A 288,358-nucleotide genomic window follows, 5' to 3' on the forward strand; every position below is an offset into this window, starting at 1 on the left:
ATTCTGTTTCCTCTTGTAATTCATTTTTTTTTTTTTTTAGAGTGTCAAGGAAGTAATTCACATAATGTAGTTTATGAAGTAGCAAGGAAATTCTTTACAGTCAGCCCGGGGTTTCATTTGGTAGGTCTAAGTTCTAACCTTACAGCTTTGAAATTCCAGGTCTGTGTTTGAATACATGACTAAAAGAATAAGAATGAAATTATCAACAGTATGTACCATTTCAGCCTTTATTAGTAAAACAGAAAACTAAATTCAAGGCAACTGCTTTGTTCTTGCATCTGATCTGACCATATTACTGGAGACGGGATTCTTTAGGAGGACTTAAGTTTCAATATACAGACAGGTTTCATCAAAAGTGGGATATTGCAGTATCTCATAAGGTTAGGTAAATGAAATAAAAAAGAACAAGTTAAATATTAAAAATCACAGAAATCTCCCTCAAATATCAGGGGTTTACTATGACAGTCTTCAATGTGCTCATCAAGATCAATCATATTGCACAACCCCCAAAGGAAAAAACTGAGGAAACTCATGGGTAATTTTCACAGCTTCATTGTAAAGGCCAAGATCTGAAAAAAACATTTTAGCAAACATTTAGCAAAGATGTAACATTTATTTTCTAAAAGATTTCTACCTATTTTTCTTTTTTTTGCCTTTTAGAGATCAACTTATTATCACAATCTATCTTCTAAAACAGACAAGGATCAAATGTTTATCTGTGGCTCTAAAAAATAAAAGACATGGGCAACTATTCATTTTGATATGCATTCTCCAGGCAGCTCTTGCCTGGTTTTAGGTGTTTTGCATTATTTGATGCTTTTGATACATATTTTGATGCTTTTGATACATATGTTAAAACAAACAAAAAACCATTAAATTTTTGTTTGCAGTATGTTTTGAGTCTCCCTTCCCACAAAGTAATCTTTACTGAGTTTCCTACATATACAAGCATTACTTAAAAGTGGGCGAAAATGTTCTCCCATTTTCCTCTGGGTTCAGAAGATTCCATAGAAATTGAAAGATGGGGACAGCCCGGGTGGCTCAGCGGTTTAGCGCTGCCTTCAGCCCAGGGTGTGGTCCTGGAGACCTGGGATCAAGTCCCACATCGGGCTCCCTGCATGGACCCTGCTTCTCCCTGTGCCTGTGTCTTTACCTCTCTCTCTCTCTCTCTCTCTCTCTCTCTCTGTGTGTGTGTCTCATGAATAAATAAATTAAAACAAAACAAAAAAAAGAACTTGAAAGATGGTAGGACCGAGACTCAAGACCAAGACATCTCAAGCTAAAAATAAAATTGTTTTCCTCCTAATTACATGAAACTACTAAATACTACAATGCTTTATTTACCGAAAGGATGGTTATCTTCTTTAAACTGGACATATGATGCACACATAATGGTTGCCTTGGCCGTTACTCTTCCAACTACTTCCACGATTCCAGAGATTTCTTCATCAAGCTAACACACAAAGAACAAATTGTCAACTTGGTGTTGTCACATTTTTGGTTGATAACTGGGAAAATTGTTACAATTTACTAATTTTTCATTTCATGTAACAAAAACATCTTAAAATATATCAGTGCAAAAACCGAACCGTAAGTTGCTAAAAATGTTTGAGTACTTAATGTCAGCATGTCCAGTCCTATTACCTTTAGCAGTAGCTTCAGGTCCAAAGATCCAGTTAAGTGTTTAGTTGAAGACAAAATCACTTAAAGATAGTGAGAATGTCCACCATTTCTACAAGGAATAGTTTGTTTAAAAGAACCCATTGAAAAAAAATAAAAAAAAAAAAAAAAAAAAAAAAGGGATCCCTGGGTGGCGCAGCGGTTTAGCACCTGCCTTTGGCCCAGGGCGTGATCCTGGGGACCCAGGATCGAATCCCACGTCGGGCTCCCGGTGCATGGAGCCTGCTTCTCACTCTGCCTGTGTCTCTGCCTCTCTCTCTCTCTCTGTGACTATCATAAATAAATAAAAATTAAAAAAAAAAAAAAATAAAAGAACCCATTGAAAGGAAACTTCTATTTTCTATCTCTGTATTCTGTATATGTTAAGCAAGTAGCACATAGATTTGTCTTCATAAAAAAAAAAATTATTTTTTGAGTACAATAAATGTAAAATCTTAGAACAAGTGATAACTGAAGGTACATGTAAACAAAAACAGAAAATACAATTTTAAAAATGTAAAATTCTTGAGGAAGGATAAAATGATTTAAACAAAAGATTTTTTTTTTTAAAGATTTTATTTATTTATTCATGAGAGACACACACACAGAGAGAGAGGCAGAGACACAGGCAGAGGGAGGAGCAGGCTCCATGCAGGGAGCCCAATGTGGGACTCGATCCCGGGTCTCCAGGATCACGCCCTGGGTCAAAGACAGGCGCCAAACCACTGAGCCACCCAGGGATCCCACAAAAGATTCTTTTAATGTGATTTTGTGGTCTTTCATAGGAATAGGAATTATCACCCAGTTAAGGGATGTATTAAAAAATCATGGAGCCCAAAGAATTATTGGTTAGAAATGTAAAGGGATAGGGATCCCTGGGTGGCGCAGCGGTTTAGCGCCTGCCTTTGGCCCAGGGCGCGATCCTGGAGACCCCGGATCGAATCCCATGTCGGGCTCCTGGTGCATGGAGCCTGCTTCCCCTCTGCCTGTGTCTCTGCCTCTCTCTCTCTCACTGTGTGCCTATCATAAATAAAATAAAATTAAATTAAAAAAAAAGAAATGTAAAGGGATATATAATGTAAGAAGAGGAGCTAAGTTTAATTTTAGAGCAGAGAAGTTTTATAAGCTGGTCCTTTATCCATCTACTCCAAGAATCAGAAACATCAGCAAGATACAGAATAAACTACAAGATACACAGAATTAATACTTAAACATACGGGCTCCATCAACTCAATGGTTCCATTTTTTCCTTCTCCATCTGAAAGAATAAACATTTTTCCAGTGGGATGAATCTAAAAGAGAAACACAGTATTAAAAAAAACAACCACATAAACAAAACAAACTTTAAAAATCTCATTAAAATAAAAATATTAAAAGTTTGACAGAAGCAAATTGACCCAAACATATTTAGTCAATGCACACAAATCAACGTTTTGTTTTTTTTGTTTTTTTGTTTTTTTTAAATCAACTGTTTTTGAACAAAACCTGGGGCCCCTGGATGGCTCAGTGGTTGAGCCTCTGCCTTTGGCTCAGGTCCTGATCCTAGGGTCCTGGGATGGAGTCCCCCAGCCGGCTTCTCACAGGGAGCTGCTTCTCCTTCTGCCTGTGTCTCTGGCTCTTTCTGTGTGTCTCTCATGAATGAATGAATGAATGAATGAATAAATAAATAAATAAATCTGGCAACCCTGTGCTAACAACAAATTAAAGAGGATCCATCCTGACGGTGGGATCTTCCAGTACTCATGAGTTAAACAGTATGTATTATACCACAGGGTGTGTTTTAAAAATTACACCTGCGGGGGGTGGGGTGGGGGTGGTTCCTGCTTGGTTAGGTCCTAGAGCCTGGCACTCTTAACCTCAGGGTGGTGAGTTTGAGCTCTACCTTGAGGGTAGAGATTACTTAAAAAAAAAAAAAATTAAGCATGATGAGGTAAAGAGAACTGGTTGTCAGAAGACTTGGGTTCTACTACAGACAGTTGTAAAGAGTGCGGTCAGATCTGGTTTGAAGCTGTGGCCTTAAGAAGTTAACCATACACTACTCCTACCCGGTTTCCCCTACCTGCGGGGTCGAGCAACACCTATTTCAGGATCAAGGCTGGAATGAGCTGCTAAGAGTTTACCCTAGACCCCGCCCCCCGCCCCCCACCCCCTCCCAAGCTTTCTCGGTTCACGGATTCCCAAGCTTCGGGCCTGCCCGTCATCAGCAGGGTGAAGGTGCTGCATCGAACACCGGCATAAGAAAACGGGCCGCTGTGGGGGCTGGAAGGGACGATCGAAGAAAGTTCATGGCGAAGTGACTTGAACGAGAAAACGAAGTCTGAGAAAAGACAGAACTGCGTGACGAACAGAGCAGTTGAAACGTCTGGCTGAACTAAGACACGTAGAGTCGGGTCTCTAGTTTTCTTCTCGTTATCTACAAACGAGGGGCCGGAGTGGGGGGCGCTAGTATTTAGAACGCAGCGCTCCCGAAAACGTCACGACGCCGCGCCCTAAAGCTGGCGCCAAAATGGGGCTGCAGTGCCCAAAAAGAGCGCAAGAAGTCCCCTGGCGTAAAACGAAGCACCCAGGAGCGCAGCGATGCTCCACAGCCCGTCCGCCTTCACCCTCCCTTCCCACCCTCAGGCTGCCGCCCCGCGGCCTCGGGGCCCCCCTCGTCCCCCCGGTGCAAAGCAGGGAGCCCAGGGCAGCGGCGGCGCGCACCTTTTCCAGCCTCCCCACGAAGCAGACCGGCTTGTCGATGAACTGAGCGAGCATGCTGGCATTGATGCGCGACTTGGGCAACTCCATGATGTCCACCATGGCTGCGGCGCGAGCCCCGCGGCCGGCAGGAAACGCGGCGACCAGGGGCGCAGGACGCCGGCGCCAATCGGCGGAGGCCGGCACTCTCCCTCCACCAATCAAAGGCGCGGAAATTGCGATCGCGATCGCGCAGTCCCCGGAGCGGCCCCCGCAGGGCGGGCCGCTTCCGGAAGTGGGGATCGGCTGCCTAGTGACGCGCGGCGTCCCGGAAGGTGCCCGGGTCCTCCGCGGACTGGGCCGCGGAGGCGGGGCTTGGACCGGGCGGGTCGGCGGCTGCCGCCCGGCGAGATCCCGGAAGCAGGGTGTTGGGCTCCTGTGCGGTGGCGGCGGGGGACTGCGGCGCGAGCCTCAGGTAGCTCTTCTCGCGGGAGGCGCCGCAACCGCGCTGTTTCCCTTTCTCCCTCTCGGTCGACGGATGCGGAAGAGAGAGGCGGGACTCGGGTCCTGTCCTGCCGCGGCTTTCTCGGTGCTGCGCACCGGCTCTTCGCGGTTCCCCGCCTCCTTCCCGGCTTCCCGGATCTGCGTGGGGAGCGCGGGGTTCGTGCTGCAGTCGAGGGATCGGGCGTGTTTTGACGGCGGCCCCTCCTGGGGACGGCGGGCGGGGTCGCCGGTGACCCTTCACTGCCTCTGTCGGGCTCCTGCCGCTCACCCGCAGAGTCTGTGACTTAACGGCTCAAGCTGCGTCACTTGCCCTTCTGTCCCTCACCTGTTAGCAGAAGGGTTGGCCTCGTTATTTCTAGGACCCTTTGTAGCCCTGACAGCCTGGCCGCCCTAAGGACGTGAGACCTCCTCCGTGTTAGCAACAAACTAGCTTTTGGGAATGGGTTGTGGTTGGGGGGAGAGGATCACCGAGCTGGGAGAGGAGACGACTTTAAAGAATTGTTAGGTCCTGGACCGGTGAGCTCCTCCTTGAGATATGATTTCCCTATCAAAAAACGAAGGGGTTAGGTAGCATGATCGTTTTGCAAAATCCCTGCGAAGTTTTTGCCCATGTGGTTCACGGACCCGTCCTGACTTCCCGGTGATGTTCCCCCCCGTTGCACCTCGCGCCCCAGGACTTGGAGGCCGGGAAGATCACCTGTTCCAGGGACATTCGGGAGGAGGGGGATTCTTGAATCTGTCGCTGGTTCATGTTTTTGTTTTTGTTTTTGTTTTGTAGGTTTGGGGACTTTTTTGCTGGGATTGGTACCGCCTTGCCAGGAACTTTCTAGAATGAACGCTCATTAAAAAATGGGGGGAAACCAACAACTTTTCATTTGTAAAATGAGTGTGGATTTTCCTAAAACCTCCAGGTTGTCACTATTCGAATTTAGGTACTAGACGGAGTCTCCCAGGATTCTCCCAATTTTGTCTCATAGTTGCCTTAAGCAAAGACGACTCTTTTTGAGACTTCATGCTGCAATTTAAGAGAGAGATCTAAGCACCTTAATTAAATGATAGGCTCCCTCAGTGTTTATTTAGCTGAATATGTTTGTCTTTTCATTCCATGGTCACTAAAACAGATTTAAAGGATTCCGTTAGTACGGTGCATGTTGTTTGTTGTATTGCAAGAATGGTTGTATTTTGTACAAATCAATCGAGTCTGCATTTTTTTTGAGGAAAGCCTTGACGTCTTTTGCACTTCGGAGTTGCTTTGGAAAACAAATTGATGTTCATTATATACCATAGATCGAGGGTACCCATGAATATCCTTAATAGCAGCCCTTAACCTGTCAGATGGTAATGTCATTATTTTATTATACTTAAAAGATCACTTTTACATACCAGTGGCCTTTTCTTAAAATTAAAAAAAAAAAGGAAAAACAAAGATGAAGACTTAGAAGATAATTTTAAACGTCGTTTTTTGGATAGTTTTTGAGTATTTTTTATATTATTTTTTTAAAATTTATTTATTTATTCATGGAGACAGAGGGGGGCGGGTGGAGAGGGGCAGAGACACAGGCAGAGAGGGGAGCAGGCTCCATGCAGGGGGCCCGACATGGGACTCGAATCCGAGACTCCAGGATCGCGCCCTGGACCGAAGGCAGCGCTTAACCGCTGAGCCACCGGGGCTGCCCATGAGTAATTTAAAATGTATTATGCAATACATAATGCACATAGACGAGTATATATAGGTATTATGTATCCTTTCCAGAGAAATTAGATGAACTCACATGGATCCCTCATTCATCTTAAGAAATGTAACTTACGGGCAGCCCTAGTGGCGCAGCGGTTTGGCGCCTGCCTTTGGCCCAGGGCGCGATCCTGGAGACCCAGGATCGAGTCCCACGTCGGGCTCCCTGCATGGAGCCTGCTTCTCCCTCTGCCTGTGTCTCTGCCTCTCTCTCTCTATGTCTCTCATGCATAAACAAATAAAATCTTAAAAAAAAGAGAGAGAGAAATGTAACTTAGCCAGTTAGTAGTTTGCAGTTCTTCAGTTAAATCATCCTCTAGAGGAACCACAAATAAACACTATCTTGACTTTTTTGCTAAGCACCCTAGGCTTTTCTATATAGTTTTATCACACATCTCCGTATTCTTAAATGGTACGTTTCATTTTGCTGGGTTTGACCTTTATATAAATGGAATCATACCATATATATCCTCTGACTTGTTTCTTTTGTTTGTTTTGAGATTAATCCATGTTGGCATATGTGGGTAGAGTTCATTGTTTTCATTCAGCTATTTTGCTCTGTTATTGGCTGACATTTTGCTTGTTTACAGTTCTTTTCTGTTGCTGTGAATGTTCTTGTACCTATTAGTTGGAGCAGTTGTGCAAAGGTATATTAGTAGAATTGCTGGAAGTTAGGGTGTGCATCTTCAGCTATACTAGTAAAATCAAATACAGTTAACCTTTGAACAACAGGTTTGAACTGCATGGGTCTACTTCTATGCAAATTTCTTCAATAAATATAGTACAGTACTGTAGATATATTTTCTCATGATTTTCTTAATATTTTCTTTTTTTCTGGCTTACATATTGTAAGAATACAGCATATAATATGTATAACATACAAAGTATACATTAATCAATTGTTTATGGCTTCTGGTAAGGCTTCCTTTTAATAGATTATTAGTAGTTAAGTTTTGGGGAGAGTCCAGAATTATATGTGGATTTTCAACCGTTGGGGTGGATGGGATGCATATACCAACCACCCATTGTTCAAGGTCAACTGTACTGTGCTAGAAATAGTTGTACCAATGTATTCTTTTATCAGAAGTATAGGAGAATTTCAGTTGATCCATATTTTTGGCAACTCTTAAAAGTTTTTTTTACCCCTGATCTGATGGATGTAAAGTGGTTTCATATTGTGGTCTTAATTTGCTTTCCCTGATTACTAAAAGATTTAACAGGGGCACCTGGGTGGCTCAGTGGTTGACCATCTGGCTTGGGCTCAGGTCATGATCCTAGAGGCCTGGGATCAAGTCCCACATTGGGCTCCTGTCAGGGAGCCTACTTTTCCCTCTGCCTGTGTCTCTGCCTCTCTTTCTGTGTGTCTCATGAATAAAGAAATAAAATCTTTAAAAAAAAAATTGAACAACTTTTCAAATATTTAATGGCTAGTTGTGTTTGTCATTTTGTTGTTATTGGGGTTTTTTTCTGTCTTTTTTTTTTTCCTTTCTTTCATTGGAAAGAGTTCTTTAAATATAGTTAAAATGCTTTTCCCTTTTGTTTAATATAGTTGAAAAAGTCCATTTAAAAAATCTAAGAATAGGAACTCCTGGGTGGCTCAGCGGTTGAATGCCTGCCTTCGGCTCAGGCAGTGATCCTGGAGTCCCAGGATCAAGTCCCACATCAGGCTCCCTGCATGGAGCCTGCTTCTCCCTCTGCTTGTGTCTCTGCCTCTTTCTCTTTGTCATTCTCATGAATAAATAAATAAAATCTTAAAAAAATTAGGAATGTTTTCATATTAAATACATTATATATATTTATTTATTATTATTCTTTAAATATTTTATTTATTGATGAGAGACACAGAGAGAAAGAGGCAGAGACATAGGCAGAGAGGGAGAAGCAGGCTCCATGCGGAAGCCAGATGCGGGACTCGATCCCGGGACCTCGGGATCACAACCTGAGCCAAAGGCAGACGCCCAACCACTGAGCCACCCAGGCATCCCGACATTATATATTTAAAACTGTAGTTTTGCCTTTCCTTTTTAAAAAATACTCCATCATTTAGAATTGCATTTTTATGCATGTTGTCAGGTAGGTATCCAATTTCTTTTGGTTTTTTTTTTTCATTTCCGTTGTCCCAGCATTATTTATTGATTACATCACCATTTGCAACCAACCTTTGGCATCACCTAAGTTTTCATCTCTGTGTGCTCCTCAGCCCCAGTTCTGTTCCATCGGTCTATTTGTCCCTGCACCAGGACCACTCTCTTCAGTACTGTAGTCTTATGATCATTTTTGATGTCTGGGGGGCAAATTTTTTGTCTTGCTGTGTTCTTCAGGAGTGACTTTGTTATTCTTGCCTCTTTGTGACTATCTATAAATTTAGCTTATTGAGGTCAATGAAAAACCATGTTGAGATTTGATCATAGTTGCATCAAATCTTTGGATTGATTTCAGAAGTAACATCTTAACAACCACTCTTACTCTTCTTGACCTAATTAACATCCTTCCAAAAATTTTCAATACAAAATTTTTGACTTTTAGATTAGATTTATTCCTAGCTACCTTGCTGTTGTTGCTAATATAAATGGTATATATATATATATATATATATATTTTTTTTTTTTTTTTTTTTTAAGGTAAAGATTTTAACTGATTGTTGCAGGTACACAGAAGTGCATTTGACCTTCTTTCTGGCCATCCTGCTAAATTTTTATTTCTAGTAATATAGTATAGGATTCTTTAGGTTTTCTAGTCATATGTGAATAATTATAGATTTATTTCTTAACCACTCTTGCATATTATTATTATTTTTCCTTTACCCAGTTTAGAGCTTCTAGTACCATTTGCATACAAGTAGTGTTTCAGGTAAGATGGTGCTTGACTGTATAAGTTAAAATATCTTAAATACACAAAGTCTTAGTTTCACATGTTAAAAAAGTCCAGAGGCATGCAACTCAGCATACAGCTGTGTGGTAATGCCTCTAAGACATCAGGGACCCAGGTTCCTTTTGTCTTTCTCGTCTATGATTCTCAATATCTGGCTCCATTCTTAAGCTCACTTCATAGGCCAGGAGAGGTGCTGAGCACCAGCCATCTTGTCTCCTTCCCAGGCAGTGGAGAAGTGGGCAGGCCAAAGGGACACATCTCCCTTTAAGGAGCCTTTCTGAGAGTTCCCACAACTTGAAGTTCTACTTATTAGGTTAAAGACTTTCCCTTCTATTCCTGCTTTGATAAGAGTTTTAATTGAGTGGCTGTGGATGTTTGATCAGAGCTATTTTTTTTCCATAATTGAGATGATTGAAATGAATATATTTTCCAGTATTAACCCACTCTTGCATTCCCAGAAGAAACACAAGTTGGTTATATTTTCATTTATTATGTATTTCTGGATTTGGCTTGCTATTGTTTTGTTCAGGATATTTGTATCCATATACATGAGTGAGTAATTTTTCTTTCTTGTATAGTCCTTGTATTAGTAAGGATATACAAGGATATACATGGCCTCATGAAATGAGTTGTGGAGTTTCCTGTATTCTCCAGGATTTTTTGTGAAGCTGGAATTATCTGTTCATTGACTGTTAGAATTCATGTTTAAAACATTCTGGGGAACAGCCTGGGTAGCTTAGCGGTTTAGCACTGCCTTCAGCCCAGGTTATAATCCTGGAGACCCAGGATGGAGTCCCATATCGGGCTCCCTGCATGGAGTCTGCTTCTCCCTCTGCCTGTGTCTCTGTCTGTCTCTTTCTCTCTCTGTGTGTGTCTCTCATGAATAAATAAATAACATCTTAAAAAAATAAAAAATTAAAAAATAAAACATTCTGGGTCTCTACCTATTGCTTTAGGCATATCCCACAAGTTTTCGTCCTATCAAGTTCTAAATATTTTCGAGTTTCCAACATATTTCTTTTTTTGACTCATGGGTTTTTATTTCCAAATGTAGAGGTTTTATTTATTAAATTTTATTGTGTTGTTAATTTTTAACATAATTGCATTATAATCAAATGAAGTGTTCTGATACTAGTGCTTTAAACGTATATGAGATTTGCTTTAAGGCTTATCAAGCACATGTTTTGTAAATGTTTCACATATGCTTAAAAAAATGGTATTTTCCAGTTGTTGGATCAAGCTTGTTAATTGCAGTATTCTTTTTTTTTTTTTAATTTTATTTATTTATAGAGACACACAGAGAGAGAGGCAGAGACACAGGCAGAGGGAGAAGCAGGCTCCATGCAGGGAGCCCGACGTGGGACTCGATGCCGGGTCTCCAGGAACACACCCCGGGCTGCAGGCAGCGCTAAACCGCTGCGCCACCGGGGCTGCCCAGTTAATTGCAGTATTCAACTATTTCATCTACCTTTTGTCTAGCTAATGTTTCAAAAATTGAGATAATTGTATTAAAAGTATCTTACAGGGGATCCCTAGGTGGCTCAGTGGTTTGGCGCCTGCCTTTGGCTCAGGGCGCGATCCCGGGATCGAGCCCCACGTCCCGGCATGGAGCCTGCTTCTCCCTCTGCCTGTGTCTCTGCCTCTCTCTGTCTCTCTATCATGAATAAATAAATAAAATATTTAAGAAAATAAATAAAAGTATCTTACAGATAGTAGCAGTGGCAGTTTCTCCTTGATTCTGATGATTTAAAAAATTTTTTTATTGGAGTTCAATTTGCCAACATATAACATAATACCCAGTGCTCATCCTGCCAAGTGCCCCCCTCAGTGCCCATCACCCAGTCACCCCAACCCCCTGCCTACTTGCCCTTCCAGTACGCCTTGTTCATTTCCCAGAGTTAGGTGTCTCATGTTTTGTCACCCTCACTGATATTTTCACTCATTTTCTCCCCTTTCCCTTTATTCCCTTTCACTAATTTTTATATTCCCCAAGTGAATGAGACCATATAATGTTTGTCCTTTTCCGATTGACTTACTTCACTCAGCATAATACCCTCCAGGTCCCTCCATGTTGATGCAAGTGGTGAGTATTTGTCGTTTCTAATGGCTGAGTAATATTCCATTGTATACATAAACCACATCTTCTTTATCCATTCATCTTTCGATGGACACCGAGGCTCCTTCCACAGTTTGGCTATTGTGGACATGGCTGCTAGAAACATCGGGGTGCAGGTGTCCTGGCGTTTCATTGCATCTGAATCTTTGGGGTAAATCCCTAACAGTGCAATTGCTGGGTCATAGGGCAGGTCTATTTTTAACTCTTTGAGGAACCTGCCCACAGTTTTCCAGAGTGGCTGCACCAGTTCACATTCCCACCAACAGTGCAAGAGTGTTCCCTTTTCTCCACATCCTCTCCAACATTTGTGGTTTCCTGCCTTGTTAATTTTCCCCATTCTCACTGGTGGGAGGTGGTATCTCATTGTGGTTTTGATTTGTATTTCCCTGATGGCAAGTGATGCAGAGCATTTTCTCATGTGCTTGTTGGCCATGTCTATGTCTTCCTCTGTGAGGTTTCTCTTCATGTCTTTTGCCCATTTCATGATTGGATTGTTTGTTTCTTTGGTGTTGAGTTTAAGAAGTTCTTTATAAATCTTGGAAACTAGCCCTTTATCTGATACGTCATTTGCAAATATCTTCTCCCATTCTGTAGGTTGTCTTTTAGTTTTGTTGACTGTTTTTTTTGCTGTGCAGAAGCTTCTTATCTTGATGAAGTCCCAATAGTTCATTTTGCTTTTGCTTCTCTTGCCTTATTCTGACGATTTGTATAATCTATTTTGGAAGATTTATTATTCGACACATACACGGTAGGGATTTTGAAGTAAAATGATGAGATGAAGTAACGACTATCTCAAAGCTTGCTTTTCAGCTTGACTTTAATTTTGTCAGGTACTTCTATAGACACAGCTTTTGGTTAGAATTTGTGTCTTTTTTTCCATCCTGTGCTTCACCAGGGGGAGACAGGGTGTGGATGCTCATTTCTTTCTCTCTCCTGTGGCCTATCAGAAAGCTGACTTGGCAGGTCTCAGCTTTAGGGAAGAATAGGCCGATAGCAGCCTGTGCGGCCCAGTGGTTCCCTTCCCTTAACAAGGCACTGCCTTCACTAGGAGGTGTCCATTGTGACAGAAGTGCCCAAAGGTGTGGGGCTGGATTCTTTTCTGTGGCAACACTGGTGTTTGGCAGATCACGAGTGCATTGCCACTTTTCTGTTATATCTTCTCGTGTAAAATATTCATACTGTATAGGGTGCTTGTATTTTGGTGTGTGTTGACCTGAAAGCTTTCAACTTTTCTATGTCTTCCTGTTTTAGATGTGTCCCTTGTAAACAGTGCATATAGCTGGAGGTTTAGTTTTTCTTTCATCTATTTACATTGATTGTGGCTACTGATATTTTTGGATTTGTTTCTATAATCATTTTGTGCATCTTGTGTGTTCTGCTTTTCCTGTTGTCTGTTTTTTCTTGTCCTTTGCTTTCTTTTAACTTGCCTTTTTAATTTTTTTTCCTTAATTCCATTTTATTCCTTTGTATTAGTTCAAATGTTGTGTATTGCTTTTACAATTTTTATGGTCATCTTTTAATATGTCTATTAAAGTCTTAAGTTACTTTACTCTGTGTCAAGCAAAGAACCTATATCTCCATTTACCTTTTTCCCTATTTAAAAAAAATATTTCTGTATTTATTTTAAGGGAGAGAATGAGAGCAGGGAGAGGAGCGGAGAGTGAGGGAGAGAAAAACTGAAGCAGTCTCTGTGCTGAGTCTGGAGCTCCACTTGGGGCTTGACCTCATGACCCCAAGATCATGACCTGAGGCAAAATCAAGAGTCAGACGCTTCAACCGACTGAGCCACCCAAGCACCCCTTCCTATTTTTTAAAAAAGATTTATTTATTTATTCACGAGAGACAGAGAGGTAGAGACACAGGCAGAGGGAGAAACAGGCTCCCCACAAAGAGCCCAATGTAAGACTCGATCCTGGACCCTGGGATCACTCCCTGAGGTGAAGGCAGACGCTCAACTGCTGAGCCATCCAGGTGTCTCACCCCTTCCTATTTTTATGCTGCTGTCTAGAGTTTTAGTTCTGTCTTGATTTCTTATAACTCCACAAACTTGGCATCATTATTGCTTTATGCAGTTGCTGTTACTTGGAATTATTCACATATTTATCATTTATAACTTAGTTTTACGTTTCACCCTTTTTTCTGGTATTATTTCTCTTTTTGAATCTTTGGTAATAAACTTTATTGGTCCCGTTTTTCTGAATATGTTTATTTTATCATTGTTCTCAAAAGATAAGTTTGCCTCTTCTTTCTGTGGAATAGAGTTCTAAGCAAACAGTTACTTTCTTTCAAAACTACTTTTGTATTGTTTTACCCTTATAACACTTTTCCTTAGAACTGTGACTATGTTGTAAGCTGTCATGTCTCTTTATCTGCTTGATCCTCAGTTTGTCTTTGGTGTGATCCTTAGCTTGTTTTTGGTGTTCTGCAATTTTACTGTGTAATGTACCCTGATATGGGTTTCTCTCATTTAGTTTGCTGGTTGGTATATTGTGCTTCAGGAATCTGATAATTTTTGTCTTTATCAGTACTGGGATGTTTTTAACCATCATTGCTTTGAATACTGCCTCTCTCCTATAATCTAGATCTTTCTGGAACTCAGAAGTAAGAAGTATGTTCTCATGTGCTGTTGACCTCTGTTTTAGGATTCATTGGTTTTGATTCTTTGTGTTGAATTCTGGATAATATCTTTCATATCTTCCAGTTTACTAATTCCTTATGCAGTTGTGAGTCATTTGCTCTATCTAAATGCCCTAATTTCTTGCTTTCTTTCTTTCCTTTCCTGTTTGGTTCTTTTTACAAATCTTAGTAGTTCTTATTGATATTCTTTTGTCATTGTTTCAGGTTTCCTTTTATTTCTTCAAATATTACAGAATATATGATAAATCTGTTGATAATTTAGTTTTGCTACCCAAGGTCTTTATGGGTCTCATTCTGTAGGGTTTTGGCTTCTGTTGACTTTTCCTTGCTGTGACTTGTTTCTTCATTTGTATTGTAATTTTTGATTATGAGCTCATGTTTCTTGAAAGTTTTTGGTGAATTCCTTGAGATTTAGTTTGAGAGTTTGTTTCTTCACAGATTTGTGTTTCCTACTTCCCTAGGTGTTTGGGCCCCAGAGGTTGTCCTTGTCCCTGTGGAGCATGGGTCATTAAAACCCAGACTTTTGCCATCAGAAATCAGCAGTGGCCACTGGGTAAATAGTAGCTTTAGGACTTGCATATACTCCTGTGGATTTGTAGGTTTATATCCTTTCTGGCTTGTATAGGATTTCTTTAGTCTTTTGTTGGCTTGGGCATACATTAAAAAAAGGCATATTTATATTTAAGACATTACCACAAATACTCATCATCCTTTCACACAATCAAAAACAAATATAAGCTGGTTTAGAATGTGCATTCATTAGATAGGATTTCAAAAGATATAAAATGTGTTAGGAAGCATAGTAATGAATTCTGGGTCAGTTGGACTTCTTGGTCAGTCCCCTTTGATTGTGTGATTCATGGAAATTTGAGTCAGACTTTGACATATGGTTGACAGAGCTAATGCCAGTTTTTATCTTATGTTTCTTTTTGTGCATTTTGATGAAAACAGGAAGGAGGTAAAACAGCCAGCTTTCTTGTTTTCTCAGAAGTCTGAAGCAAGTCTTAAGACAGATAGCAGTACTTCATGACTAGACTATTAGCAACTTGTTAGGCACTTAACAGTGCTAGTGCCAGTTTTACACAGGACTCAGCACCCATGCTTTGTTCCCACTGGCATGGGAGAGGTGATAGAGAAGCAGGTCAAGATGCAGCAACTAGACTGGGTACTTCTTCTTTTGGAGAAAGTGCCTTGTCTTTTTTTTCCCTCTAGGGTTTAGCACCATGCCTGTCTGGTATTTGGCCTTCAGAACATCTTGGTTGAATGAATTAAAAAGTGAGCAGTTGAAGAAGCAACTGAATTTTAGCAATTTATTTATTTATTTAGTTTTTTAAGTAGGCTCCAGGTCCATCATGTGGCTTGAACTCATGATGCTAAGATCAAGAGTCATATGCTCTATGGATGGAGCCAGCCAGGCACCCCATAACAGTTTGCTTTTATTTAGAGATGAAGTAAAGACTTGTGATGATATTTTTGGTTGTTTTGCAAGTCAAAGGACCTCTTCTTTTTTGTGAGGGGACAGGGAGAGGACCGCCCTGTATGCACCAGGCAGCAAGTTCTTGCCAGACAGTGAATCTGCTGGTATCTTGATCATGAACTTCCCAGCCTCCAGAATTATGAAATATAAATCTACTGTTTATAAGTTAAAAAAAGAGAAGAAAAGAAAAGAAAATGACAGACTTTTACAGGCAATTTTGGGAGTGAGTCCTTTTGGAAGTTGAATGTGTTGGCTCCTGTTGTGTGTTAAATATATTTAAGTGAGCAGATAGAGCAATTTGAAAACCTGCCCTGAAAATTTTATTATTATTATTTTAATATATTTTTTATTCATTCTAGGTTTCCCTGTGCTGTAGAGAGTTGTAAAGAGGTATGACTTTACACCATTCTCCCTTAAGACAGAATTCTCCCATAGAACATTATTTAAATATGCCCCAGGCTATTTTTTTGTGAAAAGATGCTTTAAAAAAAAAAGATTTTATTTATATATTCATGAGAGAAACAGAGAGAGAGAGGCAGAGACACAGGCAGGGAGAAGCAGGCTCCATGCAGGAAGCTTGATATGGGACTAGATCCCAGGATCATACCCTGGGCCAAAGGCAAAAGCTCAACCACTGAGCCACCCAGGTATCCCAAGAGATGCTTTTTGATAGAGTTGTCTGAAGTCTTTTTCAGAATGTTTTTCATTTCACAGTAGCAACGTTGAGTATAGTGGTTAGAAATTCGTATTGTGTTACTAGGAATCTGTGTTATTTAAAGCAAAACTTAAGTAGTTTTGGGACACCTGGCTGGCGCAGTTGGTACAGCATGTGACTCTTGATCTTGGGGTTGTGAATTCGAGTCCAGTGTCGGGGGTACAGTTTAATTTAAAAAAATCATTAAAAAAATTCTTGAATGGCTTTTTTTTTTTGGTGGCAGTTATATAGAATTATGTGGTAGCTCTTCTCAAACATAAAAATTTATTATTGTATCATTACATTAGAAGAGTCAGGGTAAAACTTGACTCAAAATTAAGTTCTTGGTCAGTGAATAAGATCCAAATGATAGAAATTCTAAGTGAAATTTGTTTAAGCTCTTGAAAGGCAGCACCTTTATCTTCTAAATTTCTGTATCTTCCCATACTACTTAGCATCTTTCTTTAGAAAAAAATAAATATATAGTTTTCACATGTCACCACATTAAAGAGGGAATTAAAAAAATAAAACCTCTTGAAATTAAGATGTCTGCTGACTGGAGTACATCACATATTAGGTAATCACACCCATCTGTAGAGGAGCAGGTTATAGTGAAGAATTATCTGGCCAAATACTAAGAGTGAAGAGCTGAGAAACCCTGGTTTAATGTAATGGGAGATTTTACCTTCCTTCCTGCCCCTCCCCCCCCTGCCAATTTTAAGTTCTAGTTAGTTAACATACAATGCAGTAGGGGTTTCTTGAGTAGAATTCAGTGGTTCATCACTTACATACAACACCCAGTACTCATCATAAGTGCCGTCCTTGTTAGGATGAGCATTACCTACCCATGATGATATCCATCACCCATCTAGACCGTCTCCTATCCATCTCCCTCCATTAACCCTCAGTTTATTCTCTATCTTAAGAGTCTATTATGATTTGTTTCCCTTTCTCCTTTTTTCCCCTCCCATATGTTCATCTGTTTTGTTTCTTAAATTGCACATATGAGTAAAATCACATGGTATTTGTTTTTCTCTGATTTATTTCACTTAGCATTATACCTTCTAGCTCTATCCACATCATTGCAAATGCAAGATTTCATTCTTTTTGATGGCTGGGTAATATTCCACTCTATCTATCTATCTATCTATCATCTATCATCTCACATCTTTATCCATTCATCAGTCAGTGGTTTGGGCTTTTTCCATAGTTACTGCTGTGAACATCAGGGTGCATGTACCCCTTTGAATTTGTATTTTTGTATTCTTGGGTAAATACCTAATACTGTAATTGCTGAATACTTGGGTCGTTCTATTTTTAACTTTTTGAGGAACCTCCATACTTTTTCCAGAATGGCTACAGTTTGCATTCCTACCAACAGTGCAAGAGGGTTCACCTTTCCCCACGCCCTGGCTAATACCTTTTGTTTCCTGTGTTGTTAGTTTTAGCCATCGTGACAGGTATGAGATGGTATCTCATTGTGGTTTTGATTTGTATTTCCCTGATGATGAATGATATTGAGCATCTTTTCATGTGTCTTTTAACCATCTGGATGTGTACCCATGTCTTCTGCCTATGAACTGGATTATTTGTTCTTTGGGTGTTGAGTTTGTTAAGTTCTTTGTAGATTTTGGATACTAACCCTTTATCAGATATGTCGTTTGTAGATATCTTCTCCCATTCCATAGACTGCCTTTTAGTTTTGATTGTTTCCTTCACTGTGCAAAAGGTTTTTATCTTGATGAAGTCCCAATAGTTCATTTTTGCTTTTGTTTCTACTCCCTCTGGTGACATATCTAATAAGAAGTTACTATGACCAAGGTCAAAGAGGTTTCTGCTTGTGTTCACCTCTAGGATTTTTGATGGTTTCCTGTCTCACATTTTGGGCTTTCATCCATTTTGAATTTATTTTGGTGTATGCTGTAAGAAAGTGGCCCAGTTTCATTCTTCTGTGTGTTGCTGTTCAGTTTTGCCAACACCGTTTTTTGAAGAGACATTTCTTTCCATTGAATATTATTTCCTGCATTGCTGAAGATTAGTTGACCTTATAGTTAGTTGTGGGTCCATTTCGGCATTTTTCTCTTCTGTTCCATTGATCTCTGTGTCTATTTTTGTGCCAGTACCATAATGTCTTGATGATTACAGCTTTTAATATGGATTAAAGTCCAGAATTGTGATGCCTCCAGCTTTGTTTTTCTTTTTCAGTGTTGCTTTGACTCTTCAGGGTCTTTTATGGTTCTGTACAAGTGTTAGGATTTGTTTTAGCTCTGTGAAAAATGCTGGTGGTATTTTGATGGGGATTGCATTAAATGTGTAGATTGCTTGGGGGTAGTATAGACATTTTAAAAATGTTTTTTCTTCTAATCCATAATTATGGAATGTTTTCCTATTTCTTTGTATTCTCTTCAATTTCTTTCATAAGTGTTCTATAGTTTTCAGCATAGAGATCTTTTACCTGTTGGGTTAGGTTTATTTCCAAGGTATATCTTATGGTTCTTGGTGCAGTTGCAAATGAGATCAGTACCTTGATTTCCTTTTCTTTTTCTTTATTATTGGTATATAGAAATGAAACAGATTTCGGTACATTGATTTATATGTCCTGTGAGTTTGCTGAATTCATGTATCAGTTCTAGCAATTATGTGATGGAGTCTCTTGGGTTTCTACATAGAGTATCATATTGTCTGCAAATAGTGAAAGTTTGACTTCTTCCTTGCCAGCTTGAATGCCTTTTATTTCTTTTTGTTGTGTGATTGCCGAGGCTAAGATGTTTGGTACTATGTTAAATAGTAATGGTGAAAGTAGACATCCCTGTCTTGTTCCCAACTGTAGAGGAAAAGCTCTCCATTTTTTCCCCATTGAGGATGATATTAGCTTTGGGTCTTTTGTATATGGCCTTTATGTTGTTGAGCTAGTTACTCTTTCCCTACTTTGTTGAGGGTTTTTATCAAGAGTGGATACTATGTTTTGTCAGATGCTTTTTCTGCATCTATTGAGAAGATCATAGGATTCTTTTCTTTATTAATGTGGTGTATCACACTGATTGATTTGTGAATATTGAACCACCCTTGCAGCCCAGGAACACATCCCATTTGATCGTGGTGAATAGTTCTTTTAATGTACTGTTGGATTTGATTTGCTAGTATTTTTTTGAGAATTTTTGCATCTATGTTCATCAGAGATATTGGCCTGTAATTCTCCTTTTTAGTGGGTCTTTGGTTTTGGAGTCAAGCTAATGCTGGCCTTGTAGAAGGAGTTTGGAGATTTTCCTTCCATTTCTATTTTTTGAAATTTATTTTTTCTTCTCAATTTGAGAAGAATAGGTATTAACTCTTCTTTATTTTTTTAAAAAAGATTTTATTTATTTATTTGAGAAAGAGAGATAGCAAGAGAGAGAGAGAGAGAGCACGAGCAGGGGAGGAGAGGGAGAAGCAGACTCCCTGCTGACCAGGGAGCCCAACACAAGGCTCAATCCCAGGACTCTGGGATCGTTGCCTGAGCTGAAGGCAGATACGTTGCTGACGGAGGCCACCCAGGCACCTTTTCACTTTTCTTCAAATGTTTGGTAGAACCTCTGGGAAGCCATCTGGCCCTAGACTTTTGTTTATTGGGAGATTTTTGATTATTGATTCAATTTCTTTGCTAGTTATGGGTCTGAATAGTTTTTCTCTTTCTTCCTGTTTCAGCTTTGGTAGTTTGTATGTCTCTAGAATTCATCCATTTCTTCCAGGTTGCCCAGTTTGTTGGCATATAATTTTTCACAATATTCTATTATACATGTTTGTATTTCTGTGGTGTGGGTTGTGACTGCTGTCTTTCATTTGTGATTTTATTTATTTGGGTCCTTTCTCTTTTCTTTTTGACAAGTCTAGCTAGAGGTTTATCAAGATTATTGATTCTTTCAAAGAATCCGCTTTTAGGTTCCTTGATCTGTTCTACTGGGTTTTTTGTTATTGTTGTTTCTATATTGTTTATTTCTGCTCTAATCTTATTTCCCTTCTTCTGCTGACTTTAGACTTCATTTGCTGTTTCTTTTCTACCTCAATTAGGTGTAGGATTAGGTTGTGTATTTGAGACTTTTCTTGCTTCTTGAGGTAGGCCTGTATTGCAATACTCTTCCATTTTAGGACTATTTTTGCTGTATCCCAAAGGTTTTTGACTCTCAGGTTTTCATTTTTATTTACTTCCATGTACTTTTTAATTTCTTCTTTAATTTTCTGGTTAACCCATTCATTCTTTAGTAGGATGTTCTGTAACTTCCATGTGTTTGTGGTGTTTACAAATTTTTTCTTGTGGTTGACTTCAAGTTTCATAGCATCATGGTCTGAAAATATGGCTGGTATGATCTCAGTCTATCTGTACTTTTTGAGGGCTGATTTGTGACCCAGTATGTATTCTTTTTTGGAGAATGTTTCATGTGCACTCAAGAGAATGTGTATTTGGAGAATGTGTATTCTGCTGCTTTACGATGAAATGTTCTGAATATATCTGTTAAGTCCATCTGCCCCAGTGTGTCATTCAGAGCTATTGTTTCCTTGTTGATTTTCTGCTTAGATGATCTGTCCATGGTTTTAACTGTTAAAGTCTCCTACTATTATTATATTATTATAAATGAGTTTCTTTATGTTTTTTATTAATTGTTTCATACATTTGGGTGCTTCCAAGTTGGCGGCATGGATAATTACAGTTGTTAGATCTTAATAATAGTGGCCTTCTTCATCTCTTGTTATAGTCTTTGGTTTGAAAATTAGTTTGGGGGCTTCTGAGTAGCTCAGTTGGTTAAGCACTGGACACTTGATTTCATCTCAGGTTATAATCTCAGGATCATGAGATCCAGCCTTACATCAGGCTCTACACTCAACACAGTCTCCTTAAGATTTTTTCCCTCTCATTTGCCCCTCCCCCATCTCTTCTTTTCTCTGTCTCTCACACACACAAATAATTAAAATAAAGAAAATCTAGTTTGTCTGATAAGTATGGCTACTCTGGCTTTCTTTTGATGTCTGTTAGCATGATAAATGATTCTCCATCTCACTTTCAATCTGAAGGTGTGTTTAGGTCTAAATGAATCTCTTGTAGGCAGCATATAGATGGATTTTTTTTTAAGAATTTATTTATTTACTCATAAGAGACACACAGAGAGAGAGGCAGAGACACAGGCAGAGGGAGAAGCGGGCTCCATGCAGGGAACCCAATGTGGGACTCGATCCCGCGTCTCCAGGATTATGCCCTGGGCTGAAGGCAGCGGTAAACCACTGAGTCACCCGGGCTGCCTTGGATCTTGTTTTTTTTTTATCCATTCTGATACCCTCTGTCTTTTGATTAGAGCATTTAGTTCATTTACATTCAGAGTGATTATTGAAAGATATGAATTTAGTACTGTTATATTACTTGTAAAGTTTGTTTTTCTGCTAGTGTTGTCTGTTCCTCTCTAGTCTTTGTTGCTTTTGGTCGTCTTTTTTCCACTCATAGTCTCATTTAATATTTCTTGCAGGGATGGTTTAGTGGTTATGAATGCCTTTATCTCTCTTTATCTCTCCTCCTATTGTGAATGACAGCCTTGGTAGATAAAGTATTCTTGGCTGGATATTTTTCCCATTCAGCACATTAACTATATGTGCTGCCACGGTCTTCTGGTCTGTCAAGTTTCTGTGGACAGATCTGCTGTGAACTTATCTATCTTACCTTGTACATTAAGGACTTTTTTTGTCCTCCTGATTTTAGGATTCTTTCCTTTTCAGTATATTTTGTGAATTTGACTATGATTCTTCTTGGTGATTGTTGGCTTTTGTTGAATTTAATGGGAGTTGTCTTTGCTTACTAGATTTCAGTGTCTGTTTCCTTCCCCAGAGTAGGGAAGTTTTCAGCTATAAATTGCTCAGATAAACCTTCTGCCCCTTTTTCTCATCTTCTGGAACTTCTACAATATGAATGTTATTATGTTTTAAGGAGTCACTGAGTTCCGTAAGTCTACATTCATGATCCATGTAGACTTTTCTTTCCCTTTTCAGCTTCATTATTTTCCATAATTTTATCTTCTATATCACTAATTCTCTCCTCTGATTCATCCATCTTCATTGTCATGGCATCTATTCACGTTTATATCTGGGTTATAGCATTTTTAATTTTGGCCTGACTAGATTTTAGTTCTTTTATTTCTAAAGTAAGGGATTCTCTACTGTCTTCTGTGCTTTTTTTCAAGCCCACTTAGTGTCCTTATACTTGTTTTAAATTCTGGTTTAGAGGATCCCTGGGTGGCTCAGCAGTTTAGTGCCTGTCTTTGGCCAAGGGCATGATCTTGGAGTTCCGGGATTGAGTTCCACATCAGGCTCGCTGCATGGAGCCTGCTTCTCCCTCTGCCTCTCTCTCTGTGTCTCTCATGAATAAATAAATAAAATCTTTTATAAGTAAATAAATAAATAAATTCTAGTTTAGACATCTTATATTTGTATTGATTAAGTTCCTCACTGTGACTTTTTCCTGTTCTTTCTTTTGGGTTGAATTCTTCCATCTTGTCATTATGTCCAAGAAAAAAAAAAAGAGGAAGCTAGATCCTATGTGTGTTTTGATCAGCTTGTTAAAAGCAGCTGGATCCAAAAAAATATTTTAAAAAATAAATTTAGAAAATGAAAAATACAAGTAAATTAAGTAAAAAATACATACAATAAAAAGGAAATTCAAAAAAAATTAAAATTAAAAATAATAAAAAAAATACAAAGGAAGGTAGATCCTGTTTCCCCTAGAGCTGAAGCTTTGCAGCACTCTGATCTGTACACTTGGTGCCTGTGGTGTTGATGCTGGACCTGTTGCTCTGGTTCTCAGGTGATCTTGACCTATTGGAGATGGGCGCACAGCACACAAGGGGGCGGGGCCTGGTGTGAGCGGCTTCAGCCTCCACTAGGTGGTGCCCTTTTGCTTCCTGAAGTTTTTCAGCACTGGTGGGCTAGGTGGAAGTGGCGTTGCCCTGTTCTCTCCTTCTAGGATGGGGAGCTAGCACCTGCCACCCTTCAGGAAGCCCTCCCAGGAGAGCACACAGCCACCTCTCCTGTGTCTCCTGTGTCATTTCTGTGTCCACCGTGTCTGTCTCTGCCTGCCAACTGGCACTGCACTCTCCCATGTTTCACCTCAGACATGGACTGGGTTCCCAAACTCCACAAATTTTAGAGATCCCAGTGGGCAGGACCCGTGCTGATCCCCTGGGGGAGGGTCTGGCTGCACCATAGCTGCCCACAGGTTTGTCCCAGAAATTGGGTGTGCAACCACACAGTGGCTTGGAGTTTCTGGCAAAAAGTATAACAGAAAGGATACCAAGACTCACTGCCTTCAGCCGGTGCCTGTGTTCTGATGCTAGCCAATGGGGCAGCTCAGTGGTGCCCTCTGGGTACCTTGCCCCTAGAGAGGTCACAGCACCCCCTCTCCTAAATGTACTCTAACAGGGGAACTGCCTCTCCACGTGAACCCAGGGGATCCTCAGACCTCCCTGCACACTCTTAGGTCTCTGTTCTCCTTACCCACCGGAGCATTGCTAAGACCCAGGCATGACCCTGGTGATGTTGCAGACCTCTGAAACTTCACACTTTGTGGCCTCTGAAACTTCACAGTCTGCACTCCACTGTTTTTATAAAAACTTGCGATAGTCTACGCTGCTTCTTTCCTTTGCCCCGTCAGTGGTTTTGGGGAATAGTTTTTCTTGTGCAATTCTCTGTGTGCCCACTTCCACTCTTTCTCTCTCACTCCTCTCTCTGCAATTAGGATTCTTTCTCTATCGCAGCACCCACATCTCTTCTCTTCCCCAAATCAATTCTCTGCAGTTCCTACCTTTCATGATGTGGTGGTTTGGTTTTTTTGTTTGTTTTTCAGCTCTAGTTGTGCATTTTTTACTCTTTCTCAGCCCTCTGATCAGTTGCTTGGGTATTCAGGATGACTTGATGTTTTTTATCTAGCTGTGTTCCAGGGAGGAGGCAAGCCTAGGGTCTTCCTACTCCTCTGCTGTCTTCACTCCTCTAAGATTTTGCCTTCCTAAATTAGTAGAATCAGGGGAGACATTATTATGCTGGTTTTATTTATTTTTATTTATTTTTTCATGAATAAGGACAGGGGAGGGGAAAAAGCAGCCAGTACTTATCACTGCCAGGATACCAGTCTTGAGTCTGAAAATAATAGGGTAGCTAATTAAAAGGGAAAAAAAAAACAACAAAAATCCCCAAATCCAACAACAACAGCAATAAAACTACACAAAACCTCCCTTATGATTCTAACAGAGACTTTGGGGTTCATGTTTATTTACAGAGTAATGGAGGAGAGTAAAATTGCATGAGGTCAGTTTTACCCTTAGACTGTCTGTATGCAATGATGTAAATAAAAAAGATATGAGAAAGAAAGTTCTGTTCTAAAACCTTTTTGGGCCAACTTGTGACTTTTCAAGATGACTGTCATATGCTTGAAAAGTAATTCTGCTAAAGAGAATTCCAGAAAATTAGTAATTTCAGATTATGTAATGCTTCCAGGATAGCGGGGTTTTATTATTATAGCAACAGCTAATGATTGCAAACAGCTCCTAGTGGAGCTAATGAATAGCTGGCAGTTGAGATTTTCAGAGGAAGCCTCTGTACTGCTCTCCATGGCAAGTAAAGCCAACTGTTAAAAGTCACTAAGTTGTGGAGATAAACTAGAAACACTCCCCAACCAGATCAAGAAAAGAAACCCTACAAAACGAAGAAAAAAATCCCAACTTGGCCTCTGTGTGAAATCTTCACTGTGAAGTTGTCTGGAGTTCTTTGCGCTCTTCCAGAATCCTGTTTTACCTGGTGCTATATAATTATCAATTTGTAGCTTAAGATCTTCCGACTTTCTAAGTATTTTAGATATTCTGTTTAGGCCAAAAATCATACCCGTAAAACTTATCAATTTGCTAAAAGCAACTATATTAGTCATGTTAGGGAAGTGAGTTTTATTAAATCATTTCCCTTAAGTTTTTAATGGCTGTTATATATGCACATGATGTCACTTTCCAGTTAGGTGACAAGTGAAAAGGTTAAAAGTGTTACATTAAAGGACAGCTCTCAAAATGAGATTGCCACCACTACTTTGTATTCATCTGGTTATGTTGTAAAAGCTGCGCTGCTGTGCTCTGAGTACATCTCTGAGCTGCTCCAGACCAGCTGAAGTGGAATGGAAATACTAGTTCAAGGAGAAAAAAGAACAATGTAATATTTCCTACTGTTAAAAAATAACTTGTTCATGTGTTTTTTTAAATGGTTGATGGTGTGTATTAAAATGCTCTGGTGTTCATATTCCATTGGATAAGTGTAAAAGAATGTTGTAAGTTTTATTTCAACATTTGAATAATCATAGTGTGCTAGAAACTACATCCATTATAATTTTCAGTGGAAATTTTTAGATGTTACCTTTAAAAATGCAAGGGGGTACATAATGTTTGGTCTTTTCAGAGTTATATGAGCACTGCAATATAATTAGTGGCTTTGAAATTGTTTGCCTGCAACTCACACTAAGAAATACATTTCATATCGTGACCTAGCACCAAAAGCAAAAGTTCATAAACCATTATTTGGCAAATGTGATAGTCTCTGATGATCTTTTTGCTTCCTTTCCCTTTCTCTTCATCTTCTTTTTTCTTTTTTCTCCTATTTCATTCCATTTAAAAATGTGAAAAAAAAAATGTGGCCACGACCCACTAAATTGAATTTACTTCTAAAGGGTTGGAATTAGCAGTTTGAAAAATAGCTATAGATCCAAGATTAAATTTTTTTGTTTTTTTTGTCTCCTGAGTGTTTTTTTTGAGGGGGAGAGGTGATGGTTTGAGCATAAAATTAGAGAAGTGGAAATAAAATTTATGTTAATGTTCAATTAATTGTCTTTCAGACTTCCCGGGAGCTTGTTTATGACATCAGCTTAAAGGCCTTTCCTTGCTCCCTACTTGTTTATCCTCAGATTTCCATACCTTTCCCCCATGACACCAATGTCACAAACGTTCAAAAAAAAAAAAAAAAAAAACCCTATCTGGGATGACAAAACAAAGGCAAACCTTTGGGTAATCATTGGTAGTACAAAGTTAGTGAATAAATTTTAAGAGGTTAAAATCATCTCTCTCATAGTAATGTAAAATCTGTCAGACTACCAAACTCATCAAGGAGGGAACTTGCAAGATATTATGACTGGTTCAAAAGAGAACTCAAAGTACCACCACACATTTGTAGTCAAAGACAGGAATTTTGAATTTATAAATGGATGCAAAACTGGTCACTATCCCACAGAGCAGTAATTAATGCATTTTACCAGATTCATTTCTGTGGACAGGAATTACTCACGTGACTATCCATTTTCTACAAGTTACCTCCTACAGAGTGGTGATATAACCTAGTCAAAGATGAAAGTTACCATAGCCCAGGTGGGTACGCTAGCCAGAATGTCCACTAAATTCCAAAGCCTTTCTCAGTTTTTCTTTATGTCAGTTAGGTTTAAGCTATTATGCACATTCCAGGCCTGGGTTTAACATTTAACATAATGCAAATACTACAAAAGAACTATACTGTGAGTATAAACTGGTCATGCATCCTGGTGACAACAGGTATTAGGTTTGGTGTATATTTTTCCATATTTTTGTTTTCTAAAGTATAAACATGCTCATCCCCTCTGCCCCTTCACACACAAAATAGAAATTACTTTTATAGATAGAAAGCCTGCTAGTTCTTTTTTAAGAAACAAATAAATTAGAACTATAGACAGAGTAAGATAGTATAAAACAAATACAGTAAAAAAACATACTGTAAAGAATATATATAAATAGATATTAAAACAGATTATTAAAGTATTACAAGTAAATCATATCAGCTACAATGATTTATTAAAAAAATGAGGAAAAATAAATCACTTCAGCTGAAAGGTTCTCTAAGAGGACTGGGCTGGCAGGAGCTGGAGTTGGGGGGCCTAGGATCCTAATCCCACTCACGGGCATTAAAACAGGCCCTTCGTAATGAGGCAGCTTTAGACTTTCAAGGCTGTGTTCCACTGAGCTTTCTAGATGCTTTGGGATCATCTGCTTGGGGAGAGATGAGCTAACTACAGCTTCAGCCTGGTCCTGTTTGTGTTTTGTGGTTGCTTCTGTTTTTATTATTGTTTTTAGCTTGGCCATAGCAGTGAGTGAAACTGTGAGTCTGGGCTTTCCCACCTCAAAACCATCAAACGCTCTTTTTAGCTGGTTCCTGGATCCAGCCCTCACAAGCCTTGTTTTGGTGAAGGGCTCCTCCTTGTGGCTCCCTGGATATCTCTCTTCCTCCCTCCTTCCCTCTCTCGAAGTGCCTGTGGGAGAGTGGGCCTCTCTCTCCCCTTCTCCCCGATCTCCCAGGAGGCTGGCTTCACACAGACTTAGCTGCTTGGCATTTGAATTTACCACCCCGGGTTATGCTGAAGAGGCCAGTTGTTTTCTGCAGTTTTGAAACCTGAAACAGTATAGTCGAGTTTAACATCTGAATCCTGATAAGACAGTCAATTATGTTTTTGAAAATAGTGAAGAAAAGCGAGTGTACATGCCACTCTGGTGACAATTAAGGGGATGCATTTTCATAGTATAATTTGAGATCTTAGAGATCATGACTTCAATTCCTGAGCTTTTACATTTTCCATTTGAAAAATCACTGATGTTAATGATTTCAGTTACCACTTACATGCTAACAACGACCCGTTCTCTGGGTCACTGAGTCCTATTTTTCCAACTGTTTACATGTTTACACCTGGGCAAGTATCGTTTCCCTACATCTAGTTTGTTCAAAACAGAATTCGTTATATTTTCTTCTCTTAAAATGAGCTTCTCTTTCCTACTTTTCTTCATAATACTACTTCCGTCAGTCCCTCATGCTTGAGATTTCACTCGCTTTGTTTTGATTCCTTTCCATCTGCATTTTGTAGAGCTGGGGAGTCACAAGGTCCTCCTCCACATTTCTGCACATCTTTTTAGTTCAAATGTCTCCCATCTTAATCCAATCCCATTTTGCTACAACTTTCTAACTTCTTGACTCTGCTCTCCACCAGCCTCTTCGGCTCCTTTCCTCAAGCTCGTAGACAGTGCAGTAACATTAAATAGATCCCGATCCGCTACTGTGGATATTCTAACATATTCTTGATTTTTCAGCCCTCTCAATGATTGGTCTCCACCTTTCTTTTGCAGTTTCAATTTTCTTTAAAGATTTTATTTATTCATTGAGAGAGAAAAAGAGAGAGAGAGAGAAGGAGAGAGAATGAGCAGGGGCAAAGGGAGAGGGAGAAGCAGACTCCCCACTGACCAGGGAGCCCTATGCAGGGCTCAATTCTAGGACCCTGGGATCATGATCTGAGTTGAGATACACTCAACCACTGAGCCCCCCCCAGGCACCCCTGCAGCCTTAATTTCTGCAGCTTATCCACATGCCTCTGTTGAGGTTAATCCCTTTGCTGTCCTCCAAACGCTCTGTGCTGTTTGTTCAGTGACCCTTCTTACAGGAAGGGCCTTCCTTCTCCTTGTTTTGCGTCTGTGCCCTACCCTGCAGGTGACATTGAACTCAAGGCTACCTATTTGTGAAGTCCATTAGGGCTCTTCTCATTCTCACTCATCCTTCTGGAATCCTTCTGGAGCAAATATGAAGGGAAAAAACATATATGTGTGCATACACACAGGTATCCCCTTCTTTTTCAGAGTTCATATTATACTACTCTGCTCTTATGAAAGACATACCTTCATACCTGTTGTGGCTGACTGAAACAAGTCTAGAGAGGATTTTCCACTTGTATGAAAAAGGCAAAAAGTAAAAATAGGTCTCGGTGTTTGTTGGCAGCAAGCTATTACGGAGGCAGTGTGTGTGCTCAGCAGTGAGAGGGGCCCCACCCATCTCCTGGGAGCATCTCAGCATCCAGTCCCCATAGCTCTCAGTTGTGTCCCTGAGCATCTGTGCTTTATCTGGATTTATTTTGTGTATCCCTTCCTTTTTTTTTATTTATTTTTTATTTATTTATGATAGTCACAGAGAGAGAGAGGCAGAGACACAGGCAGAGGGAGAAGCAGGCTCCATGCACCGGGAGCCCGACGTGGGATTCGATCCCAGGTCTCCAGGATCGCGCCCTGGGCCAAAGGCAGGCGCCAAACCGCTGCGCCACCCAGGGATCCCCTGTGTATCCCTTCCTTAGCAAGATGTGTCCTAAGGTACCTGAAAAGCTTAAGAGAAGTTATTTTGGAGGCCTGGGAATGGTAAAAAAAATTTCCATACAGATTAGTGATGCTTTTTCACTTTCTGCCGTTTTGGCTTATAAAAAGCTTTTATAGAAACAGTCTACGTTCGGATAGCAGGGGAAACTTGTGTGTTATCCTCATTACAGTCAAGTAGCTGCTATTGATGAATCACAGATAGGAATGGCAGTGTTTTTGCATTTTTGCATTATCTAGTAGTCTGTTGTAATTGAAAGACAAATTGAGAAAACCAGGTCGCCTTCATCCTTTTGTATTATACTTAAAGTGTAAGCTTTAGGATAATAGGGAAAAATAAATCTATTACTTGCCCTACCCTCTGCCCCTTCAGAGCAATGGGATCTGCTCTAGTGATCTAGCCTGTTTATATGCAGTCTCTGTATATCATTAAAAGTGAAGACACTGTCCTTTTATTTCTCGGTTTTGTGTGAATGCACAGATAAAAGAAGCATTTTCTTTTCTACAAAGACTGTATCTGTAACACAGGGGTTTAAGAGATGCAAGACAGTTTTCTGAATCATGGTGAACTAAACATTTATATGACTTCTAGGATATTGTGCTAATGATGAATTTTTAAATTAATTTTATTGGGTTATTATTGACATACAATAAATTGCACATAATCAAAGTGTATTATTTGATGAGTTTTGAGATAGATTCATGCTCCTGAAACTGCCCCCACAATCACTGTAATGAACATGTTCATCAGCCCCAAAGTTTCCTTGTGCTTCTCTGTAATCTCTCCTTCCATCCCCCTGGCTTGCTCCCCACTTTTCAAACAACTGCTGATTTGCTTTCTGTCACTATATATTAATTTGCATTTCCTAGAAGTTCATATAAATGGGATCATACGGTATAAACTCTTTTTTTGTCTGGCTTCTTTCACTTAGCTTATTTTTTTTTTGAGATTCATGTGTGTTGGAGTATGTCTTAGGACTTCATTGCGTTTTATTGCTAAATAATATTATGGTTATGCCACAGTGTGTCCATTTATTGATTTTGGACATTGGTTGTTTCTGGTTTGGGGCTCTTATTAAAAAAGCTGTTGATATTTGCATACAAGTGTGAACATATGCTTTCCGTTCTCTTAGGTGAATACCTAGAAGGAGCAGGTCTGGGTCATATGGTAGATGTATGTTTATGTTTTCAGGAAGCTGCCAAATGATTACTCATAGTGGTTGTACTTTATTACATGCCTACTGCAGTATACAAAAGTTCCAGTTCCACATTTTTGCCAACACTTGGCGTGGCAAACCTTTTAAATTTGAAATATTTTAATCGGTATCTAGTGGTATCTTACTGAGATTTTAATTTGCATTTGCTTATTGACTAAGGAAGTTGAACATCTTTTCATGTGACTGTTTGCAATTCACATACCTTCTTTGTTGAAGTGTCTGTTCATATCTTTTGTCCAGTTTTTATTAAGTTTTTTTCTCATTATTGAATTTTAAGAGTTCTTTATATTTTCTAGATATGCATTCTTTTTTTTATTTTTTTTTAAATTTTGTCTATTTTTGAGGGAGAGAGAGGAGGGAGTACATGAGCAGTGGTTAGGGGCAGAGGGCACAGGAGAAGCAGTCTCCTTGCTGAGCAGGGAACCTGATGCAGGGCTCGATCCCAGGACCCCAGGATCATAACCTGAGCCAAAGGCAGATGTTTAACCAACTGAGCCACCCAGGCACCCCTAGATACATGTTCTTTTTTTTTTTTAATTTTTATTTATTTATGAGAGAGAGAGAGAGAGAGAGAGAGAGAGAGGCAGAGACACAGGCAGAGGGAGAAGCAGGCTCCATGCACCGGGAGCCCGACGTGGAACTCCATCCCACGTCTCCAGGATTGAGCCCTGGGCCAAAGGCAGGCGCCAAACCGCTGCGCCACCCAGGGATCCCCCTAGATACATGTTCTTTAATGGATATGTGATTTGCAAGTATTTCCTCCCAGTCTGTGGATGGGCAGGTGAATTCTTCATCCCTCATCTATGTTCAGGTTGCTAGAGGATTCCCATGTTTGAGAATTAGGAGACATTCATTCTGAGTTGGGCCCCAGCTCAGCCAGGCAAAAGTGTTGCTACTGGCTAAAAATGGATTTTTTAAAAAATATTTTATTTATTTGACAGAGAGAGAGAGAGCACAAGTGGGCAGAGTGGGAGACAGAGGGAGAGGGAGAAGCAGACTCCCTGCTGAGCAGAGAGCTGGATGTGGGGCTCAATCCCAGGACTCTGGGATCATGACCTGAGCTGAAGGCAAACCTTAACTGAGTGAGCTACCCAGGTGCTCCTAGTAATGGATTTTAAGAGTAAATATTGGCTTTTTTTTTGTAAGTGTAAAATTCACTTACTATAGACAATTTTTAAGATACTGAAAATTGTAAATAAGGAAATGAGATTGGAATATGCTTGGGAACTCGAAGCCAAAATCCAGCTGTCAAGGCCATGCACATCAGAAGCCTGGGTGCTTAGGTCACGATTCATTAGGCTTCAGGCAACAGGACTATTACCGACTTCCTCCACTTTGGGGATGCGGCTCTTAAATTACTCTTAAGTTTGCTAAGGACTGCCTCAGATATATGGTGCGCTGAGGCTACAGTTATTCTTCCTCCTGGATATAAGTTGGGTGCTGCATCTACAATGCTTGGTCTGTATCTGGCCTAAGCCCTTAATAGATGTTTATAAAATATAAATACAAAATAAAGGAAGTTCTTGAATATAGATGTTATGGAATTAGTTATGCCTTCAAAACCTAGAGCTGAGCAAGACTTGGGAAGAAGGGATTGATAAAGTCAGAAATGGAATTAATCAAATGTATGTGACTAATTCTAGGAAATATTACATAAGTCTAACACAAATGTCTAAGTGTTAAGGACTCCTTGCCTGTGCTGCTTCGTTCATGAAAAGCTTTCAGTTTAGTTGCAAAAGGACTTGGTTTAAAGTTCTAGCTCTGCTGTTTAGCAGCCACATAGACTTAGGCCAATACTTAATCTACTTTACTTCGATCCTTTCACTTATACATTGCCATTACTTAAGTGTACTGGACAAGGTGATGGAGATTATAGGAGATAGGGTACATACATAAGGCAATTTGGTAATAATGACTGACACAGAAGGAATTTAGTAAATGTTAGGGGGGTTTTAGTTGCTCCCCTTGCCTTCCTTGTTTCTAGTCATAGGTAGGACAACTCAGTCTGGCTGCTGGGGTGGTGATCTGCCCCACACAGCTCTCTCACCCCAGGAATAGTTCATAGAGGGCAGATCTTAAAATGGTATTGCCAGCTCACCAGGATACATTTTTGCACGGCTGTGTGTGTTTTTCAGTGATAGGAAAAAATGTCATGGGATAAAGATAATTAGGTTATACATTAGAGCATCTTTTCGTGCATGGAGTGATTTCTTAAAGATGTATGGTTAGACTGATCTTACATACCTGGTGGAATTAGACTACTAGTGTCAGCAGTAGTATTGGTCATACAAGGGAATCCCAGGACTTGTATTGTAAAATTGGAACCTTATTCTCACGAAAAAGCATCTTGAGGAAAAGAGTCAAGGTGGTGGTCAGATTGGTGGAGTGATGGGCATGAGGGTGACCGGTACTTTTGTAATAATTTTAGAGTTGTTTCAGATGGATATTTATAGTAAACCATTCTTTGCTGCCATTCTGAGTTCTTTCATTCTGTGTTGACTTCCTTTCTCTTACTCCTGGTCTGTTTCTTCCATGTCTGGAAGTTTTTTGATTCATGGAATCCATTTTATCCTTCCTTTTCTAATGTTTACAGTGTTCTAAGGGAAGGGATTATAATATGCATTGCCAATCAGTCATGCTAGCAACAAACAGATGCAGCCTGTATGTAGTTTAAATTCAAAGTTTTAAGTCGTGAAAAACTTAAATGCTTTACTTAATTACTTAAGTTATAAATTCTGTACCAAATACTTGAATTAAAGAAAGATTCTTGTACCACACCTGAGTTTGGTCTGGCTTTTATTTATTTTTATTTTTATTTTTTAAGATTTTTATTTATTTCAAAGAGAGAGCATGTGAGTGGGGAGGGGCAGGGGGAGAGAGAGAAAGAATCTGAAGCAGGCTCTGTACTGATCATGGAGCCGGACATGATGCCACATGCTTAATTAAGATCATGACCTGAGCCGAAACCAAGAGACAGATGTTTAGTGACTGAACCCTTCAGATGCCCCTTGGTCTGCTTTTATAACAACATATTTAGACTTTGGGGGCTTGAAACTGACTTATCAGAACCACTTTTATAATTTCCATGTTCCATTTCTCTTTTGTGGCCAGACATGAGAAAGTATTGGAAATTTGAGTCCTTCTATTAGAAGGCTTTTCTATATATGTTAGAGCAGGAAACTCTTTCCAAAGGGCTTTTCTTTCTCTGTGTTCACAAAGCTCCTTGATGTAGCACCCTAATGGCATGTGACACAGTGAACTAAGCAAGCTATGTGGCCACATCTCCCTCCAAGGAGGAAGCAAAACTACAGTCCTTTGTCTCCATAAGGCAGAGAGCCAGTGAACAACCCTTATGTTTCCATGGTTCTCATTTGTGGTCATCACATCCCCAGCTCTCCTCATTGTAGGCACAATAACCCACCCCTCCCCCAGAGCTGTAGCCCACACTGCCCAACTGCCCATTCACATTCAAAGTCCAGTATCTCCATCAGGTCCAAGTGTGCCATCTCTTGGTCTGGAGACAGTGTGAATTAAAAAGACCCATCCCCTCCATCCCCTCCTACTCTGGGGGAACTGGAAACCATACTGCCCAAACCACTCTCATTCAGAAAGAGGATGAATTGGAGGTATTCAATAGTTATGGAGTGGTAGTGATCCTGAAATGGAACTGAGCAGGGTTTTGGGGGGACCCCCACCTTGGGTTGGAGGATGCCCATTAATTATGCCCAAATTCTTTTTCCTGGGAGAGGCCCCCAGTCCTTGTCCTCCATGCCCATTGACTCCAGCCTCTTGGAGTTTCTTCCTTTTCTAGTAACTTCCTTGGCTACCACTGAAGTGGGCACTGAGCAGTTTTTGGGGTCTGAGCAGTTCTCTCTGGCAAGTTCCTGTCTGTAGGGCTGTTCTAAATATCCACTAGTCATAGTCTTCCTTAAAAAAAAATTATTTGGGGGGTGAGGGGAAAGGGGCAGAGGGAGAGGGAAAGAGAGGATCTCAAGCAGACTCTGCACTGAGTGAAAGCCTGGAGTGGGGCTCAATCCCGTAACCCTGAGGTCATGACCTGAGCCAAAATCAAGAGCTGGGGCTGCTTGATCGGCTGACCCATACAGGTCCCTGGGTCTTTTTTTAATCCAGATTGGTAGTAGTCATTTTGGCCATATAGCTCTCAAACATTTTGTTGGCTTCTTAGCTGTTTGATTATAATTAGCTTCATGTGTCAAAGGCCAGACCTATAATTTTTGCTAGAGATCTCTCAGATTTGCTACATTCCTCAGCTTTTCCATCCCACAGGTGCCCTCTATTTCCTTATTTACTTGGGGGTACCTTTTCTTTGCCAGGTTTCAGCTGAAGACTACCTTCTTTTTCTGTTTTTTCCTGAACCATTTTACCCCAAGTGAAGGAATTGACTACATGCCACATTGATCCGTGCTGAAGTCTTAATATCAGGTGTTAATGGTTGTACTCTTGATTTGATGCTTACTTGAGGTTGAGTTTTAATCAGCTGTTGTTTCTTCAGAGGCTTCTCCATTTCATTTGGGTTGAGAAGTTAGTTGCCTTTTCCAGTCTTTCAAGTCTTTAAATCTGAGCTCTATTTTTGTCCATTCTTGCTTGTACACCAACCAGTTCTCTGATACCATTTCCTTCTTGCAGGGGGTTCTGTTCATCTTACTCCACAAAAGCATCTAATCTCATTTCTCACCAATCCTGTATGGGCCGTGTTTCCTTGCCCTTTGCCCAGAATGCCGAACTATTTCCAGACCTTTCTTTTGGACCCATCACTGTATCCTCTTAAGTGTTTTCTTTGAGGATTTTAGAGGCTGTTCCTTTTCCTTTACTGAACTATTTTCTTGATCACATGCCTTGTGTTATTCTCCAGTTTTTATTCCTTTAAAAGTAAAAGCAGCTAGATATGTTTTCTAATCAACAGATAAGCTCCATTACTGTCCCCACAGGTCCACAGCTCAGGGCAGGTCGACTTCCACAAACCCCAGTACAGTTCTCAGTTTCCAGAAGGCTTTTGCTCAGATAAAATCTTTACCCTCCCTGCTTGATTTTCTGGTATGGGTAGAATATATGAAACATAAAATGCGGAGCGCTTGCTGCTACCAGGACTTATGTTGCTTTGCTTATGGGGACTGTCCTCAGATGTGAGGTTCCCTCCAATTTCCTTCTCAGTTCTTTTCTAGGAATTGTTGTCCTTCCTGAATGTACAAAGATGGGAGGAGAAAGAGGAAAGTGGGGTGTGTGTGTTGGGGCACACAATCTTACCAACACAAAGATCTGCATTGATGGGCATTTAAAGTTGGTTGCAATGGATACAGTTGGTCCTTGAGTGTGTGAATCAGGTAACCAACTACAGAGGATATTTCAAGTGCCTTCCTTTCTTTTTCAGGTGGCCTCAGTTTTATTTATTTATTTTTTATTTTTTAGACATTTATGTATTTATTCATGAGAAACACACACAGAGAGAGGCAGAGACACAGGCAGAGGGAGAAGCAGGCTCCATGCAGGGAGCCCGACGTGGGACTCGATCCTGGGTCTCCAGGATCATGCCCTGGGCTGAAGGCGGCGCTAAACCACTGAGCCACCTGGGCTGCCCATGGCTTCAGTTTTAAAATGCTTAAGCTGGTTATGACACGGCAGGAAACCTGGACAAATTTTTATTTTGTTTTGTTTTTCCTTTCCTCAGTCGAGTGTCCTCTATTTATAGTTAGTGAGATCCTTCCATATTCTGGTGTGATCTGTTGATTTTAGTTTTACATGTATAATTCTTTGGGTTATTTCCTGCATGTTCAGAAATGGACAGATGTTACATGGTTCAAGGCATACATGATTTTGACCTCGAAGTCCATACCCCTTAATTTCTGGGTTCTCTTCCGACACCTGGAGAGGGCTTATGTTTTTAGGTCTGGTAATAGAATTCCTAAAAGTAATTATTGTGATATCTCTATGTTTGGCTTTTTATTAAAAAGTGTAAGAGTTAAAAAAAAAAAGTGTAAGAGTTTTACACTTTCATCTGACCTTGACATTATATAGTGTTTCTGTTTCAGACAGCAGCGATGTTTCACTTCTTCAGAAAATCTCCGGAATCTAAAAAGCCCTCTGTACCAGACACAGAAGCAGATGGATTTGTCCTTTTAGGTGAGTCTTTTTGAGAAACAAAATCCTAATTGGTTAAATTATTTTTACTTTAAAAGATTGCTTGAAACTTATGTGATGAATTTTAAAAATTATTTCCTACTAATTCCAGAATTCATTTATGTATATGAAATCTATAAAAATAGGGATTGCCTGGGTGGCTCTGTAGTTAAGCGTCTGCCTTTGGCTCAGGTGGCGATCCTGGAGTCCTGGGATTGAGTCCCACATCTGGCTCCCTGCATGGAGCCTGCTTCTCCCTCTGCCCGTGTCTCTGCCTCTGTCTCTCTGTGTGTCTCTAATGAATAAATAAATAAAATCTTTAAAAAAAAAAGAAATCTATAAAAATATCTATAAAAATAAAGGTCATCAATCACTTAAAATATTATCATCAAGTCATACACTTCTTATATATTACTTTGGCTGTATACTTTAAATATATAAAGTCATCCCTTTTTTTCCCCTATATGTTAAATGGTCAGCCTTTTTAATTGTGAAAAACCTTGAAGGAAAATGTCTTGAAGGATCCTTGATAGATTCAAGTTCTGTTTTATAAATAGTACCAAACCTTGTTCTTAAATTAGCATCTGAAATTAAATTAAGCATCCAATAAATAATTTACTGAATAAAGTATACTTTTAAAATATGTTAAATCATGTCTCCTTAATGTTTGTTTAGACTGGTTTATTTTCTATTAAAAAATTGATACCACTACTATGATAATTTGGTATGATTTATACCGCTGTTATAAATTTTAGAAAAATTTCTTTCAAACAAATACTATGCTTTTTCCAAAGGGAATTTTGAAAAATAACATTTCCTTCATGTTGTTATGTCTTTCCCCTGAGGAAGAGATTTGCAGTTTTTGTATAGTTCTTCTGAGAAATTCTCTCCCCAGAGGGTGGTGAGCCAACACCTAGTGTTCCCACATAGCACGCATCCTCTTCCACTCTGGACTTCCTCCCACCAAATTCAGCTCCTTTCCTGAGAGGATATACATGAACTTGTAGGGTATTTGTTCTCTGGGATGTTTCTCAGGTATCATTCTTTCCAGATTCTCGTTTCCTACCTATTATGGTCTTTTTTTTTTTTAAAGATTTATTCATTTATTTATGATAGACACACACACACACAGAGAGAGAGAGAGAGAGAGAGAGAGAGAGACAGTCAGACAGACAGACAGAGATAGAGGCAGAGAGAGAAGCAAGCTCCATGCCGGCAGCCCGACGCGAGACTCGATCCCGGGACTCGAAGATCGTGCCCTGGGCCAAAGGCAGCCACCAAACCACCGAGCCACCCAGGGATTCCCCCCTCTTATGGTCTCTATCTTAGTCCAATCAGATGGGGTTCCCCTAGCACTGGCAAATGCTCTATATGTCTTGAAACATGGAGGATGGCTCCTTGGATTTAAGAGTGATCCTGAATTTTTTTTTTTTTTTGGCTCTCTCAGAGCTACAGTTCATACCATGCCTCTTTCCCCACACTTTTAGAAGTATAAATGGGCAGGTCTCTGCCTCTTCAGCCCTTCTCTTTGGGATCTGGTCTCTCACAGAAAGGACACAAGGGTTTCACCCATCTGGCCCTCTTCCATTTCTAGGCCTTAATCTCTGGGAGAGCAGATTAAGAGTTTTCTTGTGGCTAAACATTACCTTAGAATATTTCATCTTTTCCACAGTCAAGTTCTGGCAGGCCAGAATATGCAGTGCTGGCAAATTCCCTTTCCCTTTTGGCAGTTTTTCTGAATCTGTGTCATATGTCCTGGGACAGGGGCAATAACTCGGGTGGTCAGAGTTGTTTTCTCTCTGCCCAGATCCCCTACACCTGAGGCAGAATAGTGAGGCATTGTTTGACCAGGGCTGGTGGTTTTTCTGGAGAACTTTCTCATGGGTATAAATGGGAGTGCCTTGCACACGACTGCTTATCTGGCCCTTCTTGCCATGTCAGGTATTTGTGCTGTGGCTTCCAGGTCAGAACTGACTGCATCAGTCCCAACTTCTGTTCCTTGAAAGCTGCCGGTGCTGCTGCCCCCTTACCTCCTGGAATAGCCTCACTAACTGAACCTCAGTGATGCCGCTGGTCTGCTTCTTTAGGCCCTTTCATAAGAAACTCTTCTCTCAGAAATTTGCTTCAACAAAGCCTGGTTTTACAAACTGTGTTCTGTATTCCTCTTTAGTCTTCACATATATACAGAGAACTTGGCTGTTTTCTGTTGTTTCATGATTAGAAATCAACATTATTCTTTTTGTAACCAAATAGCCATCAAAAGGATTGTGAGTTTACATCCAGACATCTTTGAGAGCACATGCGACTTTTTTTTTTTTTTTTTTTTAGCACATGCGACTTTTAATGCTGGCCCTCAAAAACTCTTTATACGTCTTCTTCACCTCTCTGGCTCTGTGGCTTGCCGCTTTGCAGCATATCAGGGGTGAGCTTTAATCACAGCTGAAAACGCTCCAGCTATTGCTTTTTCTAAAATCTCCAAGTGTCTGGTAGCTCGAAACATGTAGGTACTTCACTTATAGTGAGCTAGACCAACGGGGCCCAGTTTCTGGGGTAGTTTGCCTCAGCAGGTGAAGCTTATTTGCTGTGGACCTTTTTCTCTTCTAGAAAAGGCTCTGGTTTAAAAAGTGGTCTTTAGCTGAGTCTCAGAAGTCACAGAAACTTTCATATTTGTTAACTCATTAGGAAACTTCCAGCACTTTATTACTCTAATCTGCTTTCATGTTCTAGCTGTGCCATCCGATCTGCCTAAGCTCTTCCCCAAAGCTGATATGCTGTACTCTAAGGGCATTTTCCCAGGACCATGGGGGACTGAGTTGGGTAGGTTCTGTTCCTGCGCTGTACCTCACCTGCAGCATTGGTGTCCCTGGCAGTCATGGGGAGGCCTCACGACCCTTGTAGTTCCAGGACAGCGGTGTGTTTTGAAATGCAGCTGGTGGTACGCCCGCTTTCAAATGTTCCAAGCCAGATGAGTCCCCCACATGTCTGTTCGGCTCTCTCATCCTTCAGCTGCCATGAGTGTCCATGCTTGTCTGTGGTTAGCCCTATTTCCATCCAGGTAAAAAGCTCTACCCCTTCACCACTTGGCATGAAAAATCCCTGCGTCTCCCTACCATTCTGTGAGCTTAGTCACTCTCTTGAAGTTGTGATAGCAGTCAGCCTCAGCATTGGCTCTCTCTTCCTGTGTCGTCTTTCTCTTTTCATCAGTCACAACACCTCCCTTCTTCCTCAGGAACACCTCAGAGGCACTGCAGTGAGGTGCGGGTAAGAATCATGACTCGAGCCAGACACGTTGGCTCTGTATCGTGGCTCTACAGCTCGCCAGAGCCTCCATGAGAGGGGAGGCTGAACTTCTTCCCCTCCTCCTCAGGCCTCTGCGTAGGCCTGAGAAGCATATACACATAGGTCGTGTTAACAGCATAGAACATACAGGTTTTTACAGGTACATGGGAGCCCCCCTAGGGAAATGAAGACCCAAACAAGTGGCCAAACCTGTGTGCTTATATATGGGGTTGAACAAAGAGGCCACTGTGGAAAAGAGAAGTGTGTGGGGAGACTAATGGAAGATAAGAGTTATTGTGACAGGGTCTGTTTGTATGAAGTTCTCTTGGCCTCGACTCTCTCCCTCCAGGGATAGGAATGTTTCTTCCCTCCTGGCATCTTCTATAGGGGGTTTTATCTCCTGCTTTCAGGAAGGAAGTGGGGTCAGAATGCCCTTCTTGCACCTACTGTTTTTTGAGTGCCTTGAGCTCAGAATAATCCTGATGTCAAGGTGGCATGTTTTGGGGTGGTATGTTTGCCACCCCTCACCATTTTGAGCAAGTTATATAACCTCCAGGGGTGGCAGGGCATTTAGAAAATGAGCATGATAATAGTGCCAGCCCATAGAGTTATTGAGAAGATTAAGTGGGTTAACATGCATAAGGTGCTTAGAACAACCCTGCCAGTGAAATGGTAATATTATGTCCACTTATAGGTGAGGACTTAACTTTTCTGAGTTCCTCCAGCCAGCATATAGCTGATCTGGAATTACAGTCCAAGCAATCTGACTTTGGAACCTAATCCTCTTAACCACTAAGCTACCCATTTTTTTAAATGTCATAATATTTTAAATTTTAAGACATCAAAGACATTTTAAGCTCTTTAAAAAATTTTGACATTGTGTTCCTTATTGTTTTAAAGAGCAAGTATTGTGTTTCTTTGTTTTTATTTTTTAAATAAAAGAGTTGGTTGTTGTTCATAAAGTTGGGCTTTAATTTTGGCTACCTCAAACTTTTCAGTATGTAATATTTTAAATATTTTTAAGTATTGCAGACAACTATAATCTCCTTAATGAGGTTGAGGTTGGAAGATGGCATACATATTTAGTTAGTAAAAAATGCTCTGACAGGGACTTAATTGATTTGACTAGTAAAAGTCAGGACAGATTATTAGGAATATAGTAGGCTGTCTTTAAAAATAGAATGGTAACCTCTTTTTTTAAAGCTGATTTGTTCTGCTAAGTTGTTCTATTTTATCATGTGATTGCATACTGACAAATGTAATACCTACTTTAGTCTCAGTACATACTGTGTAAAATATTTTGGAAAATGCCAAATAGGTCAAGTGGTACATATGAAATGCCTTTATTAACATGCCCCATACTTGCACACATATATTTTGGTTATCATATATCCACATAACTTTCTTTGTCCTCGCATACAATAGATACATTGCTGGAAAATAAATGTGTTTGGTGGACTTTGTGTATTTCGGAAGTGATACAACTAAGTAAAGATTTAGAAACACAATTATATTTATGGCAACAACTGCCTCTTAGTACAGATTCTACAGAATTTGTTAGATTATCTTTGTATGTGGTCTTTATAACCTGTTGCTAAAATTATGTTGTTAAAGGTATAAAAATTATCTCTCTTCCTACTTGAGAGTAACTTTTATCCTAGCAGGCCTTCCTGCTTAACACAAATTGGCTTTAGGTCACAAAGATTAGATGGCATCGCTGAGTTGCTAAAGTCAACACCCTGTGACTTGAAATTGAGGATCCAGGCAAAGCTGAGGCATTTTGTTGATAATAGGAATATCTGGGCTGTTCCTATACAATTAGCTCACTTTTAGACAGAAAGCTTTTTCCCTGTTAAGGTTCCTAAAGCTTTAGCCTTTGTGAAATGTCGAGTGTGCCGAGTAAGAATAAGGGGGAAAAAAAGCCTCATAGAAAAACATCCTTTCCCTTGTAACCAGTTCCTATTCACATAGGAAGGTAATAGCTATTCGTTCATTCAGTAATGATGTTGAAGTAATCCTCCAGGGTACTCATTTTACACAAAAACAAATTGCAGTTTTCATTTGCATCACTGGGTGGCGATTTTTCTTAGTTTTATACTACTGTTTAAAACCCCAGCAAGCGTGGTACTATTTGTAATTACCAGGGTTTTCTCGTGTTATGACATGTTTAATTGTACTTTTAAGACGTTATCTTTAAGTTGATTACAAATTTACTACTGTACTGTGCAACCTCATAGTTATTTTAAATTAAGGAAAAGGGTATCTGTTGCCTAGATGTTGGCATATAATTCCTTCCAAAACTAAGACAACGGCATGAATTAGCTTATTATGTTACGGCAAAAAGAAGGAAAAATAACAGCAACAACCCCCCCCCCCAATATAAGATGAAAAAGAATAATTTAGATTACAGATGTTATGTTTGCTGACATTGCTGACCAGATACTGAGTAGGACTTTGGAGCAGGTGGAGAGAAATCGGGCAAGGACAGCCCCTGAGATGGAAGGGCAGAGGTTATGGTACAACTATCATTCATCATGGTTTTCAGAATATTCAGGTGCTTCTGAAAGTGGGGGGCATGAGGACCCATAGTTTCCATCAGGCTAATTATTTTATAAAACTGATCGAGACACACGATTTAGCACTTCAGCAACTTGGATTTCATCTTTTAAGGGTCGATATTGAAATATGTTACTTAGTCTCACCTTCTGTGTTCTGGTTGAAATGATAAATCAGATTTTGAAATGTAATGGGTTATTTTGAAGGTTGACTCCTATGGAATTCCTCTTCCTCAGAATCATTCAAACCATGTATACACACTAAAGTTAAACTATTCCATCTTTTTCTAAAGATTTTATTTATTTATTCATGAGAGACAGAAAAGCAGAGACATAGGCAGAGGGAGAAGCAGGCTCACTTAGTCTACTTTAGTCTCAGCGCATACTGTGTAAATATTTTACACAGGACCCTGGGATCACACCCTGAGCTGAAGACAGATGCTCAACCACTGAGTACCCAGGCATTCCAAACTATTCCATTTTTATATGGAATTTTTGGATAATCTCTCTGTGCTCCTTCTTTTATTTAAAAGTGGAAATGTAACTGTATACAGTAAAAATTTATATTCCATGGGATGTGGGACAAAATAAGTCACTTTGAATCTCTCTAGGACTGAAGGCTTTAATTAAAACAACAAAGACAAAATTGAAACAGATTTTTAGCATGTGCTTCCTATTTTTATTCCCTGTTCTTACAACAGAAGTATACCAAATCATTTACAAAAATCGAGTGTGGATTAAAAAAACAACTGACCCTATTAATATCTCTTTACCCATGTATTGTGATACCCCAAAAAACTCAAATTATGGTTACTTTACTTGGCAATCTTTGTATTTTTACTCTGACCTTCCAATTCTAAAACAAGTTTCAACTAACTTCATTATGCACTTGTATATTTCCCCATTAAGAGACGTGGAGTTTGATGTCTAATGGATAGAAATAACAGAACTTTCATGTTCATTGGTTCCTAATTCTGGTTCACCTGTTCACCTACTGACACTTTGGAGTTAGAAGTGTTCAGGCAAGGCTGTCCTGGGTAAGGTGTACCCCCGTCTCAGCTCTTTGCATGGATTAGAAGGAACATCATGGAGCAAAGGAGAGGTGTGGACCATATTGAGAAGCAGAACTGAGCCCTCTGTTTCATACGATTAATTGTGAGAAAGTCATTCATTCGTACTGGGGCTCAGTATGTCAATCGGATGATCTGTTTCTCTCCCTCCTTGATTTGAACCCTACTGTGCATTAGGGAGCACTTTGAAAAGATAATGGTGCTGGGGCCTCCAGAATCCCTGCATTCTAGTTAGACAGGCCTGGGGTTTGGCCCAGACAGGAGTATTTTTTTTTTTCAGCATTCCCAGACACTACTAGTGTGCACGTAGGGCCGAGAACCACTGATACTCATTCTCTGTAATTTAGTGCTCTTACACCAACACTTTGAAAAGGACCTCATAAAAATACAGGCTTACGGTTTCTCTTCCACTGTAGTTTGAACCATAAACAAACAAAAAGCAAATAAAACCACAACACTTCTAGGTTAAGCACACTTCCTTTCAAACATTAAATAGGTAAAGAAGCAGAAAGCTTCAAGTTTCTTAAAGTCATATATTTGGAATCTAAAAAAAATTTCTTTAAATCAGTGGAGCAATTGAGAAGCATTTTATTAACCTAATTATACAGATGTGAATTCCACGTGGCCTGTAACTCTTTTGGTCTTTAGCCATAGCACATCTATTTGACAGATTAACACCTGTAATCTCTTTAGAACAACTCCAAGGAACTTTTTCTTTGAACTGAAGCCTTCAGGCAGCCATATTTGTAGTATAGCCATTTGGGGGTCATTGGCTGGTTTCCCCTGGTGCTGTTTCCCTGAGGGTACTTATTTAGTATGACGCTAGTAGGGAAACAGCTTAAGCATGCACACTGTATTCCATAAATGAGTTTCCTCTGGCATTTCCTTAGAGGCTTTCAGCATGCTTATATCTTCCACATTTAAGACTATTTAACTGAAAAATTGTGATAGTAGCTTTTATATTTGAACTTAAAAGTTTATCTTTCATTCTGTTGAGGAAATAATGAGAATCACAGTAAAATGCACACTATGAACATTATACTTTGCACTGGTAATTCAGATAGGGTTGGAAGACCTGAGTGTTTGTTTTCTGGTAATCTTCATAATATGACAGTATTATTTCATATTTTAGTGGTTGTCTTACTCAGCATCTATTTTTTTTTTTCCTTTGAATGCAACCAAAGCATGTTAAAAGGGAAGGATTATTGCTAAGGGTAAAACATTGATCTACATAAATGTAAATTTCTGAAAAATGTATCTTCTTCCTTTGTTACATCCTGATAGAATTATGGTGTTACCTCAGAATAGCGTTATGTAATAAACTAAGCCAGAAGGAAAACATCTTATATTTGTGTGATGGAGTCCTCTTATAGCAGTGATCATTAATTGAATACTCTTGAGCACCTCACGGATGCTTTGCTCCTTATTAAGAATGCTGCAGATTCCTAGGCCTACCCATACCCAGTGAAACGGAATCTTTGGAGCTAGCCTAAGAATCAGCATTTTAAAAAAGCAATGCATGTGACTTTTCTATGACAAAAGAGACAAGAATATACAATGGGGAAAAGACAAGTCTCTTCAGTATATGGTGCTAGGAAAACTGGACAGCAACATGCAAAAGAACAAAAGTGGACCACTTTCTAACACCATACACAAAAGTAAACTCAAAATAAATTAAAGATCTAAATGTGAGACCTGAAACTACAAAACTCTTAGAAGAGAACACAGGAAGTAATTTCTCTGACATCAGCTGTAGCAGCTTCTTTCTAGATACGTCTTTCTCAGGCAGGGGAAACAAAGCAATAATAAACTTAGGACTATACCAAGTAAAAAGTTTTGGGCAGCAAAGGAAACTCTCAACAAAACAAAAAGGTAATCTACTGAATGGGAGAAGTTGTTTCCAAATGATATATTTGAAAAGGCGTTAATATTCAAAATATACAAAGAACTTATATAACCCAACACCAAAAAAATCAATCCAATTGAAAAATGGGCAGAGGACCTGAATTGACATTTTTTTCAAAGAAGCCATACAGGTGGCCAACAGACACATGAAAAGATGCTCCTACTAATAAGGGAAATGCAAATCAAATCCACAATGACATATCACTTTACACCTGTCAGAATGGCTGAGATCAAAAAGACAAGAAATAACAAGTGTTGGCGAGGATGTAGAGGAAAAGGAACCCTTGTGCACTGTTGGTGGGAATGCAAACTGGTGCAGCCACTGTGGAAAACAGTGTGGAGGTTCCTCAAAAAATTAAAAATAGAATGTGACCATATCCAAAGAATAGGAAAACACTAATTCAAAGGGATATATGCATCTCTAGCTTTATTGCAGCATTTTTTACATAGCCAAATTATGGAAGCAGCTCATGTCCATTGATAAAGAAAATGTGTCATTGATAAAGATAATGAAAACTTGCCATTTGCAACATATGAATGGATCAAGAGGGTATAATGCTAAGTGAAATAAGTCAGAGAAAGACAAATACCGTTTGATCTCACTCGTATGTGAAATTAAGAAACAAAGCAAACAAGGGGTATCTGGCTGGCTCAGTTGGTTAAGCATCTGCCTTTGGCTTGGGTCATGATATCAGGGTCCTGGGATCAAGCCCGAGTCAGGTTCCCTGCTCAGTGGGGAGCCTACTTCTCCTTCTCCCTCTCCCTCTGCTGCTTCTCCCCCACTCCTGTTCTCTCTTTGTCTCTCAAATTTTTAAAATCTTTTTTTAAAAAAATACAAATGAACAAAGAAAAAAAACAAACCAAAATTCAGACTCTTAACTATAGAGAAGCAAACTGATGGTTATCAGAGGGAAGGTGGGTAGGGGATGGATGGAATAGGTGCAGGGGTTTAAGAGTACATTTATCTTAATGGTCACTGAGTAATACATGGAATTGTTGAATCTCTATTGCACACCTGATACCGATACAATGATGTATGTCAACTATGTTGAAATTTAAAAAATTAAGAATTTCTGCTACACTGTGGTTATCAGTTAAAGTATAAACTGATATCCTACAATTGGTATTTTTTTTAAGATACTATTTTTTTTTTTAATTCATGAGAGACACACAGAGAGAGGCAGAGACACAGGCAGAGACAGAAGTAAGCTCCCTGCGGAGAGTCTGATGCGGAACTCTATTCCAGGACCCTGAGATCACACCCTGAGTCAAAGGTAGACATTCAACCACTGAGCCACCCAGGCATCTCCTAAAATTGATATTTTCATTAAAAAGTCATACTTTTATTATATATGCATATATTTTCTTTATGCATACACACATATATACATTAGTCATTTTTAATGAGAAGTATTATGTATACTAAAGCCTTACATTACAGTATAAATGACTTAAAGGAGCCATTGTTCTGAAATTTTTTAGTGTTCTAACTCAAATAGCTCAGTTCTAAAATTATGTAATAATTTATTTTTATTTCTGGCATCTATTATTTCCTGGTATGCAAGGTGAAAATATGCTTGGCAGCACCAAAGGAAAACGAACTCTTAAAATAGTTTGTTGATGGATTGGTTGAAAGAGTTGATAACTATGATAATCATCCATTGTCCCTGTTGGTCTCCCTATGTTAGGAGTTCTTAGCCATGACGACTTTGGGGGGCTGAGTGGAGTAGTTTGGCCTCCTGAAATTATAGGCAAAATTTTGTATTTGCATTTTTCTGAGAGGAAGGGTCTTTGCATTTCATCAGAATCTCAAGGGTCTGTAACCCTAAGAAGGTTAAAGAATCACTTTCCTAGATGTTGCTATATATACGAATGTTTACCAGCCCCTTGGACTGTGTGAGCTTAGGGTATTTTTATTTTAATGTCAGAGGTAGCATAGTCCTCATCAGAGGTGTGTCACATCTCATTGGCCACCTTTACTACTTTGGCTTCAGAAAATAGAATGAGCAGCTAAAAGAAAATTAGAGAATAATTACTATAATATAAGATAACACAGCAGATGGGATATCTGTAAGGAGGTTACAGCCTAAGTGGCAAGACCTACAAAGATAAAAATTAAGCAACATTGCAAAACAATACAATCAAACATCAAATATTTATAACATTATGTACAGCTCATTAGTGTGTTGGTGTTTCTCTGTCTTGTCAGTCTGGTATGAGTATGTGTATACTTTTCCAGTGATGCATTCGGGACATGATATTGCAATTAGTTTTTTTGTTAGAAAAACTAAAAGCAGGCAAATGATAATAGAAATGTACAGATCCCAAACTGTGACTGGAGAACTCTTTTACTTGTTATAGTAAACATATAATTAGTAATGAGTAATGACAGTTTACTCTTGATTTGCTTTTATATGGATCTGTCACCATTCTAACCAGGATGGTTTCTGCTCCCAGGCTTATAGGCCGGCATGTTCTTGGAGAGGATTTCTCACCGGTTTCACTTTGGATCCTGGTCAGTCTGCAGATCTTACATGAAATTCTGTCTCTAGGTCTCTATGATTTCTAGATAGCTCTCTCTTTGATCTTATAGTATACATTTTCTCCTAGCGTTAGTTTGCTTCTTAATCACATAGTATCTTGTAGTAGCTCCTCTACCACCGTTCTGTAATGTTATCTAAACTTTTATTTTTATATGTTTTACTACTTGGATCATAACTTCCTTCTAGGCATCTTGTCTGCTGTGCGTCTTACCTAATACTTCAATGAGTTCCGTAAAGCAGATCCTCAATCTACATATTGTCAACAGATTTTGGAATGACTTTGAGATCATTTAGTATTTGGTTAGAAAACTTTTTTTTTTTTTTGGTAAAGTCTTCTATGAAGGTTGTTTTTTTTTTTTTTTTTTTTTTTTTTTTTTTTTTTTTAGTGGAAGTGGATCATTGTTGAACTTATGTCACCTATCACCTGGATTTAAGTTACACTAATATTAATGCAAACCGAAATAAGCACTTAGAGCAGGTTTGCCCATTCCATATTCATTCCTTCTTCCACACTTCTGAGTATTCACTTTGTCTTCATGACCATGTGTTTCAGGAGAGACTGGCTTTATTACCAGCCCTGGGAGCTCAGTTCTAATTTGTCTAAGCCAGTCACCATGACGCAATCCACCTTGCCAGCAGTTAGTTTCCGAATGGACCCATGGCATTTTTGCCTGATTGGATGTGAAGGAAGGTCAGCTAAGGAGCTCAGAGGCAGACACTGGAGAATTGGCCCCTCTTCCCCTGGCAGCTATTTTATCTGGATGAGATGCCTGATGAGGTTGCATACACCACTGCCACCTTTGCTGAGGGGAGGTAGCTCAAGACAGAGAAGATAACGTGTTGAAGATGGCAGAATAAAATGAGAAAGCAATTTGGTCCACGATGACATTGTTGAACCGATCTATTTACAAGCCTGGCATCTGTCAACCTCTGGACCTCTTCCTAGGTGAGATAGTAAATTCCCTCATTAAAGTATAAGCCACTTTGAGATAGGCTTCTGTTACTTGCAGCTGAGAATGTCTGGACTGATGTTTGACAGGTATACTTATAATGTCCAGACTCCTTTACCCAGGAGGGTAAATATAGTATAGAATACACACACACACACACACACACACACACACACGTATTTATATTTGTGTGTGTATCTTCATTTGATGTGTATATAATAAAAGTTTATATTTATGCCTTCCAAAGCTTAATTTTTAGCAAAACAATGTATGGGAAGTCTTGAGTTTCACTGCAGAGGAAATGAATAGGTTGTCAGAGTCACATGTAAACATTTGGAAAGATACAGCTCATGGCATCAGAAAGGATGTGCATCCTGGATGTTGCTTATACCTGGGGAAGCTCTGTTACTGTTACAAAGCCACTGATTGATGAACAATCATTTTAACTATTTGGTGATCAGGAAACAAGTATAACATAACTTACATTAAGAGTTTGCTACCTCTCTGTGGGTATTTTGCTGTATTTTAATTCTATTTTAGGGGATTGGGTGGTAAATTTAGATTGATGTACAACATAGTTTAATTTTTCCAATCGAAACGAAAGGGAAATAGGATTCCTGATGCATTTTCCTACAAGTCGAGTTTTCAGGAATGGATTACTTATGCTAAGCAGGAGATTCCTGTGCGAATCCAGACCAGCTATTTTATAAAGTCAGCAATCCTGCTAACGATAACAGTCTTAAACTTAATATAGTCTTAGAGCAACTCACCTATATGACTCACATATCTTTATGTGTTATATATTTAGAAATGTACCATTTCCAGAAATGCTGAAGGCAATAAATGAAATCGTAATCCTTTTTTTAAACATGGAAATTTGGGAGGAAAATTAAAATGTATATGTTTCTTTTTATCATCTCAAATTCATAGTTCCAAAGGCACTATTTAAAGTTTAAAACCAATTATATATTATATTTTTACTTGAATTGCATGTCAGTCATGCTCAGTGTGTCAAATTTTAAAGAGGAGAGAGGAGTTTTTAAGAGCAATGAAAAAAGTTCATTAATCTTACTTTTAAATGTTTGCATTATTTTATTATAAATTGAGCTACAATTTATTACATATCTCCCATTGAAGGATGGGAATGATGCAGCATATAATTACTAGGTGTTGAAAGAGATTTTAGGAATAATCCTGAACAACCTCCTATGTAAATCTTTCTGCTTGAGAGTTATATATTCAAAATACTTTATGTAAGTTCTTTTGTTTGCTAAAGAGAGAAAGGAGGGTAAATATAGTATAGAAGCTACCTCATATAAAATACCGTATTACAGTATGAACCAATTATAGTAAAAGCATTCCCTTCACCGTGAGATATAAATGCCTTTCCAGCCTGTGGGCATCTTTTTATTGCTAACGGTGGTTTAAATTTACCACCACAAAAATTCAATTATGATTTCTACCTGTTACAAAAATATGCTAATGAATCCAGATATATTTTAATATTCTGAGTTCAGATGTACTTAAATGTTTTCCATTCCCTAAAAGAGTGCATTTTCTTTCAGCTCCTTTAGGTCCCCAAGGTTACAGGACTTTGAAGCATGTAGAGCTCAGCGTGGTACAAAGCTGTGTTTCTCGGGTTGTGTTCTGTGGGCACCTTCCTGGAACACAGGAGAAGTGTTAACACTGACAAAATTGCATCATGGTGCTCTATGGGAAAAAATAAGCTGATGGAATTTCACATTTCTATTCTGAAATTTTCCTTACATTCTAGAGAGAACCACCATTGATTTTATAAGCAGGTACTAGGCAGTTAACATGTATGAGTGGGAACAAAGGAATAATTTGGAAACAGACAATCATATTTAATTCCTTGGCTGCTTTGTTCTTTGAGCATTTGTAGTCATAGTCACGGTTTTCTACTTCATTTAATAACCTATGAAATAAAATAAATTGAACATTAACAGCAATTTAAACTTAGAAGAAGTAAACATTAAAATTTTGTCTAAAATTATAGTTTGTCTGATAGAATTTAAAATATCAGTATTTCACAATGTTCTGCAGAGAACATTTTGACCTTCAGACACTTCATGACATTAACTATGGGGAGAGAGCACATTTGAAGAATGAAGAAAATGAAAGCTCTGCTGCTTATTTCTTTTCTAATCTTACACAGTTCAGATCACTTTACTGGGACACAGATTCCTCATCTAGTGAATGAAAGAGGAAATAAGATTTTTATCTCCAATGTTTTTGTTTGTTTTTAATAGCCTAACATTCCAGTAATACTTTTTCTGTGCTATATATTTAAAGAGACTGTGACAAATCCCTCAATTTATTCTAATCTCTGTCGGAATAAATTGATGGTACTAAAGTGTGTTCTGATACATTGAGCTTTTCTTCAAGAGGGCAAGAAATCAGTGCACCTGTGAAACAAAAGTCAGTATGAAGATTTTTGTTGTTGTTAAATTTTTAGCTAGCTAGTAGATGCAAGTTAACCTGACAAATCTTTTATTAAAATACTTATGAACACAGAGGAAAAAGTTTTATAATCATTACCAAAATTTAAAGGTGACAGGCAGCTTAGCATTATACTCTAGCTCTATCCATATCATTGCAAATGGCAAGATTTCATTCTTCTTCATGGCTGACTAATACTCTGTTATATAACATGAAACTTTTTCTTATATATATTTTATGTGATTAAAAATTTATGTAAGGAAGAATGTTTATTTACCAATGGACCTTATGAATTGAGGTGATTTAATTTTTCTCTTTTTATTATATTTACAAATTTGACTAGTTATATTTACTGTAATGAACGTGTTGTACTTATAAAAACCCAAAGTCAAAAGGATCCTCAAAGAGATAGGTCTCTGAATTTAGTTCTCTCATAGAGTAGGTAGTTCTCCCAAAAATACAAGTGCATTTACTCTACTACTGAAATTGCATTGGGCATCCTGTATCCATGTTATAGTTCAGTTAATTGAATGTCTAGTGAGTAAATATAAGTACTTAGCTTCTCTTAAAATATTTCTATTAATAATTATATATATAATTTTGGTAGATTTAGGCCAGGGTATAATAATATAAGAGCATCTTATCCTAAACTTTTCACTCATTTGCAATAACTTAATAATTTTAAAATTAATTTTAAGAGGAAATTATATCTTGAGGAAAGAAGTTAACTTTTTATTTGAGTTTCTCTCACGTTTTCCTGGATGTTGATGATCCTCTTACACATGAAGGTATCCCTAAATACCTTCATGTGTATCAGGAACTTCTAGTGTATTAGGAGGCATCCTTTAAGCATGAAGGTCAATTTTAAGGTGACATTTCATTGCATTTAAAAAATTGCTTATGTAAACTATCATTTTCAGTGGATTGCATAAACTTGTACCCTATCTACTTTATTAAAGTCTACTAAGCAACTTTAATGACATGCATGTGAAGTTTTATGTTCCTTTTCTTCAATTATTTTTGCATGATTATTTCTCTGGAATTTTGAGTTTTTTTTTTAAATTTTTATTTATGATAGTCACACACACACACAGAGAGAGGCAAAGACACAGGCAGAGGGAGAAGCAGGCTCCATGCACCGGGAGCCCAACGTGGGATTCGATCTCGGGTTTCCAGGATCACGCCCTGGGCCAAAGGCAGGCGCCAAACCGCTGCGCCACCCAGGGATCCCTGGAATTTTGAGTTTAAACTTTTAAACTTATACTGTGAAGATATATAATAATTTCTCCTCTGCAGTGGTTTTTTGTATTGATTGTTTAGTTAATAAGGTTAAAATCACATGTTATTTTTGCATGTCAGTTATTTTTAAAAGGTCTCCCTGAAAAAGAAGATACAATCTCTCTCTCTCTCTCTTTTTTTTAAATTGCCTTTATTGTCAGTTGATCTAGAATGTCTGTTGATTATGCCTTGGCTGAAGTTTTTATTTAATTTATTTAATTGGGGGATCCCTGGGTGGCGCAGCGGTTTAGCGCCTGCCTTTGGCCCAGGGCGCGATCCTGGAGACCCGGGATCGAATCCCACGTCGGGCTCCCGGTGCATGGAGCCTGCTTCTCCCTCAGCCTGTGTCTCTGTCTCTCTCTCTCTCTCTCTGTGTGTGTGTGTGACTATCATAAATAAATAAATAAATAAATAAATAAATAAATAAATAAATAATTTATTTAATTGAAGCATTAGGCATTTATAGCAAATATATCAGAAACTTTTGTTTTATTTATTATTTTAGAGAGAGAGGGGAGCAAGAAGTAGAGGGAGAGAGCCTCTGGCTAACTCCCCGCTGAGCGCAGAGCCCAACTCAGTTCTGGATCCTATGACCCTGAGATCATGACCTGAGTGGAAACCAAGAGCTATACACTTAACTGACTGAGCCACCCAGGCACCCCAGCAACTTTAATTTTAAAAGAAATTAAACCTTTGCTTTTTTTCCACACCCACAAAAGAGCACTATGAAGTAGTTGGAAGTTTATCTCTGAATGACATGTGAACATTAATGAAGAAGGAATTTAGCATATTTTCCAGGTAGAGGAAAGCACCGTTGCTCCCAAGTAGGCCAGGATACAGTAGTCTGTTTACTTGTCATCAATATTTCCCCCACCACAGCCTATCTTGGACAGAATTTTCAAGCCCAGCCAACTCTAGGATTGATTCATAGCAAAGAATGGATATGTTCCATTTGTTAAGAAAGGATGTGGAGAGAGAAAAATATGCTAACTTTGTTCCTTCATCTTTTTCTAGACCAAATAAGTTGATTTTTTTTTTGATTCTGCCCATTTAATTTTTGTTATATGCTTCTCAACCGTGCTCTTTCCTCATTACTTTTAGGCATAGAACTTCCTAATAGTTAGCCTCAGCAAGAACACTCAGGCTTTTCATGTTCTTTGGCATTAGGAGGCATTGAATTTCTTTCTTTTTTTTTTTAAGATTTTATTTATTTATTCATAGACACAGAGAGAGAGAGGCAGAGACACAGGCAGAGGGAGAAGCAGGCTCCATGCAGGGAGCTGGATGTGGGACTCGATCCCGGGTCTCCAGGATCACACCCAAGGCTGCAGGCGGCGCCAAACCGCTGCACCACTAGGGCTGCCCTAACACATTGAATTTCTGGCAGTGGAATTCTATAGACTCTGACCCCTTGCCCCATGGGCCTGAATAAAGAAACTTTGCTTCTGAGCATGTACATCTTGACAAGGACCTTCAACTCTTAGTTCTTAGTAGACCCAGTGTCTTTTGTATCTACATATGTTGGGAATGATCAGTTAGGTATCACCTATGGGTTCTTTATTTTTCCACATCTGTCTTCTCACATGATCATAAACATTGCTTATAAATTAAGTAGCATTATTCATATTACATTTCATGCAGTCACAGTTGGATTTAGTAAAGCAAGAGTGTGGAAGAGAGATGGATCGTCAACCTTTCTATGAGTTCTTTTAACCTATTGTATCTCCATGTATTCCTGATAAAATTGTTATCAGTGTGATTGGTTTTCTGCTAGAGTTCATATGAAACTCTTTTAGAGTTGAAATTGTTAAGAATAATTAGGTTAGGGATGCCTGGGTGGCTTAGCAGTTAAGTGTCTGCCTTCAGCTCAGGGCGTATTCCTGGAGTCCCAGGATCAAGTGCCACATCAGGCTCCTCACAAGGGAGCCTGCATCTCCCTCTGCCTATGTCTCTGCCTCTCTCTCTCTGTGTCTCTCATGAATAAATAAAATCTTTAAAAATTAATAATAATTAGGTTAAAAAACCAAACAACCACATATGATCTGATTTGTGAATTATTGCAATAAAGATAATGTGGAAAAATTAGTTTATTATTAGATGTTTCTTAGTATAAAATTATAATTTTTCTAGAAAAAATACTTTTTAGAAAACCCAAGCTTATACGTATAAAATCATGATTTTTTTTTAGAAAAAAATACTTTTTAGAAGACCTGAGGTTATTAGCCCCTGGAATTGGCCATGAGGCAAGATTTGAGAATAGAATAATTTGTGGTATGAATTTGGTAAGTAAAGTTGTGGAAATTCAGATCCCATTTGATCACGGAGAAACATATTTTTCCCCAGCTATTAACTGATGTCAACTGCCTGAAATTTATCGATCTCAAGGCTCTTCCTCATTTGTTGCCAGTAACTCCCTCCTACAGAACAAATGACTCACAAGCTCAAGCTAAATAAAGTACTCTGTAAAGATTTTCTGCCTCTAGAACTGCTCAAAGTCAGCTTTGATTAGTGGGCACTAATCCTTGCCAACTAGTTCACCCTTAATAACTTCATGGGTTGGGCCTGTCAGGCTAGACTTAGATATAGACTCCTGTTTTGTTTTTTGTTTTGTTTTGTTTTGTTTTGAAGACGGCCCTTTTTAGACATTCCATCTGAAATCTGTTCAGAACAGCATAAGACTGGTCACAGATTTATTGATTTTTCCTGGGCATTTGACTATGCAAAATGGAACCAGCAATGACCTAAACTTAGCATGCTCCATAAACATCGTTTCCTTATTCCACTTGTGTCTTACTGTGTTCCAAGCCAACTCTAGGAATGTTGTTGTGGTAGATCAGGTAATTTTCAGCAAGAGTAAATCAGATTGTTTTGAACTTCTTTCTATTTTTAAAAAATCTTACTTTTTCACCCATTAAAATCTTGATGAGCACGTGCCTCCTCTCAATGAACTGTGTACCTGATCCTTTGCTGGACTGGAGGGAGAGATTAAAATCTTCTACAACAGCACTGATTGTATAGATTTCTTTTCTTTTTTCTTTTCTTTTTTTTTTTTTTTTTGATAAGTACCTCACTATCTACTTCCTTGTCTAATTTTTATCTGGAAGAACTGCTTAATATTTATTGCTTTAACATCAGAATCACCATGTTTGCCAGACAAGTTGCAGTATTCAATTTGCTTATCTCTAAAAGACCTACGAATCAGATAACTTATCTATTTCATCTTAAAGGGTTTCCTTAAAGTTGTCTGCTTAAAACATATATCTTATGTGTATCCTTCAGAAACTTTAAAAAATGGCAAATACAAAATCCAACTTGAACACTTACTATGGCCTCTCCATGGCAGTTCTGCTTGAACTTTTCTTCCAAAGTGCCCCAGTGATGAAGGAGCATTGACTATGAACTCCCTAAAGCTTTCAGTGCAGGCGCTTGACTTCAAGCATCCCCCTCTCCCCCACAGCTAGGGTTACCTTAAACTCATGTGAATTTTGCACCCAGTGTACAATATAGTTGTGATTGTTTTAACATAAAATGCTTTAACTTAGGTAACATCAAATAATTAGACGCTAAAAGATTTGCAGTGTTTTTCCTTTATCATTGTGTATCTTCTCATGTACTGCACATAACTCCTGGGGATATTCATCCATCAGTTGGAGAGGCATCAGAGTTCATTGGTTTCTTAAATGACTCTGTTTAATATGACCAGAAGTGTTTTGTGGGGAAATTTTGATGTTCCTTCAGCTCACTTTGTAAAGGCTATTAAATGGCCTTTTTCTTGAGGAGTTGCCGTTGCTTGGAGTGGATTCCTTATCAGTCTTCCCCTCTGCTCATTTCACTGTCAGAACATACAGTTCTGCTTTTAATTAGAAATAGAGAATTTCTGTACTTCTAGTTCTATCCAGAAAATGTGTTATCTGGATCTTTTGGTTGTCAAGTTCTTATCAAAATCTCAGTAACAAGCAATATTAATAGTGGGCTGCCTGAAAGATAAATAATTCATCCATTACTCAAAATAAGCCATATCCTTTTTTGGATATGGACTGTAATGAGTATCTGTTGAAAAAATACCCATGTACCCATGGGCCCAATATTTCACCTATAAGTTCAGGAGACTCATAGAATCCTTGTAAACCATTCATGAATTTCCAGTAAGTTGATCATTTATTCAATAAATATTTATTGAGTACCTACTCGAATACTTAATTGAGTGCACATGGGCTAGACACCATGCTGGTGAAACGATTTTTATTTTTTGTGAATTGCCTTAAGCTTCATCAAATTTTTTTTTTTGTGTGTGTGAAGTTAATGAAGTAACAGGTCAAATTTCAATGAGATGGTTGCAATATATAACAATTCTCGTTTTTAAAGTAACTATGGATACTTAATTCTTTAGTTTTTTTTTTTTTTTAAATACATGTGGCTGCATTTCTGCCTCCCTCTCTGCCATTAGTTTCAACCAGATTGGTAGAAATTTTAAATGAGAAATGTTTGTGAGGTCGAGTTTCAATGTTTTAGAACTTAGCCTTTTCACGATCACTCTTTTTTTTTTATTTTTTTTATTTTTATTTTTATTTTTATTTTTATTTTTTTTCACGATCACTTCTTGAACCAGATCCACATGATTTAACACAAAGGGTTTGAGATTGAATCATTTCAGACTTTAAACTGTTTGAATATTTTTCCTTTTTTGTGGTAGATCATATGATGGGAGATCCTGTTTGGGCAGTTGGGCCCAAGCTTTGGAACTATCAGGTAGCCAGGTTTTACCTGTAGGTGCTCACACAGCTTTAGCTTCCTGAGTTCTGTTGGTAGTGACTCTCCCCTCCCTGCTTCTCTGGCCCTCATTATTCTTAACCACCTCTCTTCCTGAGCAATTATTTAATGGTGAGGTGAATGAGAATCTTGTATTAAACGGAACACTTCTCAAAGTGACAAGCAGCCCCAAAAGTAGACCTCTGAATTTTTCTGCAGCATGTCAGTGATGAGTTTTGTGGTGTCAGTTTCCTCCAACATGATGGGGTGACTGACTTCACTGATTATGGGAACGTCAGACCTTTCTGAGGGTAGTTTTGTGCTTCTCCTTCTTCTTAGGGTAATTTTGTTTTTAAGGTGATAGCATGAGTTTTTAGGCCTCTTAGATTCTTTTTCTGATGATTTGAAAGTTAAATATGTCTATGCTTCAACCAACCGTTCATAAACTTGGGTCTCCAGTTAAGATTTTGATTTCCTTAGAATTTTACAAGAATTTATGTATTCCAAGTACAGATTTGTTTTAATCTTACATTAAAATAGGATAATCTTGAACTGTTTAAAAATAGTGACACCAGAGTGACCTAAGCAGGAGCACTGGAAATTTTCACTTTAGAAACTCTCTGAATCCCTAGGGTGGTCTGGGGATGTGATGTTCCAATCTGGAAGGTCATCTTGGAAATAGATCTAGTTCTAAGTTTAGGATCAGAAAGACTACTTCCTTCCTCCAGGCTTTTCATATTTTGCCCTAAAGCTATGTTGAGGGAGGGCAGATCTATTTTTCACTTCCACAACTTTGGGGGAAACACAGCTTGTGAGACTCTACGATGTTAATGCTCATATAATACCTTGCAAATATTAGGTGTTCATATTAGAGTTCAGGGAGAGAGAGTGGATGAATTTGTATAGTAAAACCTCTAAACTAGGCCCTGGGCAATAAATAATACTATTTACATCCATGGAAATAAATCTTTTGCTGACTTCTCATCTGATTATATCCAGAAAACTGTATTTAAAGATAGGGAAAGTTCTGAAGTAAAGTGAACATAAAAATAAAGTATTTTCTTCCCATGAAAGGTGGTGATATTTTACCCACTTATTTATAAGCCTTTCAAAATATTTAGAGATGCTCACTGAAGTAATTCCTGGGGAGGGGGAGCCCCCAAACCCAAAAGTTTATAGTAAGAAAAAAATCCTGTAATTCACACTTGGATCTCTGCAGAGATTTGATTAACATTTCACTTGTGTGTCAGGCATTGAATTAGCATGTTCTGTTCCTCATGGAGAAAACTGTGTGAGGTAGAATGGAACCTATCTTACCTTCTAAATACATAATATATAATATAGTTTTAAATGAATGGACCAGAGAGTTTCCTCCCTCACTGTGGAGCTTTGGGGCCTGGAGATTCTCAGAAGGATGGAGTTGTGGCCCATACCTCAAAACCCTAAGGGGAAACCAAGGTTGGAGGCCTTCAGGTGGAGCTGTGTCTGTGACAGTTTTTGCACTTGCTGAATGAAAGCAGTAAAGCGTGCTGAAGACAATCTGCCTGACATTTTACACAACTTCAGTAAATGATTGACTGGAAACTGCCCTGCTCCTTTCCATTTTCACTGTGCTTTGTTTGGTAGGAACTTGCCCAGATTACTGTCTCCCACGCTTGTAAATTTGCATTGTTGCTTTGTTGAGGATAAAGTATTTTCTTTTTAAAAATTTTATTGAAAATGAATTAATTAACATATTGTCTATCACTAGTTTCGGCACAGAATATAGTGATTCATCAGTGGCATATAACACCCAGTGCTCATCACATCATGTGCCCTCCTAATGCCCATCAGCCAGTTACCCCATCCCCTTACTACTGTCCCTCCAGCAACTCTCAGCTTGTTCCCTATAGTTAGGAGTCTCTTATGGTTTATCTCCCTCTCTGGTTTCATCTTATTGTATTTTTCCCTCCCTTCTCCTACATTCATCTGTTTTGTTTCTTAAATTCCACATAGGAGTGAAATCAAGTGGTATTTGTCTTTCTCTAACTTACTTATGAGGATAAAGTATGTATAAAGTAACTTTTTTTTTTTTTTTTTGGAGCCCCTACCCTCCTTCATTTAAATATTTTGTGTCCTCCAGCTTTCCTGATTCAGGTGGACCTTATCTCCTGCCTTGCAGGTCCTGCTTCCTGATCCTGGCCTTGGAGAAGTGTGATTAGGATGATGACTAGAACACAAATAGGAGCTCCCCTCCCAACCTGCTTCCTTGCTCTGCTTCACCTGTCCATGGTTTTGCAGTTGGGGGTCTCACTGTGCTTCCTTCAAGACAATGTTCTTCCTGTGACCTGTGTTCCAATCCTTTGCCTTCTGAGGATACCTGTGTTTCCTTTCTGCCACTTCTCTTTCTCTAAGATTTTGCTGTGACCATTTCTGCTGTTTCTTTTCTCTTGGCTCTACTCCCCTTTTCTATCTCTGACCTCTCTTCTTTTATGAATTTTCTCAGCAAGAGGAGGTCATGATTTGTAAAGCTGAAATTCGCATTGAAACTCAGGCAGAAAAGGTATATAGAGATATATTCCCATACAGTTGAATTTGAGGCAAGGGATCCCAAGGTAGAAGAGTGATCCCAATATGGGTGTCTCATCTCATTTTTCCATTCTTTCCATTATCGTGATTGAAAGCCAGATTTTATGGATTAAATTATTCATAGCTTGGCTTTAACAGTACGGCATTTGATAATATTGGTACAGAAATGATAGGCCACGTCAAATTTTAAAACCCCAGCTCTGGGATCCCTGGGTGGCGCAGCGGTTTATCGCCTGCCTTTGGCCCAGGGCGCGATCCTGGAGACCCGCGATCGAATCCCACATCGGGCTCCTGGTGCATGGAGCCTGCTTCTCCCTCTGCCTGTGTCTCCGCCTCTCTCTCCCTCTCTCTCAATGTGTGACTATCATAAATAAATAAAAAATTAATAAAATAAAATAAAATAAAACTCCAGCTCTCCATTAACTCACTCTTTCAAAGTTGGTAATATAATTGATATTCTTGTTCAGGGCCCAGTGGTCCTGTGCTTCCCAAACTGACTATCAAAGACAGAAATAGTTTAGTACGGTGTTAATGTTATGTATTTTATTATATCTTATTTTTTGCCTGTAATATATTGTGACAATTCTGGTCTGGGAAGCAGGAAAGCTGGGTTTCAGTCATACCCGAGTGGTTCTGATAGAAAACTCGGGCATCACGTGGTTGAGTGTCTGCCGTTGGCTCGGGTCTTGATCCCAGGGTCCTGGGATCGAGTCCTGCATCGGGTTCCCGGCAGGGTGCCTGATTCTCCCTATGTTTCTGCCTTTCTCTCTCTGTCTCTTGAATAAAAAAATAAAATCTTAAAAAAAAAAAAAAAACAAATACTCAGGTATCTTTTTCCACTAATACTCGAAACAGCTACTTTCATTTTGGTTCTTACTCCTTGCATTTCTCTCGGTGCCTTTTAAACATTTCTTAAAATTTCCAAATAAAGGGGCAACCCCAGTGGCTCAGCGGTTTAGCGCCGCCTGCAGCCTGCGGTGTGATCCTGGAGACTGGGGATCGAGTCCCACATCGGGCTCCCTGCATGGAGCCTGCTTCTCCCTCTGCCTGTGTCTCTGCCTCTCTCTCTCTCTGTGTGTCTATGAATAAATAAATAAAATCTTGAAAAAAATCCAAATAAATAGCTCTCAAGTTTGAAAATGAAAGCCATGTATTTCTTAATGTATTAGGCAAATATTTTAAAGTAGTTTTTGAAGTGATTTTCCTTAAATTGAATCTTATTTTTCCACTGACCTCTACTATAATCTCTGTAATGTGTTCCCTTGAGTAAAATTTGATCCTAATTCAAGCTGCTAGACCATCCATTCTACTACCTGATGATGAGTACCTCGTTTTCTTTTCTGTAAAAAATGCTGACAGACAAGCTGAATAGGTTGTGTTGATGCACAGTTGCTAGGCCCACCTCTACAACTTCTCTGTCCTAGCTGCAGGGGTAAAACACTCAGTTTTTACTTCTATTCATTCTTCAGTCCCTTTGGAATATAAATTTATTATGTGTTCTTTGAAGCCATAAGACCAGCCATAGCAGAATTTCAGGAGAATGCCATCAGCCGCTCTTCTGGTAGCGCTACCCTGAATTTACTGCCTGCTTTTAAAATTCTTCCTTGCCAAACTTTCAGTGAATGACTCTTCATGTAATTGGGCACAGCTGTAGTTTATTTTATTTGCCAAAAATAATTACCGTTGCCTACTAAAATGGCGATTAAAACCCACTCAATGTTTGTAATGCTTTTTGCTAAGGTTTTGAAAATGTGCCTAAAATGAGGCTTCTCCACGAAGAATCATGTCAGTTCCTTGAATTACTGAATTACAAATTCCTGTTCTTGTGAAAGGTTGCTGTTTAAACTGGCCTTCTATCAAAAGTGAGAATAAAGAATCAATTATCATTCCAATTTATTTCACCTGTAGAATTTTTCATTTTTTAATGTGAAGTACCAACTTGTTAGAACTCTGATTTTTCACTCATTAAAGAAAAGAAAAAGAAACTTTGTCCATTGTATGGATTTAACCGTATACATGGCAAGAAATAGCCCATTAATTAAAAAAAAAAAAAAAAACATCTTTTCTAACCAGTACTGAATTCCAGAGGTCCTCACTCAGGTTTTGAACCACCTTAGAATGCAGGTGCTTACAGTACAGATAATCCCAAGAATTTGTCTTAACCAATGCAGAGGCTGAGGGTGAGCCCCTAGGAAGTTTTTTTTTTTCTTAAGATTTTATTTATTTATTCTTGAGAGACACAGAAAGGCAGAGAGACAGGCAGAGGGAGAAGCAGGCTTCCTGCGGGGAGCCCGATGCGGAACTTGATCCCAGGACCCGGGGATCGTGCCCTAAGCCGAAGGCAGACACTCAACCGCTGAGTCACCCAGGTGCCCCAGGAGGTTTTTTTCCTTACTTATTTCTTGTTTGTCCAGTAAGATGTTTTAATATATAATTACACAGACCTTCCTAGAATAGTAGTTCTCAAGGCAATACTTTCATGAAGGCCAGGACGTCTTCCTTCTTCCAAGTGCATTTCTGTGTGGGTTTTAATATACTCCAGGCAAACAGTGGATCACAACAGCCTGAATGCAGAAGCAGATAGGAGAACCCAACTGTCCGCTCTTTTTTTTTTTTTAAGATTTTATTTATTCATGAAAGACACAGAGAAAGGGGCAGAGACACAGGCAGAGGGAGAAGCAGGCTCCCCATAGGGAGCCTGATGTGGGACTTGATCCCGGATCCTGGGATCACGACCTGAGCTGAAGACAGGGGCCCAACTACTGAGCCACCCAGGCATCCCTCAGCTGTCCACTCTTAATTCAGAAATTAAAGGAGATTTTCAAAAATATAAGATAATGCCTCTCTTTTCACTACATTTTTGTGTTTTTTAATACAGCTTTTTAAAATAAAAGCATGCTATTTATGTTAACATGCAAAACAATTTTATTTATTTAGAAAATGATTTTACTTATTAGGGAAAGAAGTGCGCGTGGGTATGTACACGCAGAAGCAATGGAGAGGGGGCACAGGGAGATGGAGAAGCAGACTCCTTGCTGAGCAGGGAGCCCGAGGTGGGGCTCCATCTCAGGACCTTGGGGTCATGACCTTAGCTGAAGGCAGATGCTTAATCGACTGAGCCACCCAGGTGCCCCCAAAACATAATTTTAAATGAAATCATAAATATATTTTAAATTTCTCAGGTTTGATTTCTAATATGATAAAATATCAATAACTGTCATAAGTGAGAGCCCTTTGAGGTCCTCAATATTTTCAAGAGTATAAAGAGATCTTGAGATGACAGAGTTTAAGAACTGCTGCTTTGGAGAATTGCTTTTGCACCAGAATGTCAGTTTCGTTTATAGTTTTTCATTACAAAAGGGTCATCAATGGAAAAAATAGTGCTCTGTTTATTTGAGTAGAAAAATAGGGAAGATGGGGCCAATCCTGAATGGCTTCGTTATCTGAATGGAAAGTGATGTGGGCTAACTCAGCATGAAGGTCTGTGTCCAGGAGGGGGATGACAGCACAGAAGCCAGAGAACACAGGATTGCTGGCATTCTCTCTGACCTTGTTATTATTGTACATTGAAGGGAGCACCTCTTCTCACATCTTGTAAACCAGTCTTTATTTTTTTAAAACTTTCTATGCAATGGTGAGAAGAGATCTCCACTTAGACCATAAAGTAAATATAATTGGATTGGGTCACATGCTTTGTGCAGTATTCATGTTCAGTGTGTCATCACAAAATGCTTAATACATATTTTATATACTCATCTGGCTCTAAGTACTATACTTAATCTATTACTTTGGTAATAGTCATTTGAGTGTTTCCATTATAAAGCAACAAATTCTAATTCAGGCTGAAGCCGTTGCACATATTCAAAACCAAAATGTATTTGTGCTCTATAATCTATTATTAGAAATCTTTGGTGCTGGGACACCTCAGTGGCTCAGTGGTTGAACATCTGCCTTTGGCTCAGGTCATGATCCTGGAGTCCTGGGATCAAGTCCTGCATCGGGTTCCCCACAGGGAGCCTCTTCTCCCTATGTCTCTGCCTCTCTCTCTGTGTCTCTCATGAATAAAAAAAAATAAAATCTTTAAAAAAAAATCTTTGGTGCTATTTTGTGTGGAGAAAACCTAGGTGAAATCGCTATTCCCTAGAATAAGCTATGAAAGTTGCCATTCAAAGTGTTCTCATGGAGTCTAGGTGTTGAAAAGAAAGTCGATGTTCAGTAGTGTCTGTGTGTGGTTTGTGATTTGGAAAAGAAAAAGGAGAGATTTGGTGAAAATATGTAAAATCTGTGTTGAAGTAGAACAAAAGTCAGATAAAAAGATGATCAAAAGAGTCTAAGAAGTGAATTACTGATGTAGGGTTGAGGAAAGACTAGAAGAGATGGAAACAGAGAGGCTTATGTCAGCACAGCAGTCTAGCTCTGCTGGTTAGGGCGCTATGATGGGAGGAGTAAAGGATAAGTTGAGGAAATGCCAGTGGGACATAGGAAGTACTTGATGTTTAGTGATTCTAGTAAGAGAAATTAAAACTAATATTATAAGAATGCTAACAGTATGTGTAAGGTTGTTGTCCTTTTATTTTTTAAAGAAATGCTTTCTTTTAAAAATTTAAAAAATTTATTCATTTGAAAGAGAGAGAGTGCAAGAGCATAAATAAGGGGAGGGGCACAGGGAGAGGGAGAAGCAGACATCTCGCCTGAGGCGTGGCTCTATCCCAGGACCCTGGGATCGTGACCTGAGCAGAAGTCAGATGCTTAACCGACTGAGCCACCCAGGCGCCCCAGATTTTTAGTCTTTTAAAGCGTGCTCCAAAGCTTCAGATGAAATACCTAGAAACAGTAAGTATTGTTTTTTTTTAGAGTTGGGGAAAATGAGGTATGCAAAGCTTAAGGAACTCATCTAAAGCCACACACTAGTGAGTGACGATACATGATCTTAACTCATTTTGTCTTCATAGCTGCTCTCAGAACTTAGTTCTGTTATCCCCAACTCACAGATGGGGAAGCTAATTGTGAGAGAAGTTGAGTAACTTGCCCAAGATTGTAGTTAATAAGTGCCAGAGCTGGGATTTTCAACTAGATTGTCTTGAGTCTGTGCTCTTAACCATTATGTTCTACATCCTGTGTGTTGTTTCTGTTATTTTCGGATGGACCATCTTAACTTAGATTTTAAAAATAATTCAGTACAGTGCAGACATTTGCAGTGGTGCCTAAGATCCTAGCAGTGGCCCAGGGAGGTGACAGCAAATCTTTCTTAATGCTGGGCTTATGTTTTTATACCATTCCTATCTTTGAAGTCAAATCGTTTTTAGTTAGTCCCTAGAAACAGTAACATGACTGTGTCAGGGCACTTATTAATTAGTATTGAGGCATTGTTTTCTCATTAGAAGCACATAACGGTAATGATTGTGCTAGCATTCTTTGCATAGTAGGATTACTGTTTCTGCACATATTTGAGGAGTTGGGATAGATAGGCAAAAATCAGTTTCTGTGGTTCTTTGTATTGTGCAGCAAAAAGTATATCCAGCGTGGTAGTTGACCTGCCTGCAATGTTCAGGTGGAATAGATTTGCTCATCAAATTATTGTTACTTAGAAGACATGAGAAAATACCTGCATGGGAATCAAGTTTGTAACTATAAACACTTTTTACTTGCCTTGAATGACTTCCTTGGAAATCAGAAGGCTTGTGTTCCATTTCTAGCACCATCATCAATGTTACCTTTGGTAAACCATTTAAACATGCTAAACGTATGTTCCATTTGGCAGTGGGAATGCCATATGCTCCCACACTGCCTTTATGCGATTTTGCAAAAGCGAAATTGATTTTTGAATAGGAATGTAAAATGATTCTATCACTTACTAAGTAGAATGCATTGTATGGTTCATAAATCTAACATAATAAAAGAACAGATGATAGTTTGGAACTTAAACAAAAAAAAAAAAGACCTCTTTAGTTTTATGAGATCCAGAAATCAGCTTAATTTTGCCTTAAAACGATCCTTAGTGTTAACATTAGTGCTTTTTAAAAATCAGCCAAGATATCTTTGGACATTGAAATTCTTTTTCTGTTCAGAAATGTCATTAACTTGAAATATAAAGATGCTTTCTAAGGAAACTGGTTTGCCTAGCCAGATCTTTTAATGTAGTTATTTTGCGATCTGAGCTGTAAAACCCAAACATTGGGGCTGCTCTCCACAATGCCTTGTTGCCCAGACAGTGATGTCATGTTTTAAGCATGTTTGGTTTGCAAAGGTCCTGCTTTTGATCCTTCAGTTGCCACTTTTTTTATGCGGCTCCTCCTGAATTACAAAGGTACTGAGAGTGATTTGCTTCATTAAGGTCTGTTGCTGACACTGTTGTATTTCATTCCTCATTCTTCTCTTCGCCTCCTTCATTAAGACCTTATTCAAATTTGGATCATGGTTCTAACTGTGACATCCATGCCATTATCATCTAAATAGCAATTACATATTCAAAAACAACAGCTTCTCCTTAACTGTCTGTAACTTAACATTTTACATAGATTCAAGTGGGAATTAAGAGTAAAATGAATCTTTTCTTCATGATTTACAACCCTTCCTTTCACCCTTGATTTACTAGTTAATGTTGAATAAGCTACTTGTAGACGAAGGAAGACAAAATTATTGATTGCTCAGCTTTAGTTCATAGAGGTATATATAATAAATTGTTTCTGTACTGAACAGTTACCCAAGTGACAGTGACCCTGATTTAATCACCCACGTATTTGTGACAGCATTTACCATTTTGGATATAATGGGACCAGGTTTAACACTCTATTAAGAAATTGATAGTTACCTTTTACAAACCTGCAGGCTTTATAACTTAAAACATTTAAAGGACACTTTTTAAAATGAGTCAATATATTTGTCCCTTGTAGAACTCAAAAGTAGATGCAAATTCTATGAATAATATAATAGTATACTTTTCGATGTTTTGGCCATCTTAAAATTGTATTTTACAATCAGTACATACTAAGCTAATTTGATTGAAATGAGCAACTATGGAAGCAGAGTGTTTCAATAGTTACAGTGGGCATAAATATTAAGGCTTTTTTTTTTTTTTGCTGTGAAATGTTGTCAAAGGAAAGATAGTGCAAAATACCAAATACATGTGTGTATTTTGTGTAATACAAATGAAGGCAGTTATATTGTATAGATCTCTTTTAAGAATTTTTTAACCAACTGAAAGAGAGGAAGAGAGAAAGAATAGGGATGGAGGGATAGGGGAAGAAAAGGCAAGAGAGAGGAAGAGAAAGAGAGCTCTAAACTCAAAAATGCTAATTAACTCTTCAAAACCCAGTCTTCTGGCACCTTGCATAATTTCTCACATATTTTACAAATTTCTTGTGATGGTTAAAGAATTTTCTTTCCTTTTTGTCTGAAATGAACTTCCATAGTTTTTGTTTCTCTATCCATATTCTCAAGTATATCAGCATTATGTATGTACTAATAATTATATAATGTCCAGGTTGTATCCAATGTAGACTTAAGTGAGATTAATTTTTGTAGATGGGAACAGTAGAAACTCGTTCAGTTGTGGATCTTCACCAGTGAAAGTCAGGAGGACTCATCCTTTGCCATCTTACCATCTTTTGTGAAGATAAGCCCTGAGAATAAGGTGGAGAGGCCAGAGGTTGGTGTTCATTTCAAAAAGCACCAACCAAGGAGGGTAGAATGCGGAAAAACAAAAGAAACTCTGTAGAGAAGGTGGACCATTGAGAGACTTGGAGCTGACAGAACAGTCAGGTGCTGAGATTGCAAGGACAAAGTGAGGCTTATGGGTTGATTAGGGTTTGCTTAGAAATTGTTCCAAACATGGGTCTGTTGATGTGTCCCTGTATTATATTTTGTCATGTTGTCTGGTGACTAGCTGGGGGAAGGTCATTACAGTGATAGATGTTACCAGATATGTTTTTCCTCTTGCTTATGCTGTCTTAGTCCCTTTGGGCTGCTATCATAAAAATACCATTAAGCAGGTGGTCCATTTTGAGTACTTTTTGTATAAAGTGTTAGACCTGAGTCAAAGTTCTTCTTTTTTTCCTACAAATGTCCAGTAACAGTGTTGCTTTTAATGGTAGAACAAAACAAAACATAGAAAACATCCCAGATGTTCATCATCAGAATAGGTATATAATCTGTGTTATACTCATACAATTGAGTGTCATATAAAAATGAAACAACTCAAGGTTCATGAAGCAATATGGACAAATCCCAGATATATGATGTTGAATGAGAAAGACAAACTGCTGAAGAACATCGTATGCACATTGTCATTGTGATTCTTTTAATAGAAGGTTCTGAAACATATAAAACTAAACTAGGGATATAAATGAATATGGTTAGCAATATTAAAGAATGAGAAGGGGCACCTGGGTGGCTCAGTCGGGAATCTGCCTTCAGCCCAGGTCATGATCCCAGGGTCCTGGGATTGAGCCTCATGGCAGGCTCTCTGCTTGGCAGGGAGCCTGCTTCTCCCTCTCCCTTTGCCTGCTGCTCCACCTGCCTGTGCTCTCTTTCTGTCAAATAAGTAAAATCTTAAAAAAAAAAAAAAAAAGAATGAGAAATACAGAATTTCAAGAAAATTTACCTCTGAAGTAGGGGTAAAGGAGCCTGAGATGGGGCAACTTCAAGGGTAAATAAATTCTATTTCTTATGTCATGGGTACATGGGTTTCCATTACATTGTCGTTCTGAAAATGTTTTCTTTTTCAAGACTGCGTTTTCTGTTTGTTGCTAGCATAAAAACATGCAGTTGATTTTTGTAGCAACCATCATTCATTCATTCATTCATTTGTTTATTTTTAATTTATTTATGAGAGACACAAAGAGAGAGAGGCAGAGACACAGGCAGAGGGAAAAGCAGGCTCCATGCAGGGAGCTTGACGTGGGACTTGATCCCAGGTCTCCAGGATCAGGCCCTGGACTGAAGGTGGCGCTAAACCTCTGAGCCACCCGGGCTGCTGCAGTAGCAACCATCTTGATAAAGTTTTTATTTCTAATAATTCATCTTTAAATACTTCTGGAATGTCTAAGTAGGTAATCATGAACACTAATGAGGTTGTTTCTTTGCAGTCATTATGGCTTGTATTTTTTTATCTCATTGCATTATCTAGGACATCTAGTGTGTTGAAATGTGGAAGTAAGCATCTTTTTTCCATTTTTGATCATGAAGAGAATGTTTATAATGTTTGCAATGTTTAGTAAATACAGCATATACTGTTTATCAGGTTACTCCTAATTTGTGATATGGTTTTTAAAATAAAAATTGGCAGTGAGTGTTATTAAATATGCCTTTTTAAGATCTCTTGATCAAGTAATTTTTTGCCTTTAATTCTCAATGTGTAAACAACTTTGCATTCCTGAAGTGAAGTCAAAGTATATTTTATTTTTGATATTTCAAAAATAAATTACTGGATTAACTTGGCTTATATTTGGCTTGAATTTTTGCAACACATTTTTATGAGTGAGATTTGTGATTTTCCATTCTTGAGCTCTCCTTGAAAAGTTTCGTTCAGGGTTATATTAGACTCATTAAGTGAAGTGGGAAGTATTATTTTTTTAAAAAAGATTTTATTTATTTTTTTGAGAGAGAGAGGGGAAGAGAGAGCACAAGCAGGGGGAGAGGCAATAGGAAAGGGACAAGCAGACTCCCCACTGAACATGGAGCCCTACATGGGTCTCGATCCCAGGACTCTGAGATCATGACCTGAACTGAAGTCAGATGCTTAACTGACTGAGCCATCCAGAAGCCTCAGTATTCCTCACTTTGAAAACAATTTATTGGAAAAATTTGTATAAGATTTGATTTTAGTAGAAGTCACTTGTAAAATGATCTGGGCCTGATGTTTCTTTAGTAGGTAGCTTTTTATCTACTGAATGAATTTATTAATAATCATTGAGTAATCTATGGAGTCAATATGGTAAGTTATAGTTTCATAGGAGATTGCTCATTTAAAAAAAAAAAAAACCTCACAGTTTATTGCCAGAGAGTTTTTTAAAATAACTTCTTCTTTCTTTTTTAATCCCTGGGATATTTGTTGTTATGTTGTATTTCTCCCCCTAATATAGTTTATTTATTCCTTTGCCTTTTCTTTTTTTTTTTAGTCTTTTCAAAGATGGACTTTAGAATTTATTGTTCCTCTCTGTTGAATTGTATATCCTATTTCATTGTTTTTTGTTTTTGCCTTGGGTTCCCTGCCCCCGGCCCCCCATTTTCTTTGGGATTTATTTGGTTAGTTTCATTCTACTTCTTAGGCTGGTTGCTTACTTTTGGCTGATTAATGTTTAGCTTTTTAATATTCTAATGTAGTCATTAAAATGGTCTGTATTTCCCTTCAAATGCTATTTATTAGCTTCCAATTTTAATTTGTATTATTTCCACTAGTTTTAAATTTTATATATTTTTCAATTTCTATACTTCATTCCTGAGTTATTTAAAAATATTTTAAGATTTCCAAGTATATGAGATGTTTTGTTTTGGTTACGTTTTTGGTGAAGATTTTTCTTTCATGCATTGTGGTCAGAGAATATGGCCCAAATGATAGTCTTTAAATGTATTAAGATTTCATTCACAGTCTAGTATCTGACATTTATAGAATATGTTGTGGGGAAAGGGATAATTTTTAAGTTTTGTGAGGATAAATTCTATTTTGGTGGATTTTTATATTCCACTTACCTGTTTAGTACTTTAGAGTATGGACAGCTTGAAAGAAAAACCTGCTGTTACTAAAGCTGTTTTTAACAGCTCAAGCTTTGTTACATCCTGGCTATAGCCTATTTATTGTCTTCTATACTTCCATCTCAAGACCAGATTTATTATTACTTAAGAACAAGTAATTCTGTATTTTTTGTCTCATTTCATAATCTTCTGATATGTATGTGATAGATCATCAAATATTTACTGTTTTTGTTTTATTATGAATGCTATTAATTTTGATATTTGATTTTTATTTCTTTAATGCACTTGATTATTACCTTCTTGTATTTAATTGGATTTTAGATGACTCCATTGCTGGCTTTTTAACATGTAGTTTAATATAAATATATATTTTACATAGAATTAGTGGTGAAAGCGTGTTGTATATAAAATAGAGGACAAAAAGTAAGTAGGTCAAGAAAAGGTAAAATTGATCTAAAATCTTTCATATTTGGACATAAGAGAAGACAGTAATATTTGAGTTAAATTTGAAACATTAACATTTACTATTTTGGGGGGATGTTAATAGTTGGTAAAAGAAAAGGAGACTTGTGTTTAAATTAAGTTTGGGAAATGCTTGGCTTAAAATGTTTAAAGAAAAAGAAAAAAAATAAAATAAAATGCTTAAAGATATTTTTCAACAACTTTATAGCCTTAAACCTATTATTGTCTTGAAAATAACTACCTTGGCTTATAATATTCAGCATTTTCTATACTGGCATAAAACTCCTTTTTTCATGGATAATTTTGTAAAGCTGAATATTCTACTGAACCCATATTTATTAAAAGACTACTTAGAATAACTTTCAGAAAGGTAGCATTGTTGAAAATTTCAAAAAATCCTAAAATATAAATTTTGAGATTGTTATTAGGCATTCTTACTAATTAATATAAACTGGTTAATTTTGTGATGTAAGATTTCTTCCCAGTACTTTAAACATTTCAGAGCACAATGACATGTCTGATTTCATTTGACCTTCCAAACAGCTGTGTACTCTTGTGAGCTGGGTTTTTGGGGTTTTTCTGGGATCCTTAAAGCCTCAAGTTAATATATATATTCTGTGAATATTGCTAGAAATTCCATTCAGGAATTTTTAATTTTTGTTGCTGAAATTCTTTCTATCTTCATATTTCATTTTTGATTTGTTGAAGTAATACATTAGATTAAGCTTTTGTTATTGTTAAAGAAAGAACAATAACCTGATCAAATTAAAATGGAAAGCTTCTTGCCTGTTTGTTAGCATTTGTAGGTTCTTCTCTGCTGCTTACAGCTTTGTGGATAGTCAACATTAGCTATTTTAGTTTGGTAGAATTCTGGTTGTCAGATTTCATTATTAATGGAAATACAATATTGCATATATCAAGATGGAAATATTGCATTTATTGTATATCTGATTTGAAAAATGAGTTTATTTCACTAAGTAAAACTTTCTATTTAAAAATTCTGTGGGGCTCCTGGGTGGCTCAGTTGGTTACGTGTCTGACTTTTGGTTTCTTTCTTTCCTTTTTTTTTTTTTTTTTTTTTAAGATTTTGTTTATTTGAGAGAGAGAGAGCATAAGCAGAGCCAGAGAGAGAGAGCACAAGCTCCCCGCTGAGCATGGAGCCGATCTGGGGCTTGTTAGGGGGCTAAATGAGGGGCTAGATGGAGACCAGATGGGGGGCTCAATCCCAGGACCCTGAGATCATGACCTGAGCCAAAGGCAGATGTGTAACTGATCAAGTCACCCAGGTGCCCCCTATTCTTGGTTTCTGCTTAGGTAGTGACCTCCAGGTTGTGGGATTGAGCCCTTTGTAGGGCTACACTCTCAGTGCCAAGTCTGCTTGTTCTTCTCCCTCCCCCCTGCTCCTCTCTCTATTCTTGCTTGCTCTTTTTCTCTCTCTCAAATAAATAATTTTTTTTTAAGATTTTATTCATTCATGAGAGACAGAGAGAGAGAGAGAGAGAGGCAGAGACACAGGCAGAGGGAGAAGCAGGCTCCATGCAGGAAGCCCAACGCGGGACTCTATCTTGGGTCTCCAGGATCACACCCCCGCCGAAGGTGGCCCTAAACCACCGAGCCAAAAAAAAAAAAGAAACCCACCGAGCCATGGAGGGCTGCCCTCAAATTAATAAAATTTAAAAATTAAGATTAAAAATTCTGTGATTGACTCTTACTGTTTAATTATATATGCACCAATTTTTTCCCAGAACCTTTATTTAAAAATATAATGATGTATTGTATCTTTGAAGTAAGAATTGGAAGTATAGGATTGGCCCTTGACAAAGACTTGGAAAATCAAATTTCATTTTTAATTTCCTCCAAAATACTTTCGTTTCCATTTCAGTGCCTCTTTTGTTCATTACTTTAAGAAGGGTCCCATTATTTCCTCAAAGAATGGTATAGAAGGGAAGTCTTAATTGACCTCCACTTAGGTGAGTTTGCAAATTGATCAATATTCTCCAACTTTTCCATGTAGCCCTAAATATTGACAGTGTATGGACTCTTCTCTGGTGAGCAGACATGCTTTTGCTCATCCAGCAGAGTGGAGTGGTGACCCATCCATGTGTCACACACTCTTTGCTCCTAAACGTGGGTGTTAGTTCCTTTAATTGCACAATTTAATTTTAAAAATATGAATGTAACGAAGAAGTAATTATTTCTATAAAAAATACATAGTTCAATGCTTTGAAAATAATCCATAGTTTAATTGCTTTAAAAAAAAAAGAACTATCAATATAGGTGTGGCCGAGATAAGAAAAGAATGTAGGATTCTGCATTAGACTGATTTGCAAATATCTGTAAGATCACATTTGCTACAAAACAGTCGGAGGCTGTGTACAATGAATTATGTTTTGGGCTTACTAAGAAAGGCTCAGAACTCTATTATCAGGTGGCAAATATAGGCCTTGACCCCAAATCTTCCGTGTGGAATGTCAAAGCAAGTGACAGATGGTTGCAAAGTTGGGGAAAGTCAGATGTTGGGGTGTTGTACAGCTGTAGAGAGAAATTGTCTTCTGATCAACCTGTTGTTCAAAAACTCAAAAATGATATGTCTTTCTATTGATAATGACAGTTTTATTGCAGATCAGTTATGCCATGTAGTTGAAACAGTTCTCCAAGTGGATGACACAGAAAAGCAGAGCATGGGGCAGTAAAGTACCAAAATTCAAAGAGGGATTTACAGTTGCCATAGATAGCAATGCAGCTAGAACTAACAAACTACAGTTTTTGTTATAGGCAAATTCACAAATCCTAGAACTTTGAAATAATATATATTATATATCTTTTAGTGTTTTACCTAATGGACTCTCTAAATTATTTATAGGATTTTCCCCTATTAATATGTACCATCAGCATAGAAACACTTGAAAATAAACTTACCTGAAATGAGTGTGCTCCCTGTACTTTCAATTTTTTCCCATCCTTCTCCTTAGGATCTTCGGTAAAGTGACCTAAAAGCCATAGTTTGCCATTGAATTTAATGTTCTTGCTGTAACCTTCAAATCAGAAACTTTGGAGTGTTTAAAGAGGAGATGTGAAAAAAAGTTTTGAATTTTAATTTGGAAAACAAGTGTAAGAGCTAGCAGTCATATAAAATAGATAACATCAAACATTTTTTTAAAATTGTAGGTATAATAAGGGCACAGAGCAAAATTTCCATTGAAGCTTTTACTAAACTTTGGTGAAAACTATGACTTGAGAATATTCCGAATTGCAAGAGATACTGAAGAACATAGTTTGTTGTTGTTGTGTATGCGTTTTTAATCATCTCTGACAAATTGAAGGCTTTTGTCAATTAGTAAGACAGTAATGTATGGTAAACTGATAGTTTTTTTGTTTGCTTGTTTTAAATGAAATTATGGATGATGCAGAAACCATACAAGTTGTGACAGAAAAGGCTGGATCTAAATATGAAAAAGAGGAGGAAATAAGAGCAATCCACTGCCAAAAATTACTATATCATATTTACCAATGCTCTAAAAATAGTTTTCTGTTGTACTGAATTACAGCCTGAATCAACATTCAGTAAGATGATAATATGGAAAGAGACAATGCCAGGGAAAATTGTATTTCTTCTAAGTAACTTCAAATTATGTACTTTCCTAAAATGATATAATTTATTTGTTTTGAATTAAAATGCAATGGTGAATGTATGCATTTTTAAGTGATTTCCCATTTAACTGAATGCTTATTAAATAAATAGTTCTAATCACATTGGATAAGATGGCCTCTGCTTCATTTAATCTACCTATTTTCCCACCATAGGGCATCGACAGTATGACTGTTTAGGACACCTTGTGTTATATTTTTAAGAGATAAAATAAATATTAAATAACAAAGAAATTAATTTGTAATAGTATGGGTCAGAAACTGGGTCAAGATGAGAGAGTAAGTTTGAAATTTGACCTTAAGGTTTTATTTAAATCTCATCACTGTTCTGTATGCTTAAATTTATAACTGGCTATAAATAGTTGTCAGATTAACATATTCTGTCATAGGAAACTCTGCTTAGGAAAATTCGCTATTAACTAAACTTCATGTTTACTGGTTATTTTAAAATATTAAAACAGACTAACTGAAGCTACTGAAGATTCTATTTATCATAGTTGTGTACTTTTTAGACTTTAGGAAAATCCAGTTTTTAGAATTGAGACTGATTATTTTAGCACTGTGTTCCATAACCTGTTATAGCGGAATGTTTAACTTCATATTTCTATATAATAAACACATTCTAAATTTTAGATCAGATGATAAAGTAAAACTAACATTCATTTGGGAAAGAGAAATATTGCAGAATTTAAGAGTGATTTTTTTTCAAATAATGTGTTCACTGTAACTTGAATGTGTTATCTGTATCCCCCAGTGGTATTTTGAAATATACTGATGTGAATTTCTTGTAAGATACTTTATTTTACTCATACACCTATTTTCGTATTTTAATTTTTTAATAATATCGTACATGATATGGTATGTGTGGTGAAGGCATGGGTTGTCTATTCCTGTTTACCACTTAGGTAGCATGAATGCATTAAGAAGCAAGAGAGTAGAAATGCATAACCTAAAGTTTAAAATGTGTATCTTGAAAATCATACTTTTAAGTTATCTTGGAGAAAAAAACTATATGCATCTAACAAATTGAAACAGATGCCTAATAAGTTATGACTTCTTGGAAATTCGTGTTTTACCCCTCATCATTTTTGTTCATATCCACAGATATCCTCTTGGATCCTCTGGACTGATTATCTTCTATGGATCTGTGATGCTAGGATTTTCTTTCTTTTTTTGTCTTAAGAGTTCTATTTTACCCCATTTCCTTGTATAGACATCCTTCTTGACACAAGGGCACTTATTACATGTAGACAGTAACAGGCAGCAAAAAGACCTGCCTGAGATAGGCAGAGACCCATTCTTTCTTTCTTCTTAGAAGCAGCACCAACATAAGCTTTATTTATAGATTAATTTGAAAAGAAACCTCTTTAAGTTATGACTCAGTATGTTCATACTGGGGGGATCTATGGGTGTTTTTTAAAGCCTCTAGGGTGATTCTGATCATCAGTCAAATTTGGAAACCAATGACTAAGATTAAGTTCTGTAGTATCTGCTAGTATGTTTAATTCCAAACAGGGGAAAAATGGAATTTTTTTTAAACATAAAAAGTACCTTGTGAGCTGACAGAACTTTTATTTTATTAAAAAATGTTTTTTTTTTATTTTTTTTATTTTTTAAGAATAGCTTTTCCTGCCTTTTTGTTGACGAGAGTCAGTGATGGCTGAGGTAGCCAAAAACACCTTTGGGCCGGATTCGGGAGATCCCGAAGGTACAGTGATGAAATACTATTAGCAGGCCATAGGGGAGGGTCACGAATGTGTGATTTTGAAATCTCTTCTGTTTGAAACTAATTTTCAGAGTCTTGAATTCGATCCAATATATAGTATGCTACAAGTGGAAAGATTAAACTGGAGCGGTATAATTAGGGTAAGCCCCGGCATCTGCACTTGTATCACAGCAACTGAATTTGAGACCAGCTGCAAACTGGTGACTAATCTCTCTGGCAAGCCCACATGAGCGTGTAGGACAATGAGGCAGCCTCAGCCTCATGAACACATGTTTCTTCAACTTGCCTCTGAGCAGGTGATGGCGATGATGCAATCTGATTATACTTGTGAATGTATTCTAACCACAGTCAACAGTTGAGTCTCGCAAGGGATTTCACAAAAGACTTCAAACCAACGAAATAATTTTTCACGTAGTTTCAACTGTAGAAGGCCATGGAAACCAGTATCTTTTTTTTTTTTCACCTTAGTGACTATAGTTCTTTATGGTACTTTATAGTCTTCAATTTGAGAGGTTTTAATTAATTTTGACATGTGAAATGAAGATGAGGAAAATAATGTGGAAAGAAGAAAATACTTGAACTTGGAGCTCTTATTCCAAATTGTTCACAACTGCTTCTACTGATCAATTAAAATCATTATTAGACTGTTCAGACTGTTGAATTCTGTGTAAGCAGGAGATGGTGAGTCGGTGGTCTGGGGAGTGTTTCAATGGAACACTAACCTTTCCATATTCAGAGATGTACCTCCTTAGCTATTTAACCTGTCCTGATGAGGTGATACTTAACAGTGTCTTGAACATTAAAGGTGTTTAATAAACACTCAGTTTGACTTGGACTTGAGCCTTTATTTTCATTTTTGAAGAGAATAATAGTTTCTTGCAGTGTATTACTGAGGGACTTGGTGAGGATGAATAAAGCCATCTGTTTGAGCATGTATGTCATCTCTGGGGGGAAAAACTTCAACAGGACCTAAACTAGAGTCACGAGTATTATTTCAAATGAGTAGTTCAGATGTAAAATGCTTATAAACTGCTTATTAATATTAAATTTAAATACACAAATATATACCTTGCAATAAAGAACATGAACTCCATAAGACCATTGAAATAGAACTTGCAAACTTTACACCCCTGAGAATAAAGGGAGGAAAGGGGGTGAAAAAACCCTCACTGGCAGTGCTCATATATCACAGTCACTTTGGATGTTTGTCAGAAGTGCATATGCCTGGGCCTTATCCCCATTAACTCTGATTTTGTAGGTTAGCTGTGAGTCCTAGGCACCTATTTTATTTTATTTTAAATTTTATTTAAATTCATTTTGCCAACATACAGGATAGCACCTATTTTAATCATCTCCCTCTGTATCCCTCCCACATGGTAGGTAATTTTGATACAATCAAAATTTGAGAATTGTTGACCCAGACTCCTATGGTGTTATAGGATAGACTACCAAGTATAAATACATTAGTACAGTAGAAACTACTAAGCTTCCTAATTTGCAAAGAAAAGAAAACTTTTCATTAGCATCAGGACAGACTTTTCTCAGGGTAATTATAAAAAGACTTTTTGAAGAAACAATGATTATTGTGTTCAGTTGTGGTTTTGTAGAAGAAGCCAATATATTTTTTTCCTGTGTTTTTATTTATTTTTAATATAAAGAGCATTTTACTGTAGAACTAAAGCCTCAGGTAAAGTGAATTGAATGCAGGTATGCTGCATTCTGATAATTGGAATTTGTAGAAAAGTAGAGTTTGGACTACCTGGAAGAATGAGTGGTTAGCATGTGTTGCAGTTTGACTAGTGTCTTCTATAGTAGATGTTGACTGAACTTGTTGTAATTATTTTGTAATATTTACATATATTGAGGCATTATTTAGTGTACCTTAAACCAATACAATCATGTTGGTCAGTTATATCTCAAAAAAAAAAAAAAACTAGGAGGAAAGAGCAAGAAAAAAAAAGACTTTCAGAGGTTAAGGGAAAGGTGTGGAGGTACAGATTTTTATATGCCTTTATTTTTTAGGGTTTTTTTCCCCCCTCCTATCCTAGTAGCTGGCTACATTTCCAATTGATTATGGTGATTTTCCTTAGAGCTATAGGTGTTTATTTATTTTTATTATTTTATTACATTATAGTTAACATGTTAGTTTTAAAAGTGAGAATATTGGAATACTTTCTTTAGGTCTTCCTGTACTAATTAGGATTTATGTGCTTTTAAGCAAAAGCAATTGAATATCAGCTAATGTAAAAAACAAATAAGGGAGTTTATTTCCAAAAAAAAAAAAAAAACCTATTAACTTCTAGTACCCATGAATGTAACCTTATATGGAAATAGTCTTTGCAGATGTAATCAGTTTCAGAAGAGGTCATACTGGTTAGAGTGAATCTTCACCTAATGGCTGGTATCTTCCTAAGAAGAGGAAAATTTGGACACAGAGATACACGTACACACAAACACGGCCATGTGATGATGCAGGCAGAGATTGAAGTGAAGAAGCTACGAAGCAGAGAACACCAGGGTTTGCCAGCAACCTAGGAAATCCTTGGAAAAAGCTAGAAAGAAGCAAGGAAGCCTACTCCCCTAGAGACTTAAGAGAGAACATGGCTGTACTGACCTTTAATTTCAGACTTCTAGGCTCTGGAACAGTGAGAGAATCAATTTCTATTGTCTTAATCCCCCAAGTTTGTGGTACTTTTTATGGCAGCCCTAGGAAAACTTATAAGGCATGCAAATGTCTCTCATTTGGATTTTGACCAAAACTAGGTTAGAAGAAAAATATGGAAGTTTCTTTTCTCCCATACTCTGTGCATCTAGAGGTTCATGTGCTTTGGATCTGACATTGTGGGCAAGTTGGAATTCAGTTTGCAATGTCAGGAGCCAGTTCAATACTATTCCCAACTCAAAACCACTCTACTTCTACGTGAGCATGAGGCATGCAGGGCGTTCCTGCCATGAGAATCCAGTTTTTCCTTAAAAGAAGCTCATGTATTTGAGTAAGTAGTAAATGGTGCTTTCAGAGTTTTGTCCCATAAAATACGGAAGAGACTTTGTCATCAGCAGGAACTGGTTACCTTTCCTGAACTTTCACTGGAATGAAAACTCCCATCTCAAGGAAGATCTCTTCTTCCTTTGTGCTGCGTCCTCCTCCTCTCTCTGATCTTTTGTGACTTCCCATGAGGATTTTGGCTACCTGTCCTCTCAGCGATTTTATCGAGCCCACCATCCAAATGTATTCTTCTCCACTGACCCAGTTTGCAACCCTTGGGACCTCCGTTCTAATTTTTTTTTAAGATTTTATTTATTTATTTGAGACAGCACAAGAAGGGGGAGCAGCAGAGGGAGAGGGAAAAACAGACTTCCTGCTGAGCTTGATCCAAAGACCCTGGGATTATGACCTGAACTAAAGACAGACACTTAGCTGACTGAGCTACCCAGGTGCCCCAGACCTCCATTCTTTTGTAAAATATCATGCTGAAAAGCACCAGCAGGAAGCCAGTCACAGTGATACAAGTTCAGAAATGTGCACACATCCAGAGTTGCTGTTTTGAGGAATAATTTGGCCTTAACTGGAGTTACATGGAAATAGAGTACCTCTACTTAAATCCTGACTCTGGTACTTCTCTGGTGGGGGATAAGAGGCAAGTCATTTAATTTTGCTGAATGCCGAATAAAATTGGGATGATAAAACCTATTTTAGAGGTTGATGTGTTGATTAAATGAGTGGCTATATTACACACATAGGAAGCACTCAAGGAATGTTTTCTTTGGCTGCTATAAGAATAGTATCAAGATTCCATCTCGTGCCTTTTCACTCTTCATTTGCATATCCATTCATGTATTCATTCATTCATTCAACAGCATTTATAGTGGGTCTACCATATGCCAGTTACTTTGCTAGGCATTGGGAATAAGTGATGGATATGATAATGTAGTCTGTGCCCTCCTGGAACTGGCAGTCCAGTTGGAGAGACAGACTTTAATTATATGATCACCTAAATAAGCTTGTAAAACTACAGCATCAGTAAGTACTGTGAGAGCAGATGACCATGTGTGGAAGTTGGAGGAAGTCTTCTCGAAGTAACATTTGAGCTGCGAGTGGAAACATAAGAGTTAACTGAATGGAGAGAGGAGGGGATGGAGAAGGTTCTAGATGGAGGGAACAAGTCATAATGGCTCTTTGGTGGGAGGGTAAATAGCTCTTTGAGAAATTGGAAAAAAGGCCTGTAGGCTGATGTGCAGAGAGCCAAGAGGGAGTTAGGCAGACCCTCACGCTAGACCTTGTGGGCCCTGCTAATGTCTTTATCTTAGGAGCTGTGGAAGCTGTTGATAATCATTAAGCTGTGGGTGAGGGTGACATAAACAAATACAGTTTGAAAAGACGCTGCTCCCTTTTCTTTCCTTTAATTGGGTAGATTCAGCTCTTTCCGACAGATGCTGCTCATTCTCACACATGTAGGACTTGGCTTCTGCGATCAGAGTTGTCATTCTGCTGCTGCCCCCTGCCATGTCAGTGTGTTTCTCTTCTCCATCATTAATAAGGACGCCATCTTTCAAACTTCTTACCACCTGCCATCTTCTGCTCGCTCTAGATTGTGCCCCAGACCTCCCAGGGCCCCTGGACTTGGCTTCTCTCCACTCTCCCAGCTCCTGGGTGACTCTGACATCTATGATGAAGCCCCAGTGACACCCTAACTCAATCCCTTGTTCCCCATAGACTCTCCCAGCCAATCATGCTCACCTTCTACTCTAGCAGTTCTCTGCTGTGGTCTTGCTCAACGTTATGTAATCACTCAGAATGGGGCTTCCACTTGAATCTGATATCCTAAACCCAGAAATCCTATTCTCTGAAATCAAGTTGTCCCTCTTGCATGCCAACATTTCTGCTTGTGTAATTGCTGATTATTATTTGCTCAGTCTCTCACCACTTCCTGACTTCTCTTCTTATCCAGCCTGGAGCCTGTGGTCAGTCATCTCAGGTCCATGAGATCAGGTCTCCTAATTATTTTGATCCCTGCCAGTTTTCAACTCTGGAAAAACCCAACCTTTCTCTTTATCTGCCCCTGCTCCCAGGCTACGAAACATTCCCAGAGAAAATTGTAACTGTACTTACAGGAGCTAGAATATATTATTGCTTTCTAGTTACCTGAACTGTGAACCCTCTTCTTTGGTCCTTGTTCATCAGCTGTGTCTTCCCAGAGTGGATGTTAATTTTGCCCATTGGAATCACCTGGCAGTGTTCTAAAACCTACCAGTGGCTTGGTTCTACCTCTAGAGATTCTGATGTAATAGGCCTGGAGTATACTTCACAGGGTTAGATATCCCCAGGTGATTTTAAGGTGCAGCCAAGGTTGGGAACCACTGTGCTGATGTGCCCATAGAGGCCGATGGACATGTTCATTTCCCCTTGAGCTTTCTGCTAGCCCTCACTATAAGCAGGTGATCGTGTCTCATCCAACATCTCCTTCTAGCTTTAGGCCTCCTTACTTCTAATTGTATCCATTCCTTTCGTAGAGGAAAAAAAAATATGCCCACTTTCTCCTCACTCCTGATCTGAGCCAGGTACCTGAATGATTAGGCTTAAGAAGTTAGGCATGTGATGATAAGCTTGCATTTTCCCATAGAAACAGAGCTTGGGAGAAATCAAACTCGAGTTTATGCAGTCGTAAGCAGAATATTGAAAAATGGTGATTTTTCAAAGCAAATAAAACTTGATGAGATATAGTGAGAAGTGATACCTGAAAGTTGGTTGGGACTGGAGAGGGCGACAGTGAGAGTGGGAGTCAGGGCTTTGCCGATCCTACTAAAACTGGTGAACTTTGATTTTCTTTTCTTTTTTTTTTTTAATTTTTTTAAAATTTATGATAGTCACAGAGAGAGAGAGAGAGAGAGAGAGAGAGAGAGAGAGGCAGAGACATAGGCAGAGGGAGAAGCAGGCTCCATGCACCGGGAGCCCGACGTGGGATTCGATCCCGGGCCTCCAGGATCGCGCCCTGGGCCAAAGGCAGGCGCCAAACCACTGCGCCACCCACCCAGGGATCCCTGAACTTTGATTTTCAAATCAAACTTTGAAAGTTATTTTTCTTCTGAGTGGAAGGAGTAAAATAACCCAATATATGTTTAAAAAACAGAGCTGTGGTAGCTGTATGGGACAAGGTCTGTAGAGGAAACAGGTCTGAGACACAGAGAATATTGGGAGCTATTTGTAATGGTCTAAGCAAGACAAAGTCCTGAGCTAGCAGCAGTGAAGATGAAAGGGGAAAAATAGCTTCTAGAGATATTTTTAGAGGTAAGAATCAAGAGGATTGGGTCATTTTTCATCTTAGAGTATTATGTTAAAGACCCCTGGGTATTTAATTTGCTCATGGCAATTAAATAACCCAAAAGACTTTTTGCTAAATCGCCTATTTATTTATAACCTACCTTAGTCTGCTTGGACTATAAGAAAATTACCATAAACTGAGTGGCTTATAAACAACAGAAATTTATTTCTCTTAGTTTTGGAGATTGGAAGTCTATGATCAAGGCACTGGCATATTTGGTGTCTGGCAAGGGACTGCTTCCTGGTTCGTAGATGGCTGTCTTTTAGCCTTGTCTTCATGTGGTGGGAGGAGTACGGGATCTCTCTGGGGTCTTTTTCATAAAGGCACTAATCCCATTCATGAAACTCCTCTATGACCTAATCACCCTCCAAAGGTCTCACCCCCAAAACCATCACCTTGGGAGTTAGGGTTTTAACATATGAATTTGGTGGGGGTCAGGGGAGGACACAAACATTTATTCTGTAGCACTGTCCCAATAAAAGTGACTTCTTAGGAAAAAAAATGAAATAATTTGTCTCTTTTTTGGAATGTAATTTTATTTATTTATTTTAAAGATTTTAGTTCTTTATTTGAGGGGGGAGGGCCTAAGGGGGGGCAGAGGGAGAAGTAGACTTCCCACTGAGCAGGGAGCCCATCTTGGGACTCCACCTTGGGAATCCATTGCAGAACCCTGGGATCATGAGCTAGCCAAAATCAAGACTCAGTGCTTAACTGACTGAGCCATCCAGGCGCCCCAGTTCTTGTTCATTTTAAGAAACTATTTATTGGCATTAGTGAACTGATATGTTTGACTTTTGGTAAACATACAAAAGTTGAGTCTCCTATGAAGTTCCAATTGAGTATTTTTTTCTGAAATTTAGTTATCATCCTTAACTGCTATAATCAGTAAATTCTGTGAGGAGAAAGAAGTAGCCAGAATAGTAAAGTGAAAGGAAAATTATCATTTTTTTTTAGATCTATGTTCTAGACCTTCTGTTTCTGACACTTCCGTGGATATACATCTGGGCATTAGCTTCCTTTCTGTTAATTACCAGTGTCCTAGTTATCTCTTGCTACGTCATGAACTACCCAGATTTAGTGGCATCAAACAACAATTTGTTTTCCTTTCTCATAGTTCTGTGGGTTGACTGGACATAGCTGGGCTGTTCTTGGTTGAGCTCTTTCATGTGGTTGTAATCAGGTGTTGGCTGGGGTTGCTGTCATTACAAAGCTGGACTGGGCTTGATGTCCAGAGCAGCTTATTCTCATGACCATCAGTAGATGCTAGGTCAAGCTAAGGCTGTGAAAAAGATTATCTATACATACCCTCTCCACATCACTTGGATTTCTCATAGAATGGTGGCTGGGTTCTAAGAACCAGTGATCAGAGACACAGGAAGTAGAAGCTGCCAAGCCAGCTAAGAGCTACACCGGGGAACCAGTTTGGCATCACTTCCACAGTGTTCTCTTGGTCAAGGAGCCTCAGGGTGTTCCCATATTCAAGACATAGAGAAATAAATACCAGCTCTTGATGAGGAAATGTTGCTAAGGAACATGTGTGATGGGAGATGTTTTGGCCAACTCTGGAAAAGAAAATGTGTTCCAGTTAGCGGTTATAGGTAAGGTAGAGAAAAAGGTAATTACAGAAGGTACCAATATTCTCGTCACATTAAAACTAATAATCTTTTTACTTTGGAATAATTTTAAGTGTACAGAAAAATTGCAAAGGTATTATAGAGCATTTAAAAAATAGTTTTCATCTACATCATACACAGCCATAGTAGATTTGTCAGAACTAAGAAATTAACATTAGTACAATAGTATTAACTAAACCACAGACTTTATCTGGATTTTACCAGTTTCTCTATAAATGTCTTTTTTGTTGTCATTCTGGGATCGAATCCAGGATACTACATTGCATCTAATCATGTTCTTTTAGCATGTTAACCAGTCTCTCTTATACTGATTTTTCTCTTTTCACAACCCATTAGGAAATGGCTTATTTACAAATATGCATCTTTATAAATAGTAGAATTTTTAAAATGTGGTTTAAGTCAATTGGAGAATCAGTGATTTCCAAAATATATGTTAGCCTTTTTAGGATGCTGTAAAACATTTTCTAATGAGTTGCTATTAGTCTTCTAACATGGGAAAAATAATAAAATTTCTAATAGAAATATATAACATCATAGCCATTTGGGGTGTTTTTAAAATTTCGATGTTAACTTTAAACCTTAGTCTTTGTTGTATCTGTGACAGAAAAAAATTAAAAATGACTTAAATCAGTGTGAATAAGATTTTAACATTGCAGCTTAAATTTATAGACTTCAACATAACCACCATTTTTTGGTGATCCAACATTCAGTCTGATTTTCCACCTCATTGAAAACATTCTCCAGCTGCTGCCGAGTGATTTCATAAATTGCATTCATGATCCTGGCTTGAAGTTCCTTTAAAGAATGTGGTCTGGATGAATACACAGCAGTTTTAACACAGTCCCATAAAATATAGTTCAGTGGGATAGGTCAAGTTTAAAGTTGCACAAGGATTTCATAAACACCCTGAGTAGATGTGCACTAAAACTTTGACTGTGTTATATGGAAAAACCTTATAAAGGATGCAGTGTTCCAAACGTAGATTGAGTTGGTCATCTATGAAACAATTCCTACTACTGATGGCTCTTAATAGTACCACCTGCTAGTTCTTTCATAGTAAATTGTGTGAAATAACACATTCTGTAAACTGATGAACTACTTATTTATTTAATAAATCCATCAATGAAAGAAACCTCTGTCATAAGAAATGGAGCTATTTATTAGACCCAAAAGGTCTTAAGCCAGAAATGTCAGGCATTTCTGTGGACAAAGAGTGTTGCAATCTGGCATTGTTTTTTTTTTAAACAGCAGCAAGTAACACACCATGCCCAGTTGGTATATTTGTCACTGATCTGGCAGGAAACTCCAGAATCTCTGGGTAGTCGGATGAATGCCAAGTTAAACCTTAGAAAGACATCAGTGGTCTTGGCGTGGAGTTCTGAAGATACTAGTAGGCTGTAAGAGTGCACTGAAGGCTGACATTTTGGGGTGCTTCACTGATGCATTTCCTTTGTCGATTGTATTTATTGGTTTAGTGGAATATCTTTTACCCAGCCATGACGACTGTTATCCTAGAGAACAAAGCAAACCAATATAAATTTCATATTCCTAAATTAGAATTGTAGTCCTCTTGTTAGAATAGACATTGCTCATGTTTTGAAATTAATAGGATTACATGAAATGGATGATACACAGTAAACATAGCAATTTGTGGTAATTATGTCTACACAGGCTGGTATGGTGGCCAGACATTGTTCAAAATTAATCCCAGGGCAGTGTTTACTACTAGCCATCATGTCAATTGGAGTTAGATATTCTGCTAAAATACTTTATTGATTTTCAACTTGTCACTGAACCTTTCTATAAATGTTTATGAAAACATGTGATTGTTATGCTTATCTATTTTATATGCTTAACACACTCTATTTGTATGAGTAGTGTGGAACTGTCTTGAATCCAGCTATCATACATCACGACAGATTTCCCCCTTACTGATAAAATTATCTATTCTGTCATGCATGGTACAAATATCTCTCTTTGGAGAAGAAAATATAAGTGCAATTTCTGGCTCTTTTTGATAATCCTGAACTTGTAATTTCTTTGCATCTTCAAAGGATTGTGATCAACCTTTTCTTTTGTGGTTATACTTAAGAATTAGCAGTATATGCTCCTAATTGTATAGTTTTATTCTTTCCCATCTTATAAAAAAAGGTTTTAATCCACATTATTATGATCAAAGTTGTTATGAAGTTAGTGTAAAGCTATAGACTTAATTAGAGCATTCCTTTTGAGATATTGTCCTTAGTTCTCTAATCCTGAGGACACTGCTTATTCTCTCATGGAATCTCAGAGGTGAGTCTACTGTAGTGTGATTTGGGAATGCTAGGTGAAATTAAGCCATTAGATTTATCCTGGTGTGGATGTGAATCTCCCTCAGTTGCCAGAAATTCTCTGGTTCCTGTACTGTGGTGTTTTATTTATTAAGATTTTTCAATTTAACTGAGGTCTGTGGATTTGAACCCTTAAGTTCATGAATATAGAAATCTTATGCTTTTGAAATTATCTTCTGTATTTAATTAAACTATATTTTGGTGCTTGTACTTTTCAAAGTTAAATCTCTCTTCCTAATTGGTTTTCACCTAAGTAAAATAGATCTGTTATTCTTTATTATATGGAGAAGTATGGAATCATTACTATACACTTGAAGTTTTGTCATAAATACTTAAGATCATGAGGAATATGGTTAAAAGGAAGCCCTTCACCACACCATACTGAGAATAAATGCCTAGACTAAAAGGCTTTTGTAATCTTTCATTTTCTATTCATCCCGTCGGAATGAAATAGTTACCTATCATTTACATTAATTTGCATAATCACTTTATGAAATATCTTTTTGTTTTTGAGAAAAATGATATCCAACCTAATTTTAATTTTTCATTCAAAAAGCAATGTTTTTAATCCCAAGTGCATTAATTAAAAATGCTTTGCAATCTCCCACAAGGCTCAGGAAATATGTAAGTATCTAAATATCTAAGACCTAATACTAAAAAAAGCATTTTTATTGGATTTGAATTGTATTACATGGTATATATAAGATTATAAAGTGTTTTATTTATACTCCTGAAAGTATAATTACTGATCTGTTGTGAACAGGGTGGTGTTATTTTAGTTATTTCAACCATGGAGCACTTGGGTTTTATAAAACCAATGGTATAAAAAAACTTTCAGGAACATATCATATAAATTACTGTTTAATAGACAATGATTTGTCTGTGAAGAATGATTATGCCTTAAGTGAATATTGTTACAAGGTCAGTTGAAGAGAAAAGTTGACATTGGGTGATTGATAGCATAACACCCTTGAGGGCACAGATATTGTAGCTAGAGATAACCCATCATGGTATCAGATTTAAGGAAAAATAGTGTAATTTAAAGGTAACTTTTTAAAGTGCAATGATGTGTGTGTACACATGCATACGTGCACATACTGAAGGCTTTTGCAAACTTCCCATACAAGTCCACTTTTAGTTTATTATACACATTTCTTGAAGAGGCAGTGGGAAAGATCCCACATCTTCATCTTCAGAGTTAAGCCCTATCAAGGCAGTTTTGTTTATGTTGATCCTAAAGTTCTAACTTCCCTAAGGGCTGCCTCATTCAATTTAGGAGGACTTGGGAACACCCATGAATTCCCTCCCATTCAGTTTTTGCCATAGTAGCTGTGTTCCTGCAATTTTGTGCCACCATTGGGAAGGGGTCTCACATTGTGTGTTCATGATTGGAGAATTGCTTCCTCTGATAAAAATCTTTACATTTCCTGGTAAGGGGGAAGTGGTGGTGTTTATTACAAAGAGCTTTGCCATTTGGGGAGAGCGAGGGTTGTCTTTTGAATATTCTAGTAGAATAGGCCAAATGGATTTTTGTGCTGTCCTTCCTGATGACTTCAGTGCATTCTTTTGGGCTTTCCTGATTGAATTTGGGGTTTTCAGTGTTATTAGTTTAGGCTGCAGTTCAGTCACTGATGTAAAATTAGTTCTTTCTCTCCTTGGTTCCCAGTATGAATCTTAACATATTCTGAGAAGCGTGGTCTTTGGAGATATCTGCTGGTCAGATCCTCTTCCTGAGAATGATCCCTTTGGGTTTTTGTAGTTCAGTTTTGAGATCACTACATTTCTTCTTCCTAAGTCCCAGCTCTTGTGCTAAACCACTGGTCTCCAGGTCACAGCTCTATTTTTCCAATTTCCAGTTTGATGAAGATGGATTTCTGTGCCTCTTTGCCTGCTGAGTTTCTGCATCTATCTTTTTATCTGGGAGAGTTCTCTTATCTGGACTGTTATCTGTTCACTCAATACTTTCAGATTTAGTGGCCTTTATTCATTTTATTCCAATCTACTCTTCAAATTATCTTGCCGATGCAGGCCTTCTGGTGTGTTCTTATTTACTGTTTTTGTTTCACAGAACAGGTTTTTCTTTATCTAATCAAGTTCCTATCAATGTTTCTTCTGAAAATCTTATTCTTTTCTTTAAGAAAGGATTCTCTCTCTCTTTGAATCCTAAAATTGTTTCTCCACGTCTTTGTATAGAGTGACAGGGCAAAGCAAGAGACAGACTTGTTCCTCAGTGTGTTGGGAGTCACTGTGCTTCTCTGAATTGTTCCCACAGTTCAGAAGGCAGGTGTCGTCCCCTACCAATGCATCCAGCGTGCTTGGAGCCTGGCTGCCAGCGGCTGCCTAAAGTGATGGTCACTTGCCCTCTCCTTTTGTTAGGAAACGAACTGGAAACAACTGGGGTGGCCAGAGGTCATCAGACTTCTGATTTCCCCACAGACCCCACTGCTTCTCCCGGCATGATAGCTGCCTTGCTTCATGAAGTTGTTCCTTTTCTGGGCTTGGTCTGCAGTCCTGCCAGCCAGGGTCCGTAAAACTACATTTTGAGAATCCTGGTGTCTTTTGGAGAAAAAAGGAGTTAAGCTTACAAAAATATGTTTTTGGGCCGCCCCGGTGGCCCAGCGGTTTAGTGCTGCCTTCAGCCCAGGGCGTGATCCTAGAGTCCTGGGATAGAGTCCCACGTCGGGCTCCCTGCATGGAGCCTGCTTCTCCCTCTGCCTGTCTCTCTCTCTCTCTCTCTCTCTCTCTCTCTCTCTGTCTCTATGAGTAAATAAAATCTTTTAAAAAATATGTAATTTTTATATGTTAATTTAGGGGACACCCTTATTGTCTAGTGAGTCAGACATCTGGATCTGAATCTCAGCTCTGTGACTTGCCAGCTGGGGCTTTGGTGAGTTAATGAACCTCTCTGAGCTTCAGTTTTCCTCAGCTCTGAAAGGAAGATGAAGACATGGTCTCAGCAGGGCTGTCATGATGTTTATAGCTGAGAATTTATGTAAAATGTGCCGTCCAACTCAGGGCACAGAATGGGTGCCCCCCAACAGTGATTTCCCCTTCTTTCCAGCACAAAGCTTAGGTTCTGCCCAAGCTCACCACCAGTTTTTAAACTTGAGTTTTGTTTTGTCTGTGACTGCATCTCCAGAGCAAATAATCTTAGTCATGTTGTGGGATCAAAAGCCTGGAGAAAAACTACTGCCATAGTAGAAGCGGAAAAACAAAACCGATAGGAAATACTCAGTATTATTTGATTTATTTAACCTAGGACAGTATTATTTTTATTTTTTTGGTGGCACACCAATGTTGTACTATTATTTTAATATATATACTGATATTTATATAGTTTTAGTTACCCTTATATTTTCATCCAACAGAAAATGATTGTTTTTGCTTTGTTTATCTGCAAGTTTTGCTAAATTGGTCTTCTTGAAGCTTGGTATGTTATCTTTTTATGTGTAATAATATAAGCAAGAGCATGAAATGTGGGCAGCTCATATAATTTTATAGTAGCCAAATTTTATGATAAAATGTAGAAGCACCCACCATATTATGAGGTTGGTATATTTGTGTCTTTTGAAACTAATTCTGAATATTTTTTGAGAGAGAGAGAGAGCGCACATGAGCACCTGAGCACATGTGTATGTGTGCAGGTAGAGAGGGACAGAAAGAGAGGGAGGGAGAAAAAATATATATATTTTAAGATTTTTTAATTTATTTACGACAGACACACACACACACAGAGGCAGAGACACAGACAGAGGGAGAAGCAGGCTCCATGCAGAGAGCACGACATGGGACTCGATCCCCGGTCTCCAGGATCACGCCCCGGGCCGAAAGTGGCACTAAACCCCTGGGCCACTGGGGCTGCCTGGGAGGGAGAAAATCTTAAGCAGACTCTACCCTTAGTCCAGAGCCCAAGGCTGAGATCATGACCTGAGCTGAAATCAAGAGTTGGACACTTAACCCATTGAGCCCCCCAGACCCCCTTTTCTTTTTCTTGAAATCTGTTTCTTTGGCTTTGCCTCTCATCTCTTCTGCATGTTCTCAATGACCATCTATAGATTTGACTTAAATAAATCATCCTAGGGTTTAATTTAGATTTTCTTTACTGAGTGGTGCTTCATGCTTGGTAGGAGGTTAGCCTGAGTAATTCTCATGGCTGACTGGACCAAATAATTTTCTGCATATTATCTGTGGTGAATTACAGGAAATCACAGGGAGAGACAGGCCACCTGAGTGACCAGGGGCTTGGCCTCTGACGCTCATTAGACCGGAATTCAAATCTGATATATATAATATCAATTAGCTATCGGTCTTTGGGCAGATTACTTCCTATATGCCTCAGGTTCCCCATCTGTAAAATGGAATAATAACCCCTAATTTATCAGTTGGTTGTAAAGATAAAATGAGCTGGTACATATCAGAGGCTTAGCCCAGCACATGTATACACTAAGTCTTCAATAAACATGAGCCATTATTATGAAATGGAAGATATAGTTTATTAAAACATTGTCTTACTAATTACCTTAAGCCAAGGAACAGCGTAACCCAGTTTTTCTTGTTATCAATTGAGAAAATATATTCTAAAGCCAAGCTAATAAAAAAAAAGTCATTTTGATGTATATAGGATTATAATTATTTTGAATTAATAAGAGTCTATAGAATATTAAAAAATAGCTGTTGAAAGAATTAATACATTTTCTTAGAGATGTTCAACATATGACCAAGGCCTAGAGTAGGCACTGGAAGGATGTTGTATATACTTTATGAAATTTTTCCAGTATGGGATCTGACTCGCTGAACTTGAAACAAACAAAACAGAAGCTTGTTCTCCCTGTGCCTGTGGTGCCAAAAAATAAATCACTGCTGTATTCATCAAGTCATAAAATTTAAATCATCTCTATTTGAGTTGGATAGCTTAGGGTAATATTTGACGCTCAGCACTGGTTCAAGCAGGCTCTGGTGATATTTAATGGACTATTGTTCAAGGTCAATTGATACTAGGTTGTTGCCTCAGTGTTAAAGTATTGCAAAATAATATGGATGTAAAAAAAAATAATATGGATGTAAAAAAGTTTCATTAAGCAGTGGGTATAAATGAACTTTATTTGTTCTTCTAACCAGATATGTTACAGTTTATGCTTATGTTTATGCTTAATGCTATGCAGTAAGAAAATTTTCTTGCTTTAGCTTTACCAGTAATTTGCTTTTTCTGAGCTCTCAGGGCTGTGGCTACCTAGCAATGATACACACAGGCACTTCTTTATGTGTGTCTCCTACTTTCGTTATTTTCTCTAGGCCAGAACCCCCAGCTTTTATCCTTTCTGGAATGCTGCTGATGCTCAAGAATGGCACTGTCTTTACCCTGGACAGTGAAATGCTAGTGTTTTTTTGTTGTTTTTACATCTGCCATGTTCAGTTGCCTTGACATGGCTGCATTTGGGATTAGCTGGTAGTTTGAGAATGTGGAGCCACTGGCTTCAGGGCCAGTGCTCCCAAGTGAGCTGAAGTTCCCAGGTGAGACAAAGGATGGGCAGAGGAAATAAAAAGGAGGGGGCAGGGAACGAAATCCTGTTGTTTGGATTCCTGAAGCAGCTGGCAGAGGTTTTAGGAGAAAGAAGTAAGAAACAATTTTTACTTCTCAGCACCATTATTCAGGGATAATATCTGAATGAGCTATAAACTTGTGAAATAAAGTATTTCCGATGTTGCTTGTTACATAAGTATACCTTAAGTACTTCTAAACTAGGAAATCAGCGTAGTTTGTTAAAATATCCGATTTTTAATTTGACAGACCACAGATGAGGCCACGTACATACTTAGTAACGGATTGCATCAGCAGGCATCGGGGGTTTAACCAGGCGGTTGGTTTCTATCTCACTGTCATTATTCGGCTTGGCCTCTGTGAAGTTGACCCCATGTTGTCAGTAACTTGTTGTAACTTGAGGCGAGATTTGGAATTTCTCCCCCATTCCTACCATCTGCCCTTTTCACGTCGTGCTCAGCAAAATAAAATAGCTCTTTGTAGCAGGCATCGATAGCTCCACTGGTGTTTCTTTGAAATGATTGATTATTTACTCTCGTGCGGTGTGGCTTAACCTCAGTACCTGTGCTGTCTAAAAACAATCAGAAATATTGTCAAAGCTTCCATTCTTAAAGACCCACTTTTTTCTCAAGGAAGCTGACAGGTGTTTCTAATGGTACTGTGAGTTGAGCAAAACCTTTAGAAATGCTGGATATTTCTATGAGGGTCAAAAGCAGTTAGTATTTCTTGAAATAGATGTGTAAAAAAAAAAAAAACGGAAACTGAGTTTATAGTAATTGAAGTACTTCATGATCTTCTGAGAAACTATAGGATTTTCAGATTGCCACCTCGGGGTGAGGATAAATTCGTGAAGAGTAGAAGAGCTGACCCAGCTTGCCACTGATGGTTAGAGACACCTATAAAGATGTTCAGCTTCTATGTATTTGTCTGTACAAAGGGGAGCACAGGAAGGTTAGCCAGGACCTGGCTGGGGAGAAATCTGAGTAAGCTTCGCAGTTCCTGTGTCAATGGGGAAGATAGGAAGGCAGCTAAAATAAGTTAAGACTGTTAAGCATCTAATTACTAAGTGGTGAGCTCCCTTTGTTTCCCCGAAATAGGAGCGTAATTGTTCAAGGTTCCTGAAACCCTGGAATTACTCCTACTTTCAAGGCATGGGGCGAATTTGAAATTAGGAACAGCAGGCTAAAACTTGCATTTGAAAACTGGTCAGTCGCAAGTTTTAATACGTTTTGTGAGAGTACCCTCTCTGTCACCTGTCACCTAAAACTATCACCTCAGTCCTCCTTCAAAATGTATATTTAGCTTGACACCACTTTTTAGAAGATTGATGTTTTCTATCCACATTTTAAAATAATAGCCTATTCTTTTTAAATTGTTGCAAATTTTAAGTTGGTATTGCTTTTGCTGTAAAAATCTGAAGTTCTTGGGCAGCCTGGGTGGCTCAGCGGTTTAGTCCCGCCTTCAGCCCAGGGCGTGATCCTGGAGACCCGGGATCGAGTCCCACCATCAGGCTCCCTGCATGGAGCCTGCCTCTCCCTTTGCTTGTGTCTCTGCCTCTCTCTCTCTCGCTCTCTCGCGCTCTCTCTCTCTCTCTCTGTGTGTGTGTGTCTCTCATGAATAAACAAATAGAATTAAAAAAAAGAGAAATCTGAAGTTAGAGAATTTTGAAATTTGGCGAACAAGTTCAAGTAGGACATACCTTTTGTAACCATTCATAACGCTGTCTGCTCTTATAATCTGCTTTTGGCATTACCCTTTCCATCCTGAAGATTCATTACCATTTTTATAGTTTATTACCAATAGCAGTCCATAGATTCTGTAATCATTTTCCTTTCTTTGGATTTTATCCAGTGCTCATTTGTGTCTTGACACGTAGCTATGAGAATTAAAGACAGTTTGAGAGCAAAAGTAAGTTGAAAGTCTTCCTCAGCCAATATTGAAATCTGGAATTCACTGTTTCTCTAAATCTTTGTTAAACCCTGACTTTTAGGCATATTTTTTTTTCTGCACTCCATTCATTTGATGGAAACATTAATTAAGTTAATAGCATGGCAGCATCTCCCACTGCCACTGTGAGTCCCTGGGCAGTGGTGCACATTACATTAATTTCTTCAGGTTGTAAAGCCCCCATTTTGTATGGTGAAGCAGTAATTTCAGGGAATAGTGCTTAATGAAGTTTCCCCAGGTGTTTAACTTATTATGAGAACTTTGAATTCCTTGTAAGTGCAAAGAAAAAACAAAAATAAAAACAAAGAAGTAGGTTTTTTTTTTAAAATTTATGATAGTCACACACACACAGAGAGAGAGAGAGAGAGAGAGAGAGAGAGAGAGAGAGGCAGAGACACAGGCAGAGGGATAAGCAGGCTCCTCCATGCACCGGGAGCCCGACGTGGGATTCGATCCCGGGTCTCCAGGATCGCGCCCTGGGCCAAGGGCAGGCGCCAAACCGCTGCGCCACCCAGGGATCCCCAGTAGGTTTTTTTTAACAAAATTTTTAATGCAGCAAATTAAAACAATTTGAATGATAGTTGAGGTTCTCTATGCTTATTTAGCCAATTTTATTTAGTTAAATTGAATGGACATGACACTGTTGGCTTGCTGAGAAACAACTGTGAACTTTTCAGTTACCTACAATTAATATGATAAGGACTGAGCAGAATCTACATTTATTCTTCCTCTGAAAATAGGACTATTAAGTATAAGGCTGTAAATCAACTTACTAAAAACTCAATACATTTGTTAACTGACAAAATAAAGTTATTATTCTGCTCCCAAAGTAACATTTTAGTTTTCTGATGTAGTAAAACCAACCACCTTATAATTAGAATTTATTGAAGAAGTCTTTCTTACCAACTGCCTCTTAAAATTACCATGGTGATAAAATTGTTGAAGAGTTCTTGACTGAGCCACCTCCATTGTGTAGCAAGGTCTGGTGCATAATAGGTGCTCAGCAAATGTTGATTGACATGTTGAAGATTTACATGGTAAGGGCCTCTTTCTGCGTAACATTTACTTTTTATAGTCAACAGTTTTTTTTTTTTACCACATTGTAATTATTATCTAGGTTCTTCTATTATCTTTCTAAAACATTTTTATTAGATATAATTTAAATGTAAACATTTGTGCTAGGAAAACATACTAAAATATGCTCATGTTTGAACTCTTTCCGCTTTTTAAATTATTGAAACATACTTGACATATAATGTTGTATTAGTTTCAGATGTACAACATCCTGATTTGACAGTTCTATGCATTACTTAGTGCTCACCACAATGACTATTGTCTGTCTCCCATACAACATTGCTACAATGTTAGTTATTATATTCCCTTGTGGTCCTCTTCATCTCTGTGGTTTATTTATTTTATAACTGAAAGTTTTTACCTCTTAATCCCCCTCACCTATTTCACCCGTTCCCCCTACCCACCTCCCCTCTGGTAACCAGCAGTTTGTTCTATTTAAGAGTCTTTTATTTATTTATTTGTTTGTTTTGTTTTGTTTTTTAGATTCCACATGTAAGTGAAGTCATATGGCATTGGTCTTTCTCTGACTTATTTTACTTAGCATGGATCACCTGGGTCCATCCATGTTGTTACAAATGGCAAGATTTCATTCTCTTTTTTGTGGCTGAGTAATATTCCATCATGTATATATAGATGTTATGGTATATTACATGGTATATTGGATATTATATATACCACATCTTCTGTATCCATTCATCTGCTGATGAACACTTGGCTTGCTTCTGTATCTTGGCTATTGTGAATGCTTTCCCTTTTAAACATATGTTTTTATATCTAGGAAGATAAAAAGGAAATTGTTACAATGGTTGCTTTCAGGGTCTGGGAATGGGATGTTGGTGGAGAAAGGATCTCTTCACTAATTAATTTAGCAAGTATTTATAAAGCACCCATTAGATGCCAGAAACTATGTAAAGTGTTGGCTGTGTTAAGGTCACCAAGACATAGTCTCTGTGTTTTATAACCTAGGAGAAGAACCAGGCATTTAATTTACACACTCACACACACACACACACACACACATTTATTTATTACAGTAATGAATGATATGAAAAAAAGCAGAGGATGCTATGAGGTAGAATTTGCAAGAAGAAACTAATTTAATGGGGGGATTTGTTTAGGGAGGCCTCTTAAGAGGAGTGATTTTTGAGTTGAACTTGAAGGATGAATCAGAATTAGCTAAACAAGAAGTAAAGGAAAGAGTTCCGAGTGGAGGAACCAGGATGTGCAAAAGCCCAGAGACAGTGGGGATCTTGGCTTCCTGGAAGAACTGAATGAAAGAAGACCAGTAATGCTGAAGTACAGGGAGGAACTAAAAGAACTGGAATGAAGATGGAAGACAGGTCAGAGTGTGCAAAGCTTGGTAGTTTAAGTTTTGTTCTAAAGCACAAGGGGAAATCATTGAAAGTTTTTTAAGCAGAGGAGTAAGAGTATCTGGTTTGTTTTAAGTTAAAGATCTCACTTGTTGTTGGAGGGGAAATGGATAAGAAGAGATCTGAGATCTAAAGCAACAATAAATAGTCTGGGCGCGAGAGATGGTGGTGACCTGGGCTAGGATAGCGACCACAGAAATGGAGAAAAGTGGACATGTTTAGAACATACTTGGGGACTTGGTGATGGATGAAATACGGGGACAAGGAGGTATCCTAGAGTGAATCTCAATGTCTGCTGGCATGAGCTACAGGGTGGAGGATACAGAAGTCTAGAGAAGGAGTGGGTTTAGAGGGAAGATTAAGGGTTCAGTTTTTGGACAAAGTAACTTTTATGTAGAGGTGGAGGTTTATAGCAGAGGTTTGGGCTTTTAGTGTAAATTTGGGGATTACTAGAATGTACATGGTATTTATATCTTTGTAAATGGATGTGATTACATAGGAGGAGCCGGGGACCCAGCCCCAGGGAACTCGAAAACTTAGAGCTTGAGTAGAGTCAGAGAAGCTCACAGGAGACTGAGAAAGAACAGCTGGAGTCAAGAGGAATATTGAGGAGAATGGGTGTTAGGAAAGCTAAGACTGGAAATGTTTTGGTAAGAATTAGGCCCATCTTTTTGTATAAGTTTGTATTTTATAATTTATGTGCATTATACATCTATATATTTTCCCCTAGGAAACACCTTTTATTTATTGATATCCCAAAACCATAGTATAACTAAAAAACGAAGCTAACTAGTGAGATGATCCTGGGTGGACTCTTTTAGACAGCTTTTTCTTAATATGCAATTATAAAAGACAACTTCAGACACATGTACAAAATACATACAGAGTGGGGAATATACAACACTCAGAAGCCAAGTAAAAAGGATTTTTTACAAAACCTGCAACCTATTTTCCATGTATTATCATTAAGTTGTCTCTGCTGGCTGCATTCATAGAATTTTAAGACACATAAATGTTAAGGTTGAATTTAATTTCGTTTTGATTCTTTTCTTGTTTGTTCTTGTGTGCCAAAGCTTGGCAAAGTAGGGATTGCCATACCTGAGTGTTTTATTTCTCCTTATCTGGGTAATGTAGCTGAACCAATCAGACTTCAGGAATGTGTCTGGTAGTCCCTGAGTCCTTTTGTAGTTGTAATAGCTGATGCTACTGAAACATCTTACTAAAATGATAGGCTGTTTGCTACTGGAAGGAAGACTGGTCTAATGGAAAGAGCATGGACTTGGATCCAGTCCCAGCTCTAATTCTTACTCCTGCAAATTTGTGCAGGTTACTTAATCTCTTAATCCTCCTGTGTGAAATGCCCATTCATAATGAATACCTACCTCACAAAATTTTTGCGAGGATTTATTTAATAAAGCTAAGTATGTAAAATGCTTAAAAATATCTTTGACCAAGCATGCACTTAATAAATGCATTGGTTTTTAAAAGATTTCATAGAAAATAGAGTTTCTGGGGTCTCCTAGCCCTTGCATATAATGTCTATCATTAATTAGTTTTGTCATCTAAGAAGATGACCTTTCTTTTGCCAGTGTTTGTTGCTCCGTGTCTCAGGGTACCTTTTCTAAGTCACAACTTCTTAGAAGGATTAACTCTGTTAATTCATGAACTTATTAACACAGCCAAAATTTTCAGATAAAGTAATTTTCAAGATTGTTGATTGAAAAACAAATATATATATATATTATATATATATATAATCACAGATGTGAGATTCTGTGTTCATTTATCTAAAAGAAGCTTGATTGATGAGAAAGTTACTATTTGACATTTACATTTTTCCGGCTTCTGATATTAGTGCTTTGCTTTGTCTAAAATGGCTTTATGGTGAAATATGAGTCCTCTTTCTGTCATAATAGACTTGCTGTCAACTAAGGCCATCAGAGTGCTATGCATTCATAATTATATAGTTCATATATAATGTAAAGTAATCATTCGCAGTATATTAGTGAAGACTTACAGAGAAATATTTATTGTGAAGCACATAGATTTTACACTGCATGCACTAGGTTGTTTTGCTTGGTCTGTATGTGTATATGTGCATTTACATTCCTTTTGAAACCTGAAAGAGGTGCCATATAAATAAATATTCTCTTATTTTTAGTTTATTCACATTAGTGTGTATTTCTGTTTAAGTATCTGTCTAGAACTGGTTCAGAAGCAATGTAATCAGATGTGGTCTGGCAAGTCAAAATGAAATGTATACAAATTTACAGTCTTACAAATAAGTTGCTCTAAAATCAAAATAAGAGAGTAAATGCAGTGTGGAATGTTACACAAAATCCAGCCACACCATAATTAGCAAAGGATAGTAGAAATGCCATTTGTTGGGATGTCTGGGTGGTTCAGTGGTTGAGCTTCTGCCTTTGGCTCAGGGTGTGATCCCAGGGTCCTGGGATCGAGTCCCACATCAGGCTCCCTGTGAGGAGCCTGCTTCTCTGACTATGTCTCTGCCTCTTTCTGTGTCTCTTGCGAATAAATAAATAAAATCTTTTAAAAAATGACATTTGTTAAAACTTGAATTGTAACAGTCAATTTTCTTGCAACAGGAACTAGCAAAGCAGTTAAGAAATATCATCTGTCAAAAACAGTATTAAGGCAGGTTAAAAAAACACAAATATAAAGTACATAAATTATAAAATTGAAAAAATGTTCAATAGTATTTGATTTTGATGTCCTTTATGGATTTTTGTTGCTGTTGTTATACTGATTGGTTTATTTCAATAAATTTTCCAAAATCATGTTTAATACTTTCCCCCTGTATATGCATGGACATATAAAATTTTTTAGATCTAGGATTTTCCTACTTTGGACAAACTGAATCTACTTAGAAAAAGAATTTACTGATAAAGTTGGGAAGGTAAGTTTTTTTCCCATTCTGCACTGGTTTATTTTTTATTTATTTCTTTTTTAAAGACTTTTTATATTATATTTATTCATTCTGTACCCTTTAGCAACCAGGCTCCATTTCCCCCCATTTTCTATCTCTCTAGATTGCCTATTCTGGACATATCCTATCAATGAAGTGATAGAACTGAATTTCTGTGACTGGCTTCTTTTACTTTTATGTTTTCAAGGCTCATCCATGTTGGAACATTGTATCATTATTCCATCCCTTTTTATTGCTGAGTGCTATTCCATTGTGTGATTATACACATTTTATTTATCTGTTCACTAGTTGGTGGACATTTGAGTTGTTTCTACTTTTTGGCTATTATGAATAATGCTGCTATGAAATTTGCGTACAGGTTCTGCATAGACAGCTTTTCATTTCTCTTGGGTATGTACCTGGGAGTGGAATTGCTGAATCATCTGGTAATTCTGTGTTTAACCATTTGAGGAACTGCAGACTGTTTTTGCAAAGGAACTGGCCCATTTTACAGTTCCAGTAACAGTATGTGGGGGTTCTGGTTTCTCCATATCCTGGCCAGGTCTAATTGTTACTGACTTTTCGATCATAGTTCTCCTTGTGGATGTAAAGTGGTACCCACTGTGGGTTTTTTTTTCCCCCCACTGTGGTTTTGATTTACATTTACTTGATGGCTAATGAAGTTGAGCATCTTTTCAGGTGCTTATTGGTCATTGATACGTTTTCATTGGACAACTATCCAGATCTTTTGTTCATTTTTAAATTGGTTATTTGTTTTTTTAATTATGGAGTCATAAAAGTTCTTTATATGTCCTAGATATAAGCCTCTTATCAAATATATGATTTACAAATATTTTTTTTTCCTATTCTAGGTTCTTTTTCTGGGATTTGACTGTTTCTTCTCTTGGGTTTCTAATTACATTATGACTTTATTTGGCGGAAGTTCTGAACTCTTTATGGGATGTGCATATCTGCAACAAGTCGAGGAAGGTTATACTTCCATTTCTCTGTGCCAGTGACGTCCATTTCCTAACTCTGCACTCTGTGCTGTGGCATTTGTTCAGGAGGCATTTATTTTAGTACTTGCTAACATGTTGGACCCCGGGACCAACTTCTGAGAGCTGGGGATGGAACTCCTTTCTCAGTAAGCTTACAGTCTAGTGGACAGGTCAGAAAAAGTTATGTTGTCAGGAAAAGCATCGTATCTTTACAAACCAGGAAGAGCTTATTTTATTAGATTTATGATATAAACTTGTAGGGGATCCCTGGGTGGCTCAGTGGTTTAATACCTGCTTTCGGCCCAGGGCGTGATCCTAGAGTCCTAGGATTGGGTCCTGCATCGGGCTCCCTGCATGGAGCCTGCTTCTCCCTCTGCCTGTGTCTCTGCCTCTCTCTCTCTCTCTCTCTCTCTGTGACTATCACAAATAAATAAAAAATTAAAAAAAACAAACAAAAAGCTAGCCTAGTGTAGCAATTCCAACAAATGGTCTATTTCTCTGCGCTGTCCACTGCCCCTCATCAGAGCTTTCTGCTCAGCCTCCCTGGGCTCTGAAAGCTTCTTATGTTGGGTCATTCTTTTTTGTCATTGCCTAGGTGGTTTCTTCTCTCCATTTACCCAAGTCTTATCTGATTTCCAAGGCCTATCTTGAGGTACCTCATGATGGTATCTTTCTGATCACTGATGATCTTTCCTTGCCTCCAATTAACGTGGTGCTTTTGCAGCTTAGTTGTGTCTTATGTAGTAGTCCCATATTTGAATGCTTAGTTGTCCTCCTAGCTTCCATGTACTAGAGTTTGGATCATTTCCTTCTTTGGGACGCTACCCATGGGGCTGAATGGAAGAAACAGGGGTTTCGGGCAGCCCGGGTGGCTCAGCAGTTTAGCGCCGCCTTCAGCCCAGGGCCTGATCCTGGAGACCCCGGGTTGAGTCCCACATCGGGCTCCCTGCATGTGGCCTGCTTCTCCCTCTGCCTGTGTCTGTGCTTCTCTCTCTCTCTGTGTCTCTCATGAATAAATAAATAAAATCTTCAAAAAACAAACAAACAAAAAAGCCCCAGGTGTTTCCATTCTAAGTCTGCAGAATCACTTGGAAAAGTGATGGAGGGAAACAAAGTCTGGGAAAAATCATATAGCAGTGGGTTAGCAGATGCTGAGTTGACATACTTAATTAAACAAGCTGTTATGTTGAGTTAATGGTAACGAAAATATACAAATTCAGGTATAGTATAGGCTATTTAGCATGTTCCTCCCTCCCCCCCCCCCATATTTTTTCATGGGATATGCACTTAGGCTGACTTGGAACTCTCATATGTTTAAAGTTTTCCATTTCACACATGTTGTCTAAATATGTGCACGTATTTTTTGCTTTAGCTACCGGCCTAATAAAAGCCTCTTGTGAATGCTTATCACCTTGTAAAGTAGTTACCAGAGCTACAGTAAAATTTGCCTGCAAGTGAAAAGGCATTGACTTCCCTAGAGGGAGAATAAAAACCATATGAGAGAAACAGCAGCAACTGAAATTATCTGGTGTAGAAAGTGGCAGAAAGCCAGCCAAATGCTCTGTCCCTAAAATGTTCAAAACCTTTATCTCAACTCACTAAAAAGGCCACCTTGTTTAAAGAACTTCAAAACGCAAACTTGGAAATGTCCCATTATTTTGGTACAATTTACACACACAATCCCCCTTTTTATTGCTATCTTCAGGTATTAAAGCCCTAAGAGTTAAAAGAATTTTTTAAATGTTTATATTTCTTCTTAAAAATGGTGTGTGTGTTTGTGTATGTGTATAAATTGTTACTGGAAATTATTGCCATGTTTATTTTAGGTACTTCAATATATCTAATTAGAAATGATGTTGATTGTTAAGGAAGCAAAGTGGCTTCCGAGAGTGCATGGTGAGAAAGAGTAACAAGAAACCTTCATTAGCTATTAGGTCATGAGGACTTTTTTCTAAATAATAGAGATGGAACGCATTGATAAATCCTGCTGTTTTGGAGTTGCCATGGGAGACTAGACCATGTTATAATAGAGATATTTTGATGTCTGTCCTAGGGTGGGGGACAACTCTAAACTCTAGCCTTGTTTTATTCAGAAGTATTGGCATTTTTTTGAAGTTAATTTTTTAGAAAGTTCACTCAACTTTTTGCTTTATAATTCTTTAAATTCTTAAACCCAGAGAGTCCTAGTCCTGGAAAACCCAGCTATAGTTAAATGCTTTTTTCCCTGAATAATCACTATTATTTTTCCTATTACTATTAGTACCACTCTGTTTGTTGAACACTTTCTTACAGAACATTTCATACATGCCACTTTATTTTGATTCTTTCAGAAATCCAATAAGGCAGGGCAAACACTTTTATATTGGTTTAGGGATGGGGGAAGCTAAGTTCAAGCATACCACATAACTTGGTAGAGGTCACAGGCAGCAGAGGATAATTTTCTCTCTACTACTCTACAGTGCCACTTGAAGAACTTCAAATCTGAGGGGTGACTGGCTGGCTCAGTTGGTAGTGCATGCTCTTGATCTTGGGGTTGTGAGTTTGAGCACCACGTTGGGTGAAGAGATTACTTAAAAATAAAATCTTAAAAAAAGAAGTTTCAAATCTTAGGTTATTATGATACTTCACAGTGATGAAATACATTTTTTGGCAAGAAATAAGCCATTTAATCAGAACTGCCAGGAAGGCTTCCATAGTAGTCACTCAAAGTAGAGATGGAAGTGTTCGGTCCTTTCATCTTTATCACTGAGCCCATTTGGTCAAAGTTTTGGAAAATGGGAAGTCTTCATTATCATTTGCTGAATAACTCTGTTTGTCTGTATAACTGAAAATTCGACCTTCATTATTTTCAATTTAACAGATAATTTTCCTTAAAGGAAGAGCAGATTTGTTCTTGGAAAAAAAGTATAGTAATTAAATCTAAACCATTAAAATATTAGGTAATATGAGAAATGCTATTTCTGGGCCAAAAAAAGGAAAACAAGGTGTAATCACCTAACATGTTTTGTTTTGACAGTAGTAGACCATTTTAATATATGAATTTAAAATTTTGTTCTTTATTTAGAAAGAAATGGGGAAAAATGTAATATTTTCCACAATAATACTTTGGGATTTAGCTCTGCCATTCTAGAGTCAGGCATGGTCATCAATAAGTGTAGGGCCTACCAAGGTTCCCACATTCCGAATTATCTCTTTTTGTCCACTTTTAATGCTGTGTGACAGACATCCCATCACACATGATTTTCCTCTATTCTGGACTTCTTTTCACTTAGATCAATATGAATGCATTGATTTCTGTATTTGCTGTTTGGATTATTCCCTCCTTTTGCAGAAATTTCCCTTGCCAGTGCTTTTAAAAATTCTAACTGCAGCCTTTCCATACTTGGTGTTGGTATTTTACAATAGATTTGAAGAAAAATTGTATGAGGTTCCAAGGCAAATATTTATCAGTTATTTTTTTGGAGTTAAAATGAATGCTGTAACAATTCCACAATAAATACCGTGAAATTTAATGTGCTAAATTAATTTAAACAGTTTTGACATTTTTTCCTTGAAGGACTCCTTTCTGGGTTTTTATAATCTCACTAAGTGAGGATACAAGGTGGTTTAATTACTTTCCAGCAGCACACGTTCTAACAGCCAACATTCCAAGTTAAAGCTATGTGTCTTCTTGGGGTTTGAACTGTTTCCACCTAATCCAAGGAAAAATATTTGAGGGACATTAGTTAATGCATTTTCCAGGAATGGGAATGGGTAAGTATTTTTTTCATAGCTTATAGAATATTTAGCGATTTGAGACTTTAATATTTAATTTTATAGCACTCTCGGTACTGGTGGCAAAGGCTTCCTCCAGAAATAGTGAGAAATTATTGGTACATACTCCCTTCTTGGTATGTTTAGGAGGGCAAGTCATAAATCGTCAGTCCCATATTTTTCGAAAATGAAACTGGGCATTGATATTTGCTGTGATCTAATATGCAGATATAATGAAAAGGTTCATAAAGTAGTATAAAGATTTTTGAAAGTTCTCGCTGAAGGTCATATAAATTGAAACTGTGATGCAGAAAACATCTAAGATTTAATTATTCTTTTCTATGATAGTTTATCTAAGTTCTGTTAAAACCTTAATAACATTAAGTACTAATGAAAGGACCTTATGTGTCACATTTGCATTCATAAATATCCATGAAGGATCTCTTTCACCAGTGTTATTCAATCTTAGTCCAGGACAAGGTCAGACATTGATTATGTTTGACAGTCTTAACAAAGGTGAATAGGAAAGATTTTCTTGTATTTTACTGCTAGAATGGTAAGAGGCAATGACGTTTAATATATAGTATAACACAATGGAATGATAACGATCAAGTGCAACTATAACAATTACTATTTATTGAGCATCTGCTAGGTGCCAGGCCCTATAAGAGCTCTTTATATATGTTTCATATAATGTAATTTTCGCAAACCTCTTAAATTCAGATAGTATTATACCCATTTGCCCAAACACAGAAACTGAAATTCCAAGAAATTAAATGATGTATCTAAAGCTTCCCAGCTAGAGGCCATTTTGCATATACTCAACCCCACTGAGCCAAGCTGCTTGTTGATGTTTGGCTACCTTGTGATCAGAGACAGAGAATGTATTGATAATGTATAAATTATTTGGCTCAGAAATGTTTGCACTTTTAAATTCGAATTACCTGTCTTTAGCAGTTTGGAATTTGTAACATGATGGAAGATAGTAAAACTCCACTCAAATTAGTATGACTATTTTGATTTAAGCTTCTCTGATTACTCCCCATTTCATATTACACATGGATGCTTATTTTTCTTATATTTAATGTGTGTAAAACCCTGGTGTGTGTCAAATACTGCTCTCAGTATTTATGAAAATGAATTTATTTAATGCTCATAGCATCTCTATGGGGTAGGTTTTATTTTATCCCTGTCTTACAGATAACTGAAGTACAGAGAAGTTACGTGACTTGCTCAAAATTACTGGTAGAATGTGGCTGAGTCAGGATTTGAACCCAGTGTGACTCTGGAGTTTGTGCTTTTTAACTGCCTGTATTTTTCAGATTTTACAAAACATGGTGAAAGCAATAATTGTTTGAAACTTATTGCTGGACTTACAAGTGTGTGTTAGGGTAAATGGAAATAATAAATAATGTCAATAAGATATTTAGTAAGAAGTAATGACCCCCAAAAAGACCTTGGAACTCCCTAGATTAAAAATAGAAGATGAATTTGGAAGACAACTTTAATTGTGTTAAATGCCAGTTGAGGCTCTTACTCTGTAGATCTGTTTGATGCTGTGCAAGCTCTTTATGGATATAGCCAAGCAGGATATTGTTTCCTATGTTGTAGCACTAGTTACATTACTTCCACTAATGAAGAAATATTAAGCTCTGTGATGACGATTTCCCACCCCACTTATATGTATCATGGCTTTAGCCCATATGTTATAAATGAGAAAGATTTCTTATGGACATATGGGACAAATGAGGCTTTTAGAATTGTTATGTTAAAACGGGGCTGATGTTTCCAGAGACTGAGGGGGTGGGGGGTTGTTGCATCAATCAAAACAATGGATTGTTAAAACTGAAACTGAAGAAGTTTCTGAGAGAGGTTTTTGATTAATTAAGATCTCAACTTGTATGAATTTCAGTTTTGGCAAAAACAAAGCTTAAGCGATTCTAGCTGTGCAATGTGGGAAAGTCAGGGAACGTAAATGAGAGTCTGCTATGAGACTTTCTAGAAGTATACTCAGCCTAAAATTGAATATTTATGTGTATGTGGGGCAGTGGAGTAACAGGTGGGAACACCCAGCTCCTCTAGGGGGTAGATTAAGGACCTTTGGTTTAAACTGGATCTTCTAACTACTTTGTTTACCTGTAATCAGAGGCAAGTTTAGCAGGAGCCAATTTGCTAGATTTAGGTTTCAGGGCCCCTTCCTTACACCAGCCCCTTCCAAGGATTTGGGAGGCCCTCTGGCTATATATGTTCACATGGCCATATTGTTTTTGCAAAATTGGGAGAATTTTAAGATACTTAAACCGCAGTTAGGACTGCTGTCTCTTTTCTACTCTGACCTTCCTTCCATCACATTTCCTCACATGCTGGATTGCTTTGGAGTGATCACAGGCATTCTTTGGATCTGGCTAGAAGGAAGTTGAGCTGGGAATACATAACTTTAACTTCAGTTTGAAAGATGCTTTGGAATGTTTCAGTCAGACAACTGAGAAATCACAGATTCCTAATTTAGACAAAGATCAAGAGTTATTTTTTTCACCTTTACCTTTATTAAAGAACTGAGAAAACTCAGATAATAGAACATAAAATTAAAACAACCAAGGTGAATGATGAAATAAGTAGAAATTATTCTCCAAAAATATACTGTACAAAAGAAAATCAGATTATCCCCATAGCAGTAATTTATTGAGAAGAGGAGATACCTCTTGAATATAAGTAGTAAGATGGATTGTTTGAAAATCTGGTTATGGAAGAGGAATGAATCCTTTGAATTCCTTGGGAAAAGAGTTATGTTTCTTGCTGATTTGACCTCCAAATACTAACATGGAAAAAGATAACATAAAACTTTATAATAATGTGTGTCTATAGTGAGCTTTATAGTTAACAAGTGTCTTCAATTCAAAGAATATTTAGGAATAACTCACCGCATATGAAACTGAACTGTCTTGAAATTTTGCAGCTTATATATGAAAGAAATTTTGTGGAAGTTTCTCCAAATTTGACAATGGTCCTAAAAATTGACCTGAGTTGTGAAGGTCAGAGCTTTCTACAACATATATTTCCAAACAATTGGTTTCTATATCTTCATTAGTAGAAACACCAAATTATTTTTCAATTTTATGTGCAGAACATTACATTACAAAATTGCCACTTGTCAAAATGTGCACAGTAAAAAAATGTTAGGAAGAAAGCGTTATAGAAGTGTGCCAGATGATTGACTAATAAAAAGAGGGGGGTGGTATTTCTCTGATTTTGTGATGTTTGTGGTATTTTCAGTTGCTTAAAATTAACTTTTGGTCATTTTTCTTATTCTACATGCATTTTCACTGATCTAATGTTGTACTCCTCTTTGTATTCTTCATCTTTAAAGGGGCTCCAAAAGGGTTAAGACTCTACACTACCTGTTTGTAGTTAATAGTTTGTAATGTGAAAAAATAATATGTGGCACACACATCCCACAATGCCTGAGGTAAGTAGAAGATCCCGCCCCCACTCCCATTTTGAATTTCAGAAGAAAACCTTTAAAGAAAAGTTTTACCTTTCCTGTGTATTTTCTACAGTTATTTAGATCTGTTTTGTCCAATAAAGTAGACACTAGCCACATGTGGTTATGGAGCACTATTAAAATGAGACTAAGGTACTGAATTTTTAACTTAATTTAAATTGTATTTAATTTCATTAAAATTTAATTTAATGAATTTAAATTGAAATTTGAAACTAATACCTAATGAAACATACTGTCAAGTATGTTTAGGACAACTTGGGCATGCGGATTTACTTCAGCCCTGAATTTTGGGAAATCTATAATATGACACTAATGTTCACGTGCCTCTGTGTGTGTGTGTGTGTGTGTGTGTTTGTGTGTGATGTGTATATACTTTTTTCCACAAAGGATCATACTCTGCGTATACTATTCTTCATCTTGACTTTTTAGCTTTATGTTTTACACAATAACTTACAGATTTATCTCATTTACTTATTAGCTGCATAATATTCTTTTCTATTCGTATGATCTTTTTTACATGGATGCCGGAGTGATTTTTTTAAATGTAAGGGAGATCATGTCACTCACTCCTATGTTTAAAAGCCTCTCATCGCTTCAGAACTGTCTCAAAATAAAATCCCAAGTCTTTAGCAGGCCCCTAAGACTTGCCTTGTTTTGTCCCTTCATAATTTCTTTTCAGTTCAGGGTGGCATGTGCATCTCTTCATCTGTAATGTGAGGTTTAAATACAGATGCTTTATTCTTTTTAAAAACTCTGTCAGAAATGTTACCAGTAAAGCAAAGTGTCTTCATTTATCAAATGCAAAGTCTTATTTGGTTTCTCACTTACCTGACCACCAGCAGCTCCTCTTATAGCAAAGAAATCCAGTTTTTCCTCACCAATAGCACTCAGTGAAGTAAAATAAACCGTGTTAACCAGAGTAAAAAACGTTGCAGGCACTCTCTAATCAAGAGCACATTTGAAGGAGGAAATGGTGTTATGGCAGATAACTGAAGTGCACTATGTCTTAAGAATTTGGTGCTTCTTTATTGCTAGATTAAATTTCAGAATTTTGAGTCTAAATTTTCCTTTTCACATCTGGTGACACTTTTTTTAATCAGTGTGCAAAAGGAGAAAAATCTGTCTGCCTTCTCTCCATGCCTCTCACTGCAGTCCAGCCTATGCCAGGCATAGGGAAAAGCCTTTCACATTGGCAAGGAAACTCCAAAATGATTTCCAAGCCTATTAAAAGTAAAAGGAGAGTTTTGCAGAAAAATTTAAGATTTTTTCTTTTTAATTGGAGTGGTACAAAATAAGAAGCAACTTTTAAAATTAAATAATGAAAAGTAAAAATGTGTTGGCTCAGAGTGTATGTAATGTTAGGCTTTCTGGGGCCACCAGTGTAAGGTGGACTCCTGTAATCTATTAAGACTTAAAATTTAGGAATGTAGTATTTTGGAGGATTTATGATTGACAACTAAAGGGATTATGAGGCAAGGTATGGTGATAGAAACACATGGACTGGCAATGGCACACATTTATTGCTGAATAAATGTATTGGATGAACAAATGAATAAACAGGGCAACCGTGTCACTTTCAGTATGTAGCACGCATTAGAGCATTGTGCCCTGGGAGAAGGGGACTGAAGAAATCAGGAATAAGTGAAGGGGAGAGCAAGGAATATGAAGTGATTGTGGAGAAACAGTGAGCTCTAAAACTGTGGGTGGAATGAAATAGGACCCTTGGAGATGAAGACAGTTGTTGAGAAATGAAAAGATAGCCATTTATTTGTGAGTCCAGGCAAGTGGCAACTCCACTCCAAAATTATCAGAATTTTGTAGATTGTTTTAATGAAATCAGGAATGTAAAAAAAAAAAATCAGGAATGTGAGGGCATGTGGTAGACTGACAAAAAGCGAGCTTGTTGGTGGATTCAGAGAAGTTGAGAATTAAAGTATAAGTGGGTCTGGTCTGAGTATCTTTAAGACTGTTTATGAAGAAAGTGACAGAAACTCCAGCTTGTCCTGGCTTAACTGAAAAGGGGCATTTGTCAGCTCAGACCAAACAGCCCGTGTGGGTTGGGCTGACTTCAGGCATACCCAGATCCAGGTTCTCTTGATGGTCGGGATTGTCTCCTTTGCTAAGAAGGGCTGATCCTCCTCTGGTGGCAGGATGGTATAGTTGTTGCCCTGCTCTCTGATGTATGTGCTGGTCACTTCTGTCTCCCACACTATGGGAGGAGTATCTTGATAAACAAGTTTTTAATTTTAATGTTGAATTTTACATTTATGTATAATGTTTCTGGGCTCTGTGTAAGTAATCTTTGCCAACCAAAGATCGAGAAAATGTTCCCTATTTATCTTTCAGACTCTATGGTTTTACCAATCAAATGTAGAATTATAATCTCCTCAGGACTCCTTGTAGGTTTTTCGGTGATTCTACCGTGTAGCCAGAGTTGGGTGCCACCAGGCTACTTGGTGCTGAGAGTCTTCCCAGGATTCCTGGGTCCCACCACGGTGCAGGGGAAGTGCTCACCCCAGAAGAAATGACCAGTTTGGCTGAACACCGGCATGTTGACCTCTTCTGTGGCAAACTAATATGCATTAAAGCTTTTTTGTCTTAAATAAATAAGACTTTGCCTTTCTTTGAGAGAGGATTTACTACAGGTATTAAGAGATGAATGATGTGTATGTATCCGTTAGTAAAAACAAACAAAAAAACAAGATCTAAAGAGAGTATCTCTTCATAAGCAATGATCAATTATATTGTATAGTCAACATATCTTCTTAGATTCTGAGATCTTGAGACTCTTCCACTTCATGACTCTTACTCCTTTATTTTTGACACGCTTGCACACTATGAGGTATCCAAGATGTGAGAAAGTAAAATTATTCCAGATGGTGCTCCTTTTTAATTTTTTTGCAATGTTTCCATCTAATCCTCTCCCACAAAAGAAAAATTCCCCTTGGAATTGCTTCTGTTATTATCTGTATCCATTTTTAAACCTTGACAACCGTGTGGACATAGTACAGGTGGCTTTGTAGAAGAGTGATCTATAAAGTTTTCTGTGCTGTGCTGCAGAAGGGGAACTACTTCAGTTGCCAAAGCAAAGCTGATGTAAAGTCATTGAACATGTTTCGGAGCCAGATGTAAATGAAGTAACTTTTTTTGAAGATGAGTTAATTTACAGATATCTGATCATTCTAATTTGGGATAGACAGAAAGGCAGAGTAACACTGATTATGTGTAACAGTCTGGCTAGCCTCCTGGCTCCACCTCTTGCTAGCTGTGTGGCCTTGGCAAGTCCATTAGCCTCTCTGAAATGAACAAGATAGTAATCCCACCCTGTAGGGTTGTTGTGTAGATTGACTAGAGAATGCAGATAAAGCTCCAGGCTATCAGTGCCTGATACACTATATGTACTCACTGAATCTCAGTTGTGCTTGATCCTGCTACCACCACCTTTGCAGAGGCCACAGCAGGGTGTCTGTTGTGTTCAATACTGTCTCCTTTTGGTCCACCCAGAGTGAAAGCTCTGGGATTGGGACCAACTCTTAAAAATCAACATGCAAAAACTGAGGGAAGGAGCTGGAAGATGATTTATTTTAAAGAAATTAAATGTTCGCTTACTTGGAGTTTTTGTTTGTTTTTGTTATCTTATTTTGAGAACCAGAGAGTTCTTTGCTTCCTTTCCCTCACATCATAGCCTCTCCCCAGTGATTTTGAACCCTTCTTGATTGCACAGTTGTTTTTCTGTTTATGTAGAATTTTTATAGTAAATATCTCAAAAGACAAAAGTGGAAGAAAAATTTTTATGGGTCTCTTTTAAAAAAAAAATTTAGGTATGCCTGGGTGGCTCAGCCGTTGAGCATCTGCCTTTGGCTCAGGATACGATGCTGGGGTCCTGGGATTGAGCCCCACATCAGGCTCCTCGCAGGAAGCCTGTTCTCCCTCTGCCTATGTCTCTACCTCACTATGTCTCTCATGAATAAATAAATAAAATCCTTTTAAATTTTTTTAAAATTTTATTTCTTTGGGAGAGAGAAAACAAAAGAGAACGAGAGAACATGAGTGAAGGAGGGTGGGTTAGAGGGAGAGGGAGAAGGAGGCTCCCCATTGAGCAGGGAGCCTGTTGTGGGGCTCAGTCCCAGGGCCCCGGGATCATGACCTGAGCTGAAAGCAGACACTTAACTGACTAACGACCCAAGTGTCCCAGGGTCTCTTTCTTTTTTCAATCTTGCAATATTGTTATAAAATATTAAAGCTTTCAAGTTATAAAGCTTAATACATCATGCATCCATGTGCCTGCCATTAGCTTCAGAACAGTATGGATGGATACCATGGAAGCTGCCTGACTACACCTTTGACACCCAGAGAGGTAACCACTCATCTCCATCCCATTTTCTTATACCACATGTGATACATTTTTTTAAGATTTTATTTATTTATTCATGAGAGACACACAGAGAGAGGCAGAGACACAGGCAGAGGGAGAAGCAGGCTCCATGCAGGGAGCCCAGTGTTGGACTCTATCCCGGGTCTCCAGGATCACACCCTGGGCTGCAGTCAGCGCTAAACTGCTGCACCACCGGGGCTGCCCCGACATACAATATGTAATTCCAAACTATGTTTGGTTTTGTTTGCTTATTTTAAAAGTTTGTATAAGTAAACTTTTAACTTCTTTGCATTCTGCTGCAATTTGCTTTCTTTATGCAATGTTGTATTTGTTGGATTCATCATATTGATTTTAACTTTCATTCGTTCATTTAAACTGTTGTATGATATTTCTTTGCATGAAGATACCATAATTTATTTATCCCTTCTTGTGGTAGTAGACATTTCACTCTCGCTGTCTCTCTCTCATAGACCATGCTACCATTAATATTTTATTACATGTTTTACTTCACAGATCTTTGTAGCTTCAGTTTTGTTTTGTTTGTTTTTATACAGGATATGAATTAGTCTGGTCACATTTTGTGGCCTTCATTGTTTGCATCATCATAAGATTGCACTACATCTTTTATGACTTTTCTAGCTCAAAATTATACTGTTTATGTAGGCTATTTAGACTAGATAGTTTGAATTATTGGATTTTAATTAGGATAGTTTCACAGTCCCATTAGTGTGTCTCTTCAGTACATTCTATAGGATATGGATTTTACATATGCAAGGGAAAGTTCCATTTTGAACATTTTTGAGAACAAAAATATATACAATATTGGAAATTATCATTAGGCATGATGAAACAAGACACTAATTTTTTTCACCCAATTTTGTTTCTTTTCTGGAATCTAGAGTAATTACAAATGCTAATAATTTAAGATAAACATAACTATATGCATATGTAAAAAATGTTATCTACATGTAGATCAGTCCCTGTACTTGATTGCACAAGAGTTCCGGTCACACTGAGTCTTTCATGTTCTCCTTAACCTAGAATGAAATTTCATACAGTCAAAGCATTCTGCTGTCCCTTTTGCTTCTCTCTCTCTCTCTCTCTCTCTTTTGGTTCTTACATAAATGAAAACCTAATATAAGATTATGAATAGGCAAAGTACTCTAATGAAGAAAAAAGTACTAGAGAATCTGAAGCAAGGAGAGATTACATCTGAGTGAAGAGCCTAGAAAAGCTTCCTGGAGGAAGAGGAATTTAAGCTGGACCTTAAATGTCTGTGACAAGCAGGAGGTTGTGGGGACCCTCCAGGGAGCCCATCCTCTAGCGGAATGCCGTGCCAGAGAGGCTGCTCACAGTAACACAGAAAAGAAGTTCTTAGCACTGTCCAGATTTCTGGCCCACAGACTTGTGAGGTATAATAAAAATCATCTTTGTTGTAAGTCATAAGTTTGGAGTAGTTTGTCATCACCAATAGTTCCTAGGAATGGCAGCGAACACCAGGGAAGGGAATATTTACTTTCTTTGTTTTTTATTTTTTATATTTTTTGCTTTTGTTTGGTTGGTTTTGCTGCTTGCTGAAAACGGTATCTGTCCTCCTAAACCTCTCCCCCAGATACACTATGGCGTGAATTGTAGAGCTGCTAGCTGGAAGACTGAGTTGGGAGAGGATTCCAGGCAGAGGAAATGGCATGAACAAAGATGGCATAGTAAGGAAGGATAAGATACAAGGAAGGCAGGCAGTGAACCAGATATGACTGGAAGCAGGGCCTGTCTTGGTGAGTAGTGACTGATGAGACTAGCACAGAGTAAGGACATGGTATGAAGGGCTTCAAGTGTGAGTTGAAGAGACTGGATGGTGTAGAGCCACCAAAAACTTTTTGGAGTGAGAAATTAGACTAGTGGGACTCATTTTTGGGAAACTTCTCAGACATATGTGGGATGGACTCAAGTGTGGAGCAGTTAGAGGATCAAGTTGGAAACTCTGGCAAGATGTTATATGTGTCTGATTTATGGTGGCCAGAGCCATAATGAAGACAAGAAAATAGGCAGCAGTGGGGGTGTTTGGCTGGCTCAGTTAGTTAAGCGATTAAGTGTTAGATTCTTGGTTTCAGCTCAGTTTCATGATCCTGAGGTCATGATCTCAGGATCATGAAATCAAGCCCTTCATGGGATTCCATGTTCAGCACAGTGTCTGCTTGAGTTTCTCTCTTCTTCTCCCTCTGCACCCCCTGCCCTGTTCTCTCTCTCAAATAAACAAATAAATCTTAAAAAAAAAAAAAAAGAAATACATGAGAAACATTTTGGGCAGGGCTACCACTAACCCACTCAGTGCATTCTGGGAATTAAAAAGATGCCCTGTCATTAAGACCTCTTACTTCTATTTGTTAGAAAATTGTTGTAATATATTTATTTAATTAGAATAAGACACTTGACTGCCATCTACTGGAAAACTAAACATACACATCTATAATGCGAATGCTCCTCCCTGCAGATGTGGCACTCTTGCACAGTACAAAACCTGTACTACCATGTCTGTGACCATAGTCATGTGCATATGACTGGTAGGACTTGGTAGCTGATTGCATTAGTTATCAGAGGGAAAAGGAAGAAACTTCAACTCTGGATGGTAGGGAAGTTGGTAATAACATTAATAGAACTGGATCTTATTCTTAGTGAATAGGCTTATAAAATATAATTGTTCTAAACATGGAAAATTCGAGAAGTTGGTCATTTTGTTCATTGATCCTAGTACTTTGCATTTACACAATTAGAATTTTATCTCTTCTTCTGGAGTCTCAGATTTCCACTCTCTGTGACATCTGAGAACGGTGACCAATCTCTCTTCTCTCTTGGATTCCATACCTTCCCCCTTCCCTCATATCTTTTCATTCTTTCCTGATCACCGCTTCTCAGTCTACTTTGCAGGCCCTTTTTTTTCTCAGGTTTTCATTTATGTGCCTTTGCATACAGTGGGTGCACAATAAATGTTTGTTGAATTGAATGACATTGCCTTTGAATGATCAGTCTCAGGTTTACCAGGAGACTGACTCATTGGTGTCAGGGACTAAAGGTGTGCCAGAATTTGGAAAGTAGAAACCTATCCTAAATACAGTCCCTTGTTTTAGGATCTATTTTCTACACAATGGGTCACTCTTTATTGGGGAATTCCTGTACTGTTGATCTGTTCTTCACTGTTCAGCAGTAGCAACACCAGGAGAACAAATTATTTATATTGGCTATGTCATACAGGCGTGTCTAATTCAGAAAATACTTTCAAACAAAATAATGAAGCTTCCCTGTCTTCTAATTTGGGAAGAATGAGAAGTTCTTTTTTTTTTTTTAATTTCAACTTTTGTCCAAGTAGATTAGTAGATTAAATCCCATTTAAATATTTTCATTTGAGGTTATTTGCTAACATTCGTACCACCACCACCACCTCCTCCTGCTTCCCAACCCATTCGCATAGGTTACTTTTGCTTTCATTTTTCATGGTGCTTGTATATCAAGGCAAACCCAAGAACTGTGCTCCTCTGACACGACTTTGCAAACATTTATTGTGGGGCTGCTTTGTGCAAAGTGCTGTGGGAGGCTTCACAGAAGATATAGAGGTTTCAGATTGCTTCTGCCCTTCAAGAGAGACTGGCTTAATGGGAGAAGTAGACACATATGTAACTGCTCCAGGGCAGGCGATGACAAGGGTCATAATATAGTGCAGACAGAGCCAGGACTCCCTGTGTAAACATCACTCTAAGACTGAGCCACCATACATGGACTTGCCATATTTCTTTTCTAAATTGCACACGTTTAACTCGTAATTTACCTGAGTCGGATTAGAATGTGTTTTCTTCAAAGATTCTTCAGCCAAAAACCTGTGAAATTTAAGGTTTAGCAGAATTTAAACGAAAAATACACTGAATAACATTGATTCGATTCCTTTAAATTTGATTTTTAAAATGGTTCTAAGTTACTATCCAAAGAAATTAGAGAAAACTAGAGTGATATTAAATAAACAAGGATATAAAACAGGAGTTTTATGTTTATGTGAGCTCAATATTTAGGAAATAAATATCCTGAAATTCGCTTGCCAAATTTTATGTTAAAATATGTTTTGAGTACAGGAAAAAGAAAATTATAAACAGTACAGTAGGAAAAAATAAATATAACTCTCGTAAATACAATGAGGTAGAACATAAATACTGAATGGATCATTGCTGTTTTAATTAAGGTGCCTTTTATTTAAGTAAAACCAGTGCCATTTTTACAGTTATTGGAGAAACGAGGACATTTATTTGAATTTTTATTCATTTATATTTTTTAAAATTATTTTTATTTGAGTTTTTAAAATGTATTTAAGATTTGAAATTTAAACAAAATATTTTGTTTTTTTAAAAAGTAATTTCTTCTACATTAACTCAATCCCAAAGAAATCAATGAGTGAAATCAAACCAAGTACACACATTATACAAAAATAAATGCCACTGAAAACTCATTTTAACTTCTGTTTAAAGCTAGTCATAAAAGTGTTTAATTTGTATAAGTAAACAGTTCAAGTTTACTGACTTAATATGATGACTTGTAACTTTTACTTAAGAAACTCATTCTTCTTAATATGAAATGCAGCTTCGTGAGGCATATTTTGCCTAATGTATTTTCCTTAAAAATCTAAAATCAGAAATGAACAGTTTGTCAACCAATTTTATAGGTAATAGTAAATTGGGAAGTATCTCAAATAGCGAAATAAGAGAAGCATCACAAAGATACCAAAAAGGTCTAAAAGTATCACAGGAAATAGAAAGATAATACATCTAAGAGCAAGTAATCTGAAAGAGATATTCAATGGGAGAAAATGCTTAGTAATGCTGAAAGGGTGCCAAAGTGATATCAGACAGCAAAGCAGGTATGAGGTTGCAATGGGATACGGCAGGGACAAAGAGCTATTGCCATTTGGGGAGTCATCTTGCAAACTCATTACAGTAAAAAGAAAGGAAGCAGAAATCTCTTACAAATTGACAGTATCAAGAATGCATTTGTTTTATGCCAACCCGGGAACTTCCAAACCAGAAGCCACTGATATTTTGAGTAATTTGGAAAACAGAAATTATACTGTTTAGAGTAGGGGAGAATTGACCTAATAAAAAAGATTTTGAAAACAAAAGGTCTTGGAACACCTACGTGGCTCAGTCAGTTAAGCATCTGGCTCTTGATTTTGGCTCAGGTCATGATCTCAGGGTTGTGGGATCTAGCCCCGCATCAGACTCCACATTGGGTGTGGCATCTGCTTGAGATTCTCTCTCTCCCTCTGCCTCCCTCCCCATGTGTGTGTGCGCTCTCACTCTCTCAAATAAATCCTTTTAAAAAATGTCTTATCTTTAAGTAATAAAACAGTGTGAAGTTATATGATGGATATAAGCAATTTGTTGAAGGAAAAAATCGTTAAGATTAAATTGAGACCATGGAAGCTGAGAGAGTGTGAACACTTTCATAGGCAATTCTCAACATCTAGGCCAATTGTGCAGATTACAAAGAAGCATCTTAGGGCAGTGATGGGAACTGGATCACTTGAAGCAGGTTTTAAGTTCATGAAGAACTTCGTTAAGTAACTGTGCCAGAATTGATTGGAAACAAGCATGTTCTAACAATGAGGTAGTATTTCCACTGTTGTCTATACTGGTCAGATTACTCAGCCTCATTGTTTACAATCTGTGATTCAGTGTTTATACTCTAGGACCATTTAGATGTCTTTGCCAGGGTACACTGTCCTTTGTCTTAGCACCCTTTTTGATCTTGGCTTCTAGAATTTCTTTGGTTTAACCTCTTATCTCTGCAACTGGCCTTCTGTTTCCTTTGAAAGCACTTCCTTCCCTGTATATACCTGCTATTCTGTCTCAGAACTGATCATATTTGTCTTCACCTGTCACTGTCTACTACTGGTGATCCATCTTTGCTTTAATTCCTACTATCATTAATTCTTTTAAGGATACATCAAATCAGATGTATTGGCTTCTCATACTTAAATTATTGAAGCCCTGTTCCTAGTCTTCCCATTCCAGATCCAACAAACCCACAGCTTTTCACTTATGCTGGTGAGGACAGCATCTCACTGATCAAAAGACTGAATTCCTTCTAACCCTATCTCCTGTGTCTCACTACTTTACTCTTTCTGTCCCTTTTCTTCTGATAGCCAAATTCTTACTCTGGTCTTGAGGTCTTTCTCTCAAAATATTCCCTTTGTTTCTTGCAGTACTCCAGTGCTTAAGAATAATGAGTGGTAATAATATTTAATAAAATGATATCATGGCCTCAAAAACTATTAGCGACTTACAAAAACTTCTAATTCAGATTAAATTTGTTTTGATATTTCCTTATTTAAACTCGTATGAAAAAGGAAATTAGTTATATTAAGCAAATCTAATAATATTTGCAGCTTAATATTAAAGCTCCAAAAGTTGTTCTTTTAAAATAGAAAATGGCTGGGACGCTGGGTGGGTCAGTCACTTAAGCACCCAGCTCTTGATTTTGGCTCAGGTCATGATCTCAGGGTCGTGAGACCGAGCCCCATGTCAGGCTCCACGCTTAGCATGGGGTCTGCTTATCCCTCTCCCTCTGTTCCTCCCCTCTGTTCTCTCTCTCCCTGCCCCAATAAATAAATAATATCTTTTAAAAAATTGAAAATTGCTTAGGTCATTGAATTGTTATCTCCTCTTGAACTGTCCGTTTTTGATTGGAGTTCCACCTCTGTGTCAGGGCTCAAACTAGGCATGCCCTGAGGATTATGTAGATTTGGGCCTTAAAAAGTTCACATTCTTGTTATGAACAATAATTTTGGTTGAGCAACTGAGAAATCCCTCCTATGTTCAGTAAATACTTATTGAGCTTCCAACTCTATGCCAGGCTTTGTGCTAGGGAGTGGGGATACAGTAAGGTAAGCAAGATGTAGAAGATCACAGGCCACATGACTTTCAATCAGCTGTGGAGATAGATCATTAAACAGTCAATTAGCTGGAAAGTCAAGAGGTGCTGTGTACTCAGGGACACTTAACCTAATAGATGAGCAAGAGGAACTGTAGGAGGATGGAAGATGGGAGTGACATTGGGGTACATACTGCAGACCCCAGCATGCTCATAGAACTGAAAGAAGGTTGATGTGATTTTACTTTAGATTCAGTTGGAGAATGGTGAGTTTGACTGTTTAAGAGAGGAGAGAAGAGGTCTGGTAGCTGGAGAGAGAGCTGGGGTTCTCACAGGCTCATTTAATAAGCACGCATATCTATCCGAAGTTTTAAAAATAAAATGTCCTACCCAAGATTTTAGAAATAATTATCAACCCCCTATTGAGTATCTTTAGGATATTTTTATTAGATTGGTAGCCAAGAAATTATAGTGTGTATGTGTGTGTATATATATATGTATATACCATATATGAGTTATAACTCATATATGGTATATACATATATATAAATGTTAGAACATTCTCCTCAGTCATAATTATTTTAATATATATTTCATATTTTAATTATAAATTATTTTAATAATGAAATAGCAGTTTTCTTTTTTTTAAGATTTTATTTATTTATTTGAGAGAGACAAAGACTTGAGCAGGGGAGAGGAAGCAGAGGGGGAAGGAGAAGCAGACACTCCATCAAGCTGGGAGTCCAATGGGGGCTCGATCCCAGGACCCTGAGATCATGACCCGTGCCAAAGGCAGCTACTTAACTGACTGAACCACCAGGTGCCCCTGAAGTAGTAGTTTTAATCAGAATTACCGTTCTGGTCATTTGTTTGGCATAGACTTTTATGTTAGGTTCAAAAGTTGGCAGTTAGAACTCAAATGTAGCAATTTTCTCATTTTAATAAAATTGCCGTTGTGCAGTGGCCTCAAATTATAATAGAACAACCTTGCCAAAAAGCAGTGAAATGTACTTGTCTTTTTTTTCTTCTAGGGTACATATGTAGTTAAACTCAATCAATTTTTAAAAATATTTTTTTACTGCAAGTGATTGCTTATCTCAGGCAAACCCAGTGACCTACTATTTGTTATTTCTATCTGCAGGCCAACAATTTATATTAGGAAGTAAAACTTTTACTGTTCGGCATTAAAGTTCATCTGATTAATTAACTGATATTGCCTCAGGTTTCAAACTTTGTCGTGAATAAAATAGGTCCTCATGCAGTTAAGAAATAGTGCACCAGCTGCAAGTCCAGAAAACACTTGCTGTTACTCACATAATAAAAGAACCCCAAAGCCTTATAATTTATAGATTCATAACCATTTCTTGTTGAATTTATTCTTCTAAGTGGTGCAGGTGTTACTTTGGTTTAAAACATACAGCCCTCTTTAGGCAATCTAGAAGAACTCCGAGTTGCTTAATATTTTTTCCCTTCTTACATTGTGAGCTGGTTAGTGTTAAGGCTAACCTCAGCACTCATTTAAAGCTTAAAGGTGTGATTGTTTTAAAACTTACTTAATATTCCTTTTTTATCATTTAAATATATATGTAATTTCATACAGATGTGTAATTGATCATTTATTTAAGATTTGGACAGTTCATTTTAAACTATATCATTCACTTATTAAAAAATACAATGATCGTGACACCTGGGTGGCTCAGTCAGTAAAGCATCTGCCTTCAGCTTAGGTCATGATCCCAGGATTCTGAGATCGAGCCCCACATCAGGCTCTGCTCAGTGAGGAGTCTGCTTCTCCCTGTCTCTCTGTCCCTCCCCCCACTCATGTGCACACTCTCTTACTCTCACTCTATCTCAAATAAATGAAGAAAATCTTTAAAAAAATACTGTGATCTTGCCATGTTTTGCACAGGTCTAGATATTAGTGAGTCAATGAATACAACAAAAGTCCCTGCCCTCATTCATGGACACTTACGGGTCTGGTGCAATTTATATTATGGTGCATTCTATAAGCATTCTTGCCTATTCTGCATTCATAGAACCTCTGGTCTAATGAAATCTAGGCAACGATTTCAAGTCCTGTCTTTTCAAGTCCTTTCACCTGAAAACGATGACATGAGTGTATTGCTTCAGAGATGACTGTTACTATTTATTGTGAATAGTGAACATTCCAAGAAATTAAGCTGGTAACCAAAAGTAGGATTAAACAGTTTACATTGTTAAATGCGTTTATTTTAGGTTTCAACTCCAGGGTATTAGTAGCTAGAATTATTTTATTAACAAAGCAGCATTTTCTCAGAGTTTTATAAGAGGATAAACAATTTTCCAGGAGATCATCAGTGGCTAATATGAATTCTGCAGTAAGGTACTCAGCTCCAGATCATAATAACAATTACCCCCTCACACCCCATAATAACAGTTTCACTTAGGTGCCAAGTACTGTTTTAAGAGCTTTACATAAATTTACTAGTCTAATCCTCAAAATAATGCTTTGAGGTAGATACAATTATTATACCTCTGTATTACATACAAAGAAGCTCAGACTAACTTGCCCAAGGTTACAAAGCTAGTGAGAGGCAAGGCTGGGATGAGATCCCAGGGAGTCTGTCTGTGTCAGCCTCTGTGCTCTCTGCTTCTCATACTTAAATAGTTGCCTCCTCATTACCCTTCTCACTTTTTTCTGTTCTAGTAATTTGCTTTCTCTCATATATATAAATATTGATTTGTGTAGCATACACATTTGTACTCTGAAAGGGAACATACTGGCTTTTTGTATTAGGATTTTTTCCCATGTTCATAACTATCCTATCTTACAAAGACTTTTTTAATTCTAAGTCCAGCAGATATAACCTAAAGTTCATTTGTTTTGATTCTTTATTGAATTTGCTTGCTCATTTGTTCATTAATTAATATATCTGGCTTTGTTTTTTTTTTTTTTTTTACTTAGTACCCTGACAGATTTATCACATTTAAAATGAAAATTTAGTCAAATTCATTGCATACAAAATTTTATTTTTCTCTGTCTCTGGAGAACAATGAAAACAGAAAAGCAGTCTTTGTTTTCCCATAAAGAGAAGGAGCACAGTTTTGCCAGCCTCGTGTTCAGAGAGGGATTTCCTCTTTTCTCACTGCAGTATTTTGGGTTCCTTTTCTCCCTTTGGGTTTCCTGCTGGAGCAAGTATTTCTGCTGTTCTCACTCTATCCCCTATTCTCCCCCCATGCCATTTGGTTCCTGGACCACCCTCCTCTCCCACTGCATGTTTCTGCTCCTCCTCCAAGGTCAGCTGATGGCAGCTTCTGTGACGGGGCCTGTACTCTCCCCTCAGTCTGGACAACTTGCTGCCTTCAGTTTGTCTGCTTCGTTTTCTTTGTTGGTTTGTTAACTAATTACACTCCTTGAGGACAAGTTTTTGTTTGTTTTTTTCTTGTTTTGTACACTGCTAAATCCTCAGCACTTAAAACAGTGCCAGATATATATTAGGTGTTTGAAACTTGTTGAATGAGTGAATATCTTTTTTTGGCACTTCCTTTATTGTATTTAATAGTTTGTGCATGTTTTTCTCCCACCTCTTTTATTCATCTCTGTATTTTCCCCAGTGTCTGTAACTATTAGGTAGTTAGTAAATGTTTACTGAAGTAATGAATGAGCAACTAAATAGTACTTTCACATCTCTGTGGCACTGGATAGAGAGGACTAAATGGAAGGGCAATAATGGATAGCACTAAAAGGACTAGTACATTAGAAATTTTAGACCTCTAGGGCTCCTGCATGGCTCAGTCGGTTAAGTGTCTGCCTTCAGCTCAGGTCATGACCCCTGGGTCCTAGGATCGAGCACCACGTTGTTGGATTCTCGGTTCAGCAGGGAGTCTGCTTCTCCTTCTCATTCTCCCTCTGCCCCTGCGCCTGCTCTTGCTCGCTTTTCTTGTTCACTCACTCTCTCAAATAAGTAAATAATTTTTTTTAAAAAAAAGAAATTTTAGACCTCTGAATCAAGAAAGGAAGAGCAGAAGCACCAAAACCAGATGTCCCCTTTCATTCATCTGTCCAGAAGTTTAGCTTTTTGCATGTCTGTAATTTGCACATTTGGGCCTACCAGTCAAAATGACTCCCAGATACTCCTTTGTCAGGGTAACAGGGTAAGGGAAGTAGTTCTGGAGATAGGAACCTCAGTGAAAACTCCATATATCTGCTTCTGTCAATTAGGGGAGGCTTAAGAGGTACTAACCTACATGAAAATCTAAAAAAATATATAAATAAAAAAAAATAAGCGCCATTCATTGTCTTTTTTAAGACCTAGGGAACTTTAAGTATCATAATTTAAGCTTTAAATTGAGTCATGGAAATAAGGACCTCAGGAATAATATACAAGTTTATACTGCAGGAAGCCAGGGGACATGAGGATACTCGTTATTCCCGTCTTTTCACATGCCTTAGACAACCTGCTTCACTCACAGGATGGTTTTCCCTACAAATCATATGATGCTTTCACCAATCAAATGCTTGTAGAATGCTCAATCTCTGACCAGCTAATTGGCTTGGTGGCCTGCTGACCTTGGCCAATGACATTTATTTTGGAGTGTTCCTTTTTGTTTCCATAAATAATAGAAGAAGGTGGGGAGGGGTAGAGGGAAGCATATTTATATAGAAGAAGCAGCATGGCCTCAGACAGAGTTCTGACAGCAGGGCGTGTTCTAGAAATGGTACAGCATGTTCATGATGGTCGGACATAAGTCCAGGAGAAGAAGAGGAAAGGAATGGTCACTGGCCTTCAGGAAACAGAGTTAAATGGATAAAGGTGAGTGGTAGTATTGAAAGCTGTTGGGGACTTAAAACCCATCAGCACCATAATCATACTCTTCCCCAGTCTCCTGCCCACTACCTTTGCAACCAGCTTGCTGTGCAGATTGCCTCTGTACAGATTTATGATTTCTACCTTTAGCTCAGTGCTCAAAGATGACTTCTCTCTCTCTCTTTTTAAAAAGTTTTTATTTATTTATTCATGAGAGACACAGAGAGAGAAAGGCAGAGACAGAGGCAGAGGGAGAAGCAGGCTCCATGCAGGGAGCCTGACGGGGGAGCGGATCCCGGATCTCCAGGATCACGCTCTGGGCCAAAGGCGGCGCTAAACCGCTGAGCCACCGAGGCTGCCCAAGATGACTTCTCTTCTGAAAATTTTTCTCCAACCTAATTCTATGAGCTGCATTTTTTATTATCCATAGTATTCTAAACTGGAACAAGTTTTCTTAGGAACCTCAGCTCTCATGACTTCCTCATTTTAAAGTAACAACTAATTGTCCTTGTCATTTTTCTGAGGAAATAGATAATATCTGGCAACTGCTCTCTCATACTGACTTTCCTCCACATGCAGACTTATCTCCACCTCCAGCCATTTTTATTGTCTTTCTGCCTCAGAGGGAAGTGTGTATTCACCTTTTTTAGCTCCCACTCCTCCTCCGGTGCTCTGGAGCTTGCCTCATGCTCTGGGACCTTCCTCTATGGATCATCTGCTCTCTTATTTCTTCCTTATTACAGGCTCTTTCCTTTCAGCTCATAAACATTCTCAAATCTCTCCTACCCTTGAAAGTCCATTCTTTGAATTTTCTTTTTTTCTTTTTTCTCTCCAGATGTCCTGTGTTTCTCCTTATGTAAGCAAGAAAGGTGATCTGAATATTTAGGAATATTAACTGGCTATGAGGTGGAGGAGGAAGTCAAGGAAGGCAAAAATTTGAGGAAAAGTTCAGTTAGAAGGGTGTTGAATTACAGTGGTGACCATGGGGAGGAGCAGACAAGTTTGGGAGGTTTCATGGAGGTAAAATTGACCAGACTTTGAATGGGTGTGAGATTGGAGGGAGAGGGAGAAATTCCTAATGGCTCCATGAATTGAGGGAGTGAATACAGAAGGAGGAACAAGTTTAATGAAGAAGATGACATATTCCTTTTGGCAGGTGTTGAGGTGAACTGCTCTTGGGGCATCCAGTTGGAGAAAGTGACTAGGCAATTGGAAATATAGGAAGTATGGTCTGTAGCTCAAGAAAAATGTTTATTCTTTAGAAACAACTTTGGTAAAGACATATTGGTATATCTTGAGTTACAGTGTTGGATGAGATCCCCTAGAGATGGAATAAGAAGAGAATAACCTGGGGGAATAACAAAGGAGGTAGAATAAAAGGAACCTATGAAAGAGCCTGAGAACAAGAGAACAAATAGCCAGAGAGAAAGAAGGATAGAGATGTACACGTGTGTGTGCGGTGTGTAATTTTTGTTAATTTTTTTTATTAGCTCCTTGAAGACAAGGATAATTGTATCTCCTGCTTCTAGCAAAATAGGTCAAAATCGTGTAGACCCAATCAATATCTAATACATGCCATTATTGATAGAGCATATTGAAAACAGCTCTTGGTGAGAGCTTCCTTTTCCTGAACTCACATATTGCTGGGGTTTCTGGAAGGAACAAATTTGTAAGCCAGATAGTTTGGAAAGGTAAAATGTCAACAGGAGACACTCAGAAAAGTTGGGTGACCAGTGTGCTTGTGGAGTATAATTGCTGCAGCAGCCCCGGGATGTTATTTTCAATAGCAACTTGTTTGTCCCCGTAAGTGAAAGTGATTTCTGCCTTGTGTTAGAAATCATTGGTAACTTCATGCCAACAGTTTTGCCACTAAAGTGGAGGTTCTCAAATCTGAACATTTTCTTGTCTTTATCTCCATGATGTTTGATCACATTTACATTTCATTGCAACACTCTAGTCATGAGTCAAAATGAAAAGCTGTTCTAAACTAGATTATATCCTTATGTTTCTACAAAAAGTCTTCTTGGGGTTGGAGGTAGAAATTTACAGTAATCCAGTAATTTACCCAAAGCCACTAACAACCTACACTGGCTTCGTATTAGCCAGGGTCCACTTAGGGTCTCCACAGGAGGTGGAGAGGAGGTGTCCCATGCTGCAGGAGTGGTGCAAGAGGGCCCTTTGGAGGTGTGCAAAGAAAGTCTTAAAACTTCTATTTATAAATTATTTCTATCTCCCCCTTAAGAAACAATTATCTCTTTTAGTGCATGTTTTCAAATATTCATTATCTGGAGATTGGTGTTTGTAAATAAGTAAATTATATATTGATATAAATACAGAGGAAGCTTGCGCTACGTTTTTAAATCGGTGTTTGATTGGAAATATACTCCGGAGACCTCAAGTTCAAGTCCTACATACTGTTTGAGCGTTGTCAGTAAATTGGAAACATTTAGAAGCGTCTTAACAAAATTCTGTCAATAATTTTAGCTTTTATCCAAGTCCAAAGAGTTTCCCTTGCAAATGCAGATGTGTGACTTAACTTTAATTCCACAGTGTGGATTTTAATGGAGAGCATTCAAAGGCAAGTTCAAATGCATTTGTTGCCCTTTCTGGGAGCGCGCCACAGTCTCTCATGAACTACCTAGCGCCTCTGCACACACGGTGTGCTCTTTACAGCCCTCCTTTAGTCACAGGCAGTTTAAGCTGTTAAATAGTATCTCGCTTTAAAAGGTAGGCTGATGGCGTTTCTATCTTCTGGTACATCTGGTAAGTTAATATATACAGTCTCTGCGAGTATCCTGCAGGGACCTGTTTTTACATGCATACGGGGACGTTTAGGCAGAAATCAAAGGCCATGAATCAGAAGAACACAACTCTTGTTTCCAGTGTACTGGAGGCTTAAAAAAATTGGCTTTGAAAAATTGAAAGTAGTGTGGTTTGTTTTTATTGTGGAACCCATCAGGAAGAACAATTTACAGTCATTGCCATTCTTCACAGCTGAATGGAGTAGAGGTGCCTGCCTCGTGAAATGGAGCAGCTGCGCCCGTTTTCTCTGGGCTCACAAAAACATTTGCTTTTTAGTTGAGAACTTGGATGGTGGGGTTCAGTTTGTTTTCATGATGGAAGTGGTCAGTTGTGCCTTACCAGACAGCTGTAGTGTAATTAAGAAAAACTGTGTGAAAGTGGATCAAATATAACAGAAGAAGCCTTTTTTTTTTTAAGGGGGGGGGTTCACCTTAAATTTATTCACTTTTCTTTAATGTTTAAAAACCAGAAATACCACCATAATTCTGCTCTATAAGGTTTTACTATTTCACAGTATCATTTAGCTCTAGGAGATACAGGATATATACTACCATAGAAAAATTGTTTGCTTCTGTGACAAATGCAAACTAAAAAGAGTTTTAAGATTTAGCTTGTGAGAGATCTGCTTTCAAAATAATGTTTACAATAAGGAACTGTACACTTATATTTATGTTGACTTTAATGCATTATCAAAGTTAGTGGTTTCTATTGTAGAGAAAAGGTTTTTTGAGGCTGCTTTTAGATTCACTTTGGACACAAGTTGAACATTAAGAGAATTATCTGTTTTTGATGACCAGAAACTATGAGAGATGAAAATCACATTTTTTCTTGATAAATTTTTAAATGAATTAGTCAAATAGTAATGAAGTAATCTGTTGATTTGTTGTAGTTAAATATGGAACATTAGGCTGTCAATTGGCTTTGAAAAGCGTACGCTTATTTTAGGCAGCAGACTTTGAAATAAGAATAGAAATGCCTTAATTTGCATCGGAGGCTACAGTAGGAAAATAACTGTTATAAGGTCAGAGGAAGCTGAATTTATTTTTTTTAAATTTTTTTTTATTATTTATTTACGATAGTCATACAGAGAGAGAGAGAGAGGCAGAGACACAGGCAGAGGGAGAAGCAGGCTCCATGCACCGGGAGCCTGACGTGGGATTCGATCCCGGGTCTCCAGGATCGCGCCCTGGGCCAAAGGCAGGCGCCGAACCGCTGCGCCACCCAGGGATCCCAGGAAGCTGAATTTAAAATACTATTGTATTCACAAATAACCAAGATTCATACTAGACATTCATTGATTATAAGTTTTTATACTGATTGCCCAACACATTAAAAAACCAAATATTCACCTTAGGCAAAACAAAAGCTTCAGGTGTACTCTCAGAGTTTATCCCATACTGCGATTTGTAGGGAAGACTCTTGGCTTTTATTTCAGTTAAGGAAATCTGGAAAGCTGAGGGAGGGAGGGAGTGGGCTGGGAGTTACAACCCAAAAACTCTAGCTGTTTTCACTCTCAAAGCCCTCATTCTTGGAGTTATCATAGGAGGAGGACTCTACACTGGGTGTTTTGGAGAAGAAATCCAACTGTCACTTCTCTACTCTCTGGACACCATTCTCTCCTGGATCTCTTGTGTCTTTCTTCACCAGAAGTCCTAAGAATACTCTGGGAATCAAGCTTGAGTTTATTCTAAATGACAAACCATGACTGTAGCTTAATAGTTGTTTTTTGTTTGTTTGCAAACTGAGCTCTCACATACACCAAACTCTTCTTCAGACTCCTACATCTGCAGAGCTTGGGCAAAGTTGAGTTCAGGAAGGTGAATGAAGGAAAGTATGAGGTGGATTAGAAAGGTAAAATGGAAGTTAAGAAACTGAGGACAAGTTTTAAAGTAAGAATGGCAATGAAGGGCATTGCAGATAGCAGTGTGATGCAATGAAGAAATTAATGGAAATTGCAATCACTGGAGTTAGAATCAAAAGATCCAGATTCAAGTCCCAGCTAACCAAGCATTTGGGGGAAGTCATTTTCTCAGGTTCTCTTTCTTCATGTGTCAAGTGGAACTGCAATACCTATTCTACATACATACCAAACAGGCTGTGAGTCTTAGAAAGATGGCAAGAGACAATTTTGGGGTAGTCAAGTCCAATAGTATAATTATGGGACCAGTTGGCCCATCTTTATCTTTTTTGGAGCGATGGAAGTGGGGAGAAATTCTTGGCAGCAAGGGAAGAGAATGCAGCAGACATTAAATTTGATAAGCACTGATTCTTTCTCTGAGTGTTCTCAGAGTTCTTCGAGAATCCCATTATTTATCTTTGTTCCCCAACGCACCACTTCCACTACAACGCCAATTCCAAACTCTTTCACCCTCCTCAAGTCCCAGCCAAGGCCCTCCTTTCTTAGTCTCTGTACACAGATTTCTCCCCTCCTTTGTAAGGGCAACCCTTGAGCTTCAGCGGCCACCATCCCCAACCATCTCTATCCATTTCCTTCTCACTTTCTGTCTTCTCCTCACAAGAGGTAAGCTGTGCTCTTGACACATTCTCATCCTACTTCATCTCAAATTTTGCTTTACCAGTTATCTCCTATCTCCCTTTTTCTCTTTTCATCTCTTCCTACCTGGTTCTTCTCCATAGTCAAGAGACTGAGTTCAGTGTCATATGTGGGTGTTTTTTTTTTTTCATTTTCATCAATGAAATTTTTAAGAGTGATTTGAGTACTTTCTTTCTTCATCATCCATGCTTGCTTTTGATCCATTTCAATCTGGTTTTTATATGTCTCATATTGAAACTTGTGTGTCAGAAGCCACCAGTGATCTCATGGTCAAATCCAGTGACCATTACTCTGTTTGCTTCCGTTGGTCTCCATGGAAAGTTCCATGTGGACTTCTATGGCCTCACCTCTCCTAATTACAGCCCTCCCCCTCTCTGGCTTCTCTGTGTCAGTATATTCCTTCTTCTCTTCATTGATTTTTTTTTCTCTTTTCCTTGACCTCTAAGAGTAGATATTCCCTAGAATGCTGTACGAAGCTCACACAATATAGAAATATTCATTCAAATTGGGTACAGACCTAAATCTAAAATCTAAATGTATAAAACTAATAACAACATAGGGGAAAATCTTTGTGAACTTGGACAAATATTTTTTAGAGATAACACAAAAAGCATGATCCATAAAAGAAAATAGTCAATGAATTGGACCTCATTAAAATCAACATTTTGCTTTTAGAGAGGCATTATTAAGAAGATGAAAAAAAAAAGCCTCAGATTGGGAGAAAATATTCACAAAACACGTATCTGATAAAAGACTTGTATCCAGCATACAAAGAACTTTGAAATAAATAACAAACAGCCTCATTCTTAAAAAATGGGCAAAAAGATTTAATAGATACTTCCTCAAAGAAGATATATGGACAGCAAATAAACACATGAAAAGATGCCTAACATCATTAGTTAATAGGGGATGTACTTTAAAACCACAATAAGATACCACTACACACACTGGAATGACTAAAATCACAACTACTGACCATACCAAATGTTGGGAGGATGTGGAGGAATTATGGATACTTGCATATTATTGCTGGTAGGAATGTGAAATGGTGCAGCCATTTTGGATGTTTGACTGTTTTTTTTAAAAAGTTAAATGTAGACCTACCATATGACCCAGCCATTCCACTCCTAGATATTTACTGAAGAGAAAGGAAAGAACATGCTATATGAGTCCCTCTATATAAAAATCTAGAAAACCTAGTGATGGAAAGCAGAGTAGTTGCTTGGGGATGGGTGTGTGGCGTAGGAGGAATGCATCGCAAAGGAGCATGAGGAAATTTTAGGGAGTGATGGATATATTCATTATGTTGATTGTGATGATGCTTCCACAAATGTATACATATGTCAAAACTGATCAAATTTGACACTTGAAAATGTGCAGTCTGTTATACATTAATTATACCACAATAAAACTATAAAAAATTCATAGAACTACACACTGAAAAGGATGAATATTACAACATGTAAATTATCCCTCAATAACCCTGACTTTAAAAAAAAGCATATGGGAAAATGAAATATGGGGATTGACATTGCAAAAATAATTAAAAGCCAATCTGAAAAGATTACAGGCCATATGATTCCATTTATACAGTATTCTCCTATGACAAAGTTATAGAGATGGACAACAGATTAGTGGTTGGTTGCCAGTGGTTGGGATCATAACCATGGGGGAAAACAAGGTGAAGGCTACATGGGAATTTTCAATACTATTTATGCAACTATATAATATGTAACTAATGAATCTATAATTATCTCAAAATAAAAATTTTCTTTATTTTAAAAAAAGCCCATTCGATATTTTTGTGTTCTCTGATGGGAAATCATCAAATTTTTTATGTTAAATCTATAATAATGTTTATTATACAAACACTAGAAACTGATTTCATTGAGATGATTATAACTTAATGTTGCATCGTTGTAGATGAAAACATAGCACGAATCATTTTCCAATTTCTGGTTCCCCATCTAAATATCAGATACTTTAATTTTTTCTCAGAGATTCTTAAGTTTTTCTGACTAGATAATACATACAAATGGTTCAAAATACATAAAGAGGGAGGCAATGAAAATTCTTCTCCCAAATCTGTCTTCCACTACACAGTTCACACTTCACGAACAGTAAACAACTATTGATTTCTTATGTATTCTTCCAGAATTTCTTTGTGTATGTAAGCAAATGTAAGTATTTTTTTATTCTTCTCTTTACTTTTACCCAAAAGATAGCTTATTATATTGAATATTTTACATATTTTACTTAACAGTGTATCTGAAATTTCCAAGGTGGTACACAGAGAGCCTCTTAATTCTTTTTTTGATAGTTGCATAATATCCCACTATGTTTTTAAATATACATCTTCCACACATATAGAGAGAGACAGTTGCATAATATTCCTATAAATATCCACACACATACATAACATATACTAGTTTATTTCTGGACTTCCACTTTTATAAACAGTACTGCAGGAAATATCCTTATACATATGTCATTTCCTACGTGAACAAATATATTTGAATACATGAAATTGCCCATAATGACTTTTTTAATCTAGAAAAAATTTTGTACGGTTCAACCTAATATATGTAGAATACATTTCCAGATGTGGTAATTATTGGAGACAAAGTGTTTAGCATCCTTTGGATTTTCTGCTTCACTGTCAGATGTGTATGATAATTTGTGTTCTTAAAAAGGGAGTGGAGACCGACTGTGTAATAAGGGGGAAATGCCCATGCACACGCAGGGATATTTCTCAAAGTCCTCTGCCAGTGACTTCATTCAGTGACACGTCTCACTCTTACCCTGATCCAGCTCTATCAGGTTTCCTTGCCTGTTTATGAAAGCCTTTGCTTTCTCCTTGTTAACAGATCTAAGACTAGAGCTCTAAGCCCTTTGTCTTTCTCAAGGGGGCATTGCCCCAAATTATCTTCTTATCTGCTTTCAGTGTGTTAGCTTCCATTGGTTCTCCAAGTTAATGCAGCTTTAGTATTACATTAGGTCTTATGTGTTAAATCAGTTTCTTTGAAAAAGGCTGACTGTACACAAGACAGATAGATGGAATGTACTGTACTATATAACGAGCCAACTGTTTGGAGTCTTGGTTTCTCCAACACTAATTTTGTACATGGATTTGTAGAGAGAGAAAGTAAATATGGCAAAACTTAACGATTGGTTCATATAGGTGAAGGGGAACAATCTAGGATGTATGTTGTACTATTTTTCAAAAATTTTTCTCCAGCCAATGAAAGGGAAACTTTATTGAGGCCCCCAAGACCTTGAGCCTTGGGCAGGATGCCGCCATGTGGGCAAAGGATCAAATTTTCTATAGATTTAACTTTTTTTTTTTAAATAAAAAGTTGAGAGAAAACATATTCTTTGCTGAAATTATTTACCTTGAATTAGGTGGTCTATAATGCCTATAATGTTATTGGTTTTTGTTTTGCTATTTCTAGATCTGAAGACCCCTTAGAAACTGCCCTCAGATTAAAAAACAATTATAATTGAGGGTTTCCTCTGTGCCCTATGTCAGGCATTTTATGTGGATGATCTCATTTAAGCCTCTTATCAACCTGTTATTGTCTTTATCATTTTTCAGATGAGGCCACTCAGACATGGTGAGGTTAAATAACTTGCCTCAAATCACACAGCTCACATGCAGTAGAAATGCTACTTGCAGCCAGACCTGCTGTCATTATGCTTGACCTGGTCTTTATTTTGGCCTGAGGTACTTTGAAGTGAGAGATAGATTATCATCTGGCTGAAACTCTTTAACAATTTCCTGATCCAGATAATGTGATAATCTGAAGGCTTCATGAAAAATACAAGTGGATATGCCTGGAGAGGAAAATTGACAAGCTTCTTGACATATTAATTTGCAAAGCTCTATGAAAAGGAACTGTTTTGTGTGCATATAGTAGTTAAACCCTTTCTACCCCTTTTTTGAGTTTGCTTCTTCTGTATATATTTACCAGCCTGCTAAGAAGCGTTATTGGCTCATTTTCAGTATATTTCCTGTATCTTTACCTCTCTGTTGATTCTTTTCCATCAGAATTTAAACAGATTCCCCACTTTACTCCACATACCTTCTGGCCACCACCATCTCTCCTCCAAACCAAACTTTCCTAATAAATGACACCACAGGGGTCTTTTCCTGTTTTCCACCAGCTCCTTTAATCTTCCCCAACCCCTGACTTATATACTCCTACTGCTGATTTCCCTCTGGCAATTTTTCTGTGCTATTCTTTAATTCACAAAACTGAGACTATGTCATGCACAGTTTTGCAGAGTGATTTTCTTCCTACTTTAATATTGTGGACATTTTTTTCAGGTCATTAATTTTGAAACCCTTTTTATTAGTGAATAGCACACATACAGAAACATACAAATTTTAACTTCAATGTTTTTTCGTTTGTCATTACCATCTAGCTCAAGAAATAGAAATTATAGAATCCGAGAATCTCCCCCCAACCCACACCCACTTTCCATCACTTTATCCCACTCCCCAAAGGTATCCTGACTTCTTAAAGCATAGATTGTTTTATGTGTATGAAATGCATGTAAATTCAATCATACATTATGTGTATTTTGTGTCTTGCTCTTTCACTAAAAATGATTGTTTCTGAGATTCACCCATATTATATGAGATGTAGTTGGTTTTTCTTTGTTATATAATATTCTATTGTGTGAATATACATGAGTATGTTTTTAAACATAATGTTAATGGTTATATATTATTCCATTGTATAGATATACCATAATTAATTTATTGATTCTCCTATTATTTTTGCCAGGTTTTTACTGTTTTAGATAACCCTACGATGGGGTACCTGGGTGGCTCAGTTGATTATGTTTCTGCCTTCGGCTCAGGCCGTGATCCCAATTTCTGGGATCGAGCCCCACGTCGGACACTGTGCTCAGGGGGATCCTGCTTCACCTTCTCCCCTCTGCCTGCTGCTCTCCTTGCTTGTGCTTGCACTTTCTGTGTCAAATAAGTAAAATCTTTTTTAAAAATAGCATTATAATGAAAATCTTTGTGTTAATACTTAAACTAATATCTGACCGCTCTTTAGAACATATTTAGAAGTGCATTTATTGACTGAGAGGATGTAAACTCTTTATAACTTCTTAATACATATTGCCAGGTTGCTTTTTGGAAAGATTATACCGGTTTACTTTTCTATTATCACAGTACCTGATACATAGGTATTCAGTAATATATCATTGATGTGAACTGAATGTACTAAAAATAAAGTCTTTTGTAGCCTAGGATCCATTTCTTTTTTTTAAAGATTTTATTTGAGAGAAAGATCACAATCAGTGGGGAAGGGTAAAGAAATAGGTAGACTCCCACTGAACAGGGAGCCCAATGCAGGACGTGATCCCAGGACCCTGGGATCATGACCTGAGCTGAAAGCAGACACTTAACCAGCTGAGCCACCCAGGTGCCCTAGGATCCATTTCTGAGTTTTATGTGTCACTGATCTGCCTTCTTTCTGGTTCATTATTGTTGCAATTAATTTAGATTTTTGAAAATGTACTAGTGTATAGGGCACAAATTCTCTCCCTAATTCTTTTTGAAAAATTATCGGATTATTCTTGTGTTTAAATTTTTACTAATACAGCTTTAAAATACATTGCTATCTTCAAGGGAGAAAAGTGAGGATTTCCTTGGAATTACCTTACTGGTATTTCTATAAGTTTAAGTGGCAAGAATGACATATTTATATGTATATAATCCTACCCAAGGATGATTCTCCATTTATTCAAGTATTTTTATTAAATACTCCTCAGTACAATTTTATAGGTTTATTCACCTAGGACCTGGTTTTCAAAAAAAAATTATTTCCACATATATTTTGTGGCTATTGGAAATTGGATAATTTTGTTATACTTTATAACTGGTTATTTGAAAGCTATGGAGTTTTATATATTTATTTTGTATTTATCCTCCTTGTGAATAAATGAATAGAATCTTAAAAAAATAAAATAAACCATTTTCTCTAGCCTTATATTTTGAATGAAGTCACACAGTTAAAAAAATTTTTTTAAGATTTTATTTATTCATTAGAGACACAGAGAGAGAGAGAGAAGCAGAGACACAGGCAGAGGGAGAAGCAGGCTCCATGTGGGGAGCCCGGCATGGGACTCCAGCCGGGAGCTCCAGGATCACACCCTGGGCTGAAGGCAGAGCTAAACCGCTGAGCCACCCGGGCTGCCCTACACAGTTAAAATTAAGAAATTAAAAAAAAAATTTTTTTTAAATTTATTTATGATAGTCATACAGAGAGAATGAGAGAGAGAGAGAGGCAGAGACACAGGCAGAGGGAGAAGCAGGCTCCATGCAGGGAGCCCAACGTGGGACTCGATCCCAGGTCTCCAGGATCGCGCCCTGGGCCAAAGGCAGGTGCCAAACCGCTGCGCCACGCAGGGATCCCTAGTGAAATTTTTAAATGTGAAAAAAATGTGAAAATGTGAAAATTCCTTCATTACATTAGGTAAATTATTCTTACAATGAAAACTACATCATTTACCATTTATGTTATTCTAAATTTTTTTTCCATTCTCTCATTTAAAAAAAAAGATTTATTTATTTTTTTTAGAGAGAGTGTGTGTGTGAGTGCGGAGGAGGGCAGAGGGAGAGGAAGAGAATCTCAAGCAGACCTCCCCACTGAGCAAGGAGCCCAACACGGGGCCCTATCTCATAACCCTGAGATTATCACCTGAGCCAAAATCAAGAGCTGAACACTTAACCAACTGAGCCACTAGGCACCTTCTCTCATTTTTTAAGCTTCCCTTTTCTTCTCTGTTTTCTGTTTGCTCCTCTATTTCTTTTTGGAACATAGTAACTTGGGAAGAAATTTTTTTTAATAGTACCAGAAAAAAAAACCCAAGTAAGAGAAAAAGGAAAATCTTTCAGTTTCTCTAATTTTTCTCCCTGTATTCTCCTATACGTTCTGTTCTGGATATTTCTCATTGTTTTCTGTCTCCTTCTACACCATTTATTTATCTGAATGCTTGACATATATGTGTGTGTGAAATATACGTGTTTGTGTCACATGTTGTCTTTGTATCACCTCAGAGGTAAGAAAATATGTCTAAGTCATGTATATACATGTTATTGCATATATAATAAAAGTAAATATTTTCTTAGTTTAAGTAGTTATAATTCTTTAAACTTATAAATTTGTTGTTTTATTACTTTTTCTTCATTTTAAATTGTAGAGTTTTGTTTTGTTTTGCTTAATCTTAAGAATAAAGTACACAGAAACTTGAACCACAAATGTAATCAGAAAATAATACTTTAATCCTAGTTAATCCACATTATTGACCTTCTGTGCCTACATCAGCAACAATAGCAGAATGTCTGGTACATAATCTCTTGTGTGGATAGCCATATCCACTGGCCAAGTCTGATCTAGAAATGAGATCCTCTTTTGAGATGATAGTTTTGCTGATTTTTAGGAAAATACCATCTAGGATCTCATTTAATCCTCATAAGAGACAGGACGGTTGTATTGTCTTAGCTCATTTGACAAGTGAAACTAGGTCAGATCAAGTACAGATAGTTGTAACATGCTCTAAGTGGTCTGTAAGCCATGGCTGGTCTTATTAAATACCTATTTCCTTTAGCAAAATAAAAAGAATTCACTATCTCTGTAATGACAGTAGAATTGGAGTATGATTAAGAATCCTGTCTTTTGTAGAATAGGAATTGTATTTTTAAAAAGGCAGATGCTGTAGGGTGTGTTTCTGTGGGTGTTTGTTAAGCTTTGTGGCCGGGAGGAGAGAAAGAAAGGGCAACAAGGAGACTGTGTTCCCCATCTCCCTTATAAAACGGGTTCCCGAGCAGGGATGGAGGGCAGCAGTCAGGATTAGCTCACAGGTCACTTCAGTGTCTTAGCTACCAGGTTTAGTTTAAAAAATGAGCTGTTGGAAACTGGAGAGGTAAAGTGATGGGCTTTCATTAGAGAGATGTAAAAACGGTTTCAAGTCCTTAAGAGAAAATGGAAATGAAACGTAAGAGCCAGAAATAATTACACCAACCACATAGTTAAAAAACCAACAACAAAACTCCTTCACAGGCCCCTTGTTCCCTGTGGTATTTGGTTTGTTTTGCACAATGTCATAAAAGTACACGGTCAGTGTACTTGCAGTTAAGCGAAGTGAAACCAGAAATAGACATTGTGCTCCGTCTACTCTAATTCAATACATTCACAAGAAGGAGGCAAAATAAAGAAGAAATTTAAGACGATAAATGGATCCAGTTTGCCTATGACGGTTTGCCATTCTGAAAGTGGATATTGTTCATGGAGAGAATTCAGAGTAACAGTTTCCTCTTATAATTATGTTAGAAAGAACATGAGTCTTAAACCCAGACAGAGGTTAGTTTGAATCCTGGCTCTACCACTCAGGCATTTTGTGATGCTGGGAACTTTAAATTTCTTTTTTGTTATTTTCTTTACCTGTTAAGTAAGCAAAAGTATTCCTTCTTCATTGAAGTTGTAAAGAGATAATCTCCCTTCATGAAGATGTCACAATTTCCTTGGAAAGTAGGGAAAGAAGCACTTAAAATCTTTTAAGGAAGAGTACCATGTGAGAAAGTAAACAAGACCAGCCTGTTTACACATTATTGTATCATCTGATTTTATTTTTCAGTTAGTTTCTGCCCCTCCTCCTGAGAAAGAGGTTGCTCAATGGTCTGAACCATGTGAGAGTTTTTGTTGGGTATGAAACATCCCTGCGTGACTGTGCATACCACTGCTCTGTGTAGTCCTTTACAAGTGAAAGTGGTAAAAAAAAAAGTGGAGAGAGTAAAGGATTCCTTCTGGTTCTGCTGGTGGGTTAATGGAGCCACTGAGATCTCTATCTCTACCTCGACCTATACCTCTGTCTCTTGTCTATCTTTATATATCTATGTATTCCAACCATCCTAGTTATTCTTATTTATTTTCTGTTTATTTTGAAGTAATTTTGAACTTACAGAAAACTTGCAAAATGGAGCTTTTTGTTTTATCATTTGAGAGTAAATTAGCAGTATAATGTGTCTTCACTTCCAAATACGTTAGCGTGTAGTTGCTAAAAGCACAGATCTGTCCTACATCAGTCATCAAACTCAGGAAATTAACCATCGGAGCCATAGACCCCTATTTATATTTTGTTCACCCGATGTACTTCATAGCAAAAGGATTCTGTTCAGAATTGCATGTTGTACTGAGTTGTCCTGTCCCATTAGTCTCCTTTAATCTGGAATAGTTCCTCAGTCTTCCCTTGACTTTTCAATATCTGGATACTTTTGAAGATTGCAGATCAGTTATTTTGTGAAATGGCCCTCAGTTTGGGTTTGTCTGATATGTCCTCAAAATTAGATTTCACTGATACATTTTTGTTAGAAGCACCCCAGAAGCTATGTGCTCTCCTCATTGCATCCTATAGGGGAGTGCACAGTTCCTATTTGTTACATTACTGGAGATGGTTAACCGTGATCACAGACCTAAAGTCATGTCTACCCGATTTCTCTACTGTAAAATTACTCATTCCCTCTCTATGATCAGTATGTGGGGGGTTGGTGGTTTCAGACTATGTAATATCCTGTTTCTTATCAAGATCCCACCCACTAGTTTTAGCATCTATCTGTGCTTCTTGGCTGAATTAATTACTACTGAAAGTTGCCAAATGGTGATTTTCTAATTTCTTCATTCCTTCTGCATTCATCAGTTGGCATTCCACTGCAAGGAAAAGCTTCCTTCTTTTCATTTTTTATTTATTCATTCTCTCATTTATATCAGCATGGGTGCATGGATTCTAAAAATTATTTTATCATGTCTGGATATTTTTAATGGATTGTAATCTGTTGTTATTATTTATTTTGATGTTTAAAATGCTCCAGACTTGGCCAGAGGGAGCCTGTTCAGTGTGTCCTCCTCATTCTTTGAGCACTCTCTGGCACAATTAGATGAACCAGGCCCATCTTCACCCTGCTTGTATTTCAGGAGCCTGAAGCAGGTCATTGCTGCCACCATCTCCCCCGCATCCTCTTCTCACTTGGGCTCTGGAATCCTGCCACTGCCTTCTTGCTGAGACTCAATTCTTTAGGAGGAGAGAAAAGGAAGAAGAAAGACATGAATGGATGAATAGATGGAAAGATAGATGGATAGAGAGGCAAACTGACTGATTTTTAAAAAAAAATGTTCTGCCAGTGGATAATTGGGAAATAAAAATACTAGCTCATCAATTTGATAGGGAAACAGATACTTGGATAATCAGAAATGATGGATATGCCCAAATAATTTATTTATTTTAACTTTGGAAGATGTTTCAGTCTGTAACAAAATACTAGAGACTGTGTAGTGTATAAAGTGTGTAGTGTATACAGAACTTTATTGATCACAATACTGAAGCCTGGAGAGTCCAAGATCAAAGCACCAGCATGCTTGCTTTCTGGCAACGGCCTTCTTCCTGGCTCAGAGCAGGTGTCTGCTAACACCTGCTCACATGAGAAAGGGACTAGGGAGTTCTGGGGGGTCTCTTGTATAATGGCACTAATCCCATTCTTGAAGGCTCTTCCATCATGACCTAAGTACCTCCCAAAGGTCCTCCATCATCTTTGGAGATTAGGATTTCCACATATGAATTTTGAGGGGACACATTCAGACCATAGAAGAATGTTTCTGTTGTCTACTGATGTTTGAATATGGGTCCATTTACTGTTTTGAGAACCCAGGGCCTCAACCAACCCAAGTTTTCCAGCTCTTTATCTCACTACTTCTGTGTATGGTTTCCCTGTCTGAGAAACTTCTTACTGAGTCCACTATTTGTTATCATCTTAGAATAGGGCTTAAGAAGAAGCCATATTCTTTATGCTTTTCTTTTCAATGTCTTTTGCTCTGTAATGCATAAGTAGAAGCATGGTCTACAGATGAGTTGGCTTTGTACAGAGAAGTAAGCATGTAGTATTTCCTCCTCAGGAAGCCTTGTTAGGAGAGCTACTTTTTGCTCTTCCTCTTAGATTGGGATTGCCGTGTGCTCTGGTTTCCAGGACCCTTGCTCTCACTAGAGTTGATATGCCTTCTAGTAGGGTGAACAGAGAGAATCTGATAGCCACAGGAGGGAGGTTTGCTTTATTAAGTCTAGAGATGGGTAAGGTAGGTGAGTAGGAGAGGAGAAGGAATTTGATTGAGACAGGTTGACTGGAATGAAGCAACTTCTCGGAGACAATTTTGCATAACAGAGCTGGTTGGTTAATATATTTGTCTTTCTGTCCTTCCTAGTCCATGAAGCCTTAAAAAAAGAGAAGCTGTTTGAGATTGGAACTTTTTTTAATGTGTTGCAATTAGGCACATGTCCAGATAAATCCTAATTTCACTAAACCCTTCCCTAGAAGACTACTGAATTTATTTGAAATCACTGAATCGTGAAGATACAAATATATAGTGAGAATTTAATAAACGAACTCTGATTTCAAGGATATCCAATTCATGAAACTAAGCAATACTATGGAATTAGGTAGTAATAAACTAAAAAGTAAATTTAAAGCACATAAACCATATGCAATTTTCATAACTTTAACATAGCAAATGATTTTACTGTTTAACTTGTCTTGAAATGAATGATTCCTTCTTTACCAACTGAAAGAACTGTAGGTTTCTTTGAACATTACAACTATTTTTAGACACCCTTTTTAATCACAAATATATTCATATGTATTCCAATGTGATACTACATATTTTGAAGGTTTTTTTGGTTGTTTTTTGGTACTGTGTTTTTTTAAAGAAGATATTTTAAAATTTATCAATACACATCAGTGGTAAAAACTCAAAACTACAGCATTAAATACAGTAAGATAAAAATATTTTATCAGAATTCTTTTGGAATCTCAGGTACCACTTTTATTTCATGCCATTCTCTCAAACTCATGTAACTACATGGAACCTGGTAAAATCTCTTCTCTGATTTTAAAGTCTCTATTGACTCTGTCCTTTTTGTTCTACCCTTAACAAACTGCTCGGAAGTGTGTCCAAGTATTTTACAGCTGATCTGCCTCATTCTTCCTTATTGCTGAAATCCTGTCCAAACTTTACATTAGAGCTGTGCCTGTTGACTTCTGCTTAAGCCTTTTGTTCAACCTCTACCTTTTGCCCACTTCTCGGTGCTATGAATAAACCTGTTTCCTTTTACCAATCATGGTGCATCCTCTTCAGCTTCCTGTATTTATCCCATAGTTTCATCAGAAATTTCTTTGTCTCAGACTGTCTGCCACCTTCCTTTTGACAATGCCACGTTGGCCGTGCTGCATCAGTCAGAAAACAGCCATTACATAAGGAGCTACCATGTGCCTACATGATGCCGGCCACCACAATAGATGCTGCGAATATTGTGGCAAATAAACATGTCACTGCCTTGGTGGAACTGACAGTCTAGTGAGAACAATAGCTAATTAAACAAATGAGTGTGTACAATTAAATGACTGCAAATGTGCAAGTGCAAATACGAGAGCATGGAAAGGGGCATGAGTTAGGGAGGTTGAAGCTGAGATGTGAAGACTGAATACCTATTAGTTGAGGCCTGGGTGGAGGAACATTTCAGACAAGGAGTGGTTTTTGCTCTTCTCATCATCACATTTCACCCTGTAATGAAGCAAATTCTCCTACTCTTTAGCCATGCCACCTGCTCACTGTCATGGATGCATCTTCCTTCTTAATGGGTTTTTGCCTTTTCACCATTCTAGTTTTGTGCCATCAATCTATTTTGGAGCTTCTGAGATCAGTGTTTTTAGACTGGGATCTACCAGTAGCAGGCTCTTAAAAGTCTGATTTTGTCCTCTGTCTCCTACCCTGGTTACTCTCTTTATTTCCCTTCCATTAACTCCATTAATCCCAGAGGTGGGATTTCTATGGGAAAGCACAAGCCAGCAGTGGACACCTTAGAATTGATTTGTTAATATTGAATCCCTTGCCCTGAATACCTGGATTTCATTATGTGCAACCTCTCCTCTTCATCCTAGTGACATCAACGTTTAAGGTCATTGAAAAAATCTCTCTTCCCCAAAGGAAGTTTAGGTATTTTGCTTTAGATCATTAAAGGACCTGCGTACTAGCTGTGAAGTTGTATAATCTAAAATTATGTTTCATCTGTTTCATCTGGTCAAACTATTTCTTATAGCCACGCTTGTCATCGAGCCATAACCAATTCTGTGGCAGAGGGACAGCAAACACAATTTCCTTCACTGGATTTTTCTTTTTTCTTTAAATATATGTATTTATTAAAATAACAAGACTATGAACTAAAGACTAATATATATGAAAACATTTATTATAATGAAATTAAAATAAATTGTAAAATACAGCATTAACCGTAATAGACTTATCTTTAACTTCCACCATTCCATTGTTCTCAATAGAGGATAACCTATCTTATTTTTAAAATGGTGTATATTTGGGGAGCCTGGGTGGCTCAGTTGGTTGAGTGTCTGCTCTTGATTTTGGCTCAGGTCATGATCTCAGGGTCATGAGATCAAACCCCGCATTGGCCTCCTTGCTCAGCAGCGAGTCTGTTTGAGATTCTCTCCCTGTCTCTGCCCCTATCCCCAACTCGTGCTCTTTCTCTCCCTCTCCAAAGTAAATAAATCTTTAAAAAGTGTTATATTTAATTGTGGCAAAAGACACATAAGTTATATCTTGCAAAACTTAACTGCTGGAACCTATTAAATATCTTTCCATTCCCCACTCCCCCCTGCCCTGGCAGCCACCATTCTGCTCTATCTCTATGAATTCGACTGTTCTAGGCACCTCATATAAATGGAATCAAAAAAGTATTTGTCTTTTTATGACTGACTTATTTCACTTAACATGTCTTCAAGTTCATTCACGTTATAGCATGCATCAGAATTTCCTTCCTTTTAAGGCTCAATAATGTTCCATTTTATGCATGTATCACATTTTGTTGATCGGTTCACCGGCTGATGGACACTTGGGTTGTTTGCACCTTTTGGCTCTTGTGAATGCTGTTGTTCTACTAAACATGGATGTACAGATATTTCTTTAAGACCCTGCTCCCAGTTCTTTTGAGGACTTATCTTACTGAGCCCCAACCTTAACACAGAGATATGGACTAAATATTTAAACAATGTGGGAGGGAGGAGATGAGGAGGGAGGGGACAGTCATTCCAAAAATTAGGCCGATGGTAATCTGTCAGCCATGTGAGGTAAGTCTGCTTCAGTGTTTCTCAGTGTTGTTCATGAACCAGCTGCCTTCGAATCTCCTGGAATGCTTGCTAAAAGTTTTGATTCTTAGGTGCTTCACCAGAGTTCACAAGTCTGAATGTCTTGTGAGAGTCAGGAATTTGCACCCCTGGTGATTCTTACACATACTGAAATATGAGATGTACTGCCCCAGTGGCAGGCAGAGGTCTCAGAACTTGCTTCTGTTTATGCAGATGAAGGCTCTACTCCCCTCCTCTTTCAGCCCTTGCCTTACTTTGGGGCATATTCATCCCAGACTATCCCATGATACGCTCTCTTTTCCACTCTGTCTCTGTATTGTAGCCCAACTAAAACTTTTATAAATGTACCAAAGGATGGTCAGGTCTGAGTTTGCAACCGTCAACTTTGGGGTTACAAAGGAAGGGTATCTGGGCCCTTTCTTTCTCAGGATGCTAAGGGACAATTCACTGTTGCTGAGTGCCTGCTTCAAGTCAGGGACCAGTGAACAGGTTAGGACTTCCTCCCTCAGCCTTGTGGCCTGTAGGTTTACCTGAGTTCTTAAAGGGACCACTTCTCATTTTCTTAAGTGAATGTTTTAAATATGACACAGTGTATTGCAATCCTTGGGACAGTAATTTATGCACTTATGTTGTATGACCAAATACCAAGTGTGGCATCTTCATTAAAACCAACCAGGTTCTTCTGCATTTTGAAATCAAATTATTTGTCTTCATCCAATTACCACATCATGCCACCTCATCATAGCTGCCCTGTGTGGCTTTGCTTCTAATTGTGATCTGTGATTTGCAGGTGATTTTTTTTAAGATTTTATTTATTTATTCATGAGAGGCACAGAGAGAGAGAGGCAGAGGGAGAAGCAGGCTCCACGCAGGGAGCCCCACACGGGACTCGATCTCGGGTGTCCAGGATCACACCCTGGACTGAAGGTGGCACTAAACCACTGAGCCACCCAGGCTGCCCAATTCTTTTTTTTTTTTTTCAATCAACTTTTCTTCAAATAATGTTGATGCATTTTCCAGAAATACTCTCTTCGCTTTTCAAGAGCATGTTTAATATTTGACATCCATTAAAACTAATGATACTGACTAATGATATACTTTTTTTTTTTTTAATGAAACGAGCTGTAGAGGGGGGAGTGGGGGCAAAGCCATATTAATGATGTTTGGTTCTATTATACCCCATCCACCTTTTTCACAGAATTCTCCATATACATTTCTGTTCCTTAACTGACTGGGTGCCCCCATAATTTCTAGTTTTTGGCTCATTTCTACAGCCATCTTTGTGACTTGTGTTTGCTTGGTTGAGATGCCTTCTAGGGAAATGTAACTGATGTGAGGGCAAGGACAGGATTGCACTAGTTCACATAGTGCCCAGCATGATACATAGCAGGTATTTAAAAAATATTTCTGAATTAATGAAACTTAACTTGAGGCTGATTATATTTCCTATTTTGTTCTTGTTGGTGCTACAAATTTTCTTTGCAGTTTTCTGTTATACTAAAACCCTTTTATCAATCTAAAAACTCAATTTCAGGGATCCCTGGGTGGCGCAGCGATTTGGCGCCTGCCTTTGGCCCAGGGCGCGATCCTGGAGACCCGGGATCGAATCCCACGTCGGGCTCCCGGTGCATGGAGCCTGCTTCTCCCTCTGCCTATGTCTCTGCCTCTCTCTCTCTCTCTCTCTCTGTGACTATCATAAATAAATAAATAAATAAAAATTAAAAAAAAAATAAAAAATAAAAACTCAATTTCAAGAGATTGAAAAGCTTACCTACCTCATATCACTGATGGACCAATTGATGCTATGTTTGAAACACACATTTGATCTCATGGGACCACTTATCTTTTTATGTTGAAAACGGACCGAGCAGAACTCCTGACACCAACCACTAATTTCACAAGTTGATTGTTGGTTGGAAAAGAAACAACACTCCTGACTGTGAGTGATGTGATGTCAGTACATCTCCAACCATAGGTTGCATTATTAGTGATAGATCAATGCCATCATTTTACCCACAACAGGCAACACGTTGGAGTCTGTGTCTCAGGATACCAGATAATCTAGGAGAGTGAGCCTGCTCTTTTCTATTTACCAAGTTTGGCTTCAAGCCATACACATTGAAAATCCTTTTTGTGTCAGTGCTGTTTGTTTTCACAGAGCCTATAGAACCTGTTGTCAGTGGAGGGCTCAGAGCGGCCCTTTATGAAGCTTTCTTTCAGCAGCATTTTGGGATTCAGAGTCAGGAATGGTGAGCCGAACTTACTCTCACAGTATGTAAGTTTACTGGGATTTAGGAAAGATAGTAACAGAAATCCGTTAAAGATTTGTACAGCATGATGCAATAGTGTGCAAAATTACTTTAGGGGGAGTCTTTTGCATTTCTGATCTTGTAGTCCAAAAGTAAGAATGCCTGGGCTTAACTGTTTAACATAGTGTTAAAGCTTAATTGATGTTTTTGGTTGTTTGAAGATCTTTCAGAAAAATTATTACCCATAGCTACAACTACAAAGTAACAAGACTCAGACCCAAAGACATCTGTGGAATCCTATGACAAGTTAATTAAGAGCAGGCCGGTAGACTGATCAGTGGGTCTGACCCCAGTTGGATTTGCTGATATTCCTACTTTCCTGAGTAAACATGTTTCAGTATTCATTGTGCCCTTAAGCTTTTAGAGTAATAAGCAGGATTTTAGCTGTGCCATTTTAACAGCAGTCGGAAAATCAAATCTAACGCGATGCCTAACAATTGTATAGAAATATGTATTAAAATTAAGATCCACACTAATATAAAAAGTAGACTGTTCTGTTGAACCCTTAATTTTTTTCATTTTAACATCACTTATAATTCCTTCTTTTTATAAACTCTTAGTGAGTATGTGGCTAGAGCTGTCTTTCTTATTTACCACCCCCACCCCCTTGCCATACCTGCCACAGTCAAATCAACAGATGTTGATTGAGTGCAACTTCATTGTCAGAATGATGCCACTAATTGCATTAGTGGTAGTCCATCATTAGTGAACCTGCAGTGTCATAATTTTGGTGTGCTAATTTAACATATTCTTGGTGTCATTTTAATTTGCTTTTCTTTCATCCCTTGTCAGTTCAGACCTTTTCCCATTTTTGTTTGCTAACTTCATTGTTCCTGTTCTTGGCTCGTGGGGTTCTAACAATTGTCATCAAAATCCTGACTTGCCAGCACCAGGCTCCTGGGCAGGGCATATCGTCAGCAGTTAGTACTCTGTTTTCTGTCTCTTCTTCCTTTCTTTGTTAGAGGGGAAAATGGGGAGTAAAATGGATAGTATTGGAAAATGTGGGATGGAAAACTAAACTGAGCTGGAGGGGACTCCAATTCAAAGTGTATTGAATAAGTTGGATAACTCAAGTTTTGATAAGTAATGGGAAGCAGCATGAGATTATGTAATGACTTGGCATTGTCAGTGGACTTGGATCCCAACAGCAGGCCTGCCATTCTTATGTGGCTATAATAAAGCCTACCTCACAATGCTGCCAAGAGCCCTCAATGAGATGACACGTGAGGGCCTCTCCTGTCCTTTCTCCTTAGCAAGGGAACCAGCAACAGCCCCGTGACAAGGACAGTGGGTTGATGACACCAGCACTTAAGACGGAAGCTTTATCTTGCCCCAACTCCTCTCCCTCTTTCCCTGCCCTTTAACATGTTTTCTCCATTCAGTCTTCATAGTAGCCTCATTATGTATCATTATTCCCATTTTTCGGATGAGGAAGTTGAGGTTCTGAGTGACTTGCCCAAGGTCATGGATTTGGTAAAGGATTTGGGTTGAGTTCTGTCAGATTCCAAAGCCATTCCCTTGCCACAGTGCCAGCCTGCCTTGTATAATGAGTGTGTGACTGAAGAATGAAAAGGAGTTAATGGAGTGGCCATTCCACTGTTCTTTCCACTACTTCACTTGGTGAATAACTAATAAGCAAACACTCCCAGAGGGTATTTGCATTTTAAAAGAGGAGCTCATTAACCCTAATGAATTTCTAATTGGGGAATATGTTGGGGAGATATTTCTGACCACTGAGGCTTTCTCCTGTGTCTTCAAGGTGCCTGGCTCTCCTGTCCCCCTCCATGGATTATCAACTGTTCTGGAATCAGAATTATGTAGTAGAATGCAATCCCATACTGCTTGTCCCCCCCAAATGCCATTGAATGAATTGATAGGGCATTGTGAAAGGATAGCTAAAGGAACATAAGTGTAGGTTAGCAGTGTGGGAAATGAATGTTCAAAAACTGAATAACAGATTTGACAATTTTGAGGGTCTTCTGAAGAATTGGGTAAGAAAAATATATTTCATAATCAATTTTAACTTCAGAAATGTTCTATCAGCATTTCTCATAGTGTGTTCATGGACCTCTGCAAGTTGTTTAAGAGGTATCAGGTGAATAAAATGCTCCATATCAAATATATTGTGAAAAAAGTTTTATTTTTTTAAAGATTTTATTTATTCATGAGAGACCGAGAGAGAAAGAGAGAGAGAGAGAGAGGCAGAGACACAGGCAGAGGGAGAAGCAGGCTCCATGCAGGGACTGATGTGGGACTCGATCCCAGGTCTCCAGGATCATGGCCTGGGCCAAAGGCAGGCACTAAACTACTAAGCCCCTAGGGATCACCATGAAAAAGAATTTTTAAGTTTCCTTCCTTCCTTCCTTCCTTCCTTCCTTCCTTCCTTCTTTCCTTCCTTCCTTCCTTCCTTCTTTCTAGAGGGGGAGAGAGTGTGGGGAGGGGCAGAGGGAGAGGGAGAATCTTAAGCAGGCTCTATACTGAGCATGAAGCCTAATGTGGGACTCGATCTTAACACCCTGAGATCATGACCTGAGCTGAAATCAAGTCAGATGCTTAACCAACTTAGCCATCTGGGTGCCCCTGAATTTTCTTTACTGAAGAATTTCTCTGAGCCTTTAATATGTTTAAGTGCATTGGAAGTCAACTGGAAGGGAATGCATTCTGCAGATTTTTCTCATACTTTTGACCATAGAAATCTTTTTTCCATGTGAATCCCTCAAAACTAGTGTTTTATAGACTGTATCCTGAGATACGCAGTTCTATATAATTCTTCTGACTTAAAACAGTTTTATGTATTCACAGCTTTTCATACTTAGGTAGGCTCTAGCCCTGTCCATATCAGCCCATTCCCACTCCGGTGTTAGACCCTAGGGCCTGCCAATAGTAACACCCCTCTTTTCCAGATAAGATCTAATCAATTTAGGGAGAAAACAGTCCTACCAAATAGAGACCAAGTTCTCATTTTTATTGTCTATTAAGCTGGTGTTGAAGAATGTGGCTTCCATCAAAGACCAAATGGATTCTGAACCCCAGAATTAGATTGAGCACCATCCAGTTACAGACCATACTGGGCTGGGGTAGGCTTTCCCAGGTGGGAGGAGGTCCCTGTGGATGGTCAGAGCAGACAGAGCCATATGCTGCCTATGGTCCTCCCATTTTCAAGAGAAGGGGAAGAATCATGAGTGCAAAGCCCCCCAGATTACCAAGCCATTGATTAGAGAGTACAGGGAGGACTTGGGTTAATGATAGTAGAGCTTTTACCACATTGAAGGAGCCTAAGGAGTGAGGCTTACCCTACCTCCTCTCCTGCCATAACAAGTCTCCTCTGGGTAACTCAGATAGGCATTGGGGTTCCTCTCCCATCACTGGGGATTTCTCTCCTTTTCTCCTTCTCTTATACTGAGTGCTTACTCTTCACCATTTCTCTCCTCCATTGACCCAATTCACACAGTAGGATAGAATCATAATGATACTCTAATGGCCATCCCTTGCTTGTTTCCTCATATAACTCAAACATAACTCAGCCTTTTATCCTAGAAAAGGAAGAATACATATAGTCTCTAGAATAGGAATCGGGAGGGGCACTTGGCTGACTCAGTTGGTAAAGCAAGCAACTCTTGATCTCAGGGTCATGAGTTTGAGCCCCATGTTAGGCATAGTGATTACTTAATAAAAACAAACAAACAGAGATCAGGAAACTACAGCCTGAAACTTCTTTTTGTAAATAAATTTTATTGGAACACAGCCATATTCATTAGTTTATTTTTTTTAATAAATTAATTTTTATTGGTGTTCAATTTACCAACATACAGAATAACACCCAGTGCTCATCCCATCGTGTCCCCCTCAGTGCCCGTCACCCACTCACCCCACCCCCCGCCCTCCTCCCCTTCCACCACCCCTAGTTCTTTTCCCAGAGTTAGGAGTCTTTATGTTCTGTCTCCCTTTCTGATATTTCCCACACATTTCTTCTCCCTTCCCTTATATTCCCTTTCACTATTATTCATATTCCCCAAATGAATGAGAACATACACTGTTTGTCCTTCTCCGATTGACTTACTTCACTCAGCATAATACCCTCCAGTTCCATCCACGTTGAAGCAAATGGTGGGTATTTGTCGTTTCTAATGGCTGAGTAATATATATTGTTTTTGACTGTTCTCAGCCACAAAGGTAGTGTTGAGAGTTTTGTGACTGAAACCATAAGGCCCATGAAGTCTATAAAATTCTTCCTATCTAGCACTCTACTGGCAAAATTTGCCAGTCTCTAAAATATGAATGACTTTACACTTCAGCTCTTTAAGTTCTGAAAGAGCATCCTTAGTATGTATATGTAGCCTTTATTATTTACTTTAAATAAAAACTACATTTGAGCTAAGAAGATTACATGGTTGTAATATAAGAGGGATTGTTAAATTGTGTCTAGCCTTACAAGCTGCTGGAAAAGTATCAAGCGGACTGTATTTGCTTTGAAGGATGGGAAGGAAGGACAGAGGCTTGCTCTGGTCAGAAGTGTTTGGCATCATCAGTGGAAAGGGAAGAGAACAGATAATCTGTGGGGCTTATGGAAAATAAAAGGAGTAGAGGAAAGTATCTAGGGGCCCAGAGGGTTGGACCAGCACAAGATCCTGCATTCAGAGCTCCCTTTCGGATCCTTGGGCCTTTCTCTTCACTGTTCTCTAACTCAGATTTGATTCCTCCCTCTTCAGCCCTCATCCTTTGGAACCTTCTACCAAGCCAGATAGTCCCTAGAGATGTGAGAAGACTAGGTTCTGCTCCCACTGTGACAGCCTTCTACCTGGGAGACCTAGGGCAAGTCACTCGAGTGCCTCTGCCCCTGGGAGTTCACTCTCTGTAAATTGGGAAGTGGAGGTGGATGGGGAAGATGTCTTACTGCACCATAGTGAGAATTAAATGTGGTGCTGTAAAGAAAAGCTTTATGAGATGTCAAGTCCTGTGAACACATTGGTTGTTTTGTTGTTCTTTTTAAACAGCTGACTTGCAAATGAAAATTCTTAATCTATCCAGTGTATCGAGTTAACTTACAATTTGAAAACTAAAGAACTTTATTTCATATTTGTCCATACATCTTTATTTATTGTTGAAGTGTTTCAACTTCTATGTGGGTTTTAAAAAATTAGAGAAAATAACTCAGTTTTTTGCATGATAAACTAATTCTTCAGTGGGAAGAAAAAAACCTTCAAAAATTATATTTCATTGTGACCTGTTCTTCTCTGTTTGCGGTCTGTGCAGTTTTCATTTTGTGGCTTTGTTTATAGAGAATAATCTTGCAGATGGCATTTTTCCTTGTAATCAGTTATTGTCCTATCTGAGTCATCGCCAGACATGGCATTTCAGTAAATAGCGATTCTACAATCGCTTCCAGGCAGATGTGTTGTGTGATGTCAGGAACACCGGCTGATAACCTTTCTGGTTATTCAAGCAATGGAGACATGGAGAAAGCTTTGTACAGACACACAGCTTGAAGTCAGAAAATGGCCAAGTAAGCGCCGACTTTGTGTTGAATGATTTTAGCCAAATATAATGTTTGTGTGGCTATGGGATAGGGCAATAATCATTTTAAAAAGGTAAAAACTCCCGAGTAAATGACCTTTCATATTGGACAATATATATTGTAAGCATTGGGCATGGGCGTTTTTGAACATACTCTGACCTCCATGTACAGAGCCTTACATTATTACCTCAGCTACTTATGCTGCTGTGGCCTATGTTGCTAAACTCACCTTGCATTGGTTTGGCCACCAGTAAACTGGGGGTTGATGATCTTGTCCCTTCTGAAAAGTAGGGTTTCCTTAGATAGGCAAATAAATGGTCAGTTTAAACAATCACTTGAAAAATCTATCAAAATAGTTCGATGTGCTAGGTCACAAAAGTAATGTGATGCAATTTTTCACTTAACAGTTATTAACTTTATTAGCCTATAGACATAATCTGAAAGTTCTTAATGCTTTTGTTTTGGTATGATTTTTTCCCCTTATCAATCATTAACTGTTTTTGAAATCTAGTAAGTTATGCCACAGTTGTGGATCTCTAGAAGCAATACACCTAGTGGTACTTAATATTAGTTGCCTTTTAGGTTTAACAGATATGTTTTAGAAGGAGATTAACTGTATGCTCTAATACAGCTTTTATTATGTAACATTTAATATTTTATCTTAGTTTTATGGATTAGAAACTATAAAGAGAAGTTCACTAATTTATTTAGCTAGTATTTATTGAATGCCTATTATGTGGTAGGTCTTGCCCAGTGATAATAATGTTGCACCTAGCTGAGAACAGAGCTTATAAGCTGGAATATGCATTGATGTGCTTGCATTTTATTTTTTATTTCATCTTTTAACAACTTATTTATTTATTTTAGAGAGAGAGCAGGGGAGAGAGAGAGAATATTGTAAACAAGTGCCACACCCACATGGAGCCCAAAGCATGCATGGCTCAATCTTACAACCCTGAGATCATGCATGACCTGAGCCAAAATCAAGATTTGACCCTTAACCAAGTAAGCCACCGAGGCACCCCATATTTTTCGTGATTTTATAATTTAACAGGTTTATTTAATTCTTTAAAATTTCAATGAGGCTCTTCCTTGATTATCACCAATGGTATGCTAAACTTTTGTGTTTCATAAGAAAAGTTAAGCTCAGCCAGGACTTGCATACTTTGTTATCTCCAGTCAGGACTTATGACCTTCCTTATTAACAAATTCCTAACCTTTAGTGTTGGCCAAATCATCATCTATGAATTTTGTAATCTTCCCTGTTGTGAACATTCCTGAGCTGGCTTAATTTTATGGGTAGTGCAGTTTACAAATTACTAAACCAACTTCTCATTAATTGTTTCTTTACCTACCATGTGTAAATCACAGATCATTAGTGAGCCAATAAATTAAAATAGTTTGTTAATTAATTAAATTATGCTTATACTTACCTATATTTGTATCTCTCCTATGTCCTTGGAGTCAGCATAGTTATCAACTTCATTTAGTAATATGACCAACCCAGGCATCAGCCTTAGGAATCAATATTAACCAAAGGCTAATTTATGAATTTGTTCATTGTTCTCCCTTCTATAAAGATTGTTTGACATTTGGTTAATTATTACATGCAAATATACGTACCTACTCTGAGGCAAATCTATAGACACACAAGTAAACACTTCTAATGAGTAAATCTTATTTAAAAAACTAACTTGGAGGACAGTTATATTATAAAGGCTTTTAATTTGAAAATAACTTGCCTTATCTTCCTTAAATCATAAGCTTTCCCAGTTTATTTGAAACATGACTTGATTTACAAAACGTTAATTCACTTGATTTTTCCAGAGTAAACCTCTTTAAAAGCAGGATATATCTCTGGTTTAGGCTGTGTATACGGATATGTATCTATGATTTCTGGAACCTTTCTAAAATTATCATTCTTAAAAGATTAACTTGTTTTGCGCCAAAGGAAATAGTAATCGCTTCCATAATGTGAAACGTGTAGTAACAAAAGATATTTTAAACAAATAGAAGATGATTTGGCCTCAGTGGTATGCTAAAGGTTTTGTTTTTGTTTTTGTTTTTTGCTTCATAGAGGATGCAGCCCCTGAGCAAGAAGTGGCAGCCAAAGGTAAAACTTCAGAAGCAGAAGGCAGCCAACCTTTGGAGGTAAGTGAAACTCAGTAAGTCCTTTTGGGTAAAGCTAAATAAGTCAGGATGATTATAGATTCCTTTGAGGATCAATAGTAACTTCTCCTCTTGCCATGTAGACAGGTGCCTAGGACAAAGAACACAGGCGATCTGCTGCAAGTCAGGGATAGGAGTGCAAGCAGGGATTTTGCCAGTGATAAGCTTTTTCCAATGCTGGAAATGGAAACTTTCTTTTGAAAAAAGAGGAAAAGAGCACCTAAGTTAAAACATTTGAACATTTTTTTTAATTGAGTGATTATTTTCTAATACATTGGACTAAATAGATGATGTGTGAACCTATAGAGAACAGTTTGAAAATAACCTATTCAGAACTTAGGTTGCTGTTTTCAACATCAAAGTGTACTCCTTGACATTGTTTGGTAGAAAGACCAGGGCCTTTGTTGTTTTCTGTGTGAGAAAATTATTTCTTCCTTGTGGCGAGTTCAAAATGTAATTCAGATGCTTCCGTGTACTATGTAGAAACATACCAACGTTATGTAATTGCTAAAATAATAATTTTTAAGATTTAGGGGGAATGTTAATTATTAGGGCACAAACTGGGTGAATTTTGGAACTTTCTACATGTTACACACCGTACTTCTAGCACAGGAGGGTATTGCTGCAAACAACTAGAAAGAGGTCAGGGACTTGGCCTGTTTTGGTTTAGCCCTAAAGCCTAGCACAGAATAGGCAGTTGAAAAGATTTGTTAAGTGAATGAATGAATACAGTCCCATGGCTTTATATTCTGTGAAGAGGCGGATGACTTCCCAAGTATATCTCCATGAGACCTCTCCCCTGAGCTCCAGAACTGCCCATGTGCCATTACACTTACAAGTTTCTAGGCAGTTCAGCCTTTATGTGACCAAATAATTGTCCATTCCCAGCCCTCACACCCTGAAGGTTCTCTCTCCTCAGGTTTTCACCATCTCTGTGTAACAGCACCATACCCTCTAGACAGTTTAGAATCAAAACCCCTGAGGTATCCTAGCTCCTCTCCTCCTCATATCCCATGCAGCCCATCAGTAACACTGGTAACCTCCCCCTCTACATGTAGAATCTGACCCCCCCTCTCAGCACTGGACTGTTAGAACCCTGGTCTGAGCTGCCACCTCCACCCCATTCTTCTCCCATAAGTCCATTCTTCACACCGCTAATGGCAATAGGAATCACAGCCTATCACTCCTCAGCTGAAAACTTGCCAGCTGACCAGTGTAACTAGGATAAATGCTGTGTCTTACAGTGGGCTACCAGGAGCAATACATGCTCTCCCATCTCCTTTCTCTCCATACCCCCAAGCCCCAGCTCGATTTCTCGGCTACGGTTCTGTCCCTTGGTCCCGTTAAGCTCCTTCCCACCTCAGCCTTTGCACTAGCTATCCCTTTGTTACTGGAGGGTCATTTAGGTCTTAGTTCAAATGTCACTTTTCATGACTACCTCAGCTATAGTGTCTTTTCCCCCCAGTCACTGTCAGATAACCCTGTTTTATTTCCTCCAACAAACTGATTACTTCTCAGATTATTTGTTTGTTTACTATCTGCCTCCCCTGGCCGGAACAGAAACAGACTCTTGTGGGCCTGGAAAAGTGTCTGTTACATGGAAGGTGCTCAGTAAATCCCTGTTAGTGATAATCTAGATTTCCTATAATGTCATCATCTGCCTGCCAAGTTAAAGGCCTCAACATGTCATTTTGACTCATTCTCCTCACCCTCTTTATCAAGTCGATCAAGTCTTCTTGATTCTATCTCATAAGTATCTTCCAAGTCTGGTTTCTCATTCTCCAACTAGGTCTTCGTCTGTTTACTAACTGTTATTAGATGAAGTGGTTTCTTTCCTAAATCCCTTTCTGAAAACCAACAGCAGGTTCTGTCACTTCAGGGTCCCGCACATGCCTTGAAACGTGCAGAATAAAGCTTAAAGCTAAAATGCCATCCAAATGGCACCTCCTTGGTTAACTCTTTTCTCTGTGCTCCCAGCCAGAAATAATGCCAGTGTCCTTGAACTACTTGTGTTGTCTTTTATGACTTCATATAGTGTCAACTCCTGGAAGGTGAAGCCTATACCTTATACTATACTATACTTATACTGTACTTATCCTATAGCCTGGTCAACTACTTCACCCACTTACATACTATCAGACTCATGTGGTATGACAAGGGTGCACTGTCAATGATTCTGGGATGGATGAATGAACAAATAAGCCGTCCTCTGCAAATGCTGTCTTGGGAGTCTCTTCATTAAATCCTCTTTTTCCCCTTACACTATAAACACATAGGGTTTTCTTTTTTTTCTTTTTATCACTATAAGAAGTTTTCTTTTTTCGTAGGAGTTACCATAAAAGTCTATTAATTTATTATTTTGATATTCTTACTACATTAGCAAGGAAAATTGTAATGATTTCAATTAGTTAAAAAAATATAGACATCTGATTAAGAAATTGGAACTCTTGTACCAAGCAGAAAAGATTCTCATTATTTTAGTTTTTAATGGCTATATAAGAAATGTTGAAATATTACTTGTAATGGGAATATGTTTGATAAATTAGTATGGATTCAATAATACCTAAAAACACTTTATATTGCCAAAGTATAATTCCCTTTTCTAAGAACACTTTGGATAAGGTGGCTCTTAGTATATCAAAATAGGTTTATGAGATTGTCTGCTATTCCCAAGGAATTGTTAGACCTGGGATGGAGAGGATGTAAATATACATACAACTCTTAGCTATATAAGCAGAAATTCTCAATCTATTCATGGAAAAATTAGAAAGCTCCACAAGTCACTACAATGTAAAATGAAATAAATAAGTTCCTTAAACTCCATAAATACAAAGATTAGAGATTTCATTAGGGAAGGAGAGTGAAGAGAGGCTTCTGGCACTAGGTGAGCATTGGACCATTAAAAAATTTGTCTTACTATTTATGTAACTAATTCCTATATGTGAAATTCCTTAATGAAATCCTTCAATAAGAACATTTTAATAAAAACTTGGGGGGGGGGCGAGAACAATTTGGAAATACAGAGGCAAATCATGGTAGAAATGACTTTCCACACAGGAATCTCAATGACAGATGATAAAGGGTTAAGAAATGAATGTAACCGCAGCCTGAGCCACACTGTAGTTTTGATGGCAGTTAAAATATTTTAAGTAGTCTGTGATATTTTTCCTTATACTTCATAGCCCAAATATACTTTAAAAATGTGTTCACCCTCCAAATAGAGCGCTCACCTGACATCATGGAAATTCTAGCATCTAGGCAGAATATAATGTGCAAAAATAGATCTGGTTTGGACATCAAATAAGTTCACTTTACAGAGTTGGATTCTGAGATATCTTCTTATGTTTACACAAAAGACTATGAAAGGGAGGGTGTTTATTTGTATTAAGTGATTAGTGGGACTTTTTACTTTGTGAACTGGAAATAATATGACATTCTTTTCAGAAAAACATAGTTTCTCAGTGTACTTGTCTTCTGCAGTCCTCTTCCCTAAATATTTTAGGGTTTCTCTCAATGATGACTTCAAGTAGTTACTACTCTTTCTACCTTGGCACTCCCTCTGTATGATCCCAAAGTATCATCACCTGAAACAGGATAACTTATGGAAATACTGAACCATCTAGTCCTCAAATGTGGTTACTCTCACATTGTGCTGTAACATATATAGTCTATGTTTTAAGAGCCACTGGTAACTTTTAAGAAAATTCATGATGTTTTCGGTGTGTAGAGCATGGCCTGTGTTCGGGCTTATTGAAATGAAAGTCATTAGACACTGGTACTTGGGGAAGAGTTATAATTTGGAACTAATTCCAATTGGAGGATTATCTATCTCCTTCTGTTCCTTCTTTTTTTTTTTTCTTGTTGCCTTTCTGTGTGAATTTTGGTCATGGGTTGTAATGATGTTGCCACCGCCTTCTGCCAGTCTAGGAGCCTGTTACGTACAGCTCGGGGGAATAGACCCACAGATTCATGAGGGGCCGTGTTTTGAGTTTTTGCCATTATGACTCATCTTTTCAGGGAATAAACATTACAAGTAAGCAGGTAATTAGTCATTATTTTCAAATCATCAGTCATGGAAACTATTTTGTATTGTGAAAACTGGGACCATATTAGCTGCTAATATACTAGTGGGCCTATTCTTTTTTGGTTTTGTAGGTGTATTTCCAGAGCTATAAATATGGACATTTCCATATTTTTAAAAATTATAGACAATTTTGGCAACAATTAATTTCAACCAACTTTTAGTAGATACTTTTAGATTAAGTGTGTATTGAGTTTGAATTTCTTTTATTTGTACTACAAAAATTATTTTTAAATCTGCATTTTGGTTTCCAAGACCGAGGAATATGTTTATTTATTTAGTTTACTGGCCTTAAGATCACAAAACACAAAAACAAGCCAATTAAAATCTCCCCACAAAACCACAATTCTATTTATATATTTGTCTTGAGTGACAACTAATTCACATATGCATATGGAGACACATATAAAATAATAACTAACAGATGGTATAGCTGCAAAGTAGGATTTATAAAGATTATTATCAGCTGGTGGTATTGAGATACTACTGTGGTTATGCTGACAGAAGACACAAAAATTATTTATAATAATAAACTGTGACACTAATATCCCCCTCAGCTTCTGTTAACCAAAGTAGCTTATTGCATATTTAATATAAATTTCTTAATGACGACCTAAAACTATCTTACAGCCAATATGTGCTAGGAAATTTATTAGACAACAATTGCAAAACAGGAATTGAGGTAGCAACAACAAAATGCTTGCTAAAATTGTTAAGTACAGAATACTAGAATCCCTGGAAAGTAAAGTAAATATCTGGGGGACTTTGTTCAGCTCATTTCAAGCATACTTCTCAATCAAGTATACTGAATTTGAATTTGTGTTTTTTTAACTTATGTATTTGAAAATAGTTGAGACAAACATTATATGGTCTCATTCATTTGGGGAATATAAATAATAGTGAAAGGGAATAGAGGGGAAGGGAGAAGAAATGGGTAGGAAATATCAGAAAGGGAGACAGAACATGAGAGACTCCTAACTCTGGGAAGCGAACTAGGGGTGGTGGAAGGGGAGGAGGGCGGGGGGTGGAGGTGACTGGGTGGCGGGCACTGAGGGGGGCACTTGACGGGATGAGCACTGGGTGTTATTCTGTATGTTGGCAAATTGAACACCAATAAAAAATAAATTTATTATTAAAAAAAAGAATGAAAAAATGAAAATAGTTGAGTTACCTGTGGAATTCACAGCTGAGTAATTTAGGAAACAAAAGGTTTTTTTGTTTATTTAGAAAGGCATGGAATGCACATATAAATGAAACATGTCCACTTTTCTTCTAACTTGTTTTTATGCTTCCCTTAAGTTTTTTAACAGAGCAGAGGAGCCTTCAGACTCTGCAGGGACTAATTTCCTTGTTTTTACTTCAGATAGTCATTAAAATGAATGAAAATATCCTTGAGCTTTGTGAATTTCATTATGATAAATACTTTGGTTGCCATTTCTTAAAAGGGCACTAAGATGATCCCGTTAGAGACTATGCTCTGTGTAGAGAAGAATCAGGGTCATGTGGTGCAGGAGAAGGGGAACTGGAGGGAGGGATTCTCCAGAAGAGTTTTAAGCATAGCAAACATCCCTCTACGGGATGTCAGAATTTCAGCTTTTAGAATTTTCTAGTATAACATAGTATCTAATTTTATTAAAGTGTTGGGATTATAAAGATGATTATGAAACTGTTTATTCTCACAAGATATTCGTAGTCCAAATACTGGTATAATGGGTATTGATACTGAAGGCCGTTTAAATTGGTACAACCATTTTTGGAAAGCATTTTGGCAATAAGTATCAAGAGCCATAAAGACATTAATATATTTTGACAGTAATTCCACTTCGAGGATTCTGTTCTAAAAAAATAATCTTTTCAATCCCCAAGAAGTTTTACATGCAAAAAAAAGATGGCAGTTCATTCAGTGGGATATTTTTCAGTTTTCTTAAATGCAATTTATGATTGGTTTTCAATAAAACATAAAAACTCTTGGCTTCATACTTTCAGTTAAAAATATGAGATACAAAATTGTATATTGGTGTTATGTGAAAACTGTGCAGAAAAGGATGATGTGGTACATAAGAGCATTAAGGGTAGTTGCCTCTGGGATGGTAGCTGTATGGGTTAAATCATTTTTTCCAGTATTCTTATTTTCCAATTTGTCTGTAATGAGTGTATATTTTACATGCTAGTGAGGTTGGTGATGAGGAAACGATGTATTCACTCAAGGGCAGATTTTACTTTAATAGAAGAACTATTTTATATGGCAGTAAAAACAATGGGGCAAGCTATTGAGGATGATCTTTAGGAGGTATGTTGGGACGTTTTTGCCTTGGCTCATTTATATTTAAGATCCCTTAATTAGTTGATCACAGAGCACCACATCTGATCACGATTTGTCAAAACATCTGTCCTCTCACCCAGGGGCCTTTCCAGCAGGGAGAAGAGTGAGGTGACTTGGAGGTTATTCTTCACATCTCATTGGAAATCACACAGCCCAAACTTTTCTCGTTGATCAACCTGTCAATGTCATTGTATCAGCTATAAAGTCATGTTCCCCGCCCCCCCCCCAAATATACTGTGGGCTATCAATTTAAACATGTATTTGTCTAAAAACTTTGTTTTTTCTTTATATCTGATATTGAGGCACTTAGTTAAATATAATTAATTTTTTCCTTTATAATAATTAGTATATTAGAGTATAATTTTATCGGATGAGAGTAAGGATCTTTGTTTTTTGTTTTCCCTAATATAAAACCTTTTCAAATTTCTGATTTACTAGGAAGCAAAGCACAGTTGGATTATGTCATTTAAATGGTAAACTTAATTTTTTAATGTGTTTATCCTACTATACAAGATACCTTTTGGGAAGATTTTGTAGAGTGCATTTCTCTCATCTTTATTTTCATTTGAATTATCGCACCGTATAATATAGTAAAAAGTACATTTTGGGGGACTCCCTTGCTTACCAAATGGATCATCTGGGATGATGCTAACGTTCTCTTCAAGTTCAATTCTCAATGAAATAAGTATGTTAGATGTGGTTTCTGAGATTTTTTTCTTCCTCAATAGTCTTGGGTCTTCAACACTTTGGAAAGTGAATTGGGATTGGGCCACCAAATGCCAACCTTTATATGACTCTTGTGATGGTGGTGAGGGGGCGGTGATGGACGGGAAGGTGGGGATCTGCTGCATAATGAAAATTTTAGGCATTGATTAATCAAGCTTTTATGCTTGTTAGAAAGGAATAGTCCAGTAATCTCTGCTGATAAATTGTCAGACTGCAGAAACTAGGCTCTTGCTCTTGCTTATATGGTCGGTTGTGGGCCACTGGTAAAGAACAATTAAATGACTTTATTATTTTTGTAGATCTATGAACCTTTGACTTTTATATTTGGCAGTCAGATTAGCATAGGTTATTGATTGCCTGAAACACTGGCAAGATGAATTAACTTGAGGCATGCTTATCAGAGTTTGTAAAGATCTTTTCTGAAACTTCAAATTTCTCTATTTTTGTTACTACTACATCTTTGTCCTAATTTCATTTTCACTGGAAAAAAATTATAATGGGAAGGTCATAATTCTGGCGTTTTCTGGTTTCTACTGGGGTTAACTAGCACACTGAAACATAATGTTCATTCATCCTAGTCAGGAAGGCCAAACTATGTGAGGTGTATGAGAGCTGCCCCTGTTTCCATCCAAAATGCACATATGGTGTGGGTAAGCCAGTAATGTGAGTTTTACGCAATGTTTCTGCTCATGTACACAGTCTGTTGCTCAGCACCAATTATGCTTTGCCAGAAACCTGCTAACCTGCTGCTTTTGTAGCTCTGCTTGATGAAGCTAGGTAGCTTAAAGTGACCACAATGATATTTTTTTAACTTTAGCAATCTTAGTTGGTTAAAGTTGTATCACTTTAACCACCTGCCTCATCTGCTGATTTATTGCAGTTGATTGCAATTAGAATCAAAGAACTGGAACCTTGTTACTGCATTGCGTGGAGCTGCATTAGATCCAATATGTGTTTGTTATATATGTGTAGGAGGAGGAACCAAAATGTGGAAATATCAGCTTTTTTCCTTAGCAAATCCAGTTTTATATCTCCAAATTAGAAAATATTATTTTAAAAAGCATATAGGATATTCTGTTTATATTTTGGTAGTCATTTTGTCATTTTTCCAGTTTTCCCACTTTTATAGTTTTAAAAACCACAAAATCAGCAGGGTGAGAGGTCCATGTTGGGAGAACAACTGTTCCCTATTTCCCATAGCCATCTTTTTTCTAATCCCCTGTTTTTTAATTAGTAACAAATGGTCCTTACTTTTTCCTCCTTCGGTTCATGTTACAGTCGTAACTTCTTGTGACTATATAGAGAGTTTAAATTAAAGCACAGCCATATTTATGTTGTCTTTGCACAACTAGAGATTCTTTTTTGAGAGCTACATTTCATCTGACTCTTTTGCAGTGGAAAAGTAGCATGCAGATATGTATTTGGTCTAATTGGCATTTTCTGAATATTCCACTTTGTACCTTACTGAGGACTCTTGTGAATATGCCATGAGGATGCACCGATATGAATGCATAGAAAACAAATACACTTCAGTGAAGCTCAATTAAATTTACATCAATTTTTACATTGCTTTCCAGACTTGGCAAGTACTGTTCCTTACATATGTCTTTTTTTTTTAATGAACTTCTGTGTTCTTCTACCCTGTTCAATAATTAACATTAATTTCCACCCATTCAAGGACTGTTTAATGTCCACTTTTGAGATGTCCTATTTAGGAACATGCCTTTCACACATTGCTTTTTAAATTAGTTAAGAAATCATTATGGGTGTGAATTCATAAATCTTCTCTACCACCAGTTATATAATAGAAAGTATATATACTAGACCTTCCTAATGTAAAAGTCAAAAGCCATGTGTGTGTGTGTGTGTGTGTGTGTGTGTATTTATTTATTTATTTATTTATTTATTTATTTATTTATTTAAGTAATAGCAACCTACATTTTCTCTGCCTTGCTATGCCATTTGGAGAATGATAAAAGACTGGCATTTACTTTACCTATGAGCATCATGATAGTGGACTGAAGCACCGTTTGCATAGTAATAAAAAGCCCATGAAAACTTTCTCAGAACTTCTGAAGTGTGTGTGAACTGTTGCATCATCCTGCTCCTTACTCTGGTTTTGCTTGGAGAGTCATTGCCAGAACATGCTATTTGTTCACCTAGATGTTCTGGGATTCATTACTAGATCCAGCCATTCTATCAAAGCATGTTTCTATCTCATTGCCTCACTCCTGCACAGATTGCCTGCCCTGAATGGTTTTTCAGCTTGACTGAATAACTCTGTGAGAAACTGTGGTGTGGAATACACTATGACATTTATCTGAGGGAATTACTCAGACATTGTCTACTACGTTACACAGTTTCCCCCAAGTCAAGTCCCACTTAGGTCTTCTGGTTTCTTATTGCTCTTGTATGAACTGAAAATATTTTGTTGCTCCTGAGGTGGTAATACCCCCTTTCTCTCGGGGCCATCGTGAATTCTGTACCTCATCATTTTTTCTATTTTCCTTTGGCAGGAGGAAGCTCAGATCTAAATTTACAGCTCAGTTTTAGTAGTTATTTAGGGTCCTATAGAATGTATTTGTGTACTTTATTTTCCTCTTTTCTGTGCTCCAATATTTTTCCTGTGCATGGTCTTTAAATTTATTGTGGGTCTTGTTAGCTGTTTCAAATTCATTGTGTAGAAGAAGGGGTTAAAATTTGCACACCTTTAAGTATATGTAATATTTATATAAAATAAATACATTTAATGTGTGCTTTTTATTTTACTAGATTATAAGAGATATACATATATACTAGGTTTTAAGATACATATACATACACAACACACATATACAATTTTAATTTTCTTTCATTTCTCTTTTCTCTTAAAAAATATGTGATAAAATTATACATGAGTTTTTTATTGTGAGAATGTATAGACTTGGGGCACCTTACTTAATGTCCCTCCCATGCCTCAGGCTCACACACTGATTTCCAGTCAGTGTGATTTCAATAGGGTTGTTGTTGACTGGAGGACAGAGATAAAAGGAGCCTCCTTTCCGATCGACTTTGCCCAGGTGCTTTGGCAGTCTACCTTAGGCACCTGCAGCTCACCCTACTTGCTCCATCAACCTCCTTGTAGCCTCCTTCTACACATGCTTTTTTTCCCCCCAGGCCCTAGACATATTTTTTAAATGGTTTCCCAGTTGCATTTTTTTTATTTTTTAAAGATTTTATTTATTTATTCATGAGAGAGATAGAGAGAGAAGCAGAGACATAGGCAGAGAGAGCAGCAGGCTCCCTGTGAGAAGCCTGATGCAGGACTCGATCCCAGGACCCAGGACTTGATGCCAGGACCCAAGGATCATGACCTGAGCCAAAGGCAGATGCTCAACCACTGAGCTACCCAGGTGCCCCTACTAGTTGCATTTTAGATATAAGTATGGAAGACCTAGGAAAAGTGACTGACTAATTTGGAGACACAGTCTTGGGAGTCATGATTCCTCACAGTTGTGAATTCATAGGACCCCTGCAGGAGCATGGAGCGCAGCCAGAATGTGAACTCTTATCACCAGACAGATGTGGAGCTTGGATCTTGATTTCACCATATATCCTTGTGATGCCTTTGATAATACTTAGCCTCTCAGATCTTTGTGTCCCCTTGCTGTAAAATGTGAATGGAAATACTTATTTTGCAGGATTAGTGTAAGAATTCAATGAGTCCATATGTAATTTTTATTTATATGTCTATATACACAATGTCTGACATATACTGGACACTTAATCAATGCTCATTTCTTTCTCATTTGGAAGGAATTTTGGCAAATGCCTTGAAAATCATTCTAAGGTAGGGTTGAAGGGATTCAATAAAGAATTGTGCTCAGATGAAAGTTACAAGCACCTGAAAGGCAGCAGCTTAAATTTAGGTCTTTCTTAATTTGTCTCATGTGATGAAAAATCTCTTGGAACATGGTAGAAGCACTGTTTCAGCTCAAGTATGTCAAGACATGTCCTATGAGTTTTGATCTTTTCATCATAGTTTGCAAGATGCCTACTGCAGTTCCATCCATCACATCCAATTTCCAGAAGTTGGAAAAAGGAAGGATAGTGAAGGGAGAAGAAAACTACCTGTGACCAGAAATGTTCCAAAACCTCTCTACCAGAGATTTATTGGCCCTAATGTGTCACATGGCTACCCCTAGTGGCAATGGAGCCCGGGAAATGTTTTTAACTTGGTACTTTGCTACCTCCAGCAAAATCAGGATTCATTACTGAGGAGGAAAGGAAAGATAAATATTGGATGGACTGCAACAGTCTCTGACATATATATCATCCTATTTTGCTATCAGAAGCTTCATTTTTCTAACAATAGACATCAATGTGGATGGGAGTGAGGGAAGTAGGGAGAAATACCCATTGATGATAACTAAACTCTGTCTGGAGGCAGGAGGTCTTTGAGTAGTAAAAGGGGATGGGTAATAAAGAAGGATATCATCTTTCAATCTATAACAGATTAGGCATGGTGCTAATAGGAATTTTACATATAGTATCATTAATTTTTACAGATGAGGTAGGCTGTATTATCTATATATAGTCTCAAGAATATCCAAGTCTCAAGAATAACCAAGTCTCAAGAATATCCATTTTCCAAGGTCACACAACTAGTAACAGTAATGCAGCCGGAAGTCAGACTTGTACCTGACTAACCACAAAATCTTTGCACCATATGGCTTTCCTATAGAACTCTCAAAAAACCTGCTACTGTATTTGGCTCTTATTTTCCACAATGCATTGTACTACTGGGGTCTGTAATAACTATATTTTGCCCTAATTATTTGTCTACAGAGTTGTAGACAGGCAGCTGGGAGAGGCACAGGTGGTGCTTCCCTTTCATCACTACCATTCAGAGAGTGGGGTGGGACAGCTGCCTCTGTATTTCTGCCTGTAGAGTCAGTAGCAACTAGAAACATTCTTTAAAAAAAAAATCTTTTTAAGATTTTATTTATTTATTTATTCATGAGAGACACAGAGAGAGAGGCAGAGACATAGACAGAAGGAGAAGCAGGCTCCCTGTGGGGAGCCCCATGCGGGATTCCATCCCAGGACTGTGGGATCACGTCCTGAGCTAAAGGCAGACACTCAACCACTGAGCCACCCAGGCACCCCATTAGGGACATTCTTCAGGACAAAGGGAATGTGGCAAAGCAGCAGTGACCAATCTCAGGAAGCCAGAAGCCAGAATTGAAAGTTAAAGGCATGACATGACATGGAGACAGGTATCTTCTCCATTCAGAGCCAGGGAATTATCTTGACTTCTTCCTTTTCCTCCATTCTCAAACCAGTTGGTCACCAAGTCACTTTGCTTTTACCCCACTTACCTGCCCTTTCCTCCCCCCACCCACTTCAGCTGCAGTAGTTCAGGCCTTGTTATCTCTCACATTGACTATTATATTATGAAGAGTTCATGAAATGGCCTCCTAATCCTCAGTCTTACCATTCAGTGCATTTGCCCACAGATCTGACCACGGAGCTGCCTTACCTGATGATGTTAGGGGCTCACAGCTGCTTCCAGGATAAAATCCAGTAACTTTGTCTGAGTTGCACATCCCTTCACAATCTGCCCTTGCCTATAGTACATTCAGGTCATTCTGTGTCACCATACAGAGTTTATTACCATACTGTGAGCATATTCTCTTCTTTGGAGTTTATATGTGCGATTGTCTCCTTTTCCTGGAGAGCCTTCTTTATCTTTTACCCCTCATGTTCACCTGGAAAATCCTCATTCATCCTCAGCCCTCTGCTCAAATGTCTTTCATTTTTAATGCCATCTTTGCCTCCCTTAGGCAAAGTCCTCTCTTCTGCTTCCTCAATGCCTGTGTTCTAGCGCCTTCTGTCATGACCAAAGCCATCATAAAGTAGGGAATCCTGGCTGATTCAGCATTGTGTTCCCATAGCTAGCACTGTGCTTGGTATAGGTCAGCCACTTGATACATGTTTGGTACTGGTTGTGTGCAGGAGTGCACATTTAGGTTAGACCTAAATAACTTGTCCAGTTTGTGATTCTAGCCCTTAGACACCATAACTTTAGGCAAGTTCCTTATTCTTTTAACGTTGGATTAACAGAAGTATATGTGTAAAATCACTCCATCTCTCTGCAATGAACTGTTTTCACCAAGTTCTTTCACAGCTTCTGTCAGTTTTTCAGGTTATCTTTATTTACTACTATTTTTTATGAGATTTTGTTTTTAAGTAATCTCTACACCCAACTCAGGGCTTGAACCTACAACCCCAAGATCGAGAGTCACATGCTCTACCAACTGAACTAGCCAGGTGCCACATCAGGTTATCTTTAATCATTCCCATTACGCCAGCTCAGGGATGATTCTGATTCCCAAATTCTAAAGGAGCTCTTAGCTCTATTATGCATTAGGCCTTTCCTCAAAACTCAATTGTGTATTCAGTGTTTTCCCACTATATTGACTATTGTGGGCATCCAAATACATAATTTAAAAGGGAAGACACATTTTAAATTATATTTTTAAATGATTCAAAAACATTTTTTCCTCTTATTTTTTAGTGATTCCTAAGTATCTTTTATTTAAAGTTTTTAATTTGACTGCAGTTGACACAATGGTACATTCGTTTCAGAGTGATTTTGACAAGTCTATACATTATGCTGTGCTCACCACAAGTGTAACCTCCATCTGTCACCAGACAACACTATTACAGTATCACTGTCTGTATTCCCCATGCTGTACCTTTTATTCCCATGTAATTCCTAAATATCTTTTCATAATGTGTTTTGTCCCTTTTAGCTATTTATTTAGTACAAGACTTTCTTGCACAAAAATTAAGTTGACTAAGTAACATGATAAGCATCTGAAGATTTTCTACAAACCATGAGTATTATTACTACTTCTTAAATTTTTAATTCCCAGCTTTTAATATGTCATATGTTTACATTCAATAGTTGCTTATACTGTGCTGTATCTGACAAGGTACAGGTAATTACTGGAAGAATGGAAAGTTCTTGAAAGCTGCGATCTTCTCTGTCTTACTTATTGCTGACACCCCAGAGCCTAAAAACAATACTTACATGAAATATGTGTCAAATAAATAGTTGTTGAAGGAAGGAAATATGGAAGCAGTGCCATAGCATTTTAGTTAACCAGGGCCCGGGAAGCCCATGGCACAGCAAGCTCAAGTCCAAGTCACACTTGTGTAGAAGGGCCACTGAAGCAGATCAAAAAGAGGTGTACTGTTTTTAGTTGGATAAATCTCCATGGGTGTACTTGTTTTTTAAACCTTTGCTTCATGCCTGTTGACACTGAGAACCAAAACCAGTATTCTGTGCTTTCAACTGAACTATAGTTTTTCTCTGAAAGAAAAATGGATTCAGATTCTAGCATAAGGTTATTTAGTCACCAAAAGATCTTCTGGGTAACTTTGCATTGGCATCTTTATCATCGCCTAACCTGATTAGCCTGGTTAATAAATTATAATTCCCCAGCTTCTTATCAAAGAGCATTTTTGAACTATCAGACCATTTCATTTATTTCGATAACTATTTCTTGAACACCTGTTTTGGCCCAGGGCTCTGCTAAACATTGTTCTCTGTGTCTGAAGATTTCTGGGTTATTACTCTGTTGAAGATTTGTGGTTAAAAAAAAAATTATGTTGCACTTCTAAAAGTTCATTATTGCAAGATCATGCAAGGCAGTTGACTATAACTGAAGCCCAGGATTGGAGGCTATAACTATGGCTTTTAGAGGTAATTGTCACTCAAGCAAATTTTAGGGCATCACAAAGTTAACCATCATTTAACCAAATGAATCAGTTAAGCACTGCTTTCCTTAACCAAGGAGTTTTACTGATGCAGAAAGGTGGTGCCACAGGAGAGCATAGGATCTGAAAATGATATATTATGAGAAATATAAGGTTAAATTATATATAAATTATGGATAAAAGCATAATATGAGAATGTTAATTTTTCTGATGTATTAATGTCATAAGTGATTTAGGGGACTACTCCGTTTGTATCTCAAGATCTTTTTAGGTGTTGATTATAACATTTATAATTCTATTAACGTTTGGGTTGGGTTCCTGATATATTGCCTGGAATTGTCAGTCAAATGAAAACCCGAACTTGAAATCAAAATTTTCTAACTCACAAGAGAGAAGAAAAAAATGAACTGGCCTTCATTTAAAAGAAAAAAATATATTACTCCTTTTAAATTTCGAATGTTCAGATTTGAGGATTAAATACTGGCACCTTGCTGTCACTTATTTTTCTACTAATGATCATCCCTGCTTCAGCTCTTTAAAATGGTTTGTTGGGTTTCAGTTTAACATGCAAGCCCTGAAGCTGTCTTTTGTCATTTCATAAGGGCCAAGAGCTTGTTAGCCTGGAATTTAGTGTATTTTGATAGTCATTTGTTTTTAGTTATTCTTTTCTTGATTTTTTTGGACCTCTTTTCATGAGGAACCTCCACGACTCTTACCAATTAGTCATAAACCAGTTGCGATTTAGGAATTACATAATTTACTATTTGGAACACCACATTATTCTAAGACCAAATGGTAAAGATGTGAATATTTCACTGAATGTTGGATGATGTGGCTAATAATTAAGTCCTCAGAGAAAAAATAAAACTCCTGAAATTTGTGGCAGGATCAGAAATGGGGCCAGGCAAAACAATAGTTTAATACATAAATACTTGTTATTAGTGAAAATTAAGCATGGCCTTAGGATTCAGTCCCAGTTTTTAGTGGTATAGATTGTGTTTTCACTGTGTTCATTAACACAAAGAACAAGTAACCTCACTAGTGGCTTGAGATTGGACTCACAGGAAAACATTAGGTAGTAATTAAGAACAAGGCTTTTTTTTTTTTTTTTAAGTTTGTGAAATCTTAACTATACTGCCAAATGCGGTCACCACTTGCCACGTGTAGCTATCGAGCCCTTGAAATGTCCCTAAGTGCTAAAGTATAAAATACATACTGGCTTCCAAAGACATGATATGAAAAAAAAAAGTTCTTAAATATCTCAATAATATTTTATGTTTAATACATGTTATTATGATAATATTCTGGATATGCTAGGTTAAAAAAGAACTACAATTAATTTCAACTTTTTCTCTTACCTTTCTTATAAGGGCCACCAGAAAACTGAAAATCACATATGTGGTTTGCCTTTAATTTTACTGGGCAATCCTAGTCTAACAGGTTGAAAAACCCCTCAATTATATATCGTAAATATGACTTACTAGCAGTATGTTTGATTCAGATTTTAAACTCTTGAAGAAACATTTTTTTTGGCAGTTGGGGAAGCCCAATTGTTCTGCTCTGTGCAAGGGCTGTGGGTGGAAGTGGCCATTCTTTGGACTTGCCAACCCTGTTCAGTTGACGGATGGCGATCGATAGATAGTTCTGGAAGAAATAAGTGCCTCTTTGTTGTTGTGCAACCTAAATGCATGAACTGTACCTAGTGTTTCTCTATTTTTCACCTCTCTTCCCCTGATGGCTTTGACGTAGTTGTTAATAATTGGCTGATATTTATAGTAACATAAGTCTAAATTAACACAGGTTTTCAAAGACCCAATTCATATATTACTATATGCCATAAATTATTATATGGCATAAGTTATCATGGCTTATCATCTTATTTACAACCCTTGACTAATATTCTGTCACTTAATATATTATTACATACTATTGCTGATAATATCTATAACCAAAAATGAATCTTTCATATCATGCTTTTATATGAAACCAGCTGAAGCAGAACATGCATATAGTGGGAACTGGGAAATAAGCATTTATTAATAATCAGGCTCTCTTTTCCAGGGAGGCTTAACTATTTCCTTTGTGGAAAAAAAATCATATGAAACCCATGTGTACTTTATTTTAAATTCTTTAATTTATGAACTGTTTGACACCACCCTAAAATGTTTTGGAGCGCTGAAATTAGTCGAATGAGGTCACATTATATTAGGCAGAGAGGCAGTTGAATAGGCATTGATAATAATAAAACCTATAAAGGTCATTCTGTGAAGATAAATGTAATACTTGAATTAGTCAGTCATTTATTTTCTCTAAAAAAGTAATAAGTTAATCTTGTTCCACAAAAAACCCTCCAAGACTGGTAGTTTTCTTTTAACGCCTTTCATCTTAGGCAATCTTTTGTATATCACGCAAAGGACCATACAATTAGCATGAAATGAGAGAGTGCTTTTTAAATTTGATGAATAAGGGCTCTTTTTTCTCCAGCTGATATGCATGCAAGGTGGAGGTCTGTATCTCGCCAGCAGACAGACTATTTGGTATCTATCCTATAAGTAGCTCCCAGTTTATATCTGTGCCTTAATGAGGAAAGAGGTCTGGAAATAATAAAAGTGAGCTTAAAGTGCATTAAAAATAGCACAATGCTTTAGTGTAAATGCTGCAAGATTCCCAGATTTGGACAGTTGGGCTTTCCACCTTGCCCTGGATTCCAAAGATGGCCCTGTCATCCTATTTTTTTTTTGGCAGTCAATTGAGGACATATTAGTAAGACCTCCGTGAGCATGAAAACCTTTTTTTGGTGGTGGTGGTGGGGGTTGTCTTTTCTGTCATTTATCACGAAAGCATTCTTTGTTAAATTTTTTTTTCCAAGTGTTACCTCTTTAGAAAAGTTTTTATGCCTCTATATTCTTGTGGGCTGTTTGCTCTTTAGAAATACTTGTCTTTGAAGTTGTAGTACTTATAATATGTTAATGAACATTATTCTTTCTTTAAAAAGTGTTAATATACTGTTTCATTAGTTAGGAGTGGATGCTCCTGTCCTTGCTGTTTTAAAGGGCACAGTTTTAAGAGATTCCCAGCATTGCTGGGAAAGTTTTTATAACTAGTCATTTTTGGTCACATTTTTATCTTGTTGTGCTTCAAAATTCCCTCATCTGTAGCCAAAATATTTCCTATTGCATAAGAGAAGCCAAAATGCCACAAATAAGGTAAATCGGTTATGAATTGAGCAACTCTTCCCTCTTAAGGTACTACCATAATTAGAACTGCCAGGTGTAGCGGATAAAATACTGGATGCCCATTTAAGTTTGATTTTCAAATAAACAACAGAATTTTTTGGTGTAAGTTTATCCCATGCAACATTTGGGTCATCCTTAGACTAAAAAATTCACCTGTATTTGATCCAGTGACCATAACCATAACTCAACTTTCTTATTAATTCAGAGAACTCCAGAGTTGGATTAATTCTATGCTTGGCTCTTCTGTACAATGCTGATTGCTGATCATCCTGCCACAAGCCAGTACTTAGGGATATCAATAGTATAGGTACAGTTCTTCAAAGCTCAAAGTGCTTCAAGTATGTTTTCTTTTTATTTTTTTTTAAGATTTCATTTATTTATTCATGAGAGATACAGAGAGAGGCAAAGACATAGGCAGAGGGAGAAGCAGGCTCCTGCAGGGAGTCCGATACAGGACTCAATACCAGGACCCCAGGATCACGACCTGAGTCAAGGGTAGATGCTCAACCACTGTGTCAACCAGGTGCCCCCTCAAGTATGTTTTCTCATTTTATCCACATATTTGGGGGGAGGTAGAAAGGGGTGGACACTATTTTCATCTTGCCTACTTTCCATTTTAAAAAAAGCAGAAGATGCTCTCTTGCAAAATGATGATACTGCTTCTGAAAGCTAAGAGGCCACCTATAGCAGAATCTGGATTCTCCTTCTTACTCACTTCTATTTTGGGTTCGCTTAGTGAACTCTCTAGCAGTATAATTACAGATTTTAAAAACTTTAAAAAAGTGTATTCAGAGAGAACGTGCATTTCCTATGTGCTTTATAAATGTGGAGGACAGGTGAAAAGTGACTCTTCCAAAGTGAACACTGCCATCCAGGTGAAAGATTTTGACCTCCCTTCCCTCTCCCTTCTCCTCCCACCTCGCCCTCCACGTAACAGAGGCTGAGAAGAACCACTCAGCATGCACCTCCACATCCCTTGTCATCTGCATTAATACTAAGGTTTCCTAGGTGATATTTCTTCCTCCAGCCTCATTCCCTTCCAAACTGACAGCCAGCAGCGATTCTTCTAAAACCTAAATCTTACCATAGCACTAGCTCACTTTCAGTGACTACTTACTTATCAGAGAAAGTCCATGCTGATTAGCATGACATTCAATACCCTTCCTGATCTGGGCTCTGCTTAATTCTCTTTCTTTTACTTCTTCCTTCCCACTTGATGCTACAGAAATAGCAAATACTTGAAATGCTTCAAATATGCCATGCTTCTCCATATCTCCAGCTTTTTGTGCATTGTTCTCTCTGACCAGAATGCATATCTCCTTTTATCTCCCTAGCAAAATCCTGTTCATCTTTGTAAATCCTCTCTAGGCATCATTTGCCCTGGGAGGCTTTCCCTGATCACCCTTCACTAACCTTAGAGTGAATTCTGCTCTCCTACTTCAACTTTCATATACACTTGTGGTATCACATACACCAGAGTGTATTGCAATGCTTTATTCACAGTGCTAAGTTTTCTGAGGACCAGCCATCATCATCATTGTTTCCAAATCCCTGGTTTCTAGCACAGAGCCTAGAAAATAATAAGCATTTGGAGACATGTTTGAGTACCTGAAATGACCATTCATCTACTAGATCAAATGTTAGGTAAATCCAGTCCCACTGAACTGGTCCTGTGCTTTAGCTGCTCTCTGCCATGGTTTTTTCCTTTCTTTCACAGCAACTAGTGGATAGAAAGGTGACTCAGTTATCTACAGAATGGCTAATTTACCAGTGTTGTTTATTAGTTAACTATGGGATTTTTTTTTTTGTAGGGTAAATAAAGTACTCTCATATAGAGGGGTGGTTGTGGGGAGCCTTTATATAATAAAGAAATAGAAGTTTGCCTTCAGATTCTATATCTCCTTTTTTTTTCTACCTCTAAGGCTGCCTATTAGTGTCTTTGGGTAGGAATGGAGTCAGGGGATGGACAGTGGGAGTAAGGGAGTGTTGGACAGGAAGGTGGCCTGACGTTGCTCCTTTTCTTGACTAATTTTCTTAAAACTTATCTGTATGTTCTATCCCCTCAGGACTTACCTAATTATGGATGTTAATTAATAAATTAATTCACAACGAGATACTCAATTCTATTGATAGCTTAAAGTATCACTCTTCTCAGACAACAGTTGCATTTTAACAGATGCTTCTAATTCCTATTTCCAAAGAATGATTAATAATGGCATGATATACTTTATAGCAAATATATACTTTATAATGCCAAGGGGGGAAAGTGTGATGAAAAAACTGGGGATCTTTTAATCTCCCTTCAAATAGAATTACCTAGGTGCGGCCTATAATGTGTATAGACATGAAGGAATCAGGAAATACATCTGATTGCCAGTTATGGACAATCATTAAACTGGCACTTCAGACAAATCAGGGTTTGTCATGTAGAAATGTCCTGACTTTGGACATTTAATCAAGGGCTAGTATAATGGCTCCATGATACCATCAGTGTCCTAGAGAGAACTCTTTCTGCTCCACCACCCTTAATGTGTGACTTCCATACACCAGGTTGCTTCTTGATTACAAGATGGCTGCTGCATCTCCAACCATAGGAGGGGACCGAAACAAAAGCAAGCCCCATTTAAATAGCTTTTCCAAAAGCCCAATTCAACAGCTTTCACTTGGCTCCCTTTACCGGTAAGGATGGTTGGGAAATATTAACTGGGTACATTGACAAAATACATACCTATAATTAAGAAAGAAGAGATGGGGTGCCCAGCTGACTCAGTCAGTTAAGCGTCTGCCTTTAGCTCAGGTCATGATCTCCAGGTCCTGGGCCTGAGCCTCACATCAGGGAGCCTGCTTCTCTCTCTCCTTCTGCTGTTCCCCTGCTTGTACTCTCTCGCTCACTCTCACTCTCCCAAATAAATAAAATGTTTTTTTAAAAAAAAGAAAAGAAAGAAGGGAAATAGCCCACTGATATAGAACTAGTAATCTTACAACCAAGTAGGGCAAATAATCTGTTATCTTTTATCATTCAAATAAAAAAATACTTAAAATGAAAAATTACCTTATTTTAGTTAATTTTATAATAGAATTTCCTTTAAGATGCAATGATTTTTTTATTAAAAAAAATTTTTTTTTACAATTTTTTTTTTTCTAAGCAGGTTCCATGCCCAACATGGGGCTTGAACTCAACCATCCTGAGATTGAGAGTCACATGTTCTACTTACTGAGCCAGCCAGACGCCCAGCTCACTTAGCCAATACATGGCTCAAATTTGAATTCAGATATATTAGACTCAATCCAAACACTTAACTGTCAAGTCAGTGAATCAGAATTGGGAGCTAACACTCTGCATCAGGATTCTAGAGCCCCTAGTTCTGAGCTCACTGCAACTAGGTCAGCCCCCAGGGACCGCATCTCAGCTGACCTCTGTGTATACACTCACATGCCTGCACGTGGCAGGGCTGAGGGTCTGCCACTAAAGCCTTTGATCCAGAAAGAAAGGTGATAGCCCCTGACCTGTCTTGCCCTCTGCCCTGCCTGTGTTCTTACCCATGAAGCCTTCCTGGAACCCAGCTACCCAGTGACCCTTGTCCTCAGCACCTGCATACACAGTGGTACAAACCCTCATTCTTCAGGAATCACTGACCAGGTTAGAGGGAATTATGACTCAAAGGCAGTTGACCCAGGTCATCTAGGCCTTTAAAGGCGAAATCTCAAAATGTGACCTCTATTTTATATGGGATTAGGAGTTCACTGACTAGTAATAATAAGTAGATTAAAAAAATCAGTGGTTTTCCTTCAAAACACAAAAATGGAACATTATTATAAAGGGTAATGTCACTTTCAAAGAAAGCATTGTAAGTGCATTGCAATATCTACCAAACATCTTCTTATTCTATCTATAGTGATTCTTAGCACTAGCACTAATGAGGACTTGGCTTTGGATAAAGCAGCTAGCAGTTTTTCATAACAAATTTGGTGATCAGGATATATTTTTTAGGAAATAGATTTTTGCTGTTGAAATTTTTAATTGTCATATAATGAACAGCAGCAATCACTTACATTTAACATGTAGTCTAATACTACCAGTAATATCAGGCTACAGATTTGGGGAACAGGTGATTTCTATTTGACTTCAAATTTTAAATTTATTCATTCAAGTAATTTTTAAATATCTGCATTGATCATAGTTTTGCATTATCCCTGGCAACATAGGAGAAATATACAAATATGATCAGTGAGTGCCAAGTCATTTAACTCTCCAGAAAAAATATTAAAGCCCATTTTAGTTTTTATAAATGTAAGTGAACAGAAAGGGACAGATGCTGAAGTCTGAACTGGAAATATAACTACAGTGCTTTAGGTCTCACACCATGGTGCTGGCTTGAAATAACACATTTCATTTTTACTTTAAAGAAAGATATACTTAATAATCTGTTACCATTTTGAAGATCAATTCTGCATACTTTTCAGTGATGAAAAATATTTGTGATATAAAGGTATATGTTAATTTGGTTGACACCAGTCCTAATAAAACATAAGAAAAAGAAGCAGTGTCAGTCTTCTGGATGTCCTTGGTCAGGCAGGATTTAAGGGCTTGAGTCATGGACGACTCATCCTTTTCCTGGCATTTAATTATTCACGAAGTCCTGTCAGAGAGTCTCTTGTTTGTCCTCCCCTTTACCTCTCCCATGCCAGGACCAGAGAGCAGACCCTTATCATCCCTCATCTGATTTATTACAGAGCCTCCTGACAGATCTTTCTTTCTCTTGACTTTTGCCTTTCTGGTCTATTCTTGACACAGTGTCAGAATTTTGTACTTGAAAAAAAAGGAAAAAGAAAGAAAAAAGTTGTATCCCCCCCCCCCCCCATCAAAAATATAGCATCACTTGTTACTTAACAGAAACAGGACAAAGCTTAGCACTGCTTTTGCCAGTGGGCCTGCAGCTCCTGCCAGGAGTCGTTCTACCCTGCACTTGAAGCAAGATTCTACTTCCAGTTCCCAAACGGGCCTCCTGCAGGCACGGCTCTCTCCTTTGCTTGCTGGGCATTGGGTGGAAGGCCCTTTCTGCAGCAGCTGCAGTGGAGCTGAGCTCTAACTTTCAAGCCTAGCCCAGAATATAACTGTTTTTCTCTGCTTCCTCTGTTGGAAATCAGGTCTCTGTTTTAGGGTACTCTCATGCTATACTGTTCTTTACCTCTATAGGGCATTTAAAAATATTTAGTTATGTGTCCTAGTGTCCTTTTCTCCCTTTTTTCATCTCTCCCTCTCTCTCTCTCTGTCCCTCTTTCTTGCCTCCCCCACCACATTTCTCTGTAGCCTTTCTTTTACTCACATGTCTGTCTGTCTCTCTTCCTTTCTTCCTTTCTTTCTTTTTGCTCTGGGTACCTGGTAACTTTGGACCAATTCTGAAAAATAGAAAAACAAGTCATTCGGATTCTTCCTTTTAACATGTTTTGTTTCCCTTTTCCTTGTCCCGACTTCAGTGTGTTCTTTATTCCTCTATCAGATACTGCCTCAAAATCTTTGTAGGAAGACCTGTAGTAGGGCTTGAGTAAATGTAAATTAATCCATAGACTATATGTCTGTGAAAGCAGGAAATGTGCTGTATCTTGCTCATCTTTGTATTCTCCAGCACTGTGTCTTCACCAGATAAGTGAATTGAACTGGAGCATATTTATATCTCTGTATCTTTCTAAGTATCTGCATAGAGAATTTCTCATCAGTTTTCTGAGAGGGCTACAAGAATACTTTTTTAATGTAAAAAATAAATCAGTTCTTAAAATATTATGTTGTTAAAAATGAACCCTCTTCCTATCTCTCTCATTTCTTAAAGAAAATATTAAGGTTACAGAAATACTAATGATATGTATTTATAAGGAAGTTTATATTTGTATTAAGTTAAATATTCCAGGCTTGTGTAAATTGGGTGTTCCTGACTAGTAATCTGATGTAAGTTCACAACAGTTAGAAGTAAGGTAACATTACTTTTACTGTTTAGTCTTGTATCCCGTGTCTTTATGTCCAGGATGTCCTCAACTTACAGCTGCTACAGCCAGACAATCTCTTGTAGAAATTTACTCCTCTTACATATTTTTTTCCTCTTACATATTTTTGACACATCAGTACTATTCACTGGGGATGTGTTATGCGATTTTGTATACCCTTTTATCTGTCATACTTGATCATAAAATCAAACCAAGGAATAAAAAGTTCTACTTGTTCTATTTTTTTTAATTGAAGTATAGTTGACACACATTACATTAGTTTCAGGGGTACAACATCACAATCGGACAAGTTTATATGTTATACTGTGCTCAGCACTGGTGTAGCTCCCATCTGTCACCAGTAAGCACTACTGTAATACAACTCACTATTTTCCTATGCTGTACCTTTTATTCTTGTGACTTATTCATTCCATAACTAGAAGCTGTATTTCCCCATTCCTCTGGCAACCATCACTTTGTTCTCTGTATTTTTGGATCTTGTTTCTGCTTTTTGTTTGTTTTGTTTTTTAGATTCCACATATAAGTGCAACTATACAGTATTTGCCTTTCTCTATCTGACTTCTTCACTTAGCATAATACCCTTTAGGTCCGTCTTTGTTGTCATAAATGGCAAGATCTCATTCTTTTTTATGGCTGATATATACCACATCTTTATTTGTTCATCTATATGTGGACCCTTGGGCTGCTTCCATATCTTGACTATTGTAAATAATGCTGCAATAAACATAGAGGTACATATATCTTTTCAAATTAGTGTTTTTGTTTTCTTTGGGTAAATACCCAGTAGTAGAATTACTGGATTATATGATGTTTCCATTTTTAATTTTTTGAGGACCCCCCCCATGCTGTTTTCCATAATGGCTGTACCAATTTACTTTCCCACCAGCAGTGCTCAAGAGTTTGTCTTTCTATACATCCTTACCCAACACTTATTTATTTTTTAAAAAAATATTTATTTATCTTAGAGCAAGCATGAACACAAGTGGGAAAGGGGCAGAGGGAGAGAATCAGACCCCCATTCCTGAACACAGAGTCCACTGTGGGGCTTGATCTCACAACCCTGAGATCGTGACCTGAGCTAAACTCAAGAGTCGGATGCCTAACTGACTGAGCCACCCAGGCGCCCCTATTTCTTGTCTTTTTGATTATAGTTATTCTGATAGGTATAAGGTGGTAATCTAATTGTGGTTGTGATTTGTATTTCCCTAATGATTAGTGATGTTGTACATCTTTTCATGTGTTCCTGGGTCATCTGTATGTCTTCTTTGGAAAAATGTCTACAGGGCTTCCACCCATTTTTTTTTAAAGTAATCTTTAATCCCAACATGGGGCTCAAACTCACAACCCTGAGATCAAGAGTAACATGCCAGCTAGGTGCCGCCTCCACCCATTTTTTTAATCAGAATATTGTTTTGATGTTGAGTTGTAGAAGTTCTTCATATATTTTGGTTATTACTCTCTTATTGGATATATCTTTTGCAAATATCTTTTCCCCTTCAGGTCATCTTTTTTTGTTTTATTGATGGTTTCCTTCACTGTGAAAAAGCTTTTTATTTTGATGCAGTCCTCTAGCCTAAGGATACATAGCTAGAAGAATATTGCTATAGTCCATGCCAGAGAAATTATTCCCTATGTTTTCTTCTAGGAGTTTTATGGTTTCAGGTACCGCATCTTTAATCCATTTTGAGTTTATTTTTGTGTATTGGTTAAGAAAGTGGTCCAGTTTCCCTAGCACCATTTACTGAACAGACTATCTTTTCCCCACTGTATATTCATGCCTTGTCCTAGATTAATTGGTCATAAAAGTGTGGATTTATTTCTTGGCTCTCTATTCTGTTCTGTTGATGTATGTGTCTGTTTTTGTGCCAGTATCATACTGCTTTGATTACTGCAGCTTTGTAGTATTACTTGAAATCTCAGATGGTGATGTCTCCAGCCTTGTTTTTCCTTCTCAAGATTGCTTTGACTATTTGAGATCTTCTGTGGTTCCATTCAAATTTTAAGATTATTTGTTCTAGTTGTATGAAAAATGCTGTTGGTATTTTGATAGGGATTGCATTGAATCTGTAGATTGCTTTGAGTGATACAGACATTTTAACAATATTAATTCTTCTAATCCACGGGCATGGTATATTTTTCCATTTGTTAGTGTCATCTTCAGTTTCTTTTATCAGTATTTCATAGTTTTCAGAGTACCAGTCTTTCACCTCATTGGTTAAGTTATTCCTAGGTAGTTTATTGTTTTGGTGCAATTGTAAATGGAATTGTTTTCTTAATTTCTCTTTCTGCTACTTCGTTATTAGCATGTAAAATGTGGCCAATTTCTGCATATTAATCTTGTATCCTGCAACTTTACTGAATTCATTTATTATTTCTAACAGTTTTTTAGTGGAGTCTTTAAGGTTTTCTATGTATGGTATCATGTAATTTGGAAGTTGAGAAAGTTTAACTTCACCTTACTGATATGGATGCTTTCTGTTAGCTCCATTCTTGATGCTATATTCTTTTGAGTAAAAGAAATCAAAGTAGTCTCTAAATCACAGGTCAGTTTTCTTGTGAAACTTGATTACCTAGTTTTGCTTTGGTTTTAGCTTTATTTTTACTGATTATCTGAACCAGACTCCCCATTGAACCTCCCTAGTGACCTAGGCCTGTGTTCAGAGCCAGGGGCTAGGAGCTCCCATTCCTTTTGTGGCTTTTTGACAATTACCTAACTTTCCTGTATTTCCTCATTGACACCATTGGGATAATCGCCTTTTCATACCTCATAGGAGTATTGTGAGATTAATTAATGTTTGTAAAGTGTTTTCAGGATCATGATGAAAGGTATTAATTTGTAAGCATGTGGTATTATTATAATTATTAGTAGTAATAGGGATGGTTGTTTAATGCAAATTTTCATCTAAGTGTAGTGTCATATTTTCAAAGGACAACCTCTTTCTTTGTGGCCAGATGTGGATACAATTAACCCTTTACCCTCTATTTTGAAGATACAATTAGCCAATTGTGTGTGCAATTAGACGTGTATGCAGTTTTTGCCAGAACAACTAATTACAGCCTTGGTAAAAAGTCCTTTTGAAAATGCTGGCCCTTTGAATCTTGACTGTCCCTATCTGTGTAATAAGCAATTTGTGCTACGCATATTTTGAGGCCATGGAGGCTCCTTGAATATTGAAGAATTGCTTTTGCCGTTACTGGAGAAAGATTTTATTTTCTTGAACCCATTGCATTGTATATTACCATCAAGCCTAAAAACCCTTTCACATAGTTCTAGTTTCAAAGGTTTTATTGATTTTTCTGAATCTTGACATTCAGCTGAAAGATTTTCCACAGACTGCATTTTGTGAAATAGGTTTTTCTTTTGTAAGTTTTTTTCTCCCTTGAAAACTCCATTTCCTTTCTGTCTCTAATCCGAACATATCTCATATTCCCCTTACTCACTAAATAGCGAGTAAGGAACAGATTAGTACTGATCCTCCCTTCCCAGATACAGTTTTGTGGCACCATTTTACAAGGGACTTTTAATCACTATAATGTAAATTCTATTTATACAGAAGAGCAGAAAGAATACTGAAGAGACCAGGAAGATAATGTGTGCTATCCATGGCTATCCTGTTATTAAGTGAAAGGGAGATGTTCATGGCTTTTAATGAGAAATTTAAAACCTCGTCTTTGAAGATGTCTACTCTTCAACACTTCTTGTCACTGATAATCTTGAACTTTGTGCAGAACACCATCCTACCACTGCAGGGATTCAAAGATGAGCAAAGCCCACTTGCCATCTTCTAGTTGCTTAGTAGAAAGTATTGATGCTAAGAAGGGTGCTCAGGGTGATGCCTGGGTGGCTAAATGGTTGAGCATCTGCCTTTGGCTCAGGTCATGATCCCAGAGCCCTGGGATCAGGATCGAGCCCCACATCAGGCTCCCCGCAGGGAGTCTGCTTCTCTCCCTCTGCCTGTGTCTCTGCCTTTCTCTTTGTGCCTCTCATGAGTAAATAAATAAAATCTTTTTTAAAAAAAAGTGCTCAGGTCTGTGGACTGCAGTAAGTGCTGTATAAACAAAGTGCTGGGGTAGGGTGTTCAGTGGAGGTGGGGAACCACACTGATCCAGGGCCTCAGAAGCTTCTTTGAAGCTGCATTTGAGATGGGACCAGAAGGACAAGTCAGTTTTTTGGTAGACAAAAGGAAAAGTTTGGCAGAGAAGAGGAAATATTTGTGTGATCAGAGGCACCAAGCTGCTAAAATAGAGGCAGGTTTAGGGAAGAGTGATCACTTTTGCCAGAGTTGCAGTGACTTTGTGAAGGAAGTGGTAGGAGTTAAGACTGGAAAGGTAATTTGGGACCAACTGTGTAGGGTGGGCCTTACAGGTAGGAAGAAATGTTTAAACTTTGTTCAGCTGTCAAATTGAAGCAACTCTATGGTTTTGATAGGGTGATATGGCCAGGGCCAAGGTTTACAATGAAGCAGGCCCCAGCATGCCAGATGCAGTGCAGTGGGACAGTCTAGAGGAGAGGAAATGCATTCCAGGATGTTGCCAGAGTTAAGACCAGAGTCATCTCTGGGCTGTTAGCACTGGGAGTGAAGAAGGGAGCTATTAGATACACAAGGCACACTGCGCAGTTAGTGTTTCTTAATATTAGCAACTATCCTGACACAGAGGTGAAGGACAGGAAGGAGCTGGCTCAGAATGCCTGGGAAGAAGGGAGGGAGGTACCTTTCACAGAAATAAGGGGGACAGATTTAAGAGCACTAACTCTTGGTTAACGCTGTGGCATGTTTATACAAACAGAAAAAGATAGCAGGATAGAAGATTCATTCTCAATATCCAGAATAATGTTTCCAATAAGAATAGTATAAAAGAATTATATTTTAGCTCCACAACAGCAAAATCAGCTTGTATTACTAGGGCACCTGATTAACATGACAAATGAGAGAATAAAAAAGAAATTAAACAGAAATTTGAAAGCGATTAAAGAAATACATTTCTTGGAGCCTATTATAAATATCTCCTTTATAAATTGGAGAGCTTATTATGTACATGTTAAATGGCCAAAACCCAACTTTTTGTACCTGCTTTAAAAATATTTTTAGCCACTGAAAAGTAGCTAAAATATTGATGGTTACTTTTTCAAGTTTCTATTAAAAACATTTGATATAAAAAAAAACAGAGCAAAATAGTAACCTCATATCTAATCTTAGGAAAGTCTGTTCCTCATCTCATTCTGTCAAACACTAGTTTCTAAGGAGGTTCTATGGGTAATTTATCATGCCATCAGCCTCGAGAATGTGGAGATCTACCCAAGTATCCCTAAAACCCCTAGATAACCTCTTATAATTCTGTCATCCATAAATTTCCTATCCTCTTTCCAGCCTTTTTACATTTTCAGGCTTCACCATGTCATTGAGCAATAAATCTCATGATTCAGGGAGATATTACCAATTATTGAGGGGAAAAAAAGTCTTCTCAAACTTCATTGGTAAGATGAAAAGTCTGTAATCCATATGGTAGATGCTCTATGCACATAATTTCAGTTGCCTTTTTCCTCAAGTAATGAGACATTGTGGAAAGACTATGAGTTTTGGAATAATAACTAGTTACCTTCTGTATAAAATGCAAATAAAGAAACATTATCCTTCTGGTTGCTTAGGCTGATTGCTTAGCTCTTGAGTTCTGCTGATTCCTCCTCTCTCTCATACTTCCACCAGTCTACCAGCAAATTCTGTTGGCTATACCTTCAGCTACATCCAGAATCCATCACTTCTTGCTCCCTTCAGTGCCACCTTGGTTCAAGTAAACATTATATCCTATCTGAATTATTGTAATAGCTTCTTAATTCCCTTCTTCTGTCCTTTTTGCTCGGCAGTCTCCTCTTAACTACATAAAGGACGTAGTGATTCTTTTCTAACATAAGGCAGATGACTTTCAAGTACAAGCCAAAGTCTTTGACCATACCTCAAGACCCTACACAATCTGGTCTCCTCCTAGATTCTTCTCCTATTACCATTTCTTTTATTCATGCTCTTTCAGCCTCACTGCCTCCTTGTTGTTCATACTCCTACCTCAGAACCCTTTGCATTGGTTGTTCTGGCCTGAAATACCCTTCCCTCATTTCCTTTGTTCAGGTAACTCCCCATGCTCTGTATCTGCTTTCTGCTTTACTTTTCTTCGCCATCTTCTATTATACAATATATTTCACCTAATTTTATTACACATCCTTCTCAGTGCTTATACAGTGCCTGGCATAGTGGAGATACTCAGAAAATATTTGTTAAGTGAATGAAAATAGCCATACTTTTACGTACTTATTAAATGCAATTATACATCAGAATAACACATATTTGCCCAATAAATGATACCTTCATTATTTTCATTTCTCAAGACATAGCACAAAGTTGCACATAGCATCCTGAAATCAAATGTAACATAGTTTTTATGCAGAAAATTTACCATTATTTAACCTGTGAGGCTGTAGAACTGTACTGCGCTAGTGCCTTCAAAAAGTGCTCTTCCATTTTTCTGTTCACTCTCAGGCTTATGAGATGTTCCTGCAATTTATTTGTCTGTTTGAAATTGTATTGCTTAGAAGATATTAGATAAATCTGACATTTACAAAAACATTAAATCAATCTTAGTAATGGTTTCCAGATACTTAGACTTATAAATTCATCTGGATGAGAAAACAATTTTTATCTATTCCAAATTTTTATTTCAGTTCTGTGAATTATTTTTCTAGTAGCTTTTGGGGAAGAAAGTTTGTCAAAAGCTTATTTTTCTACCAATGGAATCTAGGTAAGTACTTTTTAGTACTGATTATTTTGATTAAACAGTATACATTTACTTGGAAAATACTTTGTTGAGTACAAAGTTTTTATATGCATACACACATCAAGGAGGTGAATTATTCAAATACTCTGTTCTTATTTATGTTTTATCTACCTAATCTATCAGAGATTATTAAAAGTATATTAGGTAATCATCATTGTAATCCTGTGTCTAGCTGTAGTTCTCTTTTTGTTTTCTTTAATACATGTTGGTTCTGTTGCTTTATGTAACAGAACAAGATTGTATACATGAGAATTTACCAAAACATAATCAGATCTGCATAGTACTCAGATATTGGTTGGTATATCTCATAGATTACAAGGTAATTATGTTTATTGTATTTAAAGAATAAACAAACTTGGAAATATGAGGAAGACTCTTTAAAAAGATCAAGCATATTTGGAAAAGAAGAAAACGGAACATTAGGAATTAGAAATAGTCATTCAATGCCTTGGTTGACATTGAGCATATTAGACATGATGAAGATAGATTTTATGGGCTAGAAGACTGGGATCCAAATGAGTTACTTAGAATGCAATAGATACAAACAAATGCAAAATCATAGCATAGAGGGTGCTTATATTATATGTTAAACTGTAAAATAATAGTTAATATAGTAGCTAATGTTATAGTGTAACATGTAATGAAATGAGGTCTAACATGCATCTTAATGGAATCTCAGAAGCAGAGGGGTCCAAGTTAGAGAATCGGGCAAAGACAGTATTAAAAAGATAGGAGTGAATAACTCTCCAAGAATAAGGGCAAATAAACTTCTTTTTAAATATAAAAAACCTACAGGAAGCTGCACCTCTCTAAAGGAAATTCTAGGGCAGCCGGGTGGCTCAGGGGTTTAGCGCTGCCTTCAGCCCAGGGCGTGATCTTGGAGACCCGGGATCAAGTCCCACATCAGGTTCCCTACATGGAGGCTGCTTCTCCCTCTGCCTCTCTCTCTGTGTGTCTCTCATGAATAAATAAATAAAATCTTTAAAAAAAATAAAGGAAATTCTAAATGATATACTTCAAGCAGAAGAAAAATGATTCCAGATGGAATACCTAAACTGCATAAAGGAAAGTGGCCCATGTGTGAATAAATCTAAGCTAAAATTAGTTTATAAAACAAAAATAGTAATGGATGATAGTAAATAACTTGAGAGAGGAGTAGTTGAAATTAAAGCATTCTAAGGTCTTTGTTTTATGTAGGAAGTTGATAAAATCACTATTGATGTGCTCTTTATTAAGTATGTGTTCTAATATTTCTAGGGTAATTGCTAAAATAAAAGAAAATAGTGTAACTTTGAAATTAGTGGATACTTAAAAAGAAATAAAAATATTCAGTCAACCCAAAAGACAGGAAAAGAGGAGAAAAGAGGAAAATAGCACACATAAGAGGGAAATATAAACTGTAAACATATCAGTCACTATAATACGTGTAAATTAATGAAATTCTCCTGTTAAAAAGCAATGTCTACTAGATGATTGGAAGATAGACTAGCTTGAAAGAAAACTAAATATAGTATTGTGGTTTACACAAAACCCACGTAAATCCTAAGGGTACAGAAAGGTTTTAAGAAAAGGGATGACTTAACTAAAAATACAGTCAGAATAGCCTTTAAGTCAAACAGTATTACTAGAGCTTGAAGGTCACTAGATAATGGTAAAAGATAGATTTCACCAGGACAGTATAACGGTTCTAACACTGTATGCCTCAACAACATGAACTAAAATTATGTAAAGTAAAAATGGAAAAAAACACAAGGATAAAAAGAAAAATCTATCCGCAGGGCTGGAGATTAGACTATGCTTCTCTTAGTGATTGACTTATCAAATAGCTGAAGGATCAGCAAACTTACTGTTTAAGAGAGCCATATACTAAATACTAGGCTTCATAGGGCACATATGGTCTCATTCTGTCGCATACTTCTCTTTGCACCATTCTTAGTTCACCAGTCATGTAGTAACAGACTAAAGGGCAGATTCGGCCGATGGGCTGTAGTGTGCTGACTACTGAAATACACAGCCATCAGGAAGGATGTGAATGATTTGAGCAATAGACATAACAAGGTTGATATGATCACACACATGTTATAGAATAAACATTATTTTCAGGGATGTATGGAACATTTATAAAAATAATTCACATACTGGATCATAGAGCAAACATCAAAAAGATTCTTAAATTGTTATAATCAATCAACCTCCAATCAACTAATAAAATTTGTAAGACCACTTTTTTGGTTTTTTTGTTTTGTTTTAAGATTTGTTTATTTAGGGCAGCCCAGGTGGCTCAGCGGTTTAGCGTCACCTTCAGCCCAGGGCATGATCCTGGAGACCCGGGATCAAATCCCACATCAGGCTCCCTGCATGGAGCCTGCTTCTCCCTCTGCCTGTGTCTCTGCCTCTCTCTCTTTGTCTCTCTGTCTCTCATGAATAAATAAATAAAATCTTTAAAAAAAAAAGATTTGTTTATTTAAGAGAGAGAGCATGCACAAGTGGGAGGAGGGGCAGAGGGAAAGAGTCTCAAAGCAAACTTCCCCACAAAGTGCAGAGCCCAAAGTGGGGCTTGATCCCACAACTTATGAGATCATGACCTGAGCCAACCAAGAGTTGGACACTCAACCAACTGAGCCACCCAGGCACCCCTGTAAAACCACTTTTAACAATAATTTGTCATAAGTGATTTCTTTATGACCTAGCAATTCCACTTAGTTTATATATCCTAAGAAGAACTCTTGCACATCATTGGATAAGTACAAGAATGATCACAGTAGTACTATTCATGATGGTAGGAATTGGAAATGATACAAATATCCATCAGGCATAGAATAATAAATAAGTAATACTTATTCACAAATGGAGTACTCTAAGGAAGTGATAATAGACTTGAAACTGCTTCACATGGCGGTATGGATGAATCTTAACATACTGTTAAGAGAATTAAGCAACCACAGGAAAATGAATACAATTGCATGATGTTCAAAACATTCAAAACTATACAATATAGTTTAAAGCTATCAATATTTTACAATTATAAAGAAAAGCAAAGACATACACAAAATTCAGAATAGCATTATATAGAAAACCCTAGGAGCACGTGGGTGGCTCAGTGGTTGAGTGTCTGCCTTTGGCTTAGGTCATGATCCTGGGGGCCTGGGATCGAGTCCCACATCAGGCTCCCCACAGGAAAACTGCTTCTCCCTTTGCCTATGTCTCTGCCTCTCTCATGACTAAATAAATAAATTCTTAAAAAAAAAAAAACCTAAAGATTCCACTAAAAAAAAGACCTGTTAGCACTAATAAACAAATTTAGTGAATTTGCTGGATACAAAATCAACATACAAAAATCAGTTGTGGTTCTATACATTAACAATGTGTTATCTGAAAAAAAAAAGTGTTAAATCTTATTTACAATAGGATCAAACAATCACATACTTAGGAATAAATTTAACCAAGGAGGTAAAAGTTCTATACGCTGAAAACAATAAGGCATCGATGAAAGAAATGGATAAAGATATAAATTAATGGAAAGATATACCCTGCCCATGGATTAGAAAGGCAATATTCCTAAAATAGCTATTTTACCCATAGATTTAATGCAGTCTCTCTAAAAATTTCAGTGACATTTTTCACAGAGATAGAACAATCCTAAAATTTGTACGTAATCACAAAAGACCCCAAATAGCCAAAGCAATCTTGAGAAGGAAAAATAAAGCTAAAAGTATTATACTTCCGATTTCATATTATATTATGAAGTTATAGTAATCAAAACGGTATGGTACTGGCATAAAAGAGACACACAGGCCAGTGGAACAAAATTGAGAAGTCAGAAATGAACTTATACTAATATTTGGCAACTAATATTTGTCAGCCAATATTTGACAAGGGAGCCAAGAATAGTCAGTGGGCAAAAATCTCTTCAATAAATGCTGTTGAGAAAATATGCTACAAATGTTCACATGCAAAGAATGAAATTGTACCTTTATTTTACAGTACTTAGAAAAATTATGTCCAAATAAAGACTTAAATGTAGAAGAAAACATGTTATAAGCTCTTTGACATCAGTCTTGGTGATGATCTTTTGAATAGGACACCAAAAGCTCAAGCAACAAAAGCAGAAGTAAACAAGTGGGACTATATCAAACTAAAAAGCTTATGAAAAGCAAAGGATACTACTAACAAAATGAAGAGGTAGCCTACAGAGTGGGAGAAAATATTTGAAAACCATATATCTGATAAGGGGTTAATATCTCATATACATAAGGAAATCCTACAACTTGGTAGCAAAAACCAAATAATCCAATTAAAATATGGGCAAAGGACCTGAACAGACATTTTTTGAAGGAAGACAAGCAAATGGCCAATAGGTACATGAAAAGGGAATCAACATACTGATCATCCGGGAAATGCAAGTCAAAACCTCAATGAGATATCACCTCAAACTTGTAGAATGGCTGTTATCTAAAAGACAGGAGATAACAAGCATTGGTGAGAATGTGGAGAAAAGTTAATTCTTGTGCCCTATTGGTGGGAATGTAAATTGGTGCAGCCCCTGTGGAAAACAGTTTGGAAGCTCCTCAAAAAACTAAAAATAGTATTCCATATGATACAGCAATTGTTATTCTAGGTATATGCCTGAAGAAAATGAAATCACTATCTTGGAGACATATCTGCACTCCAATATTTATTGCAAAATTATTTACAATAGCCAAGATATGGAAACTAATTAGATGTCTATTGACAGAACAGTTGAGAAAGAAAATATGATATATAGAGATAGATCTAGATGTTGTATACCTATGTAGATGGATCAATCTAGATATGACATATAAATCAGTAGATATGTCAATTGATCAGTCTATCAGGGGCACCTGGGTGGTTCAGTCAGTTAAGCATCTGACTTCAGCTCAGGTCATGATCTTGTAGTCCTGGGATTGAGTCCTGCTTTGGGCCTCCCTGCTTGATGGGGAGCCTGCTTCTCCCTCTCCCTCCTGCTCATGCTCTCTCTCAATGTCTTTCTTTCAGAAAATAAAATATTTTTAAAAAATCAATCTATCTACCTGTATATATTAGTTAACCATATATCTGTATACATCAATAGCTAGATCTATCTATATAGAAATAGATCAGTGATATCTATCTATCTGTCTGTCTATCTATCTGGAATATTACTCAGCCATAAAAAGAAGGAAATTCTGCCACTTTTGACAACATGAATGAACCCTGAGGGCATTATTGTTAAATGAAGTGAGTCAGTGAATGGCAAATAATGTATGAATCTCACTTACATGTGGAATCTAAAAAAACTGAACTCATAGAAACAGAGAATAGATTGGTGGTTGCCAAGGGTGTGGAAAATGGGGAGATATTGGCAGGAGAACAGAGCAATAGGACAGAGATGTGAATACTAAGATTTTTTTTTAATAGATGTTATACTATATTAGATACTAATATTAGTGATCTAGTAGAGAAGTGAAAAGTCATAATGAGGAGAAAGAATGGGTAGTCTGAAGAACAAAGTTCTTGAGAAGTGATGCATTGCAAAAATGAATGGTTTGGCCTTAAGGATAGTTCATCCAGGTTAATGGGGATTGAAGGAGAGTATATGATACAATAGGTTGATAGATTTTTGGTGGGAAGTTGAAGATGATCTCTAGAAATCTTCAGCCATAAATTTAAAATGAAACCAGTCAGCATGTTCTGTGCTTTACTTCAACCTATAGCCAGCTGCTCAAGTGCATGCAGGTTTGCAGTTAGTATAAAATTGCGTGTAGCTGGGGTTGAGATTTTACTAGGTGAGAACCAGGTGTGAACAAACATGGCAACAGAACTGAAGGTGTATGCAGTGAGAGAGTTACAGTGATGAAACACAGTCCAAGCTGGATGAAAGAAAAGACATGAGAATGTTCTGGACAACGAAAGAGTGGCTTTGCCATTTTTTTTTGGGGGGGGGGTCACTGAGTTACCAGAGTGCAGCATCTGGAGTGTGTGAGGTAGACTGTTAGGGGATGATGGTCACTGTCTGTGATGCGGGAAACAGAGTTCTGAAGTTAGGATTTTTATTATAAATCTCAAGGTCTAAAATGAAAATGGAGGTACCTGGCTGTTGTGGGTCAAACAGGAGGATTTGGGGGGGGGTACACGGAACTGAAAGGATGGAGTATTGGGTGGGTTGTATATTCATGGTTTTCAACTGTGGCTGCACAATTTCTGAGGACCTTTCAAAGAATATTGATGCTGACCCTACCCCAGACCAATTAAATCCGGATCTCTGTGTGTGGTTTATGAGGAATTGCAATTTTTAATAGCTTGCCATGTGGTTATAATGTGCATTCTGGGTTGGCATTGTTAAGAATGATCATAAGAGAGGGCACCTGGGTGGCTCAGTGGTTGAAGATCTGCCTTTGGCTCAGATCGTAATCCCAGGGTCTTGGGATCGAGACCCATGGGGAGCCTGCTTTTTCCTCTGCCTATGTGTCTGCCTCTGTGTCTCTCATGAATTAAAAAAAAAAAAAAAAAAAAAGGAATAATCATAAGAGACCTGGTGGAAAAAAGTGTGGTGAGCTACAGGAGTATGGAAGGCAGGAGGGATGATCCAGAGGACCCTGGTGTCTCCTTGAAAGATACTTAGCTCAAGTCACTGCATACAGTGTGCGCCCTCAATCAATAGCAGCTTTTATTGTTATCATCATGATTATTGACAGTGGCAACATCAGGAGCATTATCCTGGGTAAAGAGTCCAGTTCTTTTATTAAATTCTCAAAGGGTTCTTAGAAGAGGTTAAACCCACAAATTTTAGATGATCATCAAGGAGAGTTCCTAATGGAGTATGGAAAAAAAAAAGCATAGAAATTGGCAGCATTCTTCATTGACCTTCTCCAGAGTAATACTAAAAACAAGGAGGAACTCCAGCCTGCCATTGCCTGAGGTGCCAGCTGATTAGGAGCTGGATGCAACTCCCTGCCCTTAGGAACGCAAGCATCACCTTATACACCCCTGTCTATTGTCAAACCTGCAGGGGAGGCAACTGATGAGAATTTAAAAGTCTTCAGTTGTGTTTCAGCATTCCGGTGGCAGGACTGGGAATGGGGAGCAGAGACAGACCTTAAACATTTAACACTTGATGTTTTCAAATTACTCTGTATCTTTTACATTCTTGCCTCCTCCCACACAAAAGGAAGTGAACTAATCAGAATCAACAGTACTATTTAAAGCTAATGTGTACTTATAGGCGCTAAAGTGACTCCTCAAGATGTGGTCTCACCAAAAAATGCAAGACATTCCACTAGGTACAAACTGCAAATGTAACCTAATCTTATTTTTGTGTTATTGCCTACAAAAGCATGTTTTCATATAGATTCACCGAATCGCTGGGAAAGCTGGCAGGCGAACATCTTAGAAAAGATAATGTCAAAGAAAGAATTGGGAAATATTCCCATCTGGAACATTCCAGCTTAGTTCTATTCTAGTTTGAGGAAGAATGAGATACAGCTCTCCCTTTATATCCAACCAAATTTTAGTTTGCTATAAAGAGACCTAGCCTCTGATGCTGTATTCCCAAACCTATCTGTCCTCCATAATAGTTCCCGTCAGCTTGTATCATAAATGAATAAAAGAGCTAATCATCTGATACAGGAAGGCATACACTTTTCTCCACTGCCCTGGGTAAATATAATGATGACAAGGCTGGATCATGATACTTTACAGTAAAGAATGTAATTTCTGTACAGTGTCTCTGTTAGGGAAGCAAAGGCAGTAAACTAAACAAAAGTTTGTTTTATAAACCAGTCATCTTTTAAATACCTTCACTGTTTCTGTCCTTATTTCACACTTGAAATTCTCAACTATTCCCTTACTACTGACATGACACTGAATGACTTAGCTCTGCGTGCTCCAGTTCTGCCTCTGTAACATGAGGGACACACACTTTCTCTTTCTCTTTCTCTCCTACCTCCCTCCTTTTCTCTCTCTCTCCCTTTCTGATTTTCTCTCTCTGTTTCTCTCTCTCTCTCTCTCTCTCTCTGCCTTCTTCACAGGAAGAATTTGTTTTCTTATAAAAACAAATTGGGCGGGGGGCTGGATGGCTCAGTCAGTTGAACATCTGCCTTCAGCTCAGGTCATGAACCTGGAGTCCCAGGTCCAAGCCCCACACCGGGCTCTCTGCTCAGTGGGGAGTCAGCTTTTCACCCTGCCCCTCACCACCCTGCTCCTGTTCTCTCTCACTCTCTCCCTCAAATAAATAAATAAAATCTTAAAAAAAAAAAAGCAATGAGATTATGGGTGTGGAACCTTGTAAACTAGAAATTGCTACATGTAATATTTTTTGTCACCATTGTCATTTGTTTTGTTGTTGTCATTGCGGTATTTCCACTGTAAAAGGTGGACCTCAAATGCATTTTGATAAGCATCAAAGACCTAGACAGGTTTAATACTTGCTTTGGCATTACCAATATGAGCATAGGAACTTAGAACATTTAAAGCTCTTTACTGGGGCAGCCCTGGTGGTTTGGCACTGCCTTCAGCCCAGGGTATGATCCTGGAGACCCCGAATCGAGTCCCACGTCAGGCTCCCTGCATGGACCCTGCTTCTCACTCTGCCTGTGTCTCTGCCTCTCTTTCTCTTTGTGTCTGTCATGAATAAATAAATAAAATCTTTAAAAAAAAAAAAGCTTTTTACTGTGATCAAAAATTTATTCAGGTCTGCAAGAAAAGTAGTATTGGGACACCTGGGTGGCTCAGCAGTTGAGCATCTGCCTTCGGCTTAGGGTGTGATCCCAGGATCTGGGATCGATACCCGCATCAGGCTCCCTGCAGGGAGCCTGCTTCTCCCTCTGCCTATGTCTCTGCCTCTCTCGTGTGTGTCTCTTATGGATAAATAAAAATCATAAATAAATAAATAAATAAATAAATAAATAAATAAATAAATAAATAAATAAATAAATAAATAAATAAGTAGTGGTAGTAGTAGTAGTAGCAGTAGTAGTAGTAGTAGTAGTTTTTCTGATAGCCTGTGGGCATTTCCCTGATGGTATTACATAGAATATAGCATGGTAAATGAAGTTGCCTTTTTATTTTTTGGACTGCTGTTGTGTGACTATTTCACTGAGAAGAAAGTTCACTATCTAAAGAGAACTGTTATTATTACCCTAGGGAAAAAAAATAAGAGTACATCTCTTAATACATATCCTTCAGTAATCTTGGTTGCCAGAGGTCCATTTCTTTTAGCCCCTCCTGAAAAAAAATTCTTTTTTTTTTTCCATCATTCAACAAATATTTCCTAAGCACCTGTTGTATGCCAGGCATGCTTCTCAGGAATGGAGATAGGGTATAATCATGAACAAGATAGGCATAGTCCATGGCCTCCTAGAGCTTTTAGTCTGGGGGAAATAGTTACAAAAAACCTTAGGGGCACCTGAGTGGCTCAGTTAGGCATCTGCTTTTAGCTCAGGTCGTGATCCCAGGGTCCTGGGATCAAGTCCTGCATTGGGCTCCTTGCTCAGCGTGGAGTCTGCTTCTCCCTCTGCCTCTGTTGCTCTCCTCTCCCCTGCTAGTGCTCACTCTTTCTCTCTCTCTGTCAAATATAAAATCTTTAAAAAGTAAAACAACAACAACAACCTTCACCAAAAAACTTAAACACTCTGTCCTGTGATAGGAAAGAGAGATCCATTGGCCATAATCTGCCAGGTGGAGACTCTTGCATTTCGTAAATATGATTCTGTTTAAGATGGTCCATCCCATGCTGTCAGCCCTTCAAACAGGAGTATGGATACACCTATTTAAAAATCTATTATATGAATCTACTTTGTAGAAACTAAATAAAGTCTTTTTGCCACTTTAAGAAAAACACAGAATGCTATTTTAAGCCCCCTGTTTTTAAAGCTGAGCACTTAACTACAAAGTTTGTGAAAGGCCAGTTGCTTCGGCATGCAGATTTCTCTCTCAGGGCCCACACTTGTCTGTTCTCAAGATTCACTGCCAAGATGAACCTCTTTCTTGGCCCAAACAATTGCTCCTTGGGTGGTTCTAGTACTAAAATGATTATTAAAGACTAGCATATTCTTCTGTGAGGAATGGTTAACCTTATTTTAAAATGAAAGATCTTCAGAACTTAGCATACTTCTCTTCTGATTGCTTCTAGCGCTTTATGTAAACCCCTGTTTCTTCTAATCAGCATCTGCAGGGATTGGCAATGAAGAATACTATTCTTGTTTCTACATACAGAAAGTAAGTAAAAGAAGATCAAGTGCACTGCCTACAATTGTGATATTTAATATCATCTAGCATTTTATTGAGCTCTACATTTGAAGTCAGACCTATTCATGAATATGCAACTCGTAGGCTGGAGATAACCTTAAGAACCTATAGAAAGGAAGACTTAATAAAAAGGGTTGCTATATTTTCTATAATGGGGATTCCTTACCACTTTAGGGTTTGCAGATAAAATCCTTTTCATCTAGAAAAAAAAAATTCTGGCTCTGGACCAGACTAACCTAGTCTATAATTTCCATGTCCGTAATTTCCTGACTTGACATCTCTTGTCCCAGGCCTAGTAGGGTCAATTCTACAACTCCTCAAAACCCTTCTACCCACCCCCAACCTCAAAGGAAGTCTCCACCAGCATATACACATACAACATTTTATAAGTCTAAGATTGAGATTTGCTTATAAGAATAAACTGATTGGACATAACTAATTCTTGGTTTATGACAAAGCAGTCCTTTCTGGCTCACCAGTGGGAAGGAATGAACACTTCCTAAATTCATAGCCTCCATCCACCTGACAGTAAAAATGCATAGCTAACAACACTTTGGTGACACAGGGGTTCCCTTTCCTCCTTCCTCATAATAATAGGCTGGCACAGCTTTCCCACTTATCCCTCATGCAGATACGATTCCTGCAGAACCTTCACCTGATTTTCAAAGTGGGGCACTGGTTGATAAGAGGGCACAAATTATACGCAGTCCAGATTTTTACCTTCAGCAAGTTCCATGCCCCAAACTCACCCTGTTTCTTCTCAAGGTGCTGCTCAAGGTTTGAATTGTCAGTTAGGACCTGTGGTTTTATGTTTATTTTTAAAATATTTTATCTGGGATCCCTGTGTGGCACAGCGGTTTGGCGCCTGCCTTTGGCCCGGGGCGCGATCCTGGGGACCCGGGATCAAGTCCCGCGTCGGGCTCTCGGTGCATGGAGCCTGCTTCTCCCTCTGCCTGTGTCTCTGCCTCTCTCTCTCACTGTGTGCCTATCATAAATAAATAAAATTAAAAAAATATTTTATCTGTTTATTCATGAGAGACTCAGAGAGAGGCAGAGACATAGGCAGAGAGAGAAACAGGCTCCCTGGGAGGAACCTGATGCGGAACTCAATCCCAGGACCCCGAGATCACACCCTGAGCTGAAGGCAGACGTTCAACCACTGAGCCACCCAGGCGTCCCAGGATGTAGTTGTTTTAAAGTGGCTTGCCTAATTGCTTTTTTAAAGTAACTCTTACTGTGTTTATTAATAATTCTTAGAGGAGCCTAGGTGCATAATACAACAGTGACTGCTAGTGTTGGTTCCTGTGACACATCAGTGTGTCACAGCTGCCATTAATGGATGTTCAGGTCAAAAGGACAGCCCTTCTTTTAGTGTGACTTCACCTAGCATGTGATTGTCTGGATATTTTTTCCCTTTTTTACCCTATTTTGCTTAGACTGTAAGAGTACAAGTCTGAATCATAAGTGGGTACAATTTTTTCTTAGCTATCTATTGTTCATAGGTTTCATCCCTACTCCTCCTGAATCATGGAAGATGCTAGTGACCCAAGTAATAGTATACTCAAACAAATACACATCGTGTGTTTAGGGCCCTTTAATTTACTATTTACAGCCCATACGCTTCTAAAAAGATTTTCACTTTGCACTAAGAGCTTAATTTGTCAGTGAGTTATCATCTATAATTTATACTGTAAACATTGAAAAAAGGAAAAGGTTCATCACAGGTAAATTTTCAGATTTCTGTAGTTGGAGACCTTCACAGTGCTGCCATTAAACCACACTGTGTGGACAGCTGCTTTTATTAAGTCTGAATTTCTGCTGGTGTGCCTTACTTTTATAATGGAATAATCCTGCAACATTTCACATGAATTATTGGAGAACAGACTTCATTGTCCATGGACATCTAAAACTACACACATGTAGCTACTGAGCACTTGAATGTGGGTAGTCTGAATCGAAATGTGCTCTAACTACAAAGTACACACTGGATCTCAAAGACTTAATATGAAAAAGGAACCTAAAATACCTCATTAATAATTTTTTATATTGATTATTTGTTGAACTGACATCTTAGATGTATTGTTATATAAAATATATTGTTAAAAATTAATTCCAGCTGTTTCCTCTTCCTTTTGTACTGTGGCTAATGGAAATTTTTAAACTACACATGTGGCTATTATTAATTTCTATTTAACAGGACTGATCTATAGAGTTAAAGATCGTCTAACCCAACCCCTTCATTTTAGAGATAAGAAAACCAATAGAATTCAGAAAAATTAAGTGACTTGCTTTATGTTACATAGTATCTTGGCAGAATAGTAATATAAAGTTTGAGACCAGAAATTCCTCCTAAATCTTAAGACCAGTGCCCTTCTCAGTAACACCAGTGTTTTGTGACGCTGATACTTTTATTGTAAGAGGAAATGTCTATCCTACAGAATTTTTCATTCAGTCTTTTAGTTAGAGGAAAGATTCTTTCTATAGTGAAAGTAAAAAAAAAATTAAGTTTGAAATTTGAGTTATTAGCTTTTCTTAAGATGGAGGTGGTTTTCCCTAAGAAAACCTTATCAACAGGACACTTGCAGCATTGCAAATATTTAAAAAATAGATCCGGTAAATAATACTAAAGTTTTCAATCTCATTGCACTCTTATGATACAATATATTATAAATTTCAGCTCTTTATTGAGTATGCTAAAGTCACAGTACCATGATAACATATAACCTGGAAATGATGCTAGTAAAAGTAAGGCCTCCTGACTATATATTTCCTTGGTAAATTACTAGGCAACTAGTTATTTTCTCTTGCTAAGCTTTAACACTCTCAGTGTTGGTATTGTGAGAATAGCTTTTATTCGAGCTAAAGAATTGCCCATGTGTAGAAAAGTCACTCAGAGTTCAGGTTTTAAGAGCAGTAAAGAGCATAGTCTTCTGTGGTGTGCAAACTGTGACCTTAGACTAGTTATTTAATATCTCTGTGGCTCGCTTTCCTTGTCTGTAAATTAGGGATAATACCACTTATCTGTAGGGTGATTGTACAGATTTGAATGACACATAGGTAAAGCATATATAGATGGCATAATATCTCATACTATCAATTTTATCTTAGTATAAAGAAAAAATAAAAGAGCAAGTATTGGCTCTTATCTTTAAAATATTTTTAGCCTCTTTCCTCCCTCTCCTTTCTATTACTATTGAAGTAAAAGTTCTTGGTCAAATCTGTTTATAAGAACATCTTGTTGGGATCCCTGGGTGGCGCAGCGGTTTGGCGCCTGCCTTTGGCCCAGGGCGCGATCCTGGAGACCCGGGATCGAATCCCACGTCGGGCTCCCGGTGCATGGAGCCTGCTTCTCCCTCTGCCTGTGTCTCTGCCTCTCTCCCTCTCTCTGTGACTATCATAAATAAATAAAAATTAAAAAAAAAAAAAAAAAAAAAAAAGAACATCTTGTTTTCCATGTAAAAATTCTTAATTATTATCTGAGAGCTATCACAGTCCTTATAATACTTATGACTGGACATGCTCTCATTACATACATTTAATATTCATAAAATATATTTATGAAATAAAATGTAAATGAGACTGTTTAAAAGCTCATCTGAATACCAGTATTATTTTTCTAGTTGCATCAAAAAGAATAAAATACCCAGGAATAAATTTAACCAAAGAAGCATCATGTTCCCTGATTTCAAACTATACTACAAAACTACAGTAGTTAAAATAGTTTGTTATTGACATAAAACCAGACACATAGCTCAGTGAAATAGAACAGACAGCCCAGAAATAAACCCATGCATATCTGGTGAATTAATTTATGACAAAAGAGCCAAGATACACAATATACAGAAAGGGCAGTCTTTTTAATCAGTGGCACTGGAAAATCTGGACAGCCACAGGCAAAAGAATGAAGCTGGACCACTCTTTTACACTAAATACAAAAATCAACTTAAAATGGATAAAGACATGAATGTAAGACCTGAAACCATAGACCTTCTTAAAGAAAACACAGGCAGTAAGCTCCTTGACATTGGTCTTGGCAATGAGTTTTTGGATCTGACACCAAAAACACGAGCAAAAGCAAAAATCAACAAGTGGATTACATCAGACAAGCTTCTGCACAGTAAAGAAAACAGTCAACAAAATAAAAAGGCAACTTCTGGCATAGGAGAAGATATTTGCAGACCCGTTAATATAAAAATATATGCAGAATTACTACAACTCAATAACCCCTCAAAAAATCTGATTAAAAAAGAGGCAGGGAAAAAATTTTAAATTAAAAATAAGCAGAAGATCTGAATAGACATTTTTCCAAGAAGCTCTACAGATTGCCAACAGTTATATGAAAAGGTACTCAACATCACTAGTCATAAAAAAAAAAACATATATTAAGGCCACAATGAGCTATCTCTTCACACGAGTCAGAATGGCTGTTATCAGAAAGATAAGTAGCACATGTTGGCAAGGATGTGCAGAAAAGAAATCTCTTATTTTTGCTTGTTTTTGTTTTATTCATGAGAGACACAGAGAGAGAGAGGCAGAGACATAGACAGAGGAAGAAGCAGGCTCCTTGCAGGGAGCCCAATGTGGGACTTGATACCGGGATATGGGATTGCACCTGAGCCAAAGGCAGACGCTCAACCCCTGAGCCACCCAGGCACCCCGAAAAGAGATCTATTGTGCACTGTTGGTGGGAATGTAAATTGGTGCAGCCACTATGGAAAAAAATATGGAGGCTCCTCAAAAAATTAAAAATTGAACTAACATATCCAGCAATTCTACTTCCAGGTACTTATCTGAAGGAAAATGAAACACTAACTTGAAAAGGTATATGCACCCCCATGTTCATCGTAGCATTATTTTCGGTAGCCACGACATGGATGCAACCTACATGTCCATCAGTGGGTAAATGCGTAAAGAAAATATGTGGTGGGTGTGTGTGTATGTGTATGTAATTCAGGCGTAAAAAAGAATGTAATCTTGCCATTTCTAACAACATAGATGGACCTGGAGGACATTATGCTGAGTAAAATAAGTCAGAGAAAGACAAATATCATATGATCTCACTTAATGTGGAATCTAAAAACGAAAAAAAAAAAATAAGGCTCTTTCAATTGGCTTTTATAAATCATGATGGAATTTTGATGATCTTTGGTTATGCTTTAGTAACTATACCAGATACTGTTAAAACATTGAATTGGGTTTTAAAACCTAAAGTCTATTGAGAGTTAGATTATTAAAACAAAAATTTTCAATAATAATTGTTCCCAGATTTCAAATATTTTAACTTGTAAGTATGGCAATTGAGTCACATAAGTTTACTTTACAGGGTTTTCACTTAAAAGAAAATATTTGATCACATTTGCAGCCAAAATTAACTTCTTGCACCCCTTCTTGCCCACCACCCATCCCATTTCTTCTCATTGCCTGCTGTTCCTTCTTTATAACACTTTCCAGTTGTTTTCCTAATGTTTTGTCATATTTTCCCTTTCTACTATAATCCTGACTGTTTATTCTCCACTCTCTACTGCCAAACATTGTGCCAGACACACTATAGAGACTCAAATATTTTTTGAATAGATGAATGTAGTTGACCTTCTGATTCCTAATTCATTTCTTTCCTCTGTATTATACTGCCTTAGCCATTTATATAATTAGGATGCACATTTTTTAACTGCAAAAATGAAGGTCATTATTTATACCCATTTGGCTGAATTTCTTAAAGCCATTTGGTTTCTTTACATGTGCTTACAAAATTCTTAAAATATTTTTAGTAGACAATCATCTTTTGATGTATTTGAGCCAGTGTGAATTAAGCCCATGAGGAATTTTTTTAACTTATTACTAAATGAAGAAAGGAATTTTTGAAAGTTTCAGGTTTACCACTAGAAGCTCTTTTGAGCCAGTGATATATTATCTGGTATATAATTTTTTCAATGATAATTTTTAACATTTCTTAATATTAATTGACTAAATTCTTGAAACCTTTCTCAACTAGTCATGTATTATTCCACAGTAACCTTAACTAAATTTAACAGAGTCTATTATGCTGCTAAATGTATCAAAATATATGTTATGGTCAATCTGCATTCTGTTTGCCATCTCAATACAAAATGACATGCAATTAATATTTTCAAAAGGAGACATTTTAGCAATTTTTAATGCATTCCAGTGCATTTGGTAATCGGATTGAAGTTACACAAATGTGTGGTTTCACTGCAGGAAGTTTCCAGTTCCTAACGTCAACAGTTGGTCTGGTGTCTAAAATATTCACAGTTTGGTTAATATTATGCTCAGTACCAAATGTATGACTTCCACCAAGAAAAGTGGGGTCAAATGACACGTCTGGTGGTCTCAAAAATGACAATAGAGGATATGCTGAATCAAGCATACTGTTACTGAAATACTTGTTAGTTTTTTCCCTGAGCATTGTTAAAAGAAGAAAAAGGGAGAAATTTGTAAAAATCTTGACTGGAATAGTGCCTGGATCCATACCACTTGGGTTTGGAAGCCAGGAAATCATTATAAAAATTGTAATTGGCTCTTTTATTATTCAGTCCTCAAACTTAAGAGAAAAGACAACTAGAAAGTCTAGTCTACTTTTAGAATTATTAGGTCAATTATTAGTATTTCTGAAGGAAACTTTTTTTTTTAATGCTATACATATTCTGGCAATCCGGTCATATTTTATTGCCAGCTTTATTTTTTTTTTAATTTTTTTTTAACTTATTTATTTATGATAGTCACAGAGAGAGAGAGAGAGACAGAGAGAGAGAGAGAGGCAGAGGGAGAAGCAGGCTCCATGCACCGGGAACCCGATATGGGATTCGATCCCAGGTCTCCAGGATCGCGCCCTGAGCCAAAGGCAGGCGCCAAACCGCTGCGCCACCCAGGGATCCCTATTGCCAGCTTTATTAAAACTACTTTCTCAATTTGCAAAGATAATGATTTCTCATGTTATTTGAAAAACTCTATATGTGAAATTTTACAATGTTATTTAAGTTATGATTAGGTTTTACATAATACTTGAATTTCTTAGGATAATACTGAATATGGTAGACTTATCTAACATTTTCAAATTTCATTGATAGCTGACAAGGAAAAAAAAACAAATATTTACTGAGTACTTAGCATGTTTCAGGAAATGTATTAAGGAGCCCCTGCCAGTGTCATTTCATTCATTTGTCACAATACCTTCCTGAGTATGTTCACTTACTCCCATTTTACAGGTGAGAACGTGGGGCATGTGAGGATTAAGTAACCCAGGTACAGAACCTAAAGTAACTTTTCCAAAGTAGCATAAGTTGGGGAGCCCTTAACCAGTGTTTTCATATTGTCATTTCTACAGTTCAACATGGTTCATAGCAAAAAGCATTTGTGGGGGGTAAACACAGAGAAGTTCCTCCAGAATAAAATTAAGGAGTATGGCCAAGAGGAAGAAAACAAGCCAGGGACTGTGGTATCAGTGAATTATTGGAGGTCTTGTGAAGGAAGGGTAGAGTTAACATTACTTTATTATTCAAGCCTACAACATTCATTCATTCAGCAGTATTTATTGTCTATTGAGTGCCAGCTATTCTGCTACTACACATACAATTAACTGGACAGGGACCTTGCCTCATGGAGCTTATATTTCAGTAGGAGCGACAGGCCAAACACTAAGCTAATAAAAAATAGGCAAAGAGGGACATCTGGGTGGCTCAACGGTTGAGCATCTGTCTGCCTTTGGCTCAGGTCATAATCCCGGAATCCTGGGATCCAGTCCCACACCAGGCTCCCTGAAGGGAGCCTGCTTCTCCCTCTGCCTGTGTCTCTGCCTCTCTCTGTGTGTCTCTCATGAATAAATAAATAAAATCTTTTAAAAAATAGGCAAAGAAATTAATATGTCAGGCCATGGTAATTATAGTGAAGGGTATAACCTATGGAGTGAGATAGAGAACAAGTTGAGGGGGGATCAACTTTAAAACAGGGTAGGCAGAGCAGACTTCTGCATGGAAATAGTATTTAGGATGAGACTTAAAGAATTAGCAAGCTGTGTTGAGAGTGAAGCAAGGAGAGAACTGGAGAGCAAAGGCAGAGTAGAATATGATCCCCTTTCATATTTGGATTGGAAAAGATTTTTTATAAAGCCTGACAAACACCAAGTTTTGGTGTGCTGTGGGGAAAGAGAGTCCTCACACCCTGTATAAGTCCAAACACCTACTCTAGAGAGCCATTTGGAGTACCTAGGAAATGTGAAAACAATTTTGTACATATACTCTAGAGCAGTTATTCTTAAGTCTTAAAAACAACATCCCCCCCCCCACTTACACATCTTTAACATGTCAGGAAAACTTTCTATCATAACTTTAATTGTTGCAAAGGATGGAATTTCCCACATATTATAAATATTGGCATTTAAACATAAAATGATTACATCATTCTTTAAAATATATTCAGTGAAATTGAGATCCCAAAGCAATTCGGTACATGATATCACCCATTTAAAAAATACATGAACAAGCTCTTTAGCAATCAGAAATTTCACATAATTCCTTTTTCTACCTGAACTCAGATTTCTATCCACTTCCCCCAAAGAATTTTATCCTTTATCTTGAAAGTCTTTTATTGATCACTCTACCGTATTTCCTGGCAACAAAAAATATTGGTATAAATTATTTTTAAAAATATATTTACTGGTACCCTAGTGCCAAGTGTTAGAAAATCTCTTCAGAATTATTATTTTATTAGTAGTATATAATCAAACTAGATAGATAGATAGATTTTTTTTATAATAGACTTTAAAAGTTGGGTTTTTTTCGAAGGGCATCTCTTGGTGAGATGGAACAGCTTGTTCTTGTTGTTTCTTAATGACTTCATGCATCTGAAGATGACTATTACTAGAGGAAGCTAACAGTTAAATGAAGAGAAGATAGAGCCAGATGGGGGCTTGCAAAGATGTGTTAGTGTTTTTCAAGTGCATTATATTATTATCTGTAATATTTCTTTCATCTAAATAATAGGCTAAATGAAATTTAAAATGAATACAGATTTATGATATTTAAAAATATGTGGGCAAAAGAATGAAAATATTTATGAATCTGATTAAGTGATTGAGAAAATAAAAAACACTATAACCAATACGTATTTCTTTTACTTGAAAATGTAGCTTCAGTCTGTTTAAAGTAATGTTGAACTTTTCACCAGTCATCTACTTTTTGTCTCAATAGATTTGCCTATTCTAAATATTTTATATAAATAGAATAATATGTGTTCTTTTGTGGTTTCTTTCACACAGCATAATATTTTTCAAGGGGCATCTGTGTTGAAGCACATTATCAGTACTTCATTCTTTTTTTACTCCTTTAATTATTGAATATTAGTCCATTATGTGAATATACCACATTTTGGTTATCTGTTCATCAGTTGATGGTCATTTAGGTTGTTTCTACCTTTTGACTATTGTGAATAATGCTGCTATAAACATTCATGTACAAGTATTTTTTTGAATACCTGTTTTTATTTTTCTTTATATGCTAGGTCTTATAATAACTCTCTGTTTAACTGTTTGAAAAACTGGCCATTTTTGAAAGTGGCTGCATCATCTTACATGGATGCTTTCTGATAGCAGTATGATGGATCCAGTTTCTCCACATCCAAGCCAACAGTTGTTATTATCTGATTTTTTTATTATATCCATCCTAATGGGTGCAGAGAATCTCACTGTGGGTATCTTACGGTTTTGATTTGCATTTTCTTCATCATGTCAATGATATTAAGTACTAATGATGTCAAGCACCTTTTCATATCTCTACTGACCATTCATACTTTGGAGAAATGTCTATTCACATCATTTGCCTATTTTTCAAGTGGGCTATCCTTTTATTGTTGAGTTATAAGAATATTTTTTATATATTCTAGCTGCAAGTCCCTTATTAGATTTTTGATTTACAAATATCTTCCCGCATTCCGCTGATGGCCTTTTCCTTTTTGGCATAGTATCTATTGAAGCATGGAAGTTTGTAATTCTGATAAGGTCTAATCTATCTACGTTTTTTCTTTTGTTACTTGTGCTTTGGTGTCATCTTTAAGGAACTATTGCCAAATTTGAGGCCATGAAGATTTATCTCCATATTTTTCTTTTGTTTTTTTATCCTTTCACTTTACTGGAGTTCAATTTGCCAACATATAGCATATTACCCAGTGCTCATCCCGTCAAGTGCCTCCCTCAGTGCCCGTCACCCAGTCACCCCAACCCCTCACCCACTTCCTTTTCCACCACCCCTTGTTCGTTTCCCAGAGTTAGGAGTCTCTCATGTCCTGTCTCCTTCACTGATATTTCCCACTCATTTTCCCTCCTTTCCCCTTTTATTCCCTTTCACTATTTTTTATATTCCCCAAATGAATGAGACCATATAATGTTTGTCCCTCTCCAATTGACTTACTTTACTCAGCATAATACCCTCCAGTTCCATCCACGTTGAAGCAAATGGTGGGTATTCGTCATTTCTAATGGCTGAGTAATATTCCATTATATACATAAACCACAGCTTCTTTATCCATTCATCTGTCAAAAGACATCGAGGTTCCTTCCACAGTTTGTCTGTTGTGGACATTGCTTCTATAAACATTGGGGTGCAGGTGTCCTGCCGTTTCACCGCATCTGTATCTTTGGGGTAAATCCCCAGCAGTGCAATTGCTGGGTCGTAGGGCAGATCTATTTTTAACTCTTTGAGGAATCTCCACACAGTTTTCCAGAGTGGCTGCACCAGTTCACATTCCCACCAACAGTGCAGGAGGGTTCCCCTTTTTCCACATCCTCTCCAACATTTGCTGTTTCCTGCCTTGTTAATGTTCCCCATTCTCACTGGTGTGAGGTGGTATCTCATTGTGGTTTTGATTTGTATTTCCCTGATGGCAAGTGATGCAGAGCATTTTCTCATGTGCTTGTTGACCATGTCTATGTCTTCCTCTGTGAAATTTCTGTTCATGTCTTTTGCCCATTTCATGATTGGATTGTTTGTTTCTTTGCTGTTGAGTTTCATAAGTTCTTTATATATATTTTTTAAAAGATTTTATGTATTTATTCATGAGACACACACACACAGAGAAAGGCAGAGAAACGGGCAGAGGGAGAAGCAGACCCCATGCAGGGAGCCTGATGCTGGACTCAATCCTAGGGCCCTGGGATCATGACTTAAGCCAAAGGCAGATGCTCAACCTCTGAGCCATCCCTCATAAGTTCTTTATAGATCTTGAATACTAGCCCTTTATCTGATAGGTCATTTGCAAATATCTTCTCCCATTCTGTAGGTTGTCTTTGAGTTTTGTTGACTGTTTCTTTTGCTGTGCAGAAGCTTTTTATCTTGACTAAGTCCCAATAATTCATTTTTGCTTTTGTTTCCCTTGTCTTCATAGATGTATCTTGCAAGAAGTTGTTGTAGCCAAGTTCAAAAAGGGTGTTGCCTGTGTTCTCCTCTAGGATTTTGATGGAATCTTGTCTCACATTTAGATCTTTCATCCATTTTGAGTTTATCTTTGTGTATGGTGCAAGAGAGTGGTCTAGTTTCATTCTTCTGCATGTGGATGTCCAATTTTCCCAGCACCATTTATTGAAGAGACTGTCTTTTTTCCAGTAGATAGTCATTCCTGTTTTGTGGAATATTAGTTGACCATAGAGTAGAGGGCCCATTTTTGGCTTCTCTATTCTGTTCCATTTATCTATGTGTGTTTTTGTGCCAGTACCACACTGTCTTGAGGATCACAGCTTTGTAGTACAACCTGAAATCTGGCATTGTGATGCCCCCGGCTCTGTTTTTTTGTTTTGTTTTGTTTTGTTTTGTTTTTTAATATTCCCCTGGCTCTTCGGGGTCTTTTCTGATCCACACAAATCTTAAGATGATTTGTTCCAACTCTCTGAAGAAAGTCCATGGTATTTTGATAGGGATTGCATTAAATATGTAAATTGCCCTGGGTAGCATTGACATTTTCACACTATTAATTCTTCCAATCCATGAGCATGGAATATTTTTCCATCTCTTTTTGTCTTCCTCAATTGCTTTCAGAAGTGTTCTGTATGTAGTTTTTAGGGTATAGATCCTTTACCTCTTTGGTTAGGATTATTCCTAGGTATCTTATGCTTTTGGGTGCAACTGTAAATGGGATTGACTCCTTAATTTCTCTTTCTTCAGTCTCATTGTTACTGTATAGAAATGCCACTGATTTCTGGGCATTGATTTTGTGTCCTGCCACAGTGCCGAATTGCTGTATGAGTTCTAGCAATCTTGGGGTGGAGTCTATATTTTTCTTCTAAGAATTATATAGTTTAACTCATTTCAGACTTTGATCCATTTTAAATTCATTTTGTATATAGTGTCATATAAAGGTCCAATTTCCTTTTGTTTGTGTTTGTCAAGTTGTCCTAGCACCATTTGTTGAAAAGACTGTCCTTTCCTCTGTTGAATGGTGTTGGCACTTTGTCAAAAATCAGTCGACCCTAGAGCAGCAGGAAGATGATGGAATAGGAGGGTTCTGAGCTCTCTTCATCCCATAGACAGACCAACTCAGCAGCTACCTCTGTACAACTAACCCTGAAAATGACCTGAAAATTGGTGGAACAAACTTTGTACAGCTAGCCATAGAAAAAAAAAAAAAAAAGACCTCATCAACAAGGCTAGGAGGGGCAGAGACATGATTAGGAGGAATTGATATTAATACAATAATAGGAGGGGGCTTTAACACCCCATTTACATCAATGGATACATTATCCAGAGAGAAAATAAAGGAACAGTGGCTTTGAATGACACCTTAAATCAGATGACCTAACAGATGTATACAGAACATTCTTTCCAAACCCAGTAGAATATATTTTCTTTTCAAGTGCACGTGGTACATTATCTAGGATAGATCACATGTCAGCCCACAAACAAATCTCAATAAATTTAAAAAGACAGAATCATATCAAGCATCTCTTCCAACCACAATGGTTGAAACTAGAAATCAATTATAAGAAAACTGGAAAAAAAATAACAAGCACACACAGGCTAAACAACATACTGCTAAACAACCAGGGGATCAATGAAGAAGTCAAAGAGAGAATCAAAAAACACATGGAGACAAATGAAAATGAAAGCACAAAGGTCCAAAATCTTTAGATGCCACAAAAGTAGGTCTAGGAGGAAAGTTTATAGCAATACAGGTCTATCTCAAGAAATAAGGAAAATCTCAAGTGAACAACCTAATCATACAGTTAAAGAACTAGAAAAAGAAGAATAAACAAAGCCCAAATCTAGGAGAAGAAAGGAAATAAAGATTAGCATGGAAATGAATGAAGTAGAGAATTAAACAATAGAAAAGAGCAGAGAACCCAAGAGATGCTTCTTTGAATAGATCCACAAAATTGATAAACCTTAGCCAATCTCACCAAGAAAGAAGAGTACTCACATAAATAAAATCAGAAATGAAGGCAGATGGGCAGCCTGGGTGCCTCAGCAGTTTAGCGCCGCCTTCGCCCCAAGGCGTAATCCTCGAGACCTGGGATTGAATCCCATGTCAGGCTTCCTGCATGGAGCCTGTTTCTCCCTCTGCTTGTGTCTCTGTCTCTCTCTCTCTCTCTCTCTCTGTGTGTCTCTCATGAATGAATAAATAAAATCTTAAAAAAAAAAAGAAATGAAGGCAGAGAAATAACAACCAACACCACAGAAATACAAAGGATTATGAGAGAATGTTATGAAAAATTATAGGCCAACAAATTAGACAACCTAGAAGAAATGGAGAAATTCCTGGAAACATACAATCTTCCAAAACTAAATCAGGAAGAAATAGAAAATCTGAGCAGACTGATTATTAGTAATGAAATTGAATAGTAATGAAAAAACTCCCAACAAAAATCCAAGACCAATAGCTTCACAGGGGAATTCCACCAAATATTTAAGGAAGAGCTAATACCTATTTTTTTCAAACTATTCCAAAAAATAGAAGAGGACAGAAAGCTTTCAAATTCATTTCTGTGAGGCCAGCATTACTCTAATACCAAACTAGACAAAGACACTATAAAAAAAGAAAATTACAGGCCAGTAACTCTGATGAACATAAATGTGTGAAAATCCTCAACAAAATATTAGCAAATGAAATTCAACAATAAATTAAAAGGATCATTCATTACAATCAGGTAGAATTTATTCTAGAAACGCAAGTGTGGTTCAATATTTGCAAGTCAATCATTAGGATATATCACATTACCAAGGGGAAGGATAAAAACCATATGATCATTTCAATAGATGCAGAAAAATAATTTTTTTAAAGATTTTATTTATTCATTCATGGCAGACACACACAGAGAGAGGCAGAGACACAGGCAGAGGAAGAAACAGGCTCCATGCAGGGAGCCCGACGTGGGACTCGATCCCCAGACTCCAGGATCACACCCTGGGCGGAAGGCAGCGCTAAACCATTGAGCCACCCAGGGATCCTGCAGAAAAATAATTTGATAAAATACAACACCCACTGATGATTAACAGCTCTCACTAAAATCAGTTTATAGTAAACATACCTCAACATAAAAAAGGTTATGTATGACAGACCCAAAGCTAACATCATATTCAGTGGTGAAAACTGAGAGCTTTTCCTCTAAGATCAGGAACAGAGCAAAGGTGTCCACTCTTACCACTTTTATTTAACATAGTACTGGAAGTCCTAGCCACAGCAGTCAGAGAGGAAAAAAGAAGGCATCCAAATTGGTAAGAAAGTAGTGAAATGTTCATTATTTGCAGATGACATGATGCCATATATAGAAAACCCTAAAGACTCCACCAAAACACTATTAGAACTGATAAGTGAATTCAGTAAAGTTGCAGGATACAAAATTAATATATAGAAATCGGTTGCATTTCTATACACTATAATGAAGCAGCAGACAGAGAAATTAGGAAAACAATCCTATGTGCAACTGCACCAAAAAGCATAAAATACCTAGGAATAAACTTAAGCAAGGAGACTTATACTCTGAACCCTATAAGGTACTAATGAAAGAAATTGAAAATGACACACACAAGTGGAAAGGGTATACCATGGTCACAGATTAGAAGAATTATTATTGTCAAAATGTCCATACTATCTAAAGCAATTTACAGATTCAATGTAATTCCTATTAAAATACCAGTAGCATTTTTCACAGAACTAGAACAAATAATCCTAAAATTTGTATGGAACCACAAAAGACCCTGAATAGCCAAAACAGTCTTGAGAAAGAAGAATAAAACTGGAGGTATCATAATTCCAGATTTCAAGATCTACTATAAAGCTATAGTGATCAAAACAGTATAGTACTGTATAGTACTGGCACAGCAATATAAACATAGATCAATGGAACAGAATAGAGTCCAGAAATAAACCAGTGCTTATATGGTCAATTAATCTATAGCAAAGGAGGCAAGAATATACAAGGGGGAAAATACAGTCTCTTCAGTAAATGGTGCTGAGAAAACTAGACAGCTACATGCAAAGGAATGAAACTGGACCACTTTACACAAAAATAAACTCAAAATGGATTAAAGACTTAAATATGAGACCTGAAACCATAAAACTCCTAAAAGAAAACTTAGGTGGTAATCTCTTGGACATCTGCCTTAACATATTTATGGATAGATATCCTCAGGCAATGGAAACAAAAGCAAAAATAAACTATTGGAACTACACCAAAATAAAAAGCTTTTGCAAAGCAAAGGAAACCATCAGCAAAACAAAAAGACAACCTAGTGAATGGGAAAAGATATTTATTTGCAAATGGTATACCTGACAAAGGATTAAAACTAAAATATGTAAAAAAAAAAACTTATATAACAACACCAAATAAAACAAGCACTCTGATTAAAAAGTGGACAGAAGAAGGGTGCCTGGGTAGCTGAGTTGGTTAAGCATCGGACTCTTGATTTAGGCTCAGGTCATGATCACAGGGTCCTGTTCTCATGGTCATGAGATCAAGCCCCGAGTCAGGCTCTGTGACAGTGTGGAACCTGCTTAAGATTCTCTCTCTCTCTAAAAAAAAAAAAAAAAAAAAAAAAAGATTCTCTCTCTCTGCCCCTCTTTCCACCCAGCATGCTCTCCCCACCCTGCAAAAAAGTGAGCAGAGAACCTGAATAGACATTATTCCACAGAAGACATAGAGATAGCTCACAAAAACATGAAAAGGTGTACATCATCACTAATCATCAGAGAAATGCAAATCAAAACCACAATAAGATATTGCCTGACCCTTGTTGCTAGAATCAAAAAGACCAGAAATAACAAGTGGTGTTGAGGATGTAGAGGAAAAGGAACTCTGTGCACTTTTGGTGGAAATATAATTGGGTGCGGCCATGATTGAAAACAGTATGGAGGTTCCTCAAAAAAATTAATAATAGAATTACAATATGATCTAGTAATTGCACTCCTGGGTATTTTACCCAAATAAAGTGAAAACACTAATTTGAAAAGATAAATGCACCCCTATGTTTATCGTAGCATTATTTATAATAGCCAAGATACAGAAGCAACCTAAGTGTCCATCAATAGGTGAATGGATAAAGAGGTGTGTGTGTGTGTGTGTGTGTTTGTGTGTGTGTATGAACAAACTCTTGCCATTTGCAACAACGTGGATGAACCTAAAGGGTATTATGCTAAGTGAAATAAATCAGAAAACAGAAAAACAAATACCATACGATTTCCCTTATATGTGGAATCTAAACAAAAACAGACTTTCTTTTGTCTTGGTTTTCACATTAAAATGTCTTTATCACTTTGCTAAGAATTCCTTTTTTTTTGGTTTTAGTTTTTACTTTAATTGCAGTTAATATACAGTGTTATATTAGTTTCAGGTGTACATAGAGATTCAGCAAACACTTCCGTACATCACCCAGTGCTTTTCATGACAAGTGCACTCCTTAACCCCCATCACCTATCTCACCCTTCTTCTCCTCTGGTAACCATCAGTTTGTTTTCTGTAGTTAAGAGTCTCTTGGTTTCTCTCTCTCCCTCCCTTTCCCTTTGCAAAAACAGACACTTATGTACAGAGAACAACACCGGTGGTTGCCAGAGGAGGGTGGGGGGATGGGCAAAATAATGATCAAGAGGTGAAAATTTCCAGTTATAAAGTAAACAATCATGGAGATGAAAAGTACAACATAGGGAATATAGTCAATAATATTGTAATAACAATGTGACAGATGGTGACTACACTTATTGTGGTGAGCAATGAGCAATGTCTAGAATTGTTGAATAATATGTTGTACACCTGAAATTAATAAAACATTGCATGCCAATTATACTTTAATAAAAATAAAAGTTAGGCACCTATAAAAGTAGTTCATCATAGACACATAGGTTTATTTCTGGACTTTAAATTCTATTCTACTGATATATATGTCCTTATGCCAATACCACATTGTCTTACTTACTGTTGCTTTGTAGTAAGTTTTGAAATCAGAAAATATGAGCCCTCCAGTGTTGTTTTTTAATGTTATTTAAGGATTATTTTTGCAGTTCTGGGTACTTGGGAATTCTGTATGAATTTTAGGACCAGCTTGTCAATTTCTACAAAGAAATCAGCTGGGATTCTAATAGGAATTGCATTGATTCCATATGTGAATTTGAAGAATACTGCCATATGAATAATATTGTATTCTGATTCACGAACATGGGATGTTTTTCCATTAATTTTTTTTAAAATTTCAACAATGTTTTGTAGTTTTCAGAGTATAAGTTTTAAATTTACTTCTGAATATTTTATTGTTTGATGCTACTGCAAATGAATTGTTTTCTTAATTTCATTTTTGAATTATTTATTGCACATGTAGAGAAATACAACTGATTTTTGTATATTGATTTTTTATCCTTCAACCTTGCTGAACTTAATAGTTCTAATAGTACTTTAATGGATTTCTTAGATTTTTCTATATGCAAGTTCATGTCATTTACATATAGAGATAGCATCCAGGTTAGAAAGGAAGTAAAACTATCTACCTATTATTTATTTTTAAAATCTATTACTGATTAATTGCCTAATTGCTCTGGCTGGGGCATCTAATAATATGTTCTAAGGAAGTAGACATGCTTGTCTTGTTCCTAATCTGAGGGGGAATGCATCTAGTCTTTCATTGTGAAATGTGTTTGCTTAGATTTTCTGAAGATGTCCCTTAATCAAGTTGAGAAAGTTCCCTTCAATTCCTAGTTGTGTGTTTTTATCATGAAAGTGTATTCAATTTTTAAAAATTTTTTCTGAGCCTATTGAGATGATAATGTAGTTTTAATTTGTTATTCAGTTGATGTGGTATATTAAATTAATTGATTTTCCCTAAACTCATGTAAACCATGCTTGTGGACATTACAAAGCTCATGCTACCAAAAAAGCATAATACTTTACATATATTGTCTGTATAGGTCTCTTTTCAAAAAACAAATTAATTTTTGGGGTTATGAGAAAGGAAAGTGAAGGAATAGCATAAATTGAGTAAATTTTTGTGCAAGTGAAAGTATTTGTTTTCCTCTCAGTGATTACCTGCTCAGAATTTTTAAATTGTTTTTAAACTTGTGATTTGCTTTACTTTTTGTACTGGTGATCCAGATATTTTTTATATCGTTTCAAGCAATCACCATGAAATTTATATTTTGAACCACAACACTTTAAATCAATTCTTGTTTAGGTTTTAGTTCAAAGCAATTAAACAAATAGGAAGTAAGAAACATACAAATCCTTTTAAAAATTAACTGTATGCTTCGAGCTTGAAAGCACGACTTTCATTTGTGCTACTCTGGGCATAAATAGTGATGATGTACTTCCCCTTTTTTCTACATTTAAGGGTCCACCCAGAAATTTGCAACTATATTGTGTCCCGGAAATGTTCTCATTCTCTTTTCTTGCCTGTGATATAATCTCCTAACATAGTTGGTTCAAGTCTACCCAGATCATGTGTTTCAGCCTTTTAAAGGCAAAGTTATCTTCTCTGTTTCCTGAGAACAAACTGTAGCCCAGGGCCCAGCACCTAGTACCTTCTTGCCTTTGCTCAGCAAGTGCCATAGACCAGGGATTGTGGGCAGTTGAATCCAGTCCATTGCTGTCACTGGACAGTGGGCCACAGAGGGCTTGTCTCAGGAAGTGTCATCACTTTGTGGTTACTTTACTTTCTTAAATTTAACTAGAATATATTTGGTTTAGGTAAAAAGGTTACTTTAAAAATATATTACTCAGACATCACAACACTGCTTTTTTTAGGGATTAAAAATGTCTAAATAGTCTATAATTTCAGGGTGTCTATGATCCACATAGAATTAGTATATCCAGCTGGATATAAAAATGACAACATTCAACGGTTTTCCCTTGTCTTTGGGGTTATTTTTCAAAAACTTGTTATCCTCCACATTACATGTGTTTGTTTTGAGAGGAAAAGAAAGCAGGATTATTGGAAAAGTATTTTATAACCCTCTCTGAAGAAGAAAATACTTTTGAAACAATTTGAAAAAGTCTGTAGAAACTGCATTTACAAGATATGAAGCAAAGTTTCCTTAGACAGTGTCGGGTTTGCAGGGCAGCATAGAATAGTAGTTAAGAGTGTAATTCCAGAGTTAGACTAAATATCTTGTGTTTCAGTATTCCCCATCTATTAAATGGAGAAGAAAGTGGTCTGTACATCATAAACAAAAACTTAAATGAGAGAACACAGGTAAAGAGCTTAGAGCAGTGACTGGCAAGTAAGTGCCCCTTTACCTCTTAACCCACGTCTTTGGCAATAGATGTAGATACACTGTTACAGCCTTAAGACTGACTCAAAAAAGTTGATAGAATTAGTAATACTAATATGATTTACTTATTGATATATATCTCAAAGCTCATCATCTCAATCCTTCTTTCTACTCTCACAAGCAGACCATAAATTACTTCCTTTAATGAATTCCCGTCATCAGCTCACCTACAAATAGGCATAGGAGGGGAAACAGAAGCTCTGTTGGACTTTGAGTGTAGCTTCCACACATTTAAGAACACTTTTGGAAATTATAGGTGTTTGTCTTTAAGCCGCTTTGGTAGTTCAGGCCATTGCAATTATTTCTAGAAGGCTAAAAGAAGATCTGTATTAGGTTCTGAAACCTGACTACCTGGAAATACCAGACCATTGAAAACTAGTGCTCAGATAACCAAGAACCACCATGTAAATGGCTGAGTTCCAGAATGTTAACTGCCGCTGCTGCTTCCTTCCATGAGGCCTTTCTGTTCCCTAGTCCAGCCATCATAAACACCACACTGACCTATGGTGAAATCACTGGTTGGCCAGAATGCTCTTCCTTCTCCTAGTCCATCTTCCATTTCTATCAGCAGGTTAATTATATCCACATTTTGACTTCTGATAACCAGTCACTCCTACCTCCAGTGAATTGCTTTTTTGTCCTACACACACATCTTTCTTTTTTTTTTTTTAAATATATATTTTTTAAATTTTTATTTATTTATGATAGTCACACACACAGAGAGAGAGAGGCAGAGACACAGGCAGAGGGAGAAGCAGGCTCCATGCACCGGGAGCCCGACGTGGGATTCGATCCCGGGTCTCCAGGATCGCGCCCTGGGCCAAAGGCAGGCGCCAAACCGCTGCGCCACCCAGGGATCCCCACACATCTTTCTTAATATCTTTTTACCAGGTGTTATCACTTGATCTACTTTGTTACCTTGCTATTATTTATGGGATTAAACAAAAAAATATTGACTACAAACTCTCCAGATTCCTAGAGATATTTTTTTTTAAGATTTTATTTATTTATTCATGAGAGACATAGAGGGAGAGAGAGGGAGAGAGAGGCAGAGACACAGGAAGAGCGAGAAGCAGGCTCCATGCAGAGAGCCTGCTGTGGGACTCCATCCCGGGTCTCCAGGATCACACCCTGGGCTGAAGGCGGTGCTAAACCGCTGAGCCACCTGGGCTGCCCCCTAGAGATATTTCTAATAAAAATACCTGATAGTGCACCTCGGCCAGCAATCTTTAGAGTACTCCAAAATACCTTGCAGATTCTCTACCAAAGTTCAGTTCCTACAACTATATTTGCTTTCTTTAAGCACTGACAGTCAAGATAATTTTAAATTGTTTAATCTGGCTTGTTACTCAGATTTTAATATTAATAATTTCCTTACGTGTATTCATTGCAAATATATAGGATTTCATCTCTATTGTGGACTCATTGGTCTGACAAAATACATTCTGAGTTCTTAATAATTATCACAATGATTTTGAGGCCATGATTTGATAGAAGAGTGGTGCCTACCCATTTATATACACACACATATTTTAGACTCCAGAGTGTGCGATTTTAATGGAGAGCAGTGTAAAGTTAGGTCTTCTTCCATGATAAGAGTCCTTTTCTTATCCTTTGGAGTGTTATTCTGAGTTATAAGTTTCTTCTCAAAAATGTGTGGGAAATATCAGAAAGGGAGACAGAACATAAAGACTCCTAACTCTGGGAAACGATCTAGGGGTGGTGGAAGGGGAGGAGGGCGGGGGGTGGGGGTGAATGGGTGACGGGCACTGAGGGGGACACTTGACGGGATGAGCACTGGGTGTTATTCTGTATGTTGGTAAATTGAACACCAATAAAAAATTAATTTATTTAAAAAAAAGTTTCTTCTCAAGATACATAACTATCAGTTGATACTTTGTTTCCATAGTTATTATTTTTATTAATTTAAGTGCTATTGCCTTAAGAATTTTTACTAGTGCAGAAGATGTGGGAATTTGGGGTCTAAGTCTAGTTAGAGTTATAGTACTTTACAGCTGGATCATCTGGTCCAACTACTTCATATTTTCAGAGGAGTTATTTGAAACACAGAAAGCTTAAATGATTTTGTATAAGGTCAAATGGTTTAGGTGGAGGCAGTAGTCATTGGGACTTGGATCTAGTGCTTTTTCTAAGCCTTGCAGGTTAATTTTCAACCTAAAGTCCAAGTAACAGTATATATTCTGATAATTAACTTCTTTATCCCTAAAAACTTAGGAATCCTGAAAAAGGATGTCCCTAAGAATTGGTTTTGTACTAACCAATTTTTCTGCTGTTGATCTGAAAGCATTTTTCAAACACAATTTGTATCTTCCTTTTGTTACTTTGTTGATACATTTATAATTTCTTTAAATTAAAATTTTAAATAAAAAATTAAGGTATGTGAATTTTAAATCTTGCTGTAAATGTGAGCATGATTGTGGCTTCTCATTTTTAATTGATCCTTAGCATTATTCACTCTCTATTTTGTTGGATAGACTTTCCCCCAAATCAGGTAATGACATCTCATACCCTTAAAATAACACACAAAGAATTACAGCATGGAGTTCCAGAGTGGATAGAAGGTCTTGGAGATTATGGTGCTGCTTCAAATAGGATTGAAATACCATCAATTATACTTGGATTTTAATCCATAAAATATTAAGTTGGCAAGGCTTGCTTTAATTATGATTTTTAAAGCTAAGCAAAGTGTGTATTATAGAAAGGTACATACAAATTTATTATACCTGAAAAAAAATCACAATTTAAAATATTCAGGAAACATATTTTATGTTTCCCTCACTTCAGGCTCTTGCTTACTTTTCTCCATATACATAAATACTTTGTATTTCTATAGTCACTGAATCCTGACAGTCCTTTGAGAATTATTTCCTGATTTCCTACCTAGTTGATTGTGCTCTAGCCCAAAAATAGTGTCTTAATGTCTATTAACAGATGAATGGATAAACAAAATATGGTATATACATACAAGAGAATATGCGCCTCAGAAAGGAATGAAAAGTCTGATACATGATACAACATACATGGTCTCCAAAAACATTATGCTAAGTGAAATAAGCCAGTCACTACAGGACAAACATTGTATGATTTCATTTATATGAGGTACCTAGGTAGGCAAACTGATAAAAAGATAATAGAGGTTACCAGGGGCTGGGGGAAGGGAGGGATGGTGAGTTATTTAATCTGGACAGAGTCTCTGCTTGGGATAATGGAAAAGTTCTAGAGCTAGACAGTGGTAATATCTGCACAACACTCTGAATGTACTTCATGCCACTGAATTATATACTTAAAAACGGTTAGGACGATGAATTTTATATTGCATATATTTTACCACAATAAAAAAATACTATCCTGAGTTAGCCATAAAATAAAATAATAGGACTCTCCTTTGGGCTCTGAGAATATACCACGAAGGGACCATGCATCCTGCCATTCTGAGTAGCCCCTTCACTTTCACACTGTGGTGGAGAAAACACAGCTGTATTTATTTTTCCATCTCCATTTTCTATTTTGAAATACAACCTTTTTTGCAAATGAGAGCCAAGGTCAAGTGACATAGGACTCTACTCAGCCATTTCAGTTTGCCAAACATTGTTTTTCTAGCGGAGTGTGCTGGGTTAGGTGTGGCAGTTGTGGGTAATGCTACCACTCGTATGCCCTCTGAGTGGAATTTAATTCTGTACTCCCATTTGGTATAATGCATTTCCTTTTACTTTTAACCTCTCCATGAAAATAGACAGTTGTATATTCACTACTATAATATTTCCAAGTGTGTGGCCTATTCCACACATCAAATTTAAATTACAAAGAAAATGAGGTTTTTCCTATCCAATATTTCCCATTTCTTAAAAGATTTTTTTGTTTCCTGAGATTAGAAAGATGTTTATATGCAAGGTGAGGCACTACTGAATTCTGGCTATGCACACACTAAAAAGTATATATTTATGTCTGCACATAACAATAACATAAACTGACAAAATACAAACTTTTCAGTGTAAATTAAAAACAGAACAGATTAGCTGTCTTCAAACAATGCTATCATGACCTATCTTTTTATTGTTTATAATAACATCTAAATGTTTGTTCTTAAAAATATATATTATACTTAAGGCTATAAATTTGTTAAAGGTTCATTCCATCAAAGCACATGCCAAAAAAACCTCAGCATGTAGTTACTACTTAATATTTTTAGACTTACTTTCTTTTTGTATTTCCTACTCCTATCATATGCTCTTTATTTCCAATCAATATCATATATGTTATGTCTATCTACTTATATAAAAAAGGAGTATAATAAAATGTTTCTGTTTCCTTACTATCTTTAAAAATAGTATTCCATTTCCTTTCTTATTGTCTATGCAGACGATTAAGTGCTTTATTGTTTTACAAAATGAAAATCCTTCATTTGAGTGAAATTATTAGTGTGCTGAGATGTGCAAGATCATTTTTCATTGTTTTCCTTTGAAATTATCTGGAAAAAATATGACCTTGCTGCATTACATTCTGAAGGAGCTGAATAAATATTTAAAATAAATAAAGCTATATAAATGGGAAGTTAAGTAGAATTTAGTGTGACTAATAAGGGATATCAAATTCTTCAGACCTGTGGTATACATAATAGGCTTAAAGAATTCACATACATAAGCCTAAGCCATTGTGTAGCCATGGCTGTGATCAGATGCTATAGTTTGGAAGCTATTACATATTGTATCCAGCTTACTAGATTTAAGCAGATAGCAAGATGCTCAGTTGTATCGATACTTTGAACTCTCTTCGTATAGTGGCCCACTTGTCCATAGATTAATTGCTAGTCCTTAAAAGAAACAAACAAAACCAGGATAAGCTAACTTTAAATTATTTCCCATGATGACGGCCTTTACAGTGAAGGCAGAGCATGGGGTTGTAAATCAGGAGATCCAGAGTACGCATCTCTGCCAATTAGTAGTGATTTGACCTTAGATGGTCATTAAACTTGGAGCCTCAGAAGATAAGAATTGCAGCAGTAACTTCCCTATCAAATGTAACAGGTTGTGAGGCTCAAATGCAATAAAGTATGTGAAACTACTTCTAAAATTGTATAAAGCACTAAACAAATGCCGTTTTCCCAAGATTCTAATTAGAACTTTTCTTATCCCACAGATTTAACTGAATTATGAAATTGATAAAATCATACCAGTGAGCTGTTTCACAGAGCATTATAGCACATGTTAAAGACCATTGGTTTGTTACAGCTTTAATTCCAAGATCATTTAACATCTGCACGACTCTGTTTTTGTTGATGTGGTCAATATGCCTCTCTTTTTTGGTGTAAATGGAGATGTGCAGGGAAATAGAAATTGATGGGGCTATAATGTCCTAATAAAGGGCACTCCTAATAAGAAGTCTGCATCCTGGGCCAATGGAGAAGTAAGACCAAGGAGCCAGCAGACAGAAAACCAAAATGTCCCCCTTTTGACTAACACAGCCTAGGCTGAAGGAGACAGCTTAATGTGATAGCTGAAATGGATTTCCAGGCTCCCAATAACCTATGTCTAGACCTGTGGGGAGAGTTTAAGCCAGCATAACAGATACTCTTAACTCGGGCAGCCCCAGTGGCACAGCAGTTTAGCGCTGCCTGCAGCCTAGGGCGTGATCCTGGAGACCCTGGATCGAGTCCCACATCAGGCTCCCTGCATGATGTCTGCTTCTCCCTCTGCCTGTGTTTCTGCCTCTCTCTCTCTCTCTCTCTCTCTCTCTCTCTCTCTCTCTGTGTGTGTGTGTCTATGAATAAATAAAAAATCTTAAAAAAAAAAAAAAGATACTCTTAACTCTGATAACTTGGCTCCCCTGGTCCAAGTAGAGAGAGAAGAAAGAGACTTTCTCCAGGCCCCAGGACCTTAGATGGTTTAGTGTCCCTCATCTAGAAACATGGTATGGCCATTGTCCTCCTTGAGGAGGAATAGGGGGAATGGCAGACAGCCAAGGTGCTTAGAGAAAAATCCCTCTTTATGGAAAGCAGGAAAGTTAGAGAGAAGCTTTTCTCTTTAATAGAGGTAAACAGAATTTAAATTAGTGGAATTGACCCACCCATCCCCTCTTCTAGTCAGCTCTCATCTCTGAGGCATTCCTTCCCTTACAGTGCTTACCTAGTCCTGCCACCTGTTGCTGGTCATGTTCCCCACACCCCTGCCACCAGGCATAGGCTCCTGGGGGAGCCCCTTCAGACTATACCAGAAAAACTAGCTCCTGAGAGAGAAGATCTGTGTAAGGCAGGTGGATGCTAGAAACTGACTGTGCCCCCCCCAACTCAACTCATATATTGAAACCTAATCCCCTAAGTGAGGATATTAGGAGGTGGGGCCTTTGGGAGGTGATTAGGTCATGAGGGTGGAGCCCTCATGGATGGGATCTGTGCCCTTGAAAAAGAGGTCCTAGAGAAAGCCCTGGTCTCTTCTGCCATGTGATGTTTTAGAGAAAAGATGGCAGTCCAGGAACCAGGAAGTAGGCCCTCACCAGACACTGAATCTGCCAGCACTTAATCTTGGACTTTCTAGCCTTCAGAACTGTGAGAAATACATTTTGGTGTTTGTAAACCATCCAGTCTATAATATTTTGTTATAGCAGCCAGAATGGACTAAGACACTTGATTAGAGGGAGTTTGGAGATGATAAGGTTAGCTTCTTCCTCTCTCTCTCGGTGAAAGGTGGATCTATGATAATAATAAAAAAAAATAGTTGCCACAGTCTCTACATTGTAGTAGAACCTCATTGAACTTCCATTGGGAGACACATTAGTGAAGTTGTTCATTTGCCAAGTGAAGAACAATCCGTCTCGTTCTTTAGGAAACTAAGCTAGTTTTAAGTTTGTTTGTATTTAATACCATCCATGGTTTACCATGTGGGTGATAATGCAGTGGGCAAAATCTTGTTAGGAAAAAAAAAAACAGATGTGGAAATCCAGCTTAACATAATAATCCCTGGCCTTTTCTGAATAAGTCTGAATATAAAGTTTGTGAAGAAACTGAAATTATTTAGTCATTCAGTAAATATATATCAATCACCTGTTATGAGCCAGACATTGCTCTGATTGCCAGGGGAATGGAGATGAAGGCTACTGTCCCTGAGTTTCAATGGCCCATGGTATTATGAGGGTGACAGAGCATTCCAGTCCAGTGTGATTTGTGGCGAGAGAGAGGTATGCACAAGCTGTTGTGGGAATACATGGGCAGGCACTTGGCCCAGGTTTGAGGAGTTACTTGGGGAGCTCTTTCTAAAAGAGCGCGGGGTACATCCTGAAGGGCAAATTGAAAGAGGCAAGATGTAGGGAGTAGGAAAGAGAAAGATGTCCCAATTTAGACAGAAGTAACCAAATGAGCCAAAGCTCAGAGCTAAAGGGAAAGCTTGGCATGTTTGAATAATTGTAAATAGCTTGGTGTGAAGACATTAGGGAATGGTAATAAAAGAAATCTGAGGGGTAAGCAAGGCCAGATCATACCATTTGTGCTACAATAGGGAGTTTTTTTTTGTTCAAAGGCACTGAGGAGCATTAAACAAGGAAAAGCATGTGAGATACTACCAGTGAGAGATAGAGAGGAGTAAGGCCATATATAGGAGACTCTTGCAGCATTCATGATACAAGACTATAGTGGCTTGCATTAAGAGAATTGATGGTGGGATTGATGAGAAATGATGAAACTTGGGGAGACATTAAAAACCTCAAAATCAGTAGGACTCAGCCACTTACTGGATAGAGGAAGTGACAGGGAGAAAGAAGTCCAAGATAATTCAGACTTCTGTGTTTGACAATCATTGCACAAAAAATATTAGAAGAGCATTGGGTTGGAATAGAACTGGGAAGCCTTGAGAGTCAGGTTCAGAACATGTTGAGTTTAATATTCCAAAAGGAAAGATATAATAGGAATTGAACATGTGGGTCCAGAGCTCTAAATAGAAGTCTGGGTTCAAGATGTGTGTGTGTGTGTGTGTGTGTGTGTGTGTGTGTGTGTGTGTACACATGCATGTATCTACATTCTTGTATCTACTTTGGGGGAGTGGAGGAATAGGGCAGAAGGAACCATGGATATGGATAAGCTCCTCTAGGGAAGTGTGTTGAGAGAGGAAGAATAAAGCAACAGAATGGAGAATATCCTTTCAGAATAGACCAAAAAAAAAAAAATCAGCTAGACAGATAAAGGCAACACTAACAAGTGGCGTGGAAGCCAGAAGATTAAAAAACTCAGAGTCACCAGTCTGAAGTGCTACAAAGAAGTCATATATGGTTAGCACTTGAGAACATCTTCTGAGTTTAGCACAGTGTGATTATTAGTGACCTTGGACAAAGTAGTGGCCATACAGGGGCAGAGATAGAAGGCCGATTGCAGTGGGTGAGGAGTGAAACAGATGGCGAGTGTCAACAATCATCTCAGCCTGACTGCGAAAGAAAGATAGTGTGGGCGTTCAGTGGGTAAGATCCAGTTGGGTATGAAAGACCTCAGGAGAACTTTCTGTGAATGATGAATTGACTTTATAAAAGATTAGCAATCAGGAGCCACCTCCTAATGGATGAAGCCGTGTCCTTCAAGAGTAGGGGCGAGATGGATGCGGGGTGCCAGGGAGGGATTTGCTTTGGGTAGGAAGAGGGCAACTTGCTGTGGTGGCAGGAGGGAAGTATGGAGGGGTACAGACAGATGCCGAGAAGGTTTTTGGGTACAGTAAGTAGACAAGATCCTCCCCTGATGATTCCTATTTCCTCTGCAGAGTGGGATGTGAGGCACTCATCCCCATGGGCTGTCAGTGAGGAGCCAGGTGGTGATGTAGGGCTACAGGAGGGGAGAGCAGGGGTGAAATGTATGCTGACAAGAATGAGGGGGAAGGCCTACAGGAAAATACGAGATTTCTGGATAGCTTCAGGTCAGAGATGATGAGCTTCTATAAACTTTTAAAAAGTTTTTCTATAATCTTCTTTTTAAAAATGTTTTTTAAAAAATCACTTGGATAGCCTTTTTTTATTTCACAAACCAGTATTAAACAGGATCCCATGCCGAACATACTGTTTCTTGCTGGTTCCTTTCCTGAAATGCTTCTCTTTCCTCTTTCCACTGCTCCCCCACTCTAGTTGGCTGTACAGAAGATTTTCCGGCTTCAGTGAAGCCACTTTTCCAAGAATGCATGGAACAGATTACAGAAGCAAGTGCCAGCCTGCTGCTTACTTCCCTCTCTTCACTTGCATACATTCAGCTGGAGTTCTGAAAAGAGGAAGTCAGGAGAACTTTTTTTGTTGTTTTTGTTTTTTTGTTTTTAAAGAAAGATGGAAGAAATAGGAAGCACAGGCAGGTGGAAAAACTGTGGGGGGTGAGGGGAAGAGAACAAATATTGAAAAAAATATCATAAGCTGAGATGTAAATTGAAATGATGTCAGAAATCAGAAGGGGAGCAAAGAAAATATCTACTTTCTAACCTGGCCCCTTAGTTTGCTTTTTAAATATATGGCATCCTCAAACTGGGAGCCCAGGCTCTATGGGAAACATGTTTGCAGTGAATTCAGCTTTCACTCCTGCCTAATTTATCTGTATCAGTGGTCAGGTGTTCTGGGCTTTTGTTTGTTTGGCCTAACCCCCTCGATTTCAAAATCAAGTCTGGGGTGCCTAGAGTATCTCAGAAATAAGGAGAGCCGATTCAGTGCCAACCAAGTGCCACAAGTGAGGCACTGGGTTATTGTTCTGAGTACAGAGGATCTGCAGAAAAGCAACAATCAGTCTCTACCTTTGCAAAATAATTTTTCCCTAGTGAAAGGAGACTATTGCTTAGAGCTTATGTAGGTATAAGAGACCAGTCCTCCTGCTTTTGTCAGCTAGCTGGACATTTATTAGCAACTAGCTTCTTAGAAAAATAAATAAATAAGGAGCCTGAGTACTGCCTTAACTGTGCTTTTGCTTCTATCACCTTCTAACCTCTTGTCCCCTGATACTTCTGACTCAGATTTGCCCCCCCCAACCTACCCCCACCAAGACACTGATGTAATGCAAGCAGATACCAGCTGAAGCCAGAATAGAATGGATAGTTATCTGGGGAGATAAAGTGACAGTGTTGCCTGTTCAGGCTATTGTTCAAAGGAACATGTCTTTTATTTATAGATGTTAGAATTTAAAGGCATAGACAGCCAGAGCTTGACATTACCTCTTCTTACTGTAACTTGTTTCCTAGAAATATGCTTTAGTGTATAGCTACCTTCTTTGCATGTAAATTGAATGTGCTAGATGTGTGTTTTATACCTGGTTTCATATTCTTCTAATAGGTTCTGTTACTGTTTTGTTTTAAGGTTGGTTTCTAAATTTTAATGCTTCAATATTTTGCTTTTATGGGACACTATTTTATCTCTACTTATCTGAGGCACAGGTTGTCTTAAAATGCAGGAGGGCTTTGTGGGTTTTTTTTTTTTTAAAGATTTTTAAAATTTATTCATTCATGAGAGACACACAGAGAGAGAGGCAGACACAGGCAGAGAGAGAAGCAGGCTCCATGCAGGGAGCCTGATGTGGGACTCAATCCCGGGACTCCAGGATCATGCCCTGAGCCAAAGGGAGGTGCTCAACTGCTGAGCTACCCAGGCGTCCCAAATGCAGGAGTTTAAAAAGATGCTAAATATAGGTGATGTTAATATTAATAAAATATTCATATTTTAAGCAGGTATGGCTAAGTAGATGAGGTCTCCAAACTGTTAGCGGGTTTGCAAAATTGGCACCCCTTAATAGATTTCATGGTGATTTGGGGGGCTTCTGTGCCAGGAAAAACGTAGTCTGTTCTTGAACCTGCATTTTCTTGCTTTCAAATACCCAGGAGTGAGGTTCACAGGATGCCACTAACCTTCTGTTGCTCCAGGGAAGTGACTTCATTTTTCTAAGCCTTTACTGAAAAGTGTTATGTGCCTTGTCTTCTTGGACTTTTTTTCTGAAGCTCTGAGAAGATTTTACAGATTGAACCTCAAGAATCTTTACAGCCCCTCTGCAAAAAAAGAGAATACTGCCTATAAACCTTTTTGAATTATTTGAAACAAATATAATAGAATGTGAGGAATACAAGATAAACTTGGCCAGCCCATTTTTAACAGGTTAAGTGATGAATAAGAATTATTAAACAAACATAAAAATAGCTAATTAATTCTAAACTTTGTTTGTTGTAATGATAACAATAAGGAAATTCATCTTCTCCCCAAGACAAAAAAAATTCTGACATGGGATACTCATATTCAAGCCATGCAAGGGCAAACATTAATTTGAACAAGAAGTATTAAAGCTGAATTATATGAAGGAACTTATGCTCAAGAACATTGTCATAGCAGCCCTTCTGTGAACAGGATTAATCACAAAAATAACAAATATGCTTTATGAACACAATATTTGAAATAATATTTTAAAATTTGGCTATTAACCATAAGGTTAATTGATTCTTTTCTTCTTGCTCCATTGTGGTTAACATACTCATTCTTCTTTTTAAAGACCCATTTTATTATGCAAATGAAAAAAATTGAAAGACTGTGTGTGTAAGAGAGAGGGCTGCATTTTGCTGGGGAACTCATGCACCTGTTTCAGCCCTCAGCCCCCACCTCTGCTTCCACTGGCTGCCAAGCTAGACTTCGTGATCAGAGTAGCGGGTGTGGGGTCCTTGAATTTTGACTCACATTTTCTTTGTGACTTACTCTTGTTTTGCCTTATAATTTCTCCCCTTCCAGCTCTCAGCATGCCAACAGCAGCTGCATCATGGCACTCACCCTGCTGCCAACAGGGCAGGCAGCCTCCTTGGAGACTGCAATGTTGCACTCGAGCCAACTGTTAAGAGATAGATGTTGGAGTAATACATACAGCACAGCTGAAATTCAGATTCTTCTAGGAGGCATTTGGTGGAACACTTTGTCAGTGGCATTTTGAAGTTGATTTCATTTTTGGAAACTTCTTATTTTGGACAGTTGTCAAACATATTCAAAGGTAGAAAGAATACTGTAGCACCTTCCTGTGTACCTTCTATCTCTCCATTTCAACAATGATCAACTTATAGAGAATCTTGTTTCACTTTCCCCAGTGTTTCCCCATGGTTTATCCCGACTACTGATAAATTCATTCCAGGGGATAAATATCTCATAAATTATAGTTGCTTTCCTGTCCTTCTCTAGTCTAAGATCTGTCACCTTAATGATTTCTGCAATCCTTTCTTCCTAATGGTAGAAGATATTAGAGTCTTTTGTCCTTCTAAATTAAGCTAAAATATGCTCTGTTGGCACCTGTCATATTTTCTAATGTGGTCCTCTACATTTTCAGGGCTTTGTTCATTCAGCTGGCCAATCTGTCCACAGCATGTCTGAGGTGTGCGGGGTCTTCAAATGTAAAGCATTAAAGGTCACTGGGTTTGATTCTCAGTGTCACCACAGACTAGCTGTGTAAGCTGAGACAACTTGCTTCACCTTTGGGTCCTTCCGTGTCCTGTTTTTCACATGGGACTAATAATGGTACACACTTCACAAAGCTGTGGTAGGACTTACATGAGTGAGTACATTTAAATAGCTTGGATGGAGGCTAGCACAAAGGAAGTGCCCAGCATATGCCATGTGCTGCCATCCTCCTCCTCCTCATGATCATTTTTCACCCCTCACCACTCATTTTACAGACAATAGAAGAGAGGCCCAGGTGGATGAAGTATACAGCAGTTTTATCAGGAGAACTTGAACAAGGAATCACATCTCTCAATTCCTTAATTATCCAAGATTCAGTTTGCCAGAGAGTTAAACCTTAGAAGTTGGGTGTTTAGAAAGCAAGGCAGTACGGGTAATATCCCTCTTCCTCTCACCTCTTTAGGAAGGTGAGATTTCAAGAATGTGTTTAAGAAAGGAGATGATTTGGCTAATGAAACCGGAGAACATTCTATACATAAGAAAGAAAAGAACGTTCAAGCATAGGATGCTATTAACAGATCTAGGGAACATTTGTGCATGAGATTATAAGAAGGCACGATGTAAGAGAGGATGGTAAGGTAAGATGCTTTGAACCACCAGTGAATGTCAAAACAAAAGAGGGTGCCTGGACGGCTTACTAGGTTAAGCATCCGACTTTTGATTTCAGCTCAGATCATGATCTCAGGGTCATGAGATAGAGCCTTGAGTAGAGCCCTGCATCAGACTCTGCATTAAGTACAGAGTCTGCTTAGGATTCTCTCTCTCTCAGGATGCCTGGGTGGCTCAGCAGTTGAGCATCTGCCTTCGGCTCAGGGCATTGATCCTGGAGACCCGGGATCGAGTCCCACATCGGACTCCCTGCATGGAACCTGCTTCTCCCTCTGCCTATGCTGCCTCTCTCTTTGTGTCTCTCATGAATAAATAAATAAAATCTTAAGGAAAAAAAAAAAAGGATTCTCTCTCTCCCACTCCCTCTGGCACTCCCCCCACTTGTGCGCTTTCTCACACTCTCTCAATCTCTGTCCCTCAAATAAATAAAATCTTAAAAAAGAGAGAGAGAGATGGATGGATCCTGAACTTTAAAGCCAAGTGGCACTGGCCATTCCTAAAGTTTTTGTTTATTCACTCACTTTAACATGTGCTAAGTTTATTCTACTTACTTACAAATATCATTTCATTAATCCTCATAGCAATCCTGTGAAATAGATACTATTATTGATCTCATAGTACAGCCAAGGAAACTGAGGCACAGGGAAGTTAAATAACTTGCCCAGGGCAATAAGCAAGAGACCTTGGATTTGCGCCCAAGCAGTGTAGCTCTAGAATCTGTGCTCTAAACACTCTGTTGTGCTGCTCCAAGGTAACCAAAGCCTCAGTGCGTAGGTCATCTTGAGGAAAGCAGCGATAGATAGGTGATATCCTCTAAAGAGGCTGGAATTGTGGCATCATTGCTCACTGATACCTGTGCTCTCATCTGACCCAGGGATCCTTAGTATTTAAGTCACTCAGGTTTCAGGAGGCAGGTCTACATACGTGGACCTTTCTAATAAGCCTTGTCATAGCAGGGTGGGGTAACACTGTTCTACTTGCAATCCTAAGAAAGTATTCTGGTGTATTGTTTTCACGTGAAGTTAAGACAACTCTTGCCGGGGATGTGTTTGGTGAATTCAAAGTCATTTACTCAACAACGATTTCTTGAGGGCCTCTGTTCTAGGCGTTGGGGATGCCTTGTGAAGAGAGCAGTTCCTCTCCTACAAAATCACGGATTTTTCCTCTCTAGACCTTCTCATTAGCATATCAACTGCTGCCATTTTCTCTCAACTCAGAAACAAAAGATCAAGAGAAACTTCTCTTGATCCCACATCCCTTTCCAGCTACTGGCCCATATCTTTTTCCCATGTATAGCACAATGTCTACAAATGTTGTCTGTTCTCATATTTGTCTTCACTTGCCATCCTCTCATCATCTTTTCTTTTTAAAGATTTATTTATTTTAGAGAGAGTGCATGCACAAGCAGGGTGAGGGGCAGAGGGAGAAGAGAAAAGCAGAGTCCACACTGAGCACGGAGCCTGACACGGGATTTGATCCCATGACCCTAAGATCATGACCCCAGCTAAAACAGAGTCGGACGCCCAATTGAGTGAGCTACCCAGGCGCCCCACCCCCTATCACCTTTTATTTTATTATTTTTTAAAGATTTAATTTATTTATTCATGAGAGACACACACACACACAGAGAAAGAGAGAGAGGCAGAGACACAGGCAGAGGGAGAAGCAGTCTCCATGCAAGGGAACCTGACGTGGGACTTGATCCCAAGACTCCAGGACCACACCCTGGGCCAAAGGCAGGAACCAAACCACTGAGCCATCCAGGGATCCCCCCTATCATCTTTTAAACACAGCACTAAGCAGACTGTCTTCTCGAGATCCACCCCCCCGCCCAACTCCAGACTCATATCAGATCCCCCTGCCTATTTACAGCTCCACTTAGATGTCTGTGAGACACTTGGAACATCCAGAACAGCTCCTCATCTTCCTGCCATACTCACTTCCCCCTGACACTCTTTTCCCATCCCTGGAAAATGGAGACTCTATTCTTATTCCTCAAGCCACAGACTTTGGCTTCATCCTTGACTCTGCTCTTACTCTCACACCCCATGTCCATTCCATCAGGACATCCTATTGGCTCTCTTCTTGGTCTATCCACAGTCTAACCATTCTGTCTCTCCATTAGTATCACCATCTAATCCACAATCTGTTCATTCCCAGCTGGTCTTCCTGCTTCCTTCCCTGGGCACAGTATCCCCCACTGGCTATAGTCAACACAGCGACCAAAGAGATTCTTTTGACATCAGTAAGAATAGATCTCCTCTGCAACAATCTGTCCTTCGAAAATTTTCTAAAGCCCACATGCAACAACATGAATGAATCTCATACATATAATGTTAAGTGAAAGAAGCCAGAAACAAAAGAGTTCCTACTGTATTATGACTACATTTAAAATACAGGTAAAACCTCTCTGTACTGTTAGAAATCAGGATGATGACTGAGGGGCAAGGAGTTGGCTTTGAAAGCAAGCACCCCCGAGGCCTCCAGGGAGCTGGCCACTTCTCTTTCTTGATCTGGGTGCTGGTTGCTCACAGGTGTTTGGTCGGTTAAAATTTAGCAGGCTGTACCCTTATGATGGACCCTTTTCTGTGTGTATTTTCCACTTCAATAATGAGTCTTACAAAAAAAAATAAATAAAAAAATAAAAAAAAATAATGAGTCTTACAAAATTGCTGTTTCTTACAGAAAATCATTCTCCTCTAGACTTAAAAGGAATTTATCAGCACTTATGACTATTAGGACGTGAGCTTCAACCAGGCAAAAATCATGTCTGCTTTCATCCATTCAACAATTGGTTATGGAGTGCTGGGCAGTGGAGATACAGCAGTGAACATGGGAAGTGAAACTCCTTAAGCTTCCAAGGGGTGATACCAGAATAAATTATATACCATATAACAAGGTGCCAAGGGCTATGGAGAGGGAGACGGAGTGCCGGAGAGGGGGAGGTGAGGGCCAGGATACAGTTTAAATAGTTGGTCAGGGGAGGCCTCCCTGAGGACATGAGAGAAGGAACCTGGTATTTCTGGGAGAAGAACCTCTGGGGCAGAGGGACTGGAGAGGAAAGGGCCAAGGCAGAAGCAGCCTGGGTGTGCAGGAGCAACAATGGGAGGTAGTGGGATGAGAAAGAAAGGAGCCAGGACAGACTAGCTGAGGATCCTGTCAGAGAGGTACGTGGAGCCAGATCAGGAAGGGCCTCGGAGGCCTCCATACAGACACAGCAGTCTTATTCTGCATGAGACCCAGTTGAGGGGGTCGGGGAGTCACATTTTGCCTAACCTGGTTTGAGGTAGGTTTCAGCTGCTTGGAGCAGCAGGTCGTTGGTTTCTCTTCAATTTTTTATTCATTCTCCTGTTGATGGATATCCAGGTGGTTTCCGGTTTGGGGCTTGCAAAGAGTGTTGTGAACACCCTGGTGCATATCTTTTGGTAAAGTACTGTGTATAAGGTATACCAATCTTGAAGAAATTGAACAAAATATATCAGTTCCTCTTTGAAAACCTTGTGTAACATAACATGCTAGTTCCAGTGAAAGTCAGGCAATCAACCAATACTTACGGTTCGCATACTAGGTAAACACTCAAATATATATTAGGGTATATGAGGCGGAGGATACACGCGTACATACAAAATACGCAAGGTAAGGCATGCAAGGTGGAGAATACAAAGAAATGTCAAAAAGATTTGTTGCCCTCAAGTACCCTAGAGTCTAGTTGGGGATAAGATGTATGCATATGAAACAGCCACCAGCATGGACACAAACAGGAATTGCCAAATAATATCCTAGGCAATTTGCCCCATATTCTCTCTGAAGTGAGAAAGGTCACTTTGGACTGTGTTGATATAAGATTTCACAGGGAAGCTGGGAATTCCCTAGAGCCTGAAAGCATACATCAGATCTGTGAGCCAGACTTTGTAGACATTATCAGGCTAAGGAAATAGCAAAAATGCCAATTTGTATTTGAGAGGGCTATGGGTAGCCAGTCTGAGTAAAAGTAGGGTTTAGGATTCATTTCAAAGTCCAACAGAGACTGCGATGGATGTATTTCTCAAGTGAAATAAATAAGAGCATTCTGATCTAGGACTCTTTCTGTATCCCACATTTCACAATCATTTTGTTATATTAACGCCACATTTACCATTCCTAAGCCTCCAAGTCCACAAGGTCTAAATGACTTAAATATATATGTATTTTTAGACTGGCAAAGAAACCTCATCCAGTGTGACTGGAGCAGGCCCCGAGGTGGAAAATAAGGCAGGCCAGACTTTGGAAAACAACTCGTTAATGGCCGAACTCCTGAACGACGTGCCCTTCACCTTGGCCCCACACGTGCTGGCTGTGCAGGGCACCATCAGTGACCTTCCAGACCACTTACTCTCCTATGATGTCAGCGAAAATTTATCACGGTTTTGGTACGATTTCACCCTTGAAAATTCAGTGCTCTGTGATTTGTAATCTGTCTCTTTGCACCTTAACAGCTTGAAACAAAAGTTTGCCTATTTTATTTAACCTGTTTGATGTTCTTTGCCATTTCACTGCTTAAAGGTCCTTAGAAGAGCAAGGATCATAAAGCAAACGACATTAATGTTCATTACTCTATTTCTTAGAATATATTTGTACAAAGATTGGACTTAAGCTCTACTTCCTTTCCCCCAGATAATAAATATAAAAATTAGGCTATCAGGGTTTTATGAAAGGAGCAGATTCCTTCAGCTGGTCTCTCAAAATATAACACCTCGAGTTTATCTTAGGAGAACTGTGAGAAAGAGCTGTGGCACTTTTCTCAGTTACCACAACTCCAAAATCTGTGCTTAGAACGAGAATGCTCTCTCTCTTCTCTGGTTTGGAGGAAGCTTGAATTAATGTTATTCCCTTTCTTCCACAATGTTTATGAATGAATTCAGAAAAACAGTATCATCTAGTAGCTCAATCTCTTCAATCCTGATTTAGACAGCGAGGTAGAAATTTACAACTTTTCCTAAAACGCAGTGGTAGTTTGCTGAGCCATGAATGCCATACCTGCTCTGGAACACCTTTTCCTTTGAGTGACACGTTTCAACTTCCTCCCACCCATGGCAGCCCTTTCCACCGTGGATGGTCCCTGGATGCCTGCCTTTGTTTTCTGCCTCATTGCTACTTCAGAGCCTGTGCCCTCACCAGCTTTCCAGAGAAGTCCCCCTGCTTCTGCCTTGGTTGGCATTTGCTCCCCTTACCACATATGTTCCCAGTTTATGAAGAGATTCACGTTTCCTTTCAACCTCTCTGCCTCCTAAAGAAAAACATCTCATGATGATACATATTATTGCTGATAACACTCTTATTTAGAAATTTGTTGGCCACCATACAGATGGAAATGTTTTACTGCTAGAAAAGCTGAAATCGACTCATTTCCAATTAGAGTGCAGGCAAAACACCTAACTATGACTTTTAGTTCTTGGCTATCCATTATTTATTCTAACTAAAGCAGTAAAGAACTGCCATTGGTCAATAAACTGTAAAGAGAAGAAGCAAACTGTGATGGAGTATTTTCCATGCCATGGAAAATTTAAATCACATTTGTTTTGATTAGGAGCAATACACTTTATTGATTCTGTGCCAAATTTTAAGTATATTTTTTTACAAAGATAGAGTGCCATAGCAAAACTAGACTCTGTGCATAAAGGTACCTGAATCATTTAAGTTTTACATGTTGTGCATGTTTGTTTAATAAATGTAGCATTGTCTTGATAAAAGTGCCATATTATTTAAAAGTTAAATGAACATTTCTATTGACAAAAATGTGCTTCATTTACAAATAATGTTACCAAATGAGGGGAGTGATTACATTAAATCTCTACACAGTTTTCATAAAACATCAGTCTAGGAAATGTGAACTAACATGAATGTGAACATTTTATAGTAGTTTTTGTGAAAGCATACTTTTGAATATCCATGTTAATGTACCTTGAAAGTAAATGTTAAGTACATCATCAATTTGTCTAATATATTTGTGAAATTTTCTCATTTATATTTATGTCTACCATGTTATAAATATGCTTGTATTTTCATTTGTCTAAAATAATTGTTATATTTAAATAAATGTGAATTAAAATAAATCAATATTTTGATTATTTTCAGATCCAGAAAAAAATAGCTTTCTTTACATTCATATTTGAATGCAAGTTATTAATTCTTTGTGAGGCAAATATTTAAGTATATAGTTTGTGAAGTGCCACAAAAAATGAAATTTCCACTTATATGTAAATTTAAGGGAAAAACTTTGAAAGTGGTAAGATCACTAGTCCTGGCTTCACGGGACTGGAAAGATTTGGAAGAAATCACATGAATATCTAACTCTAGATAGATCCCCATCATCACAAAATTTAGCAAGGCCTAGTATTCGCAACCTTTTTTTAACAAAAACATTTTAGTTTTCTTAACCTTGTGTATGAATCAGTGTTACTATTTTAAAATTGGAAGAAACATTAGAAATCATCCAGTCAACTTCATTTACCCAAGAGAAACTTGAAGCCTAGAGAGGTTAAGTGACCTAACTCACCTGGTTAGTGATAAACATTTAATTCAATAGTGTTCATAATTATAAATTACAACAAAGCTGTATGTTCTGGTGGAAAGAGTTTGGAGAGCCACCCCCCCCCCAAAAAAAAAAAAGGGAAAGAGTTTGGACCTCTGAGGCAAGCCAGACAGTCTGTAATGGCTCCCTCACTTACAAGCTGTGGGACTTTGGTCAGTTCCCTAACCTCTGGTTATCTTAGTTCCCACACTTGTTAAATAGTAATTGTATGCACCTTGCAGCGTTAAGTTTTAGACGGTTTTGTCAGATGTGTGACAACATAAAGCTTGACACACCATAGGTGTTCTAAGAAAGGGAGCCGCTATAATTCTCATTACTTACCACACGTGCACATTAGTCTAACAAAATGCAAAATACATATTAACTGAACTGCTTAAAGAGTCATATAAAAAACAGCAACTTAACATTTATTGTTGGTCTCTCCTGCCCCATTATTTTTTTTCCATAGTAAATACCTAACTATAGGAAAAATTTCTAAAATATGTCGGTTGACTCTCTGCAATTCTTTAGTTAAGAATTCCCTACGGGACACTTTCTTTTCTCTTATTATCAAGAATCATGGCCATTTTCCTTAATACAAATTATCATTAGAAAAAGTAAAGTAGAGAATGTACAAATGCTTTTACTGAATCTTATTTTTAGCCCTAAAGTATATTCAGGAAGTTGCATGTATTTTTCTCTGGCTTTCTTTAATGGCATTTGCATCTTTTCCTAAAAGCAGAATTAGAGAGGTAATTCTGACCAACTTATTATGGTTAAATTTTGATTGAACTTTTAAAATAGTACCACTAGGTATTAACAAAAGCACATTTCTTGTTAAAGTTCTGGAAATCCATAATAATTTGTTTTTTTAAGTAAACATTCACTGAACCAACACTTTTTTCCCCTTTTCAAAGGAAAATGACAAATTAGGAATAGTATGAAAACAAATCTTTTCTAATAGTCCCAGAATCCTAACGTCTTATAATTCTAAAGGACAGATCAGAGTAGCAAAGAAATAATCTCATCCATGTTCTAAAACAGTGGTACATCAGATCTTACTCCTTTAACTGCTATCATGATAACTGAGGGCAATGTTCATTTATTGATTATTTGTTATCAAGCAAAGAATGCTACTTTCAGAGATAATACGTTGTCTTACTATGTCATTAGTAACATTCACATGAATAAGTATATTTGGTAGGTGGCTGAAGGTGGCTTTTTTTTTTAACTATTTTATTTATTTATTCATGAGAGAAAGAGGCAGAGACATAGGCAGAGGGTAGAAGCAGGCTCCCTGCACAGAGCCTGATGTGGGACTCAATCCCGGACCCTGGGATCAGGCCCTGAGCCAAAGGCAGACGCTCAACTGCTGAGCCACCCAGGTGTCCCAGGATGTTGTCTTTTAAAGCTATTGAGAAGAGTTTGTGGAGATTATCTTTTGAGCACTTGTGTAATCCTACTAAAGGCATGACTCAAATAGTATTGAAAAATCTGAAACTTTCAAAATAGGTCTGATTCCACTGATAGTACATTGTTCTGAAAGATGAAGTATTCTTATGTGTCAGGAAAACAATGCTTTATGCCGTCTGGTTTGGTGCATCCATGTGGGTGAAAAAGACTCATTGATTGATGTGAAACTCTCTTACAGTCAATATAGCAGTATTTAGACATCATTAAATAAACTTTTTATGTTAGGGTAGCTTTAGATTTATAGAAAAGTTACAAAAATAGTGCAGGGTTCCTATATACCTCCTACTTAGTGTTCCTTTTGTTAACATCTCAAACTACTACAGAGCATTTGCTACAACTAATGAACCAATGTTAGTTCATTATTATTAACTAAATTCCACACTCTATTCTGATTTCACGATTTTCCCATAATGTTCTTTCTTCCCTTCTAGCATCCCAGCTTGTAGAACACATTACATTTAGTCATCATGTCTCCTTAGGCTACTTTTGGCTCTAACAGTTTCTCAGACTTTTCTTGTTTTTTTGACCATGACATTTTTCTGGAGTGTACCAGTCAGGTATTTTGTAGAATATCCTTCAACTGGGGTTTATCTTATGTTTTCACATAGTTTGATTACAGGTTTTTAGAGGTAGATTACAAAGATGACATGCCCTTCAATGGTGGTATATCATATCAAGGGTACATGCTATCAACATGATATTCCTACTGATGTTATTAACCTTTATCACCTGGCCAAGGTAGTGTTTTTGCCAGACTTCTCCACTGTTAAGTAAATCCCTTCTCCACTTTTATACTCTACTTTTTGGAAGTAAGTGATAAATCATAGCCCATATTCAAGCAGTAGAAAATTAAGCTCCACTTCTGCTAAGAGGCGAGTAGTCACATAAATTATTTGGAATTCTTTCATATAAGAGATATGCCTCTTCTCTCCAATTTACTTATTTATCATTTTCTTATTTATATTGGGACTCATAAATATTCCCTCTTTTTTTTTCCACACCTAAATCAGTGGTAGCCAAGAGATATATTTACACCTTTATAAAAATTAATAAAAGAAAATTTGGCACATTTTCCATGGTGCACATGAATACCATTTGTTGTTGGATATGAAAATATATTCTATGATTTTCTCAGAATTCATCTCCCTTCAGATATATTTCTCCTTAACTTGTCATAACTATAACTGTATGCACAGTAGACTTTCCCTGAGAGCTACGAGTGTTGCATTGTAAGTGGAGCCCTCTTCAATACTTGGCCTTTTCCTACCTCTCATTCCCATAATGATTGCATCTTACACATAAATGTCATTCTTCAGCAAGTGATGTAGAGGCAAAATTAGAGTGTAATCATTTTCCTCTCTAAAGAACCAAGATAACTCATGATGCACAGAGCTCTTCTCTACAATAGATGACTTTTTTTAGTAATCGCAAAAACAAAGTTGCAGCTCCGTAAGTTTCTAAAGAAAGAAATGTTTCATTTTCAACCTTTAAGAAGTAGTTTTAAGAAAGAGTATAAGGAAAACTCAGTCTTCCTTTGGAGGGGGAGGTGCCCAAGAAACTCTTATTTTTACTTCTGATTAACCAGAACTGTGTGCTAAAACTTAAAGCGGATCTCCTCCAATTTCACTTGGGGGAAAAAAATCAGTCAAAGCAAAAAGCATCTTATTTTGTCCTTGGAAGAAACCTGAATATAGTTCTTTGTCAAGAATTTGCCCAGTCCCAATTTTAACCCCTACCAAGGAAATAAATCCTTACAATCAAAGGTAAGGCAAAGGATAATTGCATCCAGAACAACCCATCAGTAGGCTAACCCTGAACCAGCCCCACAGACAGCTTTTTAGTTCCTACCCAGGCCAGAGAGAGAGAGTCAGACAATAGACTGTTTCAGAGGTCAGTTGAGGAGAGAGCCTCCCACTTAGGACTGCTGCCAGGGACGTACAATCCAGTGTCTGACATCTGGGTTCTGCAGCTGCCAAGTCTGCCCCTTGTGTGGCCACAGGTGTTGGCTATAACTCTGAGACGCATGGGGAAGAAGGAACAGGATAATGTCAGTTTCGCTGTATGTATGTGTGTTTATGTGTAGGTTTTTAATTTTGTTTTTCAAAAGGTACATAATTTGTTTCAAAATTAATGTATTTCGACATAATGGCAAGGAACATTTGGAAGGCTAATGAAGAAGCAGCTTTTGTTCAAGAATAGGACCAAAACAAAGCCAAATTCTTATACCTGTCGGGTACACCATACACTCAGAAAGCTGTGTGTGCCATGTTTAGCTCAGTCATTTGAATAGGCCTTCTCAGGACCAAAAAGAAATAGAACAGATGCCAAGAAGCCAACAGGCAGTTGGTCTAAGATAAAACCTCAATACTTACCCTCTCCCAATAGCGATCCCCCGACCCATCCTTCTTTTGAATGTTCACACGAATTTGTGTTTATCAGTGTTTTTGAGCGTGGGACAGACTGCATCTAGTTTTCTATTTCACGCTATAGCAGTTGTAACCATCAGTTAACACCCTTAAAGACATAACACCAAGCTCTCCTCTTTTCAGAAGACTTAGCTCCTATTTGAGGGGCAAATCTAGAAGTTCCTACCTCAGGTAAGTATTTGAGGTTTCTAACCCTAAAGATGTGGACAGTAAAAGAAATGAAGATGATTAAGAGAAAGGAATGGCACTGGTAAGAACTATAAAAAACCGAGAGTCAAAGGCATTGAAGATATAGATAGGTCTATACCTCCATAATTAAATATACACTCCTCCCTTGTTTTGCTTACTTCATAGTTTGAAATTGAATTTAATGGAGAAAGAAGGAATCTTCAGATTTCATCTTCTCACCAAATGTCATCTAAGAAGAAATGCTTGAATCCTTAAGCCAGTGTTTCTCTATCTATTAAAATCAATATACCCCACAATTTTTGTTCACTGTAGCTCTTATATATTTTACCAGTAAGGAACATTTTTGAGAAGTTCTACTTTGTATTTTCTATTACAAAGACAGTAGGTAAATTGAATATATTTTCTCAAAGTATGGCCACAATCCCATTTCCCTTAAGAATCAATGCTTTGTTTTTGATGTTCTGTTGGACTTATGCTTGGCACATAAATCCTCGATCAGGCTTTGTTGAAAGAATGAGTGAACCAATGAAATAAATCATTATCTAGAAATGAGCCTTTCCAAAAGCAAAGGAATAGAGTTTCAAGACGTTTATAGTTTTCCAGTCCTCAGTAAGTTCCCCCAATTTATCATGCTGTGTTTATGCAGCTGAAAATAATGCTTAGTTTACCAAGCCTCTACAAATTGTGCCTTTTGTCTGTTTTGGGTATTCTCCGTGTTTTTCAGGTTGTGTTTTCCTTTGCCCATAATGACCATGTATATTCTCATGATGAGTAAGAACTGATTTTAGACAATACGGTATATTTTGGTGCTGTGGATTAACTCATTTGAGGTTTTATCTAGCTGCCAAGTTTCCCTTGTGTGTTCTTGGTTATTTTTGCATAATTTCTGCCCCAGAACTTATTAATCCTATATGACTGACCCCTGAAAAATGTCTTCACCTTTCATATGCTTTCCCTGAGCACATGTATTTCGAATGCACTTGGTTTAGATAAAGACATTTTTCAAGGATCCTTAGTATTTCCTTTAGAACTGTTCTGTATCTCTGTCTTACATTTCCTACCCAACTAATTCTCTTTCCTCATCATAGGAACATGTTTAGATCCTTTCCCTCTAACTCCAGCTGTGAACTCTTTTTTTCATCTATTTGGAGTCAAGTTTCGTGAGCGGCCTATACTTGTATCTCCACTTCCTCACTTTCTGTTTTCTCATTAGCCCTCTGTAACCTGGTTTCCCATCCCTGGTTAGAATCTCCACTGAACTGCTTCATATGGAGCCACCTCCAACCCGCCAAGTGCCTTATGTCTGGGTCTTTCAGGCAGTCCTCACGATCGGTTCATTCTACTGTCCTGAAAGTGTCTTCACCCTTGCTTGCTGTGACACTTGCCTTTCTAGATTCCCCTCCATTTCTGTGACCATTCTACCTTATACCACTGGAGACTTCTTTTCCTCATTCCACCCTAAAATACTGGCTCTCTTCTGCTCCCTGTCTTCTCCCCACACCATTATATTCATGCCTGTCTGCTATTGTTGACACTCATACTGATCTCTAGCACTGAACTCTTAAGTTCTGCATCTATATATACAGTGTGTTAATCAGACATCTCTCTTGACGCTTCCTCTCGGCTTTTCTAGCAAGACCACGGTAGCTGTTGTTGTTTGCATCTGCTGCTCTACATTCTTTCACATCCCTCATCTTCTGCTTCCATTCACCATAGGGAATTCCTTCTTCACTCCATATGGTCTTGATGGGAAATAGCATACTTGTTACACTCCTGGACCCCAAGGGGCAGACACATATCCTGACCTGGTTCAGTCAGCATCCCTCTTACCGACTGATACTAATGTAAGCAGAGCGCAACACCTCTTCTTGCTGGAGTCCTGACAGCCATCCTTCCCTTTGTGTTTCCAAGTCCTGACCTATCATCTGAAGCCCTGGGTGACCAAGCAGGAAATATAGGAGTCTATCCATTTTTCCTTCTTACGCAGTAGCTCCATATTCAATTGGTGATAAATCTTCGTGAATTATATGTCATAAAGACTTGTTTCTCCAATGTGTCTCTCTTCTCCATACCTACTGCCCCTTCAGTCTCTGTCTTCATCATTTCTCCCAACTGATCTCCCTGCATCCCCTACACGATAGCCAGAAAGAACTTGTTAAAAAATAGATTGAAAACCCTCAGTACCTCTCTGATATCCTCTTGAGAATTGAAGCACCTTAAGGCAAAAAGGGGCCCTCAATGGTCTCTCTAAACTCATCTCAGATCATGTCCTGTGTGCTCTTCTCTAGTGACCAGAACATGCCACACCCGCTTTACTGTCCTTATATTCTGTTCTCTGGGCTTGGAATGCCCTGACCTTCCCCCCCCTCCCCCTCCTCCTCCTCCTCCTTCTTCTTCTTCTTCTTTCTTCTTCTTCTTTCTTTCTTTCTTTCTTCTTCTTCTTCTTCTTCTTCTTCTTCTTCTTCTTCTTCTTCTCTTCTTCTTCTTCTTCTTCTTCTTCTTCTTCTTCTCTTTTTTCTTCTTTTTTTTTTGTTGTTTTATCTTTGTTTTCCCAGTCATAAAATATTTATTAAGGCATACTTCAGGGAATATAGCAAATACAAAATGTAGGATAAATCTGATATGAAATAATTTCAATCCTTTCAAAAGTCAACACAGCCCTCAATGCTCTGCAGATGTAAAACCACCAGTGAGACTCACTGAAAGCAGTTTGACTTCTCCAGAAGAGGCTTTTCATGAACATTCACAACTCGAGCATCTGAAAACCTCTTTTAAGTGCAAAACCACACTACACTTACACAGCAGTCATGCATTCATATTGTTCTCATTAGTCATTACTAGTCAACTTGCCTAAAACACTGGGAAAAAAAGCACAATGGAGGCTCACAAAAATATGCTTATAAATGAACCTGTCCTTGCAAAACACACACTGTAACGGAAGAAGAGACATTAAAAAAAGTAGTTTGCATGCTGCAGGAGTTGTGTTCATTTAAACAATCTCCAGTGAACCAATCTGTGACTAAATTATTTTACAGGGTTTCATTCAAGTATCACCTCCTCTGGGAAACCTTTCCTATTCCTCCTAAGCTGGATTGGATGTCCTTCCACATTCCTTTTCCATCTTGTGGTCTCCTCTTTCAAGGTTCTAGACCCATGGTAGACATTGTTTGTCTACTACATAACTCTGTGAATGGATCCTAACCTGTATTTCCATGCTTAACATGATGCCTGACACTTACATGTGCTTAGTATAAGTTGGTTGAACGGGCAAATCATTGAATCACCACTGATTTGAGGAAACATATAAGGTTCTTATCCCATCTACATTAGATTTTGCCCTTGAATCTGTGTTGGAAGCCTTTAGGCAAGCTTTTAGACATTCACATGCCATTTCCTTAATGTTCTCAAATTTGTATCCTAAATAATAGCTTCTTAAATTTTTTGAAAGTAGTTGTGTACCTTTTGTTTGGTTAGCTGTATCAATAACAATACAATAAAACTATTTTGTATTATCATAATCTTTTACACAGTGTTAGGTTAACCCTTTAAATTTGGGGGGGTATAAGTGACTATGACTGTTGTAACTTGGGTTTTATTTTTTGGCTTTCTTTACACATAGAGGGAACTTTCTTCTGCCTTCTATTAAATCAACATTGATTAACGCTAATTAAATTATATAGCTCTTTTTCAATCATGGATTTGTGTAGAGTTAAACATATAACATAAAAATTGAATGCCTGATGTTTTAATGGGCTGTGGCATTTTGTTTTCATGTAACCTAACCTTACTGAAGGATTCGGAAATATTAATCCTTTTGACAGTGGTCCACATTCTTGAAGAACAGCTCATTTTACTTTTGAGAAAAAACAATTATCTGAGGAAAGAAGACTATCATGTTGATTTTTCATGCAACCAAAGTAGGTTATAAAATATTCTTTAACCTATCTATTTATTTGGTAGCCAGTTTACTGCATGAATTCAACTTTTTAATTTCTGCAATGAATTAGAATGATTTTGTACATTAGTCAATTGAATTTCCAACCAATATGGTCACGTTAGTAATTGCAACCTCTAAACTTCCCCATAGATACAAAGATGCAGTTTTATATCATTTTCAGAAAACAGGGAATGCATTAGTAGCCAGCCTTTTAAAATTTTCATTTAGTCTATAAAAAGAAAAATAAATCCCTGTTATGTTGGCTAACAAAATTCTGCATTTCTGTTGTCTAAATCACAACTTACAAATATTTTATAACATCAAGAAGTAACAAAATATTTCATTGGATAGCTTCTTAGCAAAAACAGCCTCTAGAACTAAACTCAAATGAAAGTTCTTAACCTTTATTACCTTCTCATTCTTGATTAAAACATCTTGTTAAATGAGTATCAGGGGTCATTTCTTTCCCCGCTCCAACTGAAAAAACCTATTTGCTGAAACTATCTCTACTCATTTTAGGTTTACCACCCTATGATTTTAAGTGACTCTAAAGTTTCTACACTTGGCAATGTTCACTTATCAGAAAGGGACTGTAGGAATAAAGCTCTCAGTAAGCAAAGCAGTTGTCTCTTGGGTGTGGGTTATTTCCATTCGGGCTTTTCTAGTGTTCATGGAGATACACTTGAGGCATTATTTCTTCTTTCATGTTGATTGTGATAAGAGCCTCATTTCCCAGTGCAATCTATCACTACCCTGCAGGTCAGAGACCATTGGGCTTGCTGCTTTTGTTGTGCCAGGGACAGCAGATGCGATATCCTTCGGCCTGGGTGTGCTTTGTTACGCTTGTTAAGTACAAAATGCCAGAAATGTACCCAGTGCTTGACAAAACATAAAACACAGAAGACAAGGGCTCTATCCTTACCACCTTTCATTCCAGAATATAAAATAGCAGGTAGCAGTAACAGAATCAGGTTGGCTACCAAAGACAGGCTTGATTATCATGAAATGCCAGGTAAGTGAGCCAATTTAAATGAAAATTATGTAAAGAGGTGAATGGGAGGGCATGTGGTAGTTATTCAGAGGAACCCAAGAACATTTTTTGAGAGCTAGTTTACTATTTTGAAAAACTAATATGTATTTACCTTGTTATAGTCTGTGCTATGAAATACATGATATTAAAAGACTGGGTGAGGTAAGAGGTGGAACAGAAAGAGAATCTACGGCACCTAGAAATGAAGCCATATTCTCCTGTGACTAGCCTGGAAATAATGAGCTACTTAGTACTTGTGTCATTCCTGGCGCCACTCTCACTATTAAACCTCATTTCCCATGAGTATCTAGTAGGCCAACTTCTACTGCCTACTCAGCCCCCTGCCTCCTTTCTAGTGCCATGGCACTCCTCTACTCATGCTATTTCTCTTTCTCGCACTCTTCTGTTCTGCCTATACACATTCTCTCTACTGCTCAGTGGAGCTCGATGTGTAGCTTCTTCATGAACGTTCCCCAAATGAGATCATGTACCATCTCAGAACCCCAAATGCATTTTTATTTTCTTGTGGGTTCTTACCCTTGTTTTCTGAGACTATGGGTAGATAAGTGAATCTTAATATTCTAAAATCATTAGATACATCAGGGCAAACTGGTAATTATATTTATTATAAAATCCATTTTATACAGCAAGTTCTCCATAAATACCTGACTTCCAAACATTGTTCCAGTTACTGATCTTAAGTGATTGACCATCCATACCTGTCTCAAGATCTTCAAAACCAAAGTAAGATATGCTGTCACCACTGTCATCAGAGATTTATTACCCTTTCTTCCTCCTTCACTTCTTTTCTACTTGCTGTTTTCATGTGTTCTTCAGTATACAAACCCTCCCCTTACCAGATCTCCTCCCCCAAAAAGATGACTTGCTATCCTCCTCTGCTGGGACATACCTTTAACCTCTATATTTGACCTTGCCCTATTACTTGGAGGGAAGAGTTTGTTTTTCCCACTTTTCTAAAAATGGGACTCTTCTTGTTACCAGCCATGACAGTTACTAGATGGAGCTGTTGTTTTGCACCTCTGTGAATGAAACCTTTAGTGCAAAGGATGAAAGTCAACAATATTCATGAATTGGTTTAATGGGCAGCCTGGGTGGCTCAGCAGTTTAGCACCGCCTTCAGCCGAGCACGTGATCCTGGGGTCCCGGGATCGAGTTCTACATTAGGTTCCCTGTGAAGACCCTGCTTCTCCCTCTGCCTGTGTCTCTGCCCCCCTCTCTCTCTCTCTCTCTCTCTCTCTGTGTGTGTGTGTCTCTCATGAATAAATAAATAAAATCTTAAAAAATAATAAAAAGTACTTAGGAGGATGGGGGACTTCATAAGACATGTGTCTGATTCATTGATAAGTTAGACAACACATCCCAGTCCTAGAGAAATTTTTGAAGCTCATGATTGATTTCAGAACTGTTTCATCATCAGAAATGTTTATTAAGTGCCTCCTTTTCTTCTTCATTATTTGCAACAATTTAATCATATATCACTTTAGCTTAGAATTGAAGAATAGTATTTCTCCCACTTGAGGTGTTTAATACATTCTGAACAGATGGATAGAGGGATGGAAGGAGGAATGGTTAAGTGAAAATGTCCATCATACCTGCTGATAGTCAGTGACTGACCAATGAGAGTACTGTTTGCTTTGAATTGTACAGTAGATCCTGATCATAGTTTCAACAACCAGTCCACCCACATACTACTACATTCCTCCTTGGAACAAAAGACCATTGACAGGGTGAATGTGATGAGATGCTATTCAATGTGAGCAGTAATAATTTTAACTTACATTTGCTGAATTCTTCTTAAATACTAAGCACTCTTCTGAGTACCTTACTTTTTAATTTTATTTTACCTTTTAAAACTCTACTATTGCCAAAAGGTAGAGACAACTCAAATGTCCAGCCACAGAGGAATGGATAAACAAAATATAGATGCAATGGAATATCATTCAACCATAAAAAGGAGTCAAGTTGTGATACATTTTGCAATGAAGATGAACCTTGAAAACATACTAAGTGAAATAAGCCAGACACAAAGAATAAATATTGTATTATTCCATTTGTATGAAATATGTATAACAGGCAAATTCAGAGAGATAGCAAGTAGATTAGAAATGACCAGGGACTTTGGGGGTGGAGGAGAAGAGATGGCAGTTATTGTTTAATGAATACAATATTGAGGTGATAAAAATTTTTGGAAATAATGGTAATGGTCACATGGTTAATTGGTACCACTGAATGGTTTAACCATCCTTAAAAATGGTTAGTGGCAAATTTTATTTATGCATTTTTCCATACTAAGAAATTGTGGGAAAACCCTATTATTAACCTAATTTGAAATGTAACTACATCAGGAATATTTAAACAAATAGAAGTTATATATTCTAACATAACAAGAAGTATAGGAGGGTTATATGGCATTGATTCATGGTCTCAACACTATCCAGGCTATTCTTTCAGCTTTCCCTAATGATAGCAACATGGCTGCAGAACTCTACATACTGCTTTTATGTTCAAGATAGATGAAGAAGGGGATGACAACAGTCTAATCTTTTTCTTGTATCAGTAAAAAACAAAAGCTTTTCTCATGCCCCTAGTAAATTTCCACCTATATCTCACTGGGCAGAACTGTGCCTCAGGCTATCTCTAGCAACAAAGCACAGGAAACTGTCAAAAGAGGCTTTCCAGATTCTACCAGGGAGGCAGCAAGGAGATGGGTTGGAAATATCTGTTAAGGAATGAATGTTATATGGCACAATGACAAAAATGAGAAGCAGAAAGTTTAAATCAGAGTTTCTCAACCTGGCAGTTGACATTTTAGACTGGATAATTCTTTGTTGTAAGGGGCTGTCCCTTGTCTTGTAGGATATTTAGCAGCATCACTGGTTTCTATGCACTGGTTTCTAGATGCCAGTAGTTCCCTCCCCCCAGAACCAGTTGTGATGATCAGAAATGTCTCTAGACATCGCCAAATGTCTTGGGGGAGAGAGAGCCCAAAATTGCCACCAACTGAGAACTTCTGGGTTAGGTGATTGGCCAAAGTCTCATTGCTGAAAGATGGTGGAGCTGAGGTTTGAACCCAGGACACCTGAATTTAAGAGCCTTTCCTCTTGGCCATTCTTCTGACCAGCCTATGCAGTTGAGCAAATGGCCTTGTAAGTAACAGGAGCAATGGATCAAATGAATTAACTTGCCAAAGACCAAGTTAATGAGACACCCATGAATTGCTATGCTGACTATCGACATGCTTTTTCTGAACACTTGTCATTTGGCCACAACCCTAAAGTTACAGTTACAATTTACAAGTAATAGCAGGTATATGATGGAGAAGCAGGGATCAAGTAGCTATCCGAAACATTCTAAACAGGACACTTTGGTTCTTAGGAAACCAAAAATGTCTTGGATAATTAAATGGTTTGTGGCCCCCTAAAACTCTGCCCTACCCAACAGATCTTATCTCTGTATTTAATTTCTCTATAAGGGAGTATTTACTTGTTTTCTCTTTGAGGGAGCATAATGGAAAAACATGTTAAGAAACACTGCTATAGCCTAAGGAACTAGGTGGAGCAAGGAGTATGTTCTAGAAAAGATGAGAAATACTATTACCAAAAATGAGATGGCGTAGAAGATCTAGAATGTGAATGGTGAGTGGATTTTAGGAATCCTGTTGGGTGTTTTCATTAGATGCATCCCTTTAGCTACTGTTCCAGTCATCCCAATTAATTCACTTTCATCCCAGTTAATTCACTTTCATGTCACTCTGTTCATGAATATAATAAACTTTTATATTTATCTCTTTTTATCATCACATTAGTTTCACTGGGATATGCCTTTCCAACAAATGAATTCCCCCCCCCCCCTTCTTCATGTCTTCATTATTCAAAGAGGCATCTCTCTGATGTTTTTAGGAATAAAAGTGTCTAGAAATACACTCATGGTATTAAAATTTCTTTGAGTCATCAGCTAATTATTCACACCATAGAATAATAGGTGAGTATAGGGAAGCAAACAAGCTTAAAACCCTAAAATTCAATAGATCTAGGTTTGATCCCTTGACCTTGAACAAAGTATAGAATCTCATTGAATCTTCATTTTCTTCTCTGTGGAATGGGCATAATGTTTACTTCATAGTGTTGAGATGAGAATTAAAGGAGGTATTACATGTCAGCTGCTTGGCAGAGAGTCCAATGTATAGTCAGTGGCCAGTATGTGGCAACTCCTGGAATAGCATCTATAAATAATATTTAATAAATCCATTTTTTGCTAATAGAAAAAAAGGATAGCAGTAAAAGAAAGGACTGGCTCAAATCAAAGGGATAGAAAAGGTTCCTCTTCAACCAGTGTTTGGCTCAGGACAGGAAGGCAGGATTGACCGTACATGTTCTGAACCAAACCGAGGTTCTTTTCTAGCACAAAGACAAGTTGCCTAAAGTTCATCTAGGAGAAAGGCAACAGTGGGCTCTATTTCCCTGATATTCCTTCCCAGAGCTGATGCTGTCCAGTGCTTAGTAACCAACCACTTATCAACACCCTTCTTTAACAGATTTGGAATATGGCACTTGTCTCTCTCTCTCCTCATAACATTGTAAAGACCACAGCCATTCATTCATTTATTCCTATTCCATGTAAGGCAGAAGGCGGCACAGTCCTTATCCACACAGAGCTACATTTGACCCAATGCCAGAAGAGCTTTCTTATTTCAAACCCTTTGCTTAATGCTAAATACCCAGTACACACTCAAAAAATAACAATGGTTTATCTGTTGCTTTGTTATGCTCCAAAAAATATAAATTTAAAAATGCACCATAACAATGTAATGTGTTGACCTTAGGAAAGTGGGTGTTCATTGTTGCTTATCTGAAGTGGGTGGTTTGTATGGACTAGCTATCCTCCTGGATACACAATTTAGTTGTCTATTCATTTGGGATAATAACGTGTTCAGAGTATACTTGCTTTTTATGATGGATCAGATAGAGGTAGAAACTAGATGACTTTTGAAAGTAACTGTTGTTTCTAGTTTTTAAATCTCTTATGTGAAAATAACTTTACTATTTAGTTGAAACTTCCTCTGTGAGTTACTAAAGCTGTAGATGGAGTTTTGGAGAAGGGATATGTAATTATTTTCCAAACCCTACTTTTGACACCTTTTCCAAGCTGTTAAAATAGATGTGAGCTATTAACATTAAGGAGATACAAGAAAATATTCCACAGCTTTATTTTATATTTATGACTTCATCTGGCTGTAAAGCAAATGGCTCATGGAATATTATAACAGTCACTTTTATATTGAGAGTCCTGGTTTAAAATCACTATAGCAGGTACTACCAATGACTTTATTTGCTAGGAAAGCACATATTCCAGGCTAAATTTTGGCCTAGGGAACTGCTATTAACTCCAATACATGAAGAGTCACAGGATAATCTTACAAAATGTTTACAACTAAGCACTGTTTTTTGTGTTCTCTGGGACTATACCAGATTCCTTAAACAATCCCTTCTCACATGGAAGTTGCATTTGGCCTGAAATTGCTACTAGTCCCAGCTATTTGACTTAGAAATCTTACTTTTAGCCAAAAATTAAATATAAAAAAAACAAAAATTATGTATATAGACTCATCTCTTCTGAAACATAATTTTCCTTCAAATCAACAAATTCACTTCTTCTCCCATTCCCTCATAGCATTAATTTTATTATATATCGGATCTTTTTTTTTTTTTTAACTGCAGGAGTGAAATTGTCTAACTATAAAGTTGAAAGCACAAAACTCATGAAATGCTAGGGCTAAAGTTCTTCCAACACCAGTAAATCCTCCTTATGGCTCTTTCTGCATACTCCAGTGCTCATTTAATAACCCAGCTAGACATCCTCCATCCTTTATAGGAAAACATTAATTTTTGGTTTTCTGGCTTGGACATGATTATGTCAAGTGTTTCTTCTACTTTGGAATTTCTGGTTCATTTTTTTTTCTTTCTACCTTATCCCATTTATTCTAAGGCAGGATGGGTTTGGAGAGAATTTATATTGAAGAATATACAGCCCCAAACTGAAATACCATGGGATTCAAGGTAGATTTTTTTTAGATCCAGGAAGATACTGTTTGTCTAAATTTATCCATCCCTTTTGATTTCTTAGGTATGGTAAGGAATTCTCATATCTCTGCTATTGGCTTTGTGATCCAGTGAATGAACAGAGATGCTCAGAAAATGTCTCTTAAATGAATCTAATAATAGGAGCGCCTGGGTAGCTCACTTTGGTTAAGCATCTGCCTTCTGCTCAAGTCATGATCCCAGGGTACTGGGATCGAGCCCCCCATCAGGCTTCCTGCTCAGTGGGGAGCCTGCTTCTTCCTCTTCCTCTACCTGCTGCTCCCCTTGCTTGTGTTCTGTGTCAAATAGATAAATAAAATATTTTTTTAATGAATGTAGTAACAAATATTCTATAGAGTGTGTATTTTATCCCTATATCTCACCTCATTTGACATACCATACCAATTTGATTTCTGCCTGGTGGATGCTAGTGCCTGGGCAATGTATCATTCTGGTTATGACATCCAGTATGCATGGGATCAACCAAGCCAGAGAGGAATTATTATTTTCTTCTATGAAACAGAACTTTATTGTAGCACATTAGTATAAATATAAAAGGAACATTCTATTTAGTGGGCCACCTGGGTGACTCAGTCAGTTAAGCAGCCGTGTCTTGATTTTGGCTCAGGTCATGATCTCAGGATCCTGGCATTGAGCCCCACATTGGGCTCCGTGATCAGCAGAGAGTCTGCTTGAGATTCTCTCTCTCCATTTCCCTCTGCCCCTTCCCTCACATGTGCATGTATGCTCTCTCTTTAAAATAAATAATCTTTTTAAAAAAAGGAATATTCTATTTAATCAAAAATCACATAATAAAGCCTACACTCTACATTTTAAACACACATTTGGAAAAAAATGTCACATGTAGTTGCTAAGGCTAAAGAAATACAGTTGACCCTTGAGCAAAACAAATTTGAACTGTGCAAATCCAATTAACGTGGAATTTTTTTTTCGTGGAATTTTTTTTGTATACAGTACTGTAAATGTATTTTCTCTTCCTTATGATTTTCTTACAACATTTTCTTTTCTCTAGCTTACTTTATTGTAAGGATAACAGTCTATAATACATATATAAAATATAAGTTAATTGACCATTTAGGTTATCAGTAAGGCTTCAAGTCAACTTAACTATTAGCAGTTAAGTTTGGCAGGGCATCAGAAGTTATACCTGGATTTTCAACGGTGTGGGGTTGCGCACCCACCCTTAGCCCCCACAATAGTTCCAAAGTCAACAGTACATGCATCTCGTTACCTCACTAACGTTAGTTGTTCAGTCACTATGATTCAAATTCAGTATCTTCCTGGATTTAGTAGATCCCAACCTAAGCCTTCCAGGATTTGTCCATCTGCATTTCTTTGAGGAGGTTTCTAAAAAGCCTTACATCTCTCCCTAAAAACAATTATCTCACCTGCTGGTTCTCAGTTTAAAAGGAAGAAGAATTTTATTTTTCACTCCAAGAATAAAGATCTATTTGCTCTCCTAAACTGCTACTTTCTCCTCTAACCTAAAACACACAGAAAAAGTTCAAAGAAAAAGGTGATACTACTAAACCTCATCAAAAAGAAATTTCACTGCCACTTCTCAGATCTCCACTTCTCTGTATCTACTCTGGCTTCAGTCTGCCTTATTTTTAAGACAAATCTCTTTCCTCAAAACCCCTTAAAAAAAAAAAAAACTTGCTCATAGACAACATTACAATGTATTTAAGTATAAATAGGAGATTGTTTTCCATTTGTTACTGTCATGTTTACAGAGCATTTTATCTGCCACAGTTATTTAACAGCTTATTAAACTTATCCTAAACATAGCTCCTTGTAAGGACATTAAGAACCTATCCTGGTAGCTCCTTCTGAAGAAATGACAGCAAAATTCCCCAAAATGCTGCCTTCTTGGAAATTCATCTAAAAGTTTTGTGCTGAGGAAGTGACATTGAGCGTTTGGCAGCTTTGAATGTGTTCCTCTCAAGAGGCTGCCCATGTGCAGAGTTGGCAGGAAGGGACCTGGACAGGCATCAGAAGCTCCTCTAGCCACTCAGAATTAGAGGTCTTGATGGGTAAGGGAGCAGTGAGAAGAGGAAAAGGGAACGGGTTGATTTCATGCTCTTCTGGCTTGCCTCTTGTCTCTAGGTACAGCCCAGAGATGCTCTAGCAGGAGTGGGAGCAGCTGGATATATTAAGAAAGGCCTTTGTCCTTGCCATTCAGATTTGGGTGACAGACGCAAAATAGGCAGGACTTCAGGCAGGTTCAGAATGATCTTAATATTCTGAAACTTATTTTTGATTAGCACACTTGAGGTTTTATTTATTTTTTTAATATTTTATTTATTTATTCATAGAGACACAGAGAGAGATAGAGGCAGAGACACAGGCAGAGGGAGAAGCAGGCTCCACACAGGGAGCCCAATGTGGGACTCGATCCTGGGTCTCCGGGATCACACCCTAGACTGAAGGCAGTGCTAAACCGCTGAGCCACCTGGGCTGCCCCACACTTGAGGTTTTAATTGTTTGGAATTTTTTAGACAGAAATAGGTGGATTTTCATTCATCCTATGAGTGTTTTGAGGAAGCCTTCATCCCCTCCTCACAATAAAACACTTAACTTTCATTTTAATACGTAATAGTATTTAATTTCATTTTTTTCTTTTAAAGAAAGATCATCATTAGGAATGTCCACAAGGAAATCATGGGAAATAACAAAATCTTTCAAAATCTGTTTTTATGTGCTGTTAGAAATAATCATGTGAAAATTTTTTTAACTCAATCATCCTGGAAAAAATTTGTGGCTAAGGATGATGTGGAAAACTTCAACATTAAAAATAATATGCTAAGTAATCCAAAAGGGAAATTAATTTTCACTTCGAAGGTGTTCACTAGCACAAACACTAAAATAATGAGTGAACTGGGTCTCCTGAGAAAATGCCAACTGTTGCTGCTTCCCACCGGGCTCCAGGTGTAACAAGCTTCTCTCACTGGCCTAACTTCTGACTCTGTGTCAGGAGACTTACGAAGGACATCTCTTTCAGCAATTAGAAACAATCTATTGTGTTATTATACACCGACTTATCCTAGTGTTAAGTCTCTCAGAATTAGCTGGTTTCCTTAACAAGTGCAACTATCATTACTATTGAAAAATAACAATAGTAACACCAGGCAACTCAGACTGCAAAGGTTGTTTAAATTGATGGTATCCTCTAAGAGCAGCAAATGTGACAGAGTACTCATTCACACCCAGATGCAGAGACCAGACCCCTAGGGGACAGCTTTGTTGGAAGTTTCAGGGCAATAATTTCCCTTTTAGGCTTAGCAGATTATGTGTAGCATAAATAATTTAAGTTCTTCTTTTATAACATTTCATGTTACTAGATAAAAGGTAGAATCTGAAAAAGAGAAACAAAGGCCTTGAGCTATCCATCAGAGGAATAATCATTTACTGAAAAATTAGAAATTGACTCTGGGAAAGCCTGTTACAGAGTTGGCTTGTAGAAACTACCTTCTTCTGTGTGCCCTTCCCTTCAGGTTGCCTTATCTTAGTGCCTCCCACTATTTAAGGTGTAGGCATTGCCACTCCAAGCTCTACACCTCAACTATTGCCTGTAAAATTCACGAATATCTTCATCTGTTAGTGTTTTTCAAGAGTAGTAGCAGATGTGAACCATGCTGTGAACAACGTTAACAATACGGATTTTTAAAAGGTTCACAGTATCCGCCCCCATAAAAAAAACTCAGTATAATTATATTCAAATGAGTGTCCCATTTAACTAAAATAATACCTGCTTTTTGGGGTGCCTGGGTGGCTTGGTTGAGCATGCAACTTTTGATAAGCGGAGCTACATGCCAGAAGTTTTCTGGGGGTGGAAGTTAAGGGTGGAGTATCAAAATCTAAATGGGAGAGAAAGTTAAAGGAGAAAAAAACCCTCTAAGTACATTATATTCCCTTGCAATGTTAACTTAGAAATAAAAATTAAAGACACTAAAATGCTCTAGGGCAGGGGGTGGGGAATGTATGAAAACTTTAAAAAAGGGATATATAATGATTTCTTATAGCTAAGCCACCTCAAAAGAACTTTAGGAAACATCTCTTTACCCCAACCCTCAAAATATCTAAAATGAATTTTAGGACATAAACCTAATTGTTTTATGTTTAAAATACTTCTCCTAAACAAAACTAATAAAATAGAAACTATAACATAGGATTGCAGAAATCCTAAGGTAGCTTCTAACAGCTATTTGTAACTTTGCTGGAATGTTGGTATATCAGACGTGTGCTTCTACTCCTTTCCACTCAGGTTCTCTGGTAACAGTCTCCCTTAAATTGAAATGACTGCTTTAGTGATTGTCTCTAGTTTTCCCCCTTGTTCTCCCTGGACTATATTATCAATTCTATGCTATGTTAAGAAACTGTTTATGTTGAAAGATTTCCTGAGGACTGTTATAAGCATTGCCCACAAGGAATCCCACTTTTTTTCCTCTTGGCATATTTATGTAATTTATTGTTTTAACCTATGAGTTAACTCAATGGAGAGATTATTTAAAAGGCTACTTGAGACATAGTATAATATGGATTACCATAGCTAATCCAAGTCACCATAATATTTACCAGAAATTATTTGCTTTTGTGAATAAGGGAAAACAAATGTTCTATGTGTACAATTATCTTGATCTTGAAGACCATGCTTATTAGAGAAAGATAAGATTAAGATTATGTAGTTCCCTTTAAAACTTCAAGGTATCTTCCTTATAGTCATGCCTATGTATATATTAAATTGCATTTATAGTAGTTTCTATATAGGCTTGGATTTACTGATGTATAGATGTGATTATAATAGATCTTGTTACAATATAAACAATTACAGGTAGAATTTAATATAACACCTCTTTTAAAATTAGACCTAAAGAGTATTAGAAGGATTTATTAAAAAGACTAGTGGATTAGACATTAAACATGATTTTTAGTGCCCCACTCTCACCTTATCACAAATTGAGTAAGTCATTTAACCTTTCTGAGCCCCAGTTTCCTTATTTGTAATTGAAAATACAAAAAAATTATTATAGATACTTGACCCTTTAAATCATAATAGGGAACCTTGTGCTGAGAAAACAGAGACAGAATGGCCAGCACGTGTATTTTATTTATTGAACTTCACAGATGAAGAATAGGACTTCCACTTCCAGCAGCAATGGTAGACAAGACACTCTCTGCTGGAAACCAATTAGATCCTAAATAAAACATTTTGGTTTGTTGCTGGACTCCCTGGAAGTAGGTAAAATAATCTCCAAATCCAATCCTCCTGTTTCCCCCCCCCACTCTTCAAATAAAAGGAACAAGCTGAGACAACACTGGAGCCTGGAGCAGTGAGCCAACAAATGTTCTGAGCAAGAAGCAGAGGAGAGAACTGTGTTATACTGAAGAAAAATACCAGAAGGATACTACAAATTGTAACTTAGGTACTGAACCTAGAGTCGACAGCAAGGAAGGGGAACTCAACCTGAGATCATGCATTAAGCCAGGACTCTCAAAGAGAGCTAATGTGACCCCAGGTGGGTAGTCTTCCCAACTTCTAACAGTAACCAAACCAAATCTCCATGGGAGAGTGTCCTACAGTTATCCCATGAGATTCCCACAGTTTACAATCAGGCCACTATTAGTTCACAATCAAAGACCACTAGACTCACAAGGAGGTAAGCCATCTATATTTGAGCTGTCAGATAGAGACCAGCTGCTTATAAAGTACTTAAAGGAATACAGAACCAAAAGATTAAGCAGGCAATGGATAACTTGTAGGAATGTTCAGGCAGTTTTGAAAAATAACTAAATGGAGCATCCAAATATAAAATATGTAAATGATGAAAGAAAAACCAAACATGTTAAAAAGCATATTAGCCAAAGCTGAAAAAGCATTAATGATCTCAAACATAGAAGTGAATAACCAGAATACAATCCAGAAAAGGACTGGGAAATATGAGAATAATTTAAAATATTGATGATGAAACAAGAAGGTCTAACGTATGTCAAATCGAAGCCACAGAAGGCAAGAATAAAGCCAATCAAGGAGTAGTAACAGGTGAGAAATTTCCAGAAATGCTAAAAACACTTTTCTACAATTTCAGAAAGCACAATATTCCCAAACAGAATAAATAAAAAGAAAATCAATGCCTTAGTATCACCAAGTAGTGACTCTAGAGCAACAAGGACAAAAGTAGAGAGGAAAGACATCGTAAAAAGATCATTTCATGGACAGCTGATTGCTCAGCAGTAATAACAGAAAATAGGCAATGAAATAATATTTGTTGCTAAGTTTATCATCAACAGACTTATACTAAAGGAACTCTGAATCTAAAGCTGACCTCCTTAGAAAGATAGTATTCTTTGATGACAATTAATACAAAGGTCAATAGCAAAAGGGTATCTTTAAAGTTCTCATATCGGGGATCCCTGGGTGGCGCAGCGGTTTGGCGTCTGCCTTTGGCCCAGGGCGCGATCCTGGAGACCCGGGATCGAATCCCACATCGGGCCCCCGGTGCATGGAGCCTGCTTCTCCCTCTGCCTGTCTCTCTCTCTCTCTCCTCTCTCTCTCTCTCTCTCTGTGACTATCATAAATAAATAAATAAATTTAAAAAAAAATAAAAAAATAATAAAAAAAAAATAAAGTTCTCATATCGAGGATCCCTGGGTGGCTCAGCGGTTTAGCGCTGCCTTCGGCCCAGGGAGTGATCCTGGAGTCCCAGGATTGAGTCCCACATCGGACTTCCTGCATGGAGCCTGCTTCTCCCTCTGCCTATGTCTCTGCCTCTCTCTCTGTATCTCTCATGAGTACATAAATAAAACCTTAAAAAAAAATGAAGTTCTCATGTCTTGAAAAGATATTACTTATCCATTTATCAATTAAAAATCATAATAAAGTTTAAATATTTAAAGCTAAATTATAATGAAAATATAACCTGTCAGAACTAATATTTTTAAAGGAAATTTATCAGTCATAATTAGAAAAGAAAGTAGTCTGAAAAATGAACTTAGCACCCATCTTAAGTATTTAGAAAAGAGCTACAGAAGAAAACTGAAATAAATAAAAGGAGTGAAACAATAAAAATAAGAGAATTCCATGAAATTGAAAACTACAACAGAAAGACAAACATGAAAGTCAGCTTTTTAAAAAGACTTAAACAGACAGTCCTTTGACAGACTGAGGGAAAAGCACAAATCATACAAAGACTAAAAAGGGAATGAAAATATATATACAGCACAGATTAAAAGAAAATACTGTGAGCAATTTTCTGTCAATAAATCTGAAAACCTACATAAAATGAGATAATTCTTAGGAAATATAACTTACCAAGACTGACTTATGAATTAAAAAACTTGAATAGTCCTAAAGCTACCAAAGCAATGGAACCCATAGTTTAAAACTTCCCACAAGGAAAGACTAGGCTCATGTTAAATTTTTTTAAGATTTTATTCACTTATTCATGAGAGAGAGAGAGAGAGAGAGAGAGAGAGAGAGAGAGAGGCAGGGGCACAGGCAGAGGGGGAAGCAGGCTCCATCCAAGAAGCTCGACATGGGAATCGATCCCAGGACTCCAGGATCACTCCCTGCGCCAAAGGCAGGCACCAAACTGCTGAGCCACCCAGGGATCCCCTCATGTTAATATTATTAATGGAATTACTAAGCATCCAATGTTATTTTTTGCCTTTTATAGACTTAAGCAGCAAATAGAAAAATAAGAAATACTCCCTAAATCATTTTGCATAACCTGGGCACCAAAAATAGCAGGTATATTCGAGAACAGAAATTATAGTCAGTCTCTGTCAACCTCATTCAAGAACCTAAAACAAAGTATTACCAGATCTGGTGGGGTTAAACAAAAAGTTTATTGTAACCTAGTTGGGTTTATCCCAGGAATGCTAGAAAAATTCAACATAAGAAAAATCTAGAATTGTGACCCACCATAATAGATTAAACGGGAAAACCCATATATAATCTCAATAGAAGCAGAAAAAGCATTGGATAAAGTTGACCATAGATTCAACATAAAAACTCTTAGCAAACTTTGGGTAGAAGAGAATTTTCTTTAATGTGAATGAAGGTATCTACCAAAGCTTTAGTAAACATTCTTAATGATGTAAAGTTAAAAGCATCCGTTGGAAATCAGAAACAGGACAGGTTTTCCCACTATCATGTTTTGAGCACAGTTCTAGCCAGATAGTAAGATTTAAAAAAGCAAATACAAACATAAAGATTAAAAAGGTATTAACCTATCATTTGTTGCCAATACTATGATTATATACATAGAAAATCACAATCTAAAAACAACTTATTAGTAATAATAAGAGAATTTAGCAAAGTGGCTGGCTCTAAGACCAATCAATTGCCTTTCTAAACAATGGTCATAAACATTTAAAAATGTAATATAAAAAAGACATGGTTTATAATTGCAATAAAAACATACGCTGGGACGCCTGGGTGGCTCAGTGGTTGAGCATCTGTCTTTGGCTCAGGGCGTGATCCCAGAGTCCCGGGATGGAGTCCTGCATCGGGCTTCCTGCATGGAACCTGCTTCTCCCTCTGCCTATGTCTCTGCCTCTCTCTCTGTGTCTCTCATGAATAAATAAACAAAATCTTTTAAAAATACATGGTATTTGGGAATAAATTTAACAAAAGGTATACAAGATTTGTATAGAAAAAAATAATAGAACTTGATTGAAGTCATTGGGGTCCTAAATAAATGAAAAGATGTGCCACATTTATAGACAGCAATACTTAATATCATAAAGATGTATATTCTCTCAAATTGACCTGTAGATTTAAAATCCCCACAGGATTTTTCATGGAATGCACAAGCTAATTCTAAATTTGTATGGAAGAGCTAAGAGAAACTGAGACTCCAAAAGAACTGAGTGTGACAACTTGTAACAAGTATCAGGACTTTCTAAAAATTAAAAAGCTGTAATAATTAAGACAGTGTAGGGGTGCCTGAGTGGCTCAGTGTGCTAGGTTCTCCCTCTTAGTTTCCACTCAGGTCATGATCTCCTGGTCATGGGATGAGCCCTGTGTTGGCCTCCACATTCAGTGGGGAGTCTGCTTGGGATTCTCTCTCTCCTTTCCTCTCCTTTGTCCCCCCCGCCTTCAAGTAAATAAGCAAATAAAATCTTCAAAAGAATAATTAAGACTATAATTTTGGCAGATTGTTAGAAAAATTGACAAATGGAGAGCAACAAAATAGAACAGAGAATAGACCCAAACATCTATGGAGACTTGATATACAATAGGGGTGGGATTTCAGAGCACTCGTGCTGAGACAAGGTATAAAAGATCAGGGGAGAAGGGAATTGGCAGTAACTACTGATAGGTACAATTTCTTGGGAGCGATAAGTATAATCTAACATTAAAAGATGATGATGGTCACACAACTCTAAATATACTGAAAGCTGTTGAACTATATACTTTAAAAGGTGAACCTCATGGCATGTGAATTATGTACCAATAATACTATTAAAAAGTGAGTGCTGTATAGTAACACAAAACAACAGGGATGAATCTTTTAAAATATTATCTTGAATGAAAGACAGTTCCAGAAGATTATAGATACTGTGATACCATTTTTATGAAACAAAATGAGCCAAATGGCATAATATGTTACTTATGGATTTATACACATTGATAAAACTATTTGGAATATGGCAAAGGAAGGATAAACATGCATGAGAGCTGCTCTCTCAGGGGAAAGTAAGGAATATAGGAACCCATGGTAGATGCAATGCTATTGGTGATCCTTTCAGTTCTTGAATTGAATGATTATTTTAAAGTTTTTATTTTGATTCTGTATATTGTACATATTTTATATTTGAACTTTTGAATGTGTCAAATATTATATTTACAAGATAATAAGAGAAGAAAATCCTTTTTTAAATTGGAATATTATGAGTATACCAGCAAAAAGTAAGTCACTTATAAAGGAGGAAACTAGGTTGACTCCAGACTTCCCCACATCACCCTCAAAACTAGAGATGGGGTAGCAAGGTCTACAGAGTTCAGAAGAAAATAATGTGACTTGAAAATTTTAAATCCAATTAAATTATCTTGCTGAGATAAATGCAACAGATAGATAGTAAGCATGAAAGAATGTAAAGAAATAAAAATTGAGCCCTATGTCAGGCTCCACACTCATCACAGACTCTACTTGAGACTCTCTCCCCCACTGCCCTTGCCCCTCCTCTCCCTCCTTAAAATAAATAAATCTTAAAAAAAAAAAACTAAAACAAACAAACAAACAAACTACTATATGATAAAATCGAGGCAACCAAGTAAATGAATCAAAGTAAAGAATACATAAATGCATGGGGTACCTGGGTGGCTCAGTGGTTAAGTGTCTGCCTTTGGCTCAGGGAAGATCTCAGGGTCCTGGGATCAAATCCCACATCAGGATCCCTGCAGGAAGCCTGCCTCTAGCTCTGCCTTTTTCTGTCTCTCATGAATAAATAAATAAAATCTTAAAAAAAAAAAAAAAGATACAGAAATGTAGAAGCCACAGCATGAAAAGTTCTGGTGTTGAGCACTAAATCATTTAAAATAGAATCAAGACTAAACAACTGCTTGAATTATGGTTTCAGAACAGGATATAAATGTTATAAACCAAACATTGGAAAGAATAGTAAAACAAAAAAGTGGAGTTAGATGGGGAGAGGTGAAAGAAAGTAAAATGTGCGTTTTCTCGAATTTTATAAGGATATCAAGAGATACCATGCAAAACTGAAACATAATTTTTAAAATATATTGACTCTAAAAAAAATAAAAATAAATAAAATATATTGACTCTACCTCAATCTTTATCACTGAGGGAACTATTGACATTGGGGGTAGGCATGTCTTTGATACCAGGACTGTCCTGTGCATTGTAAAATGTTTGGTTTCTCTGGAACCCAGGTGCCAGAATGCCAGGATCACCTTAGTTATTATGACCACCAAAAACATGTCCATGTGTTTCTAAATGTACCATAGGACTTGGCACTGCTTTGGATTAAGCTGTTCCAACCTCCTAAGGTTTTTCATAGTATTTTTTCCTCTTAAATTTAGAGTTATGTCAGAGAATTAAAATCTCTTGATTTGAAATTACCAAAGGGATCATTTACCTAATATTCATTCAATTTCATATGGTATCCACTTCTAGTAAATTAGATTAAAATAAATTTAACACAGAATAAGCCCTCTTATTCAATTTGTAAGTTAACTAAAAATACTTGCTAAAACAAGGAATCTGAAAAAATATACATACTTTGCATATTTCATTTTGTTGTGGTAAAATACAGATAATAAAATTTACCATTTTAGCCATTTTTAAGTGTACAGCCCTGTGACATTAACATATTCACATTGTTGTACAGCTATCACAACTTTCCATCTCCTAAACTTTTTCATCTTCCTTAGCCGCATATTTTAACATAAACCACACATATAGTCATTTGCCAATCTTTTGATTTGGGGCCAAAATCTCTACTTTGAAAGTGGTCCCCTGATTGGAATTCCCCCCGGCCATCTATTTTGCATGAACTATACCAATAATGTATTCTCCAGGATTTCCGGTCTCAGTTTTCTTTAAAATGAAACAAGAGCTGAAAGACACTTGGGAATGAATCTGAGTGCAGAATTCTTCTAGATTCCCCTCTGCCTCCCAAAATTTTACCGTTGTGATGCTCATACCTAATATAAAAGTAAATTTTGAATTACTTTACGTCTGTGCAGTCTTCCTAACACACTCCATCTAGTCTTCATGGAAATAACAATTCATTCTTTTTACATTGGTATTGTATCTGTTTTTTAAAAAATTTAAATAAGTTATTTATTTTTAAAAGTCTTACTTATTTAAATAATCCTCACACTTAATGTAAGGCTTGAACTCAGGACCCAAAATTCAGTGTTACCTGTTCCTCCAACTGAGCCAGACAGATGCCAGAAGTTATATGATTTTTTTTAATTTTATTTTTATTTTATGATAGTCACAGAGAGAGAGAGAGAGGGAGAGAGAGGCAGAGACATAGGCAGAGGGAGAAGCAGGCTCCATGCACCGGGAGCCCGATATGGGATTCGATCCCAGGTCTCCAGGATCGCGCCCTGGGCCAAAGGCAGGCGCCAAACCGCTGCGCCACCCAGGGATCCCAGTTATATGATTTTTAAGTTAGGAGTTAAACACAAACTTGTGGAAAGTATTCAACTAAACTGATGGGGACAGAAGTATAGGGGCTTTTAGAAAGCTGTCTGCTTACTGTGAGCACTTTAAATGAAGAGCATCACCTATGAAATGATCTGGCAAGTTGGATATAATTAAATTTGAAATATTATGTATACTTGTGATGATTAATTTTGTGTGTAAATTTGACTGGCCCACAGGGCACCCAGATGTGTGGTCACATGTTCTTCTGAGTATGTCCCTAGTGAGGGTATTTCTGGATGAAATTAACATTTGAATGGGTACACTGAATAAAGCAGTTTGCTCTCCCTAATGTAAGTGGGCCTCATCCAATCAATTGAAAGACATGAATAGGGCAGCCCGGGTGGCTCAGCGGTTTAGCGCTTCCTTCAGCCCAGGGTATGATCCTGGAGACCCGGGATCGAGTCCCACGAGTCCCACGAGTCCCACGAGTCCCACGAGTCCCACGAGTCCCACGAGTCCCACGAGTCCCACGTTGGGCTCCCTGCATGGAAGCCTGCTTCTCCCTCTGCCTGTGTCTCTGCGTCTCTCTCTCTCTCTCTCTCTCTGTCTCTCATGAATAAATAAATAAAATCTTAAAAAAAAAAAAAGAAAGAAAGAAAGACATGAATAGAACAAAAAGACTGAGAAAGGGAAACTCCTTTTGCCTGACTGCTTTGAGCTGGGACATTATCAGTTCTTTCCAGTCTTTAAACTTAAACTGAAAGATCAACTTCTTTTGGGTTTCCAGCCTGCCAGCTTTCAGACTGAAACAGTACATCATTGCCCATGGGGCTTACGTTGTTGACTGCAGTTCTTGGGAATTCTTAGCTTCTATAACTTTATGAGTTCATTCCTTATAGTAATTCTCTTTCTCCACACACACACACACACACCCTGTTGGTTCTGCCTCTCTGGAGAATCCTAATACCTGATAACCAAATGCAGTGTGGATCTTGGAACAGAAAGAGGACATTAGTGGAAAAATTGGTGAAATTCAAATAAAGTATTGGGTTTGGTCAATAGTAATATACTAGTGTTGGTTTCTTTGCTGCACTAAATGTACCATGATAATGTAAGATTTAACAGTAGAGGAAGCTGGATGAGGGGTTTATGAGAATACTCTGTCGTGCCTTTGCAGTGTTTCTGTAAATCTAAAATTATTGCAAAATAAAAACTATTTCTAAAAATAACATGTACCATATTAACCCCCTTTCTGAAATCATTTCTGATTACTTACCCTCTATTTGTATTTATGCATTCTTTTCACCAAATGTTAGTCATCTGTACTTTGGGAAATTATTTGCTTCTTTCTTTGTACCTTTATTGCTTGATTTTTTTTTAATAATGGAGATACATATTATTTGACTACAATAATAAAATCATTCTTCAAAATGTTTTAGTCTGTTTGGTAAGGTGACTTCTAGAAATCATCCATGTTCTAAAAGCACTGTGATATTTGATTTGGTGTTAGTTTTTAATAACATGGTTTCATCTATAACCCTCTCCTGGTAGATGCAAAGATACTTTTCAGATAAGGCTCCAGGATTAATACTATGTCACAGAACTAGGAAGATGACCAGGGGATGTTAGTATAAGAATATGTTGTTTCTGACCCATACATAGCTTAATGGTTTAGGTCTAGAGTTTCTTTTGCTTTTTGCCAACTGTAAGCATCATAAGGGAAGGAAAGACTTTTAGATGCAGTTCTGTGGTTCTGTTCAAAGGAGCAGTGAGAATAAAGAACCATCAGGAGTCCAGATCTCCAAATCAAAGCAGAGGTTGCCATTGAATAATTGGAGGGATTAAAAGCAAAGTCTGAAATATTCTAGTACAAATAAAATTGTTTCATGCTCACTCTCTCTATTCCTTTATCTTTTTTTTCCCCCTCTTCATCCTGTCTCTCGCTCCTGCGATCCAGCCTCTCCCTTTCGATTTGGCCTATGAGGTGCTCACTGCAGATTCTCAAGGGAGCCATTTATCTTTTTTTCACTCCAAGATTGTGAATTTTTGGTAGGCAAAGAGAGTATCTTCTTCATTTCCATGTCCCCATCACCTAAGCACCATCCTCACCCATGGATCACGGTGAGGGCTGTTGAATGAATGACTTTGAGGCAGGAGGTAGTAGTGATATGTATGAACTTAGCTAGCTCTGCAGATGGAACCTCTGAGGTTTTCTGGGTCTACCTATTCACCAAAATTCTGTGTCTCTCTCCTTCCCTATCGTTTTCCTTCCTCAATTCCCTTCTTGTAATATAGCTAGAGGCGTATTGTCTTTATTCTACACCTTCTACATATGCAAACCCTAGGGTCAGTTGCTCTTTGTATGAGGCCAGGTCTTCCACTTAATTTTGGTTTCTAGAAAGTATTAATCCATTGAGTGGTTTTCAAAATTTATCAGGCATCAGAATCACTTGGAGGCCTTGTTAAACAGACTACAGGGCTACGCGCCAAGAGGTTCTCATTCAGTAAATCCGGGGTAGGATGGGAAGATTTGCATTTCTAAGTTCCTAGGTGATGCTGATACTGCTAGTCCAGAAACTGTATTTTGAGAATCACTGGTCTATATATGACAGAAGCACTAGCTAGTTGTCTGATCCTCTCTGCCAGGGAGAAAAAAGAGATAGAGGCATTCATTGTCTAGAACTTCAACATGATATAAAAATAACAGGAAGAATATGCATGTTTTGTTTTAAACGCAAGGTATAAAGGGTTTGTGTTTTTTTTTCTTATAATCGTCATTCTTTAATTCAAATCATTCCATAGGCTGTATAAGTAAAGTTAAAACTGCTAACGTGGAGAGAAGACTATTGATATTTCTATCAGAGTATATAAAAAGGTTAATTATGGTGTGCACATCTTAAACATCTCCTTGCCGTGTGAGCCATCTCCAGAAATACTTGCCATAGAACTGAAATAGAAATGATTATATGAGTAAATTATCACCCACACTCTTTGCATGCATCATTTCATACCGCAAGCCTTTTCTCTTTTCAAGGAATAATGGTTGTACATTTTACTTTGTGATGGCACTCTAATTGCTAAATATAATAGGGGCATTATGCTACAAAGTTAAAAGATTCCAAGTGAAAAGATAAGTCAAATATAGTAATCTCATCCAGCCAATGATTCTTTAAAGTGTGCTCCATTTTTCCCCCGGTTATCTCCCAATTCTGAACTCTCACACAATGATTTAAACCGAACACATGGCAGAAAAAAGGGAAAAGGGATCCTAGAATTCATCTAGCCCAGGCGCCTGCCACTACGACCCACTGGCCAAATCTAGCCCACTGCCTGTTTTTGTAAATAAAAAAATTTATTGGAGAACAGGCATGGCTGTTTGTCTACATACTTTTATAGGGCTGCTTTCACACTCCAATCACAGAGTTAAGTAGTTGCAACACAGACCATGTGGTCCAAAACTCAAAATATTTACTTTCTCACCCTTTACCAAAAACATCTGCTAACCCTGTTCCAGTCCAACCTATTTGTCTGGCAGGTGAAAAAATTTATCCTGAGAGAGAGAGAGAAAAGTAGCTCAGGGTTATACTCTTAAACAGAAACAGGATTGCAGAACACCAGGCATGGCCCTCAGCAGCTCCTCCTATAAGAACTCTGGTTCCCCCAAGAGTCAAAGATATCCTTCATGATGAGTAGAGAAGGGGACATTGGGGTAAGCTTGCATCTCATTACAACTTTCAAAGAGCCCTCCATATGACAAACCCAAAAAGAACAGTGTGACATAAGTGTGCTTTGATGTTAGTCCAAAATGTATAAATGGCATGATTTTTTTCACCCATGTACAAAACACATTAGCAGCCTAACATTTACAGTCTGTTTCTAATGATGAAGAGTCCTTTTTCATCAATGGGAGAATCATTAGGATGATCTTGCCTTTCAGAAAATATACTAACTAACATTCTGTTGTTTAATATTCTCCACATTATCCAGAACTTTCAGGAGAATGTGCCTGATAGTGTGAATTATTTTCTTAAGTAATTAGGTTTACCAAATTGGCAAAAGCATATGGGTCAGTGTATGTATTTGTGTGTGTGTGTGTGTGTGTGTGTGTGTGTGTGTGTGTGTGTCTGTCCCTAAGTGTTTTTATTTATACATCCATGCCTAAAATAAAATTATGTGATGATGCTTGGTGTCAGTTCTCTCCAGTCTCTGTGATTTTTATGTTAAGGAAATGTGTCTCTTCTGAAAATGAATCCAAATTCTATGGTTTTGGGTAAGTGCACAGAGTTGTGCAATGAATTGAAGTGTTTTCGGCAAAAGGGTGATTATTTTGCTTGTTCCTTCATCATTGTTTTATTAGGTATTTCCTCTATGCTGAGACTAAGAGTAGAGGATCTGACTGATGGGGGAGGTCATCAGCTAGAAACATGTAGTATGCTATGTCTACAAATTTTACATGGAGAGACCACTGCATGAGACATTGGAGCAGAGCCCTGAAAGGAAGTAGGGGTTTGCATTAAGATATGCACATTCTAGGGAAATGAAAACTCAATTTTAGAGTTGTTACCTCTCTTGGGAGACTTTCTTGACTCCTCAGTCCTACTTACATATCCCTTTTCTGTGTTCCTATCGTGTACATCTATCCTAGGACTTTCCTCTCTGCCTGGCCTTCATTAGGTATTCAATAAATGAATGAATGAAGACTGAGTGAATCAATGAGTGAGTCAATGAACATACAAAAGGCAGAAGTGTGAGTCACTCTAGCCTGTTCATGGAACTGCTTATGTGGCTAGAGGATAGGACCTAGGGAAGAAGAGACAAGCCTACTGGGGAAAAAGGCTGGAGAGGTAGGTCAGGGTAAGGTAACAGAGGACCTTGTATATCACCCTAGGAATTTCGACCGTATTAACTTAGCAACATCTTGTTGGCTCCTATTATATACCAATCATCTGTTGGGTCCTAGAGGTACAAGATATGGCCCCTACCCCTGTGGAGCTTACTGGTTCACTAAAGCAATATTAATTGTGGCTACAATGTCTCAGCGTTTCAGTTTCCTTTACTATAAAACTAGAATATGATTGAACCTACTTCATAATTGTTGTGATGATTAAAATGAGATAATACAGGGACACCTGGGTGGCTCAGTCAATTAAGCATCTGCCTTGGACTCAGGTCATAATCCCAAAGTCCTGGGTAGAGCCCAAAGTTGGACTCCCTGCTCAGTGGTTATCCCTCTCCCTCTGCTCCTCCCTCTGGTTGTGCTCTCTCTCTTACTCATTTTCTCTCTCTCAAATAAATAAAATCTTTAAGAAGTAAATAAAATAACATAAATAAAACTCTCTGGCACATAGAAATTACTAAGTATCAGGTACACTTATTATTGGGAAAAACAGACATTGAACAAAGACTTTACAGTGGTGTTGGAGAACTACCTACCATAGGTGAGGCCCACAGTGCAATGAGAATTTAATGGTGGTGGATGGAATGGGGCATAAGGAAAGCAGACATGATCTGGAGATTCAAGGAAGGCCTGTCTAGGGAAAGATTAGATGGAAAGATGTCCCAGGGTGAGGAGCTCCTTATGAAAAGGGAAGAGATCATTGTGACAGTGAAGTAAGAACACCAGTTGGGCTACAGTATATGGATTGGACAGAGTGAGAGAGAAGAGTGGCTGGAATTGATCCTGGGGAGGCAGGCAGAGGCCAGTTTATGGAGGGTCTTATGAGTCCTGGTAAGAATGGGGCTTTGTCCCAAGTTAGTGGGAACCACTGAAGGGATTGAACATAGGAATGACAAAACCAGAACCGTTTTTAAGAAGTGGAGAGAAGGAGACAGATATTCAAGAGAACAAGGGAGTTGACTTTATTGCCGATTAATTAGGTATAAAATGTGAGAGAAAGAAAGGTCTCCCAGATTTCTGGTTGGATAGGGTATCATTTACTCATATAGGAAGACGAGAGGAAGAGAAGACTTTCAAGGTCAAAGATGAGAGCAGTTGAGGTTGCTGTACCAGCATGGATAGTGATGGAACTCAGAATATAAGGGAGCCCAAGAAACTGGGCATGGATGAGATTGCCAAGGAAAGTAGATAAAGTGAGAAGACAGTCAAGATGGAACTCTGGGGAAAAAAATCCAGAGGAGACTGAGCAGGAGTGCTCAAAGAGGTTGGTTAAAAACTGGAAGATGCTGATATTACACAAACCAAGGAAAGAGAAAAGAAGAAAAGACAAAGGCAGATATGGTTAACATTATTAAATGCAGTTTCATTTTTTTTAAATAAGGACTGAAAATAGTCACATGGATTTGGCAATTAGGGTATCTCTGAACACAACCATCTAAAACTCTCCTAAACTCCGAATAGGCTGATTTTTGGAGATCTTACCCCATATTGTAGCAAACATTAAAATGTATCAAATTCTACATTAAATGTATCATAAATGAATTTAGGTAAACAGTATTTTTCCTTATGGAATTATCACTCTTTAAAATTTTCTAGTTTTCTTTTTGTATTTAAGCCAATCACTTTTTCCTATGGATCTCAAACACTTTGTAGATTCTCAAAAACCAAAATCATCTAGTTCCTATCGATGATGAGCACAAATAGAGTAGGCTACAGTGGATGATAGAGTGAATGATGAAGCAAAGAGCAAAAGGATGGGCTTCTCTTTCACAAGAATAAACGGGAAAGGGCAGAAAGAGAAAGAAAGAAGCAAAAAGGAACATAAAGTCCAGGGAGGGTAGGATTTATTTAAGATTAGAGCTTTTCACACAGTTTGAAAGAAAAAAGTAACACAACAAAATGTTTTTTTAAAAAGGTTAATGATGCAGGAGATAGTAGGAATATTTGATTAAAATGCTACTTTCAGAGACAGCAGATAGGAAGCAATCCAGAAGGATTCATCTTCTTAAAAATCCTCTTTCTCTGATTCCAGATGGAAGGAGAGGAGGACAATTAGGTAGATAGATGTTCACACCTTATACCTATTAATAATGAGATACATAAGTCAAGATTATCAAATAACTCCAATACCACCATTCAGTGTTATTCTTCTAAAGATTAGCAAATACAGGAGCAGCATGGGAAGCTTCAAGTGGTTAACAGCTCTGTGTTTCGTAACTAATCCCAAAGTACTATGATGTAGAATGCTGTGTAGATGTCTGTGAGGGTTTGGCTCTTGTTCTTTTATGAGCCAAGAAGAGGCAAGTACAGTCTGCAAGAAAAATGCCCACCTGTGTCAAGCAAATTGACTCATCAAAGGCACCATCTGATAGATCTGATAGATTAGTTGATTTACACAGAGAAAGCAAGAGGTATATGGAAAGTGCATTAACCCTTTGGGGCCACTGGGGCAACATTAGTAAATCATTGCTACAGTCCTAAATGGTTCCCCTAATGGCCCCAAAGAGTAAATGCATCCCCAAAGAGGCTCAGATGATCCCAGGTGGTCATTTGTCCTCTGAGAATTGGAGTGATTACAAATGCTTTCCAAGAGCTGGGTCAGTGGCCCAATTCCCAATTCCCAGGTAAGGAAACTGAATTTTATTCTAGGCTACTTAACCAGTTGCTGACAGAGCTTAGATTAGGTATTAGCCAGCTAAAGTGGTTAGCTAATAATTAGCACTGCTGCTCTAATACCAGTAGGTATTCCAGTGACCATCACCACAGTAAATATTTGTCATTCAAAATGTAACTGTTCACAGTGAAATACTCCACATTTATTACCATGGGGTAGGCAAGTGGTTCCAATAAGATGGAATTAAATGGTCTTTTGCAAAAATGTTTATTTTAGTCATGGCTTTTTGTCACCAGATGCTTGTTAGTTATAAAGCTCAAGCTAATAAAAGAGGTGGAAGTCTTTCATAATAGATATTGGTAGTTGCCCCCAAGCTTTGTGAGTTTATTTATCAGGCTCATACACTGAAAAAATCGGATTCTTTTTGGAGGCATTGCTCAAGGAATCATGAGTGTGTCACAGCTAAAAGAGCCTTTGAAATCCTCAACTTAAGGGTGCTTATTTTACAAATGAAAAAAATGGTTTCAGAGCGGCCCAGCTAGCCTTAAGTTGGTGAAATGAGAAGGTCCATTACTTGAAGACAACAGAGAAAGGAAGCCACGGGACTTCAAGTCCAGAGGCCATGTCAAGAGTGGTGGAGAAAGAGAACATTGCACAGGTCATTATTGGAACCTGGGTTTACTATAAGAAAAAGGCCACTGATTCTTTGCAAAACATACATTCAGTTACTAGGCCTTCTCCCTCTTTAAAGGAAATGATGGAGTATGTAGAAAATATAAAAGCAAGAAAGTTGACAAAAGATAAGCATGTAAAATTTGAGCCAAGAAAATTCATTCCAGGGCTTATCTATTTCTACCCCTCAAAGCTTACTTGTATGGCCAAGAACTTCTAGAAATTTCATGACCAGAGGTCCACCTGTAAATTTTCTAGAAAGAAAAAAATAAAATCTACAACAATGAATTGTGCTCCATGAACACAGTTAGATTTTGATTATTTTTGATGATGCTTCCTAATATATTATGAATGGGCTATTATAAAGCTTACATAGAATAGCAGTGGTCTGTGTAATTTTTGCCTACCGTGGTAGCTTTTTGGTCAGTAGATCAGGGTTCTGGGATTGCATAGAATAGGACATTAGTTTTGTTTGTTTTGTTTTGTCTTGTCTTTGGTGATTAGATTTAGGGCATAAGTGCCAATATTTTAATCAACAGTGACACTTCCCTGTTGATGTCCTGGTTGAGTTCATTGAGTTTCACAAACACAGAAAAGGCAGACTTAAATATAGGGTGACTCAGAAAGGAAATTCAGCTTTCTTGCCCAAATAAGAGATATATGTGATTATTAATCAAAATAAATACAAGGGTCAAATAATTATAATAATTACATTGATCTTTGTGGATTTGAGACCTCTTTAATATCCATAAATTAAGGGGATCCCTGGGTGGCGCAGCGGTTTGGTGCCTGCCTTTGGCCCAGGGCGCGATCCTGGAGACCCAGGATCGAATCCCACGTCGGGCTCCCGGTGCATGGAGCCTGCTTCTCCCTCTGCCTGTGTCTCTGCCTCTCTCTCTCTCTCTGTGTGTGTGTGTGTGACTATCATAAATAGATAAAAATTTTAAAAAATATATCCATAAATTAAGAATCGCTGTTAGTGAATTCATTAATTAATAATAATCTCTTGCAGTATATATCATCTTACACATTACAAACTGCCTTCACCTATTTGTTTTTGTTTGTTTGTTTGTTTGTTTGTTTGATGTTCACAACAAATGTGACATGGTCAGGGCAAATGTTATTCTCCCCCATTTAGCAGATGAGCAGTTGGAATCTGCAGTGGGTCCAGAGCTCTTTCCATTGACAACAATGCCTCTAAGGTCCTGTTAGCAGTCCCTTTTTGATGAATAATGACTTTTTTTTTTTTTTTTTTTGCTCACCTAAGGGCTTAGCTTTCAAACGGGATGTCTTTAATATAAATGTTGACGGAAGATGTGCCCATCCTGCCCTAGAAAAATGAGAACTGTGCCACTGACATGTCTTTGTGAAATTCAAGTAACTTATCTCTTTCTAGCAATAAAAATTGAAATAAAAAGAGTGCCGATTATACAGGTTTTTAATTGGGGGTAGAAATGTAAAGAGGATCCTAATTAATGAATTTGTTAATAACTTTTCCCACTTTGCTGGATGTCCAGCTATCAATTCCAATGAGTTTTGGACTTTGGCCATAATATTTATCTATTTCTCCAAAAGCCAGTTTCATTCATACCCAAGTTAAGATCACCCAAGTTGCACAGTGTACTTTTGCCAGTCTGGTGGAGGTTTGAATGCCTCCAGACTGATGCTCCCTAAGAATCTGAAAAATATTCTCTGCATACCAGCTGTTGTGCTCCTTTGATCCCTCAATTTGCATATGGTACATTACTCAACAAGAGTTTTTCTTTCTGTTTCGCCAAAGGCAGGTGTGCAATCATTCTGTGAGAGCTCTCATACTTGGTTATGTAAATTACCCTCCAGGTCCAAGATCTGAAAAACTCAGTTTTTTGAAGACAATGAAAAACCACAATATTTGTACTCAATTTTTTTCTGTCTTCTGAAACACTTCTTCCTGCTCCTGGTAACCCCACACATGGCACCAGTCATTTCGGGAAGGGTTTTTTTTAGCTGGTGTAGGTTTGTAGAAAGATGTTCTTCCCAGGCTATAAAAAAGTAATGAAATATATTTGTTCACTTTGCTTTCTAAAAAACCCACCAATTTTTTTTATATTTATATCTAATATCTTCCCAAAAACTTAAGAATTCTTGGACTCTATCTTCTCAAGCATTACTTTTTTTCTTCTGCAGTCATTTTCTATAAAATATATATGTCTCACACCAAGAACACCAAACTGAAATACTCAAGTATAGAAAACAAGTTTTCTTCTACCTCAGTTATGTTTATGTGCACAGATGCTAATTGGAGTGAAATAAAGGGACTATGAATGTTTAATTATTATAGAAAACCTTGGCTTATTAACATATGGAGTATCCTTAGCTGTAAGTCAGTATTACTGTAACCAGGAGTTCTAAGGACACATAGAAGACTGAATATTTATCCTATGTGCAAATCAGCCCCCAATAACACTATTTTATCTTGTAATTCTTTCAAAATGTCAAAATTTGTATCCTATATAAATAAAAATGTGTGATTTTCATGCAAACTAAGAATTTCATTAGTAACTCAGATTTTATTCACTATCAAATATAAGATGATTTTGAACTTACTGTTTCTCAGTAAGTATAAAATAAACTTTTATTGGTATAAATTGTTGCTTTACTCCAAATTTTCAGAATCATCAAATAAAAATACAGAGAAGGAACACAAACATTTTTCCCATATGACTCCTTTAGTTCTTAAGCTTTGTTCAGGACTTGGGCTCATACTATGAAAGACCAAAAACAAACAAGCAAACAAGAACCTAAAGCAAACAAAAAGAAAACCTTTCTCTGCTTTTTGTTTAACTTAGTTTCCAAGTCAAATTTCAAATTTTATTATCATAATTACAATCACTGAACTTTTAAATGTTTATATTTTATAAAATGAATTAAGGAATATTTTAGTAGGTGCCCTTTATACTCCAAGTAAGTCATAGTAGAGCCTTACATTGCTTGCAATAATTAGATCAGAAGAAAATGTATCCTTTTATATCATATAGTATTCTGATGGCTAAACTCAGACTGCCAGGCTTATGCCACCCACTTCAGCTAACTGGATGGATCATTTCTCCGTATGTTACAGAGGTAGCCCATGCTAGTAGAGTGAAGAACTCTGAGACAAGTAAACTCATACACCAACTTCAAGCTCAGACAGTTTGAGAGGGTTCTAGTCTTAAAGGCTTTTCAGAAAAAAATAATAATAATTTTGTGCCATAAACACAGGCAGTTTATCCAAGTCCCTTCATCTTAATATGCCTTCTGGTCAGCTGTCTTTACTTTCTATTGATCAGGCCATTAGAAGAAATAAGAGGAGTTTTGCAAAATATTTGTCCTTCCAGGAGACTGCATTATGGGGGGTTTGAAAATATGTAACTCCTGTACCCTTTCTTAAGAGCCTACTAGTCATCTTCCCTCACTTATTGTTGCCTGGAGCTGGAGTCCCAGGCTTCTGTTATGCAGGAGGCCGGTTTCTTATCCACAGTAGATTGTGCCAACTTGCTTTCTTCAGCAGATTGTTGGTGCTAAATAAATGGTGTGATTTGTAGTAATAATGGTGATGATAATGAATCTTAAAACACCTAACTAATCCCGGTGAACTCTCTGTGATGTTAAGACTGTGGAACACATGGTTGACTAACAGTGATAATGACTGAAAATGAGGTGATAAATTACTATGCAGATTGCCAATGGCCTATAATTGTCTCAAAAGGAGGACATTTCATTAGAGACCAATCCCACTTAAATAAATATATGTGTAGCATTTAGACATAGAACTGCATCTGTACAATTTTTACAATAACCTGCTCCATAAAATACAGGGATAACTTGGACAAACACTCCTGGAGTCAAGGGACATAGGAGGTAAGACTTAAGATTGTGTTTGCTCTTTCTTGAATGTCGCATTGTTCCTGGATCTGTAAGCATAACTTTAGAGGCTCCACCAATATAAACACAAAACTACCTAGTTATGAGCCTGTGTTTACACAGTCCAGATCAAAAGCCCAGACACTCAGGTTCATTTGCATTTGTTGCCAAAAATGTCCTGATTCTTCTTTTGAATAATAGCAATAATTCATATTTTGATGCCATTTGTTATCAAGATTCATTTATATTTACAAATCTTATAAAAGGCCTCATATTCTTTACCATGTTGCCAGTACTTTCTTTCTTTCTGGTAGCATTGTTCTTTTCTAAGGAACTGATTGTGTGGCAGATCGCAGGATCATTGCAGAGAGCACAGATGAAAAGCCTGTTATTCCAAAGGATTAAATTACAATTCTTAGTGAACCATTGCCAAACTATTTTTTTCAAACCCGGGGAGGATTGGAAATAGGAAATGTTATGCCTTGAAAAGGGGTGGGAGCAGTTGAGTGGATGAAGAATAACCATCTTGGTGTTATTAAATTCTCTTCAAGTAAAATCATGAAGCAAATAAAAATGAAAAAATCTATAAAATATCCAAATGATCTAGAAGAATAAATAAGAGTAAATAAGAAGTAATGATGATCATGGGATGGATTTTTATTGAATTATAAAGATGAGTAAGGAAAATAATCCTATATAGTATTTACATGTGAATACACAAAAACAATTAAGATCCCAACTGTACTACAGCATTTTCAGGAGCTCAAGGAATATGGGGGCAGAGGATCTGAGGTTTGCAAATCCCTCATGGCTTGCATATGAGCTCTCTTGGGGGGGATTATACAATATAGTGGGGAAACAAAATGAAAGAGATTCTCCACTGAGGGCACTTGGAACAGGATAAGTACAAAATCTGACCTCAAACCAGGAGGAGAAATCAGTTCTGTTTGAGATTCTAAACATCAGGGAAGTATCATATAACCTGGGAGGGGATGGGATGGGATAAATAAATTTGGGGAAGAAAACACCATAGAGAAGAAGCGTTTTGAAATTCAATTCTGAAACATATCTTCATGCATTTGGAAGAAGTTAAAGAACTAGATGCCCAGTGGCATGGAGAGACTGAAGTGAGGAGAAAAGAAACTGATAATTACCCATGTGCTGTCACTGCAACAGGGAGTCTACAGGATGCCACTGTGGGTTCTTCTAGTGTATCACCATCAGAAACAGGGACAATCTCCACATGAAACACTGTAATAAAAAGTTCAAAAATATGCACTGAGGGTTTCCCATGTTTCAGGCACATATCAAGTATGACCCTAGGTGCTTGGGATAAAAAAATGGATGAGATGCAATCCCTGCTCATTAAGAGTCTGTAGGATTTTGGAGAAAAGACAGACACACAAGCAGATGATCCCAGAACAACAACAACAATAAATGGAAAAAATACTACAATGACATTGAGTACAAAAGGAAGCTGCAGAGCCAGCTGCCTGGAGAAATCAAGAAATGCTTTAGAAAGGGAGTCATGTTTGGACTGGATCTTGAAGAATGAGTAAGAGGTCTCCAGGAGCAAAGAAAACAGATGGAAAGAATAAGGCCCATGCAGTGTAGTGGGATGGGGTGCAGAAGTTGGAGGAACTAGAAGATGAGGTTGGAGGATGGTGGAGACTGTGAAGGGTCTTCTGTACTGTGCTGAGGGGTTTGGCCTTACCCAGGTAAGTGCAAGAGAATATTACCAGCTTTAAAACAGGAGAATGACCTAATCCAATGTGTATCTCAGAGTAGCAGCTCTGGCTAGATGGGGTAAGGCTCAAGTTTGCAAAAAAGTCAGGAAGCCACTACAATGTAGATAGATGGAAGACGAAAGGGTAGATTCCATGGATATTTTGAAGATGGTAGGAATAGACCTTCAGAAGCTATTAAATGTTAGGGGCGAAGAAGTTGAAGGGGACCACAGCTCCTGTTGATGGTGATGCCATTAATTAAGAGAATACTGCAAGAGGAATCCACCATTTATGTCTGTAGCAGGGTGACACCGAGAAGCGCAGGAGAGTTTGGCAAACCTATTGTTAAAATCCTAATATATATAGTGAAGGAGACTGCAACTCAGAGAATCAGCTAGAAAACTATTTTTACTCGGCCCCACCCTACTGCATCCTTGAGGAGATTCAAGGGAACAGAAAATATTTCACTAGAATTTTACTTAATTTTTAACTATTATAGAACTATAGTTTTTAAAATAGGCACGTTCATGTGTGTCACATACCAAATGTCACTACGATAGAGACCAACAAAGAGGCTTAGTTGTCTCACCAGGAAACTCTTGGTTCAGCCCTCTGAGCAAATGAAGCTCCTCCTCATTATTTGTAAATAGAATTGTATCCTGAGATTACAAGGCAACTTAAAAAAAAAACTATATTTTTATATTTTTATCATTTCCAACACTTTACCTTTGTAATCAAGAAAATCTCAATACTATACAACCATTTAGAGATTGCCGATATAGGGCAGCCCTGGTGGCTCGGCGGTTTAGTGCTGCCTTTGACCCGGGGCCTGATCCTGGGGACCTGGGGTCCGGTCCCGTGTCGGGCTCCCTGCATGGGGCCTGCTTCTCCCTCTGACTGTGTCTCTGCCTCTCTCTCTCTCACTGCATCTCTCATGAATGAATGGATAAAATCTTTAAAAAAAAAAAAAATAGAAATTGCCGATATAAATTGGCTGCTGAGGCTCATCTAAGATAATTGTCATCTAAGCTCCTAATTTTAATTCCTGATATTCATCAAAACAGCCTTGTTTTTCATTGAATTTCAACCAATGAAGTGTTTACTAAAAATATTCTTATTTCATATATTCTATTACATATATGTGATTCTTCATAAGATTTCTTTTGAAAAGGGGTTCTAGCTCTAAGGAAGTTACTTTAAAAACTGAATATCAAGTGTATACTTTAGTGGGGCATATACTGCATATATTTCTACTGACTTTTATTTCTGAGATTGTTAAAGAAGTCTTCAATTTATTAGACTCACTTAAAATTCTAAGACCATCCTTTCACTCTCTTGACACACATATTCATATTTTTCTCCCTGCTCCCAATTTCTCCCTCTGAGTTTGGTATTGGTCTAAGACAAGGACAGGGACAATCTGATTTGGCAGACAATAATCAACCACAGTGTGTCTTTTCTGTTTTTCATTTTGCTTGATTATGACGTCAAAATGCAAGAATGGGTGAACTATGTTGAAGTCTGGGTTTTGAAAACTCCTGTTTACTAATGTGGCTATGTGCGAATTTTCATATTTAATAATAATGGCAGCTTACCCCATCATTTTTACACTTTCATTGCAGAAACAGTGGCCTGCACATATCCTGGAAAAAATACATTCAAAGATTATGGTAATGGCTAAAATTTTCATGGAAGAATAAAAATGCACATTAATACAATTTATACTTACTATATTAGTTTATACAATCTTACATAAGCAACAATCAACTCCTGTGTCATACATAACTTTTTAATGTGCTATTTGAACTTCATCAACGGCTTCTTGATTGGGTCTTGAGCACTAATCAGACCCCTCAGTACGAGGAAGGCTTAAATATCTTGCATCTATTATGAAAAGTAAGTAGGATCCATAATGACTAATCACATTAGCATAATTTAAAAATGCAGAGCATGAATAGGTTTCCCCCCCACCCGCCAAGATTTGTAGTAAAAACTTACACACAATAAGACTGCAATGATTCATTACGCCATTGGCTTATTTATATTGTAACACATTTATGTGCCCAGCAGAATGAAACCATAAAAACACCATTAATGAGTAGAGAGGTTCTTTTTTTAACTGAGTTGCATGAATTCAGATGAATATATTAAAAATATCTATGTCTCAAGGAAGAGAAATTGCTATCCTCTTATGTCCTCTTAGGATGTTACAAAACCTAGTCTCACTGTGGATCTTTTTTAGTAATATACATTTTGTACTTTCCACTATGAACCAATTTCTCCTCATAAAGCCAGACAATGAGTTGCAGGAGAAATTACTGCACATCACAGACACACGGTATGAAGGGAAAATTTATTCTTAGGGAAGAAAACCCCACAAAAATAAACCCATTTTTTGGGGAAGCTACCCCACTTATAAGTAGTATATTGCCTGCAAATGGGTATAATTTCACTTCCTCTCAAGACTTTGGGCTGGCTGCGTTAAGGACTGAATTGGTCTGTTAAATATAAGCTACTGAGTGCCAGGCCCTTAGCAAGGTGCTTTGAATGAAACTATGAGAAATGACAGTCTTTCCCTTCATAGGGCTTACCGTGGGGAAATTAGAAAAGGAATCAGACATTTAAGTGATAGTATCATGAGTTCTGTCGTGTAGGAATTAATAGCAAGGCATCTTGGAGGGTGGAATGACAGTGTTGATAGCTGGAAGCAGGAGTTTACCAGGTGAAAGAACATAGGGTGCAGACAAATGTATTTCAGGCAAAAGGGAGCTGTTTATAAGGAATGTTTAAGGAACTGAGAACAGTTCATTTCATTACCAAATAATTATGGAATATCTGTCAGCTGCATATAGCTAAACCATAGATTACAAGGGAGAAAGTGGCAAAGGATGATGCTAGAAGGTATTCAGGGACAGATTTATTCACTTAAAAATATTCGGGGGAGGGGGATCCCTGGGTGGGGCAGCGGTTTGGCGCCTGCCTTTGGCCCAGGGCACGATCCTGGAGACCCGGGATCGAATCCCACGTCGGGCTCCCGGTGCGTGGAGCCTGCTTCTCCCTCTGCCTGTGTCTCTGCCTCTCTCTCTCTCTCTGTGTGACCATCGTAAATAAATTAAAAAAAAAAAAATATTCGGGGGAGGGGCGTCTGGGTGGCTCAGTGGTTGAGCATGTCTGCATTTGGCTCAGGGTGTGATCCTGGGGTCCTGGGATTGGGTCCCACATTTGGCTCCCTGCAGGGAGCCTGCTTCTCCCTCTACCCGTGTCTCTGCCTCTCTCTCTGTGTCTCTCATGAATAAATAAATAAAAATATTTTTAAAAAATATTCAGGGGTAAGCAATCTATCAGTGCACAAGATAGTCAAGGCATCTGCCTTCAGGGAGCATGTGGTTTAGTGGAGGAAACAGATTAAAAAAATATAATGAAATTAAGAATGTCAAACTGTGATCAATACAATGACGCAGAGTGCTATGAGAGCATAACAGGAAAAACCAACTTTAGGTGGAATTGGAGCAACATCTCTGAGGTGAGATTTGAAGAATGAGAAGAGGTCTGATCATGAAGGGGGGTGGGGTTTTATTTTGACAGCTACTACATTTAAAGATTTTAAGAAGGGGGATGATACCCTCAATTTGCATTTTAGACAAATCCTTCTGGCTAACATCTGGAGATGAGTGAGACAGGAGGTAGGGAGATCAGTTGGGTGGCTTTTCCAGTAATCTGGTTGAGAGATTATTTCCTACTGCCAGAATATTTTAGTAACAGTGGTATTAAGCAGGGACAATATTAAAATATTTAACAATCAGTTTGGCAAGAGCATTTGCTCCTCAGGATGGGTGCTAGCCTCAGCACTAAGCAGGGTCCAGTGGGCCTGTCTCTGTGGGGTCAGGCTGGACAGACAGGTGGATCTCAGAGGTGGGGCTAGTAGAACTCGACTTTCGGCCAGTGGCCCTTTACAACCCATATGGAAGTATTTCAATATTTTAGCAATAGATGCAGCTGTAGCAGCCTAAGAATTAGATATAGGGAGGCAGGGAGAGATTCAGAAGATGATTAGGAAAGAGAAGGCTTATATTTGGGTAATGCATGAAGTGAGCAAAAGGGAGGAGTTAGGGATTAAGCTCCGGTTTCTGCTTGGGCAACCAGGCAAACTCATTTATTTATTCAATTGTACTTCAGCGCTTTATGGTTAGGACACCTGGGAGACTTGAAATGCCAAGTGGGCAATTGGTTATATGAGGAAGGAAAAGGAACTGGGGGGAAAAAAGCTGGGCTGAAGAAATATTTGGGGGTTTTCAGCATCAAGATGCCATCTAAAGCTACAAAATGGATGAGGTCCCAAGGGAAAGAATAGGGAAAGAAGCAACAGAGGCCCAGATGGAGCCCTGAGCAGCCCCAGCATGTAGTTCGTGAAGAGGAGAGGAGCCTTTGGTTACTGAGCAGTAGCTGCTGCTGTAGGGGAAAAAACAAAACAATTGTGTGAGGTTTCAGAAGCTGAGAGTGTTTCCAGGAGGAGGGAGTGGTTGGCTGTGTTGAAAGCTGTGGAGAGATTGAGTAAGAAAGAAAAGACTGGAGTGTCTATGAGATTTAGCAACACGGAGACTGCTGGTGACCTTGATAAGGACAATTTCAGTGGGTGGTGAGCATGGAGGTCAGATTGCCTAGCCCTGAAGGTAGATGAGAAGTGGGGAAGTAGACATGGGGAGGACAAGACAACTTCCTACAGTGATGTGGAGCTGCCTTTTTTTTTCCCCCTAGGGAAAAGACTTGAGCAAGTTTAATTACTAGTAGGGGAGATAGTAAGGTATTTTGATAGATTCCAGGGATCAGCAAACTAGTGATCCTGTTTGTAAATAAAATCGTATTAGAACATAGTCACTCCCATTCATTTATGTATTGCCTAGGACTTTTTTCTGCTATGAGTTTACTTTGGTAGTTATAAGCAGAGAACCTATGGCCTACAAAACCCAAGATATTTACTCTCTGACCCCTTATAGAAAAAGTTTACCTGCCCATAGTTTGAGTATGACATGCTCTAGCCCATTTAATTTCTGCAGGAACTCAAATAACTATATACATATATAAATGCATACATAAATACATAAGCCAACAAATTCCCAAGTCAAAAGTGCTATGAAACTGAGTAATGTATAGAATTGTTGAATTGCTGTATTGACACCCAAAACTAATCTAACACTGTATGCCAATTATAATAGAATTTTAAAAAACAAAAAGTCCTGTGAAAAATCTCCCTAGTCAGTTTACCAGTTTATCAACAAAAAACCAAGAGACTTAGCTTTGCTCCTCTACTCAAGTAAGGAGAGGAACCAGGTGTGGTCCTAGAGAATTGCCTAGGGCACAGGGTGGAGGACTTTTTTTTTTTTTTTTTTTTTTTTTTTAAGATTTGGGTAGTTAGCAGAGGATTCCCTAGGTACATGCACTTATATGGCACCATCCCAGTGAGGTCTGCAGTGAATCACAGTCCTCTAGAATTAATCGAGGAAGTAAGGGGGGATAAGTTAGGGAGATCTGGGCTAAAGCTGAAGAGTATCTTTGATGTGAAAACAGAATCACAAAGTGGTAGTTTGTAGTTTGGCAGCAGGGAAGGGCAATCTTGACAGTTCCTTATTTCCTGTGATGAAACAGGAGAAATGAGCTGAATTTATATACAGTCCAAGCCAACTTATCCCTCAGGAATGGGCTGTTGGACCAGGAGTTAGGCTGTTAAAAAACAGGTCAAAGCAACAAATAAAAAATGGCATTTTCTACAAACATTTTGTTTAACTGAATACAAATAAGTATATATCAACTGACCAATCTTTTGACAGAGGGGCAAGGCCTTTACTTTGAGCCCAGGACATCATTCTTGAATAAAGCATACCTAGAACATATTCACTGAAGTTTAAAATAGGGATGTCTTTCTTTCTTTCTTTCTTTCTTTCTTTCTTTCTTTCTTTCTTTCTTTCTTTCTTTCTTCTTTCTTTCTTTCTTTCTTTCTTCTTTCTCTCTCTCTCTCTCTCTCTCTCTCTCTTTATTCATGAGAGACACAGAGAGAGGCAGAGAGAGAAGCAGGCTCCTTGTGGACAGCCGAATGCAGGACTTGATCCTGGAGCCCCCTTAATCCTGAGTGGCTCACACCCTGAGCCACTCAACCACGGAGCCACCCAGGTGGCCCATAAAATAGGGATGTCTTTAAAGGAGAGTGAAAACTTATAGATAAATGAGAAGTAATCTGAGTATAGAATCCTTCTAGATTTTTTGCCACAATCTTTTGTAGCTATATGCATCACTCACACTTTATGAAGCTTTCAACTTGTTTTCATAGAAAAAACTCTGTTCTTTGTCTTCATATTTCACCTCTTTATGTAATATTTAATGAAATAACATCATTATGATAACAAAATACAACTGTCATAAACAGATGTAGGAAGCAACTGTTTCTCAGGAAACATACAATTTATATCACTATAACCCACTAACTTTGTCCTGTGTGTGGGAGCATGAGGATACAAAGGGAATAGTGATTCTGGATAGCCCAGGAAAAGGAGGAAAGTTAAGAGTGTTTCTCTGTGAGGGTGTTACAAGCATGTTATGGGGCCCCAGCTGGTGCTCCTTGAGTCACTGTCAAGCTGCCAGCATGGCTGGGTCCCCTGAATATTGACTCAGGGCAGCTGTCCCAAGTCATCACACTCTAGGGATCGTGGAGTATTGTGTGTTGGAAAGCACGCATTAAACACTTGCTTTAGCTTCTTCTGGAATGTATGTAGAATAACAGATGACTCCTCCCAACAGTGCAGCTTCCAGAGAGTTACAACTGATGAGAAACTGGCCTTATATATCCCATAGCAGATCTAGCTTTGTAAGACATATTTAAAATTCTCAATATGCTGAATCTAAACAGAGAAGTAAAATCTCAGTAAGCATATTCTGGCAGCATGTCACCTGGTAACTAACAAAGAACACCCAAAATAGTAGACAGAGATCACTGAAAAATATAAAAGTAAGGAATCAAAGCAGTGCTTAATATATTACTGTGAATGGAAATTGGGGAGTCCTCATTCTGCAGCAAATGCCTAGCCAGCTTTATAACTTATTTTATACTAAAATTGGACTGAGAATCTTATTTTCTAATATCAATACTTTGGAAATGTATTTCTAATAGTTTAGAAATGAAGAAAATAAGATTGCTCAGTGGGAGTTTACTGTGAAATCAAGAATATCATTGATCAAATATATATATATGCAATATATCAAGAAAAGGGACTATCTCTAGCATGAAATCTTTTATAATGCTAAATTTTTTATATCAAGATATTAATTGTAGAAGTAGAAGAGGCCTAGAAGGTCCAAATGCCTCTATTGTAGATATGGATATTAAGACTCAGAAAGGTTACATGATTTGTTCAAGGATCCAAGGCTTATCCAGCCTATAACCCAAGTCTCCTATGTCCTAGTCTATTGTTTTTCTCATTATTACACCCTCCTTTTATATGGAATTTTCTGATTAATTAAGGTCACTCCATTCTTAGTGATCTGGTTACTATAGCTGAGTAACAAATCACCCTATAACTCAATGATGTAGAACAACTATCTATGGTGGTCATTGAGTCTGTGGGTCATAGATTCAGACAAGGTACTGTGGGGATGGCTTAGGACTGTGATCATCTACAGATTCACTCACATGTCTGCTGATTGATGGTGGCTATCCCTGGGCCCTCAACTGGGGCTGTGGGCCAGAATGCCAACAAGTAGCCTCTCTCCATGTAGCCTGAGCTTCCTCACAACATGGTGACCGGTCTCCAAGGGTGAGCATCTCGAGAGAGAGAGAACCAGATAGAGGTCATATTGCCATTTATGACCTATCTTGCAAATCCTGCAAATAGACTTCACCTCTTGATGGGAAGTGGCAAAACACTAGAACAGCATGTAGGACCAGAAGTATTGCTGTGGCCACTTTTGGAAGCTACAGTCTGCTACAATTAAAATTAAAAGCATTCTTTCACCAGAAGAAAACTGGAGGGAGAAAAGAGGCAGAAGAACAACTAACAAATCACACCTGAAGGCTGAGTGTGCCTGTTCCCATTTCTTTCCCTCTGGGGAACTTTGCAATCTGTGCTTACTGCAAATTGAACAGGAATGAAGCATTTTAACTCAACATGATTGAAGCTCTTATTTCATTTAACTGTCTAGTTTGGTGTGTTGGAAAGTATGTTTATAGGATGTATCCCTAGCATAAAAGCCTTCACAATGAAGAAAAGGGGAAAAATTGTTTTAATTGAAGAAATTATTTTTTAAAAATAGATCATGTGCTAGACTATAAAGAAAACATCAATAAATCTCCTAAAGTACAACGTGCACAGACATATTCTCTGACCACAGAACAATAAAACTACAAATTAGGACCAAACATTTAAACAAAAATTTCCCACCCACTTGGAAATTTAAAAATACTCTTCTATAGATCTCTTGGGCATAAAAGGGGAAATGTGATTGCAATTACAGAATACTTAGAAAATAAGAATAATGAAAATACTACAAATAAAAACTCATGGGATAAGGCTAAAGTTCTGTTTAAGAGGCATATAAATTTGTAAGGAATGAATAATGACAACACCAGCATCAGTAGCAATGGCTGGCACTTCACGTGTCAGGTGCTGTTCTAGGAGCATTACATGCATCAACTCATTCAATCCACACAACATATAAATAGATACTGTTATTTTGCAGGGGAATAAAATGAAACACAGAAAGGATCAATGACTTGAGCAGGATCATGCAACTAGCTTCTAACACATGATAAGCAATGTTCCAGGCATTGGGGTTACAACAGTGATGCAGGCAGGTAGAGTTAATGCTCTCTCACAGGTCCTCAATACTGCTTGGCAAGACTGGGAATTCTGGTTCCCCATGGGGCCTCCACTGACACCTTGGTGGCTAGAGGGGCAGAAGTGCCTCATTATTGCTGGATGGTAGAAAGCCCTGAAGTTCATGAGGACTTCTCTGACAGCACCCCATCAGGGAGGGGAAAAAGGCTTTGCTAATGTCAGGTAGGGATGGAAGTCCAGGCTTCTTGTGTGGTCCTCACTGGCACTGGGGAGGAGGGAGAGGGGAAAATGTGTGTCATTACTGCCTGGTGGGGATGAAAATCTCAGCTCCCTACTTATCCTTCTCTGATGCCACCTTGGCAGGTGTTGGGGTGCCTTGGTACAGCCTTGTTGAGAGCTGAAGTCTAGGTTTCCCAATAGGACTTTGCTGGCATGAGTGAGAGTGGGGCCACAGCTTTTTCTGTGGTTTTGGCTGGGGTAGAGCACTTTAGATAATTTAAAAGTTTTCTATTTTGCTAGGCTGACACTTTCCTGGTCCTTTAGCTAAACAGAGCAGGCTTTTGTTGGGGCTTTTTCTGTCTGCCTGTTGGTGTTTGTGGGCTGCCAGCTTTTTTTAGCTCCAAGTCTGGGATATATGAGGCAGGCAAACAAACAAACATTGGGAACTAACCACTGTGTCCCAAAGTCCCTAGCTGGTCTGCATTCATCTCTTGCCTTTCAGTATATATACATAATACTATATTGAGAGAGTAATATGTAAGTGTTTTAGTTTTACTTAGCTGGAGGAATATAGAAAAATAGATCAACTTCATCTTCCCAGAAGAGGAAAGCTCCTGTTTTGTATTAAGAAAAAAAAAAAAAAAACACAAAAAACCTGATGGCATGTGCCCGTTCTTAGAGCAAGAGGAAAACCAAAATGACAGAAAATCACTGATAGTGATAGGTGGAGAGGAGAAGAAGGGGTGGGATCCTGCGCACATGTGGAGAGGTGGCCTTAGACATGAACATGGATAATTAATCCAGTCACAAGAGGGAAAGCTAAGAATATATTACAAATGCAGGGAGTTTGGTGGGTACTTGAATGAGGAAGCTCTCTAGTGTTAGATTCCATTGCCTCAGTGAAATAAGAAGGGGGCACCTGGGTGGTATAGTCAGTTGAGTGTCTGACTCTTGGGTTTGGCTCAGGTTGTGGTCTCAGAGTCATGGAATCGAGCCTGCTTTCAGGCTCTGTGCTCAACTCAGAGTCTGCTTGAGTTTCTCTCTCCCTCTCCCTTTGCTCCTCTCCCCTCCCCCACTCTACATGCTGTCTCTCTAAAATCAATCAGTCAATCAATCTTTGAAATAAAAAGGGAAGCCATCAACTGAGAGAGGGAGGTGGAGTTAGGGAAGGCTGGGGTTTGCAAAGAAGTTGCTTTGAAGAACGGTAGAGTGAACAGACTAGAGAAATACAGTAGGATTGCGGAGCACACTGAAGCCACATCAATTTAGAAGGAAACCAGTTGGCATAGTTGTTTCCTCCAGAGCTAGGTAAAGAGTAGGAAGATAGATGTGGGTTTAATCAATAACTGTTGCCAGATCAGATGTTAGAAGGGAAAAGAATCAAGGACAAGGAGGATATGGATAAGGGAGGGAATGTGATGATGAACCATGATATGACACAACTCTGGAAGACACTATTTACACAGTATTTTGCACATGGTATGCTTTATAAATTCTAATCTGAATGAGGTTGAACCTGAGAAAATGGACAGTAAACATTTGGTAGTGACTGGATTGGAGTCCTAAAGGGGTTGAATAGTTGTTCAAGTGGGAGTAATAAATTACAGGCACTCAAAGACAGGAGATCATAGCCATAGAGAAGATATTTGAAACTGAGATTTAGGAAGTGAAACAGGTATTAGAAGTGAAAAGATCTAGGGTATGAGAAAATATAGCTGAAGTGGAATGGATGGAAGACTACTGACAAACTAGATGCCCTTAACAGCCTTCTTACTGACAATAGCTAAAAATGATTTATAAAATTTAAAACTATATTTTTAAATGCACTAATGACATAATAACAAAGCAAGGCCAACATGAATTCAAAGCAAGACCCTAATAAGATGATTCAGGCACTGATGCTTGCTTTTGCATTGAGGACTTTCAACAATTCAGGGGATCTTGAGTTCCAGTGTTCACAGCCCTGCAAGATATGGGTGATAGGTGACAAAGTCCAGGTCCAGCCCTAAGAAGGCAATCGAAAGACAGCATCCTACATAAAGCTCAAAACGATACACTAGAAATAATATTGTGTCCATTCCAAACAATAAGGACATTTGCTTATCTTAAAATTTGGCACTGGGTACAGAGAAAGGAAAATCTTTCTTGAAAATTTATTAGTAAAAGTTAGCCCTTATGGGTGAGTTTTGATGCCTGAGTTGCACAGCCTAGGTGGTCTAGGAAAATTTTAAGCTGATAATTTAGTGTAAAGCGGCCCTCCTTCGTGATACCCATGGGCACCTGGCAGAAAAAAAAAAGCAAATCATTTTTAAATAAACTCCCTTCAATCTATATCTCAAAGAATTTCCATAGAAATAGTAATCCACAATTTAAAAAGAAAAGCAGGGGCGCCTGGGTGGCTCAGTTGGTTAAGCTTTCACCTTCGGCTCCGGTCATGATCTCAGGGTCCTGGGATGGAGCCCTGCACTGGGCTTCCTGTTCAGTGGGGAGTCTGCTTCTCTCTCTCCTCCCCACTGTGCTCTCTGTCGCTATCTCTCTCTCTGTCTTTCAAATAAATAAATAAAATCTTAAAAAGAAAAAAAGAAGCATAAGTGAGACCCAACAAAAACAACAAGCAACTATCACCCATAGCAATCAGGTATTGGACATACCAGATGGTACAAAATCTACATATAATTTGTAATGATTAAAGAGGCAAAACTAGGGAGTCATCACTTGCAGGAGATAAGATTTTTTTTTTACATAGAGAATATAAAAGAATCTATATATAAATCAGAATCCAAATATTTTAGTAAAATTGTGACTTGCAAGGTATTTTTAAAATGCATTTCTATATAGCAGCAACAATTAGAATAGGTAATAAAAATATCATTTATAATACTATCAAAAATATTAAATACCTAAGAATAAGTTTAACAAAATATGACTAAGACATGTATATAGAAAATCATAAAATTGAAAAAAAATTAAAGGGAACCTAAATAAATGGGAAAAGATATTATGTTCATGGATAAGAAGAGTTAATATTATGAAGTTGTTGCTCCTTTTGAAATTGACCCCAAGGTTTATTTTATTACATTTAAAATCCCAAGAAGGTGTTTATTTTGGCAGGTGGGCATTGAGGAATAGATAATGGAACTTGGTGAGTTGATTCTCAAGTGTACTAGAGCTGACATTGAAAATCAGTTGAGAAAGTATGGGCTTTTAAGTACATGATGCTGAGACAACTGGTTACTCATACTGAAAAAAAAAAAAAAAGAATCTGAAACCCAACCTCACACCACATGCAAAAATCAATTCTAGGTAGATGAAAGGCTCAATATTAGGTAGAGCTTAAAACCTCTTGAAGATAAAATAAGAGAATACCCTTTACAATTAAAGGAAGGGAAGGATTTCGAAAGCTAGACAGAAGAGCAGCACAAAGAGTAAAGGAAAATGTTACTAAAGTCAGCTACATTAAAATTAAGAATTTCTGTTTATCAAGAGATATCATAACAAGTAAAAATGAGATTCATAGACTGGAAGAGGGTATTTGCTTTACCATGTGACAAAAGGTTAGTATCTGGACTACATAAAAACTGTAAGCCAATAAGAAAAATACAACCTAATTTATTTTTATTTTAAATGGGAAAAAAATTTGCATGGGCACATCACTGAAGAGAACTGAAATGGTAAATTAACATATGAAAATATATTCAACTTCATTTGTAATCAGGGAAATGCAAGTTAAAACCACAGTGGTATACTATTTCAATCTCAGCAGTTTGACAAAAAGTTTTAAGTGTGAAATACCAAGAATTAGAGATGTGGAACCAATAAATTCTCATACAACTGCTGGTGGGAGAATAAAGTTATTCCA

General features: G+C 37.8%; 2 protein-coding genes across 5 annotated transcripts; one reads left to right on the forward strand and one right to left on the reverse strand.

Moving 5' to 3' along the window:
* Positions 1-213: 213 nt before the first annotated feature.
* RPA3 (replication protein A3) lies at positions 214-4,491 on the reverse strand. The gene is made up of 4 exons (XM_055307340.1): positions 4,360-4,491; positions 2,877-2,951; positions 1,345-1,453; positions 214-569 (listed from the first exon to the last, which is right to left on the reverse strand). Exons 1-4 carry the CDS (start codon positions 4,456-4,458, stop codon positions 487-489), a joined length of 366 nt encoding a protein of 121 aa, XP_055163315.1. The 5' UTR covers positions 4,459-4,491; the 3' UTR covers positions 214-486.
* UMAD1 (UBAP1-MVB12-associated (UMA) domain containing 1) lies at positions 4,412-233,900 on the forward strand. Of its 4 annotated transcripts, XM_055307336.1 has the most exons (5): positions 4,412-4,810; positions 36,821-36,911; positions 153,733-153,806; positions 232,015-232,229; positions 232,897-233,900. In XM_055307336.1, exons 1-5 carry the CDS (start codon positions 4,412-4,414, stop codon positions 233,105-233,107), a joined length of 990 nt encoding a protein of 329 aa, XP_055163311.1. In that variant the 3' UTR covers positions 233,108-233,900. The 4 variants fall into 4 exon arrangements, with proteins under 4 accessions (XP_055163311.1, XP_055163312.1, XP_055163313.1 ...); XM_055307337.1 differs by having other exon boundaries at positions 232,015-233,026; XM_055307338.1 differs by lacking the exons at positions 232,015-232,229; positions 232,897-233,900 and adding an exon at positions 226,498-228,140.
* The last annotated feature ends 54,458 nt before the right edge of the window (positions 233,901-288,358 follow it).

Source organism: Nyctereutes procyonoides, unplaced genomic scaffold (genome assembly GCF_905146905.1).
Source record: "Nyctereutes procyonoides isolate TBG_1078 unplaced genomic scaffold, NYPRO_anot_genome, whole genome shotgun sequence".
In the NCBI taxonomy this organism is placed as follows: Eukaryota; Metazoa; Chordata; class Mammalia; order Carnivora; family Canidae; genus Nyctereutes; species Nyctereutes procyonoides.

Excerpts from the sequence above, each read along its gene's own strand:
- RPA3 (XM_055307340.1), bottom strand. The coding sequence starts at position 4,458 with ATGGTGGACATCATGGAGTTGCCCAAGTCGCGCATCAATGCCAGCATG. Across the intron at positions 2,952-4,359 it reads TCGTGGGGAGGCTGGAAAAG|ATTCATCCCACTGGAAAAAT; the intron begins GTGCGCGCCGCC and ends TTTCTCTTTTAG. Across the intron at positions 1,454-2,876 it reads CCATTGAGTTGATGGAGCCC|CTTGATGAAGAAATCTCTGG; the intron begins GTATGTTTAAGT and ends TTTGTGTGTTAG.
- UMAD1 (XM_055307336.1), top strand. The coding sequence starts at position 4,412 with ATGCTGGCATTGATGCGCGACTTGGGCAACTCCATGATGTCCACCATG. Across the intron at positions 4,811-36,820 it reads GACTGCGGCGCGAGCCTCAG|ACAGCAGCGATGTTTCACTT; the intron begins GTAGCTCTTCTC and ends TTTCTGTTTCAG. Across the intron at positions 232,230-232,896 it reads GAAAATTTATCACGGTTTTG|CCCTTTCCACCGTGGATGGT; the intron begins GTACGATTTCAC and ends CACCCATGGCAG.